The following is a 284,996-nucleotide window of genomic DNA, read 5'->3' on the forward strand; positions in this document are numbered from 1 at the left end:
TTCTTCTTTTGGAACTTGTTTACTCAAAATTTCACCCAGAATTAGTTGGTTTTTAGACCCGAGTGTGCATTTTTTACATCCATGTTCATGTAAATTTGACCTTTTCACCCAAAAAAATATTTGCTTCCACCCCTGACGATTACCAAAACTTTGATCAAGCATTACACTCTCAGCAAAAACTAATCTCCCCTCCTGCACACATTTTACGTTGTTGCTTTCCAATGATAAAGTGTTCAAACAACAAAAGTTTAATTTGACTTTCCTTGAAGTGAAAATGCCACTTGTGTTTATTGTGGGAGGAGGTTTGAATCCATGGCTACAGGAGTTTTGGACAGCAGAGACAGGTGCTCTGCGACACAGCAACACTGATCACCACAGACCGCTACCCCTCCATGGACACAGCTTTCTAAATCTATGACTGTGACACACAGAGGGGCTTGTGGTTATGACACAAATATAGGGTTATGGAGACTGAGCCCTGTAGAGACATCACCTGTCGGAGGAACTGAGGAATGCAATGTGAGGTAGTCCCCAAACTCCTGCTGGCCTGACTGTATCATCTGGCGGCCAAAAAAAATGACATCAGGGAATAATGATATAATTCACACTGATGTGTTTTTTCTTTAAACCTAAACAAGCACCGGGTCAAATGTTCACAAGGAGAAAAAGAAGAACAACAAACCTGCTTTTTGTTTCTTCCCTCCACTACCTCATCACTTCCACCTCTGACATCTACTTCTGTCCTCTGCTGTTGAATGCGAGTGAAGTATATAATCATTCATCTTGAATAAAAGCAAACCGCACTCTCAACAACAGAAACTGACAGCCTGCCCTAAACATACATTCAGCATGGTGTAAGTTTTACGTTGTCCTACAACAATAGCAGAGGCAGGTTACTCATGCTAACTATGTGCATTCCTGTCAATTGTCGTGCAGCAGTTTATGGAACATGCAGGTCGGTGGCATGAAACGTGGGAATGCAGCTGCAGTCTTTCACAAGTCACAAATCTCAACATTATTCCCTGGGCTCGCTCCCATTACATAACATAATATCACATAATCCTTAACTCTTTACTAGCATCTCATATAGACACCAGCTGACAGCTGATCTTTACAGCGATGACTGGTGAACTCTTCCCAATGGATGTTCTGCTTTTAAGGTTCAATCAATTATTAAGTATTGTTTGTTTGTTTGCTTTAGTGTTGGCATTTAAACAGACCTTTGGGCTGCAATATTTAATCTGGTTATTAATTGATAAACTTTATTGATACCTGCAGGGGAAGTGGAATGTCACAAGTCAAGGTGACATAAAAGAGTGGAAAATTAACATGGCGGTCAGCATTTCCACATAGAAAAGCTGATTGCTAGAACCAATTGAAGATTGCAGTGCTTTTATAACTGCAGCAACAATTAGAATGAATCCTTTTGGCTTACTAAAACGAAGTTTGACAAAGTTCTGAGTGGAAGTTTTACAAATATCTGATTTTAAAGACATACTGATTGTTAGAAATCACAGTGTTTATGAGACAGGATATGGCCGGGTTTTATTTTGAATTACAATCATCGGAGAGGCATGCAAACTAGTCAAAACTATGCAAGTTAATTTAGGGATAACATTTAGGGTGCAAAGTTACAGCCCAGGGCTTTTAAAAACAGGCAAATGTACGATATCTATTTCTGACTTGGAAGGTGAGACTGACAGAAAGATAAAGGACAATCAGTGGGGGAAGATGGTTACATAACAGTAGGGTATTGTGGATCCTAACACTCCCACCCCACAATGACATCCTGTAGGAGGAATCCCCCCTACACTACAACCCTCTCTCTTTTAGTCCGGTCTCCTCTCCTCCCCTCAGCAGTCCTAATGAGGACCGGCAGCAACCTAAGAAAAAGCTGTTGACAGACATGTCAGCTTTACTTGTACCCTCAGGGATTAAAAATCAAAGTTTCGCTGTGGCAAAGCTACACCCACCCTCGTCTCTTTCTATTACAGTACCCTTCTTCAACGTTGCTTTCATCTAGTGATCAACACTAAGAGCCGGGCAGTGGCCTCTGAGCTGAAGGCGGCCCCGTGACAACAAACAACAGCTGAGCGAGGACAGCGGGTGGTCGAAGGCACAAATGTATAAAGCTGACCATGACGAAGAGCTCTCGCACTCATATACACAGATTTGGTGGCACTCATAAACAACTCTGGTGTGAAGCTGGAATTACCCTTGGAGATGACCCAGAGTGGACTACAGGGGCCTCAGTGTTAGGAGGCTTCTGCTCTTTATGCTGTTTTTCCACCACACTTCCACCCCTCCAAGCATACACTCACGCTCCACAGAGCCCACTGAGCTCCAGGAGCCGACAGTCACTCAGGGAATCTATGGGAACGTAAAAATACTCACATCAGCAAATGCGCGGCACACATAGTACAGCGCAAACTTGCTCCGCTCGACCCCATCAACCTTTTATTTCCACTGCCGACGTTTACTTACACCACTTAATGGCTTTCCCAGACAGCACGCTTGTTTGTCTTTATTTAATCTCGTTTCTGTGCTGCTTTTCATGTATCGTCTCCTCTTTAAAACAGATCCCTTCTTAAAGGGAAGACCTCAGAGGACAAGGGAAAGAGGAGGAATATGTACAGGGCAGTCGAATTGTTGATATAGCGTCTGTTGTGCTGGGTTAATGTTGTTGTGATAAGTCTGGTTATAGTCTTTGGAGAGTTGAAATGACATTGTCAAACAGCGCTGTGCTTGAAGCAAGAACCCCCAGTGAGTGCACAGTCCAACCATCACGTAGACACTGAAAAAAGACCAGCAAGCGGATTTCCCCGTTCCAATCAATGTAACAGTTCGCCATTCAACTGTAAGAATATGCCAAAGTGTCAACCACAACACTTCGTGACTAAGTCAGGAAATGACAGCGTGGTGGGTAGGGACGTCACTCAGTGGTCCATTCATAACCAGTCAAAAGCTCCTTTGTAACTTACTGCAACTTTTAGTGCCACTATAGAGGTGAGTGAGCAGGCCCCTAAAAGGACCCTGCAGCATTTTACTAACACTCACAGGGGGTAGAGGGGGGCACACAGTAGACACTACCTCACTTCCATCAGTCAAAAACAATCCTGAACCATAAATCCCGAGCTAGAAAAAAACGACTACACACACACACAAAGTAACAGAAATGTTAACACTGTGTCTGATTTCTAAAAATAATCAGAACACATACTGCCTCGTTTTATTTAACAAACGGTTAAGGGCTTAAAGGAGAGATCGGTCCTTTATTATAAACGCCAATGTGAGTTTGAAATTGTATAATTTTTGCTACATTTGACATATTTGTGTAGTTTCAGTCAGAGTAGCAGTGCAACTGTCAGATCGTATGGATCACGTTTATCGGGGGGGGGGGGGGGGGAATCACAATGGTGACGTAGAGGACTCAAAAACTCAAATATGATAGACTGGATGCTACAGAATAAATATAGTCATCTCAGCCTGACTGTCAGCAGCCCCGCCCACCTGCTGCTCAAACCTGTGTACACTCAAAAAAATAAGTCATTGGATGAACTCAATTGGACTGATGGCAGGTTTTCCACGTAATACATCTATTTTGGTCCAACCTAATCTACATACATCATGACAATTCAATTAAATTGAGTCAGTAGAACACAATTTCGTAAATACTGCTAAAATGAAAAAAAGTACATTAATATGATGTGAAAGGTTTTGGTTGGTCCAACTCAATACAATGTCATTCACTTGAGCTAGATTTTCATTGCATTGAAATCATTATTTTGAGTTCAACTAAATCATAATTTTCATTACCAGAAAACTAATTTAATTATTAAAATAATGACAAAATGAATTTGTTTTTACAACTCAGGTTTATTCACTTGAATTAAAAGCAGAAACAGAATATTTTGTAAATAAACATACATGTCACATGGTCAAATCAACCTTAACAAAAATCAAAGTGCTCACAAAAAAGTGCTGACGTACATTTGTAATGAATGTCAAATCTGAATAGCACACACCTCTGTAATACTAGGCAATACTGAAAACAAACTGGAATCTGTAAAATCAGATTTCACTTCAGAATCATTGTATATATTTATATAGGCTACATTTCACTGTATGTTATACTTGTATAACTATGCATGTGACAAATAAAGAACCTTGAACCTTGAACAATACATAAATACACACACACATATATATATATATATATGTATATACACACATATACACATATATATATATATATATATATATATATATATATGTGTGTGTGTGTGTGTGTGTGTGTGTTTCCATGAAGAACATTTTTCTGTTACCAAGGGGGGAGGTATTTTAATAAAAAAAAATCTTTCAACTATACTTCTCCAAAACCAATTACATGTAAACATTTACAAGCTTATAAGAACGGGAAGACCAACTTTAAAACACTGGAAGACACAAAACTTGTCAACATTTTTCTATTACCTTTGCAAATCCCAAAAGCAATCAAAAAGAAAATGGTGGTTACAACCATGAAACTTTTTCTGAGCTAAATCCCCAGTCCTTTCATCCATCTATAGTAGTACAGATTAAAGGTCACATCACTCACAACAGAACAGCAGACAAAAATAGACAACTTCCATTTGGCCAAAAAAAAGAAAGAAAAAAAGGTCACAGTTTGAACAAAAGATATAAAAAGGCCAAAATCAACTTTTGTGCTGGGTCTTGTTTGCCTAAGCAAACATCTTCATTTTCATTTGCTGCATCTTTGTACTGAGCCTTTGTCCATCCAGATTCATCAAAATCTTCTGACAGAACTCAAACGTGTACTTGTGGTCATTTGGATAGCTCAGATCAAGTGCATAAATCAGTCCAAAGAGGACGATGAATGCCATGATGACACTACCGAGGTTGTTCATAACTGTAGTACCTTCAGTGACAACTCCAACATCCTCTGGCTCCTGAATCCCTTCTCTTCTGATGGTGTAAATACCCATGACAGTTGCTGCAGTGGACCTCAACCGTTCATCCTCAGTGGAGGAGGTCTGAAAAACAGGTTGTTTCAGGTTTAAGGGCTCTGTCACTTGGAAGGGGACATATTATGCAAAACTCAGCTTTTGTATCATTTTGTGCTGAAACATAGGTCTCTACCGCCTCTATAAACACTCCAAACATAAATAAAACCCGTCAATCTGTTTCCTATCAATAGTTTGGGTTCAGGTATTATGTACCTCCCTTTGGGAGGGGCTTGATATAGAGCAGCAGCTCCTCCAGTGTCTATCAGTGTGTGTGTGTGTGTGTGGGCTGGGTCAATTTCCCTTATTCCATCACAATTGGGAACCTTTTGAAACAGCTTGTTTTATGCACATTATTCCTGAAACCAGGAGATTGCTGTAATGGCAGTGACACTAGTTAGTGTCTTGATGCAATCTGCTGTGTTCCTTATAATGAAGACTTTTTACTAATTGGCATAATAAACTGAACTCCATTGGAGTGTTTACTTTCTGAAGTGCCTTGAGATGACTGTTGTTGTGATATACCGCTATATAAATAAACTGAATTGAAACACTGACAGAAAATGGATGAATGTTTTGTCCACATTTACTGTGTTTATAGAGGCAGTAGATACCTACATGGCAGCACCAAAAGAATGAACAATTGAATTTTTGCTGAAACCGTCCCCTTAAAAAGTGCTCTCCAGTGCAAGTTTCAACAATGACTATTAAGAATAATACATATTTCACAATTATATTGTCTCTTTTGAATATATGAGGATTTTGTGTGCGATGAACCTAACTCAAATTGAATCTAGAAAAGAAAGTGTGATAAGCGTACCAGATACTCCTTGAACAGTAGGTCTGGATCTTCATTAAAGTAGATCACCAGGCTTTTAAGAGTATGCTCCCTCTTTATGTCGATGTCATCATACTAATGCAAGGGTGGGAAAAAAAGGGTGAAAAAAATGGAATTGATTGATTGCATTTAATTGATGGGTTTATCATTAGTACCAACCAAACTACTGATCGCCATGATATCCTTGATCTTTTGGCCCTTTGCTCCTTTGCTCCCCTGAAAAATTTGCATCAGCTTGTCTGTTAAATTGTCCAGCTGAGCCAAGAACTTCGCCTGCAGGGGTTTTGTAGTGATCTGCAGGAACTCTGCATTCACCTGGAAATAAAACATACATAAATATAGTAAACTAGAAGTTTAAATACAGACTGCTGAATTAACACACTGAAAGTTGCTAAACATTTGAACCATCAGTGAAGTTTGTCAAGACCTAAACTGTTTTTAGCTGAGTTTAGGAATATATCGCCACCTGTTGCTTTGGCATGTTCCTAGCAGCGTTTTCCTTCATTTTTGCGTTTACCTGTGGACGGGATTATTTTTTAAAACGAAAACGGAAAATCTCCGTTTTCAAAAATACCTGTGTAAGTGTGGACGTAGCCGAAATCTTTTATAATAATAAATAGGTTTGAACGTCATGGGAGTGCGCATTGTGCTGCCTGCAGTTACTCTTCCGGCCACATGGTTCGCTTTTGGTAGCACCCTCAGTAAACTATGTAGTGCTTTTAAAGACATCTCAAAACGATACTTTCTACTAGAAAATGGCATATAATAATAAACACAGAATACCATATTTTTAGATTATAAAAAGAAAACAGTAAGAAAGAAGTTAGCTATAGGACATCATCTTTCATTGAGCACAATGGCTAGCTGCTAATAAGCTAGCACACGCTCCGACTTAAAAGTTGGCAGCTACACAATTTCTCCTCTAAAACAAGGCACTTTTGAAAAGACCTGGCTATATTGTCAAAAAAAAATAGTATTCAAGCAGAGAAGAGAATGGTAGCACCACCAAAAGTTCAAAAAACAACTGTTACAAGCTTCTATGATAAATAGCATTGCCATAGATTTAGCTGATAAAGAAATACACAATTGGATATATGAAAAAATAATATGTTACCTTACCTGAAGGTGTAGTTTTATCCAAAAAGTACAGAGAGGCGAAGAGCAGCTGCATTCATTTAGGTGATCCTGAAAGAGCGCAAAATTTTCAAAGAAGGCGGACCGTTGTGTAACTCAATAACTTTGTGTTCTTGTGACAAAGACTGCTTTGAGAGAAAATAATTTAGGTTCACCACACGAATAATAATTGCAGTAACGCTGGAGTGCTACATTTGCGTTGAATGAGATTAAAAATAATGTTTAAGCTTAAAGAGGGGCTTGAATTTATTTCTTTGACTTTACAAATACTTAAGTGCAAAAATGTACTCCTCCTACCCCCAGTGCCCCAACAAACTCATTCATTTTGTGTTCAGAATCAGCCTCTGCTGGTTTTGAATAATTTTAGGTTTACACAAAGAAAATCAAATTAATTTGGTATTTTTTAATTGCATTTGTGAACAACTAACATAATTTGCATGTGTTCTTTGAAAGGAGGACCTGAATCTGTTTTTTGAGTGTATGAGGGGCAGCCAATCAAAAGAAAGAGAGAAAACTGTTTCTCCAGCTGTGGGTCATAGTGAGAAGTTGGAATAATATTTTTCTTTAAAAGATAAACAAGACTTACAGTCTTTCACCTTTAATCATATTTTAATTATTATTTTAACATTTTATTTTACTTTTTTTGTATTTTTAATAAAAATCCATAGAGTATGAGCTTTTTTTAAGCTTCTGATTTTGCATGTGCCAATAGGGACTTTTTAAAACTGTGAATCATACTAATCTACTGTTGTAGAGTTAAAAAAAAATAAAAAATGTGGAGCTGAAAAAGGACATAATAGGCTCCAATTAAAAGATCCAGGGAGTCTCATGTGAAGAGAGGCTCATGAACATTCCTGCAGCATTCCTGATTCAACCAGAAGTGAATCGGGAACAGTTGTACCCTGTAACCATCTTCATTCAGGAAACTACAGATTAAAGTTGGGGTTTTTTTGCTGAATAAATATTAACTGATAGAAGAGAATACATTAAATCCCACGTACATAGTTGGAATGAAATAAATTTCTTAGTTGAGATGGGAATTATTTTATACCTTCATAACTTAGAAGATCTTCTGCAAGCACGAAGCCTTTGTCGAGATTTACTGCCTCAAATTTTCAGAAGTGACGTGGGTTAGCACCAGAATTAAACGGATCCTTTCTTTGCCCCTGATGGCAGCTTTTGCACCATGTTGCATTCAAACAAACTGATCATGTATCTCTGCCTCAGTGCTCACAACGTTCAGGCTCTTTGATGCAACTTTAATGCGCAGAATAGCTCAGCTGCTTAACCCTACAGTATAAGCTTATTATGAACAGACATAAGCAATACGAAAATTACTCTACATGGATCATTGAACTGTCACATTATTCTTATACAACGCTGACACGCCAAGACCTGGGAAGAGCTCACACTGAAGCCTGACAATGATTAACCCTTGTGTGGTGTTCATATTTTTGTTACTCAGCCAGTGTTCATGGGTCTGGTGGACCCGCTAGAGTTTTGGCTTTCCAAATTAACACTATCAAACAATTTTATGTTAAATTACTCAACAGATGTTTACTTCATCCCAATTACAAGCCATATGAACAGTAAACATGGTTAATTTTTTCCCTTTACCTTTGTTAGATCACATTTATGAATTAATGTGCTTCTCGTTTTTTTTATTTTTTATTTTTTTTATAAAATGTTATAAAAACATAAATCAGTTATAATCAAGTGGAGTGAGTGGAAAGACAACACATTTACACGTGAAGCAATATGTTTCACAACTAAATGGGATCAGCTGCTCATCAATGGTGACATTAGGCCCAGGGTTGTAAAACAGGGGTAGGTGGTGCACACACTTATCCCACACTGTCCTGATGGCAGCTAGCTTGTCTCTCTGCCGTCGAGCTGGTCTATCGTCTCGGCTATCAAAACGGATAATCCTGGAAATTTTGTGGAAGTTTTCCAGAGACATTGATGCACGGAAAGGTTGTTGCCGGTTTCTGCATCCCACAGGATTCTGTGGATTCCCCTTTGGACCTGAAAACTCCTGCAAGGATAAGAACCCCAAAGTAGGCCTGCAGATCAATTTGGTCCATCTCCTTCCACCTCTCTCCAAAAACACACCTTCCTTCTAGATTACTGCAATCCAGAATAATTTTCTGGATGTAATCTGGGATGAAAAGCTCAAATGAAGACTTGATGTCCTGCACATGAGTAACTGCCAGCCGTGTTGGCCCTGGCTTATCACAGTAACAGCTCTGCAGGGTGGCTCATTTCTTGGGCAAGAAGACCATTCAATTTCACCAGTTATTGACATCCATATTTCTTCACTTGCTGTCTGGTGGGCTTGTTCTGGTCCTGGAGCTGGCTGCAGATGGGGTGCTCGTCTTCGTTTTGTTACTAAATGGTGCTCAACCTCATCCTCTTCTTCAAAGTCACTGTCAGACTCTAAATTTTCAGAAATGTGAAATATTCTGAAACCTCTTTGTCAACATCATCATCCGAAGCCACTCTCTCTTCCAAAATCAATTGGATGGCCCTCGCAGCAGATAATCTTTTGCCATCTTGATCAGTTGTGATAAAGAACCACACTGGCAAAGTCTTATTTATAGTATTATGCCCCTAATTTGCAGGTGGGACAGGGGATGAGAAAATTTGGATCCCTCAAGAAAGAGGGTAAAATGTGTGGGAATGTAAGAGCAGACGGTGTTGATAGTTGAATTTTCAACAATGTTGCAACTTTGTGCGGAGCAGGAGGGGAAGAAAACACTATCAGCAGCACCAGAAAGGAGGAAGACAGAGTGTGGGAACACAGGACCTGCACTTTCAACACCTTGTATGTAATGTAAATGCGTGGGGGGAGGTACAGTATGAGGTCATTGAAAATTAGTTCGGATTCATGTTCTTCACAGAAAATAAGCCAAAGCCAATGAATTTCAGGTTGAAAAAATAATTAATTGTTTAATTTTTCTTTTGAGAAAAACTGAAAACGGGTCTCACAGACCCGAACACCATACAAGGGTTAAAGGAAAACATCCTGACACCTAAGAAGGAGAGAAAAGAAGATCAAACACGAAAGCCGAGTGAAAGATGATGCTTAGCCTCCAGCCGAACTCTTAACGTGGGTTTGTCACAAAGTTGGTGAGGGCATTTGGTGCTGTGGCCAAATCACAAGGTCTAGACCACAGCCAGAGCAGTGAGCTCGAGTTCATACGCCCAAAGCTGATCTTTGATCTGACCAGACGAGGCAGCCAAGAAAAATACCACCAGACAATCCTTTTCACGCTCAACTTAAGCTCAAACATTCTCACAATCCTCGTTCCTCTCATTAGAAAGAGCCGAGCATGAGTCTGCATTCATTAATGCAGTTATTGTTCACTGATTAAGTCGATTAAGAAAGGACCCCCCGGTCAGAGTAATGTTTACTACCATGGGTCAAGCAGGGAATTGCAGAGTGAGTGATATACATAAGTGCAATTTTTTAAAAACACAATTTGATTGACCAGCATTTCAAAGTACTTCCACTTTTGAACTTTGACTTTCAGTTAAATATGACATTTTATTAGTATTTTCTCTTCCACCGCAATTATTTCTCCTTCCCTTTTAAAATTTAATTCAATTCAGGTTTATTTATATAGTGCCAAATCACAACAACAGTCACCTCAAGATGTTTTATACAAAAAGGTAAAGACCTACAGCATACAGGAGGAAACCCAAATAATCAAATGACCCCCAAGTGACCCCATATGACCAAGTACTTAGGTTGGAGAAGGAATGCAGTCTGATCTCGCAGGAGCTGAGCGGCCTCTAGCCAAATAACTCGTGACTCTATTGTTAACCGCTGACCCTTTTCCAGGACAGCAGCACTGCTCACATAGTCTTGTTTGGGTGCAGCGTGGATAGATACTGATGGTGCGGTCATGAGAGCACGTTAAAGATAGATTTGTTGCTAAATGTTACTTTTAGTGACATTACCCTTACTGAAAAATAATGAACCTCTGTTTGGACATAAATCGGGTGCCCAATTACAGTATATCAGTAGTGTTTAAAATGTGTTAGATCAGTGCTGCCCTCCTATGGCCATTTGGGAAAACAACAACAGGTTCCAATCTGACATAGTAATAAGCACATGATTGTTTGAAATGAGTTTTTGTCTTTTTAAACTTGTAAATGTTAATTGGATTGTTCTTTTCTATTCTGTCTACCTGAGCACTCAAAGCGCTATATACAACTTGCCATTCATACAAGCACTTTTTTTCTATGCATAATTGCTTACTATCTAACATTCACACATTCATACCCTGATGAATGTATTGGAGAGCAATTTTGGGTTACTATGTTGCCAAAAGATATTTGGCACATACAGTGGAGCAGCCCAGGACTCATACCACCAACCTTCCAATTAGTAGATGACTTGCTCGTCCTCCTGAGTTACAGCCACCCCAGCTCGTCAGGCTACCTGAAGCCTGCCTTCATCACTCATTTTCAGAAGAATGCCTTTTTGTTTCTTAAACCACCTACTGCTGACCATGAATGATTAAGTATATAAAATAAAAAGTTAAAATTGTATCTTTAGTCACTTTGTTACCAGCAGGCTGTCACAAAAGGCACATAATTTATTCCAATTTCTTAAGCTGAACTTATGAAAAGAGACACAAATGACCCAATTTGACCTATAATATAATATTGTCGCACAAACAAGGTGACTACCAGAGATATTAGCTGAAAATGTGAGATATCTCGGTGTAGTATGAAGTGTTTCCTTAAAAATAAAACAGATGAAACAAGTGGAGCGAAAAAGAACAAGGATCAGGCATTAAAAACTATGGACAGCAGGTGAGCAGAATCTGAAAGTCATCCATCTACTGTTCACTGAAGCATCTTCAGAAATGGTCTCTGGAAGGGTGGCTGCCAAGAAGCCATTCTTAAAGTAGGGAAACAGGCAGAAAAGACTGAGGTGTGCCAAATTACACAAGAACTGAAATAAAAATCAGTGGCAACAGGTCTAAAGGAGTGAAGAATCCAAATTTGACATTTTTGGTTCAAATCGTTATCAATGTGTACAGAGGAGGTCAGTGGTGAGCGTCTACAGCCATCTGTAAAACATGATTGAGACTCTGTCGTGGTTTGGGGTTGCATATCAGCTAAAGGTATTGGGGATCTTGTCAAAATTGATGAAATTACAGACACAGAAAAGGATTTTGATCCACCACGTAATACCAACAAGAAATTTAATAAAAGCACACTGGGATAGAAACACAAACACCGGAATACCAACAGTCATGGATTGGCCTCCTCAGAGCCCGAGCTCAAAAGTACTAAAGCAGTGCAGAAAAATCTTGACAGAAAGCAGAATAAAAGGCAGCCAACATCCGAGCTTTGAATGTGCTGGAGAACTATTCCTGATAACGACTTAAACTAAAGACAAGAAAGAGATATTGCCATTGAAGCTCATTAGAATTGTACAAATTGTTTTTGTCTTATATACTGTATTTCCAATCATATAATATGGTGTATTGTATTTTGTAAATCACTGGACCCATTTTCCTGCCAAACAGCACTACAGGGAGTGCAGAATTATTAGGCAAATGAGTATTTTGTCCACATCATCCTCTTCATGCATGTTGTCTTACTCCAAGCTGTATAGGCTCGAAAGCCTACTACCAATTAAGCATATTAGGTGATGTGCATCTCTGTAATGAGAAGGGGTGTGGTCAAATGACATCAACACCCTATATCAGGTGTGCATAATTATTAGGCAACGTCCTTTCCTTTGGCAAAATGGGTCAAAAGAAGGACTTGACAGGCTCAGAAAAGTCAAAAATAGTGAGATATCTTGCAGAGGGATGCAGCAGTCTCAAAATTGCAAAGCTTCTGAAGCGTGATCATCGAACAATCAAGCGTTTCATTCAAAATAGTCAACAGGGTCGCAAGAAGCGTGTGGAAAAACCAAGGCGCAAAATAACTGCCCATGAACTGAGAAAAGTCAAGCGTGCAGCTGCCAAGATGCCACTTGCCACCAGTTTGGCCATATTTCAGAGCTGCAACATCACTGGAGTGCCCAAAAGCACAAGGTGTGCAATACTCAGAGACATGGCCAAGGTAAGAAAGGCTGAAAGACGACCACCACTGAACAAGACACACAAGCTGAAACGTCAAGACTGGGCCAAGAAATATCTCACGACTGGTTTTTCTAAGGTTTTATGGACTGATGAAATGAGAGTGAGTCTTGATGGGCCAGATGGATGGGCCCGTGGCTGGATTGGTAAAGGGCAGAGAGCTCCAGTCCGACTCAGACGCCAGCAAGGTGGAGGTGGAGTACTGGTTTGGGCTGGTATCATCAAAGATGAGCTTGTGGGGCCTTTTCGGGTTGAGGATGGAGTCAAGCTCAACTCCCAGTCCTACTGCCAGTTTCTGGAAGACACCTTCTTCAAGCAGTGGTACAGGAAGAAGTCTGCATCCTTCAAGAAAAACATGATTTTCATGCAGGACAATGCTCCATCACACGCGTCCAAGTACTCCACAGCGTGGCTGGCAAGAAAGGGTATAAAAGAAGAAAAACTAATGACATGGCCTCCTTGTTCACCTGATCTGAACCCCATTGAGAACCTGTGGTCCATCATCAAATGTGAGATTTACAAGGAGGGAAAACAGTACACCTCTCTGAACAGTGTCTGGGAGGCTGTGGTTGCTGCTGCACGCAATGTTGATGGTGAACAGATCAAAACACTGACAGAATCCATGGATGGCAGGCTTTTGAGTGTCCTTGCAAAGAAAGGTGGCTATATTGGTCGCTGATTTGTTTTTGTTTTTGAATGTCAGAAATGTATATTTGTGAATGTGGAGATGTTATATTGGTTTCACTGGTAAAAAGTAATTGAAATGGGTATATATTTGTTTTTTGTTAAGTTGCCTAATAATTATGCACAGTAATAGTCACCTGCACACACAGATATCCCCCTAAAATAGCTAAAACTAAAAACAAACTAAAAACTACTTCCAAAAACATTCAGCTTTGATATTAATGAGTTTTTTGGGTTCATTGAGAACATGGTTGTTGTTCAATAATACAATTATTCCTCAAAAATACAACTTGCCTAATAATTCTGCACTCCCTGTATATGGCAAAGACCTGTTGTGGTGGGACGCGTCTACCTGTAAATATAGCATATGGTGATGCCTAGGTTGGTTCAGTCCTATCTCGTGGTCCTGGTGACTTTCTCTCCTGTCTCCCTGTATACTAGCAAGGTGCTTAACTGCCCTAAAACAATAAACAATGGAGACGTAGATTAGCTCTTAATAACACAAACTCAAAGATAACCAAACAGACCAAGTTGAGAAGGTATGGCTTTTAATTTTTTTTGTCGTCACAAAGTTTGTTTACAAAAAAAAACAGGAACATCAAAAATAAAATTGTACCTATCTATTGCATGTCATGCTGGCAGTTTGAACTACATGCAAAAACAACAATAATAATAACATTGATAATACTCATTACTGTACAAAAAAAATAAAAAAATAATGGGCAATATATCGGGCCAAACATCATTTTAAGCCAAAAGAAAAACACTCATTGAAAACAAGGAGAGTTCTATAAAAAGGGTGCTTTTCCCCCTCCAGACGGAGTCATGTGTTTGTACATGAGACTCAAACCGGGGCACAAGACTCGAGACTCGAAAACCACCCAAGCCGAGAGGGCTGTGTGAAACTGCATAGAGGCAGAAAAAAGTTTCCCCACTCTAAGGACAAAGGGATGGGGGGGAAATAATCAGAAGAGTAAGGATGAATGATGTGCGTGTGCTTCCATCGCAAACATCACATTCACAAATAGCCTGTACAGTTTGAAGCCCTTACAACGTAAAGTCATGCGTCATCATCATTATGGAAAACACAACAAACTACATGAAAATATCCTTAAACCTCAACCTCTTCACTATCCCTTAGATTGACTTGGTGTATAAAGTGATATCTGAGGTATATGGTTTAGTTTTATCCAACTACATGACAAACAATGAGTAAGGTGGGTTTTTTTAATAATGATAATAAAAAATAATAATAATAAAAAATAAAAATAAAAAATAAAAACTTCCCATGGCTACCCTAAACCTAGAGCAGCTTCTGTAGACAAAGACGGACATTTTCCAAATTCATTTCCAAATGAAGAGCAAGGTGTGAATCAACACTTTATAGTCTAAAAATCTGTAAAAGGTTGGAAATGACGGGAAGAAAAATAAATTTAGTCTGTGCAAAGACTGTTGTCAGGGACTGTGGAAGTGGCTGCACAACGTAAAGTCATCCATTCAATAAGGGTGACACAAGCACAAGATTGGATGATCATAACGTATGATTGTGAAAGAGTCAATCAGCGTCCCTTTGGTTTTTGATCCAGTGTAGTAAATTTATTACAAAACATGAGTGTTACAAGATTTCAGGTCCCTTGTTGCAATGAGCCGTGCTTAAAATGAATTATTGAGAGTCCTTTTTGTCAAAGTTGATGGCATCCGTCTGCATCGCGTGGGCTGGTGTGCGTGCTGTATGTGTGAGAGGAGAAAGTCTCCTGGCAGGGCTCATTCAGTGCTGACCTGCGTGACCTGTGTGTCAGTTGTCTGGTTGGTAGACTGGATGAACATTGGCTGGGTCAGCTCCTGTCCTGCTGGCATTGTCACCTGCTGTATCTGATACAATTGCTGAGAAAAAGGAGGAAAGATGGCGAGGTTTAAGGTTGCGTGTGTTCAGTTTTCTGTGAGCTTTTTTTATTAGATCTTAGTGGATTACACACCTTTCATTGTTACAAGATGACATTAAAAATGCTCAATAAGACATTTAATTTATGATCTTCTGATAACAATTCCCTCTACTGTTTGAATTAACAGGATTTAGAAGTGCAAATGTCCACTGGTTATCAGCCAGTTGTTTAAGTAGTTAAAATGAGACAATCCAAGAAAGATAGAAAAGCGTAAATAAGAACAATGTGCCATTTGTCACCTGAAAACAAATAAAACACTAAAATTTCAAAATTGTATTTATTTGTTGCATGTGTTACCTGGCCATCAGTAAACTGGCCGAATTGCTGCTGTCCTTGTTGTACTTCTGTCTGTGTGATCTAAAGAGAGAGCAAGTTATTCACTCACTGGGATTCACAAGCAGCTTCATACCATAACTGACAAGTGTAAACACATCCAGTCATAGTTTATTACAGCTAAGTGCTTGGACATCAGCTGGATTTCTTGCTGTTGTAGGGTTACCTGCTGGGTGTTTGCAAGAGTCTGAATCTGCCCCTGGACCACTTGTGCTCCAGAGACGGGCTGGGCTAGGCGGATGTATTGCAGCTGTCCCGTATTTAGTTGTACCTACAGCCAACCGACACAAGGGGGAGACAAAGTTTGGTTTAGAGAAAAGGTCATTTGAGCAGAGAGGTCACAGCCATTTTCCTGCTCTGGACTACAGGAATGAGAAACCTTAACGTTCCTCTAGTGAATTTTTAACCTTTTCGAACTTAACAGCTCACATCAAATACTGATGGATGTTAAATTCACATGTTTGTCTTGCACCACAATATCAAACAACATCATGCAGCAAACACATTACACTGTCCATCATCTCTCTTTAAAAAAAAAACAAACTGATAATTTCCTTTTCCATCCTGTCATTTCTTACTGGGATTTGCTGGATCTCTCCAGTGTTGGTGATGATCTGCTGCATGACCTGCATGGTCTGGCCTTGGGCTTGAGCTGTCTGAGCCTGACCCTGGGCTGTGGCAGCCTGGACAATCTGCACCTGCTGGCCTTCACCCACCTGCATGGCGACAGGTGCACTCTAAAGCAGACAAGAGCAGAAAAGAGAAGAAAACACAGATAAACAAACAGACGACACCGGTTGTTTACGTAGCAGAAGCATGTAGTTAAGCAAGGAAGCAGTAAATCATTATCTTTTCTGGAGTACAATAAATCTTAAACCAAGAGTTGGAAGCCTAGGTATCCTTAAATTTTAAGTCTGCGAGTAGCTTATTAAGCAGGCACAATAAGATTCAGGGACATAACGTGAAAACGCAGGTTCGTCCTCTCTCTCTATGTTTTGTCTGCAGGTGATGTTTGTTAGGATCATGTGACAATCACCCCTAAAGACCTCAGTCACCTGAGCAGGACAGAGTTTGTAGGCGGCCATCACCTAAGAGGCTGTGGCACAAAGCAGTGGCCTCTTTCTCTGTGTGTGGTTAGCAAACATATGAAAGCATGTGTGTTTACCGTGATGGGCGTGCCCTGTGATTGCACCTGCACCTGCTGTAACTGCTGCATGGTGGCACCTTGCAACATCTGATGGCCGACAGAAAAGAAATGGGAAAATGAGAGAAAGACACATAGTGAGAAAGCAGCGAGTGCACAAACTCAACACAAAAACGTAAGCGGAACTGGCACGTATGCAGAGAAAGATTGAAATGTAGGAGCAGCAAACAGTGGCATATAGGCAGTTGATGACATTTACGAGCATGTTTATGAAATATGCAAGTAAAACGGGAGGAGGTTGATAAAAAGGATGATGTGAAATGATAAAAATTAAATTGTTAAAAAAAAAAACACAAAAAGAAAACATGGTGGTAACTGAACAGGTAGTTAAAAATGTATAAAATACATCACAGTTGCATTTACAGAAGCTCAACAAAGGCCAACTGCAGATTTTAAGTTGTTGAGGGTTGTTGGCCTGAGAGAAAAGTGACAGAATCGGTACAGCACTGACAGTGACGCTGAAAGCGCCACACACAGACGCACAAATAAAGGATGTGAAATGGGAACTCGCCTCATTTTAATCTCTGCACTGACTTATACTTCTTCATCCTGCAGGACTACTGCTAACACCTTAATGCGCACTCCAAATCTGTTGTACCAAACATGACATCTGTCTGATGAGTTAGAAGTAATCCAATCAGCTCCGTCTTTCACATGATAATTATGTCATTTGAATAGACAACTACGTAACCTTTAGTCCTGACATTACTAAGTGGATAAAAACAATCAGAGAAATGTTGCAAAGCTTCAAAATTTCACAGATTTTAATTTAAAACTGAGTTAAAATCTCACCTTTTTGAAGTGCCACCTTGTAAACAGTCAAAGATTGACATTAACCTTATGTAAACGCAAAGTGTGGCTTGGGACTGCAGCAGGAGCAGGAGTGTGAATCACACCAGGTCTAAACAAGTATGACAGCTCAGCTACAGGCAGTGTGCTGAAGCAGCATGAAGCATCACACCAGCCCAGCAGCAAGGCTACATGACATGCAGAGTGCAAACCGGAGAGGAGGAGTGCTCAGCAGAAAAAGTAGCAGGAATGAAATAATTAGAGAGATGAACTGAATGGTGCCCCTACATATGTGTGCTTGTTATCTCGATGGGTGGTGAAAATGCAGAACCCTCAGGAGAAAAACCTCATCCTAGGACTCTGAGTGTGTATTTGTTTGTATATAAATGGGGATGTTGTTCCATTAAGAGGTTATTGATTCACAGTAAATAAGAGATCAGGGAACGTTCTGTTCCCTGTGTGCAAGGTGTCCATGTATGTGTAAAGCTGGATTTGCTGGGTGTGTTTCGATGCCGTATTAATCCTGCTGGCAGGAGAGTGGTCAGCTCCTACATGTTAGCTACGAATAATATCAATAAATCCAGTGAGTCAATCCAAGAAATATGAGACTCCTAGGACTTCTAGGAAGAGGACTTCTAGAAAGAGGTCATCTTTCAGGTGTTACTCCAGCACACAATGAAACCAATTTTTTTCCCCCTCTAAAGTACCATACATGAGTCTAACGGGGATTTTGCAGAATTAGTTTTTGCAGGTGGTTTCACTTTGAGTGTTTCCTTGCGGCGTGCACTACAAAGCACATTGCTAACCGTACCTGTCCCTGTTGCGGCTGTGCGATGATGATCTGTCCGGGCTGGATGGTCGCCGCTGTCTGCGCAGCAGGTTGCTGGCCCTGCTGTGCGCCCTGCACCTGCACGGCTCCGGGCTGCTGGGCCAAGGTGAAGTAGTACTGCACTGGCTCTGCTGGAGCAACAGACTGACGCATCTCCTCCTGAGAAATATACACACATTGGACGCCTATCAGTCCGTTGCATCTCCATGAATTATTTTTACCGGTGTAACGGTAGACCGAGTCTGATAAATAACTGATGGGATGTGACTGGGGAAGAGTAACGTAATCTGGGTACAAGATCCATCCATACTGGTTGATAACATGCAATGCAAGTCCGGAGGCATGCTGAGGTGATGTGTTGGTGCTAATCAGCCTTAAAATTTCAGTATTACAACCTGTAATGCTAAAGGGGTAACTTACAAATCGAATGAAACTTAATAATGTGATAACCGCTGGCATGCTTTCCCTGGTCCAGCAACAGAAATGTAACATCAGGGTTGTCAGATAAATCAGGGCAGTTCAGCACCTTAAATGCTGAGCTGGTATACAGGTGTTAAACTTAAAACCCAATAAACTGTCCATAAACACCGACCCATATCATTTTGTTTTGTAATTCACTAATGAGCAGGCTTCGTCTGGATGAGGTTTCTCCATCACCAGAAGCGTAAACACCCCTCTCCCAGCTCCATGACAACACAGCTGAGAGTGTAGGATGTTTACATGTCTGGAGACAGTCTACGTGACAACAAATTTAAATATCTCACTCTTCCACCTTTGAAAGTTCCTTATACATCAATTTAATGTAACTGATATTGGCCATTAATCGCCTGCCATAACATTTTAAGCAGTTTTCTTTCAGCATCTTCATTGAGTCATGTCCTGACCGGAGCCATGGTTTTAACACTTTGTTATAGCAGACACTGTATGGTACCAGCTTCCACAAACTAGTTTAATCACTGAGGTTACTGTTGGCGGTCTGAGGCAATAAGACGCTGCAAACATCCGACTGAAAGCCCTCGCTGTCAAAACCTCAGCTTCCAGTCAAGGATGTTTACAGCACCTCCAGGTTGCCAACAATGGAAAGTACCTGAGATGAATACCCAAATCATCAGCTCTTTATCCTGTGGTAACTTTAATGAGATACCAGCTGTTTCCCTCTCACAGTGTAGGTAATAAATACTATAATGAGGCCGCTTTCCTACCTGTCGTTTGGGGGGCTTCAGGTCGTCCCGGGGCACGATGTCAATCAGGAAGTCAAACTGGTCGAACTTTGTTATTGCCATGGCAATGTCATTCCTCTGTGAATATAAAATATAAAGAGAAAGTCAAGCAAAGAGGTCAGCGCTTTAGTATGCCAATTCTATATGCGCAGCCACCTATTTATAAACATGCCTCTAGGTCTGAGGTCATCACTCCCAAAACAACCAGACAAGGGAGATTTGTATACAGTTCCTAGTAGTACTTAGATGGGTGTTTGCTTTAATATTTGAATTTAAAGGATACGTTTAGAGCTTAATCAGTTAGTCAGCTCAAAACTCTAGCAACACATGCAGTATACAAAAGGACTGTGTTTCTAGACCAACACATCTTCATGAGTGTTATCATATAAAAAGGTATTAAGCAGGGAACCAAAAACACCGTAACACATTTATCCACATGCAAATCGACCTCTAGGGCACCCAAGCCAAAACATGCTGATCTACCCATAAACGTCTTTGTTCTACACAAGTTTTGACTTCTAGCAGATCAGATTGATAATTTATTGTGCGATTCAAATAACACTGTCTCCAAACAAAACATTACTAAAGGCAAACGGAATAATAAACCCACCACCAGAGGACCACAGTGAGAAACGCACATCTGTGTGTGAGATAAGTGTAAATGAGGACGAATGACATTTTCCTGCCCTCATGAGCACATTCTCTGCTTCTATACCCCTTCCTATATCCACACCAGTGTGCTGTCTCTGTGGAATTTTCCACAGGATATTGGCTGTCAGGACCCCCCACCCCCCTCCATTGTGACCCTCCCCTTCACTAGAGGCTATATTTAGTACCTTGATTAATATCTGGTAACATCAGGTCACATCCACACTTGTTCTATTGATGAGCGTTGCTATGGTGACCCCAATTGGCGTGCCCTCTTCACAAAAGGATCAGGCTCTACATGTGTATGCGTGTGGAAATGGAGGGCACCACTTTCCCTCACTTAGGGAAATGAAAAAAAAAAATCCTGTATTCATGAAGTGAAGCATCACATGCAACTAATGCGTCATCTGTAGTGTACAAGGCAATTAACGTGTGCACAGTCACAGTAGATGAAGTTTCTATTTTAAAGTGTGCACTGCAGAGCTCTAAAAAACAGTTTCTTGACCAATAAAAAACATAGAACTACCATTTGGGACAGAGCTATATTAACAGCAAAACAAGTGTACTTCCAAAGCAGGCCTTCAGCACAAGACAAACTGTGATAAGATAGATTTTCTCCTCTTTCTACCTGCGTTGGCATACACAAACATATCCATGGACTGCTAATCTCTCAGAGGTATGTGAATGGATAAAGTGGACTTAAGGGCTTTCATGTTCTGCTCCACAGTGTTTCTCTACTTGACATGCAGGTGAGACATATTCCAGACTGATTCTTCTCAACCGCTTCCGTCAGTGCTTTCATGTTCTCCGATTGCTTTTTCATCCGTATCTTTCCAGGCCTCACCTTTATTCAGCTCTGGTACAGCAGAGGATGCTAAAAGGCACCAGGGGAAAAGTGGGTCACCGGCACCCGCCTGGATTTGCTTTTAAAGTGAATGGAGGGAGAAGGAACTTAACAGAGAGACCGTCCTCAAGGGGATGCTGGTATGGGGTCTCTGCTTGTACATGCACACTGACACTGGCACTTAGTGAATAAGAAGCACGAAACCAAAAAGATAGCCAATTGATGTCAGAGTGTGGGTATTACAACTGGGGCTGTGTGTGTATCGGGAGGTCCAATCCACTTAAAGTAGGATTTGCTAAGGATTACAAAAAAGCATGTCATATGGAGGAGTTTAAATATAAAGAAAAAGAAATGTCTATAACCTGTAGTGTGCGTCGCTTGTTGTCCTCGGTGTGGATCCACGCCCTGAGGGTGAGCTCTGTGATGAAGATCTGAGCTGCTTTGGCAAACAGGACCGGAGCTTCTGCGCTGATCATCTGTACAGTAGAGATAGTGTTACACCTGGTTAAACACACCCACAGTCCATCAATCAAACATCAGCAATTACACGAATCGCTCAGGACCTCAGTCACAGCCGGCCACATCAAAGTCACAGCTGCTGCAAAAATAACCAACAGATACATTCACTTGTTAAATAAAGACTGCGTAGTTACTAGCATAGATGCTTACGCAGAGTTGAGTGGGTACTTTTAATCTATTTCTTTCTGCTCATAAGCACTGAACTCTAAAATCAATTCCCATAAAAATGTATTTCTTATATGTTCATAAAAGCAATGCTTAAATGAACAGTTGTACTGACGCTATAACACTCACACATGCTTGCACTGCATCTGTGCAAGGTGCTGTGTCAGGACTGACAGAAGAGTCTTTCCTTCGGATATGTTAGTGATCTCCTGATCTCTTTACCGCTGTAAGCTGCTGCTTAACTAAGGGGATAGCATTCTTGACACGACATACTCAAGCCACACACAAACACAGAGCAGAGGCTTTCTTTTTAGAGGCTATGAACAATTCTGACTGACAATCAGGTGTAATGGGGGGGGGAACCACTCCTCCATGACTCGTAACTGCCTGGTGGAGTGGTTCCTTCTGTCACATCAAAAAAAAAGAAAAAAAGCCACGTTAACCTGAGCAGATCTTCAAATGTAGCAGTGGTATTACAATATGGCCCAAATCAATGCTTTTATCTGTAATAACTTGTGATATTCTTCTGGTTCATTTTAGCCATTAACATGAAGTGCAATTCCCAGCAAAGTGGGTTATATTTTAAAAATTCCACAAGTGGAAAAAGAGAAATCTTAAAACCAAAAAGCAGTTCACTGCTACAAATGTCTGCATTAGCAGCTTTCTACATAAAATCACATTAATTAGCTACTTGCTACACTGCAGGTCTTGCAATGTCACAAAATGATGCCCAATTATTCCTTCACGCATCGATAATGTTTTAACGTAAACCCATTTGATTAAAAAAAAAAGAAAAAAAAAAAAAAAAAAAGAGCTACTATCACCAGTGGCTGCTGAATGCAAAGAGTTGATACAACTTTTTAATTGAAAAATTATCTTTAATTATGAAATAATAATTGCATCTTTGAGTCCATTTATTGAGTGGTCTGAGCACAAAAAGCCACAAACCAACAACTTGATAAGAACCAAGCTTCAACTGAATCAACAATTTCCAACACAGCAATACGTTTTTGTCAGAAAATAAAGTTAAACTAGAAATATCAAAGGGGCAACCAATTAAACGAAAACAACAGAACTACATTTTGCCATAATTTGTCCTGTCCCAGGGGACTGGAGTAGTTTCTTCCATATAGATGGATCATGACAGGTCACCGTGTGGTCTGGTATGTGAATTATATATTATGTAACTTCACAGTTACCAGACACAACCCAAATCACCAGCTATGGAACGTTTTGACCCAACGCGCTGGACAGAGCTCTTTATTGCACGTCTGTCAAAAAACACCACGAGAAAATATATCTGCAGGGAAGTGGAGTATCACCTCACAAGATACTTTTTTTTTTTTTTTATTTGGGGGGCCTAGGATTAAGCTACATGTTTCCCACTTTTGATAGCATGTTCTTTAAAACAAGTATGGCACACCCTTCGTGAAAGGCATAGTAATAAAGATATCTAGTTCTTTTTAATACACACCCTCTCTCTCAGTTTCATTATTCAGGTTCTCCTCTTACCTTCACATCCTCATCCAACTTCATGATTTTCTTGATTCGGGCTAAAGGCAACTCCTGCACACGGAAATCCTTCTGAGGACAACAGATTGATACAGTTAAGTACAGAATAAAGCTGAAACTGCAACTTTTTCCTTTTTTTCTGCATTATTTGTCTGTTTGCATGAGTGTTACGTACCACAGTCAAGTTCCTGATCTCCTCCATGACACGAGGCCAGAAGGACTGCAGTGTTTGCTGGGCATCGCTGCCCGTGGCTCCAAAACCATCTCCAGACATCTTCTAATCTGCTCAAAGAGAAGAAGAGAAAGAAGATGATGGATACAAGAAAATGATCGATCATTTCAAAGCAAAAAACAAGCGATATGGAGATTCGGAGACAGATCAAGAATGTAATACCATTGCAAAACAAGGCCTTACTGCACAGAGCTCTTCCTGTGTGTCAGAACCACATATCCTATCAAAGTCTGTAATTATAATACAGTGAAATTGAAAATAGAACCCCGGCAGGCTTCTATTATTGTCCCTGTGGGATGTTGACAAGCCTAAGAACCCACCAATAGACTGGCTGCGCACTCCACGATTATGAATGGGTCCCTCACCTTTGGCACATAGCTGCAGCTCCTCTACAAACACGCACATCATGTGCAAGTCAACTGCTTTTGGTGAGCCCGCAAGTGAACAGTGTTGAAGCAACAGATGCAAGAGTGTGCCATAAAGAAACAACCTAATTGCAAACTGACAAATTGTGAAGACACGCAGAGATACAAACCATCCAAATAAACTGAAATAAATTACTGCTAACACAGCCAGAGCTCCTACAGAGGATCCAACGGTTGAAAGAGGATCCAGCAGGTTACTATGGCATGCCAGGAATCTGCTGGAGGAATATTAGCCGGCCTGTCTGAGCATGTAGAGCTTCAAGTGCCCTGATTGTTCCACCTCACTCTCCCCCTTTTCTCCGTACCTCGATGAAAAGATTGAGCAGGAGGGAGAAGACGGAGAAACGTGAAGGTACAGAACAAGAGATGAGTGTGTAAAGCTACTCAAGAGAGACCGGATGTGTTTGTGTGTGTTGCTGTGGGAGGGCTAGTGCCTTGTCCAGTTCAGCATTAATCCAGCGCTAAGACAAAGTGCCAAAGGCTTTAGACAGATACTTTGGGGGAAGTAAGAGACAGACAGGGCCACAGCGACACTGCTATGCAAACCAGCAATGTGGGTCAAACAAGACAGAAAAAGGGAGACACAGAGTGGTAGAAAAGGAGATATGTCACTATAAAGAAAATGTTAGAAGAATGAAGGGGGGGGGGGGGGGGGGGGGGGGCTTCTTTTTCTTTTCTCACCCTGGGCCAACAAGCATGAATAGTTCCATGTCTGGTTCAGCTGACAGACCAATACATTACAAGAAACAGCCTTTCAAACACGCCATCCAGTGTCTCTCCCTCTAGGTTCAGTCACAGCTTTGTTGTAAGGGACTGTTTGACTTTGGGGCCACATCAGCTCTTTTAACTGCAGCGCTTAAGTGCAGTTATAAATATTTTAAACCAATGAACGACTGATTCTGCATGCAGGCTCGTTACCTGATTGATTTTTGACAGGAAAGATTGACTCTCCTGCAAGTTGCATCAGTAGAATAATATAGAAGAAGCACTGCTGCATCCTGTTCTGTTGTTCAGTTTTCGACAGACAGTAGCCTAAATCAATAAGACAGAATGCCGGGTGAGAGAGGGGGGAGAGGGGGCTTTATATAAATCAATCAGGCCGCTTGTAGCTATGGCATGCCAGGCTAGTGATTGACCTTGACAGTGTCTCTCCTTCCCTGTCTGACGCTCCAGTGTCCAGTTGCATTTCAAGGTTGATTGAAAACCTGCAGTCTCCAGAACAATCCCAGCATCCCACAGGGCAGGAATGACTGATGGGAATTGTAGTTTTTTTTATTCCTCCATTCTTCCCACATAAGACAGGTGGACTGACCTCTGCCAGTTCTTTTGCTGCCTCCAAGTACCTTGCAACAAAATGAACCCAAAGACGGGATGAACAAAATAAGCATCATCCACATAACACATCATCTTGTAAACAAAACAATTTGGTATCAATGAATGTGCATTATATGTGAGACTATGTGGTTCAAACTGGGGCAAAATAAGACGATGAGAAACAAATAATTAGGCTTAGGATTACAGAAGCCCTATCAGTTATAAAACGGCAACTATAAAACACATAAACCTCCCAAGTTCCTCCTCCTGCGCCCTTATACACCTCACTTCTCATAAACTAAAGCTGTTAGTTTATCAAACCACACACAAACCCCCAACTACCTCTTTCTGACCCTGTGACCTTCAATGTAAATATACGCAACTACATTAACCACAGCGGCAAAAAGAGGGAGGGGAGGTGCAGGGGAAGTCGCTATGTGAGAAGAAATGAGAAAGCATATGTGAGGAGAGGCATGCTAAAGCGTGAGAGAGGAAAGAAGCAACAGAACAATATAAGCGAAAGAGAAGAGAAGGCTAAGTGTCAACATGCCCTTGAGCATTGCTCCTCCAGCTTGGTAGCATATTCTACCGAGTATATAACTGCATAACCAAATTGCCCAATGCTTTGCATCAACGGAAAGTTTGCGTGGGAGCCGATTCCGCTGACTTTGTGCAACACCTTCTATGGTCTGGGCCTACCCTTGTCAAATAAACACAGTGAATGGGGCTATCCTCTGCACGAAAAAAAAAATGTTGAATCTCCTCAAAAGCTAATAAATGTCAACACTGTAAGACACGAAAAAGGTCTGGAGATTGATGCAAAGTCAAGACGGCTTATTTTATCTGAAGGGATAAGCACCATTTACCTCCATATTTCAGTTCAGCAAGCTTTAAAGCGCTACTTAAATGGAAACTTGTACTATTACTAAAGAATTTTCTTGCTAGTCCAGTTCACTTCTTACTACTTATGGGGAGCGTTATCAGTCACTCAAGATAAAGTCTCTGTAAATGTTGTGCTTGTGTTTGCTTTGAAGCAGACTCGCTATTGCTAAAAATTCCAAATTATTCTGTTGAATCACGCAATGAAATTGACAAGCTCATTCCTGCTGTGTTGTTCTAATCTGCTGCTGTTGCTATATTAGGGTACATGGTGTTGTTCTCTGCTGTGCTTCTCTCTTCTCCTCTTCCCTGCAGCTCTGTTGTCCTTCATCAGGTCATCGAGACAGAATCGCTGGTGTTGGGTTTCCTTCAGCTCTTTTCTATGTGTGCATCTTTGAGGACAAACGTCTCGACCTCGTCGACTTCGTTCCAACACAGCAACTTGCTCTTCCTCCTTCAGCAGCTCTACAGTCTCTTCTCCTAGCGCTTCCCTTCTCCCTTTATCACTCACGAGTATGCTTTTCTTGCATTTTCTGTCTTGTCTTACTTTCACCTGATCTCTTTGAGAAAGTCAACACTGCTCGGCTTCCAGCAGCTGAATCAGCGCTAATGCTGTTCTGCCAGCCGGGCCCTGCATCTCTATCTCATCCTCACCTCCCTCCCCACTCTTTCTGGCACGTCACATTAAGTGGCCATTCACAGCAGCACTGGCGTCTCGCTCGAACTCTGACATCACACCGCTTTACATGAGCTTTCAATTCCTGTCCAAATAAACCCGATAGGACCCCGGCTTGATGGCAGGCAGAAATGCAGCAAACTGGAAACAAGGAGATCGTATCGCTTGGCTGATCCGTTTTTGTTTTTTTCTTTTTTTAAAGATAAGTGAACGAGAAAAGAAGAAGTAACATGCTTCTTTCTGCACAGTGACAATGTGCGAGATAACAGAGTTGGAATTAATTAACTGGCTTCTAGTTAAAGTGAAATGTTCTGCTTTTAATTGCCCTCTTAATGACCTGACAATCTGTGTAAACTGAGCCCAATTCTGAGGAGCATATTTGAAAGTGAACAAGTCGAGGCAGTGTGGGAGGACCTGAAGCCCCACTCGAGGCTACCGAGTGAACTTTTCACTGAGGTGTTTCAGTATCGCTATCACCGCCATGGATGATGAAGAAGCAGGCAGCTCATCTCAGATCTCTCTGTCACGTCACGTGTAAGCAAATGTAAAGCTAAGATAAAGTGAATCATATACTGAACCTTTATATATTTATACTGAATCTTCAAAGCCGGTTGACCATTTTTAAAATAATATTAAATATGAATATAAAGAGTTATCGCTGCCTCACCATTTTTTCAGATTAGTGTACAACTGCATGACAGCTACTACAGCAGTTGTAGTTTTAAAGAGTGACTTCTTGCTTTACAACTCTCCTTTCAATTCCCAAGGTTATCATATCTTTGCACATATAAAGACAACTGAGTTGACAGAAGAAATAGATTACTTTCAGTTTCTGTGCGTATTATAACCTCAGAGTAACCTTCTGCATTGTACCCTTCACACTTTCACATGTCAGCCTGGACAAAGAGTAAATACATACCCACATATACTAGTTACCACCAAGAAGAAAGGTGAGATTTTTTTTCCTAAGATATAATACCAGCTATTGGATAGTCACTGGTCCACTGAGAGGTCTTAGGCAAGAAGTTAAATTTCCACATGCTGCTTTGTCACAAAACTGTCAGTGATGCAGAGTGGGCATTTCTGGAGGAAGGTCACCTAAGGTTGAAATCTGCTAGATTTCAACTAGATCACTAAGCAGAAAACTCAGTATAGTGCTCACATAAACCAAGCTATGTCATTTGGACATTTGAGAACCTAACCAATGTTTAATGATGACTGTTTAATAAGACAGCTTTATCCTGATTTAGTGCACTCAGTCTGTTGGAACAAATACAGCCTAAGTAACAAACGTCACACTAACAAACACTGATGTTAAATCGTGGTCATAAATCCAATGAGCGTATCCACAGATTCTCAAATATTAAAGCACTAACCGTGCTGAACCCGATCACAAATACCAGTCAGAAATAAACTGGCAAGGATACAGCATACAGGGTAAATGATCTACTCAGGAAAAAACAAAAAACAAGAAGTTTGCAGCCAGGAATTACAGATTAACTACTCAAATGCACGCAGTGGTTTCACAGATGGTGGTACAATTAAATATGAACAGACAGGATTTTAATGACACACATGCTCACTTTGACCTACAGCGTAACATCCTTTTGGCATGGCCGGACCGATCTAGCCGACCCAACGGTCCTGTAAACTTTGCCCTTGGTTCTGCTTCAAGCCAACTCCAGGAAGTGCTAGTCACTGATCTCCCAAGGTCATTCAACAGAGGAGAGAAACCAGAGAGGGGGGAGGGAGAGAGAGAGAGAGAGAGATGAAAGAGAGAAGGGGAGGGAGAGGGGGAGGATAGAAAAGAGCAGGTTTTCCAACTTTCACTGCAGCACTTAAGTGACCCCAGCGGTTCAGGCGGTGTACTTTCTAAGAAGCCTAATGAAAACACCACATAATGTACATACTAGCTGTGCTCTGCATCCCGCTTTTAATTTCACTTCTTCTTGGGCCTCTCCTTCCCTCTGCATGTTTCCCTCTCGGTGCGGTTGGAGAGACTGCAGGAGTCAATCTCACATTCCTATGACCTTCATCCAATGCTAGGCCCAGTCTCTGGCGTCAAAGTAGGCAGGGCTAAAGGCACCTGCATATTACAAGCTGGGATACGGCCGACTCCCCCTGGGTGCCGACACACACTGTCTTTAGTGAAAGTGTACACATGTAAGAGCACAGTGGGGGCGGGAACAAAAGAGTAAACCTACAGTTGCTGTGGTCACCTTAGTGATGAGCGGAAAGGCCTAGCTATGTGCAAGAGGTTTGCGTGTTTTGTTTACTTTTTCCTCCCCTGGTGTGCCTATGGTTTGGCGTAGGGTACAAATGATATTCAAATCTCATGCAGACCGCAGCCAACCCTGGGATTTGGCAGCGAGGGCTTCAACTTAAGAGTTATTTTTAGTCTCCCTCTCTCAATCTCCCTCGCTTGCTCGCTCTTTCCCCAACGGGACTTTGTTTTGTCAAAGGCACCAATGGAAACTTTCAATTAGGGAGAAAAGGAGGAGAGAGGCACGGAGTCAGAGGCAAAGTGAGAGAAGAGGCACCCTACACAGATTCCATCAGAAGAGATCAGATCAAACTATTAGCCTCCTCTGCCCCTGAAGCTGACAAGCTGACAGTCTGTCCCATCTGGGTGTCTGGCACTGTCATGGTGAGGGGCCTGGGGGGTCCTGAGGTCACTGCAACCAGCTGCACCTCCACCCCTGGGGACTACTGACGCCAACAGTGACAACAACTCTCAGAGATATCCTCTCCACATATACAGCAAATCTTCTTTTAACATGGATGTCTTCTTTGCTGCTGAACTCTGCGCCACCATCTGCCATGAAAATGTTAATTGGGACATTAGGAGAAAAAGTGGGGTCTTGGCCAGCGACCCCAAGACTCTGTGGCCACAGGGCCCAAGGACACCACCGAAACAGCAGAGTGCATCTAAGCACAAAGTCAGTATCTGGCTGCCGTGCACTTCTATGCAGTCGATAACGGGGCACTGAGTACGTGAAGCGTGTTTGTGTGCACACTGGTCCAAAGTCAAAACAAGTGACATCCAAAGACAGAGCAATAATGCAAAGTGAAATTCGACGATGAAAACATAATGCTAAACAGCTATATTATTTTATGAACACCGTTCTGTAAAACCATATAGCACTGAAATGACAAATGAAGGACGTAGATGACAGCCATGCACGTAAATACACAAATTGCACAACACCAATCTCCCAAGGTGAGAACTACAGGACAGGTGAGGGGAGGGGGAGGAAATGGGGGGGGAGGGGTGAGGATGGCTGTAAAGGACAGACATCTCATCGTTGCAGAGTGATGGAGAAACATCAAAAAGTGGACTTTTTTTTTTTTTGAAAAAAAAACAAAAACCAAAGACAACTTAAGGTCTTCTCGCTGTGTATGTGTTCAGCTGTCAGACTTACCCCTGTGCCCTTCATGGTGAACGACCTGGAGCACAGCAGAGTAGAGAGAAACAGATAGCCCTGTCCAAGTCTCCTTGAAAGCAGCAGCAGAGGCAGCACAGAGGTTGACAGAAAAACTCTCGTGCTCCTTCACTTCCTTCAGTCCCCCTGATCGTATCAACAGACAAAAGGCACTCTGGCTGGCTTTAAAAAGGCTTTAAGCCCGGACACAGAGCGAAGAGCGAGCCCCCCCTTCTTCCACCCCTCCCTCTTTTCTCTCTCTCTCCCACTCTGCCTTTACACATTGCCCCGTCTCCTTCAACAGCCTCCCAATGTCCTCTTCCAACCTAGACATACAACCCCGTCTCTGCTGTTTCTCTTCAGCCCAATTCCCCTCAACTCGCTGACCTTCTCTCTCTTTCTCCTCCTTTTCTGCTCCCTAACCCTCCTCCTCCTCTCCCATGTGTTTGTCTTTGAGGTGACCCCTGGCCTGGTGCAGAGAAGAAGGTGAGAAGGAATAGAAGGACCAGCACAGCGGCAGGCAACAGAGCAACAGCAGGCAAACAGTACAGCGGCACTCCCGACTCACAGACAAAAATCTCTAGCCTCCTTCCCCTTTAACATTCAAGAGTAATCAATCTAGCATGCTACATGATACTCAAACCCCGCCTCACGGCCAGCTCCCACCTCACTCCGATACTCGAAACCAATGAGACAACTGTGTCCTCACACACTATTGGTAGCCACACACACCAATCAGCTCTGACAAATCCCCTGCTCCTCCTCTTTCCTCTGCCCAACCCCCTTTTACCGACAGCCAACTTCCTGCTCTAAGTTACCTTGAGCTGCAGGATAGGGGTCAGGGAAAAGAAAAGAGGAAGAGAGAGTAGACATGAGTATAGATGGAAAAGAGCAGATAAAGTTGTGGAAAGCTCTGCAGGGAGTGCGTGAGGGTGTGCTGGTTGTGGCTTGCCTTGCCATTGTCTGTCCTCAAGCGGTCTCTACTTCTCCTGCTGCTGGACGGATGAAAAAGCTTCCACGGGCTGCTCTCTGACAACTGCTCTCTGCTTATTTACAATGTCAAACTAAATGTCTCCCTAAGCCCCGCCTGCGCTCTGCTTGTACAGGCTGATGGCAATGTGATGCAGGCAGCTAGGCGGGTCCCTTATTGGCTGAACCAAGTGCCAGAATTGATGCCGCATGTTGCATCCACATGATTTAAAGTACAAAAGCATACTAAGCAGACTCCCTGTCTCATACCTGTGCACGGTCTTACATGCACACCCACACACATGCACATTTTGTCCTTGCATTCTCAGTTATCCTTGCTCACAGTCACAGGTACACAATGAAAACATCTAACCTCCAGCCAGCCTACCTCTAACAATGAGATCACGTCACTCTTAATATTATTCTAACAGAGGAACAAATATGTCTACATGCATGGTCATGCATTATTTATTCAGAATATGAATTAGCTACATGAACTCCATTCAACTCATTTTTTGAGGCAACTTAATGCAACCACTATAAATCCCATGACATCTTACACAGTGTCAATGAAATACACACAATAAACTATTCTGTGCAAAACAAATCAATGGAGAGCCTTTGTACAAAATGGAACAATCAGCTGACTAGATAGCAGTTGTGGAAGAAGGCAGAGAGAAAAAAAAAAGAAAAAAAAAAAGAGAAAGAGTTCATTTGACTCTCATCCTATTTGTGGATAAACAAGAATTAAGAGATATGGGTGAAAACCCATAAACAAAGACAATGTTGTCTTGACCCCAAAAACTGTGCTCACAGCAACTTCCACAATGGTAACGTCATCAAAAAAACCATGTCAGCAATGTCACACAATGTCCTTCTTGTTAAGTCTCCATTGCTTAAATGTGCATACTTTCGACACAAAAACCTTTAGTTTGCAACTCAAGAGAGTGATTTTAGTACTCATGTGCACAACTCATGATGTTTAATGCACCACCTACGATGTGAATGCTTCTACTTCTAATGGGCAAACCTGTTAAAAGCTTAAAATAAACTGCTGAGATGCGACCAAGTGGCGGTGCAGCCCAAAGGTTAAGCTTTAATTTAAAAAAAACAAAAAAAACATACAGACTGTAGAGAGGAACACATCCAGCTACAAAAGTCTGGAGAGATAATAAACTGCCCTATCAATGAAAAACCGTGGTGGGGGTGGAGTGGGGACCGGAAGGATGGAGAAGGACAGAGAGGAGAGTTGCTACAGGATGGGAGGGGTAGAACAAGTGGAGGGAGGGCGAGAGCACAAGATAGACTCAAGAGAAACAAAGCTAAATGTTCCCTTTACTATTTTTGTGAGGAGCATGGGGACTAGAGCAGGTACTACAGACATCCAGTTAATGATTAGAGCAGAGCTGCACAAAGACTAATCTCTCCACTGCTGCTGCCATGCTCGAACAGCTCTCTGTAGCTGCATTCAGCCTACCCAAAATGCCTCAGTAATGACACCTGGCAAGGTCACCGCAGAAATGAGACCTTCCCATGACCTGTACTGCCCATAGCAGGAACATGTTTGCTTTCTCTGACGCTGTTTAGAGATAAACATGCACCAAGTAGACGTTGGGTTTCATAAACACAGCAGCTACCCTGAGGGTAGCCAGGCCAAGCATTCACCTGCAAACATGGAAAAAACACATGAGCACCTGCAAAACGACATGGTAAGCTGGGTGACTTGCACACAGCTTACTTATGCTGTCTAAGGTGTTCTAATATCCCAGGCTTTTTAAATATGATCTCAACTGCTCAATTAAACCTACACACAAATGATGACGTAATGCATACCTTCTCTAGAGAGATAAAGTTTACTAAGCTGCACACCGTTTTTGCCCCGCTGATAAGAGCTGATTAAACTCTCATATTCTTTATTAAGTTCTTATTTTCGTGGGAACACAAAGAGACTATTGTTTTTTGCACACAGGTCGTAATGAGAATGGGGTGAATGTCTGTTAGGTTTAAAGCATAACTAAACTAAATATTAACTTGGTGAAGCTTCATGTTGTGTGACTTTGTTTGGTTAGTATGGTTGAAAATACATTTGTATTCATTAATTGAACACTGTGTGAAGATTTTTTCCCCAAAGTACTAAATAGTGGAAACAAAGGCATGATATAGTCATCACAGGGAATTCACACGAAGACTAGAGCAGCTTTGCTGTTTAACACCCCAGCATTTAGCACGGAGTTTGACTTCAAAAAGTCGCTACATTATAAGGTGTTTGGGTTTAACACAGAGGCTAACAGGAGCCACTGAATTCAATGCTATATTCAACGCTAGCATACGGAAGCCGGTATATATTCGTCACACAAAGGATGCTAAATAAACTACAAAATACTGAGATGCACTGTAGTGCTGTGTATCCACTGTGAAATGCTTAACGGAGTAGGCGTAGGGAGACACATGCAGCATACTAGCTAATAGGATGGTCACTGCCGACGGTGACTTTATGCTAACGTTAGTGGAGTTAATGTTAGCTTGCTGGGGATACAGACTGATGAGCGCTGTACAGCTCAGCGTGTGTAATTTTAATTACCAGCTGACAGCGAGTCTTCCAACATATGAAAGTTTGCAAAGGTTTGCAATGCTAGGAAGAAACAGTCTAACCAATAAAGACAACGTTTGGATCTGTCCTTCAGACCAATCAAACCTCGGACTAGATTCCACCAATCAAGGTTTTTAGGGCTAAGTTCGTTCTGCAACTGGCGCCATTCGGGGTCAGGAGCAAATAGCCAGTGTGTCTGACAATCGCTCGGATATGAGCCAAAATGGTGGACACAAAACATCAGTTTCCTGAGCGTCCGTGATCCTTTCAGCGGGCCACCAATAAGCGCCTCAGAGAGCGGGGAGGGAAATGGCGCCTATGTTCATCTTCCAAAACAATCGTCTATTGGTCAAGAACAGCAAATGAAAAGAAGCGAAGTAATTACCGCTACCTCCAGCCAACACGGACAACTTTCATGTAAACACTCCACATATAAATGAATTTTAATTTCTTACTCACTTTCTTTAACGGGTTCGAAGTGAAGTCCAGCTCAGCGTATTATTTATTTTATTTAGCCTGCAAGGGGAAACAAGATGGCTGCTATTCGAACCGGAAAGAGTCCAACGCGATGACGTAGAGGTTACGTTCCCTGAGAAACAGCGTCAGTTTTTTTTAATTATTTGATTCACTAAACAGTTAATTGCTCAGGTAGTCCTCATTTATAGTAAAATTAGCAAAGTGACTTGGAAAAAACAACAAATGCATTTTATATATACACAGATACACAAAATGAGCATCGGAATGGGGGAAAAGGTGATTTCATTGACTTTGAATGAGGCATGGCTGCTGGTCTGAGTATTTCAGAAACTGCTGATCAACTGAGATCTTCACAGTCAACCAAAAAAATAAATATATCAAATCAAATCACTTTTATTGTCACATCACATGTGCAGGTACACTGGTACAGAACATGTGAGTGAAATTCTTGTGTGCAAGCTTCATCCATATATCCAGTGAGTTCTCTGAGAGAAAATGCCTTGTTGATGTCAGTGGTCAGAGAACAGACTGTTTCAAGCTTAGAGGAAGGCATCAGTCACTCAAATAACCACTCATTAAACACAATTTATGCAGCAGCGTATTTCTTAATGCACAATAAGTCCAACCTTGAAGTAGATGAGCTTTAGCTGCAGAAGATCACATTGGGTGCCACTTGTGTCAGCTAAGAACAGGAAACTGAGGCTACAATTTGCCCAGGCTAAGCAAAATTGGGCAATAGAAGATTGTAGAGCAGTCAGTGTTTTCCTCAGAGTCTCACTTTCTGCTGCAACATTCAGATGGTAGGTTCAGAATTTGGCATAAATATGAAAGCCCTTCCCTTTATAACCAGTGTTCCCATCTTCTAATGGCTGCAGCCAGCATGATAAAGCACCACAAAGCTCAAATGATCGCAAATTAATTCAGTTAATTCAAAATAAATTCACTGAAAATATGAAATACAACGATGGCAATAACAGTATTACTTCTCTGGTTGTTGGTCAGTAAGAAATTTGAAAAAATGAAATGATTACAACTGCAGTAGACAAATGTTTTAATTCTTACACCAGATGTCAACATTTGATCAACCAAGGTCTTTGCAAATATCCAACACAAACAACAACAAAAAAATAGAAAGAAAAATGAAGGGAAAGAAATTTAAACCCAAATCACATTTTAAAATCTGAACTTTACCTTAAAACACTGCATTACAATAAATGATTATTAAGGAGATTGCAGTGATGACATTTATTTCCTTGCCACAAGTTCCAGGAGGGCGGAGGTGATTTTGTCCAGGTTGTTAGAGTACCGGGGTCCTCTGGGCATCCTGGATTCTTGATCCATGTGGAGGGGAGGTGCAGAAGAGTGAGAGTCGAAAAACTCTCCAACAGGAGGCTGGTAGTCACGAGAGGGCAGGGATTCTGGAAACCTTTCAGGATAAAAGGGCGGCTCATCTAAGCGGTTTGTATGAGGAGTTCCAGATTCCTCTGACAAAAAAAAAAAAAAAAAAAAAGAGGAATGAAATTGAATTACATGAAAGAAAGTGGAATCAGCCACACTTCCTCTGACACAGGGAAGCTGAATATACAACTTATTGTTTATTATCTTATTTAACGATGCAATCAAATTCATTCAGTACATAAAATCAAAAGCTCAACTTGGACACCTTTGCAAACTATGCCTCATTATACATAAATTCAACTAAACTATCCTAAAAGGATACCACAACAAAACTCAAAATACATTCAAAGAAGAAAATCCCATCAAATTTCATCAAAACCTCAAAGTTCATAAGTTTATTTTATTAATACGTCAATAAATTGGCATTCGACCCATACAACAACACATACAGCACAATTCCAGACAAAAGGCATGATTATACCCCTCCCTCTCCTGTTTATCACACCTGAACCATGCCTGTTGTTAATGTGATGAACTATACCTGTGGTTATTCTGCTACAGACACCTGTTCATGTGGAACTGACTTGAAGAATATATTCTAATAGAGGGGCCCTCCCAGAGCCCTGACCCAAATCCCACACATCACCTGAGGGATACCATGGAGAAAATTACGTTAGCTGGTCGAAGCTCTGGTGTGGATGAACTGAAAGCCTTGCTGACTGGAACATTAGGGAAAACTTTGCAGGTATTATAGAAACTGATCTGCCCTACCTTTCTGGTATAAGCAGCTCTACTAATGGATGAAAGAGTCTTTAAAGAAGCAACTATTGAGTGGCCATCTACTGTCTGCCTTTATTTTGAGCTGTACTTATTTTTGCCTAAAATCTTTCAAGAAAATTATGCTCGTGTTATTTTTATCGATGTCTAACTTTTATAAAAGACTATTGAACCCTAATGGGCTTAAATAAACTGCACTGTGCACATACCTTCAAAGCGGCCTCTTTTTGAGTATCTGGAATCTTCGTGTGCAGGGGGGGGATAAACATTGTGCCGCTCCTCTGGAAGATGCTCACGCTGCCTCCAGTCTCTGAAGTCGAGGTCTTCTGGCTGTCTGTGGTGCGAATCATCTCTCATGGTCCTTTCGAACGGCGGCTGTCGAGGGTCCAGCTCCATGTTGCTGTAGTTTCTGGGGATCCCTTCTCGACCGTGGCTGTTCTGCTACCATGACAAAACCATACGTTTTGTTAATATAAGCAAAGTCTTTGTGTTCTTCTACTAATATTATATTAAAAAGACAGGCGGTGTGCAGAATGACACATACCACAGCTTTCTCCATCTTTTTTGTTTTGAATTCTTTAAGCAGGTTGCAAAGTTTACTTTTCAAGAAGTCAGCCTCTTCAGCATTCTCAATTTCAATGTTGCTCTAAGAAAATGTGAAAGGGAAAAAAAACAACACACTGAGAACTCTTTGAGTGAATAGTTGCATAACAAAAACATGTGCAAGTCGCCAATAAGGATTAATCATCTTACCAGCATATCAAAGACGCCCTCCGACTCAGAGCCTCCTCTTTGGTTCATTTCAGGATGATGTGGACCCTAAAAAAGCAAAAGGTCTTGCTCAAATAAAGATTTGTTTTACTGGATATTACTCTACTGTGATGTGAAAATAAACTACGGTACCTGTGGTTCTCTGTAGATGTCTGAAAATTGTCCTCCACTCATTGGTGCACTACCTGGCCTTGGGTCACCTCCAAACTTTGGAATTGGAGATCCATAATTATCCCCATACCTTAAAGCAGCAATCAAACATGTTTTTTTGGGTTTTTAAAAAAAAAAAAAAAAAAAAGCCCACAACACTTACAAAAAAAACAACTACAATTTTTACACTTACATCTCCCTTGTCCCTTCCACTTCCTCTGGAGTAGCATCAGAGAAGCGGCTCTTTCTTTTCCTTTTACCGTGAACATCATCTTCGGCGCCTCCTTTCAGGAACCGCCTGAATGGCTCTGGGATGTTAGAAATGGCTCTGCCAACATCCATGTGTCTCTGTGAGGCTGGGCCTCCTGCTCTCCTATCAACTCCCTCATCCTGATGTACCTCTCTCATCTCATGACGATAATCTTGAATTATATTGAACAAATTGTCACGTGATCGGTCCCCCTCCATAGATGCAGAGAAGTTCCTCCTCCTGGCTTCTGGTTCACTTGATCCCTGTCTACCTGCTTTGTTCATACCGTCGTGCCTATCAGCTTCCCTCTCCAGGGACCACCGCAGTTTATCAACTTCAGGGTACATGGCCTGGGAGGGTGAATACTCAGAACGACCGTTCCCACCCCTGACATCCTCAGAGTGGAAATCCTGAACAGACTCTCTTTCTGGATAGGCTCTTCTATAAGGAGGCGCCCCCTCAGGGTAATAGTCAGACTGACCGAGGCCACCAGGCAGCTCCTCCCTAAAATCATACTTGGGAGCATCACCTTGCTCAAGTGCCAAACATCTTTGTGAATCGCCACCATATCCCTCTTCATACTGATGACGATAATCAGAGTCCATGTAGCCTTCTCTGTACGCATGGCCTTCCCTAAAATCCGACCTTCGCGGTTCATCTCTGGTGCGCTCATTGCTAAGCCTGTTCTCCCGCTGGCTGCGCCTGTCTACGTTCATGTTAGGGTCATTCGGAGGAAATGCAGATGCGTTTGGGTAACTTGAGGCATGCTTCCTTCGGTGATAGTCCTTGAGTTCGGGTAGGAGTGGTGGCAAATCTTGTGGGTTCGTCTGCTCCCTGTTTTGCCTCGGCCTTTGGGAAGCTAATAATAAAGTCATAATTAGAGAAAAATACAACCAAACGTTTACTTTTTAACCATGTTTACTATCAATCAAGGTACCTCTTGAGCTGTTTGATCTACTCTCGTTCCCCTTTTTGAACAATGACTGGGGGAAAAAAAAAAAACATGAATAATAAACATTTACTGTATGTAACAAAATGTATAGAATTTTAGAAGCACAAAAAATATGGTGTGTAATCTGGGTAATTCATCTGGCATACCTTTGGAGTCCCTCTCCCATCCTGTCTCTCTATTATTTCTGCTTTGGCGCGCATAATCTTCCCCCCGAGGGTTTGTACAGAGGGTCTATCCCAGGTCACCAAGTCAGGCCGCTTCAATTCCTACATAGACAGAAAGGGAATGTGATCTCTCTTTGCTTTAACATCTTATTATAAAGAAAAACAGAATAACAAAGAAGTATTTAAGTAATGCTCTGAATGCTTTACCACATATTTCTGCCTGTGTTTGCGTCCAATCACATGACAGACCATTTCTGCAAGGACGGCTGACTGATTACAGAGCTTACATAAGTATTTGGGGCCTATTTGTCGGTCACTAGGAGGCCCCTCTTCCAAAAAGTTCAAACCTGGAAATTAAGAACAAGCAAAAAGTTAAAAACAATCAAATAATCTGGTATTTAAAAAAAAAAAAAAAAACATCTGCTTAAAACTTTCTGCAAAGTTATTCACCAATGATAGGCTCATCCAGATTCAGGTAATCCAGGTACTCTATAATATCCTTAAACTCCGGTACGTGTCTTCTGACAGACCGTCCTGGGAAGCCACATGCTAATAGTTAGCAAAAAGACAAAAACTACACAGTGTTTTTAAAAGTCATCATCACAGTATAACAATAAGACAAGAGCAATACTAACTGCTTCAATTTAAACTCCTTATTAGAGGATGAGTCTTTATTAAGGGTTAACAGGGGTAAGGGAAGATTATAAGTCAATATAAGACAAGGCCTGGTGTATTGTAGCTGCAGCTGAATGGTATAAAATCTTCAGCTTAGATCTTAACTATCTTAGATTTCTGATAAACTATCATCTAATGTATGAGCCCCAGTAGAACTTCTAGTCCAGACAGTTTATTTATTTCATGTTGCTTTTTGAATGTCATCAGACAAGGAAAAAAAATGTTTCCATGATTTTCTGAAACATGTACCTTGTGTGGCATAATGGATTTAATGGCAAAAAACATCTGAACTCTAATGGTACCTATATTACCAACTAAGAAATGTTGTTGTTTTTTTTTGTTTTTTTACAATATCCCAATATTATTGTATTAAAAATATCCCAATAATGGTGTAAATGTTTAATTTACTTGTGCAAAAGGCATAAATAAAACAAAGTTATTGAAGTGCATACTTGTACAACATGTTCCTTTATAAAAGACATTACACCAAACTCTGGACAGATCTGCAGAGATGTTTACTTATCCTTTCGTCATCTGAGTGTGGAGTATTAGTGCACCCACAGATGTCCTGCCACTAGAATAACTGAATACATATGTATAGTTGCTAAATTTAGTCAGAGTGGATTTTGAGGGAGTCATACAGACACAGGCTGGCCAGTGCCATCTAATTTTGTGCAAACAGCTTGTTTGACTGACATTTTTAGAAGTTGTGAAGATTTCCAACAAGCTGCAGCTGTTGCTTGAAGAGCAACACTGGAAAAGCTGCATTTTAGTAGCCATGTGTGGTTTAAGAGCAGTACAGTATTTTTTCTGATCTTGATACGACAATGCTACACATTTATTTCAGCAACTTATCATGTAACACCATAATTAAATCACAAAAAGGCTGTTAATGCAACCAAATTTGGCAAAAAGTGCAAAGATCCAGAAAGGAAAAGAAAAACTAAATGAGCAGAGAAACCCAACAAATGCAGATGCTTCTACAAGTGCACTTCATGGTAAATAGCATCCAGTCACGCTCAGCGGCACGTATACAAACGCAGGCCCAGTTGGTTCTGTTTTTGAATCACGATGGCAAGTGCAAAACATCAAAGTGGCTTTGAAACAGGGTTCATTCTTGGGGCACGAGTGGCAGGAGCTTTAATCGCTTGAGGCACCAACACGCTCTGCGGCAGTGATCTAATAAGCATGGGTAGGACATCAAGTTTGATGCATGAAGGCTGTACGATAATACCTACTGACTCAAGGGCAACAACGTACCGCTGCAAAATCTTCATTGTTTGTTTCCTTGCTATGTCCACCTTGTCACGGGTCCTGTAAACTGATGTAGACACACTGCAGCTGCCACAGCTAAGACACATTTTCCTCTGTGTTGGAAACAGGTGGTAGGGAATGTAACACTTACATGTATTCAGTTTTTCCCCCACATATGCTGATGTCTCTCTTGCATTCCCATTGGCTGGGTAGTAGACACAGGTCATGGCTGACGTTTCACTGTGAGCTGTCCTAAACTTCTGACCCTGTCAGAAAATTTCCCCAGCCTCTGTTTTGGTAGAAAAGCTGTTAGAACAGCCAGCTTTGATCCTCTCTCGCTGTAAGATGTTGGATCACGGCTTTGGAGCCACAATCAAAGATGGCACCACTGCCATCCATACCCAGCTCCCCGAATATGGGATTTTGGGGGCCGATGCTGATACTTATTTTCCATCCTTCCATTCATTTAAAAAAAAAAAACAAATAATTTTCCACTTATCCAATTCAAGGTGGTGGGGGATCTGGAGTCTATCCCAGGTGGCTTGGTGTGAGTGTGAGGCAAGGTAAACCCTGGACAGGTCATCAATCCGCAACAGGGTTAACATGGGCAGACAGACAACCATTCACACCTATGGGCAATTTAGAATCACCAATTACTTTAACCCCAATAACTGGATGTCTTTGGACTGTGGGAGGACGCTTGAGTACCCGGAGAGAACTCCCGCAGACACAGGGAGAACATGTGAACTCCACAGAGAAAGGCCCTGGGTCAAACACTAGATTCAAATGATATGTGTATTATGTATCTGTGAAAGGCCCATATCTGCTGATTTTAATCAGCCAACCAATCAGTCAATTCAAATCCTTTTGGGTCATTAAAGGAGTTTTATGGGTTCACCTATGGAAGAGTTTGGGGAAAATTGTTACATAGGTGTAACAATAGCTCCATATTGCAGTGGTTCTAACAGCAAAATATCCAGTTTAAACTCAAGAAGGGGACAAACATCCCGTTTGGCTTGCCTCGGGAAGGATATCCAGAGTTTAAAAAAAACCTGCCAAATCATCTACCCACTGTGGCGACTCCTGGTGAATAAAAGAGCAGCTGAAAGTAGCTTTTTACACAGGTGTAATCATTTTCACCATTCCAACTATGGAAGGTTTCAAACTGGGTCCACGTGATGGAAATTTGATCATTAGATGGTTAGAGCGATGCTCTGACATACATCCACATCGCTGCAAGTTTTCTGTGACCCTGTGGACCCATCTACAGAGATGAGTCCACCAGGTAGAAGTGGAAAAAGTATGCCAAGACTTCTTCTCCGTAGCGTCTTCAGCTGTCCGAGTGTAATCTTCTACTTACGGCTTTCAAGTTGGTAGTTTGCAGAGTTTACCACCAGCTCTGCAGACCATTGTTACATGGTGTAGCTGTTTACTGTCAGCAGGGGACTGACAGTAACAACCAGTGCCCAGGCTTGCTTGGGCTGCTGTTGGTTGGTCCTTCAGGCACCCGCGGAGAGGCTTTTTTTTTCTCCCGTTCATGTTAGACTTCTGCTGTCGGTCCCTTTCCTATTCCAGGCAACTTTTCAACCAGTCAGCACTGGACTTGCATCGTCCACATTGAGCTATGTGCTGTTGGGGCTTTGGAGAACCGCACACAAGTGCATTTGCATAGGTTGCCTCTGCGTGGGCAAATACCTACACAAACATAGTACTGTAATTCCCACATTAGACTGCACTTTTCACCACCACCAAAACCAAAAGATGGAGTATCTTTTGGAAGAAATGTATTAAATCCCCCAGTTGAAATCCAGACACTTGTTGAATTAATATCCACTTCACTTCTTGGAGACTGTGTTTACCCACTGAGGTGATTACATACCTTCTGAGCCTTGTTTCCCATTTGCACTCACATCATTAATAGGAACTCTGAAGTCATGTAGTAGCTTTCCTGACACGTCACCCCTGTTGACATCTTACGTTTTCCTATAATTGTGTTTCATGTTCTTCACTTTCTGTTTGCATTTCTTCATTGCGTGACAGATGCAATGAGAGGATTCGTTTCAATACAATGTTCACTCTTCTGGTGCTGCATTCCTTTGTTTGACCAGTGCACACTTATATCTGGAGCATATGTGTACACCTTCATCACTCAAAGTTTCTCTTTCCCTGCTGGGAAAGTACCTACCCTAAAAACCCTGTGAAGAACTGTGATGATTCCGAGTTCCAGGAGTGTGGATGCAGAAAAATGGGGGTACTACGTCCAACAGTCAGCAAACCTAAGAAAACGTTCTTGCAGTCCTATAGGACCAAATATCAAGGTGCTCTGAAGATGGTCTGGCCCAACGCCATAATGAAAAACTTATCTGAATATCAACTTGGAAACATCGAAGCCATGTGACCATTTTAAAGTCCACATTTGTTGGAGCAGAAAGCTGAGTCGATGTGAATCCAGTTCCTCATACAGACTTCCATTTCATTTTCAAAAATAAACATGAAATCACTGCACTGTGCTAAATGAAAAGTATAAATCTCTTAAATAAACTTCAAATTTCTAACTCTCCATACCCAAATTAAGAAAACAAAATGGCTGAACACACACTGGCAGACAAAAAAGCCACAACATCATCAGTGAGAACACACACTGATGTTCAAAAACAAGTCCTGACTTGCAGCCGATGTTAACCGATTTGATCACTGATGTTAAGTTTGGGGCTTTGTGTCAGTGGTCCAGATATAACCTGAGATGCATCTAAGGAGCCTAAGCCAAACCACCAAAGAAAAAACAAAATCTGGACAAACTATTTGTCCTTACACGTTGACTTCTGGGTATCTTTATACATTTACTTCTAAACAAAACTGCTGCCCATTCAAACCGGAATGGGCACTATTCACATGTACATTGAATTACCCATCAGAACAGACACATGGCCAGGGAAGGAATGAAAAAATAAAAAAATAATAAAAGAGGGAAGATGAATTCTACTTACCAGAAGTTACTAAGCCACTCTCTTTCTGCCAGGAACGAAAGGAGAACAATAAAAATAAAGTCAATCAGTGCTGGATAAACAACACTGGATGTAGTTCACCTCTGCTACAAACAGAAAAGGAGTTATTTTATGGAATCAAACGCATATTAAAACCAAAACCACAGCTCAAATGAGGTGCAGTAAAGGTGCCTGTCCACACCTGTCTTCTTAGTGTGCGTTAGATCATAAAGAGATAAAGCAGTTAAGGACTAAAGAGTTTGTACTCCAGTCACTTTTCACACAACTGTATAAATTAAACCCCCACCGCGGGAGGTGGGAGTTATATCTGCATGTGAATATATTAATGCAAAGAAGCAGGATGTAGCTTTCTTCAGGATGACCAAAAGTTCTATTGAAACATCTGGAGGGATCCTTCTAGGAACTGTTTATAGGAATGAAATGCGCCAGCACACTGCTGGGGCTAAACCAAGGTCCAAATAAAACTTTACCATTACAAAAAGCTTCAGTACGGATGTCAAACTGAAGCTGTAGAGGTCTGCAGAGTAGCCTCCTTGCACTTGTTGTCGTCGTCGTTGTTGGTGGTGGCAGCGCTGCTAGGAAAGTATAAATGTATACCTACGTATACATTTTTCTGGCTCATAGAAAATAAAACCAGTTTTAAGTAGGTCTGCGCCTCAGCGGAACGCCAAACCAGCACCATCCAAGAATTAGCAGCTGATTTGCCATAGTGGTTAGAAGACAGCCAAAAGACAGGAACTCAGTTCAAGCAACTTCTGCTTATGTGCTACACAGATTCTGCACTTGGCAATAAGGTCTGCCAAAACATAGCTACCCAAATAACCAAACAGTGGCTGACTTCCTCTAGTGTAAAGACAGGAAGAGAAGGGCACCAGTTTAGTTCAGCGAGATGAGCAGGTGACCATATGCCATATGGCCAGAGAGCAGTAGGCCCGGGTTTGAGTCCCACCCGCGGCCCTTTGCTGCATGTCTTCCCCTATCTCGCTCTCTCCCCGCTTTCCTGTCTCTCGACACTGTCACTATCAACAAAAGAAGAGAAAGTAAGAAGCTGAAGAAATGTTGCCATGGCTCCACAGTGCACTGTTTTTGCTTTGTATTTTTTAATTCAGTTTGTCTTCCAGGCTTGACTGTACAACAAGTCACTTGTTAAATCAGCACGTGTGTCTTGGAAGGCACACTTCCCAACATAATGAACAAGAACAACCAAGAAAGCTCACATGACTTTACCTAGTGGAACAGACCCGAACCTGGCTCAAAGGCACAGCAGACAAGTTCCTGAAATTTTCTTGGGCATTAACAGGAAGACGTTCAAAGACTTATGAAGCTGACACATCATACATGACATGGTTCAAGACCATTTCCTTTGTGAAACTCCACTGTGTCAGCATAGTCTGTGGCCACTATTAAAAAGAAAAACAAGTTTGTTTTCCTCCTTTAAAACAAACACAACTGTCCATTATTGGCGCAAAGTTCAGGATGCATTGATGTGAAGGGGCCACTAAAAAAGGCAGATGGTGGTAGGGGCCTGGTTTTAGTAGAACATCTGCATCTGGGGAGGTGAGCAAAGTGTTGAGAAGAAATGTCTGGCTTTTCTTTGCAGAAATCCTTAAACCCCTTCACCCAAAGAACCAACCAAGCCTGCCTTTTTCAAGACTCCTTCAGAACTTGCCATTTTCAGGTTGTCAGTTGCTCGCTCCAAGAGTAATTGTAGTTGTTTCCCAGACTGAAGGAGAAGAAGAATGCTGTGTGAAATACACAGCCAGGCAGGCTTTCACACTCTGTTATACATCATCGAACTAAATATTACCCTGTCATCCTTGCACAAACTTACTGCAATGGCGAGAGACACAGTACTCTTCTGAAATGGCCAATCCAGCTTCTTCATAGCAGTCAAACACAAAGGTGGAAAGCATCCAGCTTTCCTGGTTGATTCTGTAGCTCAAAACTCACTGAACCCTTGACGGCAACGGCTGAAGAGAGGCAACCCATGTCAACTTTTGTTGTCACTACTCTTGTACTTACTGTAACATGATTTTTTTTTTTTAAATCTTCAGAAGAAACAATGTGTTCGACTGTCAAGACTGAAAAAGGAAGAGCTGTCAGATGCAAAACCAGGAATTAAACCAGGAGGGGAAAACTGTAGGTGGGCTTCAAACAAAAAAAAAAATTAAAAGATGTGAGCAGCTTGGAAAACTTGTTTCTCACAGACGTCTGGTACCTGTGGAAATCTGAGACTAAAGAGAAAGTACATGGAATAATGCAAAAACGATGATGACATCACTTTTGAATACATTTTAAATGACTGCATTACTATTAATGTTTAGCTTTCTACACAAGTAGATTTCTTGAGTACCTTTATATGTCCTGGGGTGGTCAGGTGTATCTTGTACAGGGTATCACCCCTTAAGGATTTTTCACAGATCTTGATTGAGAAAGAGCAAAAAACAGATGAATTAATAACAATAAGCTGACAGACACAAATAGACACACTAAATTAAGCCTTATTCTGTATTTTAGTTACAAAAGGTAACTTAACTCTAAACTATATGACCACTTTTAACCCTTGAATACTGTTCATTTTATATGCTTTCATACTATAGTCTGTGTCAAAATTGAACTGGGCCAAGAATTCCTTCACATCAAGTGTATAAAACAAATTCTAATATACATATATCTTTATAAAGTATAAATAGTCTATCTGACATTAATAAAATGATGAATAGTCCTTAATTGATGTCTCAGAGAACAGGGTGAGTGTTTTTTAGATTTTACAACACTTATATTTGGAGAAAAACATGAGATATCACAAAATATGATGACCTATTTTACTTAAGGTGAAAATGTAGCACCTGTAATGTTTAAAAGATATTATAATGAGATGGAAAGAATGTTACAACCATTAAAACACTCAACTCTTCATTCTGGATCATATAAAAATCCTTATGACTACCATATATCAAAACAAATTTATTAAATACTTAGAGCAGGTACTTAGCATGTGTGGGACACATTTTAGCTTTTCGTGTACAACTGGGATTTTTGGAGACCTGCAATGTAAATGTGTCTGTCTTAAAAGCACTTTGAGTTAACTTCTGTTTAAATGTGCTATTGGTTATAAATAAAACAGATTTGATGGTTAACACAAAAAGGTTCAGACATTTTTCATTGTGCATGTGTTCATGATTTTACAAGATTCATTTGGCTACTTACTGAACTTAGAAGAGAAACAAATAGCGCACTAGTATCTGGTATATCAATACCAGCGTTGTTATCGATACTACAGATATTTGGATCGATTCGCCCACCTCTACAACAAAGGCAATTTTCGTGACTTAACGAAGGTTCCTCTGCCACCTTTGTCCCGTAAAAAATACGCACAACTTGGTATGTACAGTTTTAGTTTCAGGGTTGCCTAAAATCAACGTTTCTTTGATTTTCCCCACAGTGATGGATCCAGAATCCTTCTGAGTAAATACGCGACCCAGATCCATTCAAATTTTAATTTTACTTTTGCCTCACTTCATGAAAAGTCATGACATTTTCAAGCTAAAAGAATCACATGCTGAATCACTGCAGTCAAACGTAAAAATTGATGGAATTTGACCCGAACAGGTCAAAAAGAGCAGGACTAATTCACGTCCGATGTCATATACCTCCAGAGGCTAGCTAAAAACGTTAGCTTTGCTCGCGGCACGCTTCCTTTTTTCCGGGAACCTCGCTTTCGCCAAATTATTACGTCTCTCAGCTAACGTTAGCATGCTTACCTCGCATTCAATAAACGCGATATCCTCCTCCTCATATGGCGTTTCGAAGTTATCCATCATGAACTTTAATCAGTGGCCGTACCCTCTAGAGGTAAAGCTACCTGCTTAGCGACTGTTTACTAGCTAAATCGCCTGAACCAAGCTAGTTAACTGTTGTGATCAGCAAGCGTTATTGTTGTAACACTAGCGAATTGGCGTGTTTTGTTTCTTTTGTTTTCTATATTAAATACTTTGTATCATATCCAACAAATGTTTACACAGCTATTGTATTATTAAGAAACCAGGGGAAAAATAGCTTCGTCTTCCTGGTTGATGGGCGGACGCTCGCTCTAAGAAACCCACGTGACCGAGGCTGTCGCCACAGAGGCGTAAAAAAGGAACTCCCCCTGGTGTTCACATATTTAATTGCACTCAATAGCACATACTGCAGATAAGACGATAAAACATTTGTGCACTTTGTTTATTTGGTTCTAAGCATTTGCTTCATATTTACAAAAACAGCTTGTTTTTTTCCTTTTCCTTTTAAGTCTGGCTTTGGAAACCGGGGCACTTCTCAAGCTGTGTGAGGCATCTGCACAGCATTCAGGAGACTTCCAAGATAAAACTATGGAGCGATACAGTAAACAAGACAACAAAACCCATTATCTCACCCTTTCCGTACTGTGGATATCTGACATAGCTCATTAATTTGAATGAGCAACATTTTCTTCACCATGTTGACACAATTACAAACCAAAAGCACTTATGACAAGGAGCAGGCACAACTCCATATTTACATGCAAACTACAATATGTACACTGACCAATGATTTACATTCCCCTTTCACAAACAGTAAATCATAAATACACACTTGGGTTTGCTTTAAGGAACATGGCTTCCTACTCAGTTTCAGACATTTGAGGCTATTATTACAAACAAGGATCTATAACCCTTAACTTAAGACAGTTAAAGGGAACGTAATGCCAGCAGAATACAGCAAATTAAAATGAATGATCACACTAGAGCAATGTACTCTGATGCATTATCTTAATCAGTATAAATAAAAAAATATCACACCAGATTCATCCATACAACTGGAAAGCTGGAAAGTTAGGCAGCTGGGGCCAAAGCACAACAGGCCTGTGTCGGGATGATTTTAAATCTTCTAAATGATAATAAGATGTTTATGTTCATAAACCCACGTGGATAAATAATTGGCTGTAGACAGAATGAGAACCACAGATTACTGCACAGAGACAAAGATACACCCCAAAGTCAGGAACAGAGGACTATGGCAAGGTCACAGATCAAATATTAAACAGGCGTCTGATCAGATGCGTCAGTAGCGCGTCAGTTCGAAGAGTTGTAGTGTCCTTCTGGGAGATTGTTCAGACGTGATCGCAGCTCCTTTCGAACCTGGGTGACCCTCGCCAGTTTGCGTTTGTATTCCTGAAAAAGTCCACAATGACAGACAGCCATCAGACGCCAAAGATCCTGCAGTCTGAATCACACCGATTTATGGTGTTGGTTTTTTTCCCCCCTAGTCTCAGTAGCAGTATTACATGAGATAAATACACACACATATTGTAATTTTAAATTATAATGTAATATAAGAAACTGAAGTGTTGAATGTGCGCTTCATGGATTACAGACCAAGAGCAGCTTAAAGCTCCAGTTAAAGTTCAGATTTAAATTCAAGGATTTCCAATAAACATGTTTCATGTATTTTAATTAGTGGCCACCACTAAACAGTGTGTCAGGGTGTTTTAGTTTTATCCAAACACCCAAATCATTCAGCAAAAATGCCACGCTCTTTCTCTCCATGTTTATGAATGACTTTGCTCGACTTAGATCAACCTCCACTGTAATGAGCCACACTAAAGGGCACCAAAAAACATTTACCTTTGCAACAGCTTTTTTTTTCCCCTAATAAAAGACTGGCCACACAAACTGCATGCAAAGTGCAGTGTAAGGTACTGAAAACAGGACTGCATGTGGACAAAATGATTTCACCTGATCCATGTATTTGATGTTTTTTTCCCACCTTAATCTTGTCACATTTTACTTTCTGTGCCATGTTTCTCAAATGTGTTCAGTGACTATATCTGCCAGCCAATGCATGCAGTGTGTGTAGGTCATCAGTACTTTTCCAGCATAGATAACAGAAATGTCCAAATGAGGGAAGGGGAGAGGAAAAGAAAAAAAACAAACTATGTTCTCTTTGTGTCCCATCGTGTTGCAAATGACATAAATCTCTTCAGAAAGCATAAAGCAAAAGTACCAAGAAAGATAAATGAACAAGATTTTAATCAAATTTGAATCTCATTAATTTATGTTTATTAATCATGACAATGATTATGATAAATATCTGATCTACATCTCCCACTAATCAGAAAATCCTAAAGTATATAACTGCCATTTACTGTCAACTCCACAACCAAAAGTACGTTTCATAAACCACCTTCAAACCTGAATAAGAGGGTAAACTGTAGGTGTTAGAGCACAAAAAAAGGACTCACAAAATCATTTTCACTTTTTATTTTCAGACTTTTTCTTTTCTTTTTTTTTTTTAAACAAAAGGTATTGACTGAGTGACGATACAAAGATGAGACGTGGGATCCTTGTGGTGCCCTGTAGATAAGATCTGAACAATTACCGTCAACGTGAAAAGCACAGCTTTGAGCAAACAAGAAAACTCAGTGGTTACATTTTTAAAGCTCTAACGGGTTCATTTTGATTACTACTTACCTCATAGGCAGGACACACTGAGTGAAGTGAGCAGAAAGAAAAAGGCTCAAAGAGAAAGCCAGTGACGAGGGAAAAGATAACTTAGACATTAAGTCTGTATCTAATCGAGAGGCTTCCCCTCAGTTTGCACATCAGCAGGGCTAACACTAAAAACATGCAGGGTAGCTTTATAAAAAAAAAAAATTAAAAAAAAAAAGCATGACAGAAAGCGTGCAGCATGCTGAGAAACTTGTAAAAATACTTATAGAAATTTGTGCTCAAACGTAATTTGTCCACACAGCACAAAAAGATGAACACCAAGGAGAGGTGAGGCAGACAGGACGCACACAGACGTATAACAGAGAAAAACTTATTCACGCACTTCAAGTTTCTGCTCATTCTGGGCCAGGCCGTCCTTCTGGCTCTGCAGGAAGACAGTTAGTGTACGCGTGAGCTGCCTCCTGTCGTCAATCTCTGCCGCCAAGCGGCCGCTGTAGTCTGCTAGCAGCATGCAGGCCTCCTCCACCAGCCGGGAAAGTCGCTCTCCTGATTCTTTATCTAAAGCACAGAAAGCACAGAGAGAGCAGAGAACAAAGCCTAAATGCACGTCACTCAGTTATGCATCAATCCTGGAACAATGTAAACAGCATCTGTATAATCAGTGCCAAATCAAACCTTCAATTTGTTTCTGCTGAGGTAAAGGCAAGGGCATTGTCAGACAGATACGAGGGAGACTCAAACACACAAACAATCATGTGTCATGTAATCAAATCTGTAGTGAGTGCTGTGTGCTACACATTCATGTAAATGATCTCTCTTTGTCATAAGGTCAATATCTTTCAGAGCCATCCCCTCTCTCCCATAAATAAGCCTGCAGGTATCCTTCAGAGCGAAAGAACGTCAGCTGCAGAAGTGAGTGTTTGTTTGGCCCAACAAGGACGTCCAGGCGACTGCATATCCCATGTTTTTGTCTCGACTCTCCCTTGTTTGTGCACACCTTATTTCCTCTGAAATACAGTCGTGACAAAACTAAATACACCCCATGATTCAAAAGTTTATATCAACAAAGATGCGGTTTTGATTAACATTAGAATAGTTTTCAGGTTATTCCAACGGACAGAGTCCACAATCACTACTTCTGATGCACACCCGGTCATTTTGTTGTGCAAGTTGGTCTGAAGTATGAAAGAAACCAAACCACTCAGTTCAGAAAAGAGCCTCAAAGCTTACTCCTAAGAGGCTTTCAATGGGAAAAGAGTAAAGTAATCATTTCTTTTAAGACTTTATCAGTCTCTCATTTTGTCTGGAGGTATAGAATAGAATAGACTAGAATTCAACTTTATTGTCATTGCACATGCACAGGTACAGATTGGCCCAATCGTCTTTACGTTGTTGTTTTAGTTCATTAAGACTTGAGGCAATTGTTTATACACAGCTCTCTGAGGGTCTCACCGCAGCAGTTCAGTCAGGTTCATGTCTGGACTGGACTGCAACACCTTGAATCTTATTCAGCCTCTCCGTTTTAAAATTTGCTGCAGTGTTTGAAATCATCATCCTCTTGCATGATCCGATTTTAGACAGGCTTTAGTTGGTGGACAGTTAGAGTGCACAGCTAACTAAGCAAGCCAAATCTTTAACTGCCTGATAATAAAATAGTGAGAACTGCTAGATTGTCTCCCAGCAGAAAAAGGGCATGACAACTTCAAACAGGAAATGGCCTTAATTCCCAGATTGCTGGCCAGGAACATTTGCTTAGAACAACTGTTCTAAGATCATTGTTGATGTTTTTCCTCCTTTCCTTTTATAGAGGTCCTCACGCTTGCTAATGATCAGTTAATTCCTGTGGAAGCACTAAGAGTATACTTAATTTTTCACAGGAATCTAGATGTTAAGTGTTTTCTGTAATGTGCAGTATATCAGAGTGGTTCAACAACATTTTCTCAGTCTAAACAACACATGTTCTGTCTAAAGTTTGGTATAAAGTGCGCAGAGCTTCCTTACCTGTGATCCTGTGAAGCAGTGACGTGTCCTGCACCTCAGCAGGAAGGGAGGAGATGCGCTGACGCAGCACTGAGTCGCCAGAAGCAGCGTTCTCCAGCTCCTGCAGAGCTCGGATTAACTCTGCCGTCTGAGGTATAGCGAGCATGATAAAGGCAAGAGGTGAGGGGGGAGCAGAAGAAGGTATTTACACTCAGGAGGAGACACAAAGGCAAACATGAAAACACAGACAGCTGTAAATCATTAACTAGCATGTGTGTGGATCAAAGTGTTATATGATTAGCACTCTGTATTTATAACTGCTCTGTATAACAAGGACAGCACCTGTGGGGGCTCGGTTGGAGAGCTCTGGGAGGCAAAGCCTTCATCATCTGGCTGGATCTCCTCATATGACCTCTTCTTTGTCTTCTTTTCTCCATCTAAGATTTATAAAAAGCAAGAAAAGCAAAACATAACAAGTCAAAAGTCCAGTTTGAAGGTGTGCGTTTTATGTATTATACTACATCTTTAGCCACTTTAAAGCCACAAGCCTGATTAGCTGCATGTTTAGAAATAAAGCAAACATTTGCAAAATAGTGCAAGTAAATAATATAACTATGCTTATCAAGTTTAAACCTCTAGGCACACAGCACACTTGCTATAATTGAATGGTAAGCACTACTGACAAGCTGGTACAGGTTTTGGCTCGTTGAACTTACACAGGACTTGCGAGAGCTGATCGAGCAGGTTATTCTCATACACGGCTCTCTCCTGCCAGATGGATAAAACCCGACCCAGCTGTTTCTTACAGCCCTCCTCACCATCTCTGCACGGGAACACACAGGAAAGAAAAGAAAGAAAGAAAGAACACACGCTTTAAACAGCTTTGCAAACCTGAAGTCAGGACTGGACAAAATTGAATTTAAAAAAAAAAAAAAAAATCAGTTCTTGGATAGAAATTCTTTAAATGGGAAAATATTAGAGATGCACCTCATTTACCGCCACAGGCCAACTGGCCACTTCTGTCACATTTTCTTTAATGGAAATAAGTTCAAAGATGGACAGCTGATGGCAAAAATGTCATTTTAAACATTGTAATCAGCTCATAATACATCAGTGTGTGCATCCCTAGAACATACAGTATGTGTGTGTTTATACACGTCTTCTCATCAAGCCTACTTATGGCTGCCACCCTCAACCAGTTCTAAAATGTTACTTAAATTTCATACATTTAAAATCCAAAATGATGACAAAATGAGAAAGTTGACATCAGGACAACCATCCATGCCTTTGTCCAATAAAAACTGACCTGTACACATGTTTGAATGCATCAACGATGACTGGAGCAAAGTCCTGGGTGAACTCTGGTCCTTTCCTCTTGCTGTTTTGGATGACGTCATTGGCCAAATACAGGAAGGTCAGCTTGCGCGATACCTGAGCTGCACATGTTTGAAAAAAACAAAGAAACACACATACTATCTGATTATGATTTACAAAAAGGTACAACACAACAATGCCTATTAATGGGCAAGCGCATTTTAACCACTAAAGAACTAAAAACAAAAAACAAAAGTCATGACATACAAAAAATGAAATAGAGCCGATTTAAATCTTCAACAGTTTTTTATTATTGTATATAGTATTTTATTCTATACAGTTGTGTACAGCATCTTATTCTTATTCTATTCCAGTGTTCTCTAATTTTTGCTATATAACTTTGCACTGTCCACTTTCTGCTGTAACAAAACAAATTTCCCACATGTGGGACTAATAAAGGTCATCTTATCTTTAATATGCAAAGCCACGTTTAAAAAATTCAAGATACTCGTTATGCTTCACTATAAGCAAGGCTATGACCTTTGCTAATTTAATATGAGCAATGCACCAGATGCACAGGCGAACTGTGCAGTCACATCAGCTGCATGATGCAGAACAAGGTGGCCCTGCAGAAAGAATAATTAAAAAAAAAAAAAAGATTTAATCTGTGGATATTATTTCACAAGTTTAGTGCACGATATGAAGAAGCAATCTGACAAAAATGCATGTTCAGATTTGTATGCCCCAGGATTTTGAAGGCATCAAAGAGATCAAAAACAAAAGCTGATTCTTCTTACTATTTTTAACAATAGAGCACTGGCTCTTGCCTGACTTTGTTCTGGAGAAGCCGAGTGCCCGATTGAGTTCCAGTGAAGGATACTTACACCCCTTCTCGGTTTGTTGTTTTTATGATAAACTAACTGATGCACAAGCCTTTGTTGTTGTTGGACGAGACACAGTCGACACTGAGGTGAGTGTAAAGCTCCGTGGAGAGCCATTTCTATCCCCACTTGCCATTAACACTGGTCTCAGTCACCACCCAAAATACCTCACCCACAAGAGGTATCACTAGGTTGTTGACTAGCACCCCGAGGAAAAATGCACCATTATTAGCTACAATTACAGTAATGCCTGATGTCCCTACAACCCAACTCACTGAATAAATTCAACAACTCCATTATGTACCGTCTACTTAATAAACTTTGTGAACATTTTCTTATAAAAAAAAAAAAAAAAATCATTGACAGTCATCAGATACTATGAAAATCAGAAAAAAGTTAGATCCACCAGTCATTGCTTATATTTTATCACACAACAATGTTCAATAGTCTTTCTCCAGTGAAATGATTGACACAGCTAAATGAGCCAAAAAAAGCAATGCAATTAAAGAATAAATATGCACTTACTCTTAAAACTGTTACATATGTTTAATTAAAACAATGTCATGTGGTTCGTTTAACATCGACACATTTACTTATGCTTCTCCTTATATAATATATGCACCATTGCAACTATGCATTTTTTAAAAATATTATTATTTAGGGCATTTCACTTTTATTAGGTGGTGCATTGATGATTAGAGGAGAGTGAGTGCGTCTTGTATGTGGTCATCTCAAGCAAACGGCTCTGGCTGTGAGCACAATCTCCACCCACGTGCTAGTCAAACCTTTTGTTTGTGCGGAGTAGCCTATCAGAAGAAAGCTGGCTTAAAGCAAAGCTATACTGTGTATGAATTGCGGTGATTTATCAAGGGTTAGTATAGGATTATTTTGATGAGTTAATCACGCAAAGCTACTGTAGCAGAGAAAAGAAATGAGCATAAGTGGCTTCCTTTATGCTTTATAGTAAAGCTCATTGTAACTGTTGATGTGGGTTTAATTTAAAGCTATTCCCTCAGGTGTTATAAAGTTTAATTTAGTGCAGCTTTAACTGATCGAGACTTACTATAAGCAAAGATGGGAGATTATGGAGATTTTCTAACACAAACACATTTAAGGGAACACACGTTGTCGTCACTTTTCGACAATGCTACTTAGACAAAGCAGTGAAAACCTTTGGCTAGTGACCGAAAGTTGCCAGCCTTTAGCAGCCACCGTGCTAACAGGGACTCTGTGTTTTAACTTTAACAGCAGTTTGGTCTGGCAGTTTTAGCCAGAGCTAGCCTGCAGCTACATGTTACTCACTCTCTGAAGCATGCTCGCTGTGTTTGTTTGGAGGAACTCCTCGGCTCTCACCAGCCTTACCTTTTTTCAGTTCGTTGAACCAAACGTTGACAATGGTCTTCGAGTGTTTTCTGTGGTGGATGAGCCACAGCGACAGTGTCTGTACACTTTGCTGAGAGTTGCTAAGCTCGGACAGTTTCTTCTCTAAAGCCGCCTCGGAGAAAGCTGACATCTCGGCGAGATTAGGGGAGGGAGTGCGAGGCTAGACGCTGGGAGAGGCTGCTGTAAGGTTTCTCCCAAATGTGTGGACTACAGCACGCTAGCCGGTCACAGGGTCTTTGCAGGAGTTTCAGCCATCCAAACTAAATGTCGCAACCTGACTCTGCTACACAAAAGGATGGCTGGTAATACTGACTAGCTATCTCCGTCCTCTCTGTGACTGCTCGGTTGCCTGTGCTTGGGACTGCTTCTTCCTCCTTATCTTAATGGCAGCTGGGGATAAAACTTTTGGTTACCTTAGCGCCACCTTCCGGACTGGAGTGCGGGTCGCATTGGTTATTACGCTAACCAACGTTAATATGCTTAAAATCTGAAGTTAAATACAAAAAATCTGCAATATTCATCTACCATTAGATAGTAATTCATTTTTCTGAAATGCTAATTTAAATATCAATCTCCATTGTTAATATATTGGACATCAGAAACATGTAATTCCACAAATTTCTTTACTATCCAGACTGACGAGTATTGCATATATTTATACAGTCTAAGATTCATGATGTCCTCCTCCTCTCAACTTTTACTTCTGCCTCTTATTCCTCCTACATTTCTTAGGAGGCCACTGCAGTGATATCAACCTGTGTTTATTTTCTTCGTGACCACCTCTGTTGTACAATCAATCATATGCAGATATTTTAAAGTTGAGTACATGATATTGTGTTGTTCCTGTTCCAATCTATTGCCCAAAGTTTACATGCATCTGCATAAACATTAATATAATGTATTTTTTGATGTATTCACTGTTCATAATAAATATTCTGTGCATATAGAAATTAGTTACTATCTAGCACTACCTGGATTTACTGGAAGTGTGATTCACATTCATAGATAGCTCACAAATTTAGTACATGCTGTTTCCATAGGAGCCAGGTGCTGCTAATCAAATGCACTTGATTAACTGATCATCAGCAAGTGTGAGCACCTCTATATAAGCAGAGGTTTTGGCAATTTACTGGTAGGCAACTGATCTGTGTTAACACAATGCCACAATCAATCCAGCAGTAAAGAGCCCCAAATTGTATCTTTTCTGTGTCCAGTGTTGCTGCAAAGAAAAGATACAATTTCAAAAAGAGTGAACAAATGTGGCTTGTTTGAAATGGTCGCCAGGAGAAAAGAACACGGCAGCACAGCTTAGGGTTTGCAAAGTTGCACCACAAGACCTCAGAAATGAAAAGATGAGCTTGCACAGAAAGCCACTACGTTATTGCTGGTAAACATGGTTCTGCAAGGTATTGAATAATGGGCGTACTACAGAGTCAAACTTACTCCAAAGCAAACACAGAACCATTAACGTGTTTTAATATTTACAGTAAGACTGGCTTTTTACAGTGATCTGCATTAATCGCTGAGTGGACAAAGTTTGTGTTTCCTCGCTGAATTTGAGCAAGCTTGTGAGTATTACGCCACAGGACATTACATAACCTACCGTGACTGCTTGAAAGGAAAAATAACAAACTCTTTTGTTTGAACCTGCAAGGAAAATGATATTTGGTCACATAATTGGTTAAAGTTCAAACTCTACTGGTGCAAAAAAAAATAAATAAAAATTCAGCCACACGGGTCAGAACTGTTTTAAAAAACTGTTTTTTAATTTCATAAAAGCAGTCAAACATATCTCAATATTTCTCCTAAAAAAATACAGTGAATCCACTTAAACCTAATGTGATGTTTCACACATTTGTCTTGTTTTCTGGAGTTAAAAAGGCATAAATGTAGATTTAAAAAAACAAAAACAAAAAACACTGCTGTAACGGTCAAAAACAGAAAACAAATAGCCAGTTTGAACAACTTCATAACAAACACAATAAAAGAATAAAAATATACACACAGGTAGCTGTTTAGTGTTTACGGGCACGTTTCTCAGCCTTCACTGAATGTGAACTTGGAAATACACGAGTGAGTTCTATTTAAATGCCCAGTATCTTCAATTCTTCTACTTCTCTTATAACGACTGGATTAGTGGATAAGGAGTGCTGTTTCACCTCATTAGTGCTCTTTGACTTTCAGTCTCCACAAAGTTTAAACCTAAAAGTCCCAGCAGACAAAAAAAAACAAAAAACAAAAAACAAAAAACAAAAAAAAAAAACAAAAAAAAAAAAAACCCGACACTGCTTATATTACTGCACCTCCATCAGCAGGCTCACATTCATTACAGAAATCAGCAGAACTATAATAAAAAAATAAAGATGTCACATTGCAAGTAAATCCCCCGCTGGACCATCCAAATGTGATTTGATTCAGCTGAAATACAGATCAGTTTGGGACACAGCACACTGAGGTTTAGAAGGTTGGCTGAAGGCATAAGAGTGTGTTAGACTCCAGTCCGTAACACTACTGCAGACCGGAGGGAGAAAGTGCTGGCCAGGGTTTGCCAGAGAGCCAGTGTTGTAGCTGGGGTAAGACATCCACCCACGCTGTCCTTGACTGGCTTCATAAGATGTAGTCGGTATCCCATAATTGTGTGGAGCTGCCTGGGCACAGTCATTGGTGAGCGCTGTGTAGTGTGCAATGCTGCCGCTGTACACACAGGGATCTACTGATTGAGTTAGCATGTTCACACCAGCACTATTTATATAAGGACCCAGATGACCCCATACATCGTAATACCCACTTACACTGCCCGTCTGAAGACTTGCATTATCGCATGGCATGTGCGGATTCTGAAAGTGTTGTTGGTAATAATGTGGACCAGCGTCTATGCGTGCCTCTTCTCTCAAACCCTGCTCTCTTGTTCCATTCTTATCCTCTGCAGCTGGCTTATACCCCTCCTCGGTCCAACACTCCCTATGTCCGTAGGAAGAGTTAGAGGAAGATGGCACAGCAGGAAACACTGCTTCATTATGCATCTCTTCATTTTCCCACTTTTTAGAAGATATCTCGGCTGACTTTTCTTGGTCGTCATGATGCCTGTTCTCCCTTCTTTCCCAGTAAACATAGTCGTTTCTCCCTGTTATGTCTTCAGACTGACTGATGTGCACGCCGTCACTGACATAACCATCTCTGTTTTGAAAATGGGGGATTGTAAAGTTTCCTTCTGGCGTGTACCCACCAGTCTCTGGACCTCCATCACAGGGGCTGTGCTGTAGTGGAGAGGTTTCTGCATGGTTTAGTTCAGATGACAAACCATCACAGTCTAACTCCACAATCTCTGACCCCGGGGAGGACGTGAGATCTAAATTAAAGGGAGGGGATGTAGCTGATGGAGGGAGGCTTTTGCTGCTGAAAGACATCCTCTTCATCAGTAATAAACCTTTGGTAATAGGCAGGCTGACATTAAAAACAGTCTCTCTCTTTGCTTTTACTCTTTTCTTCCTCTTTGACTTCATTAAAGTGCATTTCTCTGACATGCCTTCAGCGGATGTCTGGTTCATGCTCAGCCCTTAGACATAAAGAAAAGGAATAAGTTAAAAGCAGTTTGCTGAGAAAGTGTGAACTCTAGCTTGCAAAGATACAAACCTTTGGCATCTATTTCCTTTTGTTTAATGTCAGCACCTTTCCATCCAGATTGCAGCATCTTTATGCCTGGAAAATATCCAAAACAATACAGTGGCATACAAAAATAAAATAAAATAAAGAAATGCAAGGAACACTGGGTGGGGGGAAAAAAAAAAAAAAAAAAAAAAAAAAATTCAAGTGGGCATTAATGAATACAAGAAAATCTAGAGAGCCGACATCCCTGACAAGTGGGAAACTGCACTGAACAAAGGACACACTCTGCATGGTGAGTGCCAAAGATGCACTGACAAAACGTGATCCAGGCAAAATTCAGACGGCATAAAAGTTACACTTCTCTGTAAAAATCCAGTTATAGCATAACTGTACACATAAGTATACAGTTGTATAAATATACATACACTCGCTTACATTTTTAAATAAGTGGTGGTAAAGGTTCCACAATGTCTTTTGACATTTTTAAATTGGTTGGGATGTTCAGGAATGACCCAGGAACACATTCACGGTCCACAGGTTTATACTGCAAGAAAGAAACCTGTGCTCCAAAAATTGACACCGTCAAGCTGAACATAAAACCAAAGCGTTTTATGGTCAGAAAGATTGAGCTGTTTGCAGCTATGAAGGTGAGGTTTTCAAACCTGAGAGCATGGCACCAACTTTCAAGTATTGTGGTGGTAGCACATATTTCAACTTCACCTCAAATTAACAGCTAGATGGTTCAAATTGAACACAGATGTGCCAATAATATAATGGTTCAAAAAGTTAATAAAAATTGGTTTTGGGGATGGATAAAGCAGGCTAATATTAAGCTGCTGGAATGGCCTTCCCGAAGTCCCGACCTCAACTAATTTGTAAATTTGTGGACTACACTTAAAGCTGGTTCTGTGCCAGGAAACAAACAGATTTAAATGAACTCAAAGAATCAATCACTTCACCCTGGAAAAAGAACAGTTCAAAGAAATCATTAAAAGCCCAGAAATGCCATGATATTCATGCCCAGGATGACTGGATGTAACCTTCTTCTCTCTTTTTTTTTTTCTCCTTAAAAAAGATTTCTGACCACAACTGTATTTAGAGTATAACACTTTCAACAAATCACTGAGTGGGTACCTGTGTCTGTGCCTGTAGAACAACTCTACGATATGTCTATTTTGTCCTGCTTTTTAACTGAATGTTTCAATAATGACACGTCAGGAAAAAAAAAAGCCTGTTTTTTGCAGTGGTTTGATCTATCACAGACCTGCTGTCAAAAAAAAAAAAAAAAAGGAGGCAGGTAAATGTTATACTTACAAGAGCAGAGATGTAGAAAATGAAGTGAATGGTTTATGGCCAAGCAAAAGAAAAATAACCCATACTTACACCAGTGGTAACTTTTGCCAGTGAGTAGCGCACAAAGGTTTTCTGGAACATGCACTACCTGAGAACATGAGAGGTTTATAAACTAAAGGACAGACGAGTACAGGTGAAACCAAGACTGTTTGGGGGAAAAGACACTGAGAGTCACGTCACATGTGGCAGAATCCCAGCAGGAAATTCTGTGCTGCAAAGAAAAAGGGATACCTTCAACTCTCCTCGCCCCGTTTCTCGCTCCACTTTCTTTGCCAAAGACTGAAGAAGGTGAGGTTTGTCTTTAAGCTCCGCAGTCACCTCCTCAGGATGAGTTTCCATCTATAAAAAATTATATTCACTAACTTTAAACTATACTTACCTCGCTTTTTGCATGCATAATACTAAAGAACCTTTGCTATAATCTATTCTGGTAACTGATCCAGAACAAACAGACCAAGTAGTTGATGAGGTGTGAGGGGCTGGTCAGGTGTTCAGTGATGTCCTTCTTGTTGGATTTGATGCGGCAGCAGTGGCATAAGAAACAGTAAGAGCAGCCATCTTCACTTCTATACTCGACCACACAGTCGAGACCTGTTGAAAACATGAGAAACAAAAAAATAAAGAACATTTCCATTTCATGGGAATTACGATCACCAGCTGTGGTTCGAGACTGGAGTTGGACTGTGAGATGAGAAACTTTACTGGAGAGGCACATGAAAGAGTTTGCAGTCCGCCACAACCGTGCAACTTCAAGGCCTTTTTTTATTATTATTTTTTGTTTTTTTTAACTCTTTTGGTGCCAGTCTTTGTGTGTTCTCACCTATGAGAGTCTTGGTTCCAGTGTAGTCATCAGGAAAGCTGCTGGTGTGCTCTGAAAACACAAAGGGTTCGGGAGAATCCAACTGGGATGTGAACGGGTTGACTAAGTAGACCTCTGACTTAACAGAAGGATCAAAGTTTGCATGCATCAGCTGCGGTGCTGGCTTGTTAGTGTGCGCTGAGATCTTGCCTGAGTTTGTGTCAGCCTTGAAGGATTTCTTGGACCGTGTGGGCTGGTTCTGTGCAAACACTACAGTCCTCTGGGATTCAGTGGGATAGTGCAAAGCTGTAGTCTCTGGATAACTCTCAGTTTCACCCTGTGCATCTCTTAAGGAACCTATGAGAGTTACTGCTGCAGTATCAGAGAGATGAAAAGATACTTATGAAGGGAAAAATAATCACGTGCATGCAGAAAAATTGCCAAAAACATAAAAAGTGAGAGTAATCAAGAGAAGACTGTGAGATGGGGAAAGAACAGTCAAACATTCACTGACCATCATTTTCACTGGATGTTTCCATCCTCTGGTATACACCATCTTCAACCTCTAACAACTTCGTATGAAGGTGCAAAAACATATGAGCATCCACAATAATTTGCAGTTTATGACTACAAGAAAGCACGCACAATAAAAGCAACAGACCTGGATGTCTCCCGGTCCCTCTTTTTCCTCAAGCTTCTTGGCCATCTCCATCAGCGGCCATGCCAGCTTGGACAGGTCGGAGCTCTCCTGCCATTTTGATACCAAGTGAGGGTGCCAGGTTTTCTTTTAAAAACAAACAAACCATAATCTGTTAGTAAAATCCAACGCAGCACATGATCTGCTGTCACCAATCCTTCTCCAGTACTACTTACAATGTAGTTGAATCTGTGGAGACTTCCCAGTATGTGGTTACGCATGTCAGCCTTACTGAGGCGACACACGCACGCCCCACACACGTACAGCGCTTCTGTGCTCGACGCACCAGCCTTCACACATTCTGTAATGCAGCCCAAGCCTAAGTGCACATTAAAAACACATATTACTTCAGCACACACTGAATAAAGAACCGTTTACACACTAAAAGTGGGATTTGCTGCGGCACACCTATTATGGGTTGTAGTCTCTCCTTGTTGCTCAGGTACGCCTTCAGAGAATCCAGCAGCTGGCTTCTTCTTAAAACACCTACAAATGGAGGAATTACAGAAAGAGAATGGGCTATATGCAGCAAGCTTACATACAGTTAGTAGAAGGCATGACTTACCTGGCTGCATGCTGCAACTGTAGAAAAACACCACCTGAAAACCCAAGATGGAGCTTAAGTTTCAAAGCAATGCTGGTTTGTTCACCTCATGCAGAGTTATGGTAGAGACACGGGAGATGTCTCCTGGTAGGGAGGGGGATTCTCATACTGTGTGTGTTGGCTAATCGCTCTTTGGGAATCTCCTTGTTGGTACAAAAATACAATTTTTGTCAATCGCGGTGTGTTATCGTTGGCATTTTTATAGATTCAACTAAGGGAATGGGAACAAATTACAAACCCAATTAAAAAAAACAAACTCTGGATGCTGTAAATAAACGAGTTTTTTTATTAGTAAAATATAAATAAAAATGCAATGTTATAAACCTACATGTTATTCACAACTGAAATTAAAGCATGAAAGTTTAAACAAGTTTTGACTCTTTCACTGAAAAGAAATTCAGCTCGTTTTCAGTTTGACGGTAGCCAAACTCTAGTCCACACTTTTCAGATGCTCACAGGAGAAACAGCTCACGGGCTACACTTTCTGCTCAGATGCTGCTAAATGTGGACCACGCTTCACAGTCCTAATAAATAATGACCCCAAGCACGCTGCAAAAGCAACCTGAGCTTTTCAAAACAAAGAAACAGCTAACATAGCTAAGGCAAGTGTCGGACCGATTGTCCCTCCCTGATTTTTGGATTCTGACCTGGTAAAAGAAACAACTCGAGACAGAACGCTTCAATCCAACAATTCTTTATTCACCATGTACCTGGGAGATGCGCACAGCGCGAAACCTCCTGCAGAGCCGATGGGTGCGCCCTCAGTCTGTTACAGATATAGTATTTCTTACCAGATTTCCTCCTTTCACACCTGCTTTTCCTGTATGCTTAGTACTCTGTGTTGTTGTCCAAATTATTCATGCGCAGTTTCAATAAAAACACCTCCTTGCGTGGTTATCCTCCCCAACTTCTGCTTCCCTGCACGTGCCCTCATTTCTTACCTATGCAGGTGGCTTTTAAATGAACTCTTTAGGCACCTTAAGCTTCGCTACCTAGTTCTGCTTTCCACTCTATACTTATCCAGATGTGTTAGACAGCTGTTAGTGATGCTTTTTCTGCACCATTTCCTGTAAATGCTGTTTTCTCTCTCTGACTATTTTTCTCCTACAGCTTCACACAGAAGGCTGTCTTTGCACAAAGGCCTGACCCTAAGATAATACATACTACAATGCAGCTAGATAATATTATTACTCTATATAACCCAGCAAGCTAATACTATCACATATAATATAACATAACTCCACACAAGTCAACTGATCTCAACCAAGTAACTGAAGGTGGCTGCAGTAAAGCACCTGATGATGCCCATGGGTTAAAAACATCAAACACAAGAGTTTCATCCAAGTATTAAAAACAATCCTTATTTGAGTTAGTACGGTTACTTTTGAGCCTCTAAAAATTGAGAGGGTGACTGTGTATAAAACTAGAAATTATTCTAAATTCAGAAGTTTTGTAAAACTCCTTGAAATAAAGCTGAAAGAAAGATGGGAGGAAATGCAGCTGCAATTACACTGTCACCATCGGGTGGCGCTGCATGTCAGTCTGTTAAAGCAGCTTCCTGCCGTCCTGGACACGACGCAAAACAAAGGTCCACATATTGCACAAAATATCAGAGGATTTGTTGCTGTGACTTGTCTCAGAGTTGACTAAAAAAAAAGTCCGTTTTAACTAATGAACTAATTAAACTTGAGCAGGAACATTAAACAAACGCGGAGCCGCTACTTTCTGGATAACAAAGTTTCTCCGTGGTGTCTAATACCGCAGTATGCTGAAGCAGTTAGGTTGGGTGCTTACCTGTGGAGCTGGAGGGTCTCGCAGCTGCAGTGAGCTTTAACCGTGGATTCAAACGACGCTGGTAGTAGTAAGACAGCGTAGCGTCACATGTTCCGTCCGCTGGGTAGTAATGTGGTCTATGCCACACCCACCTTTATAATGAACGCCAAGCAATCGCATCTAACCTGCTTCACCCCCATGCTTTGTCTAATCTGTTCATTCTTTAAAGGTAAAAAGTGAAAGACACGCTGATCCTGCTGCAGGCTGTTGATGTCAGAAAATTAGGGCTCTTCTGCTTGTTTCCTCGTTGAAGTATCTTGAAGTTTGTGACTTCACAGCATTGTTTCAAAAACCCTTGTCTTCAGAGAGCTGGCCAAGAGAGGGAGTAGCTGTGCTTCAAGGGCTGTGGAAGACCAGTTGTGCCACAACTCTCCTCATGTCATTATTGTCGAGCCACCTATGTGCATCAGCAGTTTGTAACGAATTTTCTTATAACTGCACACCCCTTCAGACTGAATTCAACTCATCTTCCAGTCATAATCTTTTATCACAAGGCCGACATGTCCTGTTTGTCCTGTCTGTTCCCAGCACACAGACAGAAACAGCAGTGAAAGGATGAGATATTTTGCAAGCTGCTTGAGGAAATAAACGACTTTATTATCCCAAACTGAAGATTAATGTACAATTTGTTCAATATGAGTCTTTGAGAAATCTTTATTTGTAACTTATATTAGCTTTCTTGTTCCCCCCCCCCTTTGAGCCTACATACATTAATACCCAATTTTCAGTTGGCTATTGTTTTATTTCTATGCTTTCTATTATTTCATTGACCTGAAACTTTTTTTACTTTTTTTTGACTGTTTGAATGTTTGCTATTTGTGTGACACACTACTAAAATTATAAAAACCATACAGTGCTTGGTTGAGACGTAATAGTTCAACAACAAAAGTATAGCTATTCCCCCCCCCAAAAAAGAAATGGTTTGGTCCAGCCCACCTCTCCCCTGACTCTAGCGCCCTTTCTGCCAGAGCGATGGTGGCCGAGAAGCAGCAGAGCGGATGTGTGAGTGCGTAGCTTAAAACAGGACATGTTAGCTGCATTTAACCTTCAGTTACTCTTTATATAGGTAGAAGTCAGACCATGTTTCTTTTTAGCTGAAAAACATTACACCCAGGTAACCTGCAGTGTTGAAAACGTTTTTTTCGACGATATGTCTGTGAAGGTTCTCAGTCATCCTGTATAGCATACACTAATTGTTAAGTTTGTGTTCAGGAGTTTTGTCATTCGGATGAACTGGTTTTTGTCTGAGTGTGTTGCTGGGTCTGTAATACACTGGGATGTCGTGCTTGGAGAAAACTCTCCTGAGTTTAGTTTGTAGCGAGGAATGCCCAGACCTCTACATTGGAGAGACCTAACAGCCACTTCACAAGCACATGGCACAACATAGAAGAGCCACCTCCACGGGACAAGACTCAGCAGTCTATCTGCATCTAAAGGGCAAAGGTCACTCTTTCGAGGATGCCAATGTTCACATTTTGGACAGAGAAGACAGATGGTTTGAAAGAGGAGTAAAAGATGCCATTTATGTCCATTGTGAGCGACCATCTTTGAACAGAGGCGGTGGTTTACGACACCAACTGTCTGCCATCTATAATCCAGTTTTGAGATCCCTTCCCAGACGCCTTAATGCCCACTCACACCCTGGGCCATCTGACATCAAGAAATCACATGATAGGGTCGGGCCAGGTTTCACAATGAGCTCACCCGAAACCCTGGCTGATTGTGACCCACTCCCGTTTTCACACCTTGGCTCATGTGATTAGGTAGAGGATCATTAGGGGGTCCATTTTGTCCCTCTTGAGGGACTACTCCCACAGGGTTTAAATCTGGGACTCTCCACCATTTGACCCTAGAACTGAAGAAGCTTCTCCGATGAGAGGTGAAACGTCTTCAAGCAACTTAAAGAAGTCCAGATGCTTTTCTTTCCAAGCTCCTTCGACTTTTACGACGATGTTTGCTACCCTACAGTCCGTTGGTTATTTTGTCATGTGACGATATTAAACCCAAGGTACTAACTAGCTAACTGACTGGATGCCCATTAGCCTTATAACTCCTGTTGTGTGTGTATTTGTCTACAGAGACAGCCAGGTTCATAATGGATATAAGGGAGTTTTTTCAAAAAAAAAAAAAAAAAAAGGAGCCACATCCAGGTAAAAGTGTAAGATCAAATGATCCGTCAGTCAAGAATAATGTTGGATCAGTGTTTCAATATTTATTGCTTTTATTAGGTGTACGTGTGGTTTGGTTATTTGCCTTTTGGTTGAAAGTACACCGAGAGATGACTTTTTTATTAGTGATCTTAATAGTATTGTTTTCATATTAATGTAATTTTTCATCTAATTGAATCCAATCTATTTGTGTATGATTGTCAGTCCAAAGAGGGAGAGACGAAAGAGGGGAACGTGAGGAGAAAGGGCAAGGTCAGGAAGAACCAGGTAAGAAAACAGACAGGGAACAGTGACAGGCACAACAGAAACTGTTAAACTGACAAAGAAAAAAAGACTGAATTTTACTCATACAATCAGGAAGTTGTGTTCTCCATATATTAAAGCTGCTATAAGGAATCTGAAAAACAAACCGGGTTGATACATTTTTTTTTACCCTCTTTAACAACATTCCAACATAACATTATAATTGATTGGGGAGATTAAAATTATTGATATATTTTAATGTGGTTCAGCCAAAACTCTACTAAAACCGCAGCCAATAATAGGTAGGCCAACTTTTGGACCATCTAGTTGTCTTTATGACTGCTGTAGTACATGCACCACATTTGCGCATCAGAAAGTGCCAAACAGTGAGAAAATGTCAAGCTCTCCCAAGTACCACTATGAAAGCATGAAACTCATAAATCTTACAACACAAAATTCCAACCTGTTACTAAAGTGAAACAGGAAATAGGTTAAAATAAAAGAAAAAATCTAAAAGATCCCTTCACCTGAACTCGGCCAACTTCGACTGACTCCTTCGCTACAGCCCTTTTTATTGTCACATACATGAATATGCGATTGCAAATACACGTGACATTCTCAAGCAGGCATATCTGCATCAATGTATCTGTATTCTGTGTGTGGGGATGTGTGTGTTTTCAGCCATACCATACATAGACATACAACCTTTCAATGAACTTAATGTGTGTGTATGAGGTATGGAGAAAAGGTATGCAGAAAAGCAGAAGTAAGCATCTTGCTAAACGATAAAAACAGGAGCTTGCAATAGTTCATGTCTCAAATGAACATTTAAAGGTGTGAAGTCTCACACTTTTATAGAACAGAACAGTCTGGTTTCTAAAGCTATAACGGAAATTATAATGTCGAGGCCGCTTCCTCTCATCTCATGGTACACAAGTGCAGACCTGATCAGACTTAATAATGAAAATGATTTTTATCAGCATACAAATGATTATATATATCTAAGCATAAATGACAATATAAAAAATATCAACTCTCACAGATAGAATGTCTGACCCTTAGTAGTCTGCAAAGACTATGTGTGGTATGCCAGGACACTCTGGAAAAGAGTGAACGTACTCCTCTTTTATGGTACACAGAGTGTCCTGGCATACCACACATATTCTAAGGTCATGAGAGAGGTCGCACCTTCTCTTTCTGATATGTGGTATGGTAAACACATCTATATCTGTTTGAGTATAAGAGCCTTTTGTTTAGGTGAACTGCTGGACTCCCTAGTGCCAGCAGGTCTGGGGAGCCTTCGCAGGGTCACCTTTTGACACACACACACATACATAACACTTCTATTTTTGGAGTGTATTTTTTATGTATCTGTATTATATTATACATACACATTAAAAGTGAATCTCTGTCCAAAAAATGCACTCACTTTACTTCTTACTCACTATGAGCATCATTCATTATTCTCCCCCAGTAATTAAGATTAGGATATGTATTTTTTTATTCCAATCCATTCTTCTTTTGCAATAGTAGTCTTTTAAGATTATTTAAATAACCTTTATCAGATTTGATGGTTTTGTTACAGACTTTTCAAAAAAGTGTTTTGCTTTTCTTTCACAAATGTGGGGATTTGGGGAAGAGAGCGGAACCGGCTGTTCAAACCCCCCCAAGGCTGCCCGCTGGAATCGAAGCAATGGAACGAGGCGCAACCTCTCACAACGAACCTAATATGGTCAACACCTTGGAGACGCTTGCAGCTGCTGTGAAGGCTCAAAACAACACCATTGAGCGTATGGGGGGATACATCAGAGAGAGGCCTGCTCAAAATGAGACCCTTGAGCGACAGTTGGAAGACATCGCGGAACGGATCACTGCAGTTGTGAGGTCTCAGAATCAAAAGAATGATAACACCATGGAACAGAAGTTTGATACCATCATGGGGAGGCTCGCGACTCTCCAACGGGAGATCGGGAGACCAGTGTCGGTGTTAGGGCAGCCTGAAAATTCTCCTGGGCTGCTCGCAACAAAATCAACATGAACATTGCGGATCCCCATCACGGCGCCAGCTGCAGGCCCAAGGCTGGAGCCAAACAATCACTCCCTGATAACAACTGTGTTACGGCTATTCTTCCCATCCCATGCAAGGACACCTGGATTGGCTGGAGGACTGTTTACTTAGCCTGATAGGGCGAAGGACACTGTCTCAGCTGAACTATGGACACGCACACACATACACTTACACTGATAGGCACTCACTCATCCCCCCTCCCTTTCCAACGCCTTTGATGCTTGTTTCCTCCGAGGGAACACGGCGGGTCTGTGTGCCGCGCTGGAATGGTAGCGCTGTGCAGGGCGGCTGCTGTGTTCGCTTCGGATTACTCCTCACCCCCCACCCACCCCTGTGGCTTGTCATGTCTTCACAATGTTGTGCTGTGGACATTTATGTGTTTTTTTGTGCAGAGGAGTTTTTTTGTTTCCTGTTCTCATGCTGTCCTACCATGGAAGCATAGCATGAGTAGGGGTCTCTTTTTTTCCTCTTGTACTTTCCCCATTGTAGTGTACATTTCAATGTTTTTTTTTCTCTGATTCTACCAATCTCCGACCTGTATCCCCATGTAATGTTTGTGCTATATGTGTAAGGTCGGGGGGGGGGTCCCATTTCACTGCAGGGCAACCTGCATGTGACGAATAAAGCTTTGATTGATTGAAATTGTGTTAAAATGCACAAAACAGCGATGTGATGTTTTGTGACGAGGACCCAGGCACAGAGAGACTTGATGAATTTAAGAATCTTATGATTTAATTTTAAAAAAAATTGCAGACTTGCACAGAGATGGTAAAATTATGATGACTGATAACAGACACAAAGACAACAGACGACGAGGACATTGAGTAGGAGGGGTTTAAATGCACCTAGGAGACAGTCAGAGAGAACTCGGGACGACTGGAGACATTTAAGGATGCAGGGACTGACAGGGAAGGAGTCTCATCGTGATGAGTAAAGATGATCTTGCATGGCTGGGCAGCTCTCTGGGTTCTCAGCACCCTCAAAGCTCTGATCCTTGAATCGCCTCTGTGCTAACATTTCTTTGAAAACAAAGCCAGAAGGGGCCTTGCACAGACTTTAGTGTTATCTCATGAGAAGAATGACCTTGTGTCTTCCACAAATGCTGCGGAGACAAAGCAAAAAGGTTTCAACAAACATGAGGGAGGCTGTTTAGGCCAGCTGGTACCAGTCTAAGGACAGCCTGAGGAATGGTAAGAAATGCGATACAAATGTAATCCTATTCTGATTTGTGATATGGTACAAGTTTCTGTCCATGCTTGTAAACAATAAAGATACTATGACTCTATATGTACTATGATACTATGTAACTAAAGAACTGCATTTCTAACCTTGCCTGTGGAAAACTGTTCATTTCCCCAACAGCACACACATACAGTTTTGCTCTCGTTTTTATGGCGAGTGAACTACTCAGCCTAATTTCTATAAAATGAAAATCCTGATCTCGTCCCTTGTTGGAGTTCAGCTATGAAAAAAAACTGCTTTCCAGGCACCTTTTTACCACTGATAGTGGTAAAAAGGTGACCTGTAAGACTCCACTATCTCACTCCCGAGTCAAAGCATCGTCCATCAGAGGAGCACAGGCACCGTCCACCTTCCACTGAATTCAAAATGTGGCCATGAAAACTCTGTTGATTAAAACACAGCACACCGAGAATATTTCTCTGGCAGATACTCACGTTTACTATATTGATGAGTCGTACCTATTAATATATTGAGATACTAAGTCGCTCCGATGGGTGTCCGCGTTGAATAAGACTTACAGTAGGGAGTGATTTGAGTTCTCAAATGGAGTATAAAGGTGGTAAAAAACATATCAGTCTGTGTTTTGTATATATCATTTTAAAGACTCCAGAATTTATTTATTTTTAGTGTAAATGATGTAAAATCAAAAACATAAATGGCTGACCCTGGGACTGAGCTCCTCTCTTTGTAACTGGGTTCTGGACTTCCTGACCAACAGACCGCAGTCTGTGAGGATCCACAACGTCTCCTCATCTTCCATAGTCCTCAACACTGGCTAGCCTCAGGGCTGTGTGCCAAGCCCCCTCCTGTTCACGCTGCTTACATATGACTGCTCACCCAACCACCCAGGCTGTCATATTGTAAAGTTTGCAGACAATGATGAGACTGGCTACAGGAAGTAGGTGGAACACTTAAAGGATTGGTGCAGGAAAAACAACACTTCCAGCCTGATAAGGAAGTCTCACCAGAGGCTCTACTTCCTGAGGAAGTGGAAGCGTGTGGGAATGGAGAGCTCAGTCCTCATCTCATTTCACAGATGTGCGGTGGAGAGTGTTCTGTGCTCTGGCATCAATATGTGGCACGGAAACGGCACTGTGGCAGAGAGGAAAGCTCTACAGAGGGTGATGAAGGCTGCACAGAGAGTTGTCGGAGGCAGCCTCCCAACCGTCACAGACATATACACCTCCAGAGGCAGGAAGATGGCCACCTGTATCATGAGGACCCCACTCACCCAGCACACACACTCTTTGTCCGCTCCACTCTGGCAGGAGGCTGAGGAGCATCAAGTGCAAAACCACCAGACTGAGAAACAGCTTCATTCCAGAAGCTGTGAGACTTTCTCAATACATAAATGGACAAGAACTGCTATTGTAGCACCTTAATCACTACTGACACTGTCATTTTATCAGTGCTGGTCACCATGCCCTTTGCTGCTAAAGTATTTATTTACACCTACAGGGAGTGCAGAATTATTAGGCAAGTTATATTTTTGAGGAATAATTTTATTATTGAACAACAACCATGTTCTCAATGAACCCAAAAAACTCATTAATATCAAAGCTGAATGTTTTTGGAAGTAGTTTTTAGTTTGTTTTTAGTTTTAGCTATTTTAGGGGGATATCTGTGTGTGCAGGTGACTATTACTGTGCATAATTATTAGGCAACTTAACAAAAAACAAATATATACCCATTTCAATTATTTATTTTTACCAGTGAAACCAATATAACATCTCCACATTCACAAATATACATTTCTGACATTCAAAAACAAAACAAAAACAAATCAGCGACCAATATAGCCACCTTTCTTTGCAAGGACACTCAAAAGCCTGCCATCCATGGATTCTGTCAGTGTTTTGATCTGTTCACCATCAACATTGCGTGCAGCAGCAACCACAGCCTCCCAGACACTGTTCAGAGAGGTGTACTGTTTTCCCTCCTTGTAAATCTCACATTTGATGATGGACCACAGGTTCTCAATGGGGTTCAGATCAGGTGAACAAGGAGGCCATGTCATTAGTTTTTCTTCTTTTATACCCTTTCTTGCCAGCCACGCTGTGGAGTACTTGGACGCGTGTGATGGAGCATTGTCCTGCATGAAAATCATGTTTTTCTTGAAGGATGCAGACTTCGTCCTGTACCACTGCTTGAAGAAGGTGTCTTCCAGAAACTGGCAGTAGGACTGGGAGTTGAGCTTGACTCCATCCTCAACCCGAAAAGGCCCCACAAGCTCATCTTTGATGATACCAGCCCAAACCAGTACTCCACCTCCACCTTGCTGGCGTCTGAGTCGGACTGGAGCTCTCTGCCCTTTACCAATCCAGCCACGGGCCCATCAAGACTCACTCTCATTTCATCAGTCCATAAAACCTTAGAAAAATCAGTCGTGAGATATTTCTTGGCCCAGTCTTGACGTTTCAGCTTGTGTGTCTTGTTCAGTGGTGGTCGTCTTTCAGCCTTTCTTACCTTGGCCATGTGTCTGAGTATTGCACACCTTGTGCTTTTGGGCACTCCAGTGATGTTGCAGCTCTGAAATATGGCCAAACTGGTGGCAAGTGGCATCTTGGCAGCTGCACGCTTGACTTTTCTTAGTTCATGGGCAGTTATTTTGCGCCTTGGTTTTTCCACACGCTTCTTGCGACCCTGTTGACTATTTTGAATGAAACGCTTGATTGTTCGATGATCACGCTTCAGAAGCTTTGCAATTTTGAGACTGCTGCATCCCTCTGCAAGATATCTCACTATTTTTGACTTTTCTGAGCCTGTCAAGTCCTTCTTTTGACCCATTTTGCCAAAGGAAAGGACGTTGCCTAATAATTATGCACACCTGATATAGGGTGTTGATGTCATTAGACCACACCCCTTCTCATTACAGAGATGCACATCACCTAATATGCTTAATTGGTAGTAGGCTTTCGAGCCTATACAGCTTGGAGTAAGACAACATGCATGAAGAGGATGATGTGGACAAAATACTCATTTGCCTAATAATTCTGCACTCCCTGTATATTTATACCTACACTCGATACCCATACTCCATACTGGTACTCAGGTTGCTGCACTCTACTTATAGTATTATTTCTTGTATTGTTTTATGACTTGTCATTCCTGTTTGTTAAAAAGCAAAAACAAAAAAACAAAACAAAAATAAAATTAAAAACCCCAACTATTCATTTATTACTTAAAAAAAATAAATAAATAAATTCTGTTTCTTCATTATTTTGTTTCTTTTCACTCTGGGACCATGTGTACATAATTTCATTCCACCTCATGTTAACATGTGATGCGAAGGACAATAAAGCTCCTTGAAACACATGGATTAACTGATGATTCCTGAATGAATAATGATTATGGTTTTGACACATAATGTTTTAAACTGAAGTCCAAAGGTCACAGAGGTTATATTTATGCAACACACAGCATCATGCACAGTGAGACATAAGGGGAAAAATCAGCTTTGATATCATAACAGACAGGTAGCAGGGTTTTTTTGTCAAGTTGCTACAACTGTGCATGATTTATGAGGAAGTAGTTGCTGTGAAGTTCTCCAAGGTCTGGCCTTGCTTGGCCTGAAAGTTCCAACAAATACCTCACATGTGTGGGAGGCCGGTCACAAGCTGATGAAAACCCTCCCAATTTGCCTCAGACATGCTCTCCTTTCCTCTTTCCCACGCTTATATTCCTACCACACTGAGAAATATCTCATTTTCAATATAAACAAAAGCACAGGGGGACAAGTGGATAAACCTGAATGTATTAAGCACAGTTGTCAAGGTCATGTTCATCTTCTTAAAGATTGCACAAGAAAGAAATTCAACCTTCAGGTTAATTCCCCATTCTGGGTCATCATCTACAGCGTTAGCTTTACTGTTACTGTAGCAGAGAGAAAATGCTGTTTCAGAATGGTCTCAAAGTGCTTTGATGCGCTCTACTCTGCAGACACAGCTAAACACATTTATGCTTTTCTGCCCTCCAACGATGCTGCTAAAAAATTTAAATATAAATATAAAGGGAACATTTACATTGCACATCAGAACCAAAATCATAACCCATATGAAGTTTTTTAAATATTTATTTTTTTTAAACAGTGTATGTTCCCCTAACGTTTCCAACCTGTCATTTGGTGTAAAGTTTTAATATCTGGCGTTTGCACATTTTCCAGGAAAACACGGCGTCTTTTCACAAGTCCCTACACAGTTTAAACGATCTATGTCAACGTCTGTGGGTACACATAACATCACCAGTCAAAAACCTGCCTGCTCTACCTCAGATACAGAATGCGTACTTCCTGACATACTCATTAGGCGCAAACGCTGTTAATATAGAGACAGAACAAAATAACACTGCGGTGTTCTTTCATAATCAGCAGGGCAATAGAGCAAAGGGAGCAACAGCTTTGTTACAAGATCGGTACACTGTGGTTACAATGGCATCAGTTTCCTGTTCTGAGGCGACAGGCATACATCCAGTGAGAGCTTCTGCAGCGCATCGGTTTCAAATCTTCAGTGTGCCTTCAGAGATGCTCTTCTGCATACCTTATGCAAGTTACTGTTTGCATCCACTTCTGACCTTTATGTCCCAACAAGGAGTTTTCTCCCAGAGATCTGCCACCTTTCCCCCCCCCCCTATTTTTGGACCCTTGACCTATAGATGGCTGTGAAGAAACCAACAATAGTTGTGTCCTTCCATTAATCTGGGTCCTCATCTGTTACCTGGCAACTTGTTAATTCATTATTTCAGTGTAAATAAAATGTTGCTCTTCTATATGAGATTAATATATAGATATATTTTTTATGCCTGCAGTTGTAACCATTCATAAGTTCTGTTCAATTTTATTTATATCCACCAAATCACAAGAGTTACCTCAAGGCTTATATTGTAAAGACCCTACAATAACACTGGGAAAATATCTCAAATGGCCCCCTATGAGCAATTGCTATGGCAAAAGCAGGAAGGACAACCTCCCTCTCAACAGGAGGAAACCTTTGGCAGACCCAGGTTCAGGAAGGGAGACTGGACAAAGACACACCGTGGAGAAGATAGGTTAATAACAACTAATGAGTAAATGCAGTGTTTTTAAAAAGTGAGTGAAGAAGAAACCTTGCAATCTGGGAGACATGCAGATAAGCAGGCTAGACCTAGTGCAGCATGACTGGGAGGATTCACAGTCATCTGATCCAGGACTCACTATAAACTCCATAAAAAAAAAAAAAGGCAAGTTTCAAGCTTAATATTAAAATAGAGAATTGTCTCTCTCCCTTCCCCTTAAAGTTTGTGCCCAATCATACACAGATCTCCCTTTAGTGTAAAGGCAAGCACACAGTAAAACACTTCATCTCAGACCCCATAAAAATACTTTTGTTTAAGAGGAAGTTTACCTCCCTTTTATTCATCAGACAAACAAAATCTATTATTAACTGGTCAAAAATCAAACATCAAGTTTCTTTTTGTTTTTTTAAATCAAAAATCAGCCAACAAAACAAAAACCCACAAATATATATAAAACTGCTATTATCAGATTAAAAACAAGCTACAAATAAATGAGATTTCGTCACACTCTTCATACTGAATATAAACAGTTTTAAACATAACTTTTTGCTACTTGCACAGAAAATCTGTGCGCTTTACTCAAAATGAACCACAGGGCAAAAAAACAACACACAAAACAAAGAGTTTTAACAGGCTAAATCTAGCTTCTTAAATGTGATCAGAACATATGCTGTACAGGAGGGCAAGTGAAAACACAGAAATACTGAGAAAAAGGCAGTGAATGTGTCAATTTGCACCTCAGGCTTTCCAAATGCTAACGATAGCTAGTGCCCAACCATAAGATAATGAATTCTTTTCTTTTTTTTCTTTTTTTTTAAAGGGGGAAAAAAGAAAGGATTAAACATGCATGTTAAACTATCCATTTAAACATTACTTTGAAAGAATAAAACTCACTAAATATGGCATGTTTTTTTTTTTTTTTTAATTCCCCCCCCCTCCCAAAAAACAGTTTGAGAAAAATCAAATGCCAAAACGCACAACAGCAAATGTTTTTTTGTAGAAAAACCAAAAAGCAGTCACTTATCTCCTCACTGATGGGTAGTAGTGCAACATATCCAAGCTCACCCATCCTGGAGTCACCGCAGATTGCCCAAATAACTGCAAACTTGAATGGCTGATGGCGAGCTGTGGATAAAAATTTCCCGGGTAGATTGCCGCTGCAGAGTATCCTTCACTTGGGTTTAAAGCTCCAGTATAAACTTGAGGGTTTTCTCCTGTTGTGTAACCTAATACGGCCTGAGGCGGTGCGTACCCTGGATGTGAACTTGCGACATAAGGCATTTGGCTGTGTGACTCGTATCCGGTTGAAGGCACCAAAAAGTCAGTGGGGTTGTCTCCAGAAATTGTAGGGAAACTGCCCTGATGGCTGCTGTTCACCTCGGTGTGGGGCTGTTCTGTATAATGTCCCATAAACCTTTGCGTCAGCCTCTCGGTTACAATGGTACTGATGGGCAACTGGTCAACTCCAGAGCTGTCAGCCTCTGAGTCAGCATGTGGCTGTGGGATCTGTCCTGGGTTATGGCTGGTGTCTGTATAGCAAACAGGGCTGAAATGTTCAAAGACTCTTTGATCAGCAATAGTTGGTGGATGCTGTGGGTCTTTGGGCTCAACAGTGGCGGTAGTAGCCCTTGCACCAGATGCAGCTTCAACCTTAAAAGGATTTCCAGTCATCAAATGGTCCAGGGAAGATGAAGTGTCTTCTGAGCTTCCACTCAGACTGAAGCGTTGGTTCTCACTGCCTGCATTAGCAGGGTTTCCTGTCAGAGGCATGCTTTTAAATGAGCCAGAGGAAGTTGGAGTTTTTGTCACTGTATGCAAATTCAACCTATTTTCCACACTTTCAGATGAACCGGCAGCACAGGAGTCCAAAGTATCAACAGTAACAGGAGCTTTCATTCTACATTCTCTCACCACAGCAATCAGGTGTCTAACCAATCTCCAGTCTACATCATTTATGCATGGCAAAGTATCAGCTGGCCTTTCCCTGGATGGGAGACACTGATCTCTGGGAGGCACTGACAGCGTTTGGCTGATAGTAGGATTAGCAGCCGAAGAGCATGCTGGTTCTGAGTGCGCCTCTTCCTGTTTCACATGCAAGCAGAGGGCAGGCTGCTGATAGTCAGAGACTGGTGGCGTGAGCTTTGGTTGCACAGGAGGCTTATAGCAGGTCTCTTCAGGGCTGAGACATGAGCCAGGATGGGGCAACAGTGAGGCAACAGGATCATCCTTCGAGCTGGAGCCGCTCACATTGAGAGGACTCTGGAGTCCTCTTTCTTTGAACCCATCCAAGTCACCAACCGTTTGAGTTGCCTCTAACTGAGGCTCCTGTGTGAGTTGAGCTGAAAAAAAGAAAAAAAAAAAAAGGACAGAATAGCACAACACAATTAGAGCCTGCAGAAATTAAAAAAAAAAAAAAAAAAAAAAAAAAAAAAATTTCTTTCCACACTCTTTGAATAGTCTCCATCTCCAAACCCATGGAGAAGTTTCTTAATTTCAAAAACGTATATTACACATTAGTATAATGTAGATGCCACGCTGAATTTGGCTGATTTCATCATACACTCGCAAACACACGGTTAAACTGTCACTGTTCATGCAGTTCACAGCACAGGTGAGGTTGGTAAACCAATCAGATTACAGCACTAATATACTAATACTAAATATATACATATACGGTATGTCTGCCAGTGGCGTAGAACGCAAAATGGAAACATGCAGAGCCAGGTTAGCAAGCTTCACCTCACTTTTATTTTGAGCCTCCTCTCCCCTCCTGTCCAAAGCAATCTAACAGTGTGAAGCTTAATGCAAGAGAAAGCCAAATGCAGAGTTAGCTCACCTGACTCAAATCATTACACTTCAAATTACTGCAATAGGTGAAGCACAAAAACAACATTGCAGGCTTTGTTGTCAATAGTTGCTTGTATTGCTCTAACTCAAATTAAAACTAGTTACTCAATAGAGGATAAGTTGTTGTCCCATCAACCACTTTAAATAGCACAAAAATCTAATTTATATTGGCACGTTCAAATTTAAAACTCAGAACAGAAATATACAAGAAATTCATACATGGTTCTGCGTTGAGCTCAAGTCAAATTTTATGTAGTTGGGAACAATATTATTATTTACAACTACCATTGAATTTGTAAGCTTGTTCACATACAGAGAAATACCAGTAAATATTAGCTAATATTGAGGGCAGTTTCATTTTATGGAGAGACAGCATATCAACCAAAAAAACAATAAAAACACCTTAAATAAAAGTTACATATTGATGTGTGTGCTATTGAGTGAAACAGGCATTTGATCACCACACAAACAAATGACTTAGTAGTAGAAACCCTTGTTGAATAACAGTGGTAAGACGTTTCTTGTAGTTGGCCCCCAGGTCAGAAATCTCCAGAGTGATTTTGGACCACCACTCTTTACAGAAACTAAAACAATAAAGTTGAAATAAAGCTTTTGAGTTGCCAAGCAGGAGCCAAGAAACAAAACTTCACTTCACCTCCCTTTTATTTTATTATTTGTATTTTTTTTTTTTTTTTATAAAATAGGATTGAGATCTGAGGTCTAGGCAGTACACAGGCCTGACTATTGGCCCCTCAACGCAGTGAGGTCATCCTGTACCCAGGAACTGGCCCAAAACAATCTTTTCTACCTCCAGTTTGACAATGAGGATGGTGTTCATATATTTCTCTTCCTCCAAACACAGCAGGTCGAGTTACCAAAGAGTGCAATTTTGATTTCCATCTGTCCACAGCACTTTCTTCCAAGTCTTCTCTGATGTTCACTGCCAAACTTAAGATGGGCCTGCACATGCATCTTCCTGAGCAAGGAGATCTTTGTCAGTCTATCACAGAATAGCGTGCTACACTGTGATGTTCTTGGCAACAACCTCCTAGTGTTTACTTTTGGGCCGATCCACCACCTCTCTCATGATCATCCTCACCCCACAAGGCAAGATCTTGAATGGAGCTCCAGACTGAGGGTGACTGAAGGTCATTTATATATATATTTCTTCAAATACTTATTTCACTCAATGACGTGCAAATCAACTGCAACTTTTATGTCATATAATTTTTTGGAAAGTTTGGTTGACATTCAGTCTCTCACCATCAATAAAAAACTTACATAAAAATTAGAGAAGTAAAAAACTCAGCTGGGCATCAAATAATTAATTCCCCCTGAGCCTATGGAAGAAGTTCAGTTTTGGAAAAGCGACCCCTCTCACCATTGTCACTTCTCTGGTATCGCTCAGCTCTATGAGCTGATTGCATTTCTGTGGAAAGAGACTCATTTGGAACTGGCCGCTCATCAGACCGCTGACCTGTGCAACAGAAAGCAGAGGTCACACTTCATACTCCTCCTCCAGTTAACATAAAGAAGATGAAACATCGATTTAGCCGTTTGGACTCACTGTTGTGCTGTGGTACCAAGACCCTGCGTTCATCGTTGTCCTGCGCCAGGCCCAGTTTACTTGATTTGTCCGTATGCATATTTTGCAAAATTTTTATAGCTGAAGAACAAACACAGTTACTGTGTATTCACTTCACCTAAACTGTGTGGACAGTTATAACTTGATCTTATTGTTACCTTCACTGAATGGAGCCGTCTGAACACGTTCATGCAACTCCTTTCTCAGCGTAGTAACCTGTGTACAAAAAGGGGGAAAATATTATTACTATTGTCATTGATGTCAAAGCAGATGAATCGAGCCAATCTTTATAGTATATGGTCTTAACAGTCTACCTTTGGACTTTCATCTTGCTCCCGCTCTGAGAGCTTCCAGGAAACTTTCTTTAAGAGTTCCAGTTTCTTGTCTAAAGGCAGGTCTTCATCCCAGAACTTGTGGAGAAACTGAGGGTATACTTTCCGCTGAAAGACATATTTTAAAATTGTAGGAACATATACTGATCACTTATTATTCAAACATTTGAAAAACCATTATTAGGACAATACACACCATGTATTCGAGCTGGTGCTCAGAGCTGACCATGTGCTGACAGATGTCGCGGTGAGAGAGCGCCTTCTCGCAGCACGTGCATAAGAAAAGGGTTTCCAAAGCAATCCCGCGGCACTCCCACACATAACCCTTACCTGATGGAGAAACACCAGGGGGCACAAAGAGTGAGATAAAGTAATGAGAGTGGAAAGGAGTTTCAGTGTAGGATGGAGACACCTACCAACAATTGGTTCAGCATCCAGTCCCTTTGTATTCAAGAAGATGGACAAATTGCTGTCAGAAGTAGAGCGCTGATTTCTTCCCTCTGTGGTAGCACAGACACAATACAGAGTTTTTACTTTCAATCATAAAATGAAACAACACCATCAACACCACCGTCACCAACCTGTTGGAGTTCTTAAGAATGCCTGTGATGCACTGTGCTCTTCTGATACTGGATTGCCTCTAGACACGTGGTCCATCTTCTGCCTTGGTCTCAGCTGGTTCTGCCCTTCTGGATGAGCTGAAGCAGCTACAGGGAGTGGCTCTGAGCAGCTGAATTTGACAGTCAAAGGTTTTTGTGCGCATGCTGGCAATGTCCAGTTGTCCTGAAATTCTTCACTCTTCGGCTGCTTTGGTCTGTGGTCTCTAGCGCCGCCACGAAGCTCTGCCAAAACAAAGTTTCTACATTATGACTAATGCTAAAATGAGTTAAAGCAAGAAGAGAACCTATAAAATGTTACAGAAGCAGAATATGTAAAAATGCTCTATATTTACCAGGACACTGCATTTCAGACATGACTTCAGTGCAAGTCTGAATCTCTACATCTTCCTCTAAATCCTCAATTTCTAAATTATGTAGAAGAGATCTATTACTTCAACTTTAAACATTTATTTTATGTGTGATTCTATATAAAAATTTTTTAAAAAAGCCAGTGACAAGCATGGATGCATTACCTGCAGTTTCCTCGTCTTCAAGCTCGTCCAGAATCATGTCATCAGATTGTATGTCTTCACCTTCCGAGCTGTGTCCGATTGGCTTCGATGCAGCCAGGTCTGCCTCCACTTTTGAGTTCGAGCTCATTTCTGAGTTAACAGAAACAAATAGAAAAATCATATTCAAAACCTTTCTTAAAGATATATTCATTTGCATTTGGGGTCTCACCTTCTTTCTGGATCAACAGTGCCTGGTGCTGGTTTTTGTTCTCCACCGCTGGACATTCGTAAGTAGAAAGTTCTGACATTTTATTTATCCCTAAGAGACAATAAATGCATTTTTGAAATCAGCTGCTGGTATCCATAAACTAGGACCTGTTTGGAGCTGTCTTATTTACCATCATCTGAGCTTGAAACGTCGCATGGACTGGCAGAGGCAGAATCAGCTGGGGAGGTTGATGAGAGCCGCAAGCTTCTCTGATTCATTGACTTCACATATTTGACAGCTGAGAATCAAAAGATGGACAGGAAAAGAGTTCAAATCTGTGACTTCTTTGTCTATAAACTACACATACAGTACACTCATCAGATACATGGCTAATTAGTTACTGTACATCTTTCTGAGGCGGCTAAGATCTTTTAATGTCTGTTGTACAATGTGTCTTTTGTGGCCATCCTCTATGCGTTTACATGCTAGGACAGCAGGTTGACAGTTGCAGATGCCGACAGATTCAATAAACTGATCAGCAAAGGCAGTAACGTTTTGGGGAGTGAGCTGGACTCGAGGTGATGTCGGGGACCGGTTGTTGTCCAAGATAAGGACAATGCTTGACACCACCTTCCACTCACTCTATAACATGCTGGCCAGTCACAAGAACACATCTGGTGAGAGACTGATTACCCAACTGCACCACTGCATGACACAGCAAGTTACTCCTGCCTGTGGCCATCTCTCTGTACAACTCCATGTAAAGTGAAAGTACACACTACAATATCTATTTAGTAACTTTGTAATATAATGTATCATTTACCATTGTTATTGTGTTGAAGCAACTGGACACAGTTTCCCCAGGGATTAATAAAGTAGTTTGATTCTGATTGCCAACTGTGAATTCTTCATGGCACAAACTCAACTCAATTCAGATTCTCTGAATGTTTGCTTAGTCATTCTGACCAAGCAGTAAAGTCTCCCCCTCCCCCCCAGACAAGGTCTGGGCTGTGTGCCACGTTTACAGTCTCAAGCATTAAGAGACTGGGTTCTCCATTTTAGGAAAAAATGAATCAATCTTTCTTTACCTTCATCTTCTGGAAGATGAGCCAGCTTTTCATACACGTCCTTCTTCACTTTCAGAATCTAGCAGGATAAATATAAACAACTGTAATTGAAAGCTTTACCTTATGAGCTGTCACTTTAATGTTGTACTCTCATGTGTATTCGTTTTGCCACACATAATGTTAAAAATGCAAAAAATCTGTTAATTGTGATTTAAATTGTCTGTTGGTAGACCTGTGGTTTGCGAGGTCCGAGACTCCTCTCAGCCTCGGTCAAGGGGATCGCTATCTCATTCAGTTTTCTCTCCATCTCTGATGGCTTTGCGGTCCAATCAGGATACTTCGTTTTCTAATCAGGGAAAAAAAAGAAAACAAACAAGATCCAATTAACATCTATATTACTGAACTGCTTCACAAGCTACACTGCATAGACGCTTAAAAGCACGCACCACATATTTTTTCCAGTGGTCTAAGCTGATCAGGTGATAGTCACTGGAACTGGTTAGCTTCACTGAACACAGCTTACAGTAGACTTGCTGCTTCTCCTCACACGATACCACAATCAGCTCATTTAAGCCTAAAAAGTAACAAAAACACAGGCTTCTGGTTAAAAATGAAATAGTGGAAAGAAATTCACTTTTTACAAACAGAAATAATAACTTTAATACTTGCCTACTTTAGGAAGGCCTTCACTTGGCTTTGTCTTATTACTCATGGAGGTTTGGGGTGGCTCTGTGGGTGGCTTCTTGTGTTCAGGCCTGACAGACGTGCCCGTGGCCTGATGAGGAGCGCCAGGTTTGTTACTTTTATGACAATGTGATGCATTTGGCCCCACTGAATTCTTCACATGTACGGTCTTTGCAGAAGTCTCCACACTCTCAGGTCTAACTGAGGTTCTGGGCTTTTTAGCCACAGGTGCCATTTGAGGGGTGGCTTTTGTTTTTAACTGATGAGATGGAAACTTTTCACTTCTGGAGGAAGGTGCAGTTTTGCAAGTAGCCTCTCGCACCACTGTGGATTCAGTCTGAGGAGGTATTCTGTTTGAAGAAGTAGCCGTCACTCTCGATGGAGCTCCGGTTCTGCACACTGCTGCAGATTCTGCAGTTGACTTTGTGTTTGGAGTAATACTGGCTTTGGAGGCGGTTTTTGTGCCACTTGCATTTGACACACACAGACTTACGTTTTCTCCACTTCTGGGAGTAACTGAACAAGTGACAGATTTGTTAGCTGGCTTGGGGGCTTTGTTACTCTTTGTGCCCTCTTCAGTTGATTGAGGGAGGACTTGAGTTATTCCAGTGCCTTTAAATAACGCAGACTCCTCTTGGTCGGCATCAGTCACCATGTTCACCACCTTCACAATGAAACAATGGCATTTAGTAGCAGTAGTTAAGTTTTTTTAAGCAGACACAAGCATGCAGTGTTCAGGTTGTGGATTTCGACCACGCACATCAATGCAGTAAGGTTTGGTACCAATGTTATCTGTTTGAATCTGTGCAAGTATCTCTGTTTAAAAAGTCAGTCTCTGATCCTATGTGTACCAGCTAGCAGGCAAACAGGGTTTGGATGGAGCCGGGAAGGAGAGCTCGGTCAGCTCTAACATGAATACATTTTCCTTCATCTCTTTAGTTTGTGCCTTTACTTCAGAATTTTCCATTATTGCAAATCTCACATGAATATCACGCATAAACTCTATTCATAATACACTTCACTTACCTTCACGCTGCCCTTTGTATTGTCATCATGTTGGTCGACTGAAGTGTCCACAGGTTTTACGCAGGTAGGAGCTGAGGATGAAGGGAATGTAGACCCAATGTCCTGCTGAGTTTGAAATGCCTTGACTGTCTCTATGGCTGTAATGACAGTGGGATAAAATGAGGAAATTCTGCACTTTGGTAGTTCTGTCTCTCCAAATTAGCTTCACTAAGGTGAAGTAACAACAAAACAACCCAAACACAGAAAGCAAGGTGCATCCTTACCCGACTGAAAGCTTTGTTTTGAGACCTTACTGTAAACTTCTTCATTTACATTAACATCCTGCAGTCAAAACAGAAATAAAATTAGTACCCCAAATGAAGATTTTAATTTTGGATATTAGTGTGAAAATATAATATATTTAAGGTTCAGACCAAACTTGAGCTTGTATATTTTTTTATGCTAATCGCAAGTAGCTTTTATTTTGGTTCCCCTTTCTCCAGTTCAAGTGAACACAATATTTTTAGCCTGTCAAACATATTCTTCCTTCCTCTTGAAGAGCTAAGCCACAATTAAAGTTAGAGAAACTTCAATTATTGCTCCCAACCATATGATCTCAGAAATTAGGCAGCATATCAGCTTCTTAGATCCTTCTGTTAAATCGAGTCTTAGAAACTTCGATGTCAAATATGACACCGAGTGCAATGCTCAAATATAACATATGAGCATTGCACTGAGATAAAAAAAAAGAAGCCCAACTTAAAACTGAACATGTACTCACCACCAGTGGCACCTTGTGATGGTCAAATCCAGTCAGATGGCTGACGATGTCCTTCTCTGAGACCTTCAAAGAGCAGGACTCGCAGAGGTAGACCGGCTCATGCTGAGGACAGCAGCATTTAAGCAGAGCGATAAAACCTGTGGGACACATTTGTTTACCACTAACACTGTGGAATTAAAAGAAAATATCTCATTGCTAACTTGGCTTGCATTAGTGCCACCTTATTAAAATTTTTATCAAGTGCGTAGTTGTAGTTATTTTATACACTTTGCAAATGCGCTCAGTCCTTTTGAAGGTCATAAGCTTTGTCTGGCGTGAATGTCCAGGTGATCTATTGTGTAAGGTGATCAGAGCACAAAAAGGCCAAGGCAAGCAAGCTTACAGACACAACTAACTGTAGATGAAGTTCTAGGTCAGAGGTGAGAGATACACTTTGCTTGTAACTGCATAGCAACAGTTGATGCAAGAGGTGTTAAAATAAGCATGAAATGAACAAGTCAACAGGAACCATCTGGAGGGGGAGACTTTTGAAACAAACAGCATGTTATATTCTTTGTTGACGCAAGAAGGGGCCGAACCCTGACATATTAAAACCATTTTGAAGAAGTGTGCTTTTTAGCAAAGATCTATGCTGATGTTACAGTATACATCTTCCCACACGTGTGCTTAATAAAATCATCGTTTGATTGAACTCATCGGAGCCAGTGTTGGTTTGTTCTTATTCCCAATATCAAAGAATCGGGACAATACCATCCATGTTTTCCCCTTCTTAGAATATTTTTAGATAAAAATACTTAGCTCTCCTTATAATCAAAAAACAAGGCATAATTATTAAAATAAATAAAAATCTATTACACATTATTGAGAGCTAAGAGGATGTCAAGAGATTTTCTACATTATACAATATAGCCAAATCTCTATAATACAATATAATCAAGTGTGCCTTATATTTTGTGTGTTCATATATTTTCACATAACCAAGCTTATTGTTAAAGAGAACATAATGCATTCCTTACTTCAGTGTGTGATGTCAGATAAGCATGATATACTTCTGCATTGTTATTTTCAGTGTATGTGTGCAAGGTCAGATAAGCTGAGATAATGCCTGACCTCTCCCCTTTCTGTTAAAAGAGGAAGTACTATGTAACTTACTTTCACTATAAATAAAGCAACCGAGCCTGCACTCGGTGTGTGTGTCTTCTCAGAGTCATTCACCCGTGCGCACGTTTCTAATACTCTCTGAGTCGGTCTGCAGTGTCTTATTTCTCTTACTTGTGTTTGAACAAATGTCTACCCCTGACAGAGGAGAAAACCAACTCTCTTGACATATCAAAACAAAAACAGTAAGATGGTCAGTAAAACCTTCCAAACCTTTGTCAATTGCCGCTTTGCAGGCTTCATCTTCATTGTTCTCCTTCTTTATGCTAATATCAGACATTTTTGGGGCTTTGTCACACGAGTCTTCTGTGGAGGTCCGACGCTGTCTTTTAGGGCCCATTTCTCTCCCCACACACTCAGTAGGACACGAGTCCTCTTGCGATGTTTCAGACACACTGTGCTGTCTCTTTCTTTCCATTTCTTTGTAATTCTTCAGCTGTGCTGGGACATCTTTGCTACTTCTGCCATCTTCTATCCCAGAGTCTGCACCATTATCTTTGTTGGCATTGTGGCAGCTTTGCTTCGCCCCAGCTGATCCTTTTATTTTAGCCTCTTCTGGCTCCTGCTTTATTGCCCGACACACCTCACCTGGACTGTTCATCACTTCTGAAGCCGCTTCACTTTTCCCCGAGTCATTTTCACTTTGTGTCGGTGTGTCACGCTCTTTTTTGATTTCTTCTACACCGACTGTGTTGGTGCTGCCATTTTTCTGACAGACACCTCTCACGCGTTGCTCGTCTTTTACAGTTATCCTCGGAACTGAGACAAAAAAAAAGGATATACAAGTCAGTCTGAGTACAGTTGTCATATTAGGCATCCATTCTGTAAACTAAAAACAGCAAGTCAGCTTTCCAAATAAAGACAATGCAATGCCACCCTGGGAGCCATGCATGCACATTTTCTGCTTGGACAATACTGAACATCTATATGATTCTTAAAACATTTTAGTGTACTTACCCAGTTTTCTATGAAGTTTTATTTGGGGTTTAAGCTTTTTGTTCTCAGTTTTCCACTTTACACGTTCCAAGATTTTTGTTGCTGGAAAAGAACACATGAAAAGTGTCCAACCCAATGTATCTGCAGATGCCACTGAAAAAAAAACATTAACTGCAACATAAATACTCACCTATAACGTAGGAGTATGGCTCCGTAATGGGACGCTGCAAATATATTACCTTCGAGAGAAGACCGATTCAAAAGCATAAGTGTGGAAAGAGCAAAAGTTTAAATTAAATCAACCATCTTTATCAACCTAGTAGAGAATACCTGTATGTGAGATTTATTGTGAATTGTTGCTGCCTGTTTTGCCAAGTCCAGTAATGTCTCTGCATCAGCGCTGGAATCCAGTGAGCCTGGGTGGAAACGGTCCTACGCACAGAGATGAACACAAGCTTTATTGACATGTCTTCAGTTCAGTTCTCTGGGATTCATTTCTCTACATTATTTGCATTTACTGGACACTTCAGACAGTAGGAATTAAACCTGATACAACATTTCCAACTTTCATCACTCAAGCTTCTGTGGAGCAGGGAAATTATTTTACTGCTATTGTTAAATAATCATCATTATTACCATTGCATTAATAATATAATCTGGAGTTTATATTGCATTCAGGGGTTGAACAGTGTGTGTCTTTCAGAAAGGCTAAAAGTCACAGGCTAACAGGAAACAGGCTTGCAGAGAGTTTGCAGAAGCAGGAAGTTATTTTGAGCAGCAGGCTAAGACGAGGCTTTAACAATGTAACAGATAGCTTTAAGATGGCCTTAAGATGTTTATGATGATGTTAATTTTGCATTTCAGATGCAGTTATAACTATTGTGTACACAATGCATATCTGTGCTTATTTGAGTTGATGTTCAGGTTCTTTAAAGGTCTTAAGCTTCACTGACGTGACTGTTCAGGTGATACATGCTGAGGGAAAACTAGAACATAGAAGGAATTGCAATACATGCTTACAAAACACTTATATAGCAGGTCATTTTATATTAAGGTTTTAAGTAGAGGTTCTTGGTTAAAACATTTATTTAGTAGAAGACATACATATAGTCTCAGTGAGCCTCTGGTCTGGTGAAAGGTCAGAAGTGCAACAGGTGAATTGAGAAAGAGCATTTGAGGACGAGACACAGACAGTTAGTAGGTGAAGAGGTGACACAAAGAGCATGTGAGGTCAACACACACACACACACACACGAGTTAGATTTATTTAGAGGAGAGATTAGTCATGTCTCGGTAAGAAAGAGGAACAATTCACTTTAAGACAAGAACGGAAAGTACCAGCCATGAAAATAGAAGATGATCTTCTGGGTTAAAAGTCATTGTGGTGTTGATCTGATCTATGTATAAAATGTATCTGTGACGCATGAAGGGGCGTCAGTAAATCAAACCCTGATGCTATAAAAAAAAAAAATCTGTGTATGCTTTGAGGAAGTCGAAGACTACTTGCTGTCTGCGTACAGAGTTGTCTTCCCACATGTGTGTATTCATTAAAAATCATTGTTTGACCAAGACCTTCTGGACCAAGGGTGGTTTGTACTCTCCCTCCTCAATTTTGAACCTTAACAGATTCATTTCTCTACATTATTTGCATTTACTGGACACTTCAGACAGTAGGAATTAAACCTGATACAACATTTCCAACTTTCATCACTCAAGCTTCCTTTTTCCTGCAGTTGCTCATATGACTCCAAGCTGCAAGCTTTTACATAGTCTTCAGCTAACATTTGCTAATAAAAGTTTCTAAACTTTGTTACAAAGACTGATTCTTTAAGTGAAAGACTCAGCATTAGTCCTTTTTAGTTTTACTAAACAGTTACAGAAGGAGGAAGAAAAAAAAAAGCCCATTATAAACCATTTTATTTAAACATTTTGAAATAGTCTCAGATTTGATTTGAGAATAGAAATGCAGGAGGAAGAATACACTGCTTTTGGTACCTCCTGTCATCATTTTCTTCTAATTTACTGCAAATCATGAAAGTAAAAATACTGGTTCATACTGGAAAAGTGAGAGTGCACTATAAAAAATGTATTTATCTCACAACACATAGGTGTAAGACGAATAGTGTGTAAGTGTATGTACCAATATCGTACCAAGAGTTCTCCACATACAGCTCTAACTGAAGTGAGAGATTGAGACCACATGCACCCTCAAGTTTCTCTGATAGCAGGCAGATGGGATAATTGGCTTGGGATACACAGTGCCAAGGGGCCTCGTAGGAGATAGAGCTGGAACCATATAGGGAGAGCTGGAAAGTACTAGAATTTCTGAATTCCTGGCAGGGTAATGCAGGGCAGACACTGTGCGATTTTTTTTCAGTCGTGCGATTCAGCTCCTGCTCAAACTGTACGATTGACTCGCAGGGGTTAGAAGTTCGTAGGTCACGATGCAGGGTCTCACACTATACGGCCCGATGCTCTGATGCGACCTGAGTGCTCAAACTGTGCATCCATAAACTGAAGGTTATAACAGAAATTCTGTCGCTTGCTCTCCCTCTGTCTTTCACTCACACACCACCACCATCAACTTTGCTAAATTGCTAATTTAAAACATTGATCAGGCAGCTGTGATTGAGCAGCATTGTAAATCCAACTATTTTCACGGTTGTTGTGGCCGTGATAATTTTTTGAGGCCACATCGAAAGGGCTCGGATGAGCTTTCCAAAGTTCTAAAAGTGCCTCCATCGGTTGTGTCCAGATCACACGCTGCACTGCCGTGCTACTCCGTCTTTTTCACCGACTTTTATATGTTTGCGCGTGAGCAGTGTGAGAAGCTGCAGTGACACCCTCACTACGTGACCTATGAACTTCTAACCCCTGCGAGTCAATCGTACAGTTTGAGCAGGAGCTCACGACGGTTGATGAACGGGAGCTGGTCGTGAGGTGTTAATCGCTTCTCGTTACCCCACGTATACTACAGGATGCACGATGAAGGCCAAAATCGGGCCGATCACCAAAACGGTTGCACAACTGAAAAATCTGCTCAAAATGGGCCAAAAATCGCACAGTGTCTGCCCAGCATTAGGGAGTCACTGATTCAGCGACCTTGGTAGAGCTTCAATAATTTGGAGGTGCTTTTTGTCTAGCCTTTTCAGTTTAGTGAACTTGTATTGAAAAAAGAAAAAAAAAAAATCCCCTTTGCCATCCTGTGGGATTTTTTGCACCCTTTAAAATAAATTAGGGATAATTTTGACAAGTGTAGTTTAAACAAATTATCAGTTCTCTACCTCAAAGTTTGGGGTTTCCAAATCTCAAACTCTGCTGAGATTGACCATCAAAACATTTTTGGGATGACTTTAAAATAGTCCACATTTTAAAGCCATTTAAAACAAAAGCCCAAAAAAAGTGGGGCGGGTGGCGACCACCACCTGTTCTGAAGATTGACTTAGTAATGACATTTAATCAGCGGAAACAATGTTTACAAGTTAAAAAATAAATGTAATGCAGAATTAATTTTTTTAGAAAATATTAAAATTACTTTTACCCTAATTTTATTGAATTTACTGAAACCAGTAACTCGATACAGAGCTGTCCCATAATTACATAATCACGTTCTTTCCATCTGTTGAATTAATAACTACTGACTAGCTTAACAGGATAATGTTACTGTGGCTAATATGCCTGGTAGCTAACAAATTAAACTAAAGATTATTGTACACTCACCTGGAAAAGAAAAAAAAAACAAACTGCTGCTGCTTGCACTTATTTAAATAAATTATCTGTTAGTGGTGTCTTTTTGGCAGTTGTTTAAGTGTTAAATAGAAATTAAATAGAAATAAAACCTAAAGTGATTAAATTAAGTTGACATGGAGTCAATACTTTCCCCCAGGGTCCTAAGTTCCTCCTGTTTAAATTTAGAGTTTACCAAAAATATACAAGTCACTCTTCCACGGTACACACTTTACTCCTTTGTATCCAATATCCAAATCAGTATCATGCATCGATGCATGCAGACATGGGTAAGTGGGCCTGCTGAAGTTCAGAGCATGTGAATGGAGAAGGAAAGTGATTAAAGTTGGTTACTGGTGCCACCGCCAGATGGGCTGTTCTGAGTATTTCAGAAACTGCTGATCTACTTGGGATTTTTGCAAAAAAAGAGAACTTGGATATTCAAAATAAAAAGAAGATATTCACCAGGAATTTTGCCACATGTTCACGGCTGAATGCATGGTCGTAGCATTCGTGCTCTGACAGCCTCCTCTCACAGAGCAAACACAGAAAATGTGCTTCTGGGGAATTGGGTTCTTTGACATATAAATCATACATCACGATGAACTCGATGCCTGCAATGAAGAGATTAAAAGGAAGAATGAAAACAGCAGTTACAATCTGAGTAAAAATTTATTTCTATAGCACCTTTAGAGATAAACATCCCAAAGGGCTTCAGAACAAAATACCCAAGCACAAAAACAAAACATTAACCAAACCCAAGTCTCAAATTATTTTATTTTTTTAGCCGTTTCTGTTATAGTGCCAGCATGTTTGGGGGAGACAGACGCCATCAGATCCCCTCTTTAGGGCAAACACGTGTGCGGATCACTATGAATATAAGTATGGATGGGAGCGAGGAAATCTTTTGTTGCACTGTAGAATGGGAGATGTCAGCCTGTGTGTGAAATAAATATCTCAGACTTTCTTGGAATTACTCTCTTTATCATCTCCTTCCTCAACTCAACCAGCATCATTACAGTGGGATACAGAATTGGTGATATTCACTCTCTTCTGAGTCATAATAAGAATATTTTAATAGAGACCTTGACAGTCTTATTCTAGTAGTACTTACCAAGTAGAGGAAATGATTCATTTCCTTGGAGTTTGCTATATGTTTGACAAGGTGGAACTGCAGAGGCATAAACAAAAACAACCAAAAATCATTATTTAAAGAAAAAAAGTTTCAATTTAAAAAACAAAAATCAAAACCAACTTATCACTAACCTTCATTCTTCAAGACCTTGTGCTGTTGTTCAAGTCCCTCCAGTACTGCAGTCAAAACAAAAAATTTTAAATCTTGTTTTTTCGTTTTAATCCCCCCCCCCCCTAATAGCAATGTTCACTACAGGGTGCATACAGAATTTTATCAAACACGTAAACATTTCTACATGTTCAAGTTTCAGATTCATCTTTAAAAAAAAAAAAAAAATTAAAAAAAATGTATTAACATTTCCCTCATCAACAAGCACAGAATGTCTGGCAAATATAAAACAAAAATAAAAGTGTGCAGGCACAGCAGCAGGGTACACAAAAGCCCCCACTTGTTTGCTTCTAATAGACCAGCGGTCCCCAACCTTTTGCGCCACGGACCGGTTTGTGCCTGACGGACCGTCCTTTAAGGAGTCGTGGATAAATACAACAAAATAAAACTAGTACCGGTACCGAAAAAAGAAGACTTATTCATAACACACATGAAAAGACCCAGGAAAACAGAGTTAACGAAATAACGCTAAGAAAACAAACAAAAAAAACGATAAAAACCCTGAAAACCATACATTTCACACCCCAGTCTCAACTCTCGCGGCCCGGTCCCAAATGACTCACGGACCGGCCCGGGGGTTGGGGACCGCTGTAATAGACACACCATGTGCACTATTTTTGATATTAGAACGGACTGCTCAGCATCTCTGGTCTCTTCCTGTTATTCAATCACTATAGCCAAGTACAGCTTAGCAACTCAGTTAATATAAAAAAAAAAAAAAAAAAAAAAAGAAAAAAAAAAGGGTATTGCTCAAAGTTACCACAGACCAAAAACAGGATGTTAACCATGAATCACTAGCAACAGTGCAATGTGAGCATGTAGTGGTTAGCACAGTCGCCTTATGCACGAAAGGTCACCCCAGGGTGAGACTGAGCAGAGATACAAACAAACCCAGCCTGTGTGGGCCATGAGCGCCAAGCTCAGATAAATGGGAGGGTTGTGTCAGGATGGGTACCCAGCATACCAAATCAAATATGGATCCACCCCACTCCCAGGGAGGAGCTAAAAGCACCTCTTTCTATAAGCATTGAATTGAATACTTATGTAGGAAGGACACTCATACTCCACAACTGTTTGGTGTATTTTGCATGATTTACAAAATTTTAAACCCAATGTGAAATTTACATATTTATTCAGTACTTATTCACTTTATACTTGAGTAAAATTTATCTGGCAGCATCGATCTACCAAATGTGGCACACCTTTGTTCGGTTTGCCTGATTCTCTATGGCAAGTTTTTTTTGCTGAAGCATTTAACTGCTCAGGCCGAGATCCTGAGCAGAAAAGGTTTTCATTAAGAACTGCCAAAGCTATGCACATCTGTAGCAATCCTTGATGCACGTTTCCCACTTTGGCCAAATACTGTTTTTTTTTTTGCTTCTCATGCTCTGTGAAATATTCAGGTAGTTTGTGGCAAACTTTGAGTGGGCGCTTTGGCAAAAGTGGTCTTTTACCAAAAAAAAAAAAAAAAAAAAGTCTCTTACAGAAATGAACTCTTCCATGCCCACCCCAGTGTACAAATAAACACTCCTGCTTTGTCGCCCCCATTATATTCAGGTCTTATTTGGCACAGTTTTCATCATGTTTTCAGTCATAAAATCTCCTTCTTGAGTCTTAGGTTAAAACACAAGTTTTGTAATCTCCGTATAAGGAGTTGTTTTTCAGAGCAGAGTACTTATTTTTGGTCAAGCCCAAATCATTTTTCCCCCCCAGTTTGACAGATATGGTCTTGCTCAAATCATTTAGCTAACAAAGTTCTTCTTAACACATGGATCACACAACATCAGAATAAGAAATGAATAACTGAAAGAATGTGCAGCAGGCAGTCAGTTTGGCTGGACAGCCATGTCTTAAAAGACTGCTGGTGGTTCCAAACCTTTTTCATTGGTACTACTGCATTCTTCAGCACCTTCATACCATATAAACGTTACTTTAGTCTTTTATCTCTAACTTGGATCTCGACAACGACGCCGTCTCATTTTTCAAGTCTGAGAACAAATGTTTTGGAAGTTTGGTTTTTACTTCGACATAACTGAGACCTCACATGAATACTTTTGTGCCTTTCCTAATTTAATTCCCACACCATTTTCTTGATGATTTTTCCTTTCACCTACTACACTAGCTAAACACATCCCTATGTACACATACAACTTCATACAGACATGAGCACACAGACACACAGCATAGGCACAGCCCTGAACACACATACTGACGGCCATATAAAGAACTTCCAGCTTTGGGCACGTTTGCATGCTCAATATATGGTTCTGGTTCAGACCTATCTGTGAATAAATAATTTAAAAAAAAAATTGAAGTCTTTTTCATTGTCTGGAGATGGATCTGCAAATTTTGATTTTGCACACTAGATGGTCTTCCTGACTGGGATGGACAAACCAAGGATCTTATGTGTTAACCACTACACTACAGGGAGTGCAGAATTATTAGGCAAATGAGTATTTTGTCCACATCATCCTCTTCATGCATGTTGTCTTACTCCAAGCTGTATAGGCTCGAAAGCCTACTACCAATTAAGCATATTAGGTGATGTGCATCTCTGTAATGAGAAGGGGTGTGGTCTAATGACATCAACACCCTATATCAGGTGTGCATAATTATTAGGCAACGTCCTTTCCTTTGGCAAAATGGGTCAAAAGAAGGACTTGACAGGCTCAGAAAAGTCAAAAATAGTGAGATATCTTGCAGAGGGATGCAGCAGTCTCAAAATTGCAAAGCTTCTGAAGCGTGATCATCGAACAATCAAGCGTTTCATTCAAAATAGTCAACAGGGTCGCAAGAGGCGTGTGGAAAAACCAAGGCGCAAAATAACTGCCCATGAACTGAGAAAAGTCAAGCGTGCAGCTGCCAAGATGCCACTTGCCACCAGTTTGGCCATATTTCAGAGCTGCAACATCACTGGAGTGCCCAAAAGCACAAGGTGTGCAATACTCAGAGACATGGCCAAGGTAAGAAAGGCTGAAAGACGACCACCACTGAACAAGACACACAAGCTGAAACGTCAAGACTGGGCCAAGAAATATCTCAAGACTGGTTTTTCTAAGGTTTTATGGACTGATGAAATGAGAGTGAGTCTTGGTGGGCCAGATGGATGGGCCCGTGGCTGGATTGGTAAAGGGCAGAGAGCTCCAGTCCGACTCAGACGCGAGCAAGGTGGAGGTGGAGTACTGGTTTGGGCTGGTATCATCAAAGATGAGCTTGTGGGGCCATTTCGGGTTGAGGATGGAGTCAAGCTCAACTCCCAGTCCTACTGCCAGTTTCTGGAAGACACCTTCTTCAAGCAGTGGTACAGGAAGAAGTCTGCATCCTTCAAGAAAAACATGATTTTCATGCAGGACAATGCTCCATCACACGCGTCCAAGTACTCCACAGCGTGGCTGGCAAGAAAGGGTATAAAAGAAGAAAAACTAATGACATGGCCTCCTTGTTCACCTGATCTGAACCCCATTGAGAACCTGTGGTCCATCATCAAATGTGAGATTTACAAGGAGGGAAAACAGTACACCTCTCTGAACAGTGTCTGGGAGGCTGTGGTTGCTGCTGCACGCAATGTTGATGGTGAACAGATCAAAACACTGACAGAATCCATGGATGGCAGGCTTTTGAGTGTCCTTGCAAAGAAAGGTGGCTATATTGGTCGCTGATTTGTTTTGGTTTTGAATGTCAGAAATGTATATTTGTGAATGTGGAGATGTTATATTGGTTTCACTGGTAAAAATAAATAATTGAAATGGGTATATATTTGTTTTTTGTTAACTAAGTTGCCTAATAATTATGCACAGTAATAGTCACCTGCACACACAGATATCCCCCTAAAATAGCTAAAACTAAAAACTACTTCCACAAACATTCAGCTTTGATATTAATGAGTTTTTTGGGTTCATTGAGAACATGGTTGTTGTTCAATAATAAAATTATTCCTCAAAAATACAACTTGCCTAATAATTCTGCACTCCCTGTATGGAGCCACTGCCTCCTTTCTGACCCCCTCCTCCCCCCAAAAAAGGTCATTTAATATAGTTCTGTTAACATGCTCATTCCTGAACAGATCATTTTTCTTTGTTTTAATCAAAGAACCTGAAAAAAAAAAACAAAAAAAAAAACAACCTGGTTTAAATAATCAACAGAACACAAAACTGCACAATGGTCATAGTGTTGCTCTGAGGTTCAGTATTGTTTGTGTGAATAGAACCTTTTTCTACTTTATTACAATGCCTTGCATTAAACTAAAGCTGTCTGTATATATATATATAAAAAATATATAGTTATAGTTCTTACCTTTTCCAAAAGTAGGAGGGCTGAGCCTGTAAAATACTGACCATGGCATATCAAGAACCTGGGAAACAAAGATTACATTGTAATACAATATATTTTAAAAACAAACAAACAAACAAAAACAGAAAAATTTAATGATAGAGTCAGCAGGAAATGATTCCCCTTACATTAACGGGTGTTTTTAAAAATTTGGGATTTTCCTGCTTTAATTTTGAAACATATCTTCTGTTAGGTTTTGTATTGTTGATTGTCATTTATGCTTAGAAATATCTACTTATATATGCTTAGAGTTTTATAATTAGTTGTAGATTGGTAGAGGTTTGATCCTTGATAGTCTGCAAAGACTTTGTGTGCATTAGAGAGCACTCTGGGAGCATGGGAGAGGTCGTACCTTCTCTTATTGTTTTATGGTAGAATAAACGTGGCTATATCTGTTTTAGGCTAAGTGCCTTTTGTTTAGATGAACTGCTGGACTTCCAGACCAGCAGGTTTAGGGAAGTCATTTATGGGGTCACACTCTGACCCCCCCCAACACACACAGGCAAGGTACTCTTTGTGTGTGTGTACACGTCGTATGTTAATGAACCTATGCATATTCATGTAACCTCAATAAAAGAGCAGTGTTACGGGGGAGCGGACGAGAGCAACTGGGGTCAAGCAAAGGAACGGCGTTTGTCTGGTTCTCTCCCGTGCACGAGAAACATGAAGAACTTTGCCTACTTCGTGTCTTGCTTTGCTGTGTAATTATATTGTCTTCAACGTTCCAACGAATAGGTTCAAGCTACAAACCTATCATCTTCATTCACATAAAGTGAATGTTAGTTCAGTTTTAATTTCTGGATTTATAAAAAGAGCTGAGCCCCCTTGGTTCATTAATTTGCATTTTACCTTCAGAACCACCTCCTTTGGTCTTGCCTCAATCTCTTCCTCCCACGCCTTTGCCTTTAGTGTTTGATCATCCTGCAGATTCTCCCAGCCGAAAGGCAGCCGCCAGGGATTCTCAAACAGCTAAGAGTAGAAGACAAGAGTCGCTCATTACAAACTGTATGTTTCATCAGAGCCCGTCTATGTAATATAGAGTACTGTGCGATCAGGGGCGTGAGCTGCCCCTAATTTCTTGATTTTGTAAGGAAAGCTATGAACTAAATGTAGGAATTAATGTGATACTTGTGATATCAGTACACTGAAGCAACAGCCCAAATAAAAATATAATTTCAGCTACATCACTGTCGCTTATACTAATCAATGCAGTAAATAATAACTTAAAACCTCACCAGTGTGTGCACAACATGTTTTCGGGAGTTTAAGTGTGGCTCAATCAAGGACTGACAGACACACTCCTGACAAGCAAAGCATATGTAAAAAGGCTCTGCATCAACTTCTGTGGTAATGCAGGACACAATCAAGGTTGTACCTAAAAGAAAAACAGAAACCAAAAAACAAAATTATATCAAACATTTTTCAAATCTACCGTATGAAAACACAGCGAGCAAACTTACCAATGGCTGGCTGTTTTTTCTTGAAGCACTCCATGACATACAAGTGTAAGTGAAGGAAAAAGTGAGCTGTGATAAAGAGAATGAATTGAGCAACAGCAGAAGGCCATCTGTGACTTTTCTAAAATACAACTATACAAATATGTGAAAATAATGAGTTCCGTGATAGCAAATCAAATACGTATGTGTACCTTTTTTCTCATAGCCTTCAATTCCTTCTGTTGTAAGAAGAAAAGAAAAAAGTTAAGATCTAATTTGAACTCTTATTACACAAAACATGAAAAAGAAAAGTACCTTCAAAGAGTTTCCACAACATCTGGAGAAGATCAAAACAGAGTTTTTACTACACGTTTAATTAGCAAATCTCAAAAAAAAAAAACAAAAAAAAAAAAAACCACACACTAAGAAAATCAAAACAGTCACTGTACCTCCCTGTGTCTTGGATTTGACAGATGATTGAGATATTGAGATATGTTTTTCAACATCAGACCGCAGTCCTGTTGCAAAGAGACAGATGTGAAACAAGACTGTCCAGACAGTCGGTGCATTGGAAATTTAATTTTTTTATTTAAAAAAAAAAAAAAAAAGCAGCCAGCGGTACAGCAGCAACATAAAGGCTATTAAGGACAAATTATCACCTGACACAGCAGTTTACATCTTGGGTAGTATGCGCGCAGCTCTGAAGGTTCGCTTGCAGGGGCCGACTCATTTTTGACAGCATGATACTCTGAAAAGAGAAAGTATTGTAATGACATTAAAACCTTCAAAACAGTTTTTTTAAAGGACATAAAAACATGGATTTTCTGTCAACTGATTTCTTTAATGAACTTATTTTGTTTTGGTGAATTTTTGGCAGGTCCTAAATTTTGTCTTCTTTAGACAGTGTGTCAGTTTATTATACTAACTTATTATGCTGCCATTTTACACACGTGTCCACCTTAGTGTGTGTCTGTGGCCCACATTTAGGTGAAGCGGTGTGGCAGCTCGATTGGTGCCGATATAGTCTCGGTGAGCCAACTGTGTGGTTTATGTTCTTAACTATAACCAGTTTTCACTTAATTAGAAGTACAGATGCACTGCATAGACCAGAGTATTGGGACAGACCTGTCATCAAATTCAGGTGTTTTCAGTTGCATTGCCACAGCTGTATCAGATCAACTGATTAGCCATGCAATCAAACATATGAACACTTGTGAACGAACAGGGCGCTTTCTGGAGCTCACTGGATTTGAACGTGGTACTGGAATAAGAGGAACTTGTTACAGCTGGTATGCTTGGGAAAAGTCTTCCCTGCTAGATATTCAGCTGTAAATTGTGTTGTTGCAAAGTGACAGCATTCAGCATTATTGGTAAAAAATGCTTTTCTGTCACAGATTTGCTCTCATTTTCCCACTGATACAGAGTATACAGCATTCAGATAGAATATATAGAGTAAAATTACAAATAGTCATATTGGCTACAGGTAGCTGAAAACTCTACACATGTACAGTAACAAAATATACTTTTACTTCAATTTGAACATCTCCAAGTTTGACATAGCTGTGCTGAACACAGCAGTTACTCAAGTCTGATAGCATAAGACTCCCTGATACATTACCCAGCTTCTCCCCTGGTTTGATGGCTGGTTTCAAGCTGCACTTCTTGATATATTCCAGGGTCGTCAAAGCTACAAGATCAATTGGCACAACATTACTCTACACTGCACTAAAAAGCCAGTTTGTGCAGATGAATAAATCCTAAACCAAGGTTTAAAATTAGACACCCACCTTCTGTGTAGCTTTTAAAGTTTACGGACTTGAATTCAGCGGGCTCCAGGCTCACTTGCTACAGCAACAAAATAAATAAAATTGTATTTTCACATTAAGAAAAATTAACGCCTCCAATCATCTTAAAAGCCTGAATAGAAACCTCACATATACATACTTTCAAATCATTTTTTCCATGAATCTTCTCCGCCTGCTTTGCCAAGTCAAGCATCATGGATTCAAAGGAGGGATTGTACAGCGAGTAGCACTCTTTTGACAACAATGTAGAGGGATGCCACACTTTCTGCAAAGACATTCAAAGTAATTTACATATTACTCCCCACCTTTCTACAATGAAGGCCAAACATGGCTGTTCTTACATATCGTTACAGAGTCGCAGGAATGACAGAGCACCACAGGTACATTCATATGGGGGAAGAAAAAAAAAAAAAAGTACACTCAATCGAAATGGAAATAACTTTCCCATTTTATCTGCACAAGAAAATAATGGCTGTTCTGTGAAAATCACATTAACCTAGATGCAGTAATTCAAGCAAGTTAGCGCGATAGATATTAAAATGACCACACACACACACACACACACACACACACACACACACACACACACACACAGGTCATGAGCATGAGCCCAGCACAGAGCTGATATACTCAAACTGTCAAACAATAAATAACCAAACCGGCATGTCCTTGGACAGTGCACGCAGGCACAGAAAAAAGGAAACTCCCTACCACCCAGCCAACCAGAGATTCAAACCAATGAACTTTGTTACGCAGCACTCACTTCCCCACCACTCTGTCTTGTAAATCTTTCTACTGACAGTGAAGTCATTCAGATTGGCCTGAGGCTTTTAACCCACTTTTCATCAACTGGCTGCCACAAGAGCAGATCAACCGATACAAAACCTCCAAATTTCATTGCTAAAAGCAACTCACAGTCCTTGTATCTACATCAGAAAGAGACGACTGCACATTTGATTTGTAAAGGAAGTATGCTGGGAAAAGCCTTCGTTTTAAAAAGCAAGTACACTTTAAGTATAAACTATAGTTTACCAGTGAACGCAGGCAAACAGACAAATCAAAGACAGAGTTGGTTACCCATCATAGTAACAGTAAGTCGTTTAAAGCAGAGGAACCTCGTGAACTATAAAACTGAAAACGTGGTAAAAATACAATGGACTGCCTCTGCCTCAGGGCTGGGCATGTGGCAGATGTAAACGCTCTAAGAAGTGTCTCAAAGATAAGAGACTGTTGTGGAACGGTCTGGTGAGTCGAGTGCAGCTGGGCTGAGAGGCAGAGCTGGAAGGCAAAGACGAATCCTCTGGACACAGGACAGGCAAATGCTTGAAATCTGCCTGAAGATGCTCCTCTAAACGGAGGTCACGGACCATATCACCCTCTGGAGCCAGAAGGCGGCTGGCCATGTGAGACGACACCTGCCATCAGTTTTGCTCCAATGATGCTGAGGACAGGTGAAAGTTGGAAGGGACACAAAGGAAGGGAGGATTTAGGAAGAGAGAGAGTTGAGATCCAAAGGGACAGAATCTTTTTGGAAGGTTTGATGCAAATAGTAGTGGAAGCATTCCCCATATAGGGGATTCCTGGGAATTATGAAGGGAAGCTGAAAGATTCTTTGCAAGCTGATAAAAAGGAAGCTAGCAGGCTGGAACCAACAAACTGGAGGCTCGGGGCTTGACTGGAAAGGAGACCATCGTTGGCTTCAAAAGTCACTGGAATATTCCAAAACGAGCACAAAAGGCACCCATCTGTCACATGCGGGTATTCTAAAAACCTGAGCTTAGAAAAAATTACCAATACAGTGGGCTTCAGTTTGCGTTGAATCTCTTCAGGGATGTTAATGCTGGAGAAGAGACTTCTCCTTGAAGACAGCACCTTCTCGGCTCTCTGCAGGAGCAATCCACGGTCCGCTGTATCCATTGTTTGCCAAATTGTTCTGTGACCAGCTCAGTTCAAACAGACGATCCACATGCAATTCCAAAAGGAACTTAACAAAAAGCGAGCTTCTCTTTCAGAAAGCTGATACAAAAACCACTTGGTCAAGTAAAACATAGCAAGAGAGCCAAAAGGGAAAACAAAACACAACAGGTGAAAACAAGTAATCCCCAAAGAAAACCAACACCAAACAGGAACACACAAGGAAAAAAATCTGAACCAGGAATGGCTGGAAAGTTTGAGTACTGAATCATACACAAACAATCTAGCAAATGAGATGGGCAAATCAAGAAACTTATACACAGGGGGGGCTGATTGGATAATCAACCACATGTGTGAAAGATACAAAAGCAGGAGTAACCATATGTAGACACAAAGGGTAAGGAATTTACAAAATAAAACAGGAAGTCGTTTGAAGTGATGTCACAGAGGGACACAGAGTGACTTTGGTGGGTGGAGGGAGTGAACCAAACATAAATCAAATCTGAAATCAAAGCCTAGATTTCAATCTCAAGCAAACTGGTGCCAAAGTGGTTGACACTACCGCGAAGCAGTCGCAAGAAGATCTTTCTGATGAAAAGGGTATTATTGACTTCTGAGGTGGAAAAAGTGTGCTTAATTTCTTTTATTAATAAATTTATATCTATTGATCATTTTGCTGACTGACTGAAAGAGTCTAGCAGTGATGTTCAAGCGTACCACAATTAGGTCCAGGAGCTGAATCAAAGAATCGTATTTGCTTGACGTAAAATTGTAAATAAATAAATAAATACTGTCATCACCCACCCCACAGATGGATCTTTGTTTTTCCAGTGGTATCACAAATTCAATTTCTTGATGCATGCTCAATCATCCAGGTAAGTAAATCACCAAAGGTTGATTCTGTTCATCTGGACGTAGCGTTTTCAGAGGAAGAAACGTTTCGTCACTTATCCAAGTGACTTCTTCAGTCTCAGCTGACTGCAGGTTTCCCCAATCTTATAAACAGTACATTTGCACAATGACTGAAGCCAGCCCACTGAAGGAACAATGGGCTGGGAGGTCAGTTTTTTCATCAATAATTATGCAAATTCTCACAACCATTGATCAACAACCACTGATCAAAGCCCACTGATCAATGGCCATGAGTACCATTCACAAACCAAGTGTGTTTCCTTTTAGAACGGTCTTAATTCCACCTACTTCACATACAAGTGTCAGTTCTACAGGCAGAAACAGGTATGTGGATGACACCTGGGTGAAAATCAAATCTCAGGACGTACCACATTTCACGGATCACATTAACTCGGTGGATCGACACATCAAATTCACCAGGGAGGATATGAAAAGTGGCAGGTTAGCCTTCTTAGGCTGTGAGATTTCCATCAGTAATGGGGGACCTCTAAAAGCTGATGTGTACCGTAAACCTACACATACAGATCAGCATTTAAGGTTTGACACTCATCATCCACTGGAACATAAACTGGGTGTCATTAGGATGTTACAACATAGAGCGAACACCATCCCCACAGACACAGTGGCCAGGGAAGAAGAGGAACCTCACACCAAGAAGGCCCTGAGTAAATGTGGTTATCCCAGCTAGACTTTTGTCAAAGCTGGGAAGGCGCCAAAAGAAAGCTCCAGCCAATCCATGAGAGAAGGACAACCGCTGCCAAAGCGAAAACCTGTAGTGATCCCTTATGTTAAGTCTAATTGTTGAATGTGTCATTGTGTTTCTTAAATTTGTAAAGTTATAGTTCAATCTATAGGATCAAGACATTCCTTTGTCTCTGACCACCTCTCCAGCCACTCCATGCTGGGGGAGGCTTTATCACAAGCACATCCCTTGTGAAGATTCTGTTTGATGTTAATTCCTGCTTTTATGATCCTTTTGGTGAGCAGGAAGTCACGCACACAGAGACACACGCACACACACAGTACCTTGTCTTTGTAACCAAGGGGGGGTGCTTTTGCTGTGATGTGTATTGTAACAGTTGTCAATAAAAAGGCAACGAGGACAGCTGCTCTTTGAAGGATTTGGGCTAGAGATAGGTGAGGAGTGTGAGCTCAGTGTGAGTTAGTCTTGTAGTTTAATTTGAAGATGAAGAGTTTGAAAGTCTGCATGATGACGCATCCACTCATATCTCAAATCTTAACTTCCCATTACATCAGCCCGACTACTTCAAATCATCTGATTGCCTTCTAAACAACTCAGCTGAACTCTCAAACTGTACAATTTGAAATCCTCTAAGTTACAACTCATCTCAAGCAATTAACTTAATTAATATGGTCTTTGATGCCACTGCTACTTACAAAATACCAAAAGATGTGGTCAAAGCTCAGGACGTGTTTGATGATCACGTGGGCGCCGACTGTTAGGCCGCAGAGCGTGCAGAGGTAATGCTTCTTCTCATCTGCTCCGACACAAACGCACTCGACGAGGTGCTGCATGCCTGTAAGATCACGATGACACAGATAGTTTAGAGGAGAGGGAACCAGTTTGTCAAACTCTGCCTCGCTGGTATGTCAAGGACGAAAAAAGAGATTGTTAATCATGCTGTTGAAGTGCTCCAAAAAAAAAAAAAAAGAGCATTCTTTTACTTGAGCAAATGAATGAATGAGTTTATTTGAAAACAAATATGGCTTTGTTATTTTGGTGGTTGTTACTGACCAAGAAGCGGATGTTTCCTGTTGCTGTCTTTCTGGTAAGCCAGGATCGTCATCTTCCCTGGCTTGAAAGCTAAGAGGGAAAATGATTAGATTCAAGTGATTAAACACTGACTGAAAGACAGTAATAAAGAGTAAATGTGAACAGATATATATTTGGTAAATAAAGGTGCCACAACAAGATAAATGACAAAGCTTTGAGTCATAATATGAAAACAAACCACGTAATGTGGCTTAAACATGATATGTGCGATACCATGAAGAGTGTCAGACTAGCCACAAAACAGACTTTGTGGTGAAGATGATTTCTATTGAGAAAAACCACCTCTGAAAACAGCAGATGGCAGCAGTTGTGATTCTAATTAATCAGATGTTAAAACACTGAATTCACAACTTGATTGATCAGTGAGAAAAAAAAGTGCACAAACCTTGAATCAGCTTGAGAAGCTTCTCATTTTCACCTAGAGTGAGCATCACTGCAAAGAAGATTCAGATCATTTTCAGCAGTGCAAAACTAAATAAAACTGTCACACAAACACTACATGGATCGATCTTATACCTTCTGAGTAGGTGCTGCTTTTAAGCTTTTCCATAAGACGATCAGGTAAATGCAGCATCTGCAGAGAGAAAATGCAGAATATAACTGTAGAACTGAACAGTAGCTATAAAAAATAAAAACACTTTTGTGATCAGCCTGCATTTCTTAAGATATTTTCGTATACCAGATAAAAACAGAGTGATCCACCTGATAGACAAACAAACCAATTTCCCTAATTTTTTTTTTTTTTTTTACTAGAAATCAAAAGGGTTATGTGCTGGATATACAGCAACTGACACTTTATTAGGCATATCTTGTTAGTATCAACTTGCCCCCTGCCACTGCAAATCTCTTGGACAAGTCTGTATAAACCCTAGAGGCAGTCATGTGGGAAAATCCCAGCAGATCAGCAGCTTTAAAACACCTGAACTAGCCAGTCTGGCACCAGCAACCACACCATATGTTCTGTCTACATGCATAAATGAACCGAGTTACTGCCATGTGATTGGCTGAAGAAATACTCCTTCATCTCTTTGCTCTTGAATGCTTTGCTTCTTATATTGATTTTTATGCTGATTTTTTCCCTTTTTTCCGTGTGAGCTTACCTGCGATAACTTCTGGACACTTGTAGATCATTAGGACTAGAGTGTTCTTAACAGAAACAGCAACATTTTATGGTTACCTTATCCTCAGCGCTCCGTGTGTCTGTGGCCTAGACACAGCTGAAGCCTGTTTACAGCGTCTGGGCACCGAGCAGCCTCAATAGCCTGGAAAGGTGCTAACCGCTAGGCTAACTAGCAACAAGATGCCTTCCCTCTCCACAGATGACTACCACAGCCTCCTGCAGAAGATTGCAGTACTGGAGACAAAAATTCATCGCTTAGAAGTAAACGTGGAGGTAAATGGACTGTGTGGAAATGAAACAACCTTGCCTTTGATTCAAAACAATGGCGATGAGCAAGCTAGTACACAGCTAAGGAGCACAGATAACATGACCAAGAAAGTAGACTCTGTGCATTATTATAAATCCTCAAGTGATAATCCCCCCTTAGACTGTCTTGGTGCAAAACCAAGACATAAATCATGTCTCCTGGAAGGGGGAGGACGTATCACAGGCAGGGCACAGCGAGCTGAAATCTCTGAAACCGACTGGCCTTCACTTCCTACGAGACAGAGAAGCTCTTCTACCCCTGTATACAGGAGGAAACAGGACTGGACAACTGTGAATAGGAAGGTTAACAACAAACCTCCAAAACAACTGAATGTGAAACTGCAGAACAGATTTGCTCCACTATCAAAGGACCCTGGATCTATATCGGACAACCATCCATCTAAAAGCAGCGAAATAAGGTCTGAAAATCTGTTGAAAAGTGAAAGGCCACAGGGAAAGCTAAAGGCTAGGCCTGAAACTCTGATTGTGGGTGACTCTGCCGTAAAGGATGTACAAAGGATGTGCGGTAAGAACACTAAAGTCCTCTGCTTTCCTAACGATATGGTCAACAACCTGAAGGAGAGAATTCTTCAAATTGCAGATGAATATCCAACTGTGACAAACATTGTTCTGCATACAGGGTCAAACGATGTGTCCAAACAACAGTCGGAGGTTCTGAAACGGGACTTTACTGGATTATTAAATACTGTAAACGCTCTGAATGCAGCTGTATTCATCAGTGGACCTGTACCGCCGGTCAGAGGAGGAGACGAGAGATTCAGCAGGTTGTTTACACTGAATAAATGGCTTATATCAGCATGTGCTGACCACTCAGTGCATTTTATCGACAACTTTAATATTTTTTGGGAACGCAGGCATCTGTTCAAAGCAAATGGATTTAATTTTAACAAGTCAGGGGTGAAACTGTTCACCTCCAACTTGTTTTATTCCATACGTCATCCATCTGTGCTTGGTGCCAAGGCTGAGATAAACGAGGAGTTATCTCATAAAGAGGAACAAACAGTACTCCAAGAACAGACAAAGCCCAGCAGAAACCTTGAGGAGGAGCTCCATTTGCCCCCACCCGGGAAGAGCCTCAGAAAGGAGAGACATCCATGGCATCTGAGGAAGAGCCTCAGAAAGGAGAGACATCTAAGGCAAGAAGAGGGGTCCCTATTTGCCTCCAACTCTCTCAACAACACCAACGACCAGGACAAGGGACCACGACCTTCCCCAGTCCCCCAAACCACTGACAGGCCATCACCCTCCTCCCCCTCCCTTTCTCCCTCCTCCCCACACCTGAAATTCACTGAGGAGATGATGGAGCGGGTCAATGCTGGGCTCAGATCTACCCCCCGTCCCAATCCCTTTTTGTCCCCCATAAACCCCCCACCAGAGCGGCCAAAGGTTCGCCATCGAGCCCCACCCTCAACAGAGCAATCGAAGTCACATTGCCCAGCCTCGCCCCCCTTAGTTCCTCTTCATGCCCTGTCTCCGCAGTCTGATATGTGATATGTGAAGGGTCCGGGCTGTGAGGATTATGGCAGTGATGACTTTTCCCAGGAGAAGCTGGGACCCTGTTTACTAGAAGGTTTTAAAATTTCTGTACTTTTAGGTGACAGGAGACATGTGGCCTGGTCAAAACACAGAGAGCTGCACTCTAAAAGATCTTTAAACATAGTAAACATACCTTGTGTGCCACAGACTGCTCCCAAACACGAGGGGACAAGTAATACCTCTAAAACACTTAAGTTGGCTTTATTAAACATTAGATCTCTAGCTGGGAAAACATTTTTAATTAATGATTTAATCACTGAGCACAGCCTTGATTTTATGTTTTTAACTGAAACTTGGTTGGACCAAAGTAACAGTGGAGCTGTTCTCATCGAGACGACCCCTCCTAACTACAGTTTTATCAGTGAGGCCAGGGTGAGCAGGAGAGGAGGAGGGGTTGCTGTCTTATTTAATGAATCATTTCAATGTAAGCAACTATCTCCTGGAAGTTTTCAGTCTTTTGAATATGTGGCTTTACAGCTGAAGGCCCCATCCAAAGTTGTGTTTCTTAATGTTTACAGGCCTCCCAAATACTGCACAGACTTTTTTAATGACCTCAGTGAACTGCTGTCTGTGATCTGTGTTGATTTTGACTGTGTAATTATTGCTGGGGATTTTAACATTCATGTGGACAACCCTCAGGACAAAGGGACTAAAGACCTGAGTAACACTCTGGGCAACTTTGGGCTGACTCAGCATGTAACAGAGGCCACACATAATAGAGGACACACTCTTGACCTACTGATCTCCAAAGGCCTGAGCATTTCAAAGGTTACTGTGTCTGATGTGGGCCTGTCTGATCATTACTGTGTTTTCTTTGAAAGTAAAATCTCAGCCCACACAAATATATCAACAACAGTGATCACAAAACGGTGTATAACTGAACACAGTAGTGCAATTTTTAACCAGGTCTTCCCATTAACACCTGACCTGCCCAGAGGGTCAGTCAATGAGCTCGTCAATAGCTTCAATGCTAACATGTTAAATGTAATGGACACTATTGCTCCCATTAAGGTGAAGGTTATCTCTGGAAGGAAAAAGTCTCCATGGAGAAACTCCACACTGGTGAAAAATGAAAAAAGAGAGTGTAGGAAAGCTGAGCGCAGATGGAGAAAAACAAACCTCCAGGTTCATTATGACATTTATAAAGAGAAACTTCACAATTATAATTTACAACTGAGGAATGCAAGAAGGTCCTACTTCTCTGACATCATCACTAAAAACAGCCATAATGCTCGGGTCTTATTTTCTACAGTTGACAGGCTAACAAACCCCCCTGTGTCAGTGGCAGCTGAACTTCATTCGACCATGGCCTGCAATGACTTTGCCAAATTCTTCACTGAAAAAATCCAAAAAATTAGACAAGCAATTGGTACATCAACAGCAGATCCAGGATATGTACTGTGTCCACCAAAAAACTGTTTAAACACCATGAAACAGTTTCAACCTATTAACAGCAAAGACCTGGAGGACATCTTAGGTCAACTGAACTCCTCCTCCTGCTGTTTAGATGTCCTGCCAACAAGTTTTTTCAAAAAGGTCTCAAAGACTTTAGAGTCAGACCTGTTACAGATCGTCAACTTTTCTTTATTATCAGGTGTGTTTCCAGAATCACTAAAAACTGCTGTAATCAAACCTATACTGAAAAAGGACAATCTTGACAAGACACAAATGAACAACTACAGGCCGATCTCAAATCTCCCGTTTTTAAGTAAGATCATTGAAAAAGCAGTTTCCCAACAGCTCAGTTACTTCTTAAAACAGAATAATTGCTACGATGCCTTCCAGTCAGGTTTTAGACAGAACCACAGCACTGAAACTGCTCTGACCAAAGTGTTTAATGACATATGTCTGAATACAGACAGTGGAAAAATGTCAGTCCTAGTTTTACTGGATCTCAGTGCAGCATTTGATACAGTTGACCACAACATATTACTCAAACGACTGGAGAACTGGACAGGTCTTTCAGGAACTGTACTAAACTGGTTCAAAACATACGTAGAAAACAGGAAATACTTTGTATCAATAGGTAACTTCACATCTGAGCAGACAAGTATCACATGTGGAGTTCCCCAAGGTTCCATCTTGGGACCCCTTCTGTTTAACATCTACATGCTCCCACTGGCACAGATTATAAACAACAACAAAATAAACTATCACAGCTATGCAGATGACACACAAATATATATCACAATGTCACCAGGAGACCGAGGCCCTGTACAGGCTCTTGGTAAATGCATTGAGGAAATCAATGACTGGTTGTGCCACAATTTTCTCCAGCTAAACAAAAACAAAACTGAGGTAATAGTCTTTGGCGCCAAAGAAAAACGATTACAGGTCACCAGAGAACTTCAATCTATACATCTAAAAACCACAAACCAGGCGAGAAATTTGGGTGTAGTGATGGATGCAGACCTAAACTTAGAAAAACACATTAAGACAATAACAAAGTCAGCTTACTATCACCTCAAGAATATATCAAGGATAAAAGATCTGATGTCTCAACAGGACCTGGAAAAACTAGTCCATGCATTCATCTTTAGTAGGCTTGATTACTGTAACAGCATCTTTACAGGTCTACCTAAAAAAATCAGTCAGACAACTACAGCTCATTCAGAACTCTGCTGCTCGAGTCCTCACTAAGACCAAAAAAGTGGACCACATCAGTCCAGCTCTGAGGTCCTTACACTGGCTGCCTGTCCGTCAGAGGATAGACTTTAAAGTTCTGATGCTGGCCTATAAAGCTCTGAATGGTTTAGGACCAAAATACATGAATGACCTCCTGACCCAGTATGAACCATCCAGATCCCTCAGGTCATCTGGATCCGGTCTTTTATCAGTTCCCAGAGTCAGAACCAGACACGGAGAAGCTGCATTCAGCTTTTATGCTCCTTATATCTGGAACAAACTCCCAGAAAGCCTCAGATCAGCTGAAACACTCAGTTTATTTAAATCCAGGTTGAAGACTCACCTGTTCTCAGCTGCATTTGAATAAAGCACCAAATCCACACTTTAAGCTTAAATTTCAAAACTTACATTTAACTACTGATTTTATCTACTGTTCTGATTTTATCTGTTTTGATTTTATATACTGTTGTTTGTTTGTTTGTTAATTAGTTAGTTAGTTTATTTGCTTGTTTTATTCAATTTTAAATCATGCTTTTTATTTGTTCTTGTTTCTAATGTCTCTGTAAAGCACTTTGAATCACCTTGTTGTTGAATTGTGCTATACAAATAAACTTGCCTTGCCTTGCCTTACATTACTTCCACACGCACGCACACACACACACACCTGCAAGTCCATAGACGCTTCTTCTTTTACTCTGTTTTTGAGTTCAGTCTCTTTCATTTTCTTGCTGGGGATCCAGGAGAAACTCATTGCATTGGGATCCATGCAATTCTTATCAAAAAGCAAAAAGTTAGAATTAATCTTACAAATTAAACACTAAATATTCCTGCTTTATATTTTATGTTGTTCAGTACTCACAATGTAGTTGCTGTAATGGTCCATAGAAAAGAAGTGCCTTAAAACATTACTAGGTAAACTCTTCTCACCACAGATGTGACACAAGTAAAAAGAGGTCCGTGACTCTGGACTGAAACACAGACTCAGCGCAGACAAGCCTGAAAGAAAGTCAATTTGAAACAGGACGATTACTTCAAACATCAAACAAGCTCTTTTGTTTTAAACAGGCTGATGTAATACAATTTCACATTCATCTACATCTAGGTGATAAATCCTATGTTTGTCCAGTAGCAAACTTAAGATTTAGGTTCCTGAACTCGCTTAAATGCTGCTACAGTAATGCGAAAGGCAAACAAGTGTAAAAATCAATGACGATTTACTTTTAATACCCATATAGGGGCTAAAAAGACAGTAACAGATTACATTAATCTATATTGTGCTGCACATATAAACACTCAAGAGTGTCTTGGTCATCAGCTGATTCTGCCAAGATGTTATCCCAACTAAAATCCTTCCCAGAGAACACTACTATATCTCTCGCATGAATTAAAATACATTAATAAAAGGTTCCTCCAGTTCTTATGAAAACTCAACACTCACACATATTTGCATGAACTTTCATACAAAAATCTCTCTAAAATGGCGAACAAAACCCAACACCCACAAAACCAAACCTGTAGAGCAGGGTAGGTGTGATAGGTTTAAGCTACAAACCTATTCGCTGGAACGTTCAAGACAATTCAACTACACAGCAAAAGCATTGAACACCAAGTAGGCAAAGTTCTTTGTGTTACTCATATATGAGGGAGAGAACCACGACAAGCGCTGTTCCTTCGCTTAACCTCAGTCGCTCTCGTCCGCACCCCCGTAACACTGCTCTTTTATTGAGGTTACATGAATATACATAGGTTCATTAACATACAATATGACGTCTACATACAAACAAAGAGTACCTTGCCTGTGCGTTGTGTAAGTGTGTGTGTGTGTCCCCATAAATGACTTCCCTAAACCTGCTGGTCTGGAAGTCCAGCAGTTCATCTAAACAAAAGGCACTTAGACTAAAACAGACATAGATACGTTTATCCTGCCATAAAATAATAAGAGAAGGTACGACCTCTCCCATGCTCCCAGGATGTGGGTGTGAATCCCAGAGCACTCTGGAATGCACACAAAGTCTTTGCAGACTATTAAGGATCAAACCTCTACCAACATGACATTGATTATACAACTCTAAGCATATATGAGTAGATATTTCTAAGCATAAATGACAATCAACAATACAAATCTAACAAGGTGCACTTTGAGAAAATGTACTCACCCACAATGGGATGTTTGAGGCAATTCTTTTTTTCTGGATCCGCAAAAATGATATGAGGTACACCTTTGGCTTTAAAAAGCAAAAACACATGTCAAAGTGAAAGAACGGACTACCTTAAGCTTCCAATAAATAGGGGAGCCTTCTACACCCTGCTTTTTAGACCTTATTTAAAGAAAAAAAAAAAAAAGACAAACTTCAGACAACCACCTCCTCAGGACCATCGTAAGCCTTTAGTTGCTAGTTCCAGTGCAAAAACTCTACACATTGCACAGCAATAAATACAAAATAAAAACACTTAACACCAAGAAGGAAGAAAAAAAAAACAAACTTACCAACATTCTGAAACGTATCTGAAAAGAGGTAAACATTAAAATGAAAAACAGAAAAGATGAAAATGTATAATAGATCAGAGTTCACATGAACACTAATGTCAAGTAAAAACTGAGCATTACCATTTGGGAAAAGGTCTTTCAGTTTCTGTGGGTAAAGAACAGGAAACATGCAGAGATGGTTTATTATTACTTAGGTAAATGTGGGGACTGTCTTATTACACTGTACCACAGTTAACTAATCTTCTCACTCAAATTAATTCTCCTTCTCCTCCTACCACATTACAGAGATAAAATAACAGGTGCATTTAGCCTTTGGCTGGTTAGCACCTTTCTATACTGGTTTGGTGTGTTTACATGCAACTTTGGGTAAAAACAAAAAAACAAACCCCCCCCCCCCCCCCTCCCAAAAAACAAAACAAAAAACAAACAAAACAAAACAAAACAAAAAAAACACACCGAGACAATAACCAATGCAAGGTTAAGTTATAGATAAAGCTGTTTTTATGTTCATTACTGAAGAAAGAATGTCATGCCCAAAAAAATAAATAGATTTAAAAAAACCAAATGTATATTAAGTCTAATGCCCACCTGTTGATGGACACCTGAAAATATGTGCTTCTTGTAATCAAACAGCCTTCTAAATTTGTAGAGGCAGAGCTGTGGAAAAAAGACAAAAGGTGCATTAGTCAAAGGTTTTTGCTACACAGCTGAGAGTTTGGCAGATGTTATGGAAATTTAGTGCTTTACACTGTTGCCAGGCAGAAATCCAGTCATTTTAAACAAGTATTCTCTTCTCCAGAGACATAAAGCAAGATACTGCCTTAATTGTGAAGATCCTGCAAGCCAGAACTTCCTCTACATGTAGGAGTCGAGGGATTAACACAGGTACGGGACAAAGAAAGCTGCATCTTAGTATATAACAAAATTATCTTCTACACAGGTTATTTAGGATTTAACAAACATAAGGCCCATGACCAAAGCCATATCAGCACACATTCAAAGTTCTCTCTTTTCCCCCCAATGTGCAATCTAGGTTCGGTATAATGATTTAAAACAATATTGCCACTTAAAATTGTAGCCATGCCACTGTGGAGCAATGTGTGCTACCCTTATAGCCTGAACCATGCAGGCAATGTAAAATGAAAAAAGGATCCATGGAAACTGCTATGTAGACTCCCTAAACAACATCCATTTAGATGTGTATTTAAATGCCATGATACATTCTAGATCAACAGGTTTTTCACTTTTTACAGAGGTAGTGTCGAGGTGACACCAGTGTCAGAGTTTCACCTCTGATACTGCTGGATAAACAGAAATCCAATCAGGAACGAGATCACACAGAGCTCAACTTTCCACTCGTGAGAGGGAAGTAGTTGCCTCCAACCCACTTAAAGTTCCTTCCCTCTGTAGGCTGCTTTTATTGTTTACACTCATGAACATTTATAACACTTGCTGCTATGTTAGGCAGATTACAGAAACCAAACATAACTTTACATTGGAGACTTTATTTTATTTTCGCTGGAAGAGAGATTTGATTTTGAAGTTACTTTTTGTTTAATTTTGTATTTGTTGTTTGGTCAAGTTTGTAAGACAGAAACACTGGAATGGTCTGTAAACACGGTTATAGTAGAAAAAGAAGCCAGTTTCTCTTTGTTTCCCTCACCACCATTGTGGTTTTTTATTAAAATAAAATGTTTTTGTTTTTTTGTGGCCATAGGCTCCTGCCTTTCTTTCTGTTATGAGTTTGAGTAAATGAATCGCTGCTGCATTTGTGCGCCCTCTGAGGAGGGTGCGTTTGCTCACAGCTGAAGGAGGGTGCCGTTAAAACAGTGCTATTATTAATTTGTGATGGTTGCTTCGGTTAGCTTCAAACAACATTATTAGCAAACTTACTCATGGGCAAATATAAAAAGAATAAATAAATCGCCCTTGTAAAAATGATCGACGATAGATAGGAACCCTCACATAAACATTTATCGTGTGGAAAAAAAGTTAGCATTCATCCTCCAGCTTCACTGCGTTTATGTTATGCTAACATAGCTGTGTCGCTAGCGATAACATAGCACATCATTATATACTAGTTATCCCAACTTCAGTAACCCCACAAACGTCACTGCTGTTTGTTTCCCGTCTTCATTTATGTTGGGAGAGATAGCAGAGCTGTACGTTTTAATTTATTCTGAAATCCCTCACTCAGAACATGGTATGTCATATTTAGTAGAAACTAGCGAGCTAACTTCCTGCTAACTTCTAACTCCGTAAAAATTAATAAATTCTGTTTTCATGGATGCCTGGATGTTAAACTTAATTGTTACACCTGGTAAAGCAGCAACACTGATCATTTTATTAAAGACGAAGGCATTTAGACATTTTTTAACGCTCAGCGATGCCAGTGTTCGTTTGACTTTAGGACCTGAAGCCGAGTTTGGACCCCGATTACTTCGCGGCTCCTGACTACGGAAGCTGTAATGCTTTGACAATCCATCAAGCAGTGCGGCTTCGTAGCTTACCAAAGCCGTACTAAAATATCTGACAGATTTTTGAGCGCTGTGTACCACATAAAATCGGTTTGAGGTCACTAAGCATGACCAGAACCATAAGGCGCACTGTCATTTTTCCACAAGTCTCCAGCAGATCTGAAAGGCACTTCCTCAGTCTGTTACATTTATACTTTTTTTTGGTTTCTCATTCAGCGCCTACTTTTCCTGTTATTCAGGACGGTTTCGATCAAAACATCTCGTTCCTCATTTAACATTCTTATCTTTTCCTTTTACAGTCTTACACATCGATTCACCTCTCCTTTTATGGTTCTGCCCATCATCTCTGTCTCCCTTTCTTTGCGCACATCCTCATTCTCTATGAGCGTGGGTGGTTATACGTGGGGTCTTTAAGCGTGTCAAGCTCCTTACGTAGTTCTGCTTTTGCCTATACTTATCAAGATGTGTCAGACGGCAGTTAATGCTGCCTTTCTGCACACTTTCCTGTGATGCTGCTTCTATTCTATAACCATTTTCTGCTGTACTAACACAGGGCATGCTAGCAATATGATACCATCTACAGTTCCACAATGTAAGGTTCTTTTCATTTGGAAGGAAAAATAAGCGCAGACAGAGTCCTAGGAGGTGTCAAAAAAGTGATTTATTAAACACACACACTCTGTACAGTGTGGGAAGCCAGTCTTCGTCTCTCTGCCCGTTACAGAAAGCTTTATAGTCATTATGACGTCAGGACAATTCCTGGAACTCTTCTCAGAACAACAACCCTTTCCCAGGCTTGAAACCAGATGTTTTCCATCATCGGTATCTGGGAACATAACCAATTGTGTAGACGAGTGTGCAGTTTTGTGAGATTGTAGGTCCAGGCCAACGAAAGTTCGGTGTCCTTATCCGACTGCGGACTGCCTGGACCTACAGCCATGCTGGTGCTTTCTAGAATGTGTTTTATTCTGCGTGTTAATACAAGAGTATTCAGTAACCACACCGTTAGCAGATTTACTAAATGATAAATGATACATGATAATATTGATGATAAACTGATGATAAGTGATGCAGACTAATGAAGTAATGATGAAATAATGACAGTACACGTGAATGATAACACAGTGACAGTAAAATAACATTCCTTATCCTGACAACAATCACCTAATTCAATCTTAACAAAGGGGCTGTTTTAGACCAGCCCGATAATAAATACAACAACCCAGTCCTATACATTTGTTTAAGATTCACATTGAAGACGCGAGGACTTCCGGTAGACGGCATGTCAAAATAGTCGCTCTTCGCAGGGCTTCTACTTTTATCACAACTACTTGATCATTTCTCACTACCCGCAACAAAGTGTGGAGTTGTATTGGTGGTATTGTGTGTCTGGTGTCATAATCTGCCAAGATGACCAGTAGAAACACCAGGAACCAGGAGCAAAAAAGAGATGAGCTCGGTGCGGCTAATGAAGCCATCATGGCTATGCTAAAGACCACGCTGGACGAGCATAAAGCCTCGCTTTCGGCAGAATTCAAGACATCCGTTCAGCGACTTGAAAACAAGCTGGACAGCATCCAAACGACTCTCAACAACCATGACCAACGGATTACAGCCTTGGAAACTATGGCCACAACTACGAGCGCGGAGCTCCAGAACGTGGTGGCTAAGTTAGCGGTGGTGGCGGAGGATAACGAGAAGCTGAGAGCTAGGCTAATCGACGTTGAAAGCAGGAGCCGCCGCAACAATATTCGCCTCTTGGGGGTCCCTGAAAATATTGAATGGCCCAGGCCGACTGTGTTCTTTTCTCAGGTGCTTGTGGACATATTTGGAGTGGACGTTTTGAAAACGGCCCCGGAGTTGGATCGAGCCCACCGGGCACTGGTGGCAAGACCAGGCCCCAACGCGAAACCCCGAGCGGTTGTTGTCTGTTTCCATAGCTACCAGACCCGTGAGCTCGTTGTGCGCAAAGCTCGGGAAATGCGGGGTAAACTGAAATATAAGGACACCCCCATCCATATTGTCGAGGACTATTGCCCTGAGGTGCTGGAACAACGGTCCGCTTACCGCGGCGTTATGAAGGAGTTGTACAATCTTGGACTCAAGCCTCAGCTTCGCTACCTGGCCAAACTGTTCGTTATGACTGACGAAGGGAACCGGAAGCGACTGGCGTCACCAGGCGACGCTCGGAGCTATATCGCCTTACACCGTCCCCTGAGTTCTAACATTCTGGAAACCTGATCTGAGGGTCATGGTTGGATCCTGCCACTTCCATAGAAGGGCTCATGACATTTTAGTTTGATGTTTGGTACCTAGAGGACAGCATGGTTTGAGTAATTCTAACCTCATTGTTTTTTCTGTTTTTCTCTCATTTTCCTTTATAATACCCCTGTTTATATTTTGTTCTAATATCACTGTTGGCACGCTAGTCTGCTACGTATACATATATGTATATACTGTTTTACTTTATATAAACACACATTTTTTCATTATTATTGCCTCTCCTACAGTTTGATTCCTGCCATGTACAAATGGGGGACAACAATACCCCAGCCTGCCTTTTTTGTGCTTTTCTTCTGTCCGTTTTTGTATAGTAAGATACATCCTAGTTCCTCAATTTTTTCTAGCAGAATATTGACAAGGCATATTTTCATAGTGAGACCTTGCCGCCACAGGGAAGCAAGCCATTTGATAAGAGTTGTGATGGCGAAGTCTTCACATGGGAATGTTTACACCCTGCTGTGCAATGGACACTTGCAAGTTTTGTTTTCGGGGGTATCCAGGTCCAATTTATGTTGTTCGATCTGCATGTATGTATTGCCTTGTTTTATGTTTTTTCTGTTGTTGTTATTTTTCTTTCTGTTTTTTTTTTTTTTTTCCCCTGTTCTGTTCACAGTCTACTACCTCAAATACAGACACCAGCTTTCCCCTGGCCACGGTCAACTTGTCAAACCAAAGACCTGTCTAAATATAGTAAGGTATGTCGAGCACAATCAATGGTCTTAGAATTGTCTCCTGGAATGTGAGAGGGGTGGGGAATGCAACCAAAGTTAACAAAAGTTATGGCGCATTTACAGCAGCTTAAAGGAGATGTGTTTTTTCTTCAAGAGACACATCTCTGCAACAGAGAAGTGAGGCGACTCAAGAGAAACTGGATCGGCAATATATATCATTCCAAATTTAACGCCAAGGCCAGAAGGACAGCCATACTTATTCGTAATAATATTCTGTTTGAGCAACATAAAGTTATTGCTGATCCAGATGGCCGTTTCACATTTGTGTCAGGAAACTTGCAGGGCTCACTTGTGATACTGGCTAGCGTGTACGGGCCGAACTGGGATGACGACTCTTTTATAGCTAAACTTTTCTCTTCACTTCCAAATCTGGAAAACTATCATCTTATTATTGGAGGTGATTTTAACTTGGTTCAGGACACTCTGCTGGATAGATCGTCAACTAAGGCCTGTTCCCTGAATAAATCTGCTAAAACCCTAGAATTTTTCAAAACTCAGCTGGGGATTGTGGATCCATGGCGACATGCGAATCCCACTACTAAGGCATTTTCCTTTTTCTCTCATCCCCACCGTACATATACACGTATAGACTTTTTTCTTGTTGATATTAGGTTTCTCTGTAAAATTAGCCATTGTCAGTATCATGCTATTGCCATTTCAGATCATTCACCAGTTTCTTTTGATGTGGTATTAGCGACCCCGTCTCGACCCATTAAACATTGGAGATTTAATTCTAGCCTGTTGATAAGGGATGACTACACACATTTTTTGAGATCACAGTTCTCACTTTTCCTTGAGTTGAACGATTCTACTGAAGTGTCAAGAGGTGTATTATGGGAAACGTCGAAAGCCTACATGAGAGGCCAGCTTATAGGATTTGTGTCAAATTTAAAGAAGAAAGAGTTAACTTACACGTCCAGTTTATTGAATAAGATCAAAGATCTAGATGGCAGATATGCATCAAACCCAGATCCTAACCTCTATACAGAACGTGTGAAAGTTCAAGCCAGTCTCAATTTAACCACCACCGCAACAGCTATGGTTCAATTAATTAAGACTAAGCAACGCTTTTTTGAATCTGGCGACAAGGCAGGGAAACTTCTGGCTTATCAAGCCCGTGCCGAAGCAACCTCTAAGCTAATCCCAAAGGTCAAGTCTGCTGCTGGTGACATAATATCGGACCCAGAGGGAATTGAAGTATTTGTAAGTTTCTATTCCAATCTGTACACTTCAAGTTCTCCCCCTCTATCAGAAGAAACTCTCCAAAATATACATTTTCCAAGAATAGATAGAGATCTGACGAAAGGATTAGGGGGACCTATCACTGTAGTAGAGGTACAAGAAGCCATTAAATCCTTAAACACAGGTAAATCGCCGGGCCCTGACGGTTACTCTGCAGAATACTATAAAGTCAATTCTGATCTTATGGCACCGTTGTTGAAAGATATGTATAATGAAGCCTTTTCAAAATGTCAATTACCCAAGACTTTGTCCGAAGCTACTATTTGTTTAATCTTGAAAAAGGATAAGGATCCTTTGTTGTGCAGTAGTTACAGACCAATTTCTCTTTTAAATATTGATTTTAAAATACTATCTAAAATCCTCGCACTTAGGCTACAACGTGTTCTGTCACAAATTATCGCCTTTGACCAGACGGGGTTTATGGCCGGCAGGCACTCATATGACAATTCAAGACGCCTCTTGAATATTATCCATACATCGTGCAACTCAATTCCAGAGGTTGTGGTATCTCTTGACGCGGAGAAAGCTTTCGACCGCGTCGAGTGGAGCTTCCTCTATGAGGTGATGGATAGGTTTGGCTTGGGGGCTGACTTTATTCTCTGGGTTAAGCTACTATATTCCTCGCCATCCACCTGTATTCGTACTAACAACAACTTGTCTTTGCCTTTTCCACTTGAGAGGGGCACTAGGCAAGGGTGCCCTCTCTCACCCCTCCTATTCGCCATTGCTATCGAGCCTCTTGCAATATGGCTGCGTTCAGAGGATAGATTTAAAGGCATTACAAGGTTCGGTGTGACTCACAAACTCTCCCTTTATGCAGATGACTTGCTCCTGTACATTTCTGACCCTCTAAACTCATTCCCGGTGCTTTTTGACATACTGGACCAATATGGTACACTGTCAGGATATAAGGTCAATTATCAAAAAAGTGAGTTGCAACCCCTTAATTCCCTGGCCAGAGCTCTTCCCCACTCAATAGTGCCTTTTAAGTGGACAGAAACCGGATTTAGATATTTGGGGGTTTTTATTTCCTCTTCTATACATAAAATGATGAAGGAGAATTTTCTATCCCTACTAGAAAATGTTGGGAAAGATTGTGACCGTTGGACTTCTCTACCATTGTCAGTGGCAGGGAGAGTTAACCTGATAAAGATGAGTGTCCTCCCAAAATTCTTGTATCTTTTTCAACATGTCCCGATTTTTCTTACCAAGGCATTTTTTGACAAGTTAGAAAAGATTCTGTTACATTTCATATGGGGAGGGAAACAAGCTAGAATTTGCAAGTCTATTCTTCAGTCCTCTAAAAGTGATGGTGGTCTTGGTTTGCCCAATTTTAGACACTACTATTGGGCAGCTAACATACAAAAACTTTTACAATGGGTTCATAACGACCCCCCTGTAACAGCCTGGGTACAAATGGAAACTGCATCTAGCTGTTACTCATTATCATCAATACTCAGCTCACCACTCCCTTTTTCTCCAACCCTTGTTGGGGATAATCTAATAGCTAAGGAAACAGTAACTATTTGGCGACAGTTCAGAAAATACTTCGGGCTACTTGGACCGTCTTTGCTAACACCTTTATCAAAAAATTTTAATTTTGCACCTTCAAACACTGATGCGGCCTTTAGTAGTTGGAAAGATAACGGACTTAGGACTGTTAAGGACTTGTATAGTCAGGACACCTTTCTATCTTTTGCTGACCTATCGTCCAAATACGACCTGCCTAACTCCAACTTTTTTCGCTATCTTCAGGCTAGAAATTTTGTAAAAACGCAGTTCCCTCACTTTCCCAATCGGCCTCCAGAAACAAATCTGGATATCATCCTGCAGATGAACCCTCATCAAAACAGACTGATATCAGCCTTGTATAAAATACTAGATGCTTTGGTCCCCAAATCCATTTCTCATATTAAGCTGAGATGGGAGGAAGAGCTTCAGACAACCCTGCCAGAACAGCAGTGGGATCGTGCTTTGAAATTGATTCACTCGTCTTCAATTTGTGCTCGTCATGCTTTGATTCAGTGTAAGGTGGTCTTATAAAGTACACTATACAAACGCAAAATTATCTAAAATCTATCCAACCATCAGTGATGCCTGTAGCAGATGTGGACTATCGCCTGCCAACCATGTCCACATGTTTTGGTCATGTTCGAAACTGAGTGCATTTTGGAGGAATATATTCGACACACTTAGCCAAGCATATGGCCAGACTGTCCTTCCTAACCCACTCTCTGCAATTTTTGGCATTCCTCCTGACTTGAACTTATCTGGTCCCCTCAAACAGGCCCTAGCCTTTACCACTTTACTGGCCCGGAGGCTTATTCTGTTGAAGTGGAAGCTTCCCCACCCCCCAACTCATGACCATTGGGTGAGAGATGTACTCTTTAACTTAAAGCTGGAAAAACTTAGATTCTCTCTAAAAGGTTCTATTAGGGAATTTAATAAAATCTGGAAATCATTTCTCTTGCTGGTCGACACTATTACTTTACTTCCTGAGTCTGCAGTGAACTGAGCGAAGCTACATTATAATGTTTTTTTTTTTAAAATCTTATTTATACCTTATCTATTTGTTTTTCCTTTTGTTTTGCTTGGTCCTTTCTCTGTTATTTGTTTTCTCTGTTTTTGTTTTGTTTTTGTTTGTCTGTTTGGTTACGGGGCGGGGGGAGGGGGGGGGGGGGAGTTGTGGTTGTTGTTGTTTTTTGGGGGTTATGCTTGTTATGTGTATGGGTCCTGAGGTGTTGGGGTTTTTTTTTTTTTTTTTTTTTTTCTAAATTTATTTTTTGGGTGTGTGTGTGTGTGTGTGTGTGTGTGTGTGTGTGTGTGTGTGTGTGTGTGTGTGTGTGTGTGTGTGTGTGTGTGTGTGTGCGCGCGCGCAAGAGCGGCGAGGTCTATCGCAATAGTTTAATTTTTCTATCGAGAAAACGTTATATCGCAATACATATCGTTATATCGCCCAGCTCTACATCATCCAATATATATCGTTATATCAAACAGCTCTAAACATATCCATCATCCTTTGAATTCTCTCCACCGAACTCTCCTAACTGAAGTTTTTGTGGAAAATATATTATTATGTGGCAGGGCTTTTAATTTGTGACATATTAATCTAGAAGCTAATGAATGTGCAAAGCATAGGGCCTTAGAAGAAGTATTTTTCTTGTAACTGGCTACGTGCCTGCACAGTCAGAACAGGATGTACTCAGGATGTGTGCCGCCATATGATCCTGGGCCTCGTAGTGAGAACAACAGGAAAAACCTGGTATGAAAGGCAGTTGATAGCTTGTTATAGAAAATTACCAAAAAAGGAACTGTATCTAACTGTAACTGACGCATGTTATGTTATCTGCTTACGCATGAAGAGGGTGAACGCTGACATATAAAACAATAGGTTGAAGTGCTTTTCTTTGAGATCAACACGGAAGGTGCCATTGTGTAAATCTCCCATACATGTATGCTAATAAATAATTGTTGGTTAACTGGACCTGCTCTGAGTAGTGGTTGTTTGTTCTCAGCCCAACATCAAAGAATTCGGGACATTTTCTACTGCCATCTGTCACTTGATCACCAGCTTTCTGACAAACAGCAAACAGCAAGTGAAGACGGAAAACGTTGTTTCTTAAGTTTAGACAGGTCCTCGTCAAAGATTTGCCCTCTACACCTCCAAGAACCCAGCCATTAAACTCCCAATGACCCAACAATCCCTGAACTTATCCAAGATGGTGATAAGTTAGATATCAGCAGGAGGTTGAGCAGACAACTGAGCCTAGCACCAAAAGGTGCTGGAGCCAGTGGCAACAAGTCCCATGGGGATGCTAAAAGTATCACTGAATATCTGTACATATAGCCCTTTTCCACTAGCTCAGCATGGCTCGAGTAAGTTTTTAGTGTTCTCCACCAGGTGGTAGTACCTGGTACCAGGTAGGGCAGGACAATATGGCCAAAAATATTTGTCACGATATATATTAGAAAATTTGCGATAACGATATAACTGATGCGGGACAAAATGTCAACACAAAGGTTTTTTGTTTTTTTTTATTTGGAGCACATTTCTACAAGAAAGATAAGTTACCATATTTATTGGGCCATAATGTGCACCGGATTATAAGGCGAAACCAAACAGTTAGATAAGGCGAACTTTACTCAACTCATTCTTCTTGCTTCCTCCACTTCTGTACCATTGACTCATTAATGCTGAATTCTCTCGCAGCTGCTCTATTCCCATGTTCTACTGTGTGACTGATAGAGTTTGAAATCCACTTCATATGTCTCTTAGCAGGTGCCATTTTAGGGTCCTTATAAACGTACAACACGGTAGATGGACCGATCTGACACTGACCTAAATTACTGGATCGGATATCGGAGAGAAATAAAAAAAATGTAATACGATCCAATAAATATCAAAAAAAAAAAAAAAAAAAGCACCTCACAAAACTTGGACATGTCATAACTCAGCTCATAACCGTAACACGTCGGAGCAGTATGCATCACGTGATAGAGCAGCTGTGGCGTGCGAGATCTGTTGGCGTCTGGTTGAGTATTTGTAGCCTCGCTACCAAACCGGCATTTCATCTCCGAGAAAGTTATCCCAGAGAGAAGTAAAGCAAGTGTGTAAGTTCATCTCTGAATGTTTGTAAAGCACTCCAGCGCTAAGCTTAACAACCGATATATGGAGTGACTGCCTCTCTCCCCCTCCCTCTCCTGCTGCTACTTCAAACTTGAAACTGATTAATGATCAGCTGATCGGCTTTTCTGTCGCGAGTCCGTCTCTCTTGTTTGTTTATCGCCCACTTCGCGCCAGAAAGAGGAAATCAGCGGCTGAACAACAGCAGCACGTTTAAGCTTGATAAGCTGATGTTAGAATTTATTTAATATTACTTTCTACATCAGGATCTTTTTCTACGTAGCTGACAGCTGGTAACTGTGCAGGGGCGGATCTAGCAAAGTTTAGCCTGGGGGCCGATAGGGCATGAACGGGGGAAAAGGGGGCACAAAGACATACTTTTCTTTCTTATTCTCATTTAAAAATGTCTAGCTTTTAATAAATAATTATCTGAATCTTACACCCAAAGTTTTAATCTGATGTAAAATGTATAGAAGTCCATTACTGTATATAGTAGCTATTAAGTCTAATATACCCTAGTAAGCTATAGTACTTTTTCCTTTGGGAAGGTACCATCTGTGCAGTCTGCAATTCTGTTGAAGAAAGATGTTAAATCTATTTAATTATTCTTGAAAAATAGTTGTTTTTTTCCCCCCCACACTGCATCAAATTAAAGTTGATTACATCGATTAAGCATCATGAGGTGGGGTGGTTCCCTATTTTTATTTTTAGCTGGGCGTTTGCAACCCTATTAGTTAGGTTGCTTACTCTTTAAAATACCAGAATAGGGAGGATGGAGTAGGTTTAAGTTTATTAGATTGATCAGTATTGCTGAACTATGAAATATTTTGGGTGCAGTGTATTTTTTTTTGCATACAGGTATAACAGAATAGCTTTAGTGTTTGTTTGTTTTTTTAAAACTTGAGTATGAACTTATACAAAATGCAGCAAGATATTTAAAAAAAAAAAAAAAAAAAAAAAAAAAAACCACACTATATCGGATTCATATCGGTATCAGCCGATATCCAAATTTATGATATTGTATCGGACATAAAAAAGTGGTATTGTGCCATCTCTACAATACGGTAATATTATGTTGAAGTACAGTACTCCGCAAGGCTCCTGACTACGGGAGCCGTAATGCTCTGACAGTCTATTAAGCGGTGCGGCTTCGTAGCTTACCAAAGTCGTACTAAAACATTTTTTGACAAATCTTGACAGAGTGCCGTGCACCACATAAAGTGCTTTTGTGGCTATCTGACAGACAAAAACCAAACCAGTTCCACATCACTGAAGTTGCATGTTTTTAAAAAACAATTCTGGTTCATCCGTTTCATTCAACGATCCGCTTCCGCCCTTCTCATTCTCTGTCGCCGCTATACTTTTTCCGCCATATGCATACTAAAACCAAGGCACTGCGCATGCGTGTTTTACCCATATTCTATCGCAATTTCTTTTTTCTTTTTTTTTTATCATTGCCTAACATTATACCGGTATTCCCATGAACACTATAATATGGCCCAGCCCTAGTACCAGGAACTTTGTTTTCCCACTTAGTTGGGGCTCCAAGCAATCCAAAAATAATGTCAGACTGCATGTCACCAATTGGCTTGTCAGTGGCAATCGCATGATGAGTTACGAAAATCAAAACACCATTTTTGAAATGCAGCAACAACGGAAATGGCTACACAAAATAGAACACCGTGGTCCCCAAGTCTGAGAAAAAGCCATAAACCAAACACCTGCTATACCATTGCCTCGATGTCCTCATTTGTTGTGGCATTTGTGTTTGAGGTCGAGCATTACTATAAATCTTACTTCATCTGTTTTGTTGTGATTTTGCCTGCAACATGGTAAGCAGTGATGAAGCCCAGAGTGGGTATGCATATCCCCGTGACAGTTGCACCTCTCTGAAGGTTTTGCAATTTATGACTTTGCCCAAAAAAAAAAAAAAAAAAAAAAAAAAGGGGGGGGGGGAGCCTGTGAGTCAAGTCCAAACCATAGCCTCTCCCCCGTTTTGACCAATTAGAAGCACAATTGCTTATATTAGAATATATTATCTTGTGTAACACCAAATTAGGGTAATTCTTTTTCAGGAAAATGGCTACAGCTAACTGCTTGCAGACTGTAACCTTGTCAAAGACAATTTCATTTATACCCACTGATAAGGCACATGAGGCTGCCACAGTATTCTCCTGAACAGTGTTGGGAAGGTTACTTTTAAATGTATTCCAATACAGATTGCAGAATACATGCCCCAAAATGTATTTCGTAACGTATTCAGTTACGTTACTCAATGAGAGTAACGTATTCTGAACTTTGGATTATTTAATATATTATCATACTTTTCACAACTACATGAATGCGTTATTGCTGTTTGATTCATTACTATAACTGAATGTTACTCGCCATACCAAAACCAACTAGATTTTTAAATCTTAATATAAAATTGGTAACAGTAGGGTGGACATTAGGTAAGGCTGCACTTTTTGCAGCGATCTCGTATAGGAAACTATTCCGCGCGTATATAAAACAGGTCCGTGGCTCCGAACTGTAGTAAAGGGACCTCTGGCTAATACATCGGAGTCTGTGTCGGGCTCGTAGCCGAAAACTAGCTTTACTTTGTTGTCTGGGTCATAGCTTACTTAAAGCTGGGCTCGTCAGGCACTCTTTTTGGCTGCAGTGGTTATTATTAGATTTACATGCTTCCATCTCCTGCTTTTTCTTGATGACAACTTGTACTTTTTGACTCTCCTTTTTCTCCCTTCCTCGCGCTCACAGACACATAACGGGTATGGCAGTCCATTGTCCCTGCAGCACGGACTACACTGCCCATGAGGCTACATTCTTTAGGGCCATGCCTGTAACACTCTGCCTATTGCCTTCATACTATTTAATTTTTTTTTTTTTTTTTTTAAATAGTAATTTTAAAAAATATTTCACGTCATTATGCGGGCCGCAACATGGGCCGCGAGCTCATCATTCTCCAACCAAAATTGACTGAACCAGCCGCAAGAGAAGATCCAAACTATGCTTCACATAAACATTGTCATGAATTCCCCCTTACTTTTGCAGTTTTGCCTCCACCACGATAAAAAAAAAATATATAATAACAATAATAACAACAATAAATCACACTTCATGCACAGCTCTCTCTCAGTGTACGTCAAGAAAAATTCGCCATGAAAAATCTCTTTTCTGTAATATTTGCTTGCTTATTACCCACCAGTCTACCGTTGTTTACAGCGCTGTCTGACGCTTTTTTTTGGGGGGGGGGGGCAGCGCTGTTGTTCTCAGCCCAACATCAAAGAATCGGGACACCTAACCTCAGCCTGGTGGCCCCTCTCTCCAATCTGTTCCTGATTCAATCTACCAAGTTAAGTTACCATGTGTCTTTTAAATCGACCATCATCCAGGTCAATTGCTATGTCTTCTGTACCAAAGTTGGCAGTTTCTTTCTGGCTCTTGTGCCTATTCTGGGTGAAAAAAATACTATAAAGTCAACAAGAGAAAAATGGTCTTCCTGTGCCAGCCGAAGTGTCTGCCGGTTCACGTTCCTGACATTGGTTCTGTGGTAGCTGAGGTCTTTCTGCTCCTGAATTTGATGGACATGGTAGTCTGAAGGTGCTATGCAGACTTGCGTCGACATGCTCCCGTCTTTGGTACTTTATGATGTAGGTCTTCTCTTCAGCAGGGGGAAAAATAAAGAACCTTGTATTGGGTTAAAACCGCAAGGTAAGGGGAAAAAAAAAAAAAAAAAAAAAAAAAAAAATCCAAATACAGCCTTTTCTTCTTGTACATTTCTTTGATCACTGTTGGGTTTTCACTTATTTGTCTTTATGGTAAACTCTTCTATGGTCTCCCTTCTTTTTCAATCAATATTTAAACATAGCATTACCGCCATAATGCTTCACTCAAAGGAGACAGACGGAGGATGCAAATATCCATCACTGATTAGCTGAAGTATCCCTTGGGGAAGGTCACATATATAGAGATCAACTGTACAGATGCACATCCGTGAGCAGATATTCCCCTGTTCTCAAGGCTGTTCCTGCAGTTATCTCCAGCTCCTTCAGAGATGACTTTTATCTTACCTGTTCTTTCAGAAATGTTTTTTTTCCTAAATTAGAATCCCATCTACTTAGTGATCCGACAGCTCTACTGCCAGACAGTTTTTCCCTAAGGAACCTCTGTTCCACTGCTGCACCTTGCCACCTTCTCAACCACATGATGGGTAACATGCTTCCTGAAGGGCCCTTGAAAGGTTTCCACCTTTGGCCTTTCTTCGGGGCAATCGTCAGTTGCTGAGTCTGTCTGATCTGCCCTAGAGCTCCCAGCTGACAATTTCCTATTCCTTAACCTAGAGCTGCCCATCTAAGGCAGCTGTTCCCAAACTTCTTTTGCCCTCCTTTGTGTTTACAATAAAATCTTCTCTCCCCCCCCCCAACACAAACACATCCTCCAGCCACACACAAACTCAGATTCCATTGCAGTGCACCTCAAACCTTTTGTAAACAATTAAAAGTAAACTGCAATAAATTACAAGTAGCAAAAACACACACACACACACACACACACACACACACACACACACACACACACACACACACACACACACACACACACACACACACACACACACACACAAAATTAATTATTTCACATGTAGTTGTTTTTTGTTTTTTTACCCAGCACATGATCCCGATGCAGGGGAAACTAATTCTGTCGGTGAAACCTACCATGGCACCGCTGTTGTGCAGGTGAAGCCAAAGGCAAGATATGCTTAATCATATTTTCTAGTCTTTGGCACGGAAGGAAGTTGTTTGGAAGCATATTTGGCGATGCTTCATCTTCTGTTTTGCATTTGTGTAAGAGCCCCATCAAAAACTTGTCCATCATGCTAGCAGTGGAATACTTCGAGGACCTCCTTAATCCCACTGCTACGTCTTCCGAGGAGGAAGCAGAGTCTGGGGATGACTCGCCAATTTCCGGGGGCGAGGGCACTGAGGCAGTTAAACAACTCCTTCGTGGCAGAGCCCCTGGTGTGGATGAGGTCTGCCCCAAGTTCATGAAGGCTCTGGACGTTGTAGGGCTGTCCTGGTTGACACGCCTCCACAATGTTGCATGGAGATCAGGGGCAGTACCCCAGGACTGGCAGACCGGGGTGGTGGTCTCCATCTTTAAGAAGGGGGACCGGAGGGTGTGTTCTAACTACAGGTGTGTCTTGCTCATTGCAACGGGCCATTCGATCCCTATACAACCGTTGCAAGAGTTTGGTTCGCATTGCCGTCAATAAGTTGGACTCGTTCCCAGTGGGTGATGGGGTCGGCCAGGGCTGCCCTTTGTCACCGATTCTGTTCATAATTTTCTAGGCACAGCCAAGTGGCGGAGGGCTTTCACTTCGGTGGCCCCAGAATCTCGTCTCTGCTTTTCGCGGATGATGTGGTTCTGTTGGCTTCATCGGGTGATGGCCTCCAGCTCGCACTGGAATGGTTCGCAGCAGAGTGTGAAGCAGCAGGAATGAGGATCAGCACGTCCAAATCTGAGGCCATGGTTCTCAGCCGGAAAACGGTGGAGTACCCACTCTGGGTCGGGGATGAGTTCCTGCCCCAAGTGGAGGAGTTCAAGTATCTCGGGGTCTTGTTCGCGAGTGATGAGAGAAGGGAGCCGGAAATCGACAGATGGGTTGCACCGGTCCGTCGTGGTGAAGAGGGAGGTCGGGGGAGAGGACATTAAGCCACTTTCACTCACTGGTCACTTTTTGAACCAGACCATTCTAGTATTAGGCTGGACGCCCTTTTGCTTACAGAGCTTCCTGAAATTGTCAGAGCTTCCTTAAATTGTCATGCCATATATTCAATAACGTACTGGAAAAATTCCTAAGAGATTTTGGTCCACATTTACATGATAGCGTCACACAGGTACTGCAGATTTATCGGCTGCACATCGAGGATGGGAATCTCCAATCCTGCTACATCGAAAATAAGCTCTGTTTGATTCAGGTCCAGTCTCTGTGGAGCCAATTTGAGTACAGGGAACTCATTGTCATGTTCAAGAAATCAGCTTGAGATGATTTCAGCTTCGTGACATGGCGTGTTATCCTGCATGGACAGCAGCAATACTCAGGTAGGCTGTGGTGGTTAAATCATGCTGAGTTGGTACTAATAAGTCCGAAGTATGCCAAGAAAATGTCCCCACCCCATTAAATCACCAGCAGCAGGCTGAGCTGTTGCAGCATAGTCAAGAGTCATTAGACTAGGCAATGAGTTCACAACCTTCTGTTGTCCAATTTTGGTGAACTGAGAGGAGTGGCACCTGATGTGGTCTTCTGCTTCTGCTACCCATCTGCTTCAAGGTTCAACATCTTGTATATTCAGAGATGCTCTTCTGAAAACCTGGGTTGTAACAGCTGGCTATTTGGGCCAATGTAACATTCTGGACAGTCTCCTTCAGCCTCCCATTGTAATGCTCGGTGTGAACTTCAGCAAGTCATCTTGACCATGCCTGCATGCCGCACAGCACTGAGTTGTGTCCATGAGATTGGTTAAATAAGATAGTTGCACTAACAACATTACAGTTTGGTATGGAAGCTGTTCTGCCAAAATAAAAACCCTTACTCTGTCCAATACTGTACTAACTGACACTCTGAAATCTTGTACTGCTGCTCACTCCTGACACTTTTTACTATTTGCTGATTGACTTTTCTTCTGCTCGTCAAACACATCTCATTGCAATGTTGACCCTGTGCCAAGTATGACAGATAAAAATAAATTAAAAAAAAAAAAAACTAAAACTGAACATGACTGTCTGGAACATGAAAAGCATTATGTAGTATTTTTAGATGCACTTGTATGACCTGTGTGTAAATGGTTCAAAGTGGTCCTCGGAGACTTCGATTTTTTTATTCTAGCAGCTGCAGCACCCCTAGTGTTTGAGAGTTGCCTAAAGAGTTAATATAAACATTTAATTCAAAGGTACATGGAAAACTGTTACAAGGGGCACAAGTATAGAAATATGTAAGAAAATTAAAAAAAAAAAAAAGTACCCTTGAATCTATATTTGCTGTTGGTGGCCATCAAAGACAGACAATGACTTCACACCATTTTATATTTATAAAAAATAAATAAATAAAAAAAAATAAAAAAAAATAAAAACCCTCCACGTCCACATTATCATTTTCCAACGTTTCGAAGAGTTGTTCATCCACACTGAAACAACTGAAAACCATTATGTTCCTGCACTGCGCATGCGTGAAATGCAAGATGATTCTGCGTCATTTCCGTCTGCTGTTTATTTACTTTCCAGTGCTTTGAAACTTTGCAGCATAATGTCGAGGAAAAGCACAGTTTTGTTTTTTTTTGTTTTTGTTTTTTTTGTTTTTTTTTAAATGAGAAGGTGGAGTTGTTGCTGCGAGTAACACAAGACTACAAAGTTGCAAAAGCACCATCTCAGTGTGGACGGAAGGCCAAAACTGAGAGAAAAAGATGTTTTCAAACAAAAACGTGTTAGTGTGGACATGGCCTTAATCTAGCCTCCAAGTGTCCAGAGCTGCGTCAGCTACTCATTTGTAGTTCAAGTAGTATTTGTATTCAAGTGGATTATTTATACCTTCACAGCTGTTGCTACAAAAAAGCAACACGTGGTAGAGACACATCTGTACCATGAACTAGAGATGGGTCGGTCGTGAACGAAGCGGCTCTTAGGGACGGATCTTTGAAGTGAACGACGGGAGCCGGCTCCTTATTGGAAGTAGTGGGGGAGGGTGTTCTCTCTCGCCGCATGTGAGCCAGCCTTGTGTTTACGCTGAGCAGAAGGGGGAAGGGTGCAAAAAGCCTTGTGTTTGTGCTGAGTAGAGGGGGAAGGGGCTGAGTAGAGGAGGAGGGGCAGTAGTTACACTTGCAGCAGCAGTACCACAGGAACAGAGCAGGGAGGTGAGAGAGAACGTGAGCAGGAGACACCAAGAGACAAAATCAACACAGTCATCTCTCTCTCTGCAAGTATAGACACTACCAGAAGGAATCCCTCACCAGATGTAGTACTGGAAGTGAGATACTACACTGATGAGCCCCTTTGCCAGAGAAGTGCAGACCCACTGAGATGGTAGGACAGGGGTGGGCAACTCCAGATCTCGAGGGCCGGTGTCCCTGCAGGTTTTAGATGCGTCCTTGAACCAACACAGCTGATTTAAATGGCTAAATTAGCTCCTCAAATGTCCTGAAGTTCTCCAGAGGCCTGGTAACGAACTAATCATGTGATTCAGGTGTGTTGACCCAAGGTGAGATCTAAAACCTGCAGGACACCGGCCCTCGGGGCCTGGAATTGCCCACCCCTGTGGTAGGAGAACAAGGCTTCCATTTATCCAGGTCTTACATTGTGGCAACATCAGTCCCCTTTGAGAGAATCTGATCTGGTTTCTTCCTGATAGAAGAAACCGGATCAGCTCCTCAAAGCTGAGGCACTTGGTATTTCTAAATGCCAAACTTTACCTAAATTAAAAGATCTGGGTGTTCATTTATTTTTATTTACATAATAAAAATATTTTATATAATAAACCATTTTTAAAAAAACAACAACATCTTTTTACATTACGAATTCATTTGTGCATAATTTTATATTGTTGTTGATAATAAATTAATTAAAGCAACAAAACAACCTGAAGAGCCGCTCCGGAGCCGAAAGAGCTGGCTCTTTTTAGTGAATCGAGCCAATTAAGCCGGTTCTCAAAAAAGAGCCGGAATTCCCTCATCACTACCAGAAACGTTAGGACAGCCACGAGAGAAGCCTGGTCACGACGCCCGTTATCGCCGCGATACCCTGATATTGATACAACAATCAATGCACCCACCTGGCATTTAAAGCTGCACTCCATGTTCAGTTTACTGGTGCTGTAAACCAACTAAAAACTCTTCTCTCCAGACAGGAAATGTTTAAAAAAAAAACCCCACACAAACAGGGGGGGAAAAGTCGTCTTCTAAGGCATCGGCATACAGCTCCAGTCCAAACACCAGCACACGGAGCGAATTGTTTCGCTCTAACCTGGGCTTAGCTGGCGGGAGATTGCTTTTTAAAGCAGCAGCGGTCTGACTCCTCCCTCCTCTGACGCTCAGTTCGTACCGGCAGGAAGTTGTGTGTGTGAAACGCGGGCATGGAGAGAGAGTGTTGTTGTCGTTCTACCGCTTTTTGTTGGAGAATTTATTAGTACTCAAAGAAAATAAAGAATTTCAAATAATGTGTCTCTCCTGTAATGAAACGAAGAAGGCGACGTACTGTGAAACGCAACACAGTGTTGTTTTATGCAGGTGACATAAACGAGGAAAATATCCGTTCATAAAAAAAAAAAGGTAGAACATGAAAAGGTTGGAAAGCTGTGGAGGTATTTTTGCAGTGTCGCGATCCTCTCTCGATTGCTCCCGATCCTTTTAATTCTGGCACACCTTACTGCAATACAAAATCCCTTTATTACCAATGCGCATTGGGAGATCAAACACAGTACAGAGACTTGTGCAGATCTGAGGATTCGTTCCTCAGCTACTACTTTATATACTTTCTGGCTGAGTCTTAAAGACCTCACTCTTCCCAAAACACGTCAATCACGTTTCCTCCTGAATGCCGGAATGGCCCTTTGTTCACTCAGTGGTGCTAGTTTCAGTAATAATGCAAATGTACTGTTTATAAGATTGGGGAAACCTGCAGTCAACTGCTACTGAAGAAGTCATTTGGATGAGTGACGAAATGTTTCTCCCAATGAAAATGCTACAACAGAACAGAATCAACTTTTTGGCATAAACATAAAACAATAACAATCTTACAAAAACAACCTCCTATGCCTGCTGCAAATGTCATAACACGCTGATCTGAAACCACATGCTCCCTATCTTTGTTGTTATGCAGAAACTGCGATGTACCCCCTCCTTCTAACCTCACAGACAAACTCGCATCCTGTCACATGTCTACTCTTAAGCACGCATCCTTATGTGCCTATTATTCTACTCTACATGAGAGTACAGTACGGTGCTGGATGTAATACTTTATCTAACTCCTACATGCGTGCTTATCAATTTGTATCATATAATTTCTACCTTCCACCATAGTGAAGGCCTAGCTTTCTTGTTTATCTGTGTGTGTGAATCTCCACATAAACTAAATGAAGAGTAAGTTGTCATCTATCCCACGCTATAGTGACCTTTGACATCTCCCACAGCAGCTATTTTTTATGGCATGTGTATTTGTGGAACTTTCCCTTTCATGAAAAGAATAACTAAACTGGACTAACATACTTAAATCTAACTAACAAAAAAGCAAGTTTTATTCCTGTTGTGCTTGGGATCGTTGCTTCAAGGATTGTTTATTTATTTGTTTGTGATGAGGGAGGGAGATCAGATGAGATGAGATGTTATCAGAACCAGTGTGTAATTGGCACAGTGGATGGATGTCAAGCCCCACTTATTTTTGCTCCTCAATAATAGTGACACATTCATGGAACAGAGAAGAAATGAACTGGACTGAGCTTTCTTTTTCTCAGCAGTGCGCACACAGCGAGAGACTTCTCTGTATGGAACGTGTAGCGACCCAAATTAAAATGTCTGTCTATTTATCAGTTTATGTCAGCATGTTAGATCAATGTCTGAATGGTGCAGTGTGCTGGAAAAAAGAAAAAACACACACAAGCTCATATTAAGCATGTGGCAGAGGGGTGCAAACATGGACGGCTCGGGATCTGGTGGCTTTTAATGTTTGCTTTGGTGTTCTTCTACGGTTCATCACCTCTGTGAGATTATTCTGTTATCATATGTTATCTTATATCTGTAGTTAAATTATGTTAAATGGCCTGTAGTTATATAGCGCTTTACTAGTCCCTAAGGACCCCAAAGCGCTTTACATATCCAGTCATCCACCCATTCACACACTGGTGATGGCAAGCTACATTGTAGCCACAGCCACCCTGTGCACAGCACACTGCCCAGAGGCGAGGCTGCCGGACACTGGCGCCACCAGGCCCTCTGACCACCATCAGTAGGCAACGGGTGAAGTGTCTTGCCCAAGGACACAATGACCGAGACTGTCCAAGCCGGGGCTCGAACCGGCAACCTTCCGATTACAAGGCGAACTCCCAACTCTTGAGCTACGATCGCCCATAACTGCTGTAGGTCATATAATATCCTTTAGTCTAGATTGTGTACTGTGTATGTAGCTTAGTTTCCATTATATTTTTGGGTTAAAAGAATGTGACCATTTTTGGATTTGTTAGACAGGCGTGCATTACCCTGTACCCTTGATCTGCTGTGAATGTGTTACACTGTTTCTTGACATTTCAGACTGCTAAGCAGAAAGACAGGGAGCCAAGGTCATAACTTAGGCGCCGTAACAGAGAAAGAATGTGAATGTTTAGGCTTTTACGACTAGGTGGGGGCCACTAGAGGTTATAAGAAGCTGAGTAACCCGTCACCATTTTGAGACTTGCTGTGACCCTCTTCATGCATGTCTCCCCATCATGATGGCTTGTGCTCATAAGTGTTGAATTGTATGGAAATAAATGATTGGTGATTGAGCATTTACACACCGAGTATTGTCCTTCCTTCAGCCCAAAGATTAAAAGAATTGGGAGATTTTAACACCTCAAACAGGGCAGCTGTTACACAAGGATTTTTAGGTTTTAACAGTGGAGCAGTTTGTACATTCAGCTTCTTCACCTCTTTTCAGCAGAAAGTTCTACTTCAGCTTTTTTCAGCAGAAGGTTAAACTTTTTCACCTCTCTTCAGTACAAATTTCAGCTTCTTTACCCCCTTTCAGCAGAATTGTCAGTTTTTCACTTGATGACAGCAAAAATTTCTGCTTCTTCACCTGTTTTTGACAGAATTTTTACTTTCTTCACCTCCTTTCAGCACATAGTTTTACTTCCACTACAAGGAATTCACACTGCATTTTCACAGGAAATGCAACTTTTTCTAGTTTGTGACCCAAAGACCCAAAGAAGATTAGAAGATTGTGATCTTGAAATATAAAAATAAAGTTATATTTTATTATTTTTCATCGCTCAAAATAACAGTCACACTCGTGGAAGCTGGTATATCCGCCAAAACATCGTGCATTTATTTACCCAGCGTTTTGTGTTTATTTTTATTATTATTATTCTGTTATTGTCATTATGATCCTTTGTTGTTGTTTATGCTGATTGTGTGCTTGGGGTTTACACCTTTTTGTTCTTAGAGGTTTGGTGTTGCACTCCCTCTGTTTTGTGTCTGCCCATGTGAGTCCAGTCTGTGCATTTCCTGTTTTATTTTGATCTGTGTCTTTTGTCAGTGTGTTGCGTTTGTGCTCTCCCTGTCTCGTCAGTGTAATCAGCACCAGCCTGTCTCCCAGCTGTTTCCTCTTAGTCCTGTTCACCTCTTGTATTTAGTGTGAGCGTCTTCCCCTGCTTGTTGTCGCGTCGTACCATCGAACTTTGCTGTGTGTTCCGTTAACCTGTTTGCCTGTCTGTTAGTTTATGTTTTTCCCAGTTTAGTTAGTGTCCTGTACAATCTGACAAAAAACTGTCAATAAAGCTGTTTATTTTGAGTTCACCCTCGCCTCCGTGGGTCCTGCATTTTGGGTCCATTTCCCTGCCTGCCTGCACACAGTCATGACACTGAAGACAGTACAACATTTAATGATGCCGAGGCAGATTTACTTCTGACGAGAGCGGCCTACCAGCATGCCTAATTCCGTCGATCTTCGGATCCACATATGTGAGCATTTCTTCTCCATCATGAACTATGTTACAAACAAACACTGCTCACGCCTCACAGACGACAGCTTACAGTTTTGCGTAACCTGCTAGGGGGCAGGTTAGCTTCACGGAGTGTGTCGTCATAGTGACTCACTGAGGCTCCATCTGAACTCGCTTTGTGAAACCGAAAACCCAGAGTTTTCATTAACTCAGGGTATACTTACTCAGTTTTTCCACTAAACCGGCTTCCTGAAACAGGGCCCTGTTTTGATAACTTTATGCTATTAAGGTGATGCATTGAGGTTGATATATGTTCAGCTATATAAGCAACACATGTCAAAGTGTCCAAGCAGAAAATATGCAGAAATCCTACAGTTCAACGCTCTGCAAACAGCAGGCTGTTGGTGCATTACTCGGTGTCTAAGGACAGAATAACATATGATGGCCTGAACGGATTTGTTTTCCTCTGAAATGCTGTTTCTGTATCAAACTCTTGGGTCAGGGAGCATGGCTCAGTTGCTCTTATTATGTTTTTTGCAGCACCTTTCATTCTGCATTTATTTCAAGTTCAGTTAAACTGAACGCTCTTTCGTCTCACCTGTTAGTTCCAGGACCTGCACAGGTGCTAGTTTTGGTGACGCAAAACACTCTGAAGGCACGCCTTGGTTTGAATCTAGGAGTTAAAAAGGGCTTTAAGGTGAACCAGTGTCACAGTTTTACAGATGTTCTCAAATGATTGCTTTATGTTTCTTACTTATGCTTTTATCTTAATGTTTAATGTCAAGTTTAAATGTTTCCCTTGGGCGAGAACTGGAAGCAATTTATCAGGTTGTTATACAACAGGTGCCTGAATCGCTCTGCCCTACCTCTCCAAGTGTAGCTGGGTCAGACTCCACTGCTAAACAGCCCTTAATGGTTTTTGTACTATGTGGGGGGGGAAAATCACAAAAATTGGTAAAATATGATGTGTGACAATAATCAGTGTCTTAGAAACACTAGCGTCACAGGAAAAGCTTTTAATGACGAGTTATGTCTAAAACCTACCTGTTAGGTCTCTTGATTTATACCGCACAAGTGTACGCCCATGCCAATGTCCTACTTTAATAACCCCATATAAAGGTCATCTTAGTGGGTTGTTAGGCCATAATGTATATGTATCATTATATATGGATACTTTGTGAATATAAATTAAATGTTAATGTCCCAAAATTAAAATTTGATGCTTGTATAAGATTGCACAAGTGCATAATTGCTAAAAATGGGTCATTTTAGTTCATTTGGTAGTTGATTACTTGGCAATGTGATGATAAGACTCTTCAAGGGCCTAAGATGTACCTGTGCACCACATTTGGTTGCTAAGTTCCAGATCATGTAGGATGAGTTTGCAGACAAACAGATTTTGTGTATTGTAACGAGATACTTGCACCTGCATTTCAGAGTTTTAAACATGCAAATGTATCTAACCTTGCAGTCCTGGCCAAGACCTAGACTCTCTCACTTTCAGGAGCGGATGCACAGAGCACTAAGCAGTTATCCGGCATATCGTTGTGTAATACCGAAGATTTTCACAGAGTTTATCGACTAGAAGGTTGTGTGTTTTCCTAATTTCCCATAACATAAAGTAGGCTGCCTGTCCTGATTACAGTCTGAACAACCTTTATTTCAATGGCAGTAAAGTTAACTTCTTAAAAAGAAAAAAGCTGATAGGGTTGAATGGTGCAGTGATTTCTTAAATCAGCCTAGATGCATTTCCCCTGCATCTGCAGAGGAAATGAAAGTGCTACTCAGGCTGCTCACAGCAGTTTAAATGGTTCAGGGTTTTTTCACCTATGGGGGTGATATTTGTTTTTCCACTGTGACTAAGATATCTCAAGTCTGTTTAGACTATGTTTGCCGTATAGATCTTTAATCTCACTCTTGCGGTGTCCTCTCACTTGGTAAGAGAATTGTCCTAACACTTAATCTCTGCAAACCCCTGACAACAAGTGCTAATCAACCTTTCCTCTATAATCATGTTTAATGATGAGTATGGCATTAGACCACCTAATCTTCTTCTGACTATAATAAAAAGCTTTCCCTTCACATATACTGGGTAAAAGGTACATTTAGAGCAGTACATGTCCTGACAGATCCAGCCAAAAGGTGATGTTGTGGAAAAAGAATTTTCTGAGATTTGCCAAGGGCTTGTGGATAACAAATAGGGCTTGCAGGATCAAAAAAAAAGAGGCCTCTGTTTGCAGAAATGCAGCAGAAAAAGAGCAGGGGGAAATTCATGTGAAACTATGCATCATGTGAAACTGTGGGGGTAGATAAAGTAGTGAAAGGAGACACCAGGTATGAGTCCACTACAGGGTGACTGCTCTCTGCCCTGACCTTAAGAAACAAGGAGGAGGAAAGAAAAGGGGCAAACACATTTTTCATTTCTGAGAATAGCAGGAGGAATGTGGAGGCAAGATATAGGAGACAAGACAACTGCATATATCAATGGCAATGGGATAGTGTGTATGCATTCAATGATCAGGGTTAGGTCAAAGGTGTCCTAAATGCATTGTGTGACTTAGAGTAAAAATGTAACAGGTTGAAGGAGCACCCCTCAGATCTGCAGGATGCTTTGCACTGTGCACAACTCCCCATGTGCATGGGTAAATAAAGATATTTGTTTATATTTGTTAAAGCTGTAGGGAGCTCAGTTCTCACACTCATGTAGGCATCAACCTGATAATGAAGACACAATGCGAGCATTATATTTAGGCCAGGTCATTTAATTGAATGAAATCTTCAGCTGATACAGGCGACATCAAGCCTTAGTGTTCTCCTGAATGTAAAAGTAATAGAAAAAAAACCTCTATTTGCATAGCTCTGTCTCACTCTTGCACACACACGCACACACTTGCACACGAATTCCTAAACCGCGCCAGACATCCAGAGAAGACCGAAACAAGCAAAGGAACAAACAGTAGACCAAAAACGAGTGAAGGAATGGAGGTTTCAGACCTGACAGCTGGAGGGTGACTGAATGATTTTAACGGCTGAAAACACAGAAGGTGGGCTGACATTTAAAAGTGAAACAGTGGGAGGTGTTTAATGTAAATAAAGGAAATAAAACCCTATTATTTTTCACTTTTAAAAACAGCGGCAGCTCTGAGTAAGAACCTTTCTTCCATCACAGTGTATCACAGTTAATTATGAATAACTCGGTGCTCCTGTCAAGACAGTTTGGACAAACTGAGTAGAAAATAAGAAAATAAAAGTCTGTAAAGTCAAAAGAGTTTTTAATCTAGATGAAGTGGAACTAGGCACTTGTTTGTTCTCTCACACAGGAGTGCTTTTATACCCTTTGATGAGAAAGGAGGTTAAAAAATTCATTCATTTCCATCGTAGTCCTCAAATTACATGATTTTTTTCTAAATCCTACATACTCGTTATTTCTTCTCAGACTCAATTGGCACTTCATGGACGAGACATCCTTTAACTCTATCATCTAAGTCCACAAAATCTCTGTCAGCCCATTTCCCCCTCCACACTTTAAACATACAAACCCATCTGCAGCTACTCTACCACCCACAAATTTACTATCAGTCCCCATTTCCCCAACTATCTGACCCTTTGCCTTATACCCTCGCGCTATAAAGCACGTCATAGCTCGTCGTGGGCAGCAGCCTCATCGGCTTTAAGTTTGAACTCTGCCTCTGTGATCTTTCCGTCACCGTTGCGGTCCTGGTTGGAGAACATGTTGTCAATGATGCGGTAAGGATCAAAGCCAGGAGCCAGGCGACCTTTACCCTCAGTCACCTGCTGCATGATGTAGTCAGTGAACTGTGCAAACAAAAAGGGGATGGTAAATTAATGGTGATGGTTAAGAGAAAATCTTGATAAGAGCAACTTGACATACCTCAGAGGGCTCCACCTCTTTGTCGGTGTTTTTGTCCATCTCAGAGAAGAGGTCTGGAGACACCTCGTCGTTCCAGATGAACATGTAGCCTTCAGGAAGTCCTTCCTCCATGTCAACCAGCTCGATGTCAAACACCAGCACGGCACTGCCTGGAACCTCACCAGCTGGACGCACAAATAAAAGCTCAATAAATCACTGTGACTCGTTCCAGACATCCGCTGAAAAGAGAGAACTATCTCTACTGCTCACTGGGTGCTTTAACCTCAAGTTATAAAATTATAAAATGGAGTTTACAGTCATTGTGTGCTCAATGAACTATTTGACAAATGTGGAAATATGGTTATCCTTTTAGTTAAATGAGGAGAACTGATGCTACTCTCATGTTAAATCCATCCATCCTCTCTCCTACTCTCCTCCTGCTTATCTGGGCAGGCCCGGCAGTACCAGAAAGACCCTCGTGTGTCGCCCACCACCCACAGGAGGAGCTATAGGGGTTCAGTGCATTTCCCAAATCTGCTGATAAGTGGATTTTCATCCCTGACCAGGCTAGACAGCAAAACTAAGTAAATACTTACAATAATTTTATTTTATGACTGGAAACTGAAAGAAACCTTTCATGTGTTGCACCACTAGAAAGGTGCACGCAGTAAAAATGTGTGTTTCATTTTAAATGAAATGAAACACACATTTAGTTTAAAATGAAACACACACATTCTGAGTGTGAGTGTGCGGGCGTGTGTGCGTGACTCACTGACTCCCCTCTCCCCATAGCCCAGATGAGGAGGAATAACAAGGTGTCTTCTCTCTCCCACACACATGTCCATGAGTCCATCCTCCATCCCCGGGACCACCTGGTTTGCTCCCAGGACTATGTTGTATGTCTTCCCATAATTATACCTGAAACAGATAAACATATAAAACAGCTGCATATTAGTCGCCGTGCTAAAGGAAGCATGTCCATCATTTCTGTCTACACACATGAGATCTGTTTTTCTTATTTATTCTTGTTTAAGAATAAGTAAAAGTTTCAACTTGTAAACATAATGTGTATTTCCTTAATTTCAGCAGGCCAGAGGATCACGGTGTGGGTTTGAATCCACAGCATTAAGAAGACTTTTGCAAATTATAACCTGCTGCTAGGATGACTCACAATTGTGGATTCAAACAACCATTAAACAGTGAGGAGACATGACCCTGCAGACCTCATTGCTGGGGATCGTTACTATATAAAGAGCTCACAGCTCAGACAAAGAGCTCACCATTCAAGAGATCCTACTTATGTTATCTTTGTGATAGCTGGACACTAAACCAGGAGTTTAAAGTGGCTGTGAGGAATAAAAAGGGGGAAAAAAGGAAATTCACATGTAGAGCGACAGTTTTCTTTTTCAAATGCATAACGTGAACAAAGTGGCGCTTTCACCACCACCTATGCGCACTTGAATGCACATCTGTAAGAGGAAACTTGCTAAAAGGTCTGTTTGAAGGCTGAAATCCGACACACCCCCTCTTCAGTCTGCCTGAAGCTGTTTCTATGCAAAAAAGCACAAATCATCACACATCTCTGCTTTGGTCTCATCTGTCCAAACAAAATCTTCTCCTGAAGTCTTGTCGTTTGCTCTGATGCAACTTTGCGAACCTCTTTAGAAAGAAGAGGCTTTCTCCTGACAGCTAACTGTACTCTTATTTACCATGCTAACTGAGTCTGAGATGTAGCTCTTGAGCTTTACATGGTCTGATCTTGCTGTGGCTTTGTGGCTTTGCTCCAGACCAGCAAGCTGGACATTGGGGAAACTGTTACAGAGTCATGTTTACCATGAATAATCTTGTAGGCTACATATTATAGCTACATTATGAAGCTTTTGTGCATATAACACATGTTTTTGGTCAGGATGGTGACGAAAAAATCAGAGAATGACTCGTCTCTGTGTTTAAGTGAGGACTCAGGGAAGCTTGGTTCTGTTGTGGTGGATCTACGTGCTTATTGGTTGACATCTGGTGGATGCCTCCGCTTTTTATTCACTGATTCTGCACTTTTGTAGAATTTCAATAAATTGTTTTCAGTGAGTTCTGCTCTCCTCTAATGGCCCTTTTTATGTTTTACTTTTAAACAGAATTTTAAAAACTGAATCGACAGTTGCTTAAAAATGACTTGAATCTCACCTCCAATTTTTAACCTAGCAACAGCTTTACTAACCTGCTATCAACCCACTACATGTGACCTCTGTCATAGTTCCTATCATGCCATCTATTGCTGCCCTCTTAATTACAGGAAAAATTTTAATTATGTTAAACTGTTGCTCGACTTACGTCTGTATGAGATCAGTTGATTATGATGTACTTGCAAGAAGACTGCTGTTGAAAAGAAAACTGACCCTGAAACGGGGCTGAGTCGGAGCTAATAAAGATAAGATTGTATGCCTCGGCATGATGGCACATGTATGGAAAATTCCACAATTTTGAAAGGCTAATTGTGTAACTTAGGATGTGACTCCAGCTATAATCGCATCCGTGAGCTGTAAGTTTTAGTCTTAATCTGTACCCTCTGACTTCTTGCTGCAAGTAAAACTTGAGAGACTCTGTGATCACTGCTTAAAGTTTTTAAATCAAATTTTTAAAATTATCTGAATGTTGATGATGCTCTGGTCCTGATTTCACAGCTATAACACGCTTTACCTGATCTCTTAAGAATTATTAACCGGTTCTCTAATATATCAGGATGTAGAGTAAATTGGCCAAAATCCGAAGCACTCCCTCTGCCCCAAAACCTTGTTCCAGCCGGGGATTTCAGCTGGCCTCAGACATGGTTCACTGTGTGTCGTCCCTCCCCCCACTAAGCTCTCAACCCCCCATTCTTTCGCTCCTGCAGGTGGTCTGGAAGAAGGTGGCCTTGCTATTAAATTTTAACTCCCACCTTTACGCTGACGCCTCCATTTAGGTCAATCCCAACTCTGCACTAATAAGTCTCAGTTTCTCTGTTACCTTTTTTTTTTTTTGCTCTCCCAGAAGAGTCCAACAGAGCTTTACTTACGTGGAGTCGATGGATGTGCCGTCCATCAGAGAGGCATTGTAGTGGTATTTAACAAAGTCTCCCTTCTTAGTTTGCTTGTCACACTCTTCTGGCTTGAAAGTGGCGGTGATCTCAGTGTTATCCGAGGGGTTGTGGAAGTCGATGATGTGGACGTCGAACACCAGCACTGCTGAGCCTGGGATCTTTGTGCCTGAGAGAGAGAGAGAGATGTGGAAAGGGGAAAAAATGAGTTGAATCTACCTGTGATTTCAGTCAAAACAAGAATCCAGAATTTCTTTTTAATTTATTGAATCTTGAGTGGAAAGCGTGCACATTTGTACAAAGACGTTCTCAAAAACGAACGTTTATGTCTCGTCGCTACAGCAGACCTTCTGTTTTCTCTACCACAAGAAGAACGCATGATAAATGGCACAACAAGCACTTCTGATCTCATGGCTCATGACTCTTATGATCTTTCTCTCACTGAGCCAATGAATCTGAGCATTACACATACGCACCTGTGCCCTCCTCTCCGTAACCGAGATGCGGGGGGATGGTGATGGTGCGTCTCTCCCCAATGCAGACTCCGATCAGGCCCTCATCCATGCCGGCGATCACGTAGCCTCGACCCACGTATGTGTCGTAGGTACGATTACGAGAGTAGCTGAGGAAAAGAAAATATTAGGAAAATAATTTTGAAGGTAAAAACTGTTTGTTTTTTACCCTCATATAATAAAGTTAGTCATAGCTTAAGCTTGAGTTTCAGATGCACGCCGATATGGAGGAGGTAAAAACACCGCAACACATTGCAAAAGTCAGTTTTCCTTTATAGACACAGGGTAATGAACAAAGAGATAAACACACACAAAAAACATCTATCTAGCAGATAATCAAACCAGGGACTTAATTTCCTCCTTTGTGATATGCCCTCTACCCAGTCTGCTGTCGGATCACACCAGTGTCACCCAAATTTTGTAAGTTTTGCTCTCTTAGTTCAGACTTGTACACACACGGGCAACAATGCACACTTCTCTCTCTAATGGATAAGACAGATAACAGATAACACTTGATCTGACATGTTTTGTGATTGTCTTTAGAAATATGACGCGTTATTATCACAGTTCCTCTTTAATCCCTGCTATCCATGTTTACATTTTGTACTGGTTATAGTCTAAGAAGCTTGGAAAGAAAGCCACTGGACTTCTTTAAGTTTCTTGAAGAAGTTTCACCTCTCATCTGAGAAACTTCTTCATTTGCAAAACAAACCGGTAGAGAGTCCCAGGTATTTAAACCCTAGCGGGGGTTGTCCCTTAAAGGAGTTGTTGACCCATTAATCATGAGTCAAGGTGTGAAAACGGCATGGGTCAATAACAGGAGAGGTTTTGTGTGAAACCATTGTGAGGCCTTGCACCATCCTGTGACTCATTGAGATGCAAGATGTGAGTGGAGATTGAGGCACCAGCATTGTAGGTGGCAGACAGTCGGGCGCCCTAAGCTCCTGAGACTACCATGACCGGGATGACTACGAATCTACACACGTCAGGTTACAGTGTTAAATTCTGTGTATAAATAGTTTTTTATACTCTATTATTGTGGTTATCGGGTCGCCTTGACATTTGCAGCAGACATAGGAGGTTGTTTTGGAAAGATTATTTTTGTTTTATGTTTACGATTAGCCATTGAGGAGGAATCATGATTGATGTGTTTTGAATACGGTGATGTCTTCAAAACTGAACCAGAAAGTGCATAAAAGCAGCTCATTATACCGCTATATAGGCCACATTATGCCTTTGATTAAAGATTGTGAAATCATCATATTGTTTTAGGTTGCATTACACTCCAGATCTACAAGAAGGTGAGAAAACATTAGATTTATTAGACTGTTTTATGATGCATTACACTGCTGAGTTATAAGAAATGCTGTTTGTGTAGAATCATGACCTTCCTTTTTCAGATTACAAAGAGAACACAGCATACTGGGTAGAGGTTTTCTGCCCCATCTCATCAGGAAGAGATAAAACAGGAAGCCAAGGCCATCACTTAGGCGCCGTAAGATAGAAAGAATGTGAGGGTTTAGGCTTCATGACCCTGGAGGGGGGAGGGGAAGAAGCTATGTGTAACTGTCACACACTTCAAGACACCCTCCTGTGGAAAGTGTTGTATGGAATAAAGAGATTGTTGATTGAGCATTAAACACTCAGTGTTGTTCTTCCTTCAGCCCAAAGATCAAAGAATTGGGGTATTTAACAGCACCTAGTTATTTAACTGATCTCCTTGACCTGTATAACCCCAAGAGAGCACTAAGATCTTCTAGCCAACTGCTCTTAGTGCAACCAAGGTCTCGTTGAAAAGCCAGAGGTGACCGTGCCTTTGCTGTTGCCGCTCCTAGACTCTGGAATAATCTCCCAGTTGATGTCCGTACATCTGAATCTATTCAATTGTTTAAATCGTGCCTAAAAACTTACCTGTATAATTTAGCCTTTGAAGCAAATTAGTTTGACTTTCTTCCGGCTTGCACTCCATACCATCTTATTGTAATTGTTCAATTTGTCCCTTGTTTCTCCCCACATTGCGGTACTATTGTGAAGCTCTATGATGTACACTGGTCTTTTAAATGTGCTAAAGAAATAAATGTGATTTGATTTAATTAAAACTCGTAGTTTTTGAGTTTTGCAGATTTTAATTTTTTAAAATATATTTTTGATTCACGTAGACCTAAGGGGGAGACAATATTTCAGCACACTGTATATGCAAATATGGTTATGCTGAAAATAAACAGTCTAATAGAGGCAGATGTTAGTCCTTATTAACTCACGATTTGGATGACTGAATTCAGGAGTGACTCATTACCCGCTTATTGGTTTCCTGCATTTAGGGTGTAAATGTAATTCCTACACACAAATAAATACTAAACAAGCTAAAAAAAAATGCTGCTGCATCTAAAATCAACTCTCCCTTGTTTTGAAAGAAGCTCCTAAAGGGAATGTTCTCATTCAACATCTGCAAAACCTCCAAGAACCGCAGAGCCTCTCTCTGAAGATGCTGAATGTTTATGTGCATTACCTTAGACTGAGGTTAAATGAACAATACCAGATTTACTGGCTTTATTGTGATGGACACAGTGTGCTAGCTGCTAGCTGTGTGGAATAAGGATAAAGACACTTAGCTGTGAGACTACCCAGACGTTAAAATCCAACGTCAGCTCATTTGGTGATGATGCAAACCACTGGGCGTAAGCTGCAACCAACAGCGTGCATTTGTTTGTACATTTGTTTGTTTACCTTGAATAACTCTGCGTCATATGACGCAGATACCAAAGAAATGCACACAGTGCAAATCAGCTATGAGTGCAAATGTGTTTCTTTTTTCCTTTTTTCTTGCATTCACTGGCAATATTTCGTGGTACATTTCGTGTTATTTCTTTGTGGCACAGATTCAACAAGTTGTTGGGCGCATGTACTTGACCTGATAGATGAAATGATGATGATAAATGATGAAATCTTATCTTATTACATATGACATCTTTCTTCAGAAAACTAAACCACACCTTTCTTGCGTTTTGTTTTGATTTTTCAAATCAAATTAGTTTCTGACTGTATCTCTTATTTGTGTCCTTTGTGGTTCTAAATTTAGCATACAAGCAATGCCGCTCTAAATCAGGCTTTTTCAAATCCACAAGAAATACCACAAGAAGAGAGATTTTAAACTTAAAACAGTTACACTATTATGTGACACAGATGTGCAGGAAGTTTCTACTTGAAGTTTAAGTTTCGATTCCTCTTTGTGTCTCCAGAGAAATGCTGCCACCGTGAGGCTACTTGAGAAACAGCGGGCAATAAACGGTTTTTATTTAGGAACCACGAGAACAAGTTTCCCTCTATGATGAATACATACCTAGAATCGAAAAATGTCCCATCCAGAAGGCTGCCGTTGTAGTGGTAACGCACAAAGTCTCCAGAAACACTCTTCCTCGTGCAGGACTCGGGCGCCACTTGGTTAGTCACTGTGATCCCGTCTCTGGGATTGTGGAGGTCCAAGAGGACAACATCAAACACCAGGGAAGCCTGTCCTGGGATGTCACTGCCTGAGGAGAGAAGAAGATGACGAAGAAGCTAAACTCTTTATTTTTCTGGGCTCAGGTTGCTATTCCCAAACTTTCAGCAAATCAGATCACGATAATGTGATGTGAAGATGAGAGCACGGGAGCCTTAGTAATAATGTTTGTGCTTGTTAATGATAGAGTGTGAGTAAGCGGGTTTTCTTACCCTTAAACACAACCGGTTTCAGTTGAACTTGTTAATAACTCACATACACAAAGGTGTTGTGAATCATTCCATCTTAATTTCCTCCAGCAGGTAGTCACATAACCGTGCTGCGCAATGGATGAAGGATAAACTTCCTATTACTTAACTTATTTTACCTGCATGCTGTCACGGTCCCCGTGTCTCTCTGGTTGGCCCACGCTGGCTACAGGTTTTGTTGTTGTTAGTTTTAGTTTTTTGTCTCTCCTCCTCCTCTCTGCCTGGGTGGAGCTCATTACGGGCTCTCACTCTTGGCCCACGCACCCCTGTGGATGGTGTCCACCTGCGGCTGATCTGGCTGATTTCCCCAGCTGCTATTTAAGGCAGTGGCACAGAGCAGCTCACCGCTGGAACGTCGAACCACCTGAGTTCGTGCTCGCGGCATATTCAAAGAAGAATCGCTTACACGTGTTTTATGTTGTGGAACTAACCTTTGACCTTCTGTCTGTAGATTCTGGACCGAATCACCGGACCTGTCCAAGTGGGGCAGTGTGTGGAGTGTTGGAGCGAGTGCGGCTGAAGAGGAGTGCGTGTGTGCGGAGGAGCGGTGGCGGTGACTGAGTGGAAGAGGAAGCGTGTGTGTGGATCCCCCCCCTTCTCTCCCTGGAGCCCTGGACCCCCTCCCAACTCACTGTACATATATTTTGCACTAAGGTGATCCCTATTGTAAATAAATCCCCTTTTTGTTTCCTTGAAAGAACTGTCTGCGCGTGGGTCCGTTCAGTAGCCATGACACATGCAGCTGTTTTTCTTCAGTTTATAGTGTTTTTTTTATTAATGCAATTTCCACTACCTTTAAACAGTGTCAGTCTTACTTTTACTGTCTACTTTTCTTTCTTTTTATCACTCTTGTAAAGCGGTAGAAAGTATAAATACAAATGCTCAGTTACTGTACTTAAGTTGAATTTTTCAGGTATCTGTACTTTAGTTACGAAGTTATTTTTCTGGCTGCTTTGTACTTTTACTCCATACGTTTTCACACAAATATATTTGTGTATACTTAGATTTTCAAAACAGGCTCATTACCTTTAGTTAAAGACATTTGAGGGGAGTTATTGTTATTTTATATCACAGTGGGCCTTCAAAGCGTTAATTCGATATGAGCCTAAACAGTAATACACGAAAACTAATCCTAATGGTGTATCAGTCACCGGGGTTATTGCACATAAATGGATGAAAGAGGCAAAACGATATCGTTTATGCATAATATATACCACCAGTGGGTTAAAGTTGGTTTTTTGTTTGTTTTTGTTTGTTTGTTTTGAACAAGTGTGACTGTTCACAAGTTTTGTGGTAAGTTTTTCGTGGTACTTCAGCATCTAGCTAGCCCTACAGAAGAGGAGGGAGGACAAAGGGAGTAATGTTTTTTTAAAGGTCAGCTCTTTTCACATCTAACATTTATATCCACAAAGTTTGTCAGACTAACTAAACATATACAATTTCTATTCCCATTTTATAATGTCATTTTGTTAAATTAATATTTTATTATATTAATATACCACAAGGTTCCACAAGGTGCAGAAAAGTCCTCTAAAAAAATAACTTTTTACATAATTACTTTGAGTACATTTCTGAGCCTGTACTTTTTTACTTTTACTTGAGTAAAGAAGTTAAATCAGTACTTTAACTTTGATCAGAGTACTTCTAAACCCTAGTACTTCTACTTAAGTACCTAATATCTGTACTTTTGCCGCCTCTGCACTCTCTCATACTATAAGGTCATTGTGTGGCACGTTTACTTAAAGTGTCTTGTTTATTGTAGATCTATCTAAACTCAGCCTAGTGTGATTAACAGGATACATATTGGATGGTATTAGTGCAGCTGCTTCTTTTCACCTAAATTCTAGTGTTTGTAGTAAAACTTGAAGAAACTGGAAATCCATCCGTCTATTTTCTTGACTGCTTATCCCAGCTGTCGTAGAGCAGGAGACGGGGTACGCCATAGACAGGTCGTCAGTCTGACAGAAGACTTTAAGGAACTAATCACATCAAAACTCACCATCTCCATTCTCTCCATATCCAAGTGATGGGGGCATAGTGATGATGCGCCTCTCTCCAACACACATTCCCAGAAGACCCTGATCCATACCGGCGATCAGCCAGCCGATCCCGACGTAAGTGTCATAGGTCCTCATGCGGGTGTGACTGCAGCAGAGAGTGGCGAAAACAGGCTGTAAGTGTGCAGGTGGATTGATGCATGAATGACAGCTTGTACGAGACAAACCTGGAATCAAAGAGGGTCCCGTCCAGCAGCGTGCCGTTATAGTGGTAGCGGATGTAGTCAGACACTTCCACCTTTCTGGAGCAGACGGAGGGCGTGTGGTAAGTGTTTGTCTGGACGCCATCCTCGGGGTTCCACACATCGAGGAGCAGGACGTCAAAGTGGAGGATGGAGTCAGGAGGGATGATGTCACCTGTGGAGGAGAGGACGGCAGGTGATTCTTAAACTCTGCAGTGGGATATCTGGATTAAATAAACAATCGATTCTGGTTTTTCTGATGAGCTTTTACAGGAAATCCTGATATTGTTCAGTTTTAAGTGTTTTAACCTTCCTTTTGATTTGATTTCTTTCCTGTAGCTGAAATTTTTAGTTAAGTTAAACTGGACATTCACATCGTGGATGCGTGACCAACAAATCTGCAGCAGCTTTGTGACGTTATCATGTCAATATGGACCAAAGTCTTTCGGAAATGTTTCCAGCACATGGTTGAATTTATGCCTCAAAACATTTAGGCAGCTCTGGCGCCACAAGATGGTCCAACCTAGTACTAGCAAGGTGTACCTAATAAATTGACTGGTGAGTGTATATAATACAGTGGGGCAAAAAAGTATTTAGTCAGCCACCGATTGTGCAAGTTCCCCCACTTAAAATGAGGACAGAGGTCAGTAATTTGCACCAGAGGTACACTTCAACTGTGAGAGACAGAATGTGAAAAAAAAATCCATGAATTCACATGGTAGGATTTGTAAAGAATTTATTCGTAAATTAGGGTGGAAAATAAGTATTTGGTCACCTCAAACAAGGAAAATCTCTGGCTCTCACAGACCTGTAACGTCTTCTGTAAGAAGCTTTTCTGTCCCCCACTCGTTACCTGTATGAATGGCACCTGTTTGAACTGATCATCTGTATAAAAGACACCTGTCCACAGCCTCAAACAGTCAGACTCCAAACTCCGCCATGGAGGAATGGGCCAAAATACCAGCTACTGTGTGTGCAAACCTGGTAAAGACCTATAGTAAACGTTTGACCTCTGTTATTGCCAACAAAGGTTATGTTACAAAGTATTGAGTTGTATTTTTGTTATTGACCAAATACTTATTTTCCACCCTGATTTACGAATAAATTCTTTACAAATCCTACCATGTGGATTCATGGTTTTTTTTTTTCACATTCTGTCTCTCACAGTTGAAGTGTACCTCTGGTGCAAATTACTGACCTCTGTCATCATTTTAGGTGGGGGAACTTGCACAATCGGTGGCTGACTAAATACTTTTTTGCCCCACTGTATGTGTGTAAATGTGATTGTTCTCTGCACGTTATAAACTGCAGGTATAAACTGTTTCTCTGGAGTCTCTGCTTCACTTCTCTGTGGAAGCCGGAAACAAAAATCTAGTTTTTGTCACCCATAACTCAAAATTTCGTGTTATTATCTAAAAGTTTTGACGTAATAGCTCAATATTTCAAGTCATTTTTTCATGAGTTTGAGTTAGTAAGTTGAGATTTTGAGATATGAATGGCAAAAATGTGTTTTGTTTTGTTTTTCAGTAGCAGAAATAGGCTTCTTCAAATATTCTTATACTGTTTCACAGAAGCTTTGTGAGCAGACAGAAGATATGGATGTAAAGTGAAGAAAGCGAAGGTAAGGGGACGGGAGGAGGAGATGGAGGGCCTGAGTGTGTGGTAGCCATTGTGATTTTACTACTGATGAGTTGGCAGTCTCTTCTGGCAAAATTTTCCCTCTACCACTTCAGAGTGCTCCGTCTATCTCAGCGCTCTGTTTTCTTTTTCCTTGTTTGATCCCTCTAAAACAGGCAGCGGTAGAGGACACAGCCTCAGCCTTTACCTGTCTACACATGCCCGCTCTTTCTCTCTCTTTCCCATTAGATAATGGGATAGAAATATTTCATGCTCTTTCTCAAATATACACACCTCTCTCTTCTTGTAAACATAGCTTCACATCCTGTGACTCCCACAATATATGCATTTTCTCACACAAACACACTGATTTCTGAACAACGGCCCAGGTTTTTTTCATTTCCACACACACACTAATGACGTGACAGTGTATCTGCTTGCAGCTGATGCAGAAACATTCACAGCTGAAAATCCACAGCGGCTTCCTCTGGTCTGCTTCCTGGTCTGTGATGCCCCTCTGACATCATTCAACATGGATGCTTAGGGGCAGCCCACTTCCTCTTTGCTTCCACTGACTTCAACAGAACAAAAGTCAGAGCATTCATCAAAGACTGTAACTTCTCCGCCTTGTGCTCCTGCAAATATCCCACCAAGATCTCTCTTTGTTATGATTAGCTTTGCCAGAGATATATTTATAGTAACTACAGAGGGATAAACACCAGTCTGTGCCCTAACGTCCCAGAGTTTGGCACAGAAGTTTTGTTCTCATTCCAAACAATCAGTCATATAGGACAGCAATGTGCTGATATGAGTTTGGCACACATTCAGACATACGCACCGTAGCCTTGTTTTCCGTAGGCGAGTTGAGGTGGGATCTTCACCAGTCTTCTCTCGTTGACACACATTCCCACGAGAGCTTTGTCCATCCCTTCAATCAACTGCTTCTTGCCAACAAAGACATTGTACGTGCTGCCACGGTCATAACTAAAACATGCACAAAAACAGACTGTCAGGGAATTATCTATGAGGATGTTGCTGTGTAACATGAATCGTTTTATTCCCTGGCTTTAATCATATTTCCTTTGAGGCAATGACTTCAGGTTTTTAAAGTGACTGCCTTTCTTTTTCATATTTCAACATCTTAACAGCCTTTTATTTCTAAAGATTTAACATAAAGACTCTTGTGCAAAAATGTAAGTCTATTTCTCACTAAAACTGGGCCACGGTGTTATCTTAATCTGCAGAGTGCATCATAGTTTATGCTGTAATCAATTGTGCAGTAAATCAAATGTGACAGTGTATGTGGGGCTTTGGGTGTCTGCCCAGCTGACCACTGTGCAAGACATTTTCACTGTCAGTGGTTTGCAAAGTGGAGTTCGGGGGACTTTAAAGGTCGTGGAAGAAGCAGCTGCATAAAACAAAAACTAGTTTAACTGACCCTGTGCTAACTTGCATATGACAAATAAAACTGAAACTAAATTATCTCTCAGATCGGGGTCCTGTGTAATCCCTGTTACCGTCTGTTTTCCAGACGACACAAAAACAGTTTTGGACCCTGAGATTAAGCACCAGAGCTCAGGCTGTCTGGTTGCCTGCGTGGCTCACAGGGGCGAACCACTAAACGCGCACTTTTACGCATCGCGCACGCTGCTCGGACCGTGCAGCCGGTCTTCTAAACGCAAAGGTGCTAAAGTGAGAGGGAAATAATGCAGATGTGAGACACTCACCTGGAGTCGAACTTGTTGCCGTCTGGAAACGTGCCGATGTAGTGATACCTGACAAAATCTCCCACTTTGACCGCGCGCACACACTGCTCTGGCACGGAGGTTTTCTCAATGAGGATGTCGTCTAACGGTACCGGAGGAGCGTTGCAGGCGGCGAACGTCACCAGAACCGAGAGATACAACACCCCTTGCGCGCACTTGATCATTGTGACCGAGGAGAACGATTTGAGACGATGGAGGTAACTGTGGGTACGGCCTGCCTGTGTGCCCGCTGACTCCCTGTCCCCCGGTGCTTTGATTTCCTCTACTCCGATTTGGACACAAGTCCTGCTTCTGGTTCCAGCATAGGACTGATCACGTGTCAAGCCAGAGAAAAAGCCGCACTACATCCGGTTTGAATATTACAAGTAAAACTTTGACTATTCGTCTAAATGTGACGCATTGTTAATAAAACCCAAATACAAGAGGTTGAAACGTGTGGTCCAATATATCTGTGCCACACAAGCAAAAAACACACAATATTAGATTAGAAAATTTGACTCTTATTTTGACACAGTGACGTATTACTTCCGTGTTTCGCTCCAGCTGACTTAACGCCCTTTGCAATTGAATGGGATAGTTGGGGCACCGCGCTTTGCTCTTGCGCAGTGCTGCCCGAGTTATGTGTCAACGTGGAAACATTGGGGTCTCCAAACAGATGCGGACACATCCACCTGGATCCATAAAAAAAAATAACAATATCTGCATATCTGGCTACGCCTCTGATTTATAGTCAAAGCGTAAGAATAAGCAGCACGCATAACGATTGCTGCTGACTTTACGCACAGATAGAGTTATGTTGGTGGTGTTCAGGTTTTTGGAGGGGAGGCAGACAGAGCAGGAATGTTTCTACGTGGCAGTGGGAGGAGAAGAGGTGGAGGGGGGACAATCTCACCGGGGGTTCAATTAGGCAAGAAAGAGGTTCAAGCTTTAAATGTGAAAAAAATATTGTAAAAAAGTAAAGCAGACGGTAAATACTCAAATCCTTCGGGTAAAATACACTCTTTTTGAATTCATGCTTTCCCTAATAAAAGTTATGAAATGTAGATTTTCAGCCCGGTTTTTCAGTTGTAATGTGAAAATCCGAACAACTGTAAAGTTTTACTTTTGTAATTTAATGGGAGGAGCACCTCCAGTAGCTCCCACTGGACGGAGCGATCTTGCCAGCCCCGTGCCCGTGGGAGGGGAGGTTTTGTCTGGATACGTGGTGGAACTTGAGGCGGGCCTATAGACCCACGCTCAACAGCCTACCCTTCCAGCTCTTTCCAGCCTCAAAAATGGCTACCTCCACTGCTTCCCAGCTTTTTTCTGCCTTATTAGTCGCATTTTTCGTCTCCGCGGTTAACTCCCAGTATGAGAAATACAGCTTCAGGAGTTTCCCCAGGCATGAGCTCATGCCTCTGGAGTCCGCTTACAAATATGCACTGGATCAGTACACCGGGGAGAAGTGGAAGGAGACGGTGGAGTACATGGAGGTGTCTCTGCGACTCTACCGGCTGCTGCGGGACAGCGAGGCCTTCTGCAACCTTAACTGCAGCTCCGTGAGGCTGGAGGACGAGCAGAGGTTTGCGGAGTTTCCAGAGCTGCAGGCGTTTGGAAACGTTATGAAAAGAGCGCAGTGTCTGAAGCGCTGCAAACAGGGCTTACCCGCTTTCAGGCAGACCATGCCCAGCCGGGACACTATAGATGAATTTGAGAGGAGGGAGCCGTACAAATACCTTCAATATGCCTACTTCAAAGTAAGCAGAACTAATAAGGAGGGGGCCTCGAAGGGGTCCCCTAAATGAGATTGGAGTCTCAAACTTTCTTTACCCAGTGATAATGGTTTATTTAACTATGGTCGTGATTTTTCCCCGACGTGCGTTTTGACGTCATCTACGTGCCACGGATGCACAATTGGGGGTCTGCTGTAAGAACTAAACTCTTGTGGTTTATGGTCCATTTTTAAGGAAAGGACATCTTAGAATCGTCAATTTTACACGCACAGCATGGTCACAGAAAGTCGACTGTTAAAGCAAATTTATGAATAGTTCAGGAAGCTGAGAAACATGACAAACGCAGATGATCCCATGTGGAAGTGTTAGTCAATATAGTTATTGTATTTTTAACATTTCCATGCTGGTGATTTCCTCCACATGTCCCAAGGGGTCACCGAAAAGTTTCATTTTAATAGAAACTAATGTAATCACATCATATTGAACTCCCAGTTGCCACAACTAAGCTCATAGGGCAATGCCAAAAAAGGGGGAAGACACACTGTTTTGCATCAGTTTCGCAAAGTAATCTATTAATCTAAAATAATTAAAAATATGCAGCAGTAACGGAGCGTGAAGTAAGATGTGCATGAGAGTGGAGATGTGTGTGAGGAATCAGAATCAGCTTTACTGAGGAGGTATGTTTACATATACAAGTTACAGGACTACACCGTGACACAGACATTAATAGCACATCATCTTTATATCAAAGATGTTGGAATCAATGTAATAAATATATAGTTACTATATATCAATTCAATTCAACTTTATTGTATGCAGTTATATTTATAATTATAATTATAGTGCTTTATATACAGTTGAAGTTGAAGCAGATGTCAGTGATGAGGAAACAACAGGGGTCAACACACTGCCAACAATATAAGTTGTGGTCAGTTTTGGTGATTTAAACAGATTAATAAGTGAAGACAAACATCAGCTGATAACTGATAAATGACATCACTCTTACAAGTAAATCTACTGCTGCATGTGACACTCATTTCATTTCAGGTTAGTACCATAGGCTTTGTGTGGTTTCTTTACTGACCAGCACAAAAACAAATCATTTTAATGTGTGTTTTTGTGTTCTAGTCTGACAACCTGGCCAAGGCGGTGTCTGCTGCCCACACCTTCCTCCTGAAACACCCGGATGATGAGATGATGCAGAGAAACATGGCCTACTACAAGAGTCTGCCTGGAGCCGAGGAGCACCTGAAAGACCTGGAGACCAAATCCTACGAGGTAGGCACAGATACATGCTTTAAACACAGTGAGGCACGCTTTCATTTTGATCCTTTCTGATTTCTCGAGGCTTTTATCCACAAGAGGTGTCACTCCCATGTGGCATGCAGCCCACTCTGTTATTGGCTCTGTGGGTGCCCTGACGTGGAAGCAGCCTGTGGTCGTGCAGATCAAACGGGCATATCTGGGAATATGAACTTGCCAGTTTTGGTCTGAGGACTTTAAGGCATCCTTGGCACGGCCTCAGTGGCTACATCCACTTTACTTTACGCTACAAAATTTCATATGTCTTGATATTTATTAGCGTTGTTATGTAAAATACAAGCGTGGGAAGGTGGAAAAAGAGAGTCTGCAACCATTACTTGTCAAAGATTTCAGACAGAAGATAATCATAGTGTTGAAAATGATTAATACTGAGTCCTTCATCAAAGTTTGCATTAACACTCTGGATTGTGTTTTCAAATCCTTTTTTCTTGTGGTATCCCAGACCTTATTTATACGTGCCGTGAGGGCGTACAATGGCGAAAACTTCCGTACCTCGGTGTCAGACATGGAGCTGGCACTGAGGGACTTCTTCAAGGTCTACGACGAGTGTCTGGCTGCGTCTGAGGGACCGAGGGACATCAGAGATTTTAAAGACTTCTACCCCTCGATAGCTGGTCAGCTCATGTCCATCTCATGTGCAGTCATGACTGTTTATTGAAGGCCTAAACTTATTTTCTGTTTAGACCACTACATGGAAGTGCTGGAGAGGAAGGCCGGGTGTGAGAGCGACCTGACACCTGTTGTCGGCGGTTATGTTGTTGAGAAGTTTGTGGCCACCATGTACCACTACTTGCAGTTCGCCTACTACAAGCGTGAGTAGTACTCAGCTGGCAGCTTTGAGCAGAGAAGGATTTCTCTTTCGAATTTCTGAGGTTCGTTTGCTGGCGTTTGACTGTGACTTTGCTTTCAGTGAATGACTTGAAGAACGCAGTGCCGTGTGCAACCAGCTACTTGCTGTTTGACCCCAATGATGAAGTCATGAAGAACAACGTGGAGTATTACAAGTTCCACAAAAGCAAGTGGGGGCTGATAGATGAGGATTTCCTCCCCAGATCAGTGAGTGATGTTCAGATATGTTCACAGAATATGCACACACCTGATTGATGCATCTCAGCCTGGGAAAGCATATTGTGGATTTATTTAAAAAGCTTGTTTTATTTATTTATGTTTTTGTTATGATGATGATGACAAGTCCCTGAAGGACTTATTTCACATTTTTGGACGGATGTTTATTAGCCTTTTTACCTAAAAGTTGTTGAAAAGATCTGTTCGCAAATATGAAGCCTAGCAGGGCACAAGTCTGTGCACTGCAGGGTATCTGTGTTCTTATTGATTTTCACAGGTGCCCATGAGTGAATCCTGGAAGTTTCCACCCTGTTTCAAGCGTTTAATGTTAATTAAGTTCATATAGTAAGCCATTTGCCATATGCAGGTTTATTGTTAAAAACAGATATAAAAATGCATCAGTGCCAAAAACTGCAGTTCCTCCAGCAGCCACTTGAGGTTGGCTCTAAAAGTGAGATCAGCGCCATGGACTACCTTGTTAAAAAGCATGTTTACAGCCTGGGAAATAAAATGCTTCTGCATTATTACGGTTGTGGCCAACAGAGGTGGCTGTAGTTAGCAGTTGTCTGCTGGGCTTCACCACAGCTGACCTCTCAGTCATGATTGTGGTGTTGGTGTATTTTGTAGCATTTACCTTTTGTGCAGGTAATTTCTCTAACAGCCCATCCAAGAAAGCAGAAGGTTTTATAAGTAAAATTTTATTGAACAAAGTTTAACTTAATTCAACTGAATTTATATAGCACCAAATCACAACAACTGTCCCCTAAATGTGATTTAGATTGTAAGATAAAGACCCTACAATAATACAAAGAAACCCCAACAATTAAACGAACCCTTTTGAATAAGCGCTTGGCAACAGTAGGAAAGAAAAACAATCTTTTAACAGGAAGAACCCTCTGACAGATCTAAGCTGAGGGCAGGTGGCCAGCTGAATGTATTTTTGATATACCAGTAATTTTTAAAAAAAAGTATAACTGTTCCTATAAAATGTTTATTGCTTTGTCACAGAAACACACACATCCTAAAGAGGACTTATTGGTTTCTTCCCCGCTTTTGAGTCTTTGGGTCTCTCTGACACTCATCATTTCTTTGACTGTTGTCCTGCAGGAGGCAGTCCGGTACTACAATCAGACCACCATGCAGCTTCAGATGTTGGAGTTCTCCAAACAGCGTCTGGCCAGCGACGATGAGGTGCGTGGTTTGTATCAAAGGATCTTTCCAGGCGGGAGGTTATCTTAGGTCAAGTGAAGTGAACATAAGATGCAGTCTATGCATAAAAATAGAAATACATAATTCCCATTAAATCACAGTTTGGACTGCACTGTTTGCATCTGTGAGCTTGTGTAACTGGGAAAACCCTGGATTCCTCAGGCTGGTCACATGATGACCTTCAGTACAATGTGTCCAGTGTTTATTAGACTGCAATATCACAGACAGCCGTGAGGTGGCAGTGTTGCATCATTTTTCTTTAAGTTATTTTACTGCAAGCACAAGAAGTGTGGCCATCAGGCCAACCCATAAGCCAGGATTACATGCTGTACGTGGTAAATACTATTCAGTTACTGACTGTAATCTCTTCAGTAATGCAGAATATGAGAAATCACAGATAAAACTGCGAGTGTGAGGATTAATGGTAATCCACTTAGTGGAAAAAACCTCGCTTTGAAACAAAACAGCCCCTCCTGAGTTGTCTCTGAGTCATTGTTTTTTCGTGTTTGTGTCTGCAGGGGGAGGTGGTCGAGTTTATAGATGAGTTCCTGGATGAGGATGAGGAGAAGATTCTGCCGAAACACTGAAAAACAACACAAAACACTCCCAATTTTTATATTTATCGGGTTTACAGTCTGTGGTTGATCGAGTTTGTTTTACTTTCCTACTGCGTGCCCATTAATATTCTGTTCAGTGGACATACAGCATAGTGGCTTAATAATTTAAAGAAAACTGAAATATTTTGTCTCGTCTTTTGTGAATCACACGAGTATGACTTTTTTTTTTTTTTTACAATAAAATAACTTTCCAATAATCACGGCTTTTCAGTGATGTTGTAAAACAACAGCCACTTCCACTGAGAGGATTTCTGAACAACAGCTGGATCAACTGAAGGCACAGATGCATCTCTCAGATCCTGTGTCAGGTCTTTGCTGGATTTGTTCCCTCGCTGTAGATAGAGTTTTAGTCCTGCAACTTCTAATTTTGTCCTCCACTTGTTCTTCAAAGTTGCAAGGAGACACTGCAAACCACGCTGAGATATGATAGCTCTTTAGGAATAGCCCTGCTGGTCAAAAAATACTACTTTATGTCTGTCAAGCTGTGTTGTCTTTGGTATTTTTCAGCTAAAGAAATGGGAACAAATGATGTGCTTTAGCGACAGGCTGCAAATGAAAAAAGTGCCTTAAGACACAATTTAAAACTGGCTCTTTGCTAAGTTCATCCCTTGAGTTAGGTAGCTCTTTGTGCTTAAATGGTTCACGGGTCTGTGTTAAGCCACTTAACAAACAACAGACATTCTCCAGATAAAGGTCAGGTACAAGGACTGGAGTGTCCAAATGTCAATAGAGAAGTTTTTAAAGACCCTCAGAAATTCTGCAAAACTGTGAAGACAGTGATGTAAACCTACCAACCATTCTGATTCTCTTTCACCACATGAGACAAACAGTAAATCATCCCAGTATCGAAGCTGGAAAAACAAAATTTTAATATCTGTTTTAAAAGTGACTTAAATGTTAATTACTCGGCTATTCTTCGTTTCCAGTTCACTGGTCTTTAACTGGAGCCCCAATATAAAGAAACCCAGAGGTAGAAGACAGGAGAGCTGAGCAGCGAGCCCACCAGAGAAAACACTGTGGTGTTTAATAATGTTTGAACATTGAGTCTCTGTGCAGTTTGTCACATGGTGATGTTAAAAACCCACAGGGGAACATTCCCTCTGTATTACTGTGTCTCTCCAACTCTTCGCCTTCTCCTTCTGTCCTGTTTCTTTTATTACCTCTTCCTCAGCTGTAGTTCATCCCACCAATTTCTCTCTTCTGCTTCTTTTTGCTTGGAGAAGCAGAAGCATTAAAAATGTCCTGACGAAAAGACAGAGTAACATCTTTTGCCGTGTCCGCTGTGAATACTAAAGAAAGATAACAACTGAAGATTCCTATAAGTTAGTGCATCTAGTTGACCCAGAGCAAAAGTAAACTAGAAGCCAGAGTTATACCACATATTTATTTGTGAAGACACATACAGTACACATTTCATCTTGTCATAAATCACATAAGGCTGAGAGGACGATGCTGCAAATAACTAGTCACGCTTTTAATTTAACAACGTCTATTTTTATGACCCTTCTTCAGGCATCCTTCATGTGGCAAACCTGTTGTTTTGCCACAGAGTTCGTTGCTTGATAACCTACGGCGTGGGCGAGTACAGTCGCGGTAATCACAGCTGAAGTAAAAGGTAGTCGAGCAGACGTCGCGGAGATGAGCGTACCCTGTGTAAGATATGAGGGGTGGTTTGTAATGCCACCTGTGAAACAAGAAACAAGGTATTTCCACATACTGGTAATGCTGTCGTATGTACAGCGAGTCAATACAGTCACAGATCATATGCACAGAAACACACAGACGTCAGGTACTTAATAATTAACGTCAGTTCATTTTCAGACACCATGAAGGAAACAGATTAAGATATTTCCTGTAAATCAGTTCGTTATTGATTTTGAAATTATGCAAGAAAATTCTTTACCATTAAGTTTCTTTTTTATTAATCAGCGGTCCCTGTTGACAATAATTATAATCACTTCCCATGCTCTTACCCTTATATACTGTTTTATTTACATTCCTACTGTAAAACACTGAAATTTGACCACAAACATGACTATTTGTATCCATTTACATCTGCTCTTTTACATTTTCTAAATATTTGGCACATATGGAAAGATGGCACATCGATAACAAAGAATGATAGAGTATTTTTAAAAATCCTGAATGCATTCATCTCTGTTTGGCAGAAATTGTCACAACACTGATATCTACTCAGACATGAGCAAATATTCCCAGAGTCCAGTCCTCTGTAACTGCTCATAGTGTAATGACTTATGACACATTCGCCATTATATGTGTGTGTACACTCACCGGTCACCTGTTCAACTCCTCATTAAAGGAACTATCCAATCAGCCAATCACAGCAGCAGCTCGAGGCATTTAGGCATGCGAACATGACGCGCTGAAGTTAAGACTGAGCATCACAATGGAGAAAAGAGGTGATTTAAGAACGTGACAGCTGATAGCGAGGCAATAGTAACTCAAATAACTACTCGTTACAACCAAGTTTTGCACAGGGCGTCAAACCTCGAAGCAGATGACCTTCAGCAGAGGAAGACCACACTGGGTACCACTCTCATCAGGTAAGATCATGAAATTGAGGCCAAAATTCACCAAAACTGGACAAGAGAAGACTGTAAAATTGTTGTCTGGTCTGTTGAGTCTCAGTTTTTGTTTTCACATTAGGATGGTAGGATCAGAATTTGGTGTAAATAAAAATTCATGGATACATGCTGCCATGCGTTAATGGTTCAGGCTGCTGCTGGTGTAATGGTGTAGAGGACATTGTCTTGGCACACTTTGTACCCTTTTAGTGCTAAATGAGCACCGTTTCACCACCACACCCTACATGACTATTGTTGCCGACCATGTCCCCGTGCACGCCTCTTCCAGCAGGATGACACACCACGTCGCGAAGCTCGGATCATCTCAAACCGCTTTCTTGAACGTGACAATGAGTCAGCTGTTCTCAAATTGGCTCCACAATCACCAGATCTCAATCAAACAGGCAATCTTTGGGATGTGGTGGAACAAGAAATTCACATCATGGACTTACAGCCGATAAATCTGCAGTACCTGTGTTATGATGTCATGTCAATATGGACCAAAATCTCAGAGCAACGTTTCCAGCACCTTGTTGAATCTATGCCATGAAGAATTAAGACAGTCCCTTTTAGAATAAAAGGGATGTAAAGTGGTATTTGAGTGTATATCAATCTCTCTGTTTTAGGGCAGTGGAGTCCTATTTTTGATCATTTGAAAATCTAAATGCACTTTTTATTAAACTTTTGGCTGCATTGAAACTCTATTTAAACTGTATTTATTTGAGGCTGTGGTTCTTTTTCACCACAGTGTTTAATCTGTGGTTAGTTGGACTGATGTCAGGATCTACTCTGCTTCCTCGGTCGGTACCTTCAAACATAATTTACTGCTGGCTGGCGGATTGCACAGACCTGCGACACACACACGCACACTATCACACACACGCATACATGTGGCTGAGTCTGCAATCTGGATGCCTCTTTATGTCTCATCAGCTGAATGTCAAAACCAACACAGACAAGAAATATTTCTCCCATCAGACTCCACCTCTTATTTACACCTTTCACCAGCCTCTTTTCTTTCATCTCACCCCTCTCAGTACTCTTCATGTCCTCCCGCGAACCTCCTGTGGTGAACTAGACCTTTTTTTTTTCCATAAACACAATACACAGAATATCAAACAATGCACATCAGCAATAATACAAGCACTCAACAAAAACAACAGCAAGAAATCTTCATCAAAATGTCCAAGAGCTTTGGAGAATGAAGTTTCAGTTCCTATATTCAGGCAGTGCTGTGCCTCATGTTGTGGTTTTCCTACATGTTAATATCTTTAAAGTCTCGCTTCTCAGCTTCTGGAGTTGAATCCAGCCTGGTTTATGTCCAGGTAGATGCCAGAGCTTTAAAAATCATGGATAACATACAAGGACTGGTGGATTTCCTCAGAACTACTAAGTGACAGGACTATTGCCATCTTGTTTCATTCAAGTTTCACTATGTTAAGCATCATTACAATATTTTGTGCTAGCTTTTTTAAAGTTTATACCTAAGATCAACAGTTTTCAACTGAATCTTCCCATCCTTCCCAAAGGAAGAGTGTCTGTGCCAACCTCTCTCCCCTACACCTTTTGCTGCATCTCTATCTGTTGGCCCTGTCTGGCCTGACTTTGGCCCTTCCCATTCATCTCATACGCCGAACTCTTCTGCTGCTGTCGTCGGTAACACCACACCGCGACAATGACTGCAGTTGCGATGACACAAATCGCCACAACAATGGCCGCCACAGTGGGGCCTCGACCGGAAGAGCTCGGAGGGAGGGGAGGGCAGGCGTCATCCACACAGATCGTCTCTCCCATCTCCCCTTCCTGCTCTCCCCTCTCCCCAGTCTCACCAGGCAGGCTGAGCACTAAGCCGTCCTTGTGCACTGGAGGGCTTGGGCCATGATCAAGGAAGGGATGATCGGTAATGTCAGCCATCCAAGAGTCGGTGGGAACTGCTTGTTGTGTGCTGTAGTCTCCGGTCTCAGAGTATGAAGGAGAGTCTGAAGGCTCCAGAAGGTCAGGGGCAGGGGTCCCGATGGAGTCAGGCCACACCTCCTCTAAAACCCCTAGTTCGAATTCACGCACCGTGGTGAGAGACTCTTGCTCCTTGGGCGAGCTGGTGTAAGGTCTAGGAATTTCCACCTCAGTGGGTCTGGGCGTCGTCTTGACAAATCTCCTTCTGTCTTTATCCTCTGGTTTCACCCTCTCTGTTACGGAGTCACCGTTTTCGAAAACAACAGGGTAACCGTCCAGCCACGTGTCATCTGTGGCTGACTTTCCGTCTGCTCCCCTCTGAGTGACGTTCTGATGCTTATCGGCTACCACAGAAAAAACAACATGCCGACGACTATCATCTTCATGGCTATCGTGATCGTCATAGCTCTCAGCGTCTTTGTGTCCAAAATCATCGTGATCATCAAGGTCAGTATAATGGGTGTCGTCATAATGTATGGCACGGTCATCGTGGTCATCGTGGTCATCGTGGTCATCATGGTCATCATGGTCATCATGGTCATCCTGGTCCAGATGTTCCTCAGAGACCTCATGATGTTCTCCATTATGATCATCATGATCCTCCTGGCTTTTGTGTCCGTCGTAAGTATCATCTGGATCGTCGTACTCCTTGCGATCACGGTCCTCCTCATGTTCGCCCATGTCATAATGCTCCTCGTGATCGTCATAGCTTTCATGGCTTTCCCTTTTGTCCAAATCTTCATCTTGACCTGGTTGCCTCTTGTGCTCATCGTGGTCTTCCTCTTGGTGGCTGCCGTCTTGATCGTCATGGTGGTCATCTTCAAGGATGTCGTCCTGGTCATCATGGCGGCTGGTGTCAGGATCATCAAAATCATCTCCTTCATGATCAGGATCATCAGCATCAACGGGATGTTGACGATAGGGCCTTTCTTGACTCGTGTGCTCAATGCTCTCCTCAGATCGGTCAACAGAGGTTCTCTGTGTTGTCTGCGTGGCTGGATTGATGAAGACCTGAGGTTCTTCCTCCTGGAAGGTCTCAGAGGGGAACCAGAACATGTGTTTCTGGGAGAGAAGAGAGACGGGTGCTTCTGTGGCTTCCACTGTATCAATCTTGGCCACCTCAGTTCTCTCCTGCTGCCTCGTCCGAGGACCTACCAAGTCCTCACCAGCCCGTTCCTCATTTTTTTCTCGTTTAACTAAAGCTCCTTCAAATATTTCACTATCTTCAGCCACTTCTCCTCCCACTTTAAGCTTTCTGCTCAGGTCTCGATGGTCCTCCTCAGCTTTGGCTCTAAAACTCGTCTCTTGCTGCTCCACGCTCATCTCTCCATGTGGGTACGCAGCTCCATACACTTCCTCGTGTACATCGCCATGAGCCTCTAATGGTGTCTCAGGTTGGCGCTCTGCCTCTATGTAGGAATCTGTGAACTTGTCCTCGTAGTCTGTGTGACTCACCTCATCTGCAGAAAGACAAAATAGAAATGTGTAAACTTTCAAGTCAGATCAAGTATCTACATTTATTATTTATTATTTTATGACTCAAAGAAAGTTAGCAAAAGTTCCCAAGATATTCAATGCCACCTCTTTTAATTAAATATGATGCCAAAGGCAGTCTCCAGTAGATAGGCATTGCAAATTCTCTGCTCCGCTCTTTGGTAGCTTCATAATGATGCCAAGGCTCTGAAAAGTCACGGTCCTACCAAGAAATAGAAAATAAAACCTACACAAAACCTAAGAAAAATGTTTGTTTTTTGTTTTGTTTTGTGTATTTTCAATGACATTTAGTGGCACTGCTGGATAGATTTTGAGACCTTTAGCTGGAGCCAACTATTGCCATCTGTTTCCACTGATCATACTGAGCTAACATAATCTGGCTGCTGGGTTGGCAGACCCTGACGTCACTGATTCTTGTTTCCAAACCAGCAAAATGTCAGTGTCACTCTTGAACCAGTTCCCCTGGTACACAGCCAGTTCTTTAAATCAGAAACACAAAAGAAAAATGGTTTGAGATTATGATCAAAGCTGGACCTCAAAATGTCTGGGTAGAAAACAGATATTTGTGACCTTTTAGAGGCTCCATTAACTAAACATAGCTGCCAATATTGTAAGAAAATTCAAATCTAGAGTAGTTTTCCCTGGAAAGTTTATGAACGACTGCTTTAGATTAAAAGCATGATTAACTGTTAGCTAATAATCCACACAGGCCATGCATTTTGCCTTTATAAAGGATTAGCGACACAAGCTAAAGCACCAGTAACACCATTTCCATCCCAGCTAACAACTGAGAGTCTGTTCAAACACAAAGAATCAAACTCTGACCACAACAGCCTCTTACCTTTAACACAAATCTGCACCAGTCCATACCACTCCCCACAGCTGTCACACAGCAGGCTAAAGGCTGTGTGTCCACCGGGCATCACGTAACCTGGGACACATGTGTACAGAAGCTCATCTCCCATCTCGGACCCAGAGTGACTCTGCAGGCGTGCATTAGGAAAAGATGGGGGGTCTCCACATGGCTCATCTATCAGCAACAAGCATATAGATGCACGTATTTAGTAATAGAGCTGTTATACTTATTCCATAGGAAACAGTGTTCTCTGTAAATGTCAACCAATGCTTATCAGCTTTATAATATCAGTATATCATGTGTAATAAGAATGAACGAATGAATTCTGGACATGAAGCAAAAGCTTTTATGTAAAAGAATTATGTGAATTTTAAGAACATGAGGATAAAGCATGAATATTAAACAGAATCTGGTCCAATCTTCATGGATAATGTTGTGGATAACTATGCATATTAAAGTTTTCATCAAGGGTGATGGAAAGCAGGTTCGAACCTTGTCGAACTTTGGATTCAGGCGAAGGAATGCCAGGAATTCTGTGTCTGCATCTTTGCATGTTCAGGCTATGCTTTGTCTCTGAACCTACTTTTATTTTCATGTACAGGATCTCGAGGTATAGCTGAGGTGAGCAGGGTATTTGCTTTGGGAACCTCAGAATTGCACCCCTGCTTTTGTGGATGATGTGATTCTGTTGGTTTAATCAGAGCGTGACTTTCAGCATGCACTGGAGCGGTTTGCAGCCGAGTGAGAAGCAGGTGGGATGAGAATCAGCACCTCCAAATCCAAGGCAACGGTTCTCTGCCAGAGTACAGTGGAACGATGGGGAGGAAGGCTGCCTCAAGCAAGAGAATCCAGTCATCCTGGGATGTCATTCACAAGTGATGGGAAGGTGGAGCACGAGATGGATTGGCGCATTGATGCAGCATCAGCAGTAATGAAGACATTTTACCAGACTGTTGAAGCAGAATCTGGGAAGGTCTCTGTATCCCCCAGGAGCAACTGGAAAGTGTGGCTGGGGAGAAAGATATCTGGGATACCCTGCTGCCAACTTGACTTTAGATAATTAAGATAATTAAAGATCAATACAGTTTGTTTTGCATTATATCCATAATATATTGTTAAATTCTAATAACAAGTGTTTTATTGTTTATTATGAACTAAAATATGATTTAAAATGTAAAATAAAGTTTAAAAATCCCCCAAATGGTTATTCAAAAAGACATTTTGACTATAGACTGTAGTGCAACTTCTTTTTACGTGTTTCAGATTAAATGTGGAATCTTTAATTAGTTCAGTGTAACGGTGTGAGTGGGTTTCCCTGACAATGGTGCCTCCAGGGATCCTGTATTTAATATACCCAACCATAACTAGACAATAAGCTGTGTAGTTGGTTTGCCTGTATCAAATGGATGTGAAGTGTTCACATGTGCTCCCACAGCAGAGAGTGTCTGCCAACCTCAGGGTGTGTGGCACATGGACAAGAGAAATCTTCCAAGTTTTGATCCAAAACCTGGCAATGATGTGCCAGATGTGATGTGTGTCTTTTAGTTTCAGCTGCATCAGAACTAACACACATTCATGGATCCAGTTGTTTCACATCACATTTACATTTACACACACACACAAACCTGAGTCATTCATGTCCTGATCGCTACTACCATTCCTCTTCTACGATCCTTACGTACTGTGTATGTTTTCGTGTGGGTTTACTGACCTTTGTCTTTGATGCAGAAGGCGTCCAGGTGCGTTGCGTCCTCTGTGCCATTTTCTGTCCTCACTTCTACAGCTTTCAGCACACCGCCCACAACATTACACACTGTGGTCCTGGAAATAAACAGACATGATATCCATACTGCATAAAATCAAGTCACATGTTCACACTCTCATTAATTAACGTGACATAACACTGACTTGACTATAGAGGAGCATTTCACAATTGCGTCTGTTGGTCTCTGTTGCTATTCTTTCTCTTTGTAACAGCTGTGCTATATTTTGTGCACATTTTGAGCATTCTTAATTTAGTCATCGTCTATTTAATTCTATTTAATTACCTCCAAAGAGGTTTGCGCTTTAATTTTAGCTACTATAATTTTAGTATTTTTGAGCTCTTCTGTCCGTGTGTGATGTACCTGCACAGTTTGCTAACAAAGCTTGCTAGCATTATCAGAACACTTATGTTCACTTCAATAGAGTAATTCAGCAAACATGGCTTAAACCCTGAAATCATCTCCCAGGTCAAACCTGGTTGCAGTTCAGTTCCAAAAACTGAGCAGGACCTGGACAAGATGTTGTTGTTTGCACTCCCAAATAGATGGTCTGACTTGAACATCTCTTAGTGAGGGATAAATATAGATTAGATTGGTGCATTGCAAATGAGATGCTTTGTAAACAATGTGGAGCAATTCTCACCAGTAAAAACATGACAGAATTTTACGCATTACATTTTAGTCAACTGAATCAACTTTAGATTTAATCTAGGATAATCTTATGGTATTTAGTCAACTGAAACTAATTAATGTTTTAATCTAAAAACTACTAATAAAACTGAATCAAAATTTGCTGTCAAAATGACCACAGAGCTGCTATTTTTCTTCTCATTCTTTCTATCAGATTCTTTTTTTAATTGTTTCATCTAAGTGATAACAAGATTGTAGAACACAAGTTTTATCTTTTTTAAACATCCAGGCAACATTCAACAAGTACCTCGAATTAGTGTCGAGGTCGTGTCTCCAACATCGAGTTTGCTTTTTAGTTTTGAACTAGTTTTCAGCCGTGAACAAGAACTATCGCTACAGTCATTCAGCGTTGAAATGTTTGCTGAGTAGATATGAAAAGTTTATTATAGCATCTTTGTGACTAGGGAAGGGCACCGGTTCTGACATAAACGGTAGTAACCAGCGCACATTTCGGTGCTTTATTTCGGTGCTTTTTTTTCCTGAGCTGTGATACACTTCTAGCCAATCATTTTACGTTTTCAAGGATAGTAGGCAGGCCCAGGTACATACGTTCTTTTAGAGCAGAGCTACAGATTAAAAATGCCCAAGGCGAAGCGGTCAAATGTCTGGCTGTATTTCACAGTGAGGCTGTGTAGCTGCTCTTGGTTCTTTAGTCAGACCTTCACCTCACTTTAAAAAAGCCAAGATAAGACTGCCCACAATGCCTCAAAGCAGTGGATTGCAAACCAATGAATAATATCCATCAATTATTTACAGTCTACCAGTCTGCCATCATTTATTTACAGGCCTGACCAGCATGCTGGGAACCAGTGGACTAAAACAATATGTAAAAAAGAGCTAGCTCCAAAGTAGAATTCTGAATACAATGCATTGGAAATGTTTTGAGTATTATATATTTTTTGGCTTTATTTTTGTATTTTTTTCTGGGAGATTATGAATGCAGGTCATTAACTTGTAATTAACACTGAAACATTCCTCTACATATTCCCTCCACCCCTGATATCTAAAGCTGTACCTCTGATTAAGTGCGCATGTGGGAAAGTTGACTACGCACACAGTTTATTCACCACCACTTGATTTGTTGCCCATTTAAATATTATTGCAGTATGACATCAGGGTCCAGGAACACACATCATGACTCAGATATGTTGCAGTATCAGCGGCTGTAGCCTTTGGCACAGTGTTATCCCACGCTGATACATTATGGATAGATGTTCCCAGAGAACAAGCCTTAGGTTACAGCCAACTTCAAATAGAGAAGTCATAACATTGTGGACATAAAGCAGCGCATATTCCACTGGGACTGAATGAGCACAGCTCCTACAAGCTGCAGAAGCTACTAAAGCTGAGTGAATACTCCATTTATGTTGCAGCATAATCACATTATTAACCCGTTTATCATTCAAAAACACCAGATAAGACAAGGCCAATCAGATTATGTTCCCACAGAGGCTGGCAGTAGCAATCAGTCCTGTGGGAAAATTCAGAAATATGAGCTTTAACAGCAAGTTTGATTGGTGATATTAGTTACTAAGAATCATTCTATAGAATAGACACTGGGTGTGCATTTGATCTAAACAAAGCATCACTAATTGGAAATAATGTAACTAGCAGGGGCGCCAGTTTAGCTCAGCAGATTGAACAGGCGACCCATAAACTGTAAGACTATTGCAGAGGCCCGTGTCTGAATCTAGCCTAAGGTATTTGCTGCATGTGTTCCTCCTGCTCTCTCTCCCAGGTTTCCCCTCATCTTTCAACCGTACTGTCCTGATAAAGGCTTAACTAGCAGTGCATTGAGAGAGTGGAGCAGGTCAGACTGCATGCGTGTGCCATGTTAGCTTTGCTTTATGGGGGAGAGAGTCTGAAGGAGAAAAGAAGAAATCACAGAGAAAGCACTCAGAGAGGCAAAAAACACTGACGACTGTTTAAAAATTTAACTTTCATCCCTGCAGGTATCTGTGCCCGAGAAGAATCCATCACCTGACAGTGCGTGACTGCTACAGGGAACACCCAGAAGTATGCACGCATTCATCTGAAACGGCCTTAATTCATTTTTCTTGTATAATGGTGTACAGAGGTACAAAATGACTGACAGGTCAGAAGAAGATGTTAAGGTGGAAGAGTCAGCGTAGGAGGCACTTGTTAAAGCTCCTAATAGACCTACAGACTTATGTCATACACATCTGAGGTGGTTAACTGGCACTGACGCCAGTCTGGAAGCATCACAGCTCACACACCAACGACACAATTATTCATCTAAGCAACCAACATGTGAGTGAGGGAGTGGGTGAGGGTGGCCTTTACACAACCAGTGGGAGTGTGTGTGGTAAGGTGGGCAACAAAACAGGAAAAAAAAAAACAGAGAAAAGGATGGAGGGACAAGAAAAACAGACAAAAACATTAATAAAATACCTGCAATCAATGTATTTTTACCTTTAACTAACATTGATTGATGAGCTAGATATATATTAGGAACCACCATGCTGCGCTTCAGAGTGATGATTTATTTATGATGAAGACCACGCAGGAGAGGAGGATGAATCGGCTGTGAATCGTATTTCCCTCACACACTCTGCAAATTCACAGCCCATAAATAATCAGCGCATAATGTCCGAATGACTGCAGCACCTTCAGCTGTTGGACTGCTTTTCTTACTCTGTGTTTCCTGATATATTAGAAGAACATTCTGGTGCTTTTCTGCAAAACTGCCTCCAACACAGACCAAGGTTGTCTGTGTTTCCTGAAAAAGTTACAGGAAAAGTTCACTGTATCTGAATATACGTCAGATTCCACGTCTGTCATTGTCACTGCTCGAATAAGCCGTCCAAAAAGGAGGTGTGTAGCTCCTGACTTCAGCAGACGGAGCTGTGGTAGCAGGGTGATATAGTGTGAAACGCAGTAAGGGAGTGTGAAAGCTGATGTCCGCTGATCAACATGTACAGAGCCAGCGGTGTATAAAAGGAAAAGATGATACGTCCCTAACCAGATATGTTACAAGCATATTATTGTATGTTAGAAACTCGGTGGGCACTTTGAACCAGGTTAACCCCTGAAAGGCTTTATTTCTCAATTGTTTCATTGAAGTCTCCGTTCATTTTTATAACGAAGTTTCCAGTTTGGGAGTTTCGTTGTGGTTGACCAGCCCTGTAGGTGGAATAGTCGGCCGCTCCCTTATTCACAAAGGGTCACTACAGCAGGATATGCTAAATGCCCTTCAACCTTGATGAAAAACAAGGTTCAAGAAATCTGTGAAAGAACCCCAGCACTCACAGACTAATTGTATTTTATAGTCTCTAATATACTGTAGAGCAGGGGTGTCAAATATAAGGCCCGGGGGTCAGAATTGGCCTGGCAGAGACGCCAACCCGGGCCGCACTGGATGTTTTTTGAAAATGTGATCGAGGGCATTGACACTGAACTTCTTTTTCTCGTACTGAGATAAAATGTGCAGTTAAACGTCTTTACACTGAGAGAAAAGGGGGATTTTTACGTAAAAGTTTTGAATGAACTCGTAGTCGTGTCATTTAGAACAACCATTAATAATCATTTGGATTTTGGCTTACATACACCGAGAATTTCAGGGTCAACTTAACCATTTATTGGTCAAACAAAGAGCACGCTTTGCTGTGAATGGACCCAAAAAAGCATCTCAACTATTATTCATTAAAAGCAGGCATGTGTTCACCAGGTGTCTGCGTCCATTTAAAAGGAACATGTTTCATACTCTTCATACATTTTTCTATTAGGAGCTGCAGTGTAGGATACTATAGTAGCAGTAACAGTGTTCATGAGGTTTTATCCCTATAATCACCACTTGTCAGCTTCATCTCCGTTTAAGCAAACCGGGTACCCCTCTTCCTCCAGGCCCAAATCTGCTCTGTTCTGAAAGCTGTGAGTGTCGTTGCCGTGGAGATGAGAGGTGTAAATGGAGGCAGTTGTCGACATGACACCCCATCTCAGAATTCCCTCCTCCTCCAGGAAGAAACAGAGGAGTCTTTCTCCCTCTCTGCTTCCTCTCTCTGTTTTTTCTCTTTCCCCCCTGAAATGTGTCACTCTTCTATCTCCCCGCTCGCTTTCTTTACTTCCTCTCTCTTTCATCCATTCCCGAAACCTCCGTCTCGCACACACACACCATAATGACCTCTGACATCTCCTCTGAAGACAGCTGCTATTCTTACCCTACTGAGCCCCCGTAGAGCCACCCGCGGGTGCACGGGGAGAAGTAGCACTCCACCACAGCGTGACGAAGCTCCTCTACTGATGCCAGGCGGCCGCGGTGCGAGGCACAAGCTTGCTCAGCATCTCTGAAGCCCTGCAGGTCAGAGGAGTTCCTCAGGTCCAGCACAAACACTCGACCTGAGGAAATGCAAGGAGATTAACATTAAATAACATTTTATACAAACAAATTCAGGATAATAGCAGAATGTGTAGGAAGTAAATATTTTTAAGGACTTCTTAAAGCCTCACTCGTGAGTGTGAAATCTCAGCGGCACAGTCGTGGATGTGCAAGGATCTGCTTTGCTCACCCCCCTGTGATCATTAATTGACTGCAGGAGCGATCGCAGCAGCATACCGGTCCTGTCATTACCACCCCGTTCTCACATCACGGCTGTCCAGTAACACAGGACAGAAATGTGCTCCAGGTTCATAATCGCAGGAGTCACGTTTTTGAAATATTTACACGACTCTGAGATAAACCAAAATAAGCTGTATCTGGCACAGAGGAGAAGTCTTCCTTCGAGGCTTTCTGCCAGACAAGCTCTCTAAAAATGTGTTGCTGAAAGGCTGTAGGAGGGCACTGGTGAGACAAGCTGTGCACGGGAGCTGAAGTTGCTGCTTATAGTCGTTCTTCTGAGTTTACTGAATACCTGCAACTTCAGAGAGTTATCTGCAGAGGCGTGATCAAAGACAGCTGTCTTTCATCTGTGGGTTTTAGGTTATTTTGAGTTTTGTGGTTGTTTATTAAGAACTTTTAGCTTTCTTTTCATTATCATTTTAAAGCCTCAGTTTTGATGACTGTTGTAGACGGAGACATATTGTCATTTGTTTGTATGATTCTGTTACAGCGATTATTCTGTTTTAAGTTCATGGTTCGATATTCGTTTAGTGTCCCTGGTGTCTCTGTGCATCATGCTTAAATTTCTATCCGTGATTTATCACTTCCTGTTTTATTTTGACAGTCATTTATCGTTTTGTATTTGCTTTTACTTCCCTTGTCTTGTTGTCCCTAATTATTTTCAGTTCTTTTTTTCTCCACTCCCCCTGATTAGTCCTCACTGTGTCTCTGAGTATTTACGGTTTCATTTTCCCCCATCTGCATCTGTTTCACCTGCTCTTGAGTGTGTTTTGCTTCTATTTTGGATTTATTGGTGTGTTTGCCTCATTGGACTTGGTTTTTATTTTTGACACATCTGTTTATGAGCCCTGCATTTGTGTCCTTTTGCCGCACCTTGTGGCAAAAGCTGCAGCAGATGACACAGCAGCAGTTCTGTAATTATTTATAGCTATTAATAATTTTTGATGATGTTAACAATTTTTTCTTATCAGTTTTTTACGTTTCAGACAGGTGAGCAGTCACAGTCAATGACTGCCACCAGCTGCAAGATCACTTTTGTTTTATTGTCAATAAAAGTTTGACCCATTTAATTAAGTTCACAATATTCTTTCTTGTCAATCTTAAGTTTCTATCTTCATTCCTCAATTTGGTCCATATATGCAGGAGTGTCATCAAGGATGTTTCCTATAACTATATAAGACAGAAACTGTAACAACTGTAACAATGAAAGCACATTTACATTTAGGTTCCTCTAAATAAATTATTCTCTGTGCATTCACTGAATCTTTAGATCCCAAAGTCACAAATAAAAGAAGAATGCAATTTGGACTGCTTATTATTCATTTTTAATAAATATCTCAGATATTATGACAGTGTGTCGAGTAACCTTAGGCTACATGGAAGAGAAGCATCTTTTTTAAGCTGTTTGGAGGGCTCGCCTGCACTAAATGAAATTTCTCAAAAACCTATATAGCTATCGATCCACGAGGGGGCACCAAAATCTAAAGTTGCCTAGAGCATAAAAAGGGCTAGAGACAGCCCTGCTAATCAGCCACTGAAAATAATATAAGAGAAAACTTTTTAGCAACAAAGCAGTAAAAAAATAATCTTCTCTCGTGCACTCTAAAGGTTTGAGAATGACTGCTGGACAAAGCAGACCACTCACACAGCTTAGAACAAAGAACAAAGTGCGGGTTTAACGGGAGAAATAGTGTGGTGTAATTGTCTCTTTTGCCATTAAACATTTATTTTAGAACACCTTTTGACTCTAACAGGCTTGGTGCCAATTGCTGGCGCGCTACGCGTAATTGGCGCACATCACCACCACAGCTTTAGCAAACGGACAAAATTAGATCAGAAAATAATTTTACAACGAGGTGTACGGGTTATTTCAATGATTTCAAATGTTTACTTACCGTCTGCAGTTACAACAGTCACCAGAAGACAAACCAGGCATCCAAACAGCAGCAGTTTGTGATAACAGCGATCCAGCATCTTTTTTCTTCCGTCCACAGCTGTACACTAACTGTCAACTCTTATTTTTAAGAGAAAAGAAAAAGTTTTCAAAAACTTCAAAAATTTGTATTTACAGGCTTACAGGGTTAAGCAAACTCCTGCTATTTCCCTGCGGGTGGCAGAGGTTGGCTCTGGGAAGGTAAGGGGCTTGTTAACAAGTGAGGATGTTAACAGAGCTGCTCAGGAGCGAGGCGGTTATCGCCCCAAATAGTCGCACTGGCAAGCAGATGGAGCACCTGTGTGAAAACTCGCGTGCACCCGCTAGAAAACAGGCGACGTCACGCCACAGTGTCTTGAAGGTGGGCAAAGAAGAAAGAGAGAGAAAGAGAAAAACTTTGGCTGCAGATTAAAAGGGATCCAGCCTGCTCAGTGTTTATGAGCTGGAGTAAATAAAAGCCTGTAAACTAGGAGTGAATGTACATTTACGATGATATTAAACACTCTCTAACAAATAGAGGACCTGTACACCCAAACTAAACACATCCCAGACCATAATAATCTTGATTAAGGTGTACTGGAGCTGCACTCGTGCGAGTGTGGATGTGCGCGTCCCAAATTGGTAACTAATGGTCAATCTCACACAGTTTTGACAGTGGATGTCGTTTATCTAAGAGTTATGGATGTTTTCTCAGGTTTTCAAACTCAGATCAGAAAATCTGAGGCGATATTAGAAAAATTATAAAGACTGCTTTATTTTTTAAATAAAGTTCAAAAGTAAGATTGCATTGAAAAATGGATGTGCTGTTATTACTGATGAAGTGAGGTGTAAGTAACAATGTTTGCAATTGACGTGGAGCTAAATGCATGCAAAGACATTTGTTTTTTATTTTAAACTTAGCACAAAAAGTAAGGAATTTTGTGTCTGGTTGATTATTCCTGTGTTGTAACAATGCTTCTTGGCAATAAATCTGACACCTTTGGAAAGCCGTTTATTTCCCCTTCAAATGTTGGGACATTTGTAAGAAACAGGCATTAGTGGGTTGAGCAGCTTGTTCTGCTATTGACTCTTGATTGGTGTCATTTGTTGGGTTGGATGAAGAGTCTGAAGTCTGAAGAAATAGGACACATTGGTGATTTAACAGTTTATTCATTTAACAAACAGGGACCTTAGTACCATGTGGAAAAACTATGCACAGCCACAACAGGTTGGCACCTCCCCCTCATGCTGGCCACCAGCTTGGTCACACACACTGCTGTGGGATGGTATCCCATTCTTCAATGCAGCATTTATCGCAAGTCACCTATGGTGGTTGTGTTGGTCACTGTCACGGAGGAGCAGGGAGGACTCGGCGCAGACTGAAATCTCAGAAAAACTGGTTTATTTACACACTCCAGGTGCACTATATACAGGTGAAGGAGAAGGGGGCCAGGGTTCCCAGGGGTGCAGAGAGGGGTCGGGAAAAGCGTCCAGAGTCTCCAAACCAAGCACGAGAAATCTGCATACAGAGAACAAGAGTTAGCACGGAACTTTCACGGACAGAGCTCAAAAACTGGCTGAGGCTAAAGTAGCACTGACGAGCGTTACTCAATAGTCCAGCGGCGAGGTGCTCTCAGTCACTGCCTTAAGTAGCGGGAGCAAACAAGGTGAGGAGCCACAGGTGATTGCCTACAGGTGGTGGAGGCCGGGAGCTCACAATGAGCTCCGCTCAGGCAGCAAGCAGAGAGAGAGGAGAGAGAAAAGACAAAACATAACATGTAGCCACACAGGGCCAGCCGAGCAGGCACGGGGACCATGACAGTCACAGAATAAGGTGTTTGGCACTGGCAGGAAAGATTTGGCAAGTTTTTCATGGGTGCAACCCACACACTCAACTCTGCTGCTCAACCCACAAATGCATTCTCCAGAAAAATGGCAAACAAACCCATAAATATCAGTGCCTTTATTCATAGAAAGGCTGCATAAAAGCATTATTTTTACAGTGTTGTTTTTATTTAAGGGGGAATAAAAAGACTTTCCAAAGGGATCCCATTTATTAGCAAGAACCATTGTTACAACCACGAAATAATTGATCAAAGACATGCCAGCTTTATTTTAATGACCGTTTTTCATTTAAGCCTGTAACTCCAGCACTAACACTACTCTCATAAATTGTGGAATTCAGAAATTCAATTTGAGGGGAAAACTAAATAAGTACCTGCATGCCAGTTAAAGTGATTTTTTTGTTTAATAAGTCATTGTGAGAACCTTTTTGAAGAGCAAAAGTTATTTAATTTGATTGCACAGAGTTAGGTTAGGATCGGGGTCATTACTGATGCAAATTTAGACCTCACAGAGTTCACTCATTTATTAGTCTAAGAGGACAGTGAAAAATATCAAAGAGTGGAGCTGCTTGTTTTCTCTAAACAGCATGTCAATTAATTAGGGGGGGAATTTATAAGCCCGTGACTGTCTGTCTGTGAAGTACCTGTAGCTGACAATGTTTTCAGAGGTTATTATAGTTAACTAAAACTAAACTAAAAACTAAAAATATATGTGAAGAAAACATTTTAGTTAATTAAAGTAAAAATAAATAGACTGTTAAGGAAAGTTAACTAAATGAAATTATTTTTTCAATTAACAAGTAATATAAAAAAGATTTGTAAAAATATCTTTAGTTTTAGTACTTGTTGACCTTGTAAAATTGGTTATCAAAACTTAGCTGATGAAGCGTTGGTGGACGTGTTTATTGAGACTTTTGCCATCTAAACAACTGCTTTTAAAAGGTTTTGTGTGTTTTACTGTAATACCTCTGCTGGTTTTCCTAAATCCTGCCTCTGACATATCTCCTCCATTCAACAAAAGAGTAAACTAATGCTGACATTAATAGAAACTTACCAAAATGAGCAAATCTACTCTGGAAATTAACTGAAACTCAACTGAATTTTAAACAAAATGTGAAAAAAAAAAAAAAAACCAAAAAAAAAAAACCCCACAAACTTGCAGCTCTCAACTGAGTGAATGTGAACAGCTGCACCACTCTACAGAGGACTGTTTCCATTTCACTGTGTTTCTGTCTAAACTAGAGAAATAAAAAGGGAACAGAAAGAGGAAAACAATTTAAGAAGCACTGTGGGAGCGATGTGTAAACCCTCAAATACAGAACTCTTTCTCCAAGTAAAGCAATCCCAACAACAAAAACTTGATTTTTAAATTCCTTAAGGAGTGGTGCCATCTTTATTGAAGATTCACACTTAGTCATCTCTTTCACATCTTTCTTTCACATCCCATGTTTTCCATTTTCGTAGTTTTCCGTGTTTCCTGTATCCCTCTGGAGTCCCCCATTACTGCCTGCTGGCTTTGAATCCCCTCTCTAACGTTTTTCCATGTCAGTCCCTCTTCTCTACATTTCCTGTCACATTCTTTCAGCCAGCACTCATGCACCTCTCATGCTGTCACGGATGTCATCTACAGAGGGTTGGACGCAGAGATCAGGTGGGCTGGGATCCTGACTCATGTACAGGGGCTATTTCTGGATGACCGGGGGTCGTACAGGGGAGGGGAGAGAGATGGTGATTCACACCTGCACCATCTCAGAGAGGCGGGTGAAAATTATGTTTGCTGCAGGTGTCCTGGGGCCACTCTGACAGACACTCGTCCGGACATTACACAGGTGTGTAATCCCACAGGACTTCCAGGACACACCTATTAAGTAGTCTGTGCTGTAGAGGTAAACACACACACACACACACACACACACACACACACACACACACACACACACACTCAATACTCAACCACAATTCCTCTGAGTATGTGCGAGACCGCTGACTTCCCATGTGAGACATGTCCTGCCAGACGGAGGTGTGTGATTGACTCGGAGGAAATCTCTGGTCATACCAGTGGAAGCCGGGGACAGATGGAGGTATGGCTCTGTCTCCATGGCAACAGTCTCCTAAAACCCCATTGAGGGGTGGGAAGCAGACAAACAGGGACAGCTTTGAAAGGCCAGAACTGAATCTGCATTCAAAGAAAATGTTATTTCAAGAGAAATGATTGATTCTGTGTGTGTGTGTGTGTGTGTGTGTGTGTGTGTGTGTGTGTGTGTGTGTGTGTGTGTGTGTGTGTGTGTGTGTGTGTGTGTGTGTGTGCCACCATCCTGTAAAACGCATGTTTCAAACATGCGTCTTCCTGCAGAGCTAATGAAAACATTCCTGACAGTCTTTAATTTTTCTTGTAAATCAGGAGTCTTGGAGTCTGTCAGAGTGGCTTTGCATGATTCACAGTTTAAGTGTAGCCCTCAAGTTCATCCTCTGTCTGAAACAATCTGTCTTAACTCCTCCTGTTTCTTATTGGCTGTCTAATGCAAACAGCAGGTTTGAACAGCAGGTAGCTGTGCTTTCTGTGCTCACAGCCAGAGCTGAGTGCCAGAGATAACTATATTAGCGATATCCCCTCGTGCTGACGTCATACCCCTTGGCAACTTGAAGCTTCAGCTACTGCCACAGATTCTCTACAGGACTGGGGTCTGGAGACTGGTTAGGCCACTCCATGACCCTCGCATGCTTCTTCTTTAGCCACTCGTTGGTTTTGTGTTTTAGGTCATTGCCATGTCTGGAAGACCCACCCACTCATCCTCAGGACAAAGGTTCTTGTCCAAGATTTTACAATACATGGATTTTACAATCAACTGGTCCCTCAATGCAGTGAAGTCGTCCTATACTTTTAGCAGAAAACCATCCAAAAACATGAAGTTTCCACCTCCATGCTCGACTTTAAGGATGGTGCGTGGAGCTCCAGACTGAGGGTGATTTATGGTCATTTGATATTTTTTTCCATTTTTACATAATCACACCAAGACCTGGTGGTCCTGTAGCTCATTCCAGCCTTGTTCAGGTCTACAATCTTGTGCCTGACGTCCTCGACAGCTCTTTGGTCTCACCCATTAAGGTGGAGAGGTTAGAATGGCCAAATTTTACTCTGTGGACAGGTGTGCTTTGTGCACATTAGGACTATATCCCAAATTGATTGATTGTTTGGTTATAATCTGAGGGAGCCCAATTCTGGTGGGTTTGTAGGGGGTCAAATACTTATTTCACTCACTGACAAGCAGTTCAATTTTTAACTTTTATGTAATGAAATTTTTCTGGATTTTTAAAATTTTTTGGTTGATATTCTGTTTTTCTCCATTAAAGTAAAACTACCATAAAATTAGCATACAAGCTACAGTGCTATAAGCATTAATATGTTTTTTAATACCTTTAAAAAAAGAGAGGTTCGTGAAGAGTAAGAAGAAGACAAAATAAAGAAGGTAAAATACTCTCAAAGCCAATGAAAATGGTTAAGAAAACAAAACTTGTGAATATGATGTACGTAAATAAAATTAAAAGAACTGCATCAACAGCTGAGGTCCATTTTCCATTTGAAAGACTGTGTGTGTGATGGGCTCCGTGCTGCTTGACATCAATGCAGTCACTGCGACCAGCAGGACACATTCAACACTGAGCTGCCAGCCACAGCCGAGTCAGGAGGAGAAGGGCGTGGGATTTTTCAAGGAAGGGAGTTAATTAAATTGACTGTCGATGAGAGATTGCTCATTACTGAGCAATGTGTTGGTATGGGGTGGCGCGAAGATGAAAAACTACATATTTGGTCAAACTTTATGAAAGCTTTGTCTACCTGAGCTTGTTTTGTAATATAGTATATAATATGTTTTAGTGTTTTGTGTCACACTAAACACAACAATGACATTTTTTGAAATTTTAAATAAATTTTACCTTTGATCAAGTTCAGAGGTGCAATGTAGTGCGCGAGTGTATGAAGCAGAGTCCAAGAAAACAAGAGTGAGGCTTATCAGCTCATGAGCCTGACTTACTGCATCAATGATGAGGTGTCAGCACCACCTTCTGACTTCCTGGAACAAACATTCAACCAGGGAAGGAGGAGATAGGGCCAATCCTGGGGCTGTCACACAAAATAAAACTCTACCTAACATTCCTTAGCTTGATAATAAGAAATCTTTCTAATATTAAAAAATATATATATATATATAATTTTACTACACTTATTATGAGGTACTAATTGTAAACTTAAGCATGCTAAAATTAATTGCATATTACGCTCAAAACATTATATACAAACATTGTTACCCTATTTACACCTACATTTACAAACATTTACATCAATTATATGTTAAACATCAATTTTTACATCTGAATGTAAACGTTAACAGTTGAGTTTAAATATTTCATGTAATTTTATTAAATCTTGAATATAAGCGTTACATTTAAACTGAATCCGTATAGAGTAAGATAAATCGGAAATCCTTGTGCATGCGCAGTCGAATTTCCACGAAGCTGTACTGTATTAGTGGAGTGAACATGCTGACGCTGTCCATGTTTTGCTTTTAGGATAACAGAGGTTAGGCCAGCTGCATCAGAGCGCCCTCTAGCCGTGGAGGTGGGGAACACCTGCAAAGAGGTTTTTATACCTGGACCAATGAAAAAATGGAAAAGCTTTGATATTTGTAACAGTCATACATTCAAATTGTAAATAAAAACAAATGACCGGTTTCAATTAAGAGGTGAAAGTAACATTTGAATGCTTATCATGATCTTTTTATACTTTACATCAAATAACTGAGTTCTTTTTAATTAAAAGGCAGGCCAATTTAATCAATAAATCAAAATCTTCTATAATGCTTTTGAACTCAGAAGAAAGGATGAATCCACCTAAATACACCTGCCATTTTAGAAATGTGAATCAGTTTACTTATCTAGGTATTCAGATTGTCCCGAAATTGGAAGAGGTGGTGAACCATAATTATAGTCCAATTATGACTGACATATCCAAATCAGTGGAGAGATGGTCGAGTCTCCAAATTTCACTGATTGGTAGAATAAATATACTAAAGATGAACGTGCTCCCTAAGCTTCTGTATCTGTTTCAGAATATCCCCTTGTCACCCCCCTCAGACTTTTTCCTTAAAATAAGAAAACTGTTTAATCAGTTTTTATGGAATAACAAGCGTCCCAATTATTTTGCCCCGGGTAGGGCGGACGGTGGTTTTAAAATGTGGGCAGACTCGGGGCTGGGACTGGTGAAGGATGCTTTCGGGGGTGATGGAAGACTTTTAAGTTTTGAACAACTAATCTCTAAATTTAATATTCCCCGAAAGCACTTTTTCAAATACCTACAGTTTAGGAGTTTTATCAGGTCTTATCATAATGATTTTACACATATTCCCCCGCTGTCCACATTAGAGAAAATCCTAACCAAAAACCCCAGTGGTAGAGGGATGATATCTGAATTATATAACTTGATGATGACATCCTCTCCTGATTCATCTGCTGCTAAGCTTGAAGCTTGGAGGTATGACTTACAGGAGGAATTGACAGTGGAACAATGGAGTAGAGCATGTAAGCTAGCCCAAACACAGACAGGGAACACACGTCTAAAATTGCTACAGTTTAATTGGTTGATGAGAGTGTACATAACACCAGAAAAACTTAACAAATGTAATATGCAGATTCCTGATATCTGTAATAGATGTGAAGAAGATAAGGCCACATTGCTCCACTGTTTATGGTCAAACTTTTCCTACTAGGATTATATCCTGTAGAGTGTAACATAGATCATTTTGAAAAAATCTTCATAAACATGGGAATACTACAAGCAAAGAGAGTGATAGCTCTAACGTGGAGGAGTCTTGGCAAACCAAGTATTTCACATTGGTTCAAAGAATTGTCTTTATGTTTACCATTAGAGAAAATTACATATACTCTAAAATTCAATTCAATTCAATTCAATTCAATCTTTATTGGCAGACTTCATGTCCATAAAAACAAGACAAAAAAAACACACACACACACAACACTCCCCCCCCAACACAAGGTATTGTAAAAGATAAACAAGAAATTTTCCAGAAAATTTGGGGGCGCTACATCCAGTATATTGGGAATAAAGATCTATCTGGTTTACTGTGTGAGACAGGGACAGCCTAGCTATTCCCGGTACAGGACCACAACCATATGCTGCAATGTGAAAATTATTCTTTAAAATCTGTCAGAGGTCTCATGGACTCAAGTGCTTTCATTGAATGTACCTTGTGTTTCGTTTATTGTGTAAATTTGTTTGTGTATGTACTTTATATATGTATATATGTAAAACTTTAATAAACATAATGTTGAAAAAAAAAAAGGCAGGCCAATTTAATTAAAAATAATGATGATTATTTTTATTCTACGTTACTTTTTTAATACTAATTAAATTTAACTTTCTACTTAATTTAATCAAACTGTTTTAATGCAATTTTACCTTACAAAGATATTTGTTTTGTTATGTTTTATTGAGTTATATACTATTTTGTTGAGGGATGCATTTAGTGGGTCATTTGAATGTATAGGGGCGTGAATTTTAATGTACTGTAAAATAGGATTCTTATGACTTAGACAGAACTACTGTGGAGATCGTTTTTTTTCGGTTTCAGATTAAACTGACCAACACATGCTGGCCACGTAGTAATCATTTTATAATAACATGACGATTCCTTTAGTTACTTAATTTCTGTACTTGTATTTGAATCTAGAAACTTTATTGGCACTGATGTTTGACAAAGGACTCAGCCCAGACTGCTTTGAGTGTGTCTTTCAGGCGTGCCTGAAACAGGCTGTGTTACAGCAGAAAAGCTCGTGGAGCTCAAACGTTCCCTCTAAGCAAACCCACGCGTTCGTGTCAGGGCACCCCCTCCATCCCTTTTGGGGGTTTTTTAAAATCAATTTTATTAAAATTCTGCCTGTGCTGGTAAATGAGCCCCAATTAGTTATGATTTGGTTTCTTCCTCCCTTCCTAAAATTCCTGCAACAAGCCCACAATCAAAACAAATCGACCACGCGTGGTTTTCCCGCAGCAATGACGTCACGTCGCCCCTCCCCCTTCCCCGCAAGTAAACAGAAAACATTGAGGAAAGCGCTCGTGTCAGCCGCCACACGCGCGTCCGCTGCGGGAACCGTGCGGTGCAACGAGTAAAGGCGGACATCGGCCTAACGATTCCCGTGTGTTTTCAGCAAAGTTGGGCGATCCGCGGCCAGCTGACCGCCGATGAAGCGATGAAGGGAGAGGCGGAAGTGAAGTCACTTGACAGACCGTCCATGTTATTATTGTTATTTTGGTAGCCCTGTGATGAGACGGGCTGCTGGGGAGCCGTTGGTCTTCGAGACGTCGAGTGTCAACGCTGCCCCAGGCCGCCCCGGACCACCACCACCCTCACCGTCACCCCACTGACCCGGAGTACGGGAGCCTCGCTGGCGGCTCAGGGGGGGAGGTGGAGGCGGAGGAGGAGGAGGGTGTGAAGACCCAGCTTCAGCTCGGCTCCTACACTCCGACCGACCAAAAATAAAACGGCGACAAAAACAATAACCGTCAAACGACTCGAGTGGTTTCTGCGCGGCGTGTAGCTGGGACGTGCCGCCGCAGACATGAACGGTATCACCAAGGGCCGGTTCGAGGTATGACAGAGGGAGTGGACCACCAACGGTTAAAGTGTTTGTTTCTAGCAGACGTGGGAGTCGTGGGCTTGTATAAGCAAAGTCTGTGTGTGTGTATATCTCTGTGTGTCTGTTCGTGTGTGTTTGCGTGCGCGCGTGTGTGGTCGACCGTGCTCTGCTCCTAATTTTACACGCAGTCAGGAGCTGAGGCGTTTTGTTGGTCAAGGGTAATCCGAAATCCTGTTGTTGTCCTGCCGCACCACTAGACAGCGACAACATGGAGCTCAGGACTGCGGGACAGGAGGAGGAGGGCTGTGGCTGAGGATAGTCAATATATCAGGGCCGAGGCTGGTTGCCACTGGCGCCTGAGGTTACAGGCTTTCAGAGAGGGGGGGCTGCAGATGGAGAGGATGGATTGTTGTTAAATACACGCAATGAAAACATCTAAAGCCTCCTTAAAATACCTGTGATGGGCAGGTGCCACTACAGGTGGCCTTTGTGTTCAAGAAGTAATAATACTGCACATAGGATGAATGCTGTACGTCTCCAGATCACTTTATCCATATTTACATGCCAATAAAAAGTAAAAGCACCAGAGCTTTCAGGGTCATTTGAAGTTGTTGGGTTTTTAAAATTTTTTTAGTTGGATTCATGAGCAAGATATAAAAAAAATAGTCATACTGCAGACAGTATGTGTGGCACTACTGGGTGTTATTACCCACGCCTGTGCAGCATTTTTGTGCTGTAGCAGTTTGAGTAAAGCAACACATTTGCATTACTTCAGATATTACTGAAAATATGAGCCGTGATAATCATCTTTTATTAGAACAAAAACTTTGCGGCGGAAATGAGCTTCCTCCGAAGGGTGGCTGGCCTCTCCCTTAGAGATAGGGTGAGAGGTTCGGTCATCCGGGAGGGGCTCAGAGTAGAGCCGGTGCTCCTCCACATCGAAAGGAGCCAGCTGAGGTGGTTCGGGTATCTGACAAGGATGCCTCCTGGGCGCCTCCTGGGGTTGGTGTTCCGGGCATGTCCCACCAGGAGGAGACCCCGGGGCAGACCCAGGACACGCTGGAGAGATTATATCTCTTGGCTGGCCTGGGAACGCCTTGGTGTTCCCCCGGATAAGCTGGAGGAGGTGGCTGGGGAGAGGGAGGTCTGGGCTTCTCTGCTTAGGCTGCTGCCCCCGCGACCCGGCCCCGGATAAAGCGGATGAAGATGGATGGATGGATGGATGGAACTTTGATCTGAAAGTTGTGGAGTTAAAAAAAAAAAGTACATCATGTGTAGTGTAAAACATTATGTTACTAAGTAAACAAAACCAAAGCATCTCCAAGTATTTGTACATTACTTTGTTCATAAACCTTTGCATACCTGTGGTGCAATAATCACCATGTACTGCTGATTTAACACTTATGTACAAACCATAATCATCCCATCTGACTGATTATGGCTGCTCATAGATGCGAGATGTTTATCAGGAGTTATTATTCACACATTGCTGAGATGCCTTCGGGGTTGACTTGATGCTACTTGACGCCCTCAGTCAGGTGTTCACATGTTTGTCAGTAGTAGGAACATGTGTGCTGATGTGCGAGTGAATCAGAACAGACGGCGTTAGTAGCGCCCGTGTGTCTGTTGCCATATCAGTGGATTTCTCAGCAGACTTCTAAGCTTCTTAGCATGAACCAGTGTACGGTGGGGAAGCAGGCTGGTGTGTCCAATTGAGAAGAAAGGGGAAGGGGGTCAACTGACAGACGAGTTGGTGATCGAGTCCTTTTTATGGTTTTTGTTGTTGTTGTGTTGCAGGCCTAAAATTGAACGCAACACTCGACCCAAGTCTTAATTTCTTCATGGGTGTCTTTGTTTGACGTGCCACAGGCGTTTTAAACCAGATTTGCATGTTAGGCTTGTTGCACCCTCTCTAGGAATAGTGAGTATGACTTCAGAGAGGAGTTTCCTGTTTGGGAATGGTGCTCTTCCTGCATGGGGAGCAAGGGCACCAGAATGCTGAGGCGGTAACTCTGATAAGGATGATTATTGGAGTATCAGGTTGTTTTCGAAGTCATTTTGCTTGTTTTGACTGTAATGTAAAAGGATGAATTTGAATTTCTGAACATTTTTCAACCCTGATCTCATTACACAGTAAACCATGTTTGTACCACAGAATGATATTATTGTTCTGTGAATGCTCCATGTTAGCGTAATGCTGTGTGGAGCCCAGTGCGTTCCATCATGGCCTCCCTGTGTTCCTCAGAGTGATGGAAGAGAGGTCAAAGGTGAGTGATGTGTTACAGATGTGGTTCGGATTTAAGTCTAAGTTTAGTCCTAAACTATCCCTCCCCCCCCCCCCCCCCCCCCTCCCCCAACAGCTTTACAGAGACACTGAGTCAACATGCTGTTTCTTGAAAGGTCAAATTGCCTGCCTGTCAGTCAGTACATGCTGATGTTTATTACCTTGATTTAATCAGGAAGCCCAGCAGAGGCCTGGTCAAAGTAGCAGCCTTCCACAGCAAATACCCATCCACAGGTCTCCTTCACTGCATTCCTTCTAATGCTATTAAATTCACCAATAGATATACGCATGTTTTAAGTTTGCTGTTAGTTTAATGTTACAGTTAATGACAGCATGCTTTACTCAACAGCCTCAGATGAGTGTGTAATGATGCATTATTCAGTACGAGGGCATGTGGGCCTCAGTGATGGCAGAGTTTTTTCTGGTAAGTGTGTTCAACAACACTCTTGTGTTGTTCCCTTAGCGATGTTAAAGTTCAAACCAGCTTAGTTAATCGTTTGCCGGACCTTGACTGGACCAACTCCCTCTCCTTTTCTTTTTTGACCCCACTTCCTTCTGAAATGGCCTGCATTTCCTCCCTCCTCCTCCTCCCTCGTCTTCTTCCACTCTGATGACTTTCAGACGTGTTTTTCCAGTACTTCTTGACTGGAGCACGGTTCCTTTGGCTTGCCTTTGTCACTCAGTATCGTCTTCCTCACCTCTTCCCTCTCGCTTTGCTGCTTTCTCTTTCGAGGAGGTTGCGTCTGTCGTCAGGGGGCTAGACTACAGCTGAGACATTTTCAGAATCAACCTTTGCTCATCTCGTGCCTCTCCTCCTATCCCCTTTGTGTTCTCAGATTTCGGTGTTTGTGTTTGCGTGTTCAACAGCAGGGAGTCCCCCCTCATTAGCTACAGCTTCTGAGCCTTTGAGGATACAAGTGTATCACTGGCAGGATGCGTGTCTGCAGAGGCACAGTGGATGTGGGTGTTTGCCGTAATTTAAATTCATGGCTGAATGCAGCCCACCTGATCTCGAATGTTCTGCCTCTGTTCTTCACACAGAGAGGTTTGACTGGAATCACCTGCGAGTGTGTGTGTGCGTGTGTGTGTGTGTGTGTCCCACTCAGCAGATGGCCAGACATCCAGCGAGTAGACTAATTGAGATAAGCATGCCAACAAGCTGACCAGGCTAACAGAATTATAAGCTTGTGAGGAGGCGACATGGAAATCCAAATGCAGCTCTGGCATGTTTATTAGCATAGCTTACGGAAGCAGCAGCTGTAAACTGTGCAGGGGTCTATTTCTTTTCTTAAGTATAACAAGCTGGTGAAATAAAATTATGTGATTCCTGGGCTTAGTTTAGCTCTGTTTAGTGTAGCAATCTTGTGAGGATGATAATGTTTTCATATCACTGCACATCAACACACACACACACAAAGACACTCACTCATTGTTACTGTTTGTCTTATCTCTTGACAGGTGTTCTCAAACAGCGATGAAGCCCCCATTAATAAGAAGCTCCCCAAAGAGCTTCTTCTTAGGTAAGAATAATTATACCAGACACACAACATACAACACAACACACCCAGGGACGAGGGCTTAGGTCAGGGTTACTCATTAGCTCAAGCAGCCTGAAACGGTGTGTGTTTGCTCTGCCTCTGTTGGTGGTGTAGGTGCATTTGTGTGTTTAGTATGATGTTTGTCAGCCACCAGCCTGAAATAAGGTTCTTTTAGCTGTGTGTGACCTACAGACCAATATTTTGTCCCACAGCAGCTGCACATGACCCATTAATCTGACATCACTCGCGCAGTCACCCATGTTCATCCTTCACGCTCGTTTATGTGGAATGGAAAGGGTTGCACTTGCATATATCTCTGCTGACACATGACACGCTGTGCACTCTGTGAAAGCTGCATTTTTTGTGTGCATGCGTGTGTGCACGCATGTGTGAAACACTCCTGGGCCTATGCAAACTGTATGTCTCTGTAAGTGAGCTATAAATAGTTTTGTCATAGCTAGTGGGGAATTCCGCAGTGCTCTGCTCTTCTGCTGGTCCATACGCTCTCCCAGCATGCCCATTATGACCAGTGCATTTCCACTGGTGGTCAGAAAAACATGTATTAGTCCTGCACTATGGGGGCCAGATGTGCCCCAGTGTGCTGCAGTAAAAGATTGGAAGAGAGGGCCCCACATTTCATGCCACTACCGAGGCTCATTGTTGGCTGCCCATAATACGCCACCAATTGGTACTGAGTGTGGACCAGAATGTTGCTCTGAGAAAAAACATGACTTTTAGCCACTGCTTTACTCACAAGGGGTAACCACATAGTTAATTTGGTAGAGATACTCTTCCTGATCCAAACCCCAAATGATTTATGTCACTTCCCAAGCTTGAACCAGCAATCTTTTGTTAGTTAGTCAAAATGTGTAGTTTCACTTCCATTTTACTGAGGTTTTGAATCAGTTGCTTTCTAACAGCCACATATTTCAGACAGTGTAATAAAAAATGTTCTGTGGGTCATGTTCTCCACAATAGTCATATCTGCCTGTATGTTGTTTGGCGCATTATTGATAATGAACAATGCGGGCCCACAGTGGATATATGTGGGCAAACTATGGGGCTGTGTCGGGGAGGGCAAATCCACACTTATCCCATACGAAGCCCAACTGAGTGTACCCGCACAGGGCCAAACGCAATTTTGCCCTTTGGGGTCCTTATATAAGTTTTCATTGGGCAAGCTATAGAAAACCCAAAGGCCCACAGAATACCATTATAGGGCCCAGAGGGGCAAAACTGCAATGGACCACACAGGCTAACCTACATAGAGCCTACATGGGTTTTCTGTGGGCAACCCCATAGTCAGTATCCCAATAGAAAACCCTTAATAGGGGCCCCAAAGAACAAAACACCTGCCAGACCTGTATGGGCACACCCAATTGCCCCACAGCTCATCCACAATTACACAGCTTGGGCTCGCACCAGCATGTTTGCAGGGTTAGTGATCTGAATAAGCTGATGTTAAGGGCTACATTTTTTAGCCTTTCTGGTTTATGGTTGGTCGTCCATACATTTTCTTAAAAAATTATCCAAATTAGGTCGCAGTGGTTGCTGGAACCTCTCCCAGCTGTCATGGAGTGACAGGCAGGGTACACCATGGGCAGAGAGCCAAATGTGCTCACATTCACGCCTGTGGTTAATTTCTAATTACAGATTAACCCAAGATGCATATTTTACAACGACTGCAGTATGCCACCATGTGTTACACGTGGGAAAATATGCAGCTCGAGGAGTAGTGGCTATTTATTTTGTTAATTTGTGTTCTTATTAGCGTTGCTGTTTATGTACAGAGCATCACTAGCGAGCAAGCCTGAATTGCTTGTGCAGCAGTCTGCGTCTTAGTGGGTGCACTTGTAAACAGCCGTTATGTAGGCCAGCACAGCGCAGATATAAACTGTGAAAACTGTGTGACATCCAAGAACCCTGTCTGACAGACAAGCCCCGGAGAGGGAGCGTTCGGGGTGGTTCACGGTCCTCTTACCCAGAAGCACTGACTCAGCACCCTCTCCACTACCACTAAATTCATGTCTGAGTTGTTGCCATGACAACCAGGCCCAGACTTTATGGCGAAGGCTCGACTCTCCCTTTTCTAGCCATGCTTGAAGGGCCGGGTGACAACAAATGGGAGTGTGCTTCATGAAAATCCTGTTATGTGCCTTGTCCGAAAAATAGGGACACCCAGGCTGGATCTGATAGAGTGATCCAAGGCTTTTCTCTTATTTCGTGCTCTGCATTCAAAGGTGCCCTTATTGCTTTCCTGTGTGTAGTAAAGTGGAAAAAGATACCATGCTCATGGTGTTGTTGCTCTGAATTTGTCTGTATTATGTCACGTCCTTCACTTTCTTTTGTGTGTCTTATGAGAAAAAGTCCATGTCAGTCCTACCCTGCCGGTAATATGATCTATCTGTGTTCAGCAGTCTCTCTCAGCTGGTAGCAATTACAGATTTCAGATAGGTTAACAGGACTCACCAAATCAGATTGACTGATTCCTTCGCTGTGAGTGTGAGTAACAGAGTTCTTCTGTGGTTACTAAGAGGCCTTTCTCGCACACATAGTGGAAAGTCAGATTGTAGTTGATTAAAACGGGCAATCAATCATTGGTCAGCATCGCGGCCATTAACCAGTTATTAGGAAGGAGATCAATGTGTACGATCAACTTGATTGGTCGGCCCCTTGGGTGCCAGCAACCTCTCCAGGATCTGTGTACTCTGCGTGAGAGTGCATGGAAGTTGCATATGCATTGCTTTGTCAATTGTATGATGTCTGTACTCTGTGACACCAGACTCTTGTATAGATTATACAGACTCGTCCTGACATGCCCTGGCCTAACACACATCAAAACACACAGCCTTTGTCCGTGTCTATTTGAAGGAAACAATGGCCAGCTCCTGTTTCCTAGGGTTAAAAGGGCAATCAGACCCCAGCTGCACTCAAAACTTTGGCACTAACAGCTCTCTTAACACCTCAGATTTTCTAAAGATTTTCCGTTTAAGTCACTTCTGTGAGATTTAACAGACCGTTTTATCACAAGAACTGACAGGAGGTATTTGGCTTTGTTGTGTGTGTGTGTGTGCACGCATGTGTGTGTGTGTATGTGTATGTGTGCCCTTCTATACATGCTCATACTGTATCTCTGTCTGTACCGGCCTTTTGGTGGCCTTGCTTGTCTGAGTGCCAGAGATTACTCATTGGCAGATTAATGGATTGAGCTGACCCAGTAGCCTGCTGCATGTGGCCCTTTGTGGCTGACCAGCCCATAGCTCAAACACTGCCTGTCTATGGGCCTACCAGCCAAACACCACAGATTGTTCTGTTCCCTACAGACATAAGAAAAAAAACATACTTTCACTAGCATCAAAGAAAGAATAAGGTGTTCCAGCATGTGCTTGAGCAGAGCTCCTTATCTGAGTATGATCATATGATCACTAATATGAGAAAACCTCATCCTCCTCTTTGTCTCTCTTTCTAGAATATTCTCCTATTTAGATGTGGTGACACTGTGCCGGTGTGCCCAGGTGTCCAAGGTAAGCGCCTCCCTTTCAACGCCACATCCTAATTAAGACCTTACTATTAAAAAGGAGGTAAATCTGGTTTGTACTTACTGAATTCTCTGGGCAAGTGTATAATATGGTGCCCTCTGCTGGCTCTGTGTAAAGGGAACCACAGTGAACTGCAGCTTAAAGTGATTTATAAAATGATCTGTGTGAATTATTGTTACAAGCCACTGACTGAATGCAGAGCTTTTGGGGCAGCCTCTCATACCACAGCTTCAAATTAAACTTTTATTACCTGTGACAAGGCCCAAGGAAGGTTTTCTTTTGCTATGTAACATGTAAACAAAACAAATGTTATTATAAAGGCAGTTTATCTCTTTCCTGTTGAATTTCATGTATTTTTTTTTTTTTTTTTACATCGGACTATCTTTAATTATGTAACTTCTTCAGTTTACAAAGACGCCAAAGAGAGAGGAGCAGGAAACCCTCACATTAGATAGGACAAGGACTGACAGTGGAGACTGTTGATGTGTACACAAACCCGTAGCTGCATGATGATTAAAAAAGTCACAGTTCACCTTCTTCCACCTCTGTCTGACCCATTTTTCTGTCTCTTTGCACAACCTGTCTGTCACCCTCTCAGGCGTGGAACGTCCTGGCCCTAGATGGCAGCAACTGGCAGAAGATCGACTTGTTCAACTTCCAGACGGATATAGAGGTGAGGGTCGTGTTCATGAGGGAAAAAAGGAGCGAAGGGTTCGGGTTTTGAGCATTTCCTGCGTGTGTGTGTGTGTGTGGACGTGAGAGCTTGTTGAGTAGCATTATCTAGTCCAAGGCTTAGTGCTGGGTCAGTAGGCTTTGGTGCCGACTGTGACGTCACAGCTGATTCCCTGTCCTGTAGCCCAAGTCATATTACTCTCTCTGTCTGTCCGTCCGCCCTCAGGGCCGGGTGGTGGAGAACATTTCAAAGCGCTGTGGAGGCTTCCTGAGGCAGCTCAGCCTGAGGGGCTGCCTGAGCGTTGGAGACGCCTCAATGAAGTGAGAATACATTGACCCTCTGACATGCACCGTTATAATAAACGTGCTTCTGCTTTGATTTTTAGCAACAAACATCCTTTTGTTGGTTTGATTACTTACGTTTCGGTCCCTGTGTGATTATATTTAAAGTTTTAGCCGAGTGTGTGCGTCTTCATTCCCAAGGGACCCTTTAATTTTTTCTTTGCTCACTGCAAACATACAAAAAACTAACAAAACAAAAGAAAACCCCACGGGTGTTTAATTTTTATATTCTTCTGAGACTGTTGGATCTCATAATGTATTTCTATCATCTCTGTAAGCAGCAGATTTAACCGATACTTTCTCTTCTTTGCAAAGCAAGGCTTTTTTTCTTTGTAATAGAAACTTGTGAAAACGTCAGAAAGAAGTCCCTTCACCTCACTTCTTCCATGCTTCACCTGTTTCCCAGGACTTTTGCTCAGAACTGCAGAAACATCGAAGTGTTGAACCTTAACGGCTGCACTAAGATCACAGACAGCACCTGCCTCAGCCTCAGCAAGTTTTGCTCCAAACTCAAACACTTAGATCTCACTTCCTGCGTGTCCGTCAGCAACCACTCCCTCAAGGCCCTCAGGTAGCACCAGCACACTTGTTTTCGCTGCGGTATTTAAATCACAAGGGCTTACATGTCTTTAACTTGATATTTCTCTTTTATTGTGCAATGTGTGCGCATGCTCAGTGATGGCTGCAGAATGTTGGAGACGTTGAACTTGTCGTGGTGTGACCAGATCACACGCGATGGCATCGAGGCCCTCGCTAGAGGTTGCGCTGGTTTACGAGCACTGTTCCTCAGAGGCTGCACACAGGTACGCACATTTATTTTCTTTATTTCAGGTTATTTTATGCCTTCTTTGGCCCTTTTAAAAGTAGTTCTACACCTTTTTATAATCAATTATCATATTATTACAAAAAAGCCCACCTAGTCATTATACAGTGTTAAAATAAAGCCTTTTAAAAAGACCTAATGGGATGAAAATTTGCTTGTTTCTTGGTATATTCTTTTCCTGATGCCCGTGTAGAACTAAAATGTGATCAGCTGTTGTTTTTTTTCCACATGAACTGAATCTAGTCTAGAAAGTGAAATTGGGGTTTATTTTATTTTAAATGAGTCGTTCACCCGTATGGTTAGGTCTAGGAGTATTTGGACAATGACACCATTTTTTTTCTGTCATTATCCAAATACTCTGTACATCATCACAGTGGATTTTAAGTCAAACAGTCAAGATGTGATTGAAGTGCAGACTTTCAGCTTTAATTCTTTAATGAAAAACATTAATAGTATTAATAGTTTAGGAATTACTTATGTTTCACACCCAGTCACTCATTTTCAAAAGTAACTGAATGAACTATTATATTTCTAAATATTAGGATTGTTTTTTAATACTTGTATGTGAATGGCTGCCTGCACTAGATGCTCTCTGCCTTTGGTTTTGCATTTAATAACTGAAAAGCTGCTCTGCTGGGTGGAGATCAGGTGACTGACATGGCTACTGAAGAATATCCGATTTTGATTGTTGATTTGGCCTCTCCTGAAGTTTTTGCTGTCTCTTATAGGTTTATTTTGATTTTCAGCCTCATGAAATTCTCCTTGAAAATAAATAAACTTTAAACTTTAAATAAATCTTTTTGGACCTTGTATTGAGAATTCCAGTATAAAGCTGCAAAATGCAACTTCAACACTTAGATTCAGCTCTTATGTGTTTATTTTGTCATGGAATAATGAGTGAACAGGCCTCACCTGTCCACGAAAATCTTTGTCAGTTAACTGTCCAATAACTTCCGAGCCTCTGAAAATGGGTGCGGCTGTATACAAACCTCTTTAATTTCCAACACTTAATAAATACTTGTTTTAAACCCCTTAAATTAAAGCTGAAAGTCTGAACTTCAGTCACATCTTGATTGTTTCACTTTAAATACTTTGCAGTTGTCTACAGAGTCAAAATACTTGATACTTGATTAATTTTTTTTTTTTAACCCAGCTGGACGACGGAGCATTGAAACACCTTCAGAAACACTGCCCAGAACTCACCACCATAAATATGCAGTCTTGCACAGTAAGACAAACATTTGGTTGTTGGAAGCGGAGCGGGAGCAACTGATAATAATGCATGACTAAGGCTCTGCATGCCTTTTGCGTTTTTGTAATCAGTTTTTTTTTTGTTTTGTTTTTTAAATGTCTGTTGCCTCCAGCAAGTAACGGATGAAGGTTTGGTCAGTCTGGGCCGAGGATGCCACAAGCTGCAGAACCTCTGTGTTTCTGGCTGCAGTAACATCACTGATGCCTCTCTCACTGCACTGGGTCTCAACTGCCCCCGACTTAAGTAAGAAGCTCACACACCCGTCTCACAACATTTCTCATACATCCAAGAAATATGACTGCTGTTGCTTCCAAAAATAGTGTACAATCATATCTATTTGAGGCTCTCAACTAAATTCAGCTATTAAAAAAACAAATCATGCAAAATATTAGACGTTTTGTGCACAAGAAGTCTTATATTTTGCACCTGTTGACCAACCCAGTGTGTTCTCCAGTGATCTTCAGTATTCCTTCCTCACACTAGCTGTTTAAAAAAACTCTTCCCAAACTTTGTGTCTGTCTGTCTAAGGATCCTTGAAGCTGCACGATGCTCCCATTTTACGGACGCTGGGTTTACTGTCCTGGCCAGAGTAAGTGTTTTGTTTATGTTTTCTTATCTCCTTTAGTTATGCCAGCCGTGTTCTGAGTTCAGTTCAGGTTCAAAACCTTTTTTTTGTCTTCACAGAACTGTCATGAGCTTGAAAAAATGGACTTAGAAGAATGTATTTTGGTAAGAACATTTTAGTTCCCTCATCTACTCCCAAGATCATACTTCATCATACATGATTTTTGTCAAATGACGTTTGGCAAAAAGTAGAAGTTGTGACATAGAAGACGTGACAGAGTTCTGGGACTGAGAACGAGATATGATCATGATATCACATGTTTGCTAATGCTTGAACTGATCCTCTCAGCTGTCCCCAGACATGTGAGAACAGTACATTAATCAAGCTTGGCCTGTCCTCAGGTGACAGATAACACCCTGGTTCAGCTGTCAATCCACTGCCCTCGGCTTCAAGCACTGGTAAGCAAACAATGTCTGATACTGTATCAGCTTTTTTCTCAGCCCGTCTTCGTTGCTGTGTGTGGTTTAATCTTTCTATTTGCGCATCTTTAACCCAATTTCCTGCACCTTGGGCAGTCCCTGTCACATTGCGAGCTTATCACAGACGATGGCATCAGAGCTCTGAGCAGCAGTACCTGCGGCCAAGAGCGCCTCACCGTGGTAGAGCTGGACAACTGCCCCCTGATAACTGACGTGACCCTCGAGCACCTGAAGACCTGCCACCGTCTGGAGCGCATCGAGCTCTACGATTGTCAGCAAGTCACTCGGGCGGGCATCAAACGCATCAGGGTCAGTGGGCATGAAGGGAAAATACATGCTGCTTTTCAGCTCTTGTTGGGGATTGGAGCGGAGCTTTAAAAGAATCGCTCGACATTTTGAAAAATGTGCTTGTTAGCATTCTCGCTGAGAGTTAGATGAAAAAATCAATACTACTCTCACTCATGATGTACACAAGCGGGCTGCATTTCTAAAAATATTTTACAGAAGGCAGTCCTGAGCATGTGCTTTTTCCTTGTCTTTTTGTTTTGTTTTGGGATTTTTTTTTTTTTGTTTTATTCGGGAGGGGTTTGTACATTTTTGGTCTTTTGTATTAACACATCTCTCCCGCATACAGGCCCACCTTCCAGAGATCAAAGTCCATGCCTACTTTGCCCCCGTGACACCCCCTCCCTCTGTACATGGAGGTGGCCAGCGTCTGTGCCGCTGCTGCATCATCCTCTGACAGTGGAGGGCCAGGGGGGGCCACCTCTGTCTACAGGTCCTGCTGCTATGAGAAGGGGGCTGATGTCGGGTGGGGGGTGTGGGGTGGGGGAACTGGGGTAGGCATAGGGGAGAGAGGGGGCTGGACCCACTCACTGCTCCTGATCACTGATCAAAACACTGACTGATTGCCGCTGATCCCTGATCAGTTGAACCCGCCCCTTCTCTCTCCTCTTGCTCACCGATCAGCAGTGCAGCAGCCATCCGTGTGACGGTGTGGCAGGGTGGAGGAAAGAACACGGATGGACGGAGTTTTTCTCTTTTTCTCTCTCTGTCTCGTGCTCTCTTTCTCATCGTGAAGACCAGAACAGGTTCTCCATTCCACTCTGCTCTCCCTCACATCTCTGACTCCCCACCTGCGGGGGTAAAGGACTGCATCTGGACAGCTGCAGGTGGGGTGGGAGGGTGAAACGGTGAAACTACAGTGCTTCATGTTCAAACTTTAAAAAAAAAAAAAAAGAAAGATATTTTCATGTTGGACACTCTCTGTGGAGAGGTATCATCTCAGCTGATCACATGACACCTCTACACGACCATCCTGTGATTCATTCTGCTTCGACCAATAGACGCACAGCACGGAGGAAGTGGAGCGCTGCACTGTGGGTAAAAGCCACAGATTCTTCTGGATACGAACAGTGAAGCTCTGGCACAGCTGGCTCAGTTTTGCAGTGCTGGAGAAAAAAAAAACAAAAAAACAAAACAGGAAGTACAAAGTGGAACATGTGACATATTTGTGCATCTGGGAAACCTATGTTGACATTTTAATTCTGTTTGTACAGAGAATGTTTTGCAATGGAGAGGGGGAAAAAAGATTTATGGCAACTCACTCAAAAATTGGGGAAAGCCAATTTTTTTTTTTTGTTTGGTTTCTTTTTCAGTGCTTATTGTAATTGTCCATGCCTGTCTATTCAGAGAGGAGGATACGCTTGTGTTTCTTTTTGAGATGTAAAAGGAAAAACTGTTGCTGTGTTACAAAAAAAGGACCTATGATTCAGACCCTTGGTGTCTAAAAGCATTATATTGACACTGTATGCTGCTGGGATGAGTGGCCTCTCCCGTGAACTGCGCGGATACGTTAGCTCGCAGGCCCTTATCCAATCCTCCTGTCAGTAGCCCTTGTGGTCTAGCTTCTACTCTACTACTTAAGCATTTGTTTACAACCTCAATTAGGTTAGCGGCCACAGACTAACTTGTTTACATGAGTAGGTTTCCAGTCCCACTGTTATTCAGACAGCTACTAAACTGAATCTGAATAGGTTAGTAACACTGATACAACTGTTTTTAAACTGGACTGTGACACCCACTATTCAGATTTATGCTGTGTGTGTCTGGATCAGGGCTGACGCTGGTGCAACTTTGCTTCAAAAGCAAAAAGGAAATTTGTTTAGAGATAAGTATGAGACTGTGAACAAAGGCACCTCAACTTTATTGACAATCACATGAATTTATGTACTTGGAGGTTCATTTAGTCTAGCTTTGTGTAAATGTTAATTTACAGATGATGTAGAAACATAAATGAATTGGCTGTCATCAAGACTTAAAGAATCATGCGAGTAGTAATTTGCAATTAGTTTGTTATACAGGTCTGGTGGAACTTGCCAGTCAATGTATGTAATTGATCCCTGACAAATTCTGGTTCATCTAATCCTACAAAACATATGTGATGGGGTAATTTGAAAAGCAGAGATTGGAAATCCCGTCACACCCCACAAACCAACAGCTAATTTTACTGTATACACGCACCTCTTTAGATCAACAGGATTTCAACATGATGTCTCGTCATGCCTGATTACACACGTACGGGGCATGAACACCATCATTTCACGCACTGAAAATGCAACAAAACAAAAGCAGCTTTTAATATCGTGTTAAACAAGAGACTGATAAGTATCGTGTAGTGCCAAGTGCTCAAAGACTGGGGAGACTGGCAGGACAATGGATAGGACTGAAACAAGAGAGACCAGATGGAAAGGTCAAGGAAGACTTGGATGGATTTGAGATACATAGCTGACTCGACTGGCTGTGATACTAATGCCCTGTTTGACAGCCGTTTTAACAGTTTTATGTTTAAGAAAAAGAAATAAATTAAAAAAATAAATAAATAAAGGTGACTAATAGTAACTGTGCTTTGTCTCTGCAGTGTGAGATTTTGTTTTTTATCTGAAAGACCTACTTCATAGTAAACTGCAGCAATTTGAATAGAGACTGTGCAGCCGTGACGCCGCTAGATGTCAGCAGAGGGCCGTGTAGACAGCGGACACGCCCACACGTAAACAGTAATTTTGTTTATCGTTTCTAGAACAGAGAATAGAAATTAACCAGCCACAATCAATAAAAATATATCTTAAGTTAATAAGCGTATATATTTCCCTATTTTAGTACGGATGTGGTTCACAGTGCACTTGTTTATTTTACATTTTACATCAGGCATTATGCAGGCTGGCTGTGCAGTGCCCGAAGACCCATCGGCCTGATCGTTGATCGGTTGCGCCTCCTGGTGAACTGCAGTCCCCGGCAACGCGCAGCTTTCAGCGCCTAATAACGGCTTTAACGGCAGCAGCGATTATTCCTGGGTTAAAGAGAAATCAGAGACCCCCGGACTGGAGCTGAACTATTTTTGTGGAAGTTTGGTGCAACTTTGCCCCGGACGGAGTTGACCGTTGAACGCCTTTAAAGCCTGCGGTCATGGAATAGAGCAGCGGACTGAGGCCTGCGGATAACTGACGGTAGCTAGCTGAGCTAGCTTTTGTGAAGCTGTCCATATTTGTTTGGGTGGCCGTGCTAGCTTTCTATGTGCTATTTTTGTTAGCATAACAGCCAAGCATATTTGCTATTTTTTTCTGATGAGGTTATATTAAAGGAACCGGCTGAGGGCCACTGCGGTTATTCGTTTCCCGAAGTTTCGCCAAGTTTAAGTTCCCTCTGAGTTAACGGTATCTAATAAGGAAACCAGCCAGCTTCGTCTTTGTCGTAACGTATAAAGTGGAGGGATGATTTCTATGCTACATTGATCTATACACATATATATATATATTGCAAGGGATTGTACGTTGATGACTAAACATCAGTTAGAGGCAGTCCAGACTGCACGGTGTCTCTGTCCCTTGAAGGGTTTACACTTCGCAGCTCGAGTTCTTTGCACCCCGTCCCACCGACCACTGTCTCCTGTCTCCGGCCGGCTTCAGCGGCTGGCCGCACGGCACTGAGTGCCCAATGGAGGAACATGACAACATGGAGTATTTTTACCAGCAGGTACTGCAGAAAGATGTTACCCGCAGGTTGCAGGTCGGACAGGACCTTATTGACTATCTGAACGATCCGCATCGCTCCCCGGACGTAGAGCAGGACAAACCCCGGCTGGACAAGACTATAGACGAGTTAACGGGATGGGTGAACTCCAGCAATTTCAAGGTGAGAGAGCTTGAGCTGTCATCGTATGAGCCATTCCTTCGGCCTGTTCGTGAATTGTTTTCCACTGGTTTGCCTGGTACCTGGGAAGAGACAGCACTGACATTTACTGAGATAGTTTTCAAAAGATGATGTAAAACATTTTAAAGACCTGTTAACGATATGAAGAAGACCCAAGTCTAATGTTTTGAGATTAATGTGTGCACTGGAAAATTCCAACAAAAGCGCTGGCAAGAAGCAGAAGGCTCTGTGATTCTTTATGACATCCTAATCCTGGAGCACAAGAGGCAGACATCTTTAAATGCAACCCAAGCATTGAGGAGTGCTTTTGAGGGGCATTCCTGTGGTTTGTTGGGTTTGTGCTGCTGTTTTGGTTGTGTGCGTGTCTGTGTTAAGGAGACCCATTGTTAGGACTGTAGACTGCTGGAGCATTGGATGGGATGGGGGAGGGGTTGGGAGATTCATTGTTATGATCCATGTTTTATTTTCTCTCTCTCTCCTTTGATCTCCTCTCTCTTCAAGATTTTCTCAGTATTCTCCTTATTTAAGTCCTGGATTTTGTGTGTAATGTGCTGGTTTGCAGACAGAGTTAGGAATGTGCCATTTCTGCCAGCACATCACACCAGTCCAGACAGCAAGTCATAACAGCTGGAAATCCCTTTTAAAGCCATGCTGCAGTATTACTCTCGAGTCGCTTTTTGGACTGATTAGTTTCATCTGCACTGATATGCAGGACTCAAAGTCTGTATGAGTGTGGAAATTGTGTGCTCAGCATAAGGAAGCATCTGAGCCTCTGGAAGAGATTTTTAATTTGACGACACCCAGCTAGAGAAAGAAAGTGTTCTGGACTTTATTGTCATTTTGGTCTTGTGATCTTTTAAATAAAACTTTTAATATTCATTTCCATTTAGTACCATGGAAACTTTAGGAATAGTGAAATCGGTATTGTGAGAAGCACTGTACAAAAACAGCTGTGGAGTCTTCACCAATTGTCCGCTTAGTATCCCTGTTAGATGTTCAAGAAGAAAGCTTTTTATAAGCTGAATTTTTTGCTATTGTTAAAAATAGTGAAGAGAAATGCTCAGTGAATGGTTTTGTATGGTGCTATAGCCTTTTTTTTTAATCTCCTGTGGCTGTGATAAGCTAACATCTTTCTTTGTTTAGGTTTGTTCTTTTATGTAGATGACACAGCCAGTAACTCGAGCTCAGATCAGTCACTTTGCACTGATGTGCAAGTGAGTTGGGAGCCCCAGAGGCCTTCATACAGCAGGCTTTTAGCAATGCTCATGATCTCTGTTGGGTAGAAGGCCCTAAGCTGTAAGCAACATGCTGAGTCAGCAGTTGCGGGTGGGGGGAGGGGGGGGTGATAAAGAGTTGAAGAGAGGAGATGAATACAGGAGGCATTTAAGGAAACAAGAACTAGAGTCAGACACAGGCTAAGCGTGAGTGGAAAACACAACTCAAGACCTACAAATACATTTCAGAGATCTTTCAGGCACAAAGAGTGTCACAATCAAGTGCCTCTTAGTAATGGAAAAAATATTCTGTTTCTTGGCTGCGTTTGTGTGCCCTTCACTGTTTCCTTTTCTTATTGATCAGTTCATTAATGTATCCTCGCCTCCCTGCCTCATCTGCTTCTTTTCTGTGTGTGTGTGTTTGTGTAGACGGAATAGGAAATCAAATTTGCTTACAGAAGAGTACAGAAGCTAGAGAGCCTATAGAAGAGAGAATATTAATATTGCATGCTGCCTTTATGGAGAGCAGGTCCATATGACCCATCACTGCTCAAACTGATCCACACTCCTCTGTCCAAACACTTTGAATTGTGTCTAATGGAGTGTAAGAGATGCCACACACTAAAGCTTGCGTTGATAAGATAAGAAAAGCTTAATTTATCCCAACTTTGTGAAAATAAAGTTAAGAGCAACAGGCAAATATGTTAAATAGGTGGAATAGCATGTAGCTAAAATTAAAATACTATATGGTAAACAAACATCTCGATAAGATAAACAGATACAGTAAAATAAGTATACATTTAAATATAATAATAATAATAATAATAATAATAATATTATATCTACTTATGATTTACAGTCTATGCTTTAGGATAGATGCCTATAGAAACATAACCACAGTCTACAGTTAGAATAAGGAATGGTATTTGGTAGGGGTGGGGGGAAAAATTGATACTGTGTAGTATCGTTAGAGCTGGGCGATAGAACTTTTACTCGATAGAGAAATTAAGCTATCGCGATAGACCTCGCCGCTCTTGTCCTCTTAATAAAAATAAATAAAAAAAAGTCAGCCAATCCAAATTAAGTAGCGCAGAGCCGAACCAATCACAGCCGCAGCGTCACGTCGCGTGACTTGTTACGTACAGCACAAGTGCCAAGCCGCACGTGTGTTTGTTTGGGAAGCAGCCAGCGGGTAATGGAGCCAGCGCATGGAGGAAATGAGTGTGCCGACTAGAAAAATCAACCGAGCGTGACCGAAGAGAAAACAGATGATGGTTCCAATGCCGGAGAGATTGTCGAACGGAAGAGCCATAGAAGTTCCGTAGTGTGAAGGTATTTCGGCTATTTCAAGTCTGACAAAAAACAGAGTAGCGTGCACTGTAAATTGTGCCGAAAGCAAGTCTGGAAATACAATGAACTGGTGCATGCGTCACACTGTGCGCCACGTTATTGTTTCGGTGAAATGAATTTCTACAATACTGTTACTGTTAATTCTACTCTCTGCAGTGTTTAAATGCTTACATATACACACAGTTACTGTCCCTCCACACATACGACTCGGTTCTGCTTCTATGCCCCAGCTTTGTTTACTTTTTCCCACCGAGGCGATATTTATTTAACCCTTTAAGACCTACTATAGAACCAAGTCCACCAGAGCTTATATTATTTTTTTACATGCTGTAGTGCCATTTGTGGGAGCATTTCAAGTTGCTATACATCAATACAACTGTTATAGCCCATATTTTAATAATATGTATGCATTAAGTCCATAGTAATTACATAAATTGCAAAAAAGTGCAATAAACTACAAAAAAAATTGAAAATCGCTTTTGTTTTGTTTACATATATTTCTACTTGGAGAAATTTAAGAGGTTTATCCCTCAAAACTTTAAATACAATAAAGTTGTAAAAAATAGTTTACAACAACAGGAAATTTATTTTGAGTGTCTTCATAGTTTTATTTTGGAGAGGAAAAACAAAAAACAATCCTATGATGCAAATTTGCAAAGAAAACAGCATGTGCATCATTTCACTGTGGGAAGGGTTACGAACAGCTGATAGGAACGGCAAAGCGTGTTTCTGGAATATTATGTTTTTGTTCCTGCAAGCGCTTTTTATGCAATTTTTGCAAAGCTATATGTGGAACGAAACCGTGACCGAGGACAAGCTGATGGCATAAGATGTAAGTACAACTCCTCCGGTTTCATATGCAAAACAAATTATTGCGCTAGCTTACACGGTTCAGGTTCTACAGGGATTTAACAATAGTTATGCAAAACGGAGCATGCAGCTCTGACCGGCTTTAAAGGGTTAACAATGACTTTAAAAAAAAATATATAAAATAGTGTGCAACACCACTGAAGTTTTTTTTTTTTTTAACTCTCTTTTCAACCAACGGCAGTCACTCTCCAAATAACTTCTGCTTAGCTTTCCGAGCTTCCCTCGGGTCCTCTTAATCAGCGGTCTCCAACCTTTTTTGCGCCACGGACCGGTTTATGCCCGACAATATTTTCACCTTTAAGGTGTCGCGGATAAATGAGGGAGGGGCTAATAATCGGCTCAGTCATTTTTAATGATCGTTGAAAGCCCAGATCGTAATCGTGATTAAAATTCGATTAATTGAGCAGCCCTACTGGAAATACAATAAACTGGTGCATGCGTCACACTGTGCGCCACGTTATTGTTTCGGTGAAATGAATTTCTACAATACTGTTACTGTTAATTCTACTCTCTGCAGTGTTTAAATGCTTACATATACACACAGTTACTGTCCCTCCACACATACGACTCGGTTCTGCTTCTATGCCCCAGCTTTGTTTACTTTTTCCCACCGAGGCTTCTAGACTTCTGATTGGCCAACATTTCTGCACGGTTAGGAATCTAGCGCCACCTGCTGCTTTGGCATGTTCATAGCAGCGTTTTCCTTCATTTCTGCCTTAATGTGTGGACGGGATTATTTTTTAAAACGAAAACGGAAAATCTCCGTTTTCAAAAATACCCGTGTACGTGTGGACGTAGCCTCAGTCTCTGACTGGAAGCGCTAATTCGTCATTCGGCTATTGTCAGACTAAAGTAACTGTTAAAACTGTTAGAAAAGCTCAGCTATACAACAAGGAGAGATTGAGAATTTCCTTTTAGTTCTCAGTTTATTTGATATTGACAAAAGTTAGTCAGTTTTGTCTGTTCTTCTGTAAAACAAACTAAGATTTATTTTTAGAATTAATATTTTGTTTCTAAGTGGAATTGACAATTTAGTCTGTTTCGTTTGTTCTATTTTGAAACTTAAACGCTTTAGCGGCTGCCTTTTGTGTAGTTTGCAATATTTGCCTTTATTTATCTGAAAAAGTCTCATGTTCCTTAAGTACATCTACCCTGTTGAACTTATTATGGGAAATAAATATTTAAATAAAAACAAGCTGCTGATTATTTCACATTTTACTTGTGAGCAACGGCACATTTAAATCTTACAAATATAGTTATTTGGCTTATATCGTGATAGATATCGTTATCGCCTGAAATGAAAAAAACATATCGTGATATGAAAAAATCTCATATCGCCCAGCTCTAAGTATCGTGATATTTTATTTGCTAATAATGTATCGATACAGGGACAGCAGAAATTGATATTTTGTTACAAAAAGGTTTTTGTGCTCTGACTTCAGAGCATGTTGATACTTTTTCTGAGCAAGAATCCTGACATTCCTTCACTGTCCAAATGTGTTTAACTGTTTTTTGGCAGCAATAAACATGACGGTTTACTTATTTTAATTTAAGACATGTTTTATTTTAATTAAGTTTAAAACTTTTTTATTTAATGTAAAATTATATTTTGTTTTAATTTACTTTCAAATTCTTCAGTTGCTGAAGGGGCTGCATAGTTTTCTTATTGCATAGTTCAGAATAGCTATAATTGTACCAGATGGTTGCATTCAGTTAAGTTGGACTAGACTGTAATACAAACCGTTCAGTTTGTCAACAATAAAACTGACTGAAATGAGAGAAAGACTGAGTGCGAGACTTTGATATTAGATAAAATGAATATTGCTAAAGTTTACCTTTATGTACAGAATCTGAATATCGCAAAATATTTTAAAAAATTGCAATAATATCGTATCGTGGGATGTATGGTGATTCCCACCTCTAGTATTTGGTAATATTTAAGTGATACCTGTGTCATTATCAGTTCTGCTTATAGGTCATAGGGAGCAGACCTACACAAGCAGTGACCTATGGGCCTGAGACATGTTACTGATGTGGACCTCAAGAGCATGTTTGTGGTGTTTGTGTATTCAAGATGCGTTATCTGACGATTAATGTGGTTTGCTGTGTGATCAGTTGTGTTAGCATACAGTTTTCCAGGTTTAATAAATGAAACTGTGGACTCGTCTAAGAAATAAGTCCAGAAAAAAAGCAAGTGATTTTTCTTGTGGCTGTGTCCGTCTGTCATGTACAGTCTGTGGGCCTACACCAGTTTTTAGCTTCATTGAATCCATTGTATTATATTTAATCCAGAACACAGCATCAATAGAAAATGCTTTTAGCTGACATCACTTTGCTGCATTTAGTTTGACATCGCTGTCAACACATGTCAGATAAAGCTGCATGTATTGGTTAAAGGAAATTATAAATTTGGAGATTTAAGATTCAGATCCCGACTTGGCGCTGTCCATTTCAGTGTCACCATATTCAGATTTTTTTCTTTATTGTGCAATAAAATTATTTTTGTGTTGGCTTCTTCCTGCAGGTGCTTCACAGGAAACACCGTCCAGTGAATGGAATTGATCGCCGCTTTTTTGTGGGAAGCAGCTGCAGGAACTGTTGAACTGTAGTCTATAACAGTAGCTTGGCTCTGAGGAGCAGGATCAGACAATGGTCTAAATCTGCTTCTGGTCCTTTTCTTTATTCTTTATAATCACTGGATTAATGGTTCGGAGTAGAGCTGTAGTTGCTTATTAGCTTGGTGATATCCCGATACATATGCGGTCTTTTCTATTGCCTTACCACTGTTCTCTGTTAAGAATTCATGTTATAATATAAATGTAACTCGACCAGTGTGAGAAGATTCTAGAGCCAGCTAGTTTTGAGTATCTGTGCTTGATAAATAACTGAAACATTCATTCATTTACCAAAAATTGTGAGCAGTTTGTTTTCTATTAACCGTCTGTTCTGTAATCATATGGTTTGAGTGTCTGTTTTTATTTCTCTGTGAGCGTTGGACACTTTTTTTTTTCTTTAATCAAACACTCACTTTAACCCTTACTGGAATCCAGAGTAAAACCTGTACCTGGTATGCGTATCAGCAGGCTAAGCAGGCTGGGGCTTCACAAAGAGCCATTCATACGGCACTAAATATATTTGCAGTTTGTTTTTTTCTTTTCTCCAACATACCTCAGCTCCCCCGTCATTTTGAATCCTGTAATCTGGAGATACAGAAAATGTGTTGGTGTCAGTGCTACTAAAAACATGCACATGGTTTATTGTATAGGGTTTTTAAGTATTTTGAGGCCATACCTGACTTGAAACTTCTCAGAAATTGGGCTTTTTTGTTTCTCCAGCATTTCCTCATGTCAAGTCCCTTCCTTCTCTCATACTCTGTCTTCTCCTCTGTCTCTCCCATTGAGGATGCCATATGGTTATGGGCTCCAAGCTCGTTGGGGTGCTGAGTGGAAGAGGGGGATGGGAGGCCCAGGGGCTGTTTCCATCCTTTACCGTTTTTGTCTTTTTCCTGGTGTTTTTCTTGTCTTTGCCACCCCCTTCCCTGTAAATTAGGTCAGGATGACGGAGTCATCATGTTGACCCAGGGCTTGTGTTTCTTCTCCAGGTGATTTTTGCTTTGTGTGTCATGACTTGGCCCTCATCCCCGTTTCATGCTTTCCTCATCGCTCCCCTTGTTGTTTCTGTAGATACCTGCCTTTGTTCTTCCTTTGACTAAAATAGGAAAAAACTGCAGTCTGACTCCCCTACTGAGTCCAGAGAGTCATGTTTAATTTTTTTTTTTCACTTCAGTTTTTACCACAGCACTGCCAAAACAAGCATTCCAGCAGCACAGCGCATGTGATCCTAGTCAGGATCACAGTGGAAAAACTCATCTCCACCGCTAGACACAACTCTGTATCCCCCCAAGAATCATATCGCAGGCCAGTTTTTCTTCTGCTTGTGAGGTGAATTAAAACGCAGAGAGGCAGTGGAGAAGAGTGTGGAAGGACTATTAAAGGTGACTTTAGAGAACACAATCCCACACCACAATAATGGTGCCATCACGTTCTATTCCACTTGTGACTTCAGTCATTATGTTTCTTTCCAGGATAATTTTTAACCGGATTTTCAAAATGCATATCAGTGTGCACCTCCATTAGCTGCAGTTATGCAGGTAGTTTAAAGAGGACACAGCTGACTGGGTGTTGCATAACCAGGAGTGCCGCAGCTGTTGACATGCAGTTATCTTTGAAACGGCAAGGTGTTAGCCATTAAACACAACACTCATTGTCTCGGTTTGAGCTCCGAGTTAACGACAGAATATACATTACAATTCAAGCATGTTTTGAGCCTCAGCCTGTCACTGTTCATTAAGCATTTGTGTGATTAAATTATCACAGTCTTTTTTTGAGATCTTTTTTTGTTCCATGTTGGGGTTATCACCAAAACATAGAGGTTGCTCGAGTATCATCAGTTCTCAAAAGCAAGTAGTTGTATTTGGAGCTACTAGGTTGTGGCAGAAATCACAATTATGTTGGTCGATATTCAGAGCATGATTATCTAAGACGCAAACTCACATAGTTTGGAGAAATAATAGACTTTATTTAAGTTTATTAAGTTGTCTTTTAATTGAGTCTTTCGATTTAAACTGGATTAAGTGCACAGCCCTGGTTGTACTGTATGTTGGTGAAAGTTTGGAAGGTTTACTTATGTTCATTCACCACCGTTAAAATGTCTGAAATGTCTTTATTTATTTTTCTTTTCCTCTACACTCTTAAGCTGCTTAGAATGAATTACTTCCAATTTGTACTCCGTTTCTGTTGGTAGTCTCTCGTGTTTGTGATATAGCTGAGACTCGGACAGGTTTGGAAAATGCCTGACTGGCCTAAATTACATCTCTAAAGCGAGTGGGGGCAAGATTTTGATTCTCAGGGCTGGGTGATATGGCCTAAAATCCATATCACAGTATAATTTGAAGCATGTGCATAACGATATATATCGCGATTTTACACACTAGAAGGCACACTTAAAATCCTTCAATTTTCTCAAAAATCGACTGTGTCTTATGTATGAATTCTGGTTGTGCTTACTCACCTCGAACCGATTTTATGTGCTACACAGCGCACAGAAATCTGTCAAAAATGTTTTAGTATGACTTTGGTAAGCTATGAAGCCGCACCGCTTGATGGATTGTCGGCGCATTACGGCTACCGTAGTCAGGAGCCTCGCGGAGTAATCTGGGTCCAAAACTCCGTCTTCTTCAGGTCCCAAAGTCAAACGAACACTTCGGCATCATTGCTGAGAGTTAAAAACTGTGTAAATTCTTTCATCTTTAATAAAATGATCAGCGTTGCTGCTTTACCAGATGTAACAATTAAGTTTAGCATCCAGGCATCCATGAAGACAGAAGTAAGTTAGCTCGCTAGTTTCCACGTGTGTGTATGTGTGTATATATATATATATATATATATATATATATATATATATATATATATATATATATATATATATATATATATATATATATATATATATATATATATATATATATATATATATATATATATATATATATATATAAAATCTCAATCATGTTCTGACTGAGAGATTTCTGAAAAATTCAAACGTACAGCTCTGCTATCACTTCCAACATAAATGAAGACAGAAAACTAAACAGCAGTGACGTTTGTAGGGTTACTGAAGTTGGGCTAGCTCGTATATAATGATGCTACGCGATCGCTAGCTACACGGCTATGTTAGCACAGTGAAGCTGGAGGTTGAGCGCTAACTTTTTTCCACTCGATGAAAGTTAACGTGACAGTTTCTGGTGGTTAGGGGCAAATGAGAAAAAAAAACGATCACAAATTTCCATAATGAGACATCGAAATCTGGCACACGCTTTGATGAGGGGTAGGGAAGTGGAGGAAGCTCAGGTTTCGGCTTTCCTCATTTTCCAAAAGTGCTTTGTCTCTTTGCTATTACTGTCGCCCGGCATAATTTGCAGATGATGTTGTTTGTAGCTGCTGCAATGCTTTTGATCAAAACAGGCGCAGCTTAATGACACCATCAACATGCGCTATCGTGGTAGAGCGGTATAGTCAAAATCTCTACCGTTGGCCAAATTTATATCGTTTCTATCGTATACCATTTATACCGCCCACCCCTACTCTCAATATGGAAAAAGGATCATTCACAGTCTCACCTGTCTGCTGAGTCAGTAGAAACTTAATAAACAACCTCGATGGTCTTTAAAAAATATTCAGGATGTCAGAATCGAATGTAATCCTCCTCCCCTTTCTCTTCCTCTCACTGCTGTCACTGATGTAGAAAACGGACTGTATATTGATTAGAGCTGGGCGATATGAGATTTTTTCATATCACGATATGTTTTTTTCATTTCAGGCGATAACGATATCTATCACGATATAAGCCAAATAACTATATTTGTAAGATTTAAATGTGCCGTTGCTCACAAGTAAAATGTGAAATAATCAGCAGCTTGTTTTTATTTAAATATTTATTTCCCATAATAAGTTCAACAGGGTAGATGTACTTAAGGAACATGAGACTTTTTCAGATAAATAAAGGCAAATATTGCAAACTACACAAAAGGCAGCCGCTAAAGCGTTTAAGTTTCAAAATAAGACAAACGAAACAGACTACTAAATTGTCAATTCCACTTAGAAACAAAATATTAATTCTAAAAATAAATCTTAGTTTGTTTTACAGAAGAACAGACAAAACTGACTAACTTTTGTCAATATCAAATAAACTGAGAACTAAAAGGAAATTCTCAATCTCTCCTTGTTGTATAGCTTAGCTTTTCAAACAGTTTTAACAGTTACTTTAGTCTGACAAAAGCCGAATGACGAATTAGCGCTTCCAGTCAGAGACTGAGGCTACGTCCACACGTACACGGGTATTTTTGAAAACGGAGATTTTCCATTTTCGTTTTAAAAAATAATCCCGTCCACACATAAAGGCAGAAATGAAGGAAAACGCTGCTATGAACATGCCAAAGCAGCAGGTGGCGCTAGATTCCTAACCGTGCCTAAATGTTGGCCAATCAGAAGTCTAGAAGCCTCGGTGGGAAAAAGTAAACAAAGCTGGGGCATAGAAGCAGAACCGAGTCGTAAGTGTGGAGGGACAGTAACTGTGTGTATATGTAAGCATTTAAACACTGCAGAGAGTAGAATTAACAGTATTGTAGAAATTCATTTCACCGAAACAATAACGTGGCGCACAGTGTGACGCATGCACCAGTTTATTGTATTTCCAGACTTGCTTTCGGCACAATTTACAGTGCACGCTACTCTGTTTTTGTCAGACTTGAAATAGCCGAAATACCTTCACACTACGGAACTTCTATGGCTCTTCCGTTCGACAATCTCTCCGGCATTGGAACCATCATCTGTTTTCTCTTCGGTCACGCTCGGTTGATTTTTCTAGTCGGCACACTCATTTCCTCCATTACGCGCTGGCTCCATTACCCGCTGGCTGCTTCCCAAACAAACACACGTGCGGCTTGGCACTTGTGCTGTACGTAACAAGTCACGCGACGTGACGCTGCGGCTGTGATTGGTTCGGCTCTGCGCTACTTAATTTGGATTGGCTGACCTTTTTTTTTTTTTTTTTTTTTTTTGAGGACAAGAGCGGCGAGGTCTATCGCGATAGCTTAATTTCTCTATCGAGTAAAAGTTATATCGCGATAAATATCGTTATCGTTCTATCGCCCAGCTCTAATATTGATATGTATAATATAATAATTTTTGTGTGTGGCCCGCTATAACTGTTTGATTTTTCTTATTCTGTTTTGTAGGTGGCGTTGTTGGGGATAGATATCTGTGGGGCATTTGTGGATCGCATTGGAGAGCGGTTTAAAGGATACCTCGGCACAGGTGAGATATCTTATCTATCTCTATGCTTTGTTTTCTTTAAGTTGTCCTTTTAAATTTCACTGCAAATAGATCTTTATCTCTTTGTTCTTTTATCGTAAACAGCAATCGCTAGTCAAGGAAGTGTGTTTGTCTGGCCTTTTGAATTCAGAAGTGTAACAAAAACAATATAGCAGTCAGTTTCACTAGATGTCGTGTGAATCTTTGGCATTTTGACATATGTCCTTCCATTTTGTCTCTCACTTCCACTTTGTGGTTCTTCTGAGATAGACCCTGCAGCCTGGCACCACTCCGTGTCTATTATGCATCTCTATATTTAGGCCCACTGTAGCTCACTCTAGTACACCCCCAAACCACACCTTGATTCATGACCTCAGGAACTAAATCTCATATCAGATTTCATGCTCTGCCATTGTGTATTTGTGTTATCTCGGTGCCAGACCTTGTGGATGCCCTTAAGGTGTCACCAGCTGTCTTCGTCAGCCACACTGCCTCTTGTCACCGGCAAACCTGCTGAAGCCTGCTGTGCTACTCTGTAAAGGCTGGACTGGTCACACTGTGTATAGTCTACCACACACACTCTCTTTATCCAAGAGCTTTATATGAATGCAGATGTGTGTGTGTGTTACGAATGGACGCTAAAAACATCTCTCTGAGCCAATGCCAACCATGGAATCTCCCTCCTTCTTTCTGAGTTCCATTTCTCCTTCCCTGTATTCTCTGCATCTCCCTTCACCCATACAGTTCCACACACCTACCCGCCCACACATACACAGTGAGGGGAGGAAGATGAGATCATTGAGACTGAGGGATTGTATTGATCTACAGGGCTGACTTATTGCACAGGGCAGCTGCAATTACTCCGTGTGTGTGTGTGTGTGTGTGTGTGTGTGTGTGTGTGTGTGTGTGTGTTCGTGTTCTTTAAAACTGTGCAGTGACCATCCTTCACTTCCGAGTAGCTCCCTTGTGTTAAGTGGAAAAGGAAGTGAAACATGCACATCATGAAGGACTTTACTTTGACATAATTATATTTTCTTCTCGACTAAAAAATGAAGAGACGTGATTGGCCAGTTAGATTGCTCGGTAGAAGTGTGCCTGTGTATGTTTTCATCTTTAATGAAAGAAATGAAGTCATGTGCAACAATGGCCCCCGCTGTCACTTTTTCTGTTTGAGGTTATTGTCCTTGTTGCCAAGGCAACCAGCTGTTGTGGTAGTGTAATGTGCACTCAGAAACACACACACACTCCTACCCACATTCCTAGCGTGAAACATCAGTGGGGGGAGTGATACAGTGATGTCATCTTGTCTTTTTCCTGTGCGTGCGTGCGTGCGTTCGGGGTTATGCCATTTTGTTGTGTATTATTGCATGAATGTCAGAGTGAGGTTTGAAGTTTATATAATACAGAAATTTTGGGAGAGACCATTCAAACCTTTGTGTTTGTTGACTTTGAGGCTGCCCAAGTTGAGAATGAAGACATGAAAACCAACAGCATTCTACACTTTCTGAGCTGAATCTGTCTAGCACTTAACCTGAAACTACTCAACTGTATAGATGGAGATCTTTAAAAACAGCACACAGATATATCGCGTCATTTTAAAAAATATATATAAAAAGGCAGGGTATCTATTCTCTCCAGATTAAATGGAATACGCTTGATAGCTTTTCTAGCTTAAAGGAATCATAAACAGACATAAAAATCTTGTGTTAGCAGCACATTCAAACAAAGTGTTAAAGTGTCTATATCATTTTTTTTTTTTTACAGAAGTATAAGAACGCTTATACGTACTATGTATATGTACTATATACTGTGCGGTACAGCACAGTATATAGTACAGTATGGGATATCATGCTCCTCTGTGTTCTGGCTGAAGATGCTTCTGTTATTACATTTAAGGTAGACGACCTGTGACAAGATATGTCGGGCCCCTCCTGCACATATGCACCTGTTTTTATAATCATCCCTCAGTTTGATAGCCCATCTTCAATTGCAACTTGAGCCCCTTTCCATTAGTACCTCCTTGGTGGGCTTAGCACACTTTTCATGGTTTTTCATTAGGTGATAGTAACCGATACCACGCACTTTGTTTTTAGCACCTACTCCACTGGGGTTCCATGGAATTCGAAAATGTGACATCAGCAGACTGCATGCCACCGATTGGCTAATCAGTGTTTTCATTTGATGAGCCATCAGAGCATCTCCTTCACATAAATCAAAACTGCCGCTTTTGATACCTTGAAATGAAGGAAACAGCTGCAAAAAACAATGCAGCTCCCCAATGCACGGCCACATTGCTCTAACAACCCCACACACATTAGCTGGTACTGGATTGTAATGGAAAACGAGTCATGGTGAGTCATACTACGTTGTGTCGAGCTGATCCGAGTAAAAACTAATGGAAAAAGGGCTTTGATGTTGTATCATGGTCCTCTTTTTCAGGGAACAAAAGTTATTGTCATAACATTTTATTTCGATTCAACGTATTCAGTACAAGACATGTATACATGGCCCTCAGAGCAGTCATTGAACTGAAGTTGGACCACCAGCACCCTGGGGCATGGCAGACCCAGCAGAAAGGCCACAATCTAGCATTCAAATAACAGAGTCAAACAAAAGTGTGCAGAGATGACTAGCGACCTGTAGTGCCTTCTAAAACAACAGATAGGAGGAAGGAGTGTCTCCCTGCTGCTGGAGCCCCTCTCAACTCTGTCCCATAGCTAAGAGGACTGAAGGTTGTTCCTTTGAGGCGTCAGGTCTCTCTGGAGCCCTGAAGGTGGACCTTTGCTTGGAGGCTGTATTCACAGCAGCGTAACCACAGCAGCAGATGTGTTGCTCTCTTGGGGATAGATGGCAGAACTGCAGCCATGTGAGAGCCAGCTCTGGCTTTGGATTCGTATCACACCTGGGGATGATATTGTCCAAGGTTTAGCACCGAACCTGGCAACAAAACATGCAGTTAACATTTCACATGTGGCCGACATGCCAACTGTGTAGTTTTGGCTAACATCAGCAGGGCCTGACTTAGAGTCTGTGGACAAAAGAGTTTACCTGCAGTAGATAGCCAGCCAGAGTCTAACAACTGAGGGGTGACTGTGATCAGAGGGGTACATGTGCAGGCGGAGGCCTCGCATATGTCTTCACAGGTCATATGCGTGACTCGAGGTGTCTTCAGCCAGGACGTGTCGTTGTAATATCTCAAACTGTATGTTTTGTTCCAAGTGAATTCACTGAAAGGGAAGTGAAATCATAACATATGACTCTGAGCCCTTTTTCCTTTTGTAAGGGAGTAGGCTTCATATCTAGTTGGTTTAGGAGGAGCAGCTTCTGCCCTTGGATGATGGAGTTAGTAAAACTCTTGCTTGATGTGTGTGCTCTTTAAAAAAAAAAAAAAAAAAAGTATTATAAAATTAAACATTTGGAAATATATCAGTTCTGACACTCATTGGCTGAAGTGTTAAATGTTCTAACACAGACAAGTTGGTTTACAGTTTTCAGAGGATATGGCTTGGTGGTAGCTGAGCTGTTAAAATGAAAACTGCTGCAAAAGTGTTTGGGGTTGTTTTGTTTTTGTTTGTTTGTTTGTTTGTTTTGGCTGAAAGGTTATTGATGTACTGTCTTTCTCATTATGAGTGTAACCATAACAGTTGTCCAACCATCAGTTGTCCAACAGTTGAGAAATTTGGTAGGATCGTAGTTTACTGACCAAAGAGCTGATCAGTCCAATCTGTGTTGTGAAAACTCAAAATAAATTGAGGTGCATCTGTGTAAATTTGTATTTACCATTTGCAAAGGTAACGTAATATATTTGTAAGATTATATGGAGGCAGCGTGGAACCTTTCATTCAGTCAGGTCAGCCTGACACAGAAGTAGCAGAATCTCAGAAATTTTAATTACAGATAAGATTGCAGTCTAATGAAACAGTTGGGGACTTTTTGTTTGTTTAATGATAGTAAATATTAAAAACTGCCACATGTATGTGGCAGTTTTTAACTTAAATTAAAGGTTGGTTTTATTGTATGTTGTATTTCTTTGCAACAAATCCAACTAATTAAAATAACAATGAAGTGACCCAACTAAACAAGACAACTAGTGTATCCAAAGCCTCTGTAGCATTGACCTCCACTGCTAAATAAAAAAGTCCTGCCTTTTTTTCCTTTTTTTCTTTCTTGAAATTGCAGTGCACCAATGACAGTCTCAAAGCCGTGGACAGCCCAGGGTTATGTTGCATAGCAGTGCACCAATCCCATCCATTTGTTGGGTGGGGCAAATTGTGATAGCTAGTGATAGAACAAAATTTATTTAACTTTAACAGCACGTTTGTTCGATAACATCATCAGAGGTTGGTGTCATATTTTATCGTTGGTGTTCTAAAAATGCAGTACTCTGCTTGTACACTAGTACGTCATGAATTAGTGTCACTGTTTAAGTTGCAGTAGTTTGTTATTGTTGTGAGTATGAGCAGGTATGTGGGGTTGATGAGGGGTTAATGGAGATGGAAGCGTGGACAAGGTTGTGAGGTTTGTCCTTTTTGTTTGCTTTTTCCTTTTCTTATTTTGCTTTGGAAAAGTTTGGGAGCTGGTGGAGTGTTTTTGTCCTGGTAGTAGACCTGTTGACCTTTTTTGCATAAAATAATATGAATGTTTATAAATAAATATCCATATTTGATTTATTTATAGCTTAGTCCTGTCAAACAGGGTGCAGCTAGACTGCACACGCACATGCCACACACACAAACCATGTCATCCAAATACACTACACACACCCACATACAAACTGTGGTGATTGGAATTTTTTACCCCCCACAGACCTGATAGGCTTGGGGAAAGGGACTAATAATTATTAGCAAAAAAACAATTTCAGAGTACAGATGTACAAAGATTATTATTCCTAAATTGGGAGAATTGGAGTAACTTGCAGTTCTCATAGCTTGGTTTTCCAGCATTGAAAGGGCTTTCTTTTGTCACTGCATTACATCAGCCTCTCTGACACGGGGGCATTTGACATTATTTTAGCCATGGTCCATTTCCTATTTGCTGCCCTCTCATTCCCCTTTTCTAGTTAAAGCTACGGTGTTGATGGTTGTATTACTTAAGCTTTCTTTCCTTTTTTCCCCTTTTTTATCAGACACACTGATATGATATTAAGCATGAATATTCAACTTTGTACAGCAATGTTTTTTTGTTTGTCTTAAATATCTTTGGCTTTTAAACTTGTAGAGTTTCGGTGTCATGTGCGGCATGCACAGTGAACTGTTTTTCATAGACTCTTACTCACCACCCACTCCCTTTCTCTGTGTGTGTAGTGTTGCCGGCCCTGGTGGACAGGCTGGGTGATGGCAAGGACCAGGTCAGGGAGAACAGCCAAGCCCTCATCCTTCGCTGCATGGAACAGACTGCCTCACCAATGGTCACACACACACACACACACACACACACACACACACACACACACACACACACACACACACACACACACACACACACACCATTGCCTAAACAGGTAAATCCTCCAGTGTACCACATGTAAGATGAAGACAGTTTTGTCAAATGTCATTTAAATTTTATACAAGACATGTATATTGAGTTGTAGTTATTCTAGAAAAAGTTATTCTAAAAATGTGACACAGCAGAGAAAAAAATACAGGCAAATTAAAGCCACCTCCATATTAGTAATGCATTAAAAAAAACTACAGAGGGCCTGCACTCTACCTATCCACCCCCTCTTGTGGATATTGGAGGAATTACACAAGTTACTCCATAATGCTTTGTTTTATTTACACATGCCTCACGTGCTCATCTCCATAGATTGTGCCCTCTTCTGTACTCCATAAACTGCTCATCCAATGATGAGTTGATGATGATGATGACCTACTGACACCCCTTCTTTTTCTTTTTTTTTCTCTCTTACTCTTGCTCACACTTTTATCCTTCTTGTTCTCCTTCATGCAGTATGTTTGGGAAAGGCTGCTTCCTGGTTTAAAGCACAAGAACTTCCGCTCTCGAGAAGGAATCTGCCTCTGTCTCAGTGCCACGCTCAACATGTGAGTAACTTCTCCTTTATCTGTAATGCTCCCAGAATGAAATGGCAAGTTTATTAAGCATAGGCAATGTTTTTTGTTCTCTGTGTGTTAAATCTCATATTTTAATCCTTAAGTAAGTTCATAATGTGGTGGATAATATAACACAGATTATGCAATCCTACGCTGCTTTCAAGCTCTGTTAGTAAGTGTTTGGCTCAGTGAGGGCTGCACAGAGCTATTACCACCACCTTCCATGACCTATTTTGTTTGCTCAAGGAGCACACATGTTCCGACTTTCCAGGATTAATCCTCTTAACTGTTTGTGTGACTCTGAGGTGGTGCACATTTCTTCCCATTTCCCCACCTACCACTAGCTTGTCCCTTTTCAAAATATGTTATGAGACTAGAGCAGGATGCAGTTTTAAAGACAAAATATCAGTTACTAAAATTGAGTTGTTTACAAACTCTTTTTAAGTGTGGCTTGTTTGGGGTATTGTCGTCACCCCTCCAGGCGGACGGGTGGCATGGATAGCTAAGTTTGTGAATGCAATGACTTGACAACAAGGTCACATAGATGTTTCAAACATAAACAATATGTGCATTTACTAAAAATCTCAGAGTTTCAATCCCGGTGACCTTGACCTCAAGGTCAGAGGTCAGGTTTTTTGTCAATATTGTCACTGCAGTAAATGAGAAGAAAGCAACATAGGAATTTGAAATTTGCTGGGAGGCAGAGGGGTAAAAAATGACCTTTAAAAAAAACAAAAGCAAAAAAATAACATTGCTCAGTTGTAGTCTTTTATCTCTTGCATTTCTACTGTTTTCAAATAAATATGGGTTTTAACCTTTTTGATTTCATTGCAATTGGTTTTTATTCAGATTTGGGCAGTAAGGTGTTGGACGGCAGGTTGTAGTTACGACAGGTTGTGTGTGTAGGACTACAGGGACACTTCTGTCTGTACAGGTACTTGTTTGTTGCTGCTTGTTCTCAGCAGTCGAGATCTGTGTGGTTTGGCCTTTACTCTGTTTTCCACCTTGAGCTCACCCACACACAGAGCAAATTTAGACTATTAGAATTGCTGTGCTAATTTTAGCATCTTTTTGCTAATGGAAGGTGACACTGTTGTGCTAAATGCTAAGCTGCTATGTAATAGATACACTGAGCATGTGTGCTTTACGTACCCGGGCATCCATAATGAGTGAGTAGAATGAGTAAAACATGGCATAGAAATGGGCTGCTTCTGGGTTTTCACTTATTTCTATTTTTTGTTAAGTACACAGTGAACATACAGACAGGTTAAAAGTTTAAAACCTGAGCTCTTTACTTCTAGGGTGAGTGGATCAGGTGGGTCTGTTGTGCATGGAGGGTGTGGTTTTGGTCCACTTGTCCTCTTAGAGGACTGGGTCAATGTAAATAATTAAGACGTTATTGCAGCTTTTATTTTCATCTTATTAGGGGTGCTCTCTGGTGCTCCAGCCCATCAGTGGAGTTTCAGAGAGTTGTGAAAACACCAACAGTGCATGGTATTGCAGTTAGTGCTCTGAAAGCTAAGCGTGGGTTTGTTTGGGGTTTGTTTTGTTTTTTTGGAGGGGGGGGGGGTTCTTTTACATAACTGGAATGGACAAAACAGAAGAAATTAAGAAACGATCTTTGTCTACTAATGTTTTTTATATTTGTGTGATGTTAAATTTCTGAGGCGTGTGTGTGTGTGTGTGTGTGTGTGTGGTTTGTAGATAGTGTTTGTAGCTTATAACAGGCTACTAAAATATCAGTCTGCCTTAGAATAGATATATTTTTCAAATTTCTAAAAATATTTTCAATGAGCGGAGCAAGATTTCCATTATAAAAGAACACCAGATAATTATATTTATCACTGGCAACTGTCACCTCTCTTTTACGTTTCCTCTTGTGCCTCTGTTTCACACTCTCAGGTATGGAGCCCAACCGCTGAGCCTCAGTAAAATAGTTCCTCATCTCTGCTCGCTGACAGGAGACCAAAACCCACAGGTAAGAGCTGCAGTGTTATACATGATTACATGATGGTGGGGAAAATTGTACCTTTTTGTGTGTGTTTGTTTTGACTGCGCGTGGCTCGTCATTGTTTTTGTTGAGCCAGTTTGTCGATAAGCCTTTTTGTTCAGCTCTCAGCAGTCAAAGTGTGTTGGGTTTCATCTTAAGGCAGCTCTGTGATTATTACTGTTATTAGTGAGGAGATGGGCTCTGTACCCACCACCCAGCTTCACTGCTGAATCATGAGCACCCAGTTGTTAAACCACACAAGAGTATTAGGTGTGTGTGTGTGTGTGTGTGTGTGTGTGTGTGTGTGTGTGTGTGTGTGTGTGTGTGTGTGTGTGTGTGTGTCTCTCAGTGTGAGGAATAGAGAGAGGTTGGTTTAACCTCCTGCAGAGTTGCACCCCAAAGCTGAAATCTGCTTCTATCTTCTACCCAATGATTATCTACCCACATACTGTCCTGGCCAATCAACATCCTAGAAAGGCCTGCCTACCCTTGGGTGCTAAGAATCCCTTCAACAATATCTTTGTAGCCAATCACAACAGTGTTTACAGCAATAACTAGCAAATCATATGGCTCCCATAGGAGGGAAGAGTATGGGCTCTCACGGGTTTAGTTTTTAGTGTGTTTGCATGTTTGCGTCTCTTAGTCTATGAGAATGAGTCTAATCTTTGTCGAATTATGAGGGAGAATCGATCTCAGTCTTAACAAACACAAAGATCATTTTTTTTATAGTGTGCTAGTTAACCCATCACTTGAATCTCTTTCCATGTGTTTATATGTGGAGGGTTATTAAATTGGTGAACGTCTGCTGTTTAGGTACGTGAGGCATCAATAACAACGCTGGTGGATGTTTATCGTCACGTTGGAGAGAAGGTCAGAGCAGACATTGGAAAGAGAGGACTTCCAGCTGCACGGTGAGTTTTTGTTCTTTTTCGTAGTATTTTTTTTTTTTAAATTATTGTTATTTTTATATTTATTTTTTGAGTTTGTTGTTGCCTGTGTTTCTATGGAGTCCCGTGGCCTTGGCACTCAGTTTGTCCCAAGCCACACCATGCACCACTCTGCCCTTCAGACACACAGAGGCACTTTCATCCAGAGCACAATGCCGACTGAATGAGGGAGGAGGGTGAGAGGGTGCAGCCACGGGGTACAAAGGCGTTGGGTGGAGTAACAGAAATGGGGGTAAAAACTGGAAAAACTGTGTTCGAGTCATCAGAAGAGGTTTAATGTGGGGGTTTGTCCCGCTTTGGTCGTCCTGGCTACATGTGCAGGGTTGAAGGTTATTCTGAGCACCCAATGACCCCTTCTTTCTGCCCCCTTTTTACTGCTTTCTCCCATGTGTGAGAGTCAAGCAACGGCCAGTGCTGTATCTGCTCAGTATGATTCTTGCGTCTGTGAATGCTGGCTGTGGTCATGTGTCATGTGCTGTGCATATTAAGCCAGTCCGTCTCCAGTGTAAACACACTGTCTGAATGTGTGGGATTTACAGAGTGGTGTGGCTGTCTGCCTTCATTTAAATATCAGAGGCCTGACAGATGCAGTGATTTACAGCCTGCGCTTGTTCTTCCTGAACAGATGTGTATAGTTATTACTGAATTCTGCACGTGAATTTTATATGTGTGTATATATATATATGTTTTGTATGTATCGCGAATCTCCCAAACCAGTTTTTATTACTTTGTATAGTTTGTATAAGAATAGGGGTGAGAATATCTACAATACTGCAGTTTTACTGATCAAAACTCTCATTAATTTCATTTGTGATGTTTCAGTCAGCTTCAGGTCAGCTATAGTCAAATAGCCTTAGTACAAAACCTGGAGCAAAGCTGTTTGTTTTTTGTTCATATGTTTAATGAAGCCATGCTAAATTTTTACCTTCATGTTATGAAAGTTGTCTGAGTTACAGACCCATAGAGGTATGTGAGAATTTTGTGCTTTTTAAATTGTGTTATGCATTTATTTACTAATTAATTTTTGAGGCTTCAAAACATTACAGTAGGTATCGTTGTGAAAGTTTCAGAGTGAAAACACATTAAAGCTCTGTTTAAAAACTGCAGCCAAATCAGTTTCACAACCACTCCAAGTGTCGTGTAATGCTTGGAAAAAATAACGCAAACGCAAATTATAAAGTACAAAAATGTCCACCCCTATAATTTGAGGGGTTGTAACTTAATATAACTAATATACTAATGTTATTGTACAGTGGGATTTTTAAAAAAAATTCAATTTAAATTGTTTTGTTTATTTAATAATTGATTTCATATGGAGCAACCCAAAGGGTTACCTAGTGGAAAGCAAAGCTCTGGCCAGGATCTTGCTGACTTGATGACATATCAACTCTGCAGAGTTGGCATTAGATAATGGACAGAAAGATGAAGTCATAAAAGAGGAATAATTGTTGGATGAGTATGTCCACATCCCTTAAATACCAAACAAGCACACATTTTTAAAGATACGTGGAGGCAAGTGATTATTACAATCTGAAACCTCTTTTGGACTGTGCCAGATAAATGGTTAAAAGCTATTTCCCAAAATTAAGTTTCTGTTTGAAACAGCTCTCTGTTGTAAATGAGACACTGAATTTTGATGGGATTATCTGTATAATTAAATACATTCCCCCCCTTACAACAGTCTCAAAATGTTCCAGTTCTAACTTGAAATAATTCATAATAAGTAATTTCATCTAATCAATTTTCAGTGAAATAAACGTATAGATGTGCATATCTTATGACCTCAGATCAGATGTTTAGACACAGGTTAAACCTGCTGACACGAGCCAAAACACTTCTTGGATTTGGTGATCAGGTGTTGTGAATGGGACTTAGATTGAAATTACAAACCTATTTCAAATGACATAATGGTGCATGAAGAAACCTGAAAGTGGAACTTAATTTTACAGTTGGCTTATTTACTGGAGTTGTGTCTGGAAGTACAGTTGTAATCTTGGGTCCATTACTGGTAAGAACAAGGGGCTACCATCTGACAGCAGCTTCCTATAAGTAGGTCAAATGCTGGTTGAGTGAGCATTCATCAGGCCTGCCTCATGTGGTTTGATTTGGAGATGAGTTACCTGAAGGACATGAGTCCTCTGCTGGACAAAGGTGTTTATCAATGGCTGCGATAAAAAGATAAAAGATAGAAATAAGAAGAGGGAGGGAACATGTGCAAGTGGGATGAGAAGGCGAGACACTGAGGGGGGAGGAGCAGCGCTGTCTGCTGTTAGCCACACAGCCCCTCCCCCTCTGACGAGTACGTGTGTGTCTGTGTATGAGAGGGAGGTTATGTAAAGGGTAACTGAATCTCGTTGCTGTCTGTCACACAAACTGGCCCATTTGACTCTCTCTCCTGCTCATACAGACACACAAAGACGCTTCCTGGAAATTTACTGTACGTATTGCTGTTTAGGTTGTTCAGTTGGCGTTTGTGTGTACAGTGTGTATGCGTGACAGTAGGTGGTGCTTTGTCGCATGCCCGTAGCATGCTTTGGTCTCTCGCCGTTTGGCTTCCCCCCTCTCTCTTTCCCTCTCACACACACGCTCCCTCCCTCTCTTCCCGTCTTCTTTCCTCCCTCCCTCCCTCCCTCCCTCTCGGAGCCACTGCACCATGTTGGATACAAAGAGCTGAGGGGAGCTGAGGACCAGAGTGTGTCACCAACATGGGAGCTAATGCAAGATTGCGTAGCAACGCAGCAAGCTATTAATCAGCCCACAGGGAAATACTGATGCAAATCAGTGCTGAAGACTAAATGCTAGATTTTTGCTGAAACAAATAGATGCACAAAATGCTAATGAAAGAAAGCGAACCACGTGAAAATGGTGCACGGCTGAGGAGCTAGTTGCAACGCTAATCGTCACTTATCAGAAGCTGCTTAGCTGTCTGGCGGTTGTGGACCGGCAAGCAGACACCAAAAGACAGAGACAGAGCACGGTGTGTATTGCTCTAATTGTTGTGTGCGCCCATCCGTGGTTAACCTTTCGGCAAAGCAGACATAAAGGCATGTTATTCGGGGTCATGTGTTTTAGTCTTTGTTGTGTTTTTGTCTAACCAGTTGTGCATTTCGAGGATGACCAAGTTATTTTGGCTTGTGCTGGATATCTGCCCTGTTACTACGCTGACAATGCTACCTATTAATCACATGACTAAGCAGACCTGGCTGGTGGTTTCATGTGTGTCTGTCTGATGCTAGTAGGATGTTATAAGAGGACACTTGGGGTGTTGCTGCTGCAGCTTCATGAGTGTGACTGCCATAATAGACACACCCACCCACAATCAGACAGAAAGGCGTGGAGACTGTCCACATGTTGCTGCTGCTTCTGCGGCTGATTTTGATGATGAGTCTCATTTGGAATTCTTAGCACCTTGTTTGTGTTTTGGTCAAACATCTCTGTGGGGTGCTCAGATTTTTTTTTTTTAAATCTGGACTTTATTGTAATTTCTTAATTTCTTCATTCAAATATGTTTGGTTTGACAGCTTTGGTGATATTAACATTGTACTGTATATCTGTGCTCGACACTACTAATCTTCCTTTTCTCTTTCTCCAGGTTACAGACGATATTTGCTCGTTTTGATGAAGCCTTGAATTCAGGCAACATGGCTCTCAGCCCGAGTCACGGTCAGTGCGTTTTCTCATTTACTTTGCCACACTTGAATTGGATAGCCACCAAGTTGAGTCACATTGTCAAGATGGTTTTACTGTTGTCATGTAGTGGGTGTGTTTCATAAGGGAGCAACATTGTGTGTGTTTTTTGAGGGGCGGGGGTGCCTGTGCTTGTGTGTCTAAATCTGCATGTGCTTTTGTGGTTGTGTCAGTTTGTTGCCATGAGCTCCTGTAAGAGGTCCTAACAAGATTAATGGTTTAGAGTTTGTGTGTGCGTGCACATCCATGTGTGCGTGCAAGTGCTTCAGCAGAACCAAACCTGAGCTGAAGGCTGCTGCTGAGTTTTCCCTTCCCCAGCAGTAAGGTGGTCTGTGGAGCCATTGTTGTTTGACCCTGGAGAATTGTAATTATATTGACAGTAATATTTCACTCTGCACTCTTAAATTTTCAGGTTATAAAAGTGGGTTAAGCAGCACCTCAGGGAGTTTTTGACACTATGCACAAATGAAAATGTGAGGTTTCCCTACTTACATATGTATTAGAAGCTGACATGATGCTTATTAAGTGTGTGTCTGAAAGCCTTTACTTAAATATTGAATATAGGTTATTCAGTTCCCATGGGACTTCATTTTTTTTAGTATCTGTTCCAGTAAGATAAACAGAGTTTGAATTTTGAGAAAAGAAAGGTATGAGATTGGTATTTGGTATGAGCACATCCTCTGAGCTGAGCTAACAGAGTATCATTTAGAAGCAAAAACAATGAATCAGTGGTTTCCCGTTGTTTTTTCCATCTATAATGTCACTTAACAAACTGCAGTCACACTGCCTTGATGTACAGTGGGGCAAAAAAGTATTTAGTCAGCCACCGATTGTGCAAGTTCCCCCACCTAAAATGATGACAGAGGTCAGTAATTTGCACCAGAGGTACACTTCAACTGTGAGAGACAGAATGTGAAAAAAAAATCCATGAATCCACATGGTAGGATTTGTAAAGAATTTATTCGTAAATCAGGGTGGAAAATAAGTATTTGGTCAATAACAAAAATACAACTCAATACTTTGTAACATAACCTTTGTTGGCAATAACAGAGGTCAAACGTTTACTATAGGTCTTTACCAGGTTTGCACACACAGTAGCTGGTATTTTGGCCCATTCCTCCATGCAGATCTTCTCGAGAGCAGTGATGTTTTGGGGCTGTCGCCGAGCAACACGGACTTTCAACTCCCGCCACAGATTTTCTATGGGGTTGAGGTCTGGAGACTGGCTAGGCCACTCCAGGACTTTCAAATGCTTCTTACGGAGCCACTCCTTTGTTGCCCGGGCGGTGTGTTTTGGATCATTGTCATGTTGGAAGACCCAGCCTCGTTTCATCTTCAAAGTTCTCACTGATGGAAGGAGGTTTTGGCTCAAAATCTCACGATACATGGCCCCATTCATTCTGTCCTTAACACGGATCAGTCGTCCTGTCCCCTTGGCAGAAAAACAGCCCCATAGCATGATGTTTCCACCCCCATGCTTCACAGTAGGTATGGTGTTCTTGGGATGCAACTCAGTATTCTTCTTCCTCCAAACACGACGAGTTGAGTTTATACCAAAAAGTTCTACTTTGGTTTCATCTGACCACATGACATTCTCCCAATCCTCTGCTGTATCATCCATGTGCTCTCTGGCAAACTTCAGACGGGCCTGGACATGCACTGGCTTCAGCAGCGGAACACGTCTGGCACTGCGGGATTTGATTCCCTGCCGTTGTAGTGTGTTACTGATGGTGACCTTTGTTACTTTGGTCCCAGCTCTCTGCAGGTCATTCACCAGGTCCCCCCGTGTGGTTCTGGGATCTTTGCTCACCGTTCTCATGATCATTTTGACCCCACGGGATGAGATCTTGCGTGGAGCCCCAGATCGTGGGAGATTATCAGTGGTCTTGTATGTCTTCCATTTTCTGATGATTGCTCCCACAGTTGATTTTTTCACACCAAGCTGCTTGCCTATTGTAGATTCACTCTTCCCAGTCTGGTGCAGGTCTACAATACTTTTCCTGGTGTCCTTCGAAAGCTCTTTGGTCTTGGCCATGGCGGAGTTTGGAGTCTGACTGTTTGAGGCTGTGGACAGGTGTCTTTTATACAGATGATGAGTTCAAACAGGTGCCATTCATACAGGTAACGAGTGGGGGACAGAAAAGCTTCTTACAGAAGACGTTACAGGTCTGTGAGAGCCAGAGATTTTCCTTGTTTGAGGTGACCAAATACTTATTTTCCACCCTGATTTACGAATAAATTCTTTACAAATCCTACCATGTGGATTCATGGATTTTTTTTTCACATTCTGTCTCTCACAGTTGAAGTGTACCTCTGGTGCAAATTACTGACCTCTGTCATCATTTTAAGTGGGGGAACTTGCACAATCGGTGGCTGACTAAATACTTTTTTGCCCCACTGTATGATAACTTATTCAGTTACACAAAAAGCATTGTTCTCATCTAAAAGCAGAGACCAGGAGTTTGCCTTTATCTTTCTGGGTTGTGCATCTACTTTCTGGTTGATAAGAGCTCTTGTGGAAGTGTTGATAATTGGAAAATTGGAAGCATGGAGCTGTATAAAAGCTGATGGGGGGTTCCAGTAAAGGCATCATCAGTATATAAAGTATAGCTTGTCAGTTTAAAATCTGGTTATGTATACCAGTGGGTTTTTGTTTTTAAACATATTCTTCTGAACAGGCAGCAAAGGGCAGGGCTGATCTTCAAAGGCACACTTATTAATCATCTGTGCAAAGCAGCCTCTGTCAAACATGCCATCAACTCTTCTTTGGAATGCATTGCTGCAGGCCCTCTTGATAAACCATTTGCAGCATCTAGAAATTTCTTTGTCTTTTTTTTAAATTGCTGCTCAGCAAGTATACACTGTGCTTCGATTGCCTTGTTACACATCCAGTGCTCTTTTGAAGCAGGCCAAATGTCTTGACATTCTCTGTCTACCTGAATCTATAAAGCAGGTAGCTTTCACAATGCTGTCTTATAGTCTTTCTTTAGGTGCTGGGTGGTCTGCACTGGCAGTTCATTTTTATTTTGCTCCAAACAACAGAGTGATGTATTTCCTCCCTTGCATATTTTTGCTGTCAGCTCCTCTCTGTCAGTCAGGGCCTTTGATTTGTCACGCTCTCATAATTCCCACCACCCTGCAACTGTGTGAACAGAATGGGGTTCCCTTTGAAGTCTCTGATCATATTTTTAGGGTACAGAGTTTGCTTCTGTTCGGGGAATGAGTGCAATCAAAGTACTGGTGGGGAAAATTAACATTTTATGCATTGCATTTTGTTCATTTGCGAATTGCATTAATAATGTGTGATTGTCACGCGATCGTCCAACACATTTGGGAACCACTGATGTGTACAGACTGTTTAGTACTTTATAAATTATGAGAGCGATGAAGTTTCCAAGATTATGAATAGTATTTTACTGAAATGTTTTCTAAATCTCCACCAAATTGAGTTGACGTGTGGCTTTAAGCTGAGTTTGTGCTCCCTTTGAGGTCAGCTGGGTTTGCTGTTGGTGTCTGGCAGAGGTTGTCATTGGATGATATACCTTCAGGCTGTCCTGTCACTGTATCTGTCTACCGGCTACAGCAGGGAGTTGGTGCTTGACAGGCTGTTGCAGCTGGTTTACTTGGAGGGAGGCATAGGGAAATGTAATGTAAGGCTTTAGCTGCTGTCTTTGTGGGCCGAAGTGAGATGAAGGGAGTCTGACTTTTAAAATCCCACTTCCCCGGGGCTTGGAGCAAAGTTGTGATTTGGGTTTGTGATTGTGTAGTTGTTGTGATGAATTGTTAATGTTTTTAACTCTGCGTTGTTGTCATCTGTCATGTGCTTTTCCCTGAATGAAAGCAGCGATTGTTTCCAGACAGAATATTTATTCGTTTGGCACTCTCGCTTTCATTTAAACTGGCTGTGACAAAAAATAGCTGTGATTGGTTGTTTGGCTGTCAGGCAACTGATCATGTCCTGGGCATCAAAAAGGTTGTGGAGCAGTGAATGTCGGTGGGTGTTCAGCAGCCCAAACCTCTAAATTGTCAAACATGCTTAAAATAAAAGTGTGAATGTTAAATTTTGTACACAAGTTTAGCAGAGTTGTGCAAAAGTACTAAAAATGTATCAAACTACCTCCTGATGTCACATGTTTGGGGGGTGTTCTATGTCTTTCTTAATATCAAATTATTAAGAAAGGGATAAGTAAATTAAGCTTTTAGGTCAGTCTAAGTCTAGTATAAAATATCTGAAATCTTTCAAGAATATTGTGTTTAGTTGATTTAGTTTCTATAAGCTTGTCTGTCTACCTTCGGCTCAGGATGAGAGTCCGGGTTTGCAGTCAAGCCGTGCTCAAGTTTAGGTGCTTGGAGTCAGTTTTGGTTTGTGCCCTATAAAGGGATTTCTATATGGACCATAAATGTTATGGAAGTTAGTCATGCAGAGTGAAAAATGTCAAATTTGTCTACATTTAAAACTAAAAATTGTGCGTTTACATTAAGGGTGAATCACTGTGTGATTTATTTATTTTATTTAAATTTTTGAAAGAGGCCACGGCCATGAGAAAATAAAATGAGTCCAATAAGATTCATATTATTTTTATGGAATATAAGCAATCTTAATGTAGGGAATAGGAACTTCTTTCTATTTCTTTCCAGTATAGGTAAACTCAGGCAGAGTTTAGAGCCCCATACTGATTTCTGTGGGCTGGTTTAAACCTTTTGAGAAGAACCGCACGTCTCTGGTGCAGTCATTAAAGGTTAAAATCTCAGCCTTACTAAAATCATCTGTTTATGTTTTGGTTGTCACAGCCATCGTGCTGAACGGGTAAATACAAAATATGACATCTTCAGGTGGGTTGTGTCAAATAGTGACAGAGGAAAGGAGAGAGAAAGTGAAAGGGTCTCTGCTTTGTTTCTCTGAAACACATTTGCACACACATACTTCGGGGTATATGTCCTCTAATGCCCTGGCTGTCAGTCTGCATTAGAGCAGGGTGATATGGCCAAAAATATTTATCACGATATATATTTGAAAATTTGCGATAACGATATAACCGACGATATAATTGATGCGAGACAAAATACAACTCCACAACATTACTAGCGCAAAAAGACAACCTTCCATTTATTTTCACTTAAACAAGAAGCTGGTTTTTATGTACATTAAAGCTTTATAAAAATGTAACAGTGCAAATGCAAATTCCTTGCTGAAAGTTTAACCAAAAGGCATTTCCAGTAGAAATGGGCTGGCATATCCTGAGCATAACCACGTATAATATGGTTATATGGTTAAAAAGAGGTGCTTTGCAACATTAAACTGCAGTGTGCAGTACGCATTTTTCGGACCATAAGGTGCACGGGATTATAAGGCACATTAAGCGAAACAAAGCAGTCAGATAAATCAAACTTTATTAAACTCATTCTTCTTGCTTCCTCCACTTCTGTACCCTTGATTCATTAATGTTGAATTCTCTGCAGCTGCTCTATTCCCATGTTGTTGCAGTATATTAATGACTAACCTCGTATTGTGGATGGATTATCTCAGTTGTTCTCCTGACTGAAGTTTGGTCCGTTTACAGCATCCTGCCATGCGATTGCATTTGTCTCTAACTATGAAGAACCTTCACGTTGAAGGTTCTTCATGGTCCTTCACGTTGAAGGTTCTTCATGGTTAGAGACAAATGCAATCGCATGGCAGGATGCTGTAAACGGACCAAACTTCAGTCAGGAGAACAACTGAGATAATCCATTTATAACTTTTATAAGTGGAAAAGTGTTAGTGTTCATCCTCCAGCTTCACTGTTTATGTTATGCTAACATAGCTGTGTCGCTAGCGATCACGTAGCACATCATTATATACCAGCTAGCCCAACTTCAGTAACCCTACAAACGTCACTGCTGTTTAGTTTCCTGTCTTCATTTATGTTGGAAGTGATAGCAGAGCTGTACGTTTGATTTTTTTCAGAAATCTCTCAGTCAGAACATGCAATATCATGCTTAGGTAACTAGCGAAACTAGCGAGCTAACTTCCGCTAGCTTCCTGCTAACTTCTAACTCCGTTAAATGTAATAACTTTTGTTTTCATGGATGCCTGGAAGTTAAACTTTATAGTTACACCTGGTAAAGCAGCAATGCTGATCGTTTTATTAAAGATGAAAGAATTTAGAAAGTTTTTAACTCTAAGTGATGCTGCAGTGTTGTTTGACCTGAAGCATACGGAGTTTAGGACCTAGATTACTCCCAGATTTAAGAGCATCTTAGTCCGACAAATATGACAATAACAACGGCCGCTTGCATGTTCTGCAAAAAAATGTGCTTTGTTGTGTATCTGATGGACAAACACCAAACCAGTTCCACATCACGGAAGTTGCACCATTTTTACAAACCAATTCTGGTTCATCTGTTTCACTCAACAATCGGCCATGTGCGTATGAAAACAAAGGCACTGCGCATGCGCGTTTTACTCCCATTCTATCGCGATATTTCATTTTCCTATCGTTGCCTAACATTATACCGGTATTACCGTGAACGGTATAATATGGCCCAGCCCTAGTCTGCATTATGAATTGTCACAGTTATGGTTAGGGCATCTTAGATTGGAGGTGGCGATTGGGGTTACATATTACATATTTCTGTGGGTTAGGTGTTAGGTTTACTGAAATCACACATTGTTGCCTCTCGTGTTGCTTTCATAATGACAGAATTAAGAGTATGAAGTATTGAGAGTTTCAGCATCATCTTCCACATTTTATGTCAAATGTGTCATGTTGTTACTTTGTAATTGCTCTTAGATTAAATTTTGAGGTAGTTGCCCAATTTACGGATATTTCTATATTTGTATCTCTGTAATATCCCTAGTTGTGACTGCGTTTTTGCTCTATATACCCATTCTTCTTACCCTTTTTGCCACTCACTTGTTTTCTTGACAATCTGGACTTTTGCACTGACCGTATTTTCAAACTCCCTGAGTAAACATGAAGTGGAAGTAATTGCAGAGGCTTACCTCAGTGAACTTTAGCTACACGCCCTGCTGTTTGGCCTTGGCTGCTACCTCAAGTGTGTTTAAGCTTCTTTCTTTGTAATGCCTCAGCTACTACAGCTGGTCACGCCACAGTTGGCATTGTTTGTACTTTTCTGGGTGCATACCTTTCCTTGCCTAATGAGGCTGAAACAAACAGTAATTTTAATTTTCACTGCTTTTCATGATTAATGTTTTTTATGTAAATAGGGCTACATGATTATGACCAAGAAATTGCCCTAAATCTGAAGTGTTTTCACAGCAGATGATGGCCTGCTTCTCCAAACAAACCCTTTGCCTTCTACCTTAGTTTTTTTGTTTTTTTTCAGCAGTCTGTTATTTGTGGTCTGTTTTTGTTGTTGTTTTTAATGTCACTCGTTCATGCTGCATCCCAGAAACTTGAAGCTGTGCAGTGCAGGGAACAGCTGTGACTGACACGTGCAAGAACTTTATAGTATTTGATCTGGGGAGCGCTCAATTTCTTCGATTTGGTGTTCTACTGGAAAAGTGCACCAATTGTGGGAGTGCAGCCTTATTACGGTATTATTTAGCAGTAAATAAAAAGTGCCAGATACCTTGTTTTATCACAGTCTAAAACCAAAGGTCTTTGCTTTAGTGTTGTGTAGACTGTTAATCATTTAATCCCTTAGTTCAGTGATATGTTTATCATCTTCAAGACACTTGGCTGGGAGATCTTTGAAACCGTGAATGTAAAGTGTTTGTTTTTCCGTGTGTTTGAATAATGAAAATAATGGTTAGTTTCAGTTGGACTAACAAAAAAGACCTATGAGCATCATTCATACAGAGAAAAAATAATCTGAAACATGTTACAAAGATAAATAGAAGAGAAAGGGGTTAAAATAGTGCAATTGCCAAATCCTATGACTTGATAGTTTTGCATCATCAGCCAATACCTGTCTGTTTATCTTTAATTACATTAGGTTAGGTTAGTAATAGTTTAATGTGAAATGGGATAATCATGTCTCACTTCTGTCCTGCCTGTAGAGCCACCTTTACTTTCTCTTTATTGTGGAAATGTGAAAATAATTTGTTTCCATCTTGTAAAACCACTGCTGCTGTTCTGTTTGTGCCAAAGCTAACTCTTTTTTTTTTTTTTTTTTTTTGGAAATCACAAAATGTTTGAACTCTGCTCTTACATATTTTCCAGCTTCACAGGTAACAGGTGGTTGCATCTACCATTCTGTTAAATTTTTATGTACAGCAAAGATAAATGTGAGTCTTTTTGTCGAATAATGAAGTGTCTTTGGAGTGTGTTTTCTCACCACGTTCCTGCTTTCTTAATTCTTGTTTGACGCTTCACGTCTGCCACAGAATGGTGGTGAGTATGAGGTTTGTTTTTGTTTGTAAAGACTCCTCAACCTCTAAGTTAGGGACACAAGCTCAGACCATCTGCCAAAATACACACAGGCACACAAATGCCTTCGTACTTGCCCTTGCCCCACATCGCTTTCAGGCCAGCTCTTGGCGTTCTCTTTGAAGGGGTTTGAGGCAGCTGTTGCTGAGGATAGAGGGGAGGAGGGAGGGACGCGAGGAGGGCAGAGGATCGAGGGAGGGAGGGCAGAGGATCGAGGGAGGAAGCTGACAGAGATCTCTGGCAGTAGCCGAGTCACAGCGCTGTGCCTATCACTGCCTCTCCCTGATTCATCATGACAGAGAGAGATTGAACAAACGAGGGAGAAACAGAGGAGAAAACAAAGGCGAGAACAGAGGGACAGAAGTGAATACAGACCAAACCAGCGGATTTGACCCATAACGCTGTAACTATGGCATTTGGGGATGATGATAATGGTAGGTGTGTGTGTGTCTGTGTGTGTTTGTGCCCGGCTGTCCATGGTTGTGTGTTTAATCTCATCTGGCTGTGGATGCTGGCACTCACACAAAAGCTGCCCAGCATATGGTTTGAGATTGAAATCAGCTTAAACTCATTGCACTTTCACCCCAAGTGCTTTGGTGTGTGTGTGTGCATGTGCTTCCATGCGAGGGGAAAACTGGGGTGTCCTCAAATGCTTCCATGATGCTGCATTTATTACAATCGTGCGCATCTGCAAGAGCAATGGTCTACCCAATCTGAGCTGTTTAAAATTTTGAGAGATGCTTATAGTTTTGTAGCTTGTTGCTTGAGGTCATAGTTGCACCGCACCGTATCCACCCAATCCAATTTTCTTGCAGCTTCCTCTCCCCACTGTGCTCTTCAAGTCTAGTGTGGCTTTACTCAAGTAGCCACTCAGTCTCTGCTTTTCTGTCCTCTCTCTTAAACTCTTTCTTTTGTAGTAATATCAGGTCAAGTGTTCTTCTGTGTTAACACCCCAGCTCTCAATCTCCAGGCTTACTGGTGAAGCCTTTCACTTACTTGTAGTTATGTGAAAATAGTGCAAATGTGCTTGGATTTGAAAAGTAATCATTACAACAGTAAGGTCCATTGTAGAGCTTTGCAAATGTGGGGTTCTTCTACTTTAGGTAGCTAAATTTTTTTGCGAGAACAACAAAAAAAATGTTTACATGATGTTGAAATGAGGTTACTTTGTGTTGTTTAGTAGGTCGGTATGCAGAGCCCCCCAAAAATCTGTCTCCCTCCCTTTTGTTTCCCACATTGTGTATGGGTTAGTTAGTAGTTTTTGTCTTCATCATGCCAAAGATTTTCCCAACCCGAATGGAATTACAAAACGCTTCTCTTCAAAGCAGTTTAGTTTCTGGTAACAAAGAAACTCATCATCACAGCAACACACCGGTAGTTTCAGGTTACATACCCTTGTGTCATGTTGTGCCCCAAATTGCACAACATGAGAAGAAATCTTACCAGTGGCTTTGTGTTATAGGGTTCCTGTTTTGAAGCGAATGAAAAGAAGTTGTTGAGAAAAGTCAAAATTTCACATAAGCAAAGAGGGGATATCGATCATGACTAACAGGCCTTTGTTCATTCATTAGTAAACATGTGAATTGAGGTTTTTTCTGATGTTGGTTCTTGGGAAAGTAAAGCATGTCATTGCCCATGGTGCTGTGCTCGGCTCTTATTTAATGACATTTGGCCCTGTGCACAGACACACACACACAGGAAGAGCAATGATATTCAGTGCCCCAAACTGACCATCAGTAGCAGCTTTCTCTGCTTGCATAGTACTTCAGTGTTGACAGGGAGTGACACACACATACTCACAGACTCTCTTTCTCACACACACACACACACACACACACACACACACACACACACACACACACACACACACACACACACACACACACACACACACGCAGACATGCTCATTCTGCTTCAGTGCATCACAGTCTCTGCAAAGGGAATCATGACCCTGTTTCCAAGCTACTCTGATTGTCATGGCAAAGCTTTCCTCTGAATATTATGGCTTATCCCTCTCCCCGACTTGGAATTGGGACTCAAATTATACCTGTGTGTGTCTGAGTGTCTGTGTATATGTGTCTTCTTTTAATGAGATCATTTTCTCTGAGCTGGGCTGGAAATGGAGCAGCCTGTCTCCTATTAGAGAATCCAAGCTTAAACCTCAAACGTGTCTCTTTATTTTCCTTTGCTCCCCTTTCGCTCAGTCATTCTCTGTCCCAGATTGGTTTCAAGTGAAGCATTTGACCCTCTTATGTTACCAAACTGATGGCTACAATTAAATATATGGTTAGTATGTATAAAAAAAACTTCGAGTGTCATTCTATGGAAGCAAAGGAAGTTATTTTCTTTTTATTTGCACTTTCCATTGTATGTATTTTTCTAGTATTATCCCATTTTGCATCTAAATCACTGTATGTTCAGTGGTTTATCTTTTCACTTAACATGTCTGTAGGATTGGCTGTTTGTTTTTTATTAGTCTTTTTTTTATATACGTACTTCTGCTCGTTTATTTTGGAGCTGAAAGTTTTTAGCAGCTTTTGTCTCAGACACCACGGTGCTGCTCGTGTTCTTCTTTCCAGTTGTCATCACTCTCATATGAGTGATCGTGCAGTGTCAAGATATTTTGTGTCATCTTCTATGTGGGACTCTGCATGCTGTCACATGGGCCTGAGCAGGAATATGCGACATTGCCTGTACACAAACACAATCTGTTAGCGAGGTAGAGCAAAGTTTGCATAGAGCAATGTGACACTAAAGCTAAATGAAGCTTTACGTGGGCTTTTGGCTCTAGTGTGCACCAGTATTGCAGACCGTTCCACTGTTATATGGATACCTATATCTGATGTAAAAACATTCACAAACTTCATCTCAGGTGAATCAATTAATAGGCTTTCTGAAGATTTGGTGTGACTGCCTTTTTAAAATGTTATTTTTGGTGCATATGCATAAAAAAAATGCTCTGTCCTTCTCTGATCAGCAGGGTGTTGTATCCTGCTTCCTTTTAGGTGGTTTGCTGATGTTTGAACCACAGAATAATTTGGTTAGAGCAGAGTCAGTGCTGCCATCATGTGGTCAAAAGCCCCCCAAATTTTGCTGGAAGACTTAAGATTAGCTCTCTGTCTCGGCTAGACTTTCTCTCATCTTTTTTTCTTTAGACAGGGACAAGTAAACAGGGGAGCACTCCTTTATGTCTAATCATGTTTATTTTTTGGCTTGTAACACACATTAACGACTGGGAAATTGCTGCTTTGATGCATGCTTCTGTAGAGGTGTTTTAATATCTCTGTACTTTAGGATTTCTTGATTTTCTCTGGGCGGTTACCACATTGCAGCTGGTTGTCCGCTCTTCTCTTTTTATTCCAGGTTTGGTTTTTTTTGTTGGTTTTTTTTAACTCTTCTCTCCACATGGAGAGAGGAGGGGCGCTTGGCCTGGAGTTTCCATGGTAACGCTGCCTGGTACATGGTGTGGCTGATGTCTCTCACTGTGTTTAAGTATGCTGTGATTGTTTCTGTGTACTGATATGTAACTAGCAGGTAGTAAATTAATAAACAGTAAACCCAACTGTTGATTAAACCAAATTGGGGATATAGTGAACCCCCACCCCCGCCTTTGCTGCTCAATTCGTTTGAAGCTGGTCTGCACAGGTCGTCATGGCAACAGCATGTGTGCAGTCTGTTCTGTGGAGGAGATTCACGCTCTCCATCTCTCCCTCTCAGTCTCCCTCCTCCCTCTTCTCTCTGGTGTCTTTGCTCTGCCCTTCACCCAGTGACATTTACCCCCGTGGGGTCTGACTAGACAAAAGCAGGAGCTGATAATCAATGCTAAGACCCGTGATGCATGTCGTAGTACTGCTATAATGTAATGCAGCCGTGGGTTTTATTACCAATTAAAATTCACTTATGATGCATGCTTTTATAATTCAGTGCAATTATAAACATCACTATATTCTTGCATTTCTTCTGCAGTCAGTGAGAACTAGCATACATTTCAAGCAATAAATTGCACAGAAATGCCAAAGGTAGCAAAAATGATAGAAATTTTAAATCATAAATACAAATTCAGATTTAATTCATTATTCTTGTTATTTGTCAAAAGGTTCAGTAAACATTGCAGTTTAAATGATAATAATAATATATTTTTATTTTTTGCTTAAAACAACTTTGGTCTCTGTAGCTAATTTCCCCTCTGACAGCTGAAAGCTGTTGTATAAAGCCTTCTAATGCATCATTACAGTGATAGGTGGTGTTTATTTTTCTTGTTGCTCGAAAAGATGCTACAAGGATGTTTATGTGCTCCATGCAGAAAATGTACTTTTTCACTTTGCATTTTTACTTTGCTCATTTTGGCAAAAGGAAAAAGTAATTTATTCAGTATCACAATGATTATGGCTAGGTAGCCAGAACGATTGTTGCTAATAAGGCCCCAGTTCTACACTTCAAAAATGGTAAGGTGGTTTTGAAGGTGTCAAAATGTTAATTCTTTTTTATACATACATAGAACACTAGAAAACGTCATGCATATGCACACAAAATGAGTCAGGTGCAGAGCCAAAAAAAAGCCAACTGCAAATGTCAAAACAATAAATGAATAAAAATAAATCTACAGCTTGCACTCTGTGGGGCTCCAGGTTTATCTGTTTATCTATTTAGAGCATGCTACAATAAATTAGTAAAACTGCACCACTGTGTGCAAGCTGTGTTTTGTTTTTTTAATATTTCTTTTTTTATATGGATCCTGTGATTTCAGCAGATTTAGTTGAACCTGCAGCTTCTCGCCTCATACTATGAGGATTACCGTGTAGAGCTCTCACTGAGAGTAAGTGGCTGCTTTTGTCAAGTGGAAAATCAAAAGTTTTCTCTAACACGATGTCTCAAAAAAACAGATGTACTTTTATGTGTGCGTGCTTTGTAAAGCTAAAATCGCCCCGTTAGCAAAGTAATTATGAAGATGCTGCAACCGTAATAGATAATTTTAAAATTGTGTTTATTTAGTACTCAAGTTTAAAAAAGTCAAACTCAAAAACATCTCTGTCTACAGGCTCTGTTAACTGCTCTGTGGGTGTATGTTTGTGTGGGAGGGTCAAGGCCTCAGATGGAGGGGTGTGGTTCACCCTTTGTACCCCCCTTGTCAACACTCTCTTTTAATCATTGTTCCATTATCCTTTGTTCCTTTGTGCATGTGGAGAAACAGAAATATAGCAACAGAAAGTGTGTTCAGAGGTTGTTGTTGTTGATGTGTGTGAGGGTGAGAAAGAGAGAGGGGGGGGATGCTAGAAGATAGCATTTGTGCTGTCTGGTGGTTGTAATGAGTTTAGGTTAGCTGGTCTGGCAGTGACATAGAGAAGCCCTGTTAATATTCCTGGGGTGTCTGTGTGTGTCTCCCTTTCTCTCCCATCACGCACACGCATTCATCCTCCTGCCTCCACACTGGCTGCAACAACATGATGTCACCTCCCGCCTGATTGGCTGTGAGGCTGCTAAGAGAAGGAGGAGAGAGGCTGGGAGAGGGAGGGATAGGAGAGGGAGAGGAGTGAAAGAAAATGCCGGCACTTGTATGGGTGGAGGGGTTTTCGGACAGCGATGTAAGGGGTGTGTGCGTGCGCAGCCTTAGACACCTCACATAAAGTATATGTGAGGTGTGTGTGTATGTGTGTGCGTGTGGTGTGCACGTACCTGTTTTGGGGTACAGTTTGGAGAAGAGGTGAGGGACCCCAACACCACGCCCTCCCAGAAGCATGAGGCGACTTATCTGCCAACGCATCTGTGACTGTGAGTGGAAGGATGAACCTGGGTGTGCTGGACTGTGTGTTTGTGTGTCAAAGACTGTGCGTAAATGTCAGTTCATGGCTGTTGATGTGTGTCTGTACACGTCCACTTAACATTTATCTAGCTTGAAAAAATCGTCTGTCCATAACATTGGAGAATGAGGCTCATACGTACACATTCATGCTTGTCACTCATTTTGCATGTCGACTGCGTGTGTCTCTGTGTGCATGTAAATAACTTGATGTATGAGTCAAGGTGTAGGGTGGTGGCTTTGGCGCATTTCTCCATAGCTGGTTGTCAGAGCGACTGGAGCGCAACTACATTCCTATGCCAACAGTTTGATCTTCACAGTCAACTTGTGTGCGTGTGTGTGTGCACGCGTGTGTCTGCCCTCACATATTGTTGCAAATGCTGCAGCATCGTTTCAGACATTCTCAAGTTTCATGCAAGCTGGACAGCTAGCATAGTTTGTGCTAGCATGCAGATTGAGGGTTTGGGCTCTGGAGAGTTCTGTCAGTCACTGGTGGTGTAGAGGTTGGACATCTTGAAGATTTGGCTTCGTTCCTCCTTTGAAGTGATCGTATAGGTCTGAGGGTTTGCTTTTTTATTTCTCCCACTGAGTGTGGTTTTTGTAATTGGTATTGATTTAGTGATTCCTGACTTAGCTTTCGGTAGGCTACATCCTCTTTGTGCTTCTAACCATTACTTTTCCCTCTACCATGCATTGTCTTCCAGTGGCCTTAACCTCTGTATACTTAACATTTAAGTGACAAATAAAAGCCAACGTTATGTGAAATGTTTTAAAGGTTTCAACAAATAAAAATGTTAGTCTAGATTTTTAGAAATTGGGATTCAGTATATTTGCTTCTGAAAGCGGATGCAGACTTTTCTGTTTTTGTTTTTAAGGTAATCTTATTGACTATATACATGTTTATTAGTAAATAATTTTATTGCATGTTGTGAAAGCAAATAAAACAATTGTTTAATTTTTTTAGGCTGTTTGTTTTGTGTTTTTCAAGGTAATGTTGTAAAGCCTTTGCAACTGTATTTACACACAGGTTGGATGCTAACGCTACACATTGTCTTCCGCCTTACAGATCGTAGTTTTGATGATGACGACAGTGTGGATGGAAGTCGCTCTTCCTCGGCCCAAGCTGCCTTCAAGGTTCCCAAAGTTCCCAAAAAGCCTGCAGAGTCGTCCGCTGCTCGCAGGCCCAGCGCTACTGGTGGCAAGCTAGGTACGTAAATTAATTGACATTTACACACACAGTGGATAGGACAGTGTGAGAAACAACTTATGAGCCAAAGCTTATTACATTGTCTGGCATATCATGATAGCGACATGGGCAGTGGGCCAGTGGGTGAAAGTCTCAGGATGAACTGTGACTTATACTCTCTGCTCAGATGCAAGGAAATCCCTTTTGTTAAAGTTGAAAGTCTGCAAATCAAGCAGTTTAAATTCAAAATCTACTTTGGCTGTGTACAGGAGCAAACTGTTGGATCTAACTGTGATCCACCCTCCTTATAACTATATATAAGCACTGAGACATACAGCTACTTATACCTCTCTTTGCAGTTAAGGTGCAAGGAGAAACATTCACTCTCTGGTCTGTGTTCCTTCACTGGGAGATATTTGTGTAATATCATGTATTATAAACCTAATATAGAACATTTTTCTTTCTCTTAGATGTGGGTTTGATATCATTTAATAACTACTGACTGGTGTTATGAGTATTATTACTTGTAGTCCCCCACAATTAGACCCTGTCATTGTTGTTTGGCGCCTTAATTACATTTTTTTGATTAATTCAGACAAGATGTTTTCATCTTCTTAATAAATTTTAATCTGTATTTTGTGAGCTGTGAAATGAGCACGGTCCACATATGCGTTCCCTCTTAGCTTTGGTGTTACAGTATATAAAACAATGTAAATAACGAATTTTACTTCTTGTCTGAGGGGGGAAAATGACCTTTACTGTCCTCATAATTCATTGTTGGTCAATTTTAGTTTGTTTTGGATGCCTGATTGGATGTAGACTGTCAGTAAAGGTATAGAATTGTTGTTAACAGGATAAGGACAGTGACTTTGACAGCTATTACAAGAAGCAAAAGACATGAGTAAGCATGCCACAGGGTGCAGTAAGAGACACCCCTGTATGTCCTCTGAAATCTGTCTCTCCTCTCTGATTTGTCTCATATCTGTAGTTTACTCAGACCTTCAGATGATCTGCTTTTTGAAATGATTTGAATCCTTCTCTGCTGCCTCCTGTTCTGTCAGCTCTCCGTTCTGGTGCGGCTGGTTGGAGTGTTATATTTGGGCCCTGTTTGCATGTATCGATTTTTCCCGTCGTTTATTATTTCAGTAGGAAGCTTTTATGAACATGCTGCCTGTTGCTCTATCTGTGTCACACACAGGCGCACACATCCACACATACACTGGTAGTCTGAATGCATTGCTCTGCTGCATGGAAAAACAAGATTGTGATCTCTTCCCTCTTAGATCATTCCAGCCTTATTGATTATGGATTGACTGCGAGAAGCTAAATAAAGTGCATTACAAGTATTTTTTGCACACACAGGGCTACAGCTCAAAAACCTTGTTAAGTTCAATGCAGTAGGGAGGGAGAGGCCTATCGTGACTTTTGGCTCAAATTTGCGATTTTCTCACACAGAAGTTGTGGCATCAGCAACACGTTAGCAGAGCAGTGGCAGCTCTGGTAGTTGGCACAGCAGCAAGCAACAAGACTTCTGCGTTTTGAAAGCCTTAGCACACTGATCACTTTAGTGCTGCAATGACGCAGGGTCATTTCATGAAAGACCAGGCACCCAATCCCCAAATCTAAGTGTTTCAACAAGCCAAAATTGTTCAGAATGTTGAGTATCAGTATCGCACTTTGAAAAACTCAAGCATGTCTGTGACGTAGAGTAACAGAAGCAATAATCCAACAGAGAAGTGTTTTCTGATTATAGTTACCGTTTGAGGAATGACCCTGGATAGAAACACACATTAATTAAAACAGAATCGTATCTGTTCTCAACATGAGACCCAGTGAGTGATTAAAGCAACTGAAGCACTTTCGATGAAAACACATCTCAGTCGGGAGCATTTCTGGTGCTTTGCTTTTCCGTTTATCCATTTTTATGGGAATCTGTCAATTTTTGTGTGAATTTGGATTTAGACGGCAGTACGCCCACACACACTCGCACACCACGAAAGCAACACTCAGACAGAAAGAAGAAAGATGGTGTGATAGTAAGTTGCAGTATTAGATAAATCCTGTATCAGTAAAGAACAGGCGTCTCATTCTTGGTTCTGTAAAAGGTCAAGATGGCTGCTTTAAGTCAAGCCTTCAATCAAAGCGGCACCTTTTTTTTTAAAAAAAATACTCATATTTCCACATTATGATCTCCCAGGTCTGTTTACACAAATGACAATATGCTTTATTGCTTCTATAACTGCTCACTCTGACAGCATGCCCTGCAATAAAACTAATTGGAAATGGTGTTGGTGTTCTGGTAGGTGGCTTTCATGATCAGGCTGCATCCGTGACAGACAGGGGATATTGGCTAGAGCTAGCCAGCCGGCTGCATCAATTTTTCCAAGATCTCTAAGGGCCATGTAGAGTTTTGACATAACATGTCGTTGTGGTGCAGCTTGATATCCAAGCCAGCCCGGAGGAAAAGAGGAAGATATGCTTTTCTACCTTCCTTTTCCCATGTTTGTGCTCCATGATTGGCTAGCCTGAGTAGCAGCTCTAATCTCATGGTTTTCATATTCTTTTCCAGCATTACTCTCAGCTCCTTCCTTGGCTCTTTTTCCTTTTGTCTCTTCCTCCCTTGTCTGTTATTTCTGACTTGTCCCTGCCTCCCCACTGTAGGAGTTATAGGAGGTGTGGTCCACACCCCCGAGAGAGAGATGATTTACATTCCCATTACTGCCAGGAAGTCCATTAGAAACAGAGTCTGCTCACAGTGGTGTGTGTGTGTGTGTGTGTGTGTGTGTGTGTGTGTGTGTGTGTGTGTGTGTGTGTGTGTGTGTGTGTGTGTGTGTGTGTGTGTGTGTGTGTGTGTGTAATTGTAAGAGTAGCTGTTTGTTTTTTTTTGTTTTTTAGTTTAAGCAGAATCACAAAACCTGCCAGTCCAGAACCAATCCATTAGTTGTATCAGTTTCTACTAACTGTGGGTGTTTTAAAGGGGGAAAAAAAAAAAAACAGAAAAAAGACCTAGTGACTAGGCGTGGGAGTTTCTAGTATTTCTTCTGCGTGTCCCTCCATCCATTATTTCCAAGGTGTTTTTGGCCTTAGGGTTGTGGACTCATGGATGATTAAATATGGATGTATTATAATTTAAATGAACACACACTTGCATTTTAATCAACTCTGTTCTGATTTTCTTTTCTTCCCAGTGTCCAAGGAAAGTGCGGGGGCAGTTGATGAAGAGGATTTCATAAAAGCCTTTACAGATGTCCCTACTGTCCAGGTACAAACTCACACAAAATATAATAAAATGCATCCACCCATTAATTTCATCATTTACTAATACAGGCATTTAAAAACCAGATTGTCATTGTGTTGCAGATCTACTCAACAAGAGATCTTGATGACAACCTGAATAAGATCCGTGAGATTTGCTCTGATGACAAACACGACTGGGACCAGAGAGCAAACGCTGTCAGTAAATCCAGTACCAAGTTTCAGAAAATAATTTTGAAGTTAGGTCAGTAAAATGTAATGAATAATATATGTTATTGTTTGTTTTCCCTCTTTCTTTTTTTTTTTTTTTAACCTCTTTAACAGCTTAAGAAGATTCGCTCCCTGCTAGTGGCAGGCGCGGCCAGCTACGACTGCTTCTACCAGCACCTACGACTACTAGATGGAGCTTTCAAACTGTCCGCTAAAGACCTGCGCTCACAAGTGGTCCGAGAGGCCTGTATCACTGTGGCGTGAGTGTTGAGAAATATATATAGCAAACACAATCGCACTGCAGCACGAGCTTGAAGGCTCGTGTTTGGTTTCATCATCTGAGCATTCTCCGGTGTCTCCTTACAGCCACCTCTCATCAGTGCTGGGGAATAAATTTGACCACGGAGCGGAAGCCATCGTTCCCGTCCTGTTTAACCTCATTCCCAACTGTGCCAAAGTCATGGCCACCTCTGGTGTCTCTGCTATCCGAATCATCATACGGGTGAGTTTTATAAACACGTAATTAAATCAGTACTTTTGCGGTGTACTTTTGCTCAGTGCTGCTTGTCCTCTCTGCAGCACACCCACGTTCCTAGACTCATCCCCCTGATAACCAGTAACTGCACATCCAAGTCTGTAGCAGTAAGAAGGTGAGATTAGCAAAGGCCCTCATGTCAACACCACAATAAGAAGCTTAGCACCAGCTGAACATAAAATACATTTGGAGATGTTGTTATGTGACATTGTTTTTCGTGTGTTTTCTTTAGGCGCTGTTATGATTTCTTGGACCTTCTGCTACAGGAATGGCAGACCCACTCACTAGAAAGGTGAGCACTCATCAGTTTTTCAGAGGAAAGCTGTGATGGTCATACTGACTTCATAAATGCAAAAGCATCGCAGTGTCGGATTCCTATTAATGTGCTTTCCAGATGTGTTTCAGACTGGCTGGTTCACTCTTTGTGCGTCCGTTTGTGTTATTGTTTCAGACACACTGCAGTCCTGGTTGAGAGCATCAAAAAAGGACTTCGAGATGCCGACTCAGAGGCCAGAGTGGAGGCTCGCAAGTAAGACAGACATACCGAAAAACACATTATGTGGGGAGAAAAATGGTGGTAAATTCCTCACCACCCTCTTTTTCCTTTATGAATCCCCCAGATTCTTCACTTTTGCTCCATCCACCCCCCTTCATAAACCAACTTTTATCCTCCCTCGTACATTTCTCTTTTTGTCTTCATCTCTGCCTCTGTTTTCGTCTGCTCTTCTGTCTCTTTCAGGACTTACTGGGGTCTGAGGAACCATTTTCCAGCAGAAGCTGAAGCTCTTTACAACTCCTTAGAGCCTTCATACCAAAGGACCCTCCAGTCCTGCCTGAAGAGCTCTGGCAGCGTGGCCTCACTTCCCCAGAGTGACCGCTCCTCATCTTCATCTCAAGAGAGCCTCAAGTAATGAACGCACTGCACCGTCCCTCCATAGATAACTTCAGTCCTGCATGTTTACTTTAAGTCTTCTTTTAATGATGACACTGATTATAGAAGTGATTTTGACTTTGATTTCCTATCTTACACATCTTTGTCAGATACATAGATGACATCTTTCTGACATCTGTCACACATACGCTTATTTTTCCTCTACTTATTTTTATCTTATCTGTCTTTAATCCTGAATTAAAGCAGCGTGCCCATTCATATAACCAATGAAACACAAGGTCACTGTTTTTCATGGAGATGTGTTGAGAATGAGTTCAGTAGACTCAAAGCCTGAGGAAAAAAAACTGCTTCCAAGTCTGGTGAAACAGTGGCTCCTTCTGTGATGCATCACTGTTGGCAGGAGGGTGATTCGGTCGCGTCAGGGGTCGAATGTGTGTTTTAGGATCCTGTTTGCTTTGCTCAAAGGCGGCTTGAAGTGAGAGAAGCTACAACACCTTCTTTCATGCAGTGGATGAATTAAGGGGCTGCACCAAAGCTCAGTATAAATTATGTTTAAATGAGCATTATTTTGAATAGTGAATCATGCAAAGCTGCTCTAGTAGTGTCTAAGAGTGAAAATATAGATGTGAAAGTTATTTTCTGCCCCCTTTAAATATACAATTGTTTGACCATGATTTGTTCTCTGCAATCCTAGCAACCTGAAACTATTCATCTACACTGCATTTCACTCTTATGTTAAATTTGAGCAGTTCCTAGAAGGTTGTCATTTTCCTCTTTGTATTGTTTCCTGTTGCACTACATCTTGTTGATTGCTGTTGATATTAAATTAATATATTATTTATAGTCTCAGATCTGCGATGGCACAGTGCTAACTAAAGGTCAAGGCAAACTTTTAAACTGTTATATTAGCACTTTTCTACTCAAAATGCTTTATACAACCATGTCTTATTTCACCCTTTCGCTCACACATTCACAGTCGGAGTCACTCTGAGTCACAGCTACCCCATGTATACATGACATACACACCTATATCTATGTGACAGAAACATTTGATAATAAAAAATAAAGAGTTATAAAAAGCTTTTATTGCAGAGGTACCCAGATCTTGTGTAATTGTTTCATGAGAAAAATGGATATTTGTCTGTTTTGTGTCCAATGTCATTTAATCTTTAGTGTTTTTAGTGTTGGAGTTTTAACAATGCTTGAGAAAGCTGTTTTATTCAATTCCACACATCAGTGAAAATGTATATTGATCATGATTAAGACCTACTCACTGCGTTGTTATATACTGACCTACTTTTCTCCCTTTTTTTTTTTCTTTTTTTTTTTTCTTCAGTCGGCCTCTGACTTCTAAATGGTCAGCAGCACCGGGGCGAGGTGAGTCGAGCACATGTACACACACGCACAAGCCTTCTTCAACACATATTCTCCTGCACACACACACACACACACACACACACACACACACACACACACACACACACACTGAGGCAAACATCAGCTCCTATAAAAACCATCTCCCTTCATTCTCATTTACATCAGCCTGTCTCCTCCCATGAGCAATCACATCCTGTTATGTTTTTATCTTACAACACACATGTGCGCGTACACATGCGTATACTTGTCTGCCCAATTTTGTTTTTTCTGTATGGTATCGATATTGTGTTTGTATAGTATTGTGCATGCATGTGTTTGTGGTGTGTGTGTGTGTGTGTGTGTGTGTGTGTATATATATATATATCCCATCACCTCCCACCCTTTCTCCAACACGATCCTCCTGTCCTGTCAGTCCCTGCGGGTTCAAAGGGTGGGGTGTCATCGACCTCCCTGCAGCGTTCCCGTAGCGACGTGGATGTTAATGCAGCAGCAGTTGCTAAATACCGGCACGTCAGACAAACCGGGGGAGCGGGCCGTCTGCCCCCGGGGTCCTACTCCTCACTGGGTAAGGGCTCTGCCAGTCAAGTTAGATGCTTATTCAGACAGTGGAGACGTAGGTCAGCATGTGATCAGCTGGAAGTCAGACTATAAAGAGTCTCGTCAGATCAGTACAGAGGAAGTTTTTTAAAGTTTCTGACAGGTTGAAGTAAGAAGTACGTCATCTTGTATAAAAGCTTGACTCATCTGCATAACAGAAGGATGGACGTCCAGACCCAAACACTTTAGCGCTTACACTGACTCCTCTCCTCTCCTGCTGCCTGCTCATTTGCCTGTTCGTGTGCTTGTGTGTAGATATACTCTATGCATGCTCTCTATACGGATATTGTCCTCTGTGTCAGTTTGTCTCTACATTTTCGATGTCGATCCCTACATCTGCACGGTTCTCAGATAAACAGATGTTATGTGACTAATTCACACTGTGCTCCTTTCTTCTCCTGTTTCTCTTGTATTTCATCTTTTTCTATTTTTCTTATTTTCAACTTTCTTTTCACATTTATTATTCACATTATTCGTTTTCCCTTTTCCCTTTGTATAATTTCTGTAAAAAAAAATTTTTTTTCATTTTATTTTTGGGGGGTTTTCCTGTCATTGGTCTCCTTTTTTTTCCCTCCCCCTCTTTCTCTTTGCTACTAAAGATGATGCCGCTGATAAAACGGATGGTAAGATCATCTCACTCCACTTCTTCTCTGCTCTTTTCCCTTTCCTCACTCCATGCAGTCCATGTTAACTCAGTTGTGACAGTGTGTGGCCACAGCGCCCCCTGCTGTCAACTTCAAAACCTCATTTCTATTACTGCGCTGTTCACAGAAGCATAGATCAAATATTAACACATCTAAAATCATCTTCTGCTTTACTAAAGCTGAATCTTATTTTAAATATGGCAATTTTCTAACCATCTGTACTCACATTAAACTGTATCATTCAGCTGTTGGTTTTATAGGATAGTATAAGGATGTGCTGCTTGAATATTGCACACAAAAGGTGAACTGTGATACTTAAAACATGCTCCTTTTTTGTCTGTCTATAGGAACCAAATCAGACAATGGTAAGACTGTGGTTAGGTGGATGTTTGTGTGCATATTTGTAGGGATGTTCTAGATGGAAATTTTGATTTTAGTCTTTTTGGATCCAACAATTATGTGTTTGATCAATTTTATAATAATAATAAACAAGAAAAGTGACTTTGCTTAAAGGGGATCTATTATGCTCTCTGATATATTCCTGTGTTATTTTTACTGCTACTATGGTAGATGCTTCTTTTAAACATGGTTTTAGTTTGAATTAGTGAGGGTCAGCATATGTGCAAGTAACCCCTGTGAGCCAACAACTCAAGCTTCAGCATCCTGTAAATGTTCAGATTTTCTTTCCTTCTCTTGGCTCTATATGTTATCCCAAATATGGTAACTTCAAACTTGAAAGGGGTGGAGCTAAGGCAGCTTGTTTCAGAAAGAGTATAAACAGAGTATGAAATGAGATAAAACAAAAGAATATGGATTTGAAAACGAGCATGATGGGTCCCCTTTAACCACTGAGTTTGGACATGTGAATGCTATTATAAAGTGGGTTCTAAAAGTAATTGGTTGGTGGGAGATTAATGGATTATTCCCTTAAATTCCCTTTTAATCATTAAATCATTTTAGTCTATAATAAAATACCTTATCAAATACTTAACTGGTTATTTTCAGGGATTTCTTTTCTGAGACGGGTTTCTAATCCACTGAAGCATCCCTGTTGTATTCATCTGTGTTTGCACCTGGCTGAATGTGAATGTTGAGTTTAGGGTCCAGTCTTTAGCAACTTTCAGTATTAGTGGCTTTTCATCAGCTCTAGTGCTTTTTAGTTTCTGGGCTTCATTCAGCTGCAAACTGTGTGCGAGTAGTTTCATTAGTGTGTAAAATGCAGGTCTGTTTTGGGGGTTGTTTTTAATGGTTGTGCTTCTACTTGCATGCAGGTCGTGTGCGTACCAAGCAGCCTTTGTCTACTGCCAGCACCGTGTCGAGTCAGGTGGACTCGAGAGGACGCAGCCGCACCAAGATGGTGTCCCAGTCGCAACGTACGTACCTCCTCGCAGCAGCCAAAACACAGAGCATAATTTAAAGCCAGCTGTGAGTGAAACAGTCTGGGTAAAACAGGAGAAATGATGAGAGAGTGAGCTTGTAGAAGTATTTGCGGTTCCTCAACTTTTGTTTGTGGAGTTTCTTAACTTGTTGCCTCCACGGTGACGATAAGCTCCATGTGAATGTTTTTGTGCCTTCAGGTTCCGACGAATCCGATTGCACACCAGGTATTCTGTCCGTGTGTCAGAGTGTGCCTGTCTATCTCTGTATCACAGTGGGAATGGTGACCCACCCGCTCTCATTCTGATCAGGGTGTTTTGTGTAAACAGGAGAGCGTGTGCGTATGGGTGTGTGTGTGTGTGTGTGTGTGTGTTTCTTCTGCATGCTGTGTTTCATCACTGAGGATGGTGTGGTGAACAGTACATTTCCGCTTCTCCAGCCTGGCTCTGGCTTTTATTCAGGTTATTAAAAATACGAGACACAAGGCTCTGGGCTATTCTTATATTGCAGCACATTAGGCAGCTGTGTGTGTGTTTTTTGCGTGTGTACCTGCTCTCCAAGACATTAACTGCTGATATGCTGCTTCGGGCCATCTTGGAGACCAGTTTAAAATCAGACAGTGATTGGGCCACAAACCAGTGCAACAGTTAAATCTGGATATTTAGATTGAGGACCAAATCGGAGTTAAGAGGGTTGGAAAGCTTTCCGTGAGTGTGTGAGGGTATGGCTCAGTATATTTACTTTAAACCATTTTTCCCTCATTGTTAAACAGGTTTTGTTTTTTTTACATATGCTATGTGAGTTGTCCCAACATGCACTGCTTTCCCAAGTCTGTCATCTGCGGCTGGTTAAGTGTGTGTGTGTTTGCTTCAGCTACATTTCAGTACTTGTTTTCTCTTTAATTAATGGAATTATTTCAACATAGTGCTTCAGCTTTGCCTTCATTCTTGGTATGGACCACCAGGATCCTCTCTCTTCGTACTCTTATTTTTTTTAACTCCCATGACACTTCTTTTGCGCTAACACCCATAATTCATCTGATTTAATCTGCTGTTCCTTCCCCCTCACCTCTGCTTTTCCCCCTTTCTTCCCAACCAATGGGCTTAATGGCTCAGGATCTCAGTCTGCTACCCCTGTCGGTGGTAAGATTACAACGCTACTTATTTTTACCCCGCTCTCTTTAGCTGTACTTTCTTTCCTCTGTTTCCCAAACCTCACTATCTTCACGTGCACGCAGAAAGGTCACTGAGAGTCTCACCCACACTGGCTTAGGCATGCTGGGATTTGTAGTCACAGACTTATAACATGGCTATGCTGTTACCATGTGAAATACACTGCTTTGGGAGCCTCATGTTTCTGCATTTCTATGTGTTACACAATGAAAAGTCGAAAGTCACTCTTTTTTTTTTTTTTTTTTTTTCCCTCTGTAACCACATCATTAGATTCCAAGCTAGTAATTCTCACAGTTTTGTAGCTTATGTTTGGTTTCAATAACCTTTCTTTCACCATCTTATCACTAGTTTGTTTGGGTTTTTTTGTTTTTTGGGGTTTTGGGGGGTTATCGGCACTTAAACAAATCCAAGCTAAGAAATTGTCAGACAGCGTGAGTTGATCATTACTTATAACATCTTTTATCAGCTACTGGATATCAAAACTCTTTGTGCAGTAATCATATTTTCACAAAAAACAACTTAAACACAGTTTTGTCATTTAGATCCATTTTATTTAGTTATGCGTCACAAGGTGTTAGCACATAGTTCAGTAGGTTGTGCGTGTGTGTGTGTGCGTGTGCGTGTGCATTTAGATTAGCTTTTGTCTTTCATTGAGAGAAAGAAGAGAGACTCTGGTCTGCCTGCTCATTTTTAGTCTTAAAGAGATCAATTTAAAAGGGACCTGTTATGCTTTTCCTGCTTTCTGTCATTGTCTAATCTGCTGTGATGGTGGGTGCTCACATCGAACATGGCCTAAGTTTGAAATACTGAGGTCAGCTTCTGAGTTGTTCCTGTAAGCCAAAAGCTCAGGCTTTAGGCTGCTCCAAATACTGAGCAGAATTTTTTTTCCAACTCCTTTTGGATCTCTATGACATCTAAGCTGGTGGTCAAACCTTTTGTTTGTGAGGGGCAGCCAGTCAGAATAAAGTTGAAGAAGCAAATAAAACTGCTTGATTCCAACAGGGGATGAACTGAAGGCAGCACCAAAGCCACACAATTCAGGATTTAAAAACAAAACATTGCACAGCTGGACATGAGCATAATAGGTCCTCTTTAAGGTCGGTTTCAAGTCTTGAGCACTGGAGCTTGTTTCCCAAGCATCTGTTTTCACATTTCCAGCACTGCAGAGCTTCTCCTGCTGGACTGTTTGTCTTCTAGTTTATAGCAAAATGACCCACTGTAAAAAGAAACACACTGTGGCCTTAGCTTTGGGAGATCGGATGCCTCGGGAAGAGAAATTGAGACTGTTATTCAATTTAAATTCAATCCAAATTCAAAATTACAATCCAGTAATGACAGTTACCTATGAGTTGCCCTTTTTTTTTTTTTTAATGAATTTGAAAGAATTTGAACTCACTGTAGCTCTGCTGGCTCCAGCAATCCTTCCCTAGTGATGTGTATTTTTGATATACATAAAATGCCAACATGTGCTTGAAAAACTACCAACTACCTTTGCCAGTTGTTGGTATAAGAAACTGATCACTTCTTTTTTTCTTTTCTTTTTTGTTTTAATGAAGTTGTCACGTTATAGAGGGGTGGTGTCACTACAGCTTTTTTTTAATAAATGTCCCATGCACCACGGATAATCTATGTTAATCTATGTCTCTCTGAAGCTGGTAGTCGGAGCGGCTCCCCTGGTCGCGTGCTGACGAGCACGACCCTGAGCACCATGAGCACCGGGGCTCACAGGGTGCTGGCTGGATCCACTGGGGATGGACACAGACGCAGCCGCATCCCCCGCAGCCAGGGCTGCTCCAGAGACTCATCACCCACCCGCCTGTCTGTGGGTGAGTGCATTAACGTGCTTTGAACTAATACTGTCTTTCTATAAATTAGCTGTGCCTGCTTTAGAAACTGCTCAAGTGTTGGGTGATATTTTGTGCCATCAAACTCAGATGACCAGTCTCTGTGATTCGCTGTATACATGGATCTAAATTTGCCTTTTTCCCTCCTGCTCCCTGTCCTCCTTTTCTTCCTCTGCTCCTCTCCTTTTTCTCTGTCCTTGTTGCTTCTGTCTCGTAGCTCCTTCTAGCATTAGTTCCATCTACAACGGAGCAAGCAGAGGAGGTAAGGCTTCGACCTCGACTGGACCCTTGTGCTACCCATCAATCCACCTCAATGTGCCTATTCTCATCCTCACTTTAACCTCCATCTCCTTACACCATTTCTATCCATGATTTTAAAAAAAATTCCTCGATCACTGCTGCCGTCACAGTCCGTCTCTCCCATCATCAGTCGCTGCCTCAGCTTCATAGATTCCATCGTTCTAACTTGTCTGTCTTGGCTGTGTCGTTATGGTGATGGGTGCCTGTGATCAGCACATGTTCACGGATTACGAGTCATACCTTCCCCCTCTCCTTACTAACCTGTTTTAGTGGCTGGTTGAAGAAAGCTTCACACAGGATCAGCGACGCTTCATCTCTGCTCGGTAGACCGTTGGTAGCCCGTGATTAATTCTGATTTGCTAGCTGGATGCTGAAGCTGATGAACGGAGCAATGAACAGCGAAGTTGCAGTGCTGCTGAATGAAACACAGCCCTTTCCCTCAGCCACCCGCTTGATTGCTGCATCTCTTTCTCAATCACTTTTTCTGTCCGTTTGTCTTTGTGTGTGAGAAAAAGAGACACATTGAGCACCTGTGTGTATCAGACATCTCTGAAGGTGAAAATCAGTTAATAAGAACTATTAGATGAATAGAAGAAACTAAATGTGCAGAAATTTCAATTATTTGTTTACATGTAAGTCATAAACTCTGAAACTAACAAATCATTCATGTTTTAAAGACAAATTTGGGTTTTCTTTCAGTGTTAAGATTTAGAATTTTTTATTCTATTAAAGGAAACAACTGGAAGATTTTAGACTCTTGAGGGTGTGATACCAGTAAATAATACCAGTAGATTAGCTGATAGATATGCGCTCACACCTCTAAGATGGTTTCTTAAACATCAGAGGGGGGAAAAAAAACCTGTGCTCACATTTTTCTTGTTTTTGTCAGTTTGTTACCTGTTCTTATTCTGTCTTATTTATGTCTTTATGTACGTGCCTTCCTCTTTGACTTCTTTGTCACTGCTCATGTCTTTCTTTATGTGTACTTTTTCTCCCCTTTCCCTTTTTCCGTTTTCTTTTCTGTCTGCACTCCGTGGTTGTTACCTGGGTGGCGTTAGCTCGGGGCAGTCGTATCCCGCGGCCCAGTATGAGTCAGGGCTGCAGCAGAGAGGCCAGCAGAGAGAGCAGCCGGGACACCAGCCCCGTACGCTCCTTCACACCTCTTGGTGAGTAGCAGCAGCAGACAGATACCCGAGAGGAATTAGTAGGATATCCGAGGAAAAGAGTCTGACTGTATTGAAGCTTTACTCTTAGCTCTTAGATTTTTAGATTAAAATTGAATCCAGTATCTGAAAAAAAAAAGTCTCAAACACGCATGCGTCAGGAAAGTAGAGAAATAACACCTTTATGTTTTTCAGTCTTTCTTTCTATTCTCATGCACTACTCGATAAGTGTGAGTTTGTGTGGTCTTAGTTGTCAATCCTAAACTCTGTGTGTTTGTATGTGTGTGTGTGTGTGTTTTAATCTTGGTTGCAGCAACGCGGAGCTACTCTCGCTCCACCGGAGCTCTTCACACACCTGATGCTTTTGGGGCTGCAGGTGAAGGCTGAGTACATCTTTCTCCGTCCCTCACCCACCCAACCACTTGACTTGATTTTCTCTCTGCGTTTTCTTTTTTTGTTCTCTTTTAGTTGCAGTTCATCATCTCCCACATTTTACCAGCCCGTTTCTTTCGTCGTCCATCAGTTGATTTTTGATTTGTTTTGTTTTTTTACGTTCTGCTCCAGGATGTCGGGCTCTCCAGTGGAATCGCATGTTTCCGCCCGTTCAGTTGCCAGTTTATAACCATTCTGCTGGTTTTATCAGTGTCTCTTTGTCTTCTTTATTTAGCTGCGTCCCTCCTCCACAGGGACGTCAACATGCTCTCCTGCGTTTTATGTCAATCATGCTTTTTTTACCCCCAAGTGCCATCTGCAATGTCACCTAACGCATCATCGCATCAACTTACAGGGTTGTCTCGTGGGAAAGTGCCACGCGTGTGTGAGTTGTGTGAACGTTAGCGAATGGATGATCAGGAGAATGACATCATTTGTGGACGAGTGCTGAGTGTGTGCGAACTTGTTTTAATCTGAAGTTTTGCTAATGTATTTATTCTGCTATCTTTCTGTCCATCCTTCCTCTCTCTGTCTGCAGGATCAGGTTTTGGAATCAGTCAGTCAAGCCGTCTCTCTTCTTCAGTCAGCGCTATGAGGGTCCTGAACACTGGTTCAGATGTAGAAGAGGCTCTCGCAGATGCACTGGTATGGAAACTCAAATTCTAACACAGCATTGTGCACAACTAACTAATCATAGCCGTTGTGACTAGTCGGTACTAGACTTACTAGCCGTTTAATCTAATTGTTTGACATTTTAATTGATGCCCAGTGCCGTAAATTATTGTCCTAAATGTTATGCAGCCATCTGCCACCAGATGGAGCATTGTTGTTGAGAAACACCATAAATCTGTTATGCTAGGCCTGATCTTTTTGTTAACACTATTTATTTACTGTTTGTTTTTCACTTTCTATTTGAAGTATAACGTGCAGTGTTCTTAATGCATGATGAAAGGTCACACCAGGTTAAGTGACATGATCCATTATTGAAAAATGTAATTAATGGTTTTAAATGCCTTTGTTTATAGAGTTTTTTTTACATTGTCCATTAAACAGTTTTCAAATTTAACGTAATATCTGAGTCTTTCTTAGTTTTAGACTCGTCGGTTATACTAGTCTAAAAAATTAGTCACCAGGAACATCCTGGCTACAAACAGTGCACGTTCCAGTATCCTGCCACTAGCTCCTACACTGTGTGTCTGTGTGTTAACTAAACCCTGATTCTACCTCTGTTTAACGCTGTCAGCTGTTGGGAGACATGAGATCCAAGGTCAGCTTCTTTTCCTACCTCTTACCTGTGTGTGGGTGTGTGTGTGCTTGGTTTGTGTTCTATCAAGATGTGCTAGTGCATGCTTTCTTAATGTCCTGCTTGTTGGTTTTTGTTTTCATTGTAATGTCATGCCCTTTCTGTTCCCTGCAGAAGAAGCCAGCACGGCGACGGTATGAGAATTACGGCATGTACTCTGACGACGATGCCAACAGCGATGCATCCAGCGCCTGTTCAGAGAGATCCTACAGCTCCAGAAACGGAGGGGCCATCCCCACCTACATGAGACAAACAGAAGATGTAGCTGAGGTAAACAACAGCAGCAGGAAATAGATACTGCGATGGGCAGCTTTCCTAAAACCTAGGTCCTTAGAAAAAACTTAAATGACTTAAGTTAAATTTAGATGGGTTTGAAGTTTCACAGAAGGGAACAGTATCATTAAGGCGCTCTTTTAAAGTTAAAGTTTGCAGAGCAATTTGAATGTCAGGTGGAACCTCAAGGTTTTCTAAGGAGCATCCATCAATCTAGAAATTACTGTTATGCTTAATGCCTCTGGATAAGGCTGCAGAAACCCACTAAAACGTTGACATAAGGGTCAGGCCATACCGACCTTATGTGTCAACCAAACAGCGCACACTGAAAACATGTTAATGGAAAGATGCGGTTCCATTTGGTTTTAGAGTAATGCAACCTGTGCATCACCTAAATCAGTCTTTAATTTGTGTTGACAGTTGTGATTAAGGGGCAAAGATTCTTCCCAAAACTGTGCTGACAATTCTGTGTTCTGGTCCTTGGCTTCCTGTATAAAAGCTGAAGACACAGGAGTGTGTAAACAATGAAGTAACTTTGATATTTGTTGTTAGGATTTTTCATGCACAGCACTTTGGTCAACTCTGCTGTTTTAAATGTGATATATAAATAAATTTGACCTTTGTAGAGAGTACCAAGCGCTCTTAAAGAGGGTGTTTACCTGAAATGGTTTCTATTCTGTTTATGAAAACTTTTCCTTAACATAGTGTGCAATTTGAGATAATGAAAAAGTGAGAATTTGGAAGCTTGTATTTAGTTAAAAACTTTGGAAATTATGCAGACCGTCTTTATAGTCTATATACAGATCTGCCAGGGTCACAGTACCTTTCCCGCTCCAGTTCATTTTGAGCACTAGAATTTTGCAGTGAAGATATTACTACCCAGAATCAGTGAGTGAATATGATCAGTGAGGTTTATATACTCATGTCTCCTGTGCTTAAATCTGAAAAGCCATTAAAAACGTGTTACTTCAATATTAAGCTGAATATTTATTACGTGCATGTATTGAATCTTATTCTTTCCTCCAGGTGCTCAATCGTTGTGCCAGTGCCAACTGGTCTGAGAGGAAGGAGGGTCTACTGGGCCTTCAGGCTTTGCTTAAAAACCAGCGCACCCTGAGGTCAGTGTCAGGTCACTCAGGCGTGTTTGCAGTTAATAAAGTCATAGATGATTTCCAACTAACTGCTGCTGTTTTGTCTGTAGTCGGGTTGAGTTGAAGAGGCTCTGTGAAATTTTCACCAGGATGTTTGCTGACCCTCACAGTAAGGTATGGATGCATGCAGCATAAACCCTCGCACAAAGATGCACTGCATTCATTTGCAGTACCGTGGCACAAGATTCATAATTCACCTGCTTTAATTTTACTTTTTCAAATACTTTGTTTATCCCATCATCCTTGACTGTACCGGATTCTGCCAAACACAGAAAGTGTTACACCGCTTTAAAAAGCACACACACACTTTAGCTGTCACATCTTTCTAATGAATTTAGTGAAAAAGACGGGATAAACAGGTCAAATGTTTCCTCAAATTTACTCACACTCAGACATAAACACGGGCATGGAACGCGTGCATTGGACTGTTTTCTAACGGCATGCCACACCTGAATGAGTGTGCCATCACGCTCACCGCCGTCCTGTGGGATTGTTCTGTCACTGTTGAGCAGCCAAACTGCTGGCTGCACTCTTCACACCCGCTGGCTCTCCCTTCTCTTTTCCCCTCCTCTACCTGCAGTCTGAGGCAACAACACTGACCGCTCACACACTCAAAAGCACACACGAACACACACACTCGTACATATTTGGGCTGCCCGCTCTCTCCTCTGACTAACAAGCTGCGATTCGGCCTCTCTAACACTGCCACTTCTGTTCCACCGTCTTGAGTGCTCCGTTTTCTCACACATGTCGTAAGCTGTGTGAGCTCCTCCCCCTCCCCCTCGTTTGACGTTTTGACGATTTGATGAATTTCAGCGAGACTCCGGCAGGGTGTACGGCACGGCAGAATCCGGTATAAGCTCAGCCTCCTTCAAGGTACTGCATCTCACCAGTGATCTCCATCTGCCTATCTCACACCACTCCTTTTCGTACTCCTTCCTTCTTATCTCCCATATTTTTCAGTGTTTCTTTTTAGCCTTTTTGCACTTACACTCAAGTTTCTCCCATGTCAGGGAGAAGGTAAAATTGGTTGTTGCTCAAATGTGTTTGAAAAAATTGAAGATGCTGAGTGTACTCTCTGACACTGAGTACATGCTTTGTGACGATGCTAACAGATGTCTCTCTCTCCCTCATGCTGCTCCCACCTCTGGAACTCTCTGTAGAGAGTAAGTCTGGCCAATCAGTGTTTGTGTTTGGATGAAATCTGCTTCATTAATCTGATTGGGCATTGAGAACTACATAACACTTACTAACCTACCTCACTTAATGTTATCCGTAGCTCCACTGTGCTGCTGAAATCAACTAGTGGCATGTAGAGATGGTCCCCACATGTTGTGATTGGCTTGTTTTCATTTTGTGTGATTTAAGTGTGTTACTTGGTGACTGGGAGTGAAGGTGGACTGCTGCAGTAATGAGTGAAATGCCACTAACTCCAATGGGAACCACAGGGAACTAATGTGGACTAATGCTGCTCTCACATCATTCCCCTTCAGTATAATGCAGTAAAACAATGCAGGAGTGCCTGTATGCATGTGCATGTGCGCATGAAGTGTTTTAAGAATAAGTGATCAGTTGTTCAGTTTGTCACCTAGACTTTGTGTGCGTGTGTGTGTGCGTGCGTGTGTGTGTGTTTAGGTGTTCAGTATGTTCCTGGAGACACTGGTAGATTTCATCCAGGTCCATAAGGACGATCTGCAGGACTGGTTGTTTGTCCTGCTCACACAGCTTCTGAAGAAGATGGGAGCGGACCTGCTGGGATCCGTGCAGGCTAAAGTGCAGAGAGCCCTGGATGTCACAAGGTGAGTTGCACATTCGTATACAGACAAGCAAGTACAAATCAAGATTTTAAAAAGTGGCTTTTTATCTTACTTTACCAACACATTGTGGTCTATATACAGTCCATTGTGATCATTACGTAGACCGGACAAGTAAAATGTTTGAGTGATAACCTATAAATTTAGTTCAGTTTGAACCCCAACAATCAAATACTGTAGTTTTTGGGTCATAAGCCGCTACTTTTTTCCCACACTGCGGCGTATACTGACATGCGGCTAATGCATATTTTTTTTCATGCAGCCAAAAACATTTTGCCTGGTAACAGTAGACCAATAAAATTGATAAGTAGTATATATACGGTATATATTTTTACCGGTTGTTAAGAGACGTTGTAATGTTGTTTGTGCACTGTTCCGTAAAAAAACCATAAGCGACGTAATTTGTGTGTTACTGATACGTACATATACTTAAAGGTAGCAGTGTTACAGGCGCTGTTCGAGGAAAAAAAGCATTTGCAGTATGTATTTTTGTATGTTACCATAACGTTTATGTTACCATGTTTATGTTACCTTACGGATTAAATTAAACGTTAAAAATCCTCACGTGTAATATTTCTGTGTAAATATCTAATATTACGAGTGAAACGCATACGGCTTAAAATCCGGTGCAGTCTGTACAAGTACAAAATTGATTTTCTTTCTAAAATTAGAGCATGCGTCTTTTAATCAGGTGCGCTCTGTAGTCCGGGAATTACGGTAATCCTGTGAGCGCAAGCACATGGTGACAGTGGGAAGGGAGCAGCAGGACCAGGTTCATCTGCTGCGACTGGTAGGGGGTGAAGAGAGGGAGATGGGACAAAAACTCCACCGTGGAAGAGAGCCAGAGATATTAATAACTAATGATCAAATGCAAAGTGGTGTATAACTGCAGATAGAGTGAAAAAAATGTGAGTGAGAAAGAAACGCTAAGTGCATCATGGGAACACTGAAGCAGGCTAGGCCTATTGCAGTATAAGTAAGGAAGGATTCAGGGGCACCAGATCCAGCACTAACTATACACTTTATTAAGTGTAGCTTAGCTTTAGATGAGATCAGGACTGCTCAGGTGGTATGACCTTAAAGAAATAACAAACTGATCATCTGTTTATAAAAATTTACTTCCTGAGGTTTCTTAAGAAAAATAAATGTAATTTCAATAGTATGTCTGCCTTTCCTAAAGTATTATAGTAGTTTAAAGAAGCCAGTAAGACTAAAACTGAGAGGAAAAAAAAACTAGAAAAAAAAAAAAGATTTGCAGTCTGAAATTTCTGACGCCCTCTTTTGTAATTTTCACATTTTTCCACACATTTCAAATTATTCTGGCACGTCAGGTTGGAGCCTCTGACGGGTTGTTTCCGGGCCCCAGGCCTTATGTTTGACACCCCTGCTGTAAAGTGTTCTTGGCGTGAGTCCTACAGTGAGTGCTTTCCTCCAAAAACCAGCAGCAACCTTCAGAGTCAGCACTTTTTTATCTCTATTATTTCAAATGTTTAGTAAAAGTGCAGAAGAAGAAGCAGTCACACAAATCACCACTTTGCATCTGGCACAGTGGTTACTCGGTTATTTACTTGCTGACAGTCCTTGAACTTTATTTTTACGATGCATGTTATGGCACAAAACGTGAAATCTAAATCTGTGGTTTTTTTGTCTTGCAGAGAATGTTTTCCCAACGACCTCCAGTTTACCATTCTCATGAGGTTCACTGTGGACCAAACACAGACGCCCAACCTCAAGGTAAATGACAAGTTGATATAATACATGTCTGTTTAGTGTGTATGTGAGAGAGCTGAGTGTGCAAATGTCTGTGCAAGGGTAGCATGCACACAAAGCTGGAAATTCAACTGACTGCTGTGCTAATATTATTACATGCCTGCCCATTGCTGGCTCTACGTCCCAAAACCCTGAATCCTGGGCTGTGATTGGATAGCGATTGATCGAGCCACTCCACTGGCTACTTTCAAGCTTTCTTCCTCAAACTCCTTTTTCATCTTTACCCAGCATACCTCTCTTTCGTTTCCCCTGATTATCTACTACTTTATTCCTTGCTCCCAACCCTTCTTACCCTTTTATCTCCCGTGCTGCTCCTGCCTACTCCCACACCCTTTTTCTGCCTGATGTTTAACCTGTTTCCCTCTATTCCCTCTCCTTTCCCACTAGGCTTGGGCAATAAAGGATCTTACGAACAGTAGAATTTCACTACCTGCTGCAAATATTGCATTTCTGAAGACTTAACTACATCTTCATAGTAATTTTGTTAAATATTTTGCTATATCCAACCCCTCTGACATGTAAGAATTGGCTTAGATAGTATCACAGTATGAGTCTGACTCATTTTGTAAAACCATACAGTGTAATTTCAGTATCGCCCAGGTCTACTCCCCCATCTCTTTTTACTCCTCTACTCTCTCCATCCTCCTGCCTGCTTTCCTCTCTTGTTCCCCACCCCTCCCCCGTCCTCGTCTCCCTGTCTCTCTCCGTTGATTGACGCGGTGCTTCTCCTCTCTCTCTCTGAAGCCTGTGCGGAGCTCGTGTTGCGGGCGAGGCAGGGGAGGGTCCGGGGTAAAATTGTTCCCCCCCAGAGCGCGGCGCCACGCCTGCTCTCTAGACGAGCAGGCCGCAGCCTGGAGCCAGTCCTCCCAGGTCAGTGCGCTCCGGGGGGAGCAATTATGTGGCGCGCACGATGCTGCTAAGTGATTTGGAGGAAGTTCTGGTCCTGAGGTGCATTTGTAGAGAGACGAAAGACAATCAGGGCAGGAGTCAGTTGTGGCGTTTCAGAGGCTGAGTTGAATTTTTCCATTTATTGGTTCTTTAATATTGTTATTTGTCATTGTTTTTAAGTTGATTGATTTTATTTTTGTACTATATAACGCATGACTGCATTTTAAACTTTTCTCTCATTCATTGGATCATTTGATTTTTCAGACCTGCAAGAGATGCACAATCTGCTGTGGTTGTACATGCTGACTCACTTTTGTGCGCGTGTGTGTGTGTGTGTGTGTGTGTGTGTGTGTGTGTGTGTGTGTGTGTGTGTGTGTGTGTGTGTGTGTGTGTGGGGGGGGTTTTGGTTGTTTCTGTATTTGTGTTTTTACAGGTGAATATTGGGTATGCATATTCACCATTATAGGTCAGCTTCCTAACAATTTGTATAAATGTGTGTGTTTGCGTTGCAGGTGAAGGTGGCTATTCTGAAGTACATCGAGACACTGACATTACAAATGGAAGCTCCGGACTTTGTGAACTCTAGCGAGACTCGGCTGGCTGTTTCCCGCATCATCACCTGGACGACTGAACCCAAGAGCTCAGACGTCAGAAAGGTATCGTCTCACAAACACGCACACAACATAATACGTCCTCTTGCAACAGGCCCCTTTTGTTTTTGAGGGATGTAATTAAACTTTATAATATTGATTTGAAGCAAGTCAGGCTGACTGTTGAATCTGGATGTTCAACACGTTCTCACTCCCAAAGCGTAACATTTTACGCTAGGTGACAAATCGTCAACATATTACGTTTCCGGCTACCCACCACGTTCCTAAATGACGACCTCGGAAAAAAGAGGAAATATGAGAACCGTCTGGACTCCATCTACACATGTTCGCTCTTTTTCTTCAAATCGCTTAGAAACACGCTATTTAACATCATTATAGTCCTGGTTAAGATCAGGATAAAGTTATGGTTAGGGCTAGGGATAAGGTTAGGTTTAGGACTGGAACGTCTATTACCGCGGGAGCGTCATTGCACTGGATTCCAGCCATAACCCGCGGCGTACTATAAGAACGCCGAAGGTCTCCTTTCGCGTTTCTCAGGAACGCCGCGGGACGTGACAAAACGTTGACATGTTACGCCTCGGGAGTGAGAACGGGCTGGGATGTTACAACAAAAGCAGACGAAGTGTATGATACCACAGGTTTGAAAAACAGTTATTGCACTGCTTTACCAGCAGAACTAGGAATTTCCATGGGAAGAAAATCGTGTGATCTGTGGAGTATCCTTTCCATAGCTGCAGAGATGGTTTCAACTTTAGGCCAAGCAGTCTTCTTGCTGCACTGGCTGTTCTCTTCCAATAGCTGAAAGTTTTTGTTTCATTTTACCTGTTATTTTCTCTTTAATTTCATGTTGCGTTCCGGTAGTTTGCTGTCATTCACACTCTGTTTAAAACTTGTGACACTGTCTAAATTTTTGCCACAGCATATTCTTTTGCCTGGCTTCAGATCAGTCTTCTGCAAATGCCTGTCTGCATGCAGACAAGAAGCACACAGCAATCACGTCACCTTTGCTGGACTATAAATTTTGCTTGATAGTGACAACCATAGTTTTTGGTTTGTTTTGTTTTTTGTGTTTAAGCTTTATCTCATAACTATAAACTTGCATCTCAGTTCAAAATCATAAATTGAAAAGGATCCTTGTCTCAAATGCCACCTCACAGCATCCCATAGTTAACCACAGTACTACTTGCAAGAGCTGCCACCCTGTTTGGTCCACAAAGTCTAAGTGTGTATTTTGTGTGTAACAGGCAGCCCAGTCGGTGCTAATTGCCCTGTTCCAGCTCAACACTCCAGAGTTCACCATGCTGCTGGCAGCTCTGCCCAAAACCTTCCAGGATGGAGCCACCAAGCTACTTCAAAACCACCTGAAGAACACAGGCAATGCTGCACAGGTAAAACATACTCTGACTCTAAACTGTGAATGCTTCAGAATCACAGTTTACACCTGAACTCTGTCATTATACTGCAGCAATAATGGCGTACCTCTTTGTTGTTTTGTTACCTTCTCAGGCACCAATGGGCAGCCCTATGACACGTCACACCCCCCGATCTCCAGCCAGCTGGTCCAGTCCAGTCACTTCGCCCACTAACACATCCCAGAACACCCTCTCACCAAGGTAAACACTTGTCTGACAACTAGTCTTACACTGTCAAATCACTGTTATACAGTAAACAGTATTTTAGGGTGTTTTGTGGCCAAAAACACGCCTGTGGGGGGGAAAAAAGTAAGCTTGCAAATTACACCACATCTTTTACTGTGTCTGTGCAGTGCTTTTGACTATGACACAGAAAACATGAACTCAGAGGACATCTACAGCTCACTGAAAGGTGTCACAGAGGCGATCCAAAACTTCAGCGTTCGCAGCCAAGAAGACATGAATGAACCCGTCCAGCGGCGAGAAGGAGAGGAGGTGAGTGGAGGAGGCCAACACATTAGGGACATAAGTTCAATTCCTGGTGTGAATACAACCAGACCTGAGTGGTTTGTGTAACAGTTGGCACAATTCATGGGGGCGTTTGAACATTTTCGAATATTTTTATTTGATTCTACCTTCATGAGGTTTCCCCCACAGCAAGAGACAAGCAGCGGTGCAGCAGCCAGAGATCATGAATGTCAATAAACTTGTGGGAAGTGGGCAGGTGTGGAGTTAAACTTCTCTCAACTTGGAGGCGAGCAATTGAAACGAGTACAAATGGAAGTGAATATTACCGTTGACTGGCCACTGAGGCTGATAAATACACTATATGGACAAAAGCAGTGAGTCACCTACAGGAGCTGCTCACCCATGGAAACATGTCGTGAAGCTCCTGGTGCGCAGTTTTATGCTGATGTTAGTGCCGTCACCCTGCTGATCACGGACTTTCTAAAGAAGCTAACAAAGGCAAAGTGACGAAAGCAAAAAATATCCAGAGGTCAGAACCAGACACAAGCTAGCAGCCTCAGTTTGAGCAAAGGATCAAACTATTTACTAACCAAATTATGGAGACGGGTGAAATGGGGAAAAGGGTTGATTTGCTGTTATCTGGTGGATTTGTAAACATACAAGTTTCACAAACTGGCTTGTTGAAAGGGTGACATCCAGTTATAGCACCACACTTGAATTCATATGTTTTTCCATATAGTGTATATTATAGGGTTGCCTTTGACTCGTGAGCAGTCACCACGATGCAGTGCATGGTGGGCAAATTGCTTTATAGTGACCAGGCTTCTGAATGGTCTCTTTATTTTGATACCAGATGAAAAATACCACCATGGTGCGGTCCTAACGCAAGCAGCTATACACCACGATCTCGCCAGTAGTATAAAAGTGTGAGAGTTGAGATTTTATTCCTGATAAAATAAGCAAATACCAGAATAAAAAGAGGATAAGACAGAGTATTCAGACTTTGTAATAGGTTTTGACACTCTCATTTAGCTCTGCACTCAGAAAGTATTATATCGTCTTTTGACCTTACAACATGTTTTCCAAGACTTGCAGAGGCCTGAAACACCCACACAGGTGTACTGTAGGGGACGCTGACATCTGATCTGCCCCACCACCCGTCCGTTAGCACAGGGAGTGAGAAGCATACATTGTTTATGGGACCGATAACTGTGAAAAATAATCTTCTACAGCTGCTGATAAAATCCTGTTTGTTTTATTTAAGCCTAGCTGCTGAAAAGCATCCCCAGTTATTATTTTGTGATGCTTGTGTAGGTAGCCTGCTCGTTCAAAACAAATTTATGACTTCAGACATGCCAGGTCTTATTTTGCAGCCCCTTGCAGTGACCCCGGTTCCTTTTAAGGACATGGCGTACTCTACTACAGAGGTGTGACCTCCTGACATTTTCCCCATGAGATGCAACTGAAACCCAAGTGGCCCACATGTCATCAACGTGCCAATCACAGCACACCTGACTCATCAAACCCCAGCTTAGAGCATTTAGCGGCTCGAGTGTAAATATACACATACAAATAAGAGCACCTTAAACCCTGCTCAGCTCCTCACCTGGTGCTTCATGTGTCTGCCTTTTTAAGTGATAGAGTTGTTTTTGTTTGTGTGTTTGTTTTCTTACGCTCTCATTTAGACAACAAGATCCTCTCTAAAAAGGAAACTTCATCCAAAATGTCCTGATATATGAATGAATTTTAAGAAATCGAACGGAGACATGTTTGTTTTAATTCTTTTTGCGTATTTACCATCTAAACACATAAAACAACTCTGCAGTTCAGACTGTTTTTAAACCAGAACTTTTGAACTCTTTAGAGTTTGACTGCTTGGTTCATTCGCTTTGTTTTTAATCCACCTTTGTTTTCAGGGGGGCAGCGGGACAGATGGCAGACTGTCAGATATGGGCGACGGCGGGCGTATGGCTCTGGACAATAAAACGTCTCTCCTCAACACCCCCCTGCTCTCCTCCAGCCCCCGAGTATCCCGCGAATACTTGTCCGACTCTCCCTTCAAACACAGCCGCAAAGACACCAGCCTGGACGACTCGGAGCTTCAAACTGATGGTACACAAAAGCATTCTGGCGGAAAAGGACAAATAACGACCTCGAGATATCGCTAACGTGGGTTATTTTCTGTCGCCTGTCTCCTCACAGATAGCAGCCTGGATCAGTCGGAGCTGGTGGCCGAGCTCCTCAAGGAGTTATCCAATCACAACGAGCGCATAGAAGAGAGGAAAGCAGCACTGTGTGAGCTGCAGAAACTGATACGCGAAAACACCCTGCAGGTGTGGGACGAACACTTCAAGACCATCCTGCTGCTCCTGCTCGAGACGATGGGCGACAGAGAGGTACACACACACTCATTTCAAATCTACAACAACCAAATGAAAGGGGAGGGAAGAGGAAAAAAAAGCTAAAGTCGCTCACTTTTATCTTAAATCCTCTCTCAGCATGTGATCCGAACGCTGGCTCTGCGGGTGCTGAGGGAGATTCTCAGCAAGCAGCCCTGGAGGTTTAAGAACTACGCAGAGCTCACCATCATGAAGGCCCTGGAGTCTCATAAAGACCCTCACAAGGAGGTGCGTTTATCCACACCCACGCTAATCTGCTCACTGAGAAGCTGATTTTATCACAAAGCATTATCAGACCATGAAGCGGTGGTGCAGAACACTCCTTTATTTTATTTATGGATCATCAAAGCTGGAAAAAAGCTTTGTGATTATCACTTGGTCATGTTGTATATTCATATTTCTCTGCTTTTCTGTAGGTGGTTCGAGCAGCTGAGGAGACAGCAGCCATGTTGGCGTTGTCCATCAGTCCAGACCAGTGTATCAAGGTGTTGTGTCCCATTATCCAGTCAGCTGATTACCCAATCAACCTGGCCGCCATCAAGATGCAGACCAAAGTAGTGGAGAGGATTCCCCGCGAAGGCCTGATTAGCCTGCTGCCCGAGATTGTACCAGGACTGATACAGGTAACATGCAGCTCAGATATGTAACTGTTCATTTGGAGGATGAAAGTATCAGCCGTGCAGTATCGTAGTTGTCTGTCATCTGCTTTATCACACACAGCCTTCACGTTCATGCATAAATATGATTGTTATGAAGAACTGCAGATCTGTAAGTTGTGTTCTTCTGTCTGAACAGGGTTACGACAACTCTGAGAGCAGCGTGAGGAAAGCCTGTGTGTTCTGCCTGGTGGCCATCTATTCAGTGATAGGAGAGGACCTCAAACCGCACCTCAGCCAACTGTCCAGCAGCAAGGTAAGTTGAATTCATCGTAAACCAGCTCGCTAAAGATGTGTCGTTTCTCATCCTGGTCACCAGGATCTTTCTGTGTATACATTTCAAGCTCTCGTGTCAACAGGTTTCCACCAAGAGTCATCTTTTTATTTTAATTTTTTGTTCAGCTGATTTTTTTACTTTTATTTTTATTGCACAAAAGACAAGAGTGCGATAGTAAAGTGCAAACTGCATCGAGTACAGAAACAAATACAATATACTGCTTAATAACTTCGGCTGCAAAGACAGCAGCTAGCACAAAGCTAGCCAAGAACTTGGAGTGATTTTAAAGCTGAGTGAAGGCCGACCCGAGCCCAGCAGGCCCTGTAACTCGGGCAATGATGAGTAGTCAAGCTTGCAGCCTCTGTTTTTAAAGTGGCGATCACTTTGAAGTCTCTTGGCGCTAGTTTTCGTCTTTTGTTCTTATATGTAAAAACAAAGAGGAAGATTCTATGTGCGTCCTCATTTGTGTCAGTGTGTGGCACTGTGGCCTCAGGTTTGTATAATTCAGTTAATTGGTCATTGTGTGACCGCACGTATCAGGTTATTGTGCTGAGTAACTCAAAAGTAAGATAAGTAGTATAAAAAGTTACTTTCTCTGATGATTAATTACATAACGTAGTACATCAATTTTATGAAAAGTAATGAATAATGTATAACACGTTACTTTTTTTTTTTTGAGTAACGACTCCAGCGCTGGTAAATACAGATGTAGGTTCAGGGTCTGAAAAGTGAATTCAAAGCCTTTAACCTGAATTCTTTCTGAAAGCCAGCAGAGGGCGACTCCTCTGGTTGCAAAATATACTTTAGAATTGTATACAAGTGTATAAGTAAAAATGACACCTCTTATCAGTTCATTTGTGACCTCTGTAAATTGTTTCCTGATGTGGTTATGATCATAATCTCCGAGAGTCTTACTGGAAATAACATGAAGTGAACAGTTTACTGTTTAAAGTAAAGTAGGTGATTTAAAACGGACTACCAGCATGCAGCGTCCTCAACAAAAACGCTCAAGTGAAGCACTCACATCAGGACACGGAGCCATTACAATCGCTACATCCATCCTTTATAAACAGTTGATGGCAACAACCATAAAAGATGAGTGATGAGTCTGTCAGCTACAGACTGATCTATTTGTGATGAATCCCAGGGCGACCTTTCAAAAACGGTCATGTGATAAACATTACTTGCCCAAATAATGCAGGAACCATAAACGCCACGTGTCAGCACGCGGTCGGCCTGCTCAGCTGGAGTAACTGCAATCTCGCCTTTTAGATTTTTAGCATCTCTTGGCTTGCACACATTATTTAATTCATGTTCTTCTGTTTTTCTATCTGCAGCTGAAGCTGTTGAATCTGTACATCAAGCGCGCCCAGTCCGGCACCACCGGCAACGAACCCTCAACCGAGGGCCTATAGGATACAGAGCGCCGTCCCACAGGGCAACTACAGAACTGCAGCTATGCCCACCCAACATAAACCATCTGTTCATGAGAACACAGCAACACAGACTGAGAACAAAGCATTCACAGGAGCAAACTACATACACCACACACACAGCTGTTAGGTACACACAGTCATCACACGTGCAGAGGAGAGTTGTAGTTCTGCTCGCCATTTCTTAGGATCCCTTCTGACTGAACTGAACCCTCAAACTCGGATTAAACTTAAACAGACATGCAGTCACACCCTCCACAGGTTTGTCACTACTCACTCAAGGATGAAGATATTAAATGCCCGTCCTGTCCGCTCCGCTCCATATCCACAGCACATTCCCTCTGAACAGCATCTCGAGGTCAACAGGAAGTGGTGCATCTGCATGGTTCTCATTTCCCTGGGCGGTAATATTCCTCCAACGGTGCTGTCTCCTCGTTTCCTTCTCGAACACTCATTAACTTGAGGGAGGGGGGCGCCAGGTAGACGGGAATGTAATTTTACATTATGTCATAGTTTGGATTTCTTTTACGCAGAGAGGTTTTACTGCAGTGGTTTTTAATACCCGGCGTTTTCTCTCTCACTCAGACGTCAACACGTGTTTCAAAAAGGTGCTGATGAGCCTGAACGGTACGACCGGCCGACCCCAGCACACGCAGCACTAACACGAGTCAAAGTGGGTCCTGCCTGCTCATAGCAAATACAGTACATACAGATTCCAAAGTTTAGGAGGCGTTATGTGCTTGGCTATGCATGAGACGAAATTTAAAAGATTAATAACTTTTTATTGGGGTCTGTTGTCAGACTGCTCTGACTGGGGTTTTAAATTAATGTGAACAGTGTCTGCCCCTTTCAGATAAATCCATGATGTCCTCCATTTCTCCAATCTCGCATCAGTTCTGGGCAACACGTGGAGAAAGATGGCTGCTTACTACATGAAGTATGACAGGACATGGCTTATTATCACATAGTGGATATGTATCTATATATGATATTAAAATGGAGTATCCAAATAACAGTGTCATTCAGGGGAGTTCCCCAGAGGGGGGGTGCACGCGCGCACCTGTGCCCATCCTTGTTTTATTTTTATTTTTTTCCCCTCTCTCTCACACACTTATTTTGTTTATCTCTGCTGAGAAATTTGTAGAAATTTATTATTTACAGCTCTGGGAAAAAAGAAACAAGTCATGTGTCACTTTTCTCCTGTTCGTGTCTTTCTTTCCTTCCTCTTCTTGTAACATTCTAGTTTTCACTGTTGTTTCCTCTGTGCATTTACAAAGCTGTGCTTACAATAAAATAAAGAACTTGTACAGATCACGATAAGCCCCGCCTCTCTTCATTTCTGCAGCATAAGAAAGTGCTGCGGTAAGGCAGTGAGCAGAAATACCGTGCATGGGTGGGTCTGTACCTCCTCACAGGAGTGTTGTTCATGCAATTCAACAGAATAGATCTATTAAATGCTAACAGAATGTTGCAGTTTATCTGATCCAGGATCAGTGATCAAACCTCTACAGTATCATAAATGTTTCGTAGTCCCTTAAAGAGTCCCTTCATCCCAAATTTACACAGTGTGACTGTGTCACAACCACTCAGTTTCAGCAAACACCTCAGTATGAAAGCATCAAAAATGCAAAATTACTTTACTGATTAATATTTAGCAGTTATTTTATTCTAAAACAATTTTATTCTGAGCTGCACAGGTGATCGGTTTTATGTTTGTTTTGCGAGAAATTGGTGAAAATGTGCGTCAGGATTTTATCCTTGCTTTGACAAACCAATCAACACCAGGAGTTTAATTTACTGTCTGATAAAGCAGTGGGTTTTCCAGCTGTCGCTCTCCCGCAAAGAGCAGCAGCAGGTGGGAGATCGTGGACTTGTTAAGAAACGTTAAGAAAGTGGGCTAATCCACACATGGAATAAAAGATAACATTTAGGTCTTATGCAACATAGCTATTTGTGAAACTGGTGCTATATTTCATGTATCCATCTGTCCTCTGGGCTGTAAATTTAGGAACAGCTAAAGAGAGTCCCAGATACTGTCTGACCTGTAAAACCCCCTGGCCTTGCTGCACTCATCTACAACCTGCCAAGACCCTGCAGTTCATACTGAGTCTGTCCTCAAAACAATTCCCAACTTGGGAAAACATATCAGTTACACTGTTGAAGATGGATGTGGTATACTTTAGCAGTTTTACATACTTAAAATTTGCATTTTAAATCAACTCTTGTGTTTTGCAGGTAACAACTAACCGTGCTTGTTCCCTGGCTTGGAAATCTTGACTTTTTGACAGTTTTCTGCTTAAATTGGCTTTAATTTCCTAGAACAAGAAGACCTTGTTATGAAAAGTGGGTGTTATTGGTCGGAAAGGAAGGTTTGTTTTTAGACTTTCCATGATTTCCCTGAACTGGGGTGCATGTAGCTCTTGGGTAAGATACTAACCCCAAGTTATCTAACTCCAATCCATCTGTCGGAGTATGAATGTGTGGGAATGTTGGATAGAAAGCACTTGAGCAGGTAGAGTAGACAAGTGCTAAATGAGAATCAGTGTATTTACTGTAACGGTTCTTTTTGCAGGGTGAAATGATTGTTCAGCATACACCTTTAAGGACTTTAGTTACAAAGAAATGCACAGGTTTGAGTTTATTTGGGTTATTCTGTAAACCATATAAGGTGATGTGTGCTCACATGTCACTAATATTTGGTGAATGTCCCTTAGTGAGTCGCACCTCAACTACACTCTCTTGGTAAGGCAAGGCAAGTTTATTTGTATAGCACAATTCAACAACAAGGTGATTCAAAGTGCTTTGTAGGCAAAGTGGTAGGCATCAACAAGCTTCTGGTGTCTGGTATAGCGTTCATTTAAATCAGTTGGTTTCTTGGTAAGGATCTGGCTTTTAGGGCTCTTTCACAAATTTTCAATAGGATTGAGGTCGTGGCTTTGGGAAGCCTGCTCCAGCAATGTAATGTCACCCTACTTTATCTATTACAAAGCCAGTTGTCGTGTGTGTTTGGGATCATCCTCCTGTTGGAACACCTAACTGTCTTCAAGTTTCAACCATCTAGATGTTGATTTGAGGTAAAGTTCTAGCTAATTTGTCTAGTGTACTACTGGCAACAAAACGGCCCCAGAGCACGATGCTACCACCACGATGCTTGACACTTGGTAGTGTTCTTAGGCGTAAAAGCCTCACCTTTATTCCTCCAAATGCACCTGGTGTCATTGTGACCAAATAGCTTCAGTCTTTACTCGCCTGATCATTGCTTCTTTAACCAACACAGCAGTTTTCAGTTGTGCATTTATGTAACTAGAGTTACATGATAAATTTGCTTTTGGTGACACTAAATGTGGAACACATGAGTGATGACTGCTAAAACGGCCTCTATACCTATATACATACTGAATTTAAAAACATATTATTTATTACATTATTCAAATGTACAAGAACTGATTGATTATTTTTTTTATTGTAGTAATTACTGTATTCATATATTTTTAAACTGAAGGGGGGATTTTTTTTATTAGTTTTTTTTTTTACAAGCTGTCCATTGCAAATCCTTCATTTAAAATGAACAAGTGTTATCCAACACTTATGCAACATGAATTTTAGTTCTGTCCATGCTAGACAAGTCAAGTTACTCCCTTGTGTTCTTTGATGTTTGCATATTTGGTGTTGACTGTCGTGTGTTTATGTCCATATTCTGAATTTCCTGAGTCAGACAGAAGGACTTTAAGTCATGAGGCGGGCCTCCCCTCCACCTCCACCTCCCTTTCAGGGCCAAAATAGCGTGTGTGCCCCACTCAGAAAACCAGACTTGAGAGTGCGCCACGTCCAGGGTCCGAGCGGTGCGTAATTATTGACCAGAGAGTGCAAAAGGTCTGCAGCCATCTTCTGTGGACTGGACTTTTCTTCTTGCTCGACACTGACATGAATGAAACACTGATCTCCCGTTTGGACCTCGTCGTCGGAACCGGGCCGAGTGGTGTTTATGTGTAGGAGAAGTGAGGAGAGGGCTGATGAGACGCGATGTTGTTCTGGCAGCCGTACACTGAAAACTTCCGAGCCCCCCTACAGAGACAGAACAGCGGCTATACGAGGTATCCGCTCATGTACAGCTCAAATGTAAATGTTTGGTTTAGTTTATATCCTCACAGTGTGGGTGTTTGGAGCAACAACAATACCTGTTAATAAATAACTCTCGGTGAAAAGGTCAGCGCCCTGTCGCTGTATTTGCATCAGAGATATAACATTATTTTTACTTGACACTGAGGGGTGTTTGCATGCCTACAGGGTTCATATTTTTTGACAGTAACGACTTTTTGTAGATATGTGTTATAGTTTCAGGGAGGCAGAGCGCAACTACAGTTGGACACAATGACGGAAGCTCGAAGGTTGCTGATTGGCTAATAATTCTGCGCTGGGCACAGAGGGCGGCCTCTGATTGGCTGGACTCAGTCTTTGGCATCCTTCCCGAGGCTGGCGGTGGCAGCCCTGCGGGCTTCAGAGACCGACAGTCTGTGTGCTGAGGGAGCCATGTTGATGCTCTGTTTTGTGTCAAACGCTTCATTTTGGATGGTTAACGGACTGCGTGTTAAAAATAAGGAGCCCCGGCGGTGATTCCAGCCCCGCGATGAGAAGAGGAGCGCGGAGTGGGATGGTAGAGGGAGCGCCAGAGGAGAGCCGCTCTTAGGTCACCGGACGTAGCTGAAAGCAAGTGAAGTTGATGCTAGTTAGCTTCATAGCTCGGTAGCAACAGCTGGTGCGGGGCGCTGCGTGGGATGCGGTGTGTGGATTAAAACGATATTTTTTCCTCCTTCTGCTTGTGTCGTTCTGCTGAACAAACGTCAGTCGGACTGTATGAAGACTCGATACTTGAAGCAACAAAGGCGCTGCTGAATTCAGGCTAGCTTGCTTAAGCTTCCTTTTCAAAGCTAGCTGTTAGCTAACATTAGCATGCTGACAATCAGCTCGGATCTTCAGTCACGACTAACTATTTACTCGCTGAGTGGATTCTAAGTTACTTTCAGGCATTCTGCCTGTCTTGGAGCATCCCTTTGTGCGAAAATAAACTCTCAGAACTCGAGTGGAGATATGGCAATGCATCCAGTCTCTGTGGAAAGCTACCGGTTCGCCTGCCCAGCTTGCCAGGGAGCGGCTAGCGGGCTAGCAGCATAACTTTCCTCTCACGGGTGTCATTCAGAAGCTGCAAAGCTCACTTCCTCTATAAGCCGACCTCTCCTACCTGAAGCAAGCTGGCGGCCATCCGAGTAGAAGCCGAGGACAAGGAGCTGGGGCCGATGGCCTGGGTGCTGAAGATGGACGACGCCACCATCGAGTCGGGGCTGGTTCACGACTTCGACGCCAGCCTGTCCGGCATCGGGCAGGAGCTGGGCGCTGGAGCCTACAGCATGAGGTTAGAGAGACTGAAGACAACATGCCAGTCCCAGCTTCAGTGGGTCGTTGGCAAGAACAGCTCTCTGAGTGTTAACATTACAGCCCCCCTGGGTGCGTTACTCCCTTTGTGTTGGGTGTTATGGTTTCTCTTTGTTTTGGGATTTGGACTCGAGCAGTCACTGCGGGGTGCCACGATCAGGGATGAAGATTAATTTCTCTAAACACACACAAAGGCAGGGAAGGGGACACGTGTCATACTGCCAGGGACAAAGATGTTTTGTTTTTGTTTTTTTTATCAGTCTGCACTGTTTCTCAATGCACGTGTATGCTGCAAGGACATGGGTAAAGTTTTTGTTACATCCAGGAAGTCAGGAAGACACTGTTCTGGTTTTAAGAACAGGTCTGTGGCTTTGTTTCTCATAATCAGGGTTATGTGAAAACAAGTGGCTGCACATGTCTAGGCGGATGGGACTGAATTTAGACTCTTTTTAATGGAGCTGTTCTAGGTTATAAATGAAATTGCTCAAGCATTTTTTCCTCCCTCAATTCAGGACATATATGCACCTCATCTTTTATCATTGAAGCCAGTATTTTTTTTCTGTTTACCTGCTCCTGACCTCTAAGCAGTGATCCATGATCATATGTTTTTAGTCTGAATATTTTAACTCTGACATTTTTGAAACTCTTGCTTTCCTCCTGAATGATTTTCTTCAGAAAATGTAGCAGCAATTTAGTCACTGTAAATACACTTAATGTATCTTTTTACACTAGCACACCATCATGTTTGGCCCATTTGGGTTTTTTTTTTGGGGGGGGGGTGTGACTCCAATAGTATTGGAAATCAAAAATTTATTTATGTATTTATTTCTCATTGCATGGTTATATTTATCCTAAAACTGTTTCACCACACAGGCAGTCCATAAGCATACTAGTGGTTTTTCTCCAGCAGCAAACTTTGATTGAACTGTTGGGAGTCTGGTGACTCTGAGATGTTGGACCCATTTATTTTATTAGAGGAACATGTCTCTTCAGATCAATGCAGAGTTAGTTTTTCAATGACACTGACCCACAGCTTATAGCAGTCCTATGCTATAACCTTTACACTCATCTGATCTTAGTCCAGTTTAAATGTCTGTGCCCTCTTGTACCAAAGACCACCATCAACAGACCAAATAAGGGAGTGTCTTTTGGAATATTGGCATTCATCCCTGCAGTAGATTTCCAGAGAGCTGTAAGATGAATGCCAGCATGTGGAGGTTTTCAGGTGTTACTGGCCCAACCCCTTATTTAAACACATTGTGTTGGTTTTTGCCAAAATATCTCACCTGCCTGTACACGCCGAGGCTAATAAACATGCAGTCTAGTAACAAATTTTATCTTCATAGTTCTGGTTTTAATATAATAACAAGCCAGTTTTCCCCTGGTTTCTGGTTAGTCAGGTTATTCCAGCATTTATGCTGATGGTGCATATTTACACTGGCTGGGCAGCATTACTTGAGAATAATCTGTCTGCAGAGGATGCATGTGCATTTCCTGCAACTGTGCTGTCATAGTACATCCGACAAGGGGACGAGAACCTCTCTGGGGAAGCAGCTGAATGATGGTGTGAACTGTCACAATACCAGTACAGGAAAGGTTGAGACTTGCTGGTCATTTGTCATTGGATTTTCCTTTTTTTTTTTTTTGGGTGGGGGGTAAATAAATAAATTCCTAATGTTTAAAAGAGTCACCAAATATATCTTGAAGTCGATATGTGTGGAAAGACTGAGCTGAATAACTTTGTTATAAACCACCTGTTCAATTAGTAATTCTTAGTATGCGTGCACTGTTATGTAACAGGTTAATGGGAGGTCGTGATATTTGCATGATGAAGGCAAGCCCGCCGAGGGCATACATGTGCTTTATCTGCATCCGTCTGCTTTTAGCGTGTGTTTATCTGAGCATGACGTAGGTGTGTGCCTGTCGCTTATGTGTGTAAGCAAGATTACTGGTATTCAGGGGATGGTATGCATTGACAGTATTAGTTTGTGCTTCAGACATACTGCTGTCTGTCTGTGGTGCAGGGGTGGGTCGTGGGTGTGTTTGGAGTCAGCAGCTGATGGGAACAGAATGTCTCGGTGTTATTCAGTGGAACGAGCTCCTCAGATTTCAGGAAGCAGATGCAGTTTTCGTGGGCAGCATGGTTCAGCTGGGCTGTGGCACCCATGTTGGTGCTGCCTGGGCTCGCTCACTCTGCAGAGAAAACACACCGGCAAGTGATTGAGAGAAAGCGATACGGGGCAGGATAAATCTAGCAGGCAGCTCTTTGAAAGACTTCGTTGTTTTGAGGAAGGTGCTGCAGGAATTATTTGAAATTTGGTAAGGTGGTTTTAGTTTGGCTCCAGATTAGTTTTCCAGGTAATGAGATGCCCTGATCTACATATTTTTGGACAGATAGGACTTCTTTTTTTGCACATGCACACACTCCTCACCCTTCTCTGTGCCCTCATTGACACTCCCACAGCATTTGTCAGGGTGAGCCAAGTACGGGAACGTTGTCTACAGTGCCTGCCAAGCGTGAGAGATGGTATATGTCAGCAGCTAAGGCTATCTCTGGGTGTTTCTGTTCATTTATCCTCCTGCGGACTCATGCATACATAATTAGAGAGACAGTTTGATCGATGGATAGTCTTCGTCACTTATTCTAAAAAAAGGTGATCCATTGAATTATTCCACACTGTGACAGGGAAATATTGCCCAACTGAAAGTGACATATCAAGAGTGAAGTGAGAGTGTTAAAATCACACAAACATTTGAGAGAAGGTCATCCAGTACTGATGCATAAATACACTATTTCCTTTGCCTTCAGGAAGGTCACAGTGATTATGTTGTCATCAGGATGGAGCTCACATGGTGCTGGAGATTCAAACTAACTTTGAGACAAAAGCTAGTTGAAAAAAATTGAGGCCAGTGCCAAGGAAAATACGCCAAATCAGCTCCTAACGGGGAAAACTTATCGCTCACAACTGTTCTTTTATTGTTGTTTTTTTTGTTTTTCCCTCGCTGACTTGTTTGTCTCTCTCGCCCCTCCTAGTGATGTGCTGGCTCTGCCAATCTTTAAGCAGGAGGACTCCAGCCTCCCTCCTGAAAATGAGACCAAAAATCCCCCATTCCAGTATGTGCTGTGCACCGCCACCTCGCCCGCTGTCAAGCTGCATGACGAAACGCTCACATACCTAAACCAAGGTGAGACCTAAAGAACGGCAGGTGATTTTGGGAGGGGGGGTTGTTGACCCGGTTTTACACGACCCAGTTTGTGTTGCATGGCTGCCTGTCAACAATCCAACGTCAATAAATAATGAGCGCATTAATTTAATGCATTTCGGTGTGATCACTGTAAAATGAAACTCTTACTGATGTGAATGCCAGCCTCGTGTGCCCTCGACGTGACACACTAAGATCTGCCTATTACTGAAATGTATTGTAATGCACGTTGAATGCATAACAAGACGTTATTATTCCAGGTTATTTAGCATATCAATACACACAGTTTTTATTTATTTATTTAAACACAGCTCAGGGGCCTTGTTTTACGGTGGTTTGGTCATACAGACGAGATTTTGTGTTTTTTCTTGGAAAAAGTTGTTTTGTTTTTGTGTAACACTGTACTGCCCTCCAAACACTCCATTACCCCCACTGACTTTTACTTTCTCAGTGCATTAATAATGATTATCTGTCCAACTCAGTGTTTTATTCGCTTGTTTGTTTTTTTTGCCTGTAATTTTTACTTTAAAAGTGCAAGATTTACAAGTTAACTTACTTTTTTATTAGAATTGTTTTGTATAAAAACAAAACCAGCAAAGTAAGAAATTCATCATATGGTCTAAACGTCTGTTTCTGCTTCACATATAACAATAAAATATTCTAATAAAGCCTGTGAAGGAGTTTGATAGAGAGCAGGGTCAGGTATTTTCTGATCGTTGGGGTTTATATTGCTCATATTGTAGCGATAGAAAGTACCTTGAGGTGACTGTTGGTGTGAAGTCGTGTTATATAAATAAAGCTGGATTAAATTGCATGTAATTAAACTGGAGTGAGCATGAATAAACAAAATACCTGAGCGGTGTCTTCACAGGTCAGCCTGTGCAGTGTGAGCATTTGTGCTAATTTTTTAGGAAAGACGGTTTACTTGGGCATGCATGTGTTTTTGTCTGTTTCACACAAACTGAAACATAAACCACTGCAGCAGTGACACAACTTTATACCACACTGGGGTGATTTTACAAAACTTCAATCAAGAATTAAAAGGCAAATTTACCTTCAGGTGTGATCATTTAAAGAGTATAAAATGCAAGTGGTCTCCACAGCAGCACTCAGAGGATTCTGTATCTACTTTTTTGTGTTTTTGGTCTTTGTTCCTGGAAGTTTGATAAGGTTAAACTCTGTAACTACAGAGTCGATAGGCAGACCAGTGAGAGAGTCCAGGATTTATGATAACGTTTTGTTTGCATAGCACTTATCACAACTAGCATTTCAAAGTTCTTTACACAAAGTGCAATAAAACACAGTCATGTGTAACTAAACAGGCAGGAGTTGGAAGTTAAACCATAACAATAAATTACTAAAAGAACGTTGGGTTTTTTGTTTGTTTTTTTAAAAGGACCTTAAATGTGGTAACATCAATATATAATGCTCACAGTAAAATAATCAGAAGTTGTAACAAGTAATCCAAAAATGAGTTTTAGTGCCATTAAATCCCAGTATTGAGTGTTTCATCAGAGGAACCATTCCTGCAGTGTCATTCATAAATTTACAACAATAATAATGAGCCTGTACCTTTTTATTGAGTGTGTTAAATTCAAATATGTATATACTCACTGTTCCTTGTTAAATCTTTCTTTTTTGTTGTTGTTTTGTTTTTTAATGTTCATCTACTCTCACTCAGGCCAGTCTTATGAGGTGCGTATGTTGGACAACAGGAAGCCAGGGGAGTTACCGGAGCTCAACAACAAGATGGTGAAGGTGAGAGGATCCTCACAGCTCGAGGACAATCATGCATCTGTGTCTGTAGACAGGACACTTTATATCTAATGTGTGTGTCTGTGTGTGTAGAGCATAGTGCGAGTGGTGTTTCACGACCGTCGGCTGCAGTACACAGAGCACCAGCAGCTGGAGGGATGGAAGTGGAACCGTCCTGGCGACCGTCTCCTTGACATCGGTAAAGATGCCTGCCGAGAAATGTTTGCTTAGACTGTCCCGTTCATGTGTGTGATTTGTAACTCAAATATCTGTGTGTGTGTGTCTGTGTATCAGATATCCCCATGTCAGTGGGCATTGTGGAGCCAAAGACTCACCCCTCCCAGCTGAATGCTGCAGAGTTTCTGTGGGACTTGAACAAAAGAACTTCTGTGTTTGTGCAGGTAACACTCAGACATCCTCTGACACTCATTCAAACCACAGAGAGACACACACACATACATACATCTCTCTTTGAGCCACCTGCTCAGCGTGCTGCTGAATTTCCACATCAAACACGTTTTGACTTCATCGTGTCTACCCGCCGTCTGCAGGTGCACTGCATTAGCACGGAGTTCACTCCCAGGAAGCACGGCGGAGAGAAGGGCGTCCCCTTCAGGATCCAGATCGACACGTTCGCCCTCGGAGACGGCGGAGACTACACGGAGCACCTCCACTCTGCCTCCTGCCAAATTAAAGTCTTCAAGGTGCTCACTCAATCTTAAACAGGGCACGTTTGAAACTGTGCCAGCACTCACCAGTTACATCTCTTCTTCTCTGCTTCCTGTTTAGCCAAAGGGGGCAGATCGCAAGCAAAAGACTGACAGGGAGAAGATGGAGAAACGCACAGCTCAAGAGAAGGAAAAGTACCAGCCTTCTTACGATACCACTATCCTGTCAGAGGTCGGTACAGGGCTGCTGTGAACTCCTAGGCTTTATGTGACTTTGACACTAACTAGCTTATAATACTAACAAGCTTCCAGGTTCAGTTCTTGTTCATAATACAAAAGACTCCATCACTGCCAACCAGTCTGAAAATTACAATGCTTTGGATTTAAGAACTAACGAACAGCAATAACTTTATTCAGAAAGCTGCTGAAGTCATATAATCCTCTTAATTCGTTGGCCGTGGTTTCTCACTGTTTCTCACATTCAAGTGTATAAATGTCAGGGACTCTGAAACAATCAGTTACTGCGTTTTTAAACCTCAGATCATCAAAAATACGACGATCGCGTTGAGCCCAAAAATAAAAACCCTCCTTTGATTTATTTGGGGGGAGGTGGTCTTTTTTTTTTTTTTTAAATGTAAAAAAATCACAAATGTTTTTCACAGTGGCACAGATTTGATGTCACATTAGTTTGCCAGGTGTGTTTAATGTTAGGAGACCCGTGTTTGTTCACACAGCTGTCATCTTTCCTTCTTTCCGCCTCATTTGTTCACCAAATCAGAGGCACGCTGCTGCTGTGAAACAACAACCGGATAACTGGTTAGTATTTCTGTGCCCAGCTATCAGCTAGTCGACTTGCAGCACACAACTGAAGTGGATTTTGTGTCACTTTGTGTGGTTTTTCCATATTTTCTCAGATACTGAACAGACTTTTATTGTCAGCTCAACTGTTTGTCTAGACCAATGATTCCCAATGTGTGGGCTGCAACCCCCTATGGGGTCTGAATGGGCCACAGCAGGTCCAGTGTGCCCAGTATCCCTCCTGCACACGTTCAGGCGGTCTTGCCTCTCTAACATCGTCTCTACAGCCTGAGCTGTTCCTTTTATGTACTCCCTCCTGCTCGCTCGCAGTGAAAATTAAGTTAACTGATATTTTTAATTCTCCTATATTAGAAATGTAAATGGATGGGACCGTCTAATTTTAATCTGTGGAGCGTTTATACGACTAAATCCTGCAGGATGAGAAACATATTTCTATTTTACTTATGTTTTATAACCAACTAATAAACTTTTGGCTTATTTCTTATTGGATTCTGTAGGATTACATCTTTTTAGGGTTATTTTAAAATCAAAAGTGTTTCTATATTAGAATCTTGTTTTGACTTGTTTTGTAATTCATTTTAAAATTGCCATTATTTATTGTTATTCTTAATTATGGGGCTTTTTTTTTTTTGCTCCTGAACTTTTTCTTGTCACTAATTGTAAAGATTTTAATTTTGAAACTAAAGCTGCTGATAGAAGATCAGGTTCAACAATTTCATCACTGGAGCATGAATAAATGAAAGCACAAAGGAAATGCTTTGTTAGGTATGTGTGACCATCAGTTGGGCGTTTTTACTGAAGGTTTGGGCGTGCCACTGAAAATGTTTATGTTTCAAATGAAGCTGCAGGGGTGTGAAGTTTGGGAATAGCTGGTCTCGACTAAATAGTTGTGTTAATGTGACAAAAGGGATTTATTTTAATTTGTTCTAGCTGATTATATAAGTGAGATTGTTCAGGGTCTTCTCATATCTACACCCCCCTTAAACATCACTCACATTTGACTTGCAATACAGTACAGCGAGGTTGCCGAGCACCTGTACAGCAGTACAGGTGCTCGGCAACCTCGCTTTTAAACAAGAATATAACCAGAATACAGCCACTGTTGCAAAGAGATGCATCACAGACGAGGTGTGCCTATAAATTAGACCACAGTCTGACTGTCATAGAGACAGGTTACCTCCCATTCAATCACTTTGCAAACAAAAAGTCACCCAGAGGTCAAGGATGTCAGACAGTCGGCCCTAATTGGTAGCTGCAACTACTTGCAGCAAAAGAATCACCGGCTGATTGATGAAAGTTTTCCCAGCGAAAAAGAGGATGTCGTTCTATTTTTACTGTAGTGTGACTGAGTCATAAAGCATAACATGGACAAACTGTAAATATAACAAACATAAAACCACCTATGTCAGAACATCAGTTTTCTTAACACCTCATCCATTTCAGGGTTTTGGGGTCTGGAGTCCTTCCCAGCTGACATTGTGGGCGAGGTGGTGGTTCTCCCCAAAGATCGCCGGTTTGTCGGAAGGTTTATATCAGAACATGCGTAACATTTTAGCCGACATTTGTCAGCTTCCCCAACAGCCACACGGGTCTGTTTCTTCCATCAGTAAGGGCTGGCCAGCCTTTATTTATTAGCATCAATCATGCTCTGCACCTTTTATCAGAGACCCAGCTTTTAATTCATTTTCACTGTTGCTGCAGTGACATAACTTCTCGCTTGGAGGAAAATGGTTTGCAGTTTGTTGCATAAAGAGGAAAAAAACCACTTTGAATCTTTTGCAGCTTGTATTAAAATCAGTTAGTAATGAAGTCTAAAGAATTGCCTTTTATCAAATATATTACATTTATTTTGTGAAATAGTGTCTCTGTGACTTTTCGGTGTTTGGCGGGTGAGGGTGAAACTCTCCTCAGACTGTTTTAAAATGCGCTCAAATGTTATTGGACTATAATTACGGTGATAACCACACCTCTATCTGTTCCCCACATATCGAGTTGGAGGTTTTAGTTGTTTGTGTGATAACCACTGGCTGGTTAATCTCTGCTGTGTGTCTGTATGTAGACGAGGCTTGAGCCCATCATAGAGGATGCGGGCGACCATGAGCTGAAAAAGTCCAGCAAGCGGACACTTCCCGCTGATTGTGGCGACTCCTTGGCCAAAAGAGGCAGTGTAAGCATCCTGCTCTGCTCTCCTCTTCCTCCTCTTAATCACTCCACACACTGTCTGCCACCTTTTTTAGGACCTATTGTTGATTAGTGAGGCCGTCAGTTGCTGTTTAGGGGATGTTGTACTGAACTTGACTTTAGGCTAGATGGAGCTAAATGTCTTTCACTTGTTGTTTCTGTGTAGTTTGAGCTGCTTGTATCAATAAGTGCGCTTTCCACAGTGCTCTCCTTGGCCAGACAACGCCTACACCAGCACCAACCAGGCAGCTACTCTCTCCTTCGCCTCCACCCCACTGTCGACCTACACGACCTCCTCAGTACTGGACAGGTACCTTGAAAGTGTGTGTGTGTGAGTGAGAGAGCTTTCTGTTTTTTAGGTAAAGTGTATACTGGTCTTAAATCAACGTCTCTGTTTTCCAGTGACTCGTCCTCACCCAATCACCAGGCAGACCCTGGCAGCCATGGCAACTCGGAGGTTAGTGAAAAGTGACACACCTGCACGAACAGAACAGAGGTGTAAGAGACTCGGGTGTAGATGATGACGTAATTGATTGCTTTGCCGCGTGTGTGCTGAGTCACTGTCAGGCTGTAACGACTCGGCTGAACAGTGCAGAGGCGCTGTTAATGGTTTTAGTAACATTTGTTCTGTTCTTGAAATCGCAAATTAAAACGTCTGCTGTGACGAACACCTGCTGCCATGTCACATGATACGTTTTCCTCCCTTAATGACACAGGGTTAAGATTTTATTGAGTTTCAGTAAGTGACACAATCGCAGTACCGACTGCTGCTGTGGTTAAATCCATGTTTGTTTCTGATGAGCAGCAACATTTATTCCAGCAGATATTTAGATAACTTTTTCTGCTGTTATTACCTTTCATTTGAATTCTCTCCATGAATTTGAGCTGCATTCGAACATTCAAAGCGTATTTCCTCCCATTTATCTGCCATTATATCTCTGTGTAATATGAAATGTAGTGTTTTCAGTTACAGAGAGGAGAAAATGGTGTAGGTGACTGACGAATGTCTCACCTCCACTCTGCAGTTGAGTTTGGATCCATGACTTTTTTCCACTCTTTGTGTTTTATTTGAAATTGTGTTTTAATTGAAAATGTAGCCCTTGGGGCAGGCACTTTTCAGTTTTTGGTAGCCCAAAATAAATTTAAGTAGCCTAAAAAAAAATAAAAGAAAATTTTGATTTATGTTTTGTTTCCTTTACAATATTATACATTAATCTAAAAATATTTAAAACACAAATTACAACAACAAATTACAATCATCAACTCAAATATTTGGTTCTAATTGAACAGAAATTTCTATGAACTTGCAAGAACTGTGTAGGACATGAATCAGTCTGTGTCAGATTCTGAATTGGAAATTTCCACTGAAATCACAGGTAAGAGGCAAGTGGAACCAAGATCTAGGACATTTGCTTTTTGAAGTTTTCACTCTTTGCGATTTTGCGAGCCCTGAAAACCCTAAAAGTCGAGCTGGTGGTTCTAGTGGAAAAGAGGCTTTAGTGCCCTCAGTTTTAATCCAAATATGGTTTAGCTCAGTAGGGCTGAGTTGTGTTAATGTTTCGACCCCCTGTTTGCTCCTCTTTACAGCAGTTGGGCCCCACTGCCTCCATACAGGACACACAGAAGTGGCTGCTGAAAAATCGCTTCAGCTCCTACACACGGCTCTTCTCTAACTTCTCAGGTATGCACAGGCAGGTTGTCAGACACACAGCGTGGTCAGGCGTGGTCATGATGTTGAAAGACGTGCGCGTGTATTAGAAGTGACCAGATGTCCTCCCTTTTTATTTATTTATTTATTTGTTTTAAGGTTCTGATTTGTTAAAGCTAACCCGGGACGATCTAGTCCAGATTTGTGGGCCAGCAGATGGGATCAGGCTCTTCAATGCACTCAAATCCAGGTAGGTCACACATGAGTGGCTGCTTCTGGTAAATACAAAGCAAAAAACAAGTTAAAGAGAGACAGAGACATAACATGATGTCACCCACAACAAAAACACAGCGAGTTATCTCCCATCATGCCAGCTCCAGGCTCTGTGATACACCACCCACGCTGTTTTCTGTGTATGCAGGTCAGTGCGTCCCAGGCTGACAATATATGTCTGTAAGGAGTCCCTTCAAGAGAGCCCCCTGCTGGACAGACACAGCACTAACGAAAATGGAGAACACTGTCTCTCCTCTGGTTTACACGGTAAAGACGAACAGATGCTGCTGATATTAATCAGGGACCAAATGCCGTCTGTGATTATTATCATGACCGTGAAACCGGTCTGGTGTGTTTCTGTGCAGTGTACCATGCTCTGTATCTAGAGGAGCTCACAGCTGCAGAACTCATCCGCAAGATGGCGTGCGTGTGCAGCATTCCACTGGGAACGATCAACCAGGTGTACCGACAGGGTCCTACAGGCATACACATCTTGCTAAGCGACCAGGTACACACACACTCTCTCTCTTTATATTTTGAGTGTCACATTCATGGCCCTGAAAGACTCATGAAGTGGAAGTCTTTAATTAAAAAACAGTGGAATAAATGGTAAGTGGGTTGGTGCCCTGCTAGTGCACTGAGAGCATTCACACACACATGCGTTTAACCTCTACTTTAAGTACTTTCTAACAATCTCTCACACACACACACACAGACACACACACACACACAGACTGATG

The 284,996-nt window shown here is 41.4% G+C and overlaps 13 protein-coding genes and 2 long non-coding RNA genes across 93 annotated transcripts in view; 6 read left to right on the forward strand and 9 right to left on the reverse strand.

Moving 5' to 3' along the window:
* Window positions 1–4,313: 4,313 nt before the first annotated feature.
* LOC145423610 (uncharacterized) lies at window positions 4,314–7,439 on the reverse strand. Its single transcript, XM_080296305.1, has 4 exons — window positions 6,308–7,439; window positions 6,001–6,156; window positions 5,824–5,916; window positions 4,314–5,033 (listed from the first exon to the last, which is right to left on the reverse strand). Exons 1-4 carry the CDS (start codon window positions 6,344–6,346, stop codon window positions 4,722–4,724), a joined length of 600 nt encoding a protein of 199 aa, XP_080152431.1. The 5' UTR covers window positions 6,347–7,439; the 3' UTR covers window positions 4,314–4,721.
* Window positions 7,440–14,297: 6,858 nt separating this feature from the next.
* Window positions 14,298–35,636, reverse strand: nfyc (nuclear transcription factor Y, gamma). Of its 13 annotated transcripts, none has more exons than XM_026155460.2 (11): window positions 34,739–35,636; window positions 23,948–24,054; window positions 23,773–23,841; window positions 21,939–22,052; window positions 20,067–20,162; window positions 18,847–19,023; window positions 17,208–17,276; window positions 16,621–16,779; window positions 16,209–16,313; window positions 16,007–16,066; window positions 14,298–15,650 (listed from the first exon to the last, which is right to left on the reverse strand). In XM_026155460.2, the coding sequence occupies exons 2-11, from the start codon at window positions 24,044–24,046 to the stop codon at window positions 15,531–15,533; spliced, it is 1,068 nt and encodes a 355-aa protein (XP_026011245.1). In that variant the 5' UTR covers window positions 24,047–24,054; window positions 34,739–35,636; the 3' UTR covers window positions 14,298–15,530. The 13 variants fall into 13 exon arrangements, with proteins under 13 accessions (XP_026011245.1, XP_026011242.1, XP_080152071.1 ...); XM_026155457.2 differs by having other exon boundaries at window positions 23,773–23,844; XM_080295945.1 differs by lacking the exon at window positions 34,739–35,636 and adding an exon at window positions 31,678–31,944 and having other exon boundaries at window positions 23,773–23,844.
* A 154-nt stretch (window positions 35,637–35,790) lies between these two features.
* LOC113014138 (uncharacterized) lies at window positions 35,791–48,132 on the reverse strand. Of its 5 annotated transcripts, none has more exons than XM_026155456.2 (13): window positions 47,917–48,132; window positions 46,506–46,574; window positions 44,135–44,159; window positions 39,669–39,752; window positions 39,426–39,565; window positions 39,201–39,320; window positions 39,040–39,085; window positions 38,046–38,961; window positions 37,835–37,943; window positions 37,685–37,750; window positions 37,476–37,577; window positions 37,141–37,372; window positions 35,791–36,240 (listed from the first exon to the last, which is right to left on the reverse strand). In XM_026155456.2, exons 1-13 carry the CDS (start codon window positions 47,974–47,976, stop codon window positions 36,002–36,004), a joined length of 2,208 nt encoding a protein of 735 aa, XP_026011241.2. In that variant the 5' UTR covers window positions 47,977–48,132; the 3' UTR covers window positions 35,791–36,001. The 5 variants fall into 5 exon arrangements, with proteins under 5 accessions (XP_026011241.2, XP_026011240.2, XP_026011239.2 ...); XM_026155455.2 differs by having other exon boundaries at window positions 37,141–37,369; window positions 39,669–39,767; XM_026155454.2 differs by having other exon boundaries at window positions 39,669–39,767.
* Window positions 48,133–48,362: 230 nt separating this feature from the next.
* On the reverse strand, window positions 48,363–56,564 carry LOC113015053 (regulation of nuclear pre-mRNA domain-containing protein 1A). 2 transcript variants are annotated; one of them, XM_026156961.2, is made up of 7 exons: window positions 56,160–56,562; window positions 53,909–54,038; window positions 53,319–53,425; window positions 52,945–53,039; window positions 52,624–52,750; window positions 51,005–51,180; window positions 48,363–49,344 (listed from the first exon to the last, which is right to left on the reverse strand). In XM_026156961.2, exons 1-7 carry the CDS (start codon window positions 56,308–56,310, stop codon window positions 49,246–49,248), a joined length of 885 nt encoding a protein of 294 aa, XP_026012746.1. In that variant the 5' UTR covers window positions 56,311–56,562; the 3' UTR covers window positions 48,363–49,245. The 2 variants fall into 2 exon arrangements, with proteins under 2 accessions (XP_026012746.1, XP_026012745.2); XM_026156960.2 differs by lacking the exon at window positions 48,363–49,344 and adding an exon at window positions 50,419–50,526 and having other exon boundaries at window positions 56,160–56,564.
* A 1,361-nt stretch (window positions 56,565–57,925) lies between these two features.
* On the reverse strand, window positions 57,926–65,136 carry LOC113014858 (uncharacterized). Of its 2 annotated transcripts, XM_026156640.2 has the most exons (13): window positions 65,034–65,136; window positions 63,201–63,234; window positions 63,044–63,121; window positions 62,812–62,954; window positions 62,600–62,722; window positions 62,453–62,510; window positions 62,149–62,310; window positions 61,960–62,010; window positions 61,594–61,730; window positions 61,371–61,478; window positions 61,170–61,227; window positions 59,814–59,879; window positions 57,926–59,736 (listed from the first exon to the last, which is right to left on the reverse strand). In XM_026156640.2, exons 2-13 carry the CDS (start codon window positions 63,208–63,210, stop codon window positions 58,595–58,597), a joined length of 2,136 nt encoding a protein of 711 aa, XP_026012425.2. In that variant the 5' UTR covers window positions 63,211–63,234; window positions 65,034–65,136; the 3' UTR covers window positions 57,926–58,594. The 2 variants fall into 2 exon arrangements, with proteins under 2 accessions (XP_026012425.2, XP_080152069.1); XM_080295943.1 differs by having other exon boundaries at window positions 59,679–61,053.
* Window positions 65,137–65,652: 516 nt separating this feature from the next.
* LOC145423454 (uncharacterized) lies at window positions 65,653–70,193 on the forward strand. Of its 4 annotated transcripts, none has more exons than XR_013904497.1 (3): window positions 65,653–67,222; window positions 67,445–67,507; window positions 69,123–70,193. XR_013904497.1 is itself a non-coding variant. In XM_080295952.1 (3 exons), exons 1-3 carry the CDS (start codon window positions 66,045–66,047, stop codon window positions 69,519–69,521), a joined length of 492 nt encoding a protein of 163 aa, XP_080152078.1. In that variant the 5' UTR covers window positions 66,024–66,044; the 3' UTR covers window positions 69,522–70,193. The 4 variants fall into 4 exon arrangements, 1 of the variants encoding a protein (XP_080152078.1); XR_013904496.1 differs by having other exon boundaries at window positions 65,653–67,080; XR_013904498.1 differs by having other exon boundaries at window positions 66,006–66,186.
* A 5,953-nt stretch (window positions 70,194–76,146) lies between these two features.
* Window positions 76,147–133,254, reverse strand: LOC113014140 (uncharacterized). Of its 6 annotated transcripts, none has more exons than XM_026155463.2 (48): window positions 133,054–133,242; window positions 113,461–113,529; window positions 112,993–113,017; window positions 112,873–112,890; window positions 112,541–112,609; window positions 111,244–111,380; window positions 111,049–111,156; window positions 105,293–105,350; window positions 105,162–105,209; window positions 104,738–104,806; window positions 104,380–104,519; window positions 100,295–100,420; window positions 100,138–100,195; window positions 99,969–100,037; window positions 99,010–99,098; window positions 98,800–98,868; window positions 98,666–98,687; window positions 98,563–98,589; window positions 98,375–98,440; window positions 98,150–98,289; window positions 97,764–97,883; window positions 96,879–96,936; window positions 92,549–92,593; window positions 92,397–92,453; window positions 91,748–91,896; window positions 87,887–87,988; window positions 87,747–87,795; window positions 87,578–87,658; window positions 86,834–87,379; window positions 85,463–85,599; window positions 84,966–85,023; window positions 84,703–84,839; window positions 83,662–84,340; window positions 83,439–83,566; window positions 83,225–83,338; window positions 83,014–83,071; window positions 82,116–82,223; window positions 81,947–82,036; window positions 81,739–81,867; window positions 81,559–81,630; window positions 81,188–81,448; window positions 81,023–81,106; window positions 80,803–80,936; window positions 80,589–80,714; window positions 80,433–80,490; window positions 80,257–80,355; window positions 80,071–80,166; window positions 76,147–78,181 (listed from the first exon to the last, which is right to left on the reverse strand). In XM_026155463.2, the coding sequence occupies exons 1-48, from the start codon at window positions 133,075–133,077 to the stop codon at window positions 76,863–76,865; spliced, it is 6,525 nt and encodes a 2,174-aa protein (XP_026011248.2). In that variant the 5' UTR covers window positions 133,078–133,242; the 3' UTR covers window positions 76,147–76,862. The 6 variants fall into 6 exon arrangements, with proteins under 6 accessions (XP_026011248.2, XP_080152064.1, XP_080152063.1 ...); XM_080295940.1 differs by adding an exon at window positions 78,587–78,640 and having other exon boundaries at window positions 78,044–78,181; window positions 112,873–113,017; window positions 133,054–133,254; XM_080295938.1 differs by having other exon boundaries at window positions 98,563–98,586; window positions 112,873–113,017; window positions 133,054–133,243.
* Window positions 133,255–139,660: 6,406 nt separating this feature from the next.
* fkbp9 (FKBP prolyl isomerase 9) lies at window positions 139,661–154,057 on the reverse strand. The gene is made up of 10 exons (XM_026156956.2): window positions 153,698–154,057; window positions 152,809–152,954; window positions 150,339–150,528; window positions 150,114–150,259; window positions 147,708–147,897; window positions 144,332–144,477; window positions 143,835–144,024; window positions 141,558–141,703; window positions 140,807–140,970; window positions 139,661–140,730 (listed from the first exon to the last, which is right to left on the reverse strand). The coding sequence occupies exons 1-10, from the start codon at window positions 153,898–153,900 to the stop codon at window positions 140,551–140,553; spliced, it is 1,701 nt and encodes a 566-aa protein (XP_026012741.2). The 5' UTR covers window positions 153,901–154,057; the 3' UTR covers window positions 139,661–140,550.
* Window positions 148,339–148,811, forward strand: LOC145423456 (uncharacterized). The gene is made up of 2 exons (XR_013904499.1): window positions 148,339–148,482; window positions 148,566–148,811. It is a non-coding gene; the product is annotated as an uncharacterized LOC145423456 (long non-coding RNA).
* A 794-nt stretch (window positions 154,058–154,851) lies between the features above and the next one.
* Window positions 154,852–159,859, forward strand: crtap (cartilage associated protein). Its single transcript, XM_026156560.2, has 7 exons — window positions 154,852–155,472; window positions 156,577–156,726; window positions 157,214–157,385; window positions 157,455–157,583; window positions 157,682–157,827; window positions 158,944–159,027; window positions 159,564–159,859. Exons 1-7 carry the CDS (start codon window positions 155,011–155,013, stop codon window positions 159,630–159,632), a joined length of 1,212 nt encoding a protein of 403 aa, XP_026012345.1. The 5' UTR covers window positions 154,852–155,010; the 3' UTR covers window positions 159,633–159,859.
* Window positions 159,860–163,148: 3,289 nt separating this feature from the next.
* Window positions 163,149–175,756, reverse strand: susd5 (sushi domain containing 5). Its single transcript, XM_026156559.2, has 5 exons — window positions 175,475–175,756; window positions 173,182–173,359; window positions 168,262–168,371; window positions 166,536–166,724; window positions 163,149–165,660 (listed from the first exon to the last, which is right to left on the reverse strand). Exons 1-5 carry the CDS (start codon window positions 175,551–175,553, stop codon window positions 163,805–163,807), a joined length of 2,412 nt encoding a protein of 803 aa, XP_026012344.2. The 5' UTR covers window positions 175,554–175,756; the 3' UTR covers window positions 163,149–163,804.
* An 8,668-nt stretch (window positions 175,757–184,424) lies between these two features.
* On the forward strand, window positions 184,425–199,385 carry fbxl2 (F-box and leucine-rich repeat protein 2). 2 transcript variants are annotated; one of them, XM_026156706.2, is made up of 14 exons: window positions 184,425–184,997; window positions 188,728–188,789; window positions 192,277–192,331; window positions 192,945–193,019; window positions 193,245–193,339; window positions 193,767–193,931; window positions 194,037–194,163; window positions 195,337–195,411; window positions 195,548–195,678; window positions 195,964–196,024; window positions 196,120–196,164; window positions 196,402–196,458; window positions 196,576–196,788; window positions 197,114–199,385. In XM_026156706.2, the coding sequence occupies exons 1-14, from the start codon at window positions 184,968–184,970 to the stop codon at window positions 197,219–197,221; spliced, it is 1,299 nt and encodes a 432-aa protein (XP_026012491.1). In that variant the 5' UTR covers window positions 184,425–184,967; the 3' UTR covers window positions 197,222–199,385. The 2 variants fall into 2 exon arrangements, with proteins under 2 accessions (XP_026012491.1, XP_080152130.1); XM_080296004.1 differs by lacking the exon at window positions 184,425–184,997 and adding an exon at window positions 187,646–187,693.
* A 281-nt stretch (window positions 199,386–199,666) lies between these two features.
* On the forward strand, window positions 199,667–269,592 carry clasp2 (cytoplasmic linker associated protein 2). Of its 50 annotated transcripts, XR_013904500.1 has the most exons (45): window positions 199,667–200,670; window positions 211,918–211,996; window positions 217,297–217,400; window positions 217,943–218,034; window positions 219,946–220,021; window positions 220,847–220,944; window positions 224,573–224,643; window positions 239,906–240,046; window positions 243,214–243,287; window positions 243,386–243,478; window positions 243,605–243,750; window positions 243,857–243,992; window positions 244,070–244,140; window positions 244,258–244,317; window positions 244,477–244,554; window positions 244,765–244,932; window positions 246,254–246,294; window positions 246,707–246,859; window positions 247,491–247,514; window positions 247,883–247,900; window positions 248,807–248,908; window positions 249,113–249,139; window positions 250,028–250,054; window positions 251,737–251,910; window positions 252,146–252,190; window positions 253,287–253,394; window positions 253,705–253,767; window positions 254,362–254,468; window positions 255,067–255,090; window positions 255,241–255,396; window positions 256,426–256,517; window positions 256,601–256,664; window positions 258,186–258,349; window positions 260,020–260,098; window positions 261,535–261,678; window positions 262,878–263,021; window positions 263,140–263,246; window positions 263,399–263,540; window positions 265,430–265,625; window positions 265,716–265,909; window positions 266,012–266,140; window positions 266,329–266,535; window positions 266,708–266,824; window positions 268,183–268,757; window positions 268,864–269,592. XR_013904500.1 is itself a non-coding variant. In XM_080295953.1 (44 exons), the coding sequence occupies exons 1-44, from the start codon at window positions 200,473–200,475 to the stop codon at window positions 268,258–268,260; spliced, it is 4,611 nt and encodes a 1,536-aa protein (XP_080152079.1). In that variant the 5' UTR covers window positions 199,667–200,472; the 3' UTR covers window positions 268,261–269,592. The 50 variants fall into 50 exon arrangements, 49 of the variants coding, with proteins under 49 accessions (XP_080152079.1, XP_080152081.1, XP_080152084.1 ...); XM_080295953.1 differs by having other exon boundaries at window positions 268,183–269,592; XM_080295955.1 differs by having other exon boundaries at window positions 255,244–255,396; window positions 268,183–269,592.
* LOC145423457 (uncharacterized) lies at window positions 207,263–207,553 on the reverse strand. Its single transcript, XR_013904501.1, has 2 exons — window positions 207,414–207,553; window positions 207,263–207,322 (listed from the first exon to the last, which is right to left on the reverse strand). It is a non-coding gene; the product is annotated as an uncharacterized LOC145423457 (long non-coding RNA).
* Window positions 269,593–272,085: 2,493 nt separating the features above from the next.
* Window positions 272,086–284,996, forward strand: part of ubp1 (upstream binding protein 1) — a 14,539-nt gene continuing 1,628 nt past the window's right edge. Inside the window, exons 1-14 of one of the 3 annotated variants that reach the window (XM_080295796.1) lie at window positions 272,086–272,372; window positions 276,743–276,894; window positions 278,594–278,670; window positions 278,761–278,866; window positions 278,962–279,068; window positions 279,219–279,371; window positions 279,457–279,567; window positions 282,214–282,321; window positions 282,539–282,645; window positions 282,738–282,792; window positions 283,923–284,016; window positions 284,143–284,233; window positions 284,405–284,523; window positions 284,622–284,764. In XM_080295796.1, the coding sequence (XP_080151922.1) occupies window positions 272,302–272,372; window positions 276,743–276,894; window positions 278,594–278,670; window positions 278,761–278,866; window positions 278,962–279,068; window positions 279,219–279,371; window positions 279,457–279,567; window positions 282,214–282,321; window positions 282,539–282,645; window positions 282,738–282,792; window positions 283,923–284,016; window positions 284,143–284,233; window positions 284,405–284,523; window positions 284,622–284,764 (1,494 nt within the window). In that variant the 5' untranslated portion in view covers window positions 272,086–272,301. Of the gene's footprint in view, window positions 272,373–272,756; window positions 273,689–276,742; window positions 276,895–278,593; window positions 278,671–278,760; window positions 278,867–278,961; window positions 279,069–279,218; window positions 279,372–279,456; window positions 279,568–282,213; window positions 282,322–282,538; window positions 282,646–282,737; window positions 282,793–283,922; window positions 284,017–284,142; window positions 284,234–284,404; window positions 284,524–284,621; window positions 284,765–284,996 lie in introns of those variants that run through there. The other 2 variants (XM_026155811.2, XM_026155812.2) reach the window with 2 other exon arrangements.

The sequence above is a fragment of the Astatotilapia calliptera genome, chromosome 22, assembly GCF_964374335.1.
Source record: "Astatotilapia calliptera chromosome 22, fAstCal68.1, whole genome shotgun sequence".
Taxonomy (NCBI): Eukaryota; Metazoa; Chordata; class Actinopteri; order Cichliformes; family Cichlidae; genus Astatotilapia; species Astatotilapia calliptera.

Coding starts and splice junctions, on each gene's coding strand:
- susd5 (XM_026156559.2), bottom strand. CDS start 175,553: ATGCTGGATCGCTGTTATCACAAACTGCTGCTGTTTGGATGCCTGGTT. Junction 173,360..175,474: donor GACTGTTGTAACTGCAGACG/GTAAGTAAACAT, acceptor GCATTTCCTCAG/GTCGAGTGTTTGTGCTGGAC. Junction 165,661..166,535: donor GGTGCAGATTTGTGTTAAAG/GTAAGAGGCTGT, acceptor GTCTTTCTGCAG/ATGAGGTGAGTCACACAGAC.
- fbxl2 (XM_080296004.1), top strand. CDS start 187,661: ATGTGGGCCTCAGTGATGGCAGAGTTTTTTCTG. Junction 193,340..193,766: donor GTTGGAGACGCCTCAATGAA/GTGAGAATACAT, acceptor CCTGTTTCCCAG/GACTTTTGCTCAGAACTGCA. Junction 196,025..196,119: donor GGTTTACTGTCCTGGCCAGA/GTAAGTGTTTTG, acceptor TTGTCTTCACAG/AACTGTCATGAGCTTGAAAA.
- fkbp9 (XM_026156956.2), bottom strand. CDS start 153,900: ATGATCAAGTGCGCGCAAGGGGTGTTGTATCTCTCGGTTCTGGTGACG. Junction 150,260..150,338: donor GGGACCCTCTTTGATTCCAG/GTTTGTCTCGTA, acceptor TCTCTGCTGCAG/TCACACCCGCATGAGGACCT. Junction 144,478..147,707: donor GGGACATTTTTCGATTCTAG/GTATGTATTCAT, acceptor TCTTTTCCTCAG/CTACTCTCGTAATCGTACCT.
- crtap (XM_026156560.2), top strand. CDS start 155,011: ATGGCTACCTCCACTGCTTCCCAGCTTTTTTCTGCCTTATTAGTCGCA. Junction 156,727..157,213: donor TGGAGACCAAATCCTACGAG/GTAGGCACAGAT, acceptor GTGGTATCCCAG/ACCTTATTTATACGTGCCGT. Junction 159,028..159,563: donor GTCTGGCCAGCGACGATGAG/GTGCGTGGTTTG, acceptor TTGTGTCTGCAG/GGGGAGGTGGTCGAGTTTAT.
- LOC113015053 (XM_026156960.2), bottom strand. CDS start 56,310: ATGTCAGCTTTCTCCGAGGCGGCTTTAGAGAAGAAACTGTCCGAGCTT. Junction 53,040..53,318: donor TCAGCTCTCGCAAGTCCTGT/GTAAGTTCAACG, acceptor TATAAATCTTAG/ATGGAGAAAAGAAGACAAAG. Junction 51,181..52,623: donor ACTGCTTCACAGGATCACAG/GTAAGGAAGCTC, acceptor TCTGTGCTTTAG/ATAAAGAATCAGGAGAGCGA.
- LOC113014140 (XM_080295937.1), bottom strand. CDS start 133,077: ATGGAGTGCAGCTTTAAATGCCAG. Junction 80,356..80,432: donor GACGGCTCCATTCAGTGAAG/GTAACAATAAGA, acceptor TTTGTTCTTCAG/CTATAAAAATTTTGCAAAAT. Junction 78,182..80,070: donor ATACCAGAGAAGTGACAATG/GTGAGAGGGGTC, acceptor TCTTTTTTTCAG/CTCAACTCACACAGGAGCCT.
- LOC145423610 (XM_080296305.1), bottom strand. CDS start 6,346: ATGAAGGAAAACGCTGCTAGGAACATGCCAAAGCAACAG. Junction 6,157..6,307: donor GGAACATGCCAAAGCAACAG/GTGGCGATATAT, acceptor TTTTATTTCCAG/GTGAATGCAGAGTTCCTGCA. Junction 5,034..5,823: donor TACTGTTCAAGGAGTATCTG/GTACGCTTATCA, acceptor CCTGTTTTTCAG/ACCTCCTCCACTGAGGATGA.
- LOC145423454 (XM_080295952.1), top strand. CDS start 66,045: ATGGTGGCCGAGAAGCAGCAGAGCGGATGT. Junction 66,075..67,444: donor AGAAGCAGCAGAGCGGATGT/GTGAGTGCGTAG, acceptor TATGATTGTCAG/TCCAAAGAGGGAGAGACGAA. Junction 67,508..69,122: donor GCAAGGTCAGGAAGAACCAG/GTAAGAAAACAG, acceptor GATTTGGGGAAG/AGAGCGGAACCGGCTGTTCA.
- LOC113014138 (XM_026155454.2), bottom strand. CDS start 47,976: ATGATGGATAACTTCGAAACGCCATATGAGGAGGAGGATATCGCGTTT. Junction 46,575..47,916: donor TCGCGTTTATTGAATGCGAG/GTAAGCATGCTA, acceptor TTCTCAATCAAG/ATCTGTGAAAAATCCTTAAG. Junction 37,751..37,834: donor ACATCTACAGAGAACCACAG/GTACCGTAGTTT, acceptor TTGCTTTTTTAG/GGTCCACATCATCCTGAAAT.
- clasp2 (XM_080295953.1), top strand. CDS start 200,473: ATGGAGGAACATGACAACATGGAGTATTTTTACCAGCAGGTACTGCAG. Junction 244,555..244,764: donor GCCAGAGTGGAGGCTCGCAA/GTAAGACAGACA, acceptor TGTCTCTTTCAG/GACTTACTGGGGTCTGAGGA. Junction 265,910..266,011: donor AGACGATGGGCGACAGAGAG/GTACACACACAC, acceptor ATCCTCTCTCAG/CATGTGATCCGAACGCTGGC.
- nfyc (XM_026155457.2), bottom strand. CDS start 24,046: ATGTCTGGAGATGGTTTTGGAGCCACGGGCAGCGATGCCCAGCAAACA. Junction 16,780..17,207: donor CACAGGGCACGCCCATCACG/GTAAACACACAT, acceptor TGTCTGCTTTAG/AGTGCACCTGTCGCCATGCA. Junction 16,067..16,208: donor CTCTTGCAAACACCCAGCAG/GTAACCCTACAA, acceptor CTCTCTCTTTAG/ATCACACAGACAGAAGTACA.
- LOC113014858 (XM_026156640.2), bottom strand. Junction 61,228..61,370: donor CGGGGCGAGGAGAGTTGAAG/GTATCCCTTTTT, acceptor TCATGTTCTCAG/GTAGTGCATGTTCCAGAAAA. Junction 59,737..59,813: donor AAAGGAAATAGATGCCAAAG/GTTTGTATCTTT, acceptor TTTATGTCTAAG/GGCTGAGCATGAACCAGACA.